At 34.5% G+C, this 215,338-nt stretch overlaps 4 protein-coding genes and 1 long non-coding RNA gene across 9 annotated transcripts in view; 2 read left to right on the top strand and 3 right to left on the bottom strand.

The window, feature by feature from the left end:
- The first annotated feature begins 5,783 nt into the window (after positions 1 to 5,783).
- Positions 5,784 to 64,885, top strand: LOC132565423 (excitatory amino acid transporter 1-like). Its single transcript, XM_060230064.1, has 8 exons — positions 5,784 to 6,295; positions 56,475 to 56,517; positions 57,706 to 57,868; positions 59,459 to 59,645; positions 59,787 to 60,020; positions 62,651 to 62,845; positions 63,069 to 63,203; positions 63,523 to 64,885. Exons 1-8 carry the CDS (start codon positions 5,784 to 5,786, stop codon positions 63,707 to 63,709), a joined length of 1,656 nt encoding a protein of 551 aa, XP_060086047.1. The 3' UTR covers positions 63,710 to 64,885.
- A 17,434-nt stretch (positions 64,886 to 82,319) lies between these two features.
- LOC132565422 (ATP-dependent translocase ABCB1-like) lies at positions 82,320 to 116,528 on the bottom strand. Its single transcript, XM_060230063.1, has 27 exons — positions 116,519 to 116,528; positions 115,245 to 115,307; positions 109,953 to 110,128; positions 108,515 to 108,750; positions 107,872 to 107,969; positions 107,108 to 107,279; positions 106,100 to 106,271; positions 105,861 to 105,985; positions 105,400 to 105,571; positions 104,890 to 105,003; positions 104,092 to 104,202; positions 102,962 to 103,087; positions 102,150 to 102,353; positions 100,486 to 100,656; positions 99,712 to 99,873; positions 96,709 to 96,730; positions 91,716 to 91,852; positions 90,780 to 90,941; positions 89,477 to 89,578; positions 87,878 to 87,955; positions 87,417 to 87,500; positions 86,425 to 86,870; positions 85,442 to 85,598; positions 84,792 to 84,989; positions 84,267 to 84,473; positions 83,970 to 84,116; positions 82,320 to 83,581 (listed from the first exon to the last, which is right to left on the bottom strand). Exons 1-27 carry the CDS (start codon positions 116,526 to 116,528, stop codon positions 83,381 to 83,383), a joined length of 4,053 nt encoding a protein of 1,350 aa, XP_060086046.1. The 3' UTR covers positions 82,320 to 83,380.
- Positions 116,529 to 117,615: 1,087 nt separating this feature from the next.
- LOC132565405 (uncharacterized) lies at positions 117,616 to 133,025 on the bottom strand. The gene is made up of 3 exons (XR_009554923.1): positions 132,967 to 133,025; positions 130,737 to 130,822; positions 117,616 to 117,665 (listed from the first exon to the last, which is right to left on the bottom strand). It is a non-coding gene; the product is annotated as an uncharacterized LOC132565405 (long non-coding RNA).
- A 17,006-nt stretch (positions 133,026 to 150,031) lies between these two features.
- LOC132565406 (dnaJ homolog subfamily B member 6-like) lies at positions 150,032 to 203,806 on the bottom strand. Of its 5 annotated transcripts, none has more exons than XM_060230045.1 (8): positions 203,736 to 203,806; positions 178,371 to 178,505; positions 172,120 to 172,229; positions 171,235 to 171,417; positions 168,682 to 168,787; positions 162,804 to 163,010; positions 157,783 to 157,902; positions 150,032 to 154,817 (listed from the first exon to the last, which is right to left on the bottom strand). In XM_060230045.1, exons 2-8 carry the CDS (start codon positions 178,433 to 178,435, stop codon positions 154,721 to 154,723), a joined length of 888 nt encoding a protein of 295 aa, XP_060086028.1. In that variant the 5' UTR covers positions 178,436 to 178,505; positions 203,736 to 203,806; the 3' UTR covers positions 150,032 to 154,720. The 5 variants fall into 5 exon arrangements, with proteins under 5 accessions (XP_060086028.1, XP_060086027.1, XP_060086029.1 ...); XM_060230044.1 differs by lacking the exon at positions 203,736 to 203,806 and adding an exon at positions 193,264 to 193,494; XM_060230046.1 differs by lacking the exon at positions 203,736 to 203,806 and adding an exon at positions 193,264 to 193,494 and having other exon boundaries at positions 168,682 to 168,745.
- A 559-nt stretch (positions 203,807 to 204,365) lies between these two features.
- LOC132565408 (polyribonucleotide 5'-hydroxyl-kinase Clp1-like) overlaps positions 204,366 to 215,338 on the top strand; it is a 15,857-nt gene continuing 4,884 nt past the window's right edge. The window contains exons 1-9 of the mRNA XM_060230049.1: positions 204,366 to 204,486; positions 206,493 to 206,576; positions 206,863 to 206,976; positions 208,408 to 208,533; positions 210,520 to 210,633; positions 211,490 to 211,517; positions 212,055 to 212,225; positions 214,638 to 214,727; positions 215,136 to 215,236. Of these exons, the coding sequence (XP_060086032.1) occupies positions 204,454 to 204,486; positions 206,493 to 206,576; positions 206,863 to 206,976; positions 208,408 to 208,533; positions 210,520 to 210,633; positions 211,490 to 211,517; positions 212,055 to 212,225; positions 214,638 to 214,727; positions 215,136 to 215,236 (861 nt within the window). The 5' untranslated portion in view covers positions 204,366 to 204,453. The remainder of the gene's footprint in view (positions 204,487 to 206,492; positions 206,577 to 206,862; positions 206,977 to 208,407; positions 208,534 to 210,519; positions 210,634 to 211,489; positions 211,518 to 212,054; positions 212,226 to 214,637; positions 214,728 to 215,135; positions 215,237 to 215,338) is intronic.

Here is a 215,338-nt window from a genome sequence, read left to right as displayed (position 1 = left end):
TCTGACGGCTGGGTTCCGATGGTTTATGATTTGTTCTGTATTTGTTAATGTAAAAGCTTCCTGTTTCAATTCATGTGATATCAATTAATTGAATATGTGGCGATGGTAATATAAATGATATTGACTATAAAGTTTCTCATTGTTTTAGTTGTGTGTGTAACGATAGTTTTACAACTGTCTGTAAGTCACATTTCTCTCGCGTTATCAATTGCCTTCAGTGGTGTAGTGATGTTGAATTACAAAACTGCCATCACATTTAATGTAGCGGACCGTTTAATTAAGGAATTGCTTCAGACAAAGAGATAGGACAGAAATGAAGACATAAACTAGGACTAGGAACGAAAGAAAAACCGGGAAAATTTCCGGAAAGAAAATTATTTATGATACTGCAATTGAAAAGTAATTATTCATTTTTGTGTTTATTTAAAACGTTTTTTCTCTAGTGTCAACATTACTATTTCCTTCAAAATACACAAAATCATGTTGTTTTCTAACCTTTTTGATAATTACCAACCGACTGATCAGCGATTGAACCACCCACCTCAGTTCTTCGACTTTTTGGTTATGAGACTCTACCGCCTAAGCTATGGTGACCCTGCTATAGAATGTATTTCATTTCAGTGAAAGCTTTGGGCCACTATAGCTAGTCTCAGATCCGTTATTTTAGCATTTAGATAATTTTTGTATTTCCTGTTTTGTCTATTGTTTCCGTTGTTGTATCTGATCTTATTTGAGAACGAAACATTACTTCCTCTATTGATTAACACATACATGGTGGTGTCATCGATGAACCAGGAGACGCTTACTTTTCCAATATACCTGGTCTTATTCTGCTGATACTTTTCCAGGTGTCTGCGTATAAATATTCCCTTTGGACGTATTTCGCCCTAATTTTACTGAACTTGGCTTTTAATTATGATCTTATTCTGCAACTGCGCTGCGATTGTCGGAATACACATACCACGTATTTTGGAGTATTCAACAGTAACGGAAATACTTTTAGCACGTGTGTTAAATCGACAGAATTACTTTAGAATTTACTTAAATATTCCGATTAACAATATGAATAGCTGTTGAAATAAGCGATTTTACATGTTGTAATGAACAAGTTTATATACGAAAGTTCACAAAATCGCTGTCACATCCGTTGAAGTAATTATATTAAATTCAACGTCAGGTAAACAAAGACCGAACAACAACACTGTTGGAGTTTTCATGGTCTGAATTTTACAAAGTGTTGCAAGAAAAGTAGAATATGTAGTCAGTGTCATAAAATATAGGCAGCATTTTGACTGGGAACAGAAGGACAAAAGTTACTGCAGATGGCAGGGTCCAAGTTTGCTGAACAAGAAATACTGCATAACATCAGAATCACATTCTGCGCGCAACAACATTTCGTAGTTGCGGTGTTGCTTTTTAGGGAGGCTTTTCTCTAAACTGTTCAACTTCACATGCTGTCCTTGAAGAAACTTTAAATTGGCAGAAGAACTGTTATCAAATCCTTGACCTTGAGTTGTCCAACATTTCGATGCCCAATCATTGACAAATCGGTCAATCTTAATGGATGACAAGAATAGGTAGAAACTTCCTCGGACAAAAGGTAAATGTACCGGACTCACATGCCAAACAACTGGAGAATTACGAGGTGCATTTATTCAGGAGTGAATGTGGTTTTCTCAAAACAAGTTTCGGCGTCTGGTCATTGGAATGACACGACGATTACAACAACTGTACCAGAGGAAAGGTGGCAATACCTGATATTAATATTTCCATACCCAGCAGAACTCTTTGATTCGTTAATCTTCCTGGTCAATAACATGTTCTGATGATTTGACGACGTATCTGTTTATAAGAATCAGTAACTTTAAATCTTTGAGAGCATCCGTTTGGATCATGTGCAGGACTTCCAGTAAGAAAATCTGTAAATTTCTCTCGACTGTGTATATTTTCATTAGATGCCCTAAGATATTCCAATATCGTGTTGTGTTGTGTTGGTATTTCTATGAAACCGCAATCATACACAGTTCATTCCGAAGCAACCCTAATAATTGTTGCTATATCCAAATAGAAAGTAAAATTAACGTTTGTAACACATTTATTGATTGGCTGATGATGTGTGTCTTCATGATTGTTGGAACGGGCACGCGTATTTTGAAATATGATATTAAGTTTATAAACTACGTCACAATCGATAAAACCAGATGTGAATTACTCCGGCTCATATTTTCTTTACCAAAGTCTTCTTTGCTGAAATTTTCAGTATAAATGAAGAATAAAGCACACTTACAAAGAAGAAAAAAATGTACTTGAAGACAATATTTGAATACACAGAACAAGATATGTTTATGAAACACTATGCCTCCGGTTGCAGCAATATTCTGAAGCGGGACATTCTAACTGTACCCGGTAAGGCATGTGCTAATTGCATGCACACTTTGTGAAACACTTGTGTCTTTACTATGCAGTTGTTAAGGCCAATGTTTAAGATTTAAAATGTAGGTCAAATGTCACGGTCAAAACTTTTTGATACCAACAGAAAGGTCTTGTTATAGGAAAGTCATTCCACTTACGGTGCAGTAGTCGATGCGGGGGCATAGAAAGGTACGGCGAATAAAGACATTAACAACTGATGAACGACTCATTTCGATAGAGACTATGCTATATCAAGTAGTGAAAGTAGAATTCCTTAAAGCAGAGACAGCGAAATTCGAATCGACAATGGATAGGCTTCAGCACAATTTTACATCATAGATAAGCATTCTAAAGGACGAACACGGAAGATTAGCAAGTCCTTCGCTAGAAATGACACCTTATCGTTATCTTCAATACCAAGTAAATCGGTTATTTTGCAGACAACCTATGTACCTGATCTAGACTAACATAGCACATTATTGCTTCAGAGCAGGTATTTTATTTTAAAGTTCCATATCACAGAGAAAAAACATTATGATGTATGACGGGTGTGTTTGAACTCTAAACCTTTCTAATATGTTCTTTACAGTTTCTTGTTCTGGAATTTATTTTCTTTTTCAGTTGACTGCTGTCATTTTTTTACAATATATTCATATCCATTAGTTAGAAATCTATAAGCAGTAGTTTTAGTTTAATGAGAGAAAGGTTAAGTATTATAGATGTATGGAAGCTAAAGAATGGAGCAACTGGGCAAGTGCAGAAATCTCATCTGATATCGCAATGAAGATGAAAAGTAAAAGTGGGAAAACCCCGCAAAGCCTAGAACCACTCAGGATGTTATTTGACATTCTTTTCACCACTTCTTGGAAACTATTTATTGACGCTGTTAAAATGAACTCTGACATCAGTTTGCATCAAATACGATTTTATTTTGTGCTTAAGTGTCCAAAAACGATTTGATCCAGAAACTTTAGGACGTGGGTCGTAACAACCATTATTTTCCGTCTGAATGAGACAAAAAACTTGTGTGATAAAATGACTACAAAGAATATACCGCCACACTCCTTTAGAAAAATACAACCCACATTCTTGGGTCCATTCGGAGCCCATAGGCGCTGCACCAGTCTAGAACCCGTGTAAGGACAAATCGGTTTTTCCATTTTCAATTAACACGGGTAGCACCCTTTTTCTACCAACGGTTTCTGAACTGACAATTTGAACGTCATCTTTTTACGCTCTTCCACCAATCTTCTTGTTGGTACAGCATGCTTAAACGGCTTTACCCAGAATCCCCGACATGGTTCTCCCATTCTTATGTGTCACACCAACAAAAAAGCATTCCGGAAGGGCTGGTTTCTTGACGGGACGACTGTCCTCTTTATGTCCAGATAACCTGTCTGTAGTGTTAATCCGTACTCCTCTGTTGGTCATCTTATCGTTATACCTTGTTCCTTGCGGCCTGGAAGCCTTAGTCGAGTTATTCCAATTGATTTTTTCATGTTACTAATAATGCAAATGAAACTGTTAATTTGGCTCCCATTTATTATTTTCATTTTACTACTTTAGTAGTTATTCGGTATATTTTGTTAGTATTGTTTTATAACATGTATGTAAACATTGAAACAAAGTAGAACCACAAACAACTTTCGGACTACTGATTTCTGGGGGGACAGTACAATCATGTATTTTATGTTTCTTGGTTTTTTTTGCTAATTTGTTCCGCGCAATATTTTTTTAAAAGCTAAATCAAATTTTTTTTTATGTCATTCCAATTTATTTCAATTATTTTTGCCCGGAAGGAAGCTCCAAATAAAACTCCTAAACCAAGTAAGGGAACCTTTGCTTCCTGTGCCGCTTTAACTTTGAAAATTCGCGTTTGACAAGTTTTCCAGAAATGTGAAAATGATGTTTTCTCCTTCTTTTTCTAATTTCTTCAGGCATTCCGTTGTCCCAATGTAGTCTGACCTTGTTACCCGAATTTTACTAACACGTAGTCATTGAAACATTTGATAGAGACAGGTTACGAAAAAAACAACTATTTGGGTTTAATGTAGGTTTATTGCATCTGTCCAAGTGATTACTCCTCGTCCGAGATACTGCTTACGTCTCCTAGTCGCGGCTAATTCGGCTTAACGCTCAGCTGTGGTTTTGGGTGGAACGACTGGTTTGTTCACTATACTGTGACTTAATAGGGTGACCTAGATAACTGCAGCTGTATACTTGTAGTTTAATTTCATTATGTTCTCAAATATGCAGTCTGTTGTTATGGACAAGGAAAGAACAATATTGTTTAATTGCAAACACTGGTTCAGAAACCTCATATATGCCGCTCGAAAAACAAGTCATACATTTACATGTATGTCGTGACTACAATTTAATTAGTTGAATCGTTGAATGTGCATAAAAGAAAGAAATATCACTCCTTCATCTGAACGAAAATGTCAAGACACAACTCCGAACCACTTAAAATATGATTATTGAGATACTGCAGTGTTTATGTGACCTAATAAGTCCCAACGGACTCTGTTTACTAAGTCAATCAGCACAGCAGCCTAATAATGTATTGTATATATTTCATCTTTTCCGCATCCAGTAGGTGAATAGTTTGTGCTGAGAGTGGCGGGTAGTCTGTAGTATGAGCGGTGTTAGTGGTATACGGAGCGCGCATTACACTGCAATCGTCCCCGCTCTCTGTTGAGCGTACTGAAGCAATCCATAACAGCACAGGGCTCCAGACCGACCAATGCAGTAGAAGCATCGCCTCGGCGTATTACTACCTGATACTCATAGATCTTCTCTCATTAATTCATCTAAGGGTTTCTTTCCTTTATCGTTTTTTAATCCTGCTGCATACAGTGTAAGCACATGTCTTGGATATTAAACATCCCTTTATGATTAGTGGTTTGTGCAGTTCATGTGTGTTGATAGAGTTTTTATAAAACTAGAACGGACCAACATCGACAGGAGACGGCTCATACAGGTGGGAAACTGATGTATATTGTGTCGGAAGCGCCGTTACTGTTATCCAATACTTTTTATTGGTATTAAAAAACCACGTGGTATTACAATATTGCTTGCTGTTTTCCAACTGTGCCAGGTTTGATACGGAATTAACTTCAAGTTGTTTGCTGACTTCTACAAACCGTTCTTTTTAAGTTGATGTGGTTGTCTTGTTAATGATCCGTGAAAAGTTGTGAATAACCAAATTTACAATTGTGGAGTATTTTTAAGTGTATAGTGATTTGTGATTCTGATTTACTATTTTCTTTGTGTTTGGTATAAATCTGGAATGCAGAGCATTTTGGATTGAAGAGATAAAGGCATTGATATATTTTGGAAAAGAACGTGATTTGAGTAATTCTTAAAGCAAAATGATGGAACCCAACCAAGATCAGCAAAAAGTGAACACTCACATCGTTATTCCGGTCCCAGAGGAAGGAACAGGGCCGCGTAGAAATAAATGTAAGGAATCATGCCTTCAAAACGTGAAAGAAAACCTTATTCTGATTCTTTTGTTAGGATCTGTTGTACTTGGGGTGGCCATTGGGTTTGCGGTACGTTCTGGGACGGTTATGACAAAAAGAGAAATTATGTATCTGTCCTTTCCGGGAGAAATGTTGATGAGAATGTTGAAAATGTTGATCCTCCCGCTCATTGTGTCAAGTTTGATAGCGGGAATCGCCGGTCTGGATGCCAAGACATGTGGCAAGATGGGTTTGAGAACTATGGCCTACTTTGCGACCACTACACTTTTGGCGGTCATTTTGGGGATAACAATGGCCGTCATTATTCAGCCTGGACGAAATGCTGACCGGTCGAAAATTCAACGATATGGAAAGACCGAAAAACTTAATACCGCCGACACTTTCCTTGACCTTGTCAGGTAAGTTTTTTTTATAATTCTGCTTTGTTTATTTATCCTTACATAGAAAACCGGAAGCCAAGGTCAAGGTTGCTCAAAACAACAACATCAGTTATCTGTTTTACTACTTTAAATATCAACATAATTAATAAATCAAATTATGACATAAATTTCTGAATCCGAAAATTGACATCGATATCCTTTTGCAATTCAGTTTGGTTTGGAGCCAATGATACTTTTAATAACAATTTGATACCATCAGACAGCAACCATGTGAAGTATTACTTCTCGAAGGTTGAAAATGTCCTGGTGCATAATACGTTTATACAATATAGCACATGAAACCTGCGCAATATTAATCAGAGGAAATTTGTCCAATATGTTGCTTGTGTTTTCGGTAAATCAATTTTTGTTTTGTTTTGTATTGATCACTTCAAGCTGATATGTTTGATTACTGTGAAAAACCTGTATGCAATAACGTTCATTTCCTGCGGTTGTGTAATATAAATGAAAGATCTGAACAGTATATGTTTATTTGAGCCGACGAATACATCTCTAATCAACTCGTTATATATGTATCTGTTTATTGAATTATTATTAGTCCAGGAAAAATGTAAAACTTGTGGTTCATACAGCTGCGATTCAAAACACAACGTGGAATATGTAAAATAGAAAATATCCGTTTTTCATTTTGTTTTCTATGCTCTATTCATTTACACAAATATTTAGTTTCATTGCTTCCAAGAAATGGGAATACTACTTTAAAACGCATAATGATGCTAGTTTTAGATGTGTTATAATATATTGTTTGTGTGTAGAACACCATCATAAAATGGGAATGTATGCATTTCGTAACTGAATCTGGTAATAAATAAATATCAGCGATCATTATAACGAAAAGTAAAGAAAAAGAAAAATATTACACACAATTAAGATCAAGAGGTTTTTTTAACGGGATCATAGATTTACATTAGATATTACATAAGAGATGCGGGTTTACCTCAACACAAAAAACAGTGACGTATGGATGTGATCTGTATTGAATCACCGGTATTGCTATTTATTGCACAGTAGATGATGTCTGATATCACGTGATATACCATGTGTCTACAATCATTCCTATTCTATTTTTACACGTGATCGACAGATGCCTTCACGAGATTGAGAATTGCATAAATGTGGAATGGAATTTTTACTCAAGTTTTTATGTTTCAAAATGTTCGTGACTGTTTTAATTTGCCACCACTAATTACGTGAGTAAATTTACTATCGCAAAAATTGTCTTTAGCTTGAAAATGTTTGTGAAAATGAATATTTTCAAGAAATAATCATTTTCGCTGCAAAAGCTGATGGCTAGTACTCCATCAGTAGAATTTCCTGATTGACACCAGACACTCTTTCAGTAAAGCTAGCAACATATGTGTTGTTTTTCCCCTTTTTGCAATCGGAAATTTACTTTTCATTTTTTCATAAGTTTTCTTTCAGAAAGTTTTTTTTTAAGAATAATAATATATTCAAACACATTAAATGTATCATTGATTGTCTGATATTCTTTAAACGTAGATTAGACATAACATTTATAATGATGTAAACATGCGAGTCAGTTGTAACATATTGTCGATTGATAGTACACGCCCACATGTGTATTTACATTTTAATTGTGTCACCATATTCGTCTACATTATGATATGAGTTACTTCAGCGCGATTAGAAACTTATACTGACGCTATATTGTTTCCCAAATTTTCAATTCTCACTATAATCATGACCCTAAGACATTATAAATCCTTAATAAACTGATGTTAATTTCGGAATGAAGGAAAGTGGATTGTGTTTATTGAGTTTTACAACTGGTATCGTTAACAATAGATATCTGCACCCACTCTTATATACACTGTACTTGATGGTAAGAGAAGATAGTAGCGTTATGATAATTAAAATCAATAATTAAAACATTCCCTGCTAATTAGATTTAATTTATTAACAAGTCCTTGACGCTATAAGTAAATGAGGTTTCTGTTGGGTGTTACTGTTAAATGTCATCCGGACGTTGAGAACAATAGTACATTTAAATATTCAGTGTACAACGCTACTTTCTCCAGTGTTGTTCAACACTACAGCAAGCTCATTTATGTATGATATTTAATTTTTTCTCAAACCAGCAACTTGCATTATTTATCTAAGTTAATTGCAGACTGAATTTTATGACATGATTGTTAGCTTCATGCATCGCCCTGTGAAAAGTCAGTGCCATTTTGAGGTAGAGCTACTTCACTGAACAACATACGGGATGTCCACAACATGTTATCAGGGCAAAATGTCTCCCAAAAGATACAACCACGACAGCAGAGCCCAGTCCTCACAGCTTACCGAGAAACACACGCCACAGGTATCGAACATCGTACCTTGGGTTGCCTAGGCCAGCTCTACCGACTGAGCTGTCAGAACAGAATTTAAACATTACATGATAAGACTTATTGAACCAATTTAGTAGCACTTCTCTAATCAACACAAAGTCAGTAATTATGACTATTGTTTGTATTCAAATCGCGTACTTCGGAAGGAAATGACCGATGAACGAAATCAATTATATATACAGTATATCTTAAACGAAAGATACTCCTTTCTTTTGATAGGAGATGATCGCAATCGGTCAAATACAAAAATTGAAGACATATTTGTGGATGTGGATTAACCGTATCATTGAATAAATCAGGTGGAAAGTAAAAACTAATGTATACAAAAATATTTTATAAATGGATTCTTCGAAATTGATCATTCAGAAGAAATATTCTACAGTGCAAATCAATTATGAATGAAAATTATTTGCAACTTTAAAGCTTTATCAACATCATCAGTTCAGATTTTTGTTTGGCTATCGCACCTCCCCACCTTAATTCCTTTCCTTTCGATCACTCCGAATTTTCTCCTATGCTTCAAAAATTAGGTCATTGGCATCATTAAAGGACGAAATAGCTGTATGGTGCTGTTCATAATTCATTGTCTGAATCTGTTTTTAAAGGTGCTATCAATTTCTGTATCCTATTTCATAATCTTAGAGATAACCTTATGATAAAGCATAGGATGTTTTCCAATAAATTATGAGTACCTTAATTATAAATTTCATATAAAAGTTATATCGCATACATTTTTGTATTCCAATCAATGGCCTATTTTTTCAAAATGAACATTAAGATAAAATTTGAGCGTTCCAAAATACTTCCGCTTACAATCAACCTTTGTTTTTTAAAATCCGAAATCTTGTCCAGAAAATAAATATAAATTTCAGGTCAACTATAATTGATGAATAAAAAAGTAATGCAAAAACGCTAAACGAAACTTATCTTATTGAAACAACCAAACGAAACCTTGTATATTAAAGTCCATGTCACTTGTATCCGTTTGCCATGCAATCAAGTGAACCTACAGTATAAGATTAATGCCGATGTTTAGTGGTGTTATTGTGAAACTTATTTCCACAACAAATACTCCCATCCATCTTCTTTCTCGTTGCAATTTGTAACCCAACGGATTTGGCTTTTTCTGCAACAAGTAATACAAAATACAATCAATCTAAAAAAAAAGAGGAAAGAAAAACATTATCTTGTGTATATTGATGACACAGTCCAAACGCTCCATGTGTTCGGATTGTGTTAGACACAGCTACGATACTGTCTGTTTCCGTTACAGCTTTAGTAAGGTCCATAGGGACCATTTCACAACAGGGACACCAGACATACTAGCTCCTACGTATCAATAATACATTGATCAACCACGCATAGCAAAAAGAGCGCGCTTCCCATTCTGTGACAAACAATACACAAGACTTTTTAACATGATGTTGGAGCTGCCAATAACATAGACTATATTATATCCGAGTATAACGAGTTGATGAGCCCTACAGGTATTTAAACAAACAAAATTTAAACAATCGGATGTTCAACTGTTGTGTTATTGTCAAGCTGATTCAGAAAACATTTCACTGTGAGCAATATTTTACAATAGGACAATCGATTAACATATTGTTATAGATGACCTTCATCAAGATCAAACTAAAATAATAGAATAAAACAATGCAGAGAAGTAAAGGTAAATGGGGTTTATATTTGCAATCAACAAACAATCCCTGGAGACGATATTGCCTATATACATTTAAAGGGAAGGCGCCGCCATTATATTTGAATTCTGATGAAGTTTTCGTGGTAAAAGGTCCTATATATAGTCAGTTTTAATTGTTAGACATATCATGCAGTGAATAGTCATGGTTATTAAGAAACAGGTTTGGTAGCCAGTGTTTGCATTATCATATGCAATTATTTACATATGCTATCAGTTTGTGGTTAATAGATATAACAGAAAGACTAAAGGTTTTTACTAAACACAACATGCTGAACATTGTATTATATGTTGTTATTCACCTGTGTCTTTTGTTCAATCTTTGTAGTGCAGAAGGAAATATGGTCTATTGAAATAAAGTTTTTTCGTAGTGTTATTATACTTGATATGACTGCAAGTGGTATTTTGGCAAATCTCATAGAACCTTGAATTGCAACTATATCGAGTATGCCTATATTAAAAAAACATTTCAGTATCTGTATTTACAAACCCAACAGCAGTGTTGGCAATATTAATTACATATCAGTGACATCGAGTGAAACACATAATTGAATATGATGAAATAAATCGAGAGCCGGAAATGGCCACTAAGAACACTGTGAAGTCACAATACATTGGAATCAGTAGCAATCATGATATTAGGTCTCTAGTGTTGTATTGAATGACAGTGGGCAAATGTAAATAAATACTTGGTTTTATGCCCTAGTTATTGATGTATATTTTGTTCTATTCCACGGGATTACATTTAGTTATAATGTGGTCTTTAAAAATAGCGCGATATCGATTACCCAGCAAATACAGCGAGTCAAAACCAAATTTTAAAAAAACTTCTATATGCCTGTATCATCACCAATGTATGGATATGCGGAAATTTGATAACTGAATAGGGCAGCAACCCAGAAAAATGCGAAATATTAGAGTTAGTAACTCTACATCTATATGATATAGTATGTTATTATATAGATTCGCTTACACAACCAACTGACATTATTTTCTTGTGTAAATAACAGTACAATAGAGATTGTAATTAATCATTCCATTCATTTGGAACAAGCACCTTCGTGTGTTTACAATCATCGGTACATTTAACACGATGTCTGATGTAAATGTCAATATATTTTCTGATGCATGGATGATTGATCATGATAATTGTTTCATCGTTATATTTAAAGTCTTGTCCTTGGGCAAGGCACTTTACACTAATTGCTCTTGATGACAGGCGACGGACGTCCCGTATATTGTTCATTTAGGTATCCGCCAGATATTAGAAAATATCCTGCCTAAAAATAACCCTGGCTGTGCACGAGGCGATAAACACAGTAAGCAATGAAACGTACAGAAAATAACATTTTTTTCAACATATTGAAAAGGAAGATTACTGCTGTTACTATATAGTAACGAATACTTGCAAAACAACAAGAAAGGCAAACATGTGACCATAATCACAATCCAAACGCAAATTCAATGTAACTAGGGCAAAATATAAACAAACAAAAGCAAGATTTACACGGAGACCCATGAAATAGAATAAGACCAGAATACGCTTACTATTCTGCTTCATCGGCGACACCTGCTATGTAAATATTTTCCGATCCAAGTTAGTAATATCACGTTCTGAAACGAGAACAAATAATGCAGTAACGGAACCAACAGGCAAAAAAATCAGCATAAAAAACGTCAAACCTCATATCGTACAAAGAAATGAAATATTTTTCAATGAGAAACAATACAAACACCGAGTCAAATCAACGAGAGATATGACCTCTTAGTTCAGTCAATTATTGACTAGATTAGTTATAATCCACTTTAAATAACCTACACTATGTTTCCAAATTAATTTTCCTTTTCTATATAGCAACCTACCGGTTCATCGATATAATGTTAACATGAAGAGATGTCGGAATGCTCTTGTTTTTGAACAAACTGACATATTAAAGGAATTTAATGTAACATTTTGTCAATTCGACAAATTGTCAGCTATCAAAATCAACATTTTAACTTTACTTAGATATTTTGAAAGACTACGGGGAAAATATTCAAATGTGAAAGTACTCTGTGGTTGCCAAGGCTTTGAAGCGGTTTTTAATAATGCCTCTTTCATGTATGGATGTAATAAACAATTATGAAAAAAAACTAGTGTGTGTCAGGGAAATAATTTTACTAAATTAGCTTTTCATTATAGTTAATTCCATAATTTGGTAAGTGTATGTGTTCCAAGGGTTTAATCAAAACCTCTTGTCATTTACCACGATTAAACTATATATTGCTGCTGATTTAGAGGTTTTGTTTGGGATTGCACGCCTTTGCAATAGCTACATTCATATGTACACCAGGGCTGTTATAGTGAAATCACATTGAAATGTCACGACAATGCTACTCTCTGACGAGTCATATTATATTGACAACGGGGCCAACAGTTTTTATTGCTTGTTATTGTAAGTTAGCCTGTCAAGCACAGAACACAGTATTCAGTACTGATTTTGTAGTATTTCTGTTTGTCGCGGTCTTGGCTTCTCGGAGTGCACTTGCTGCTTCCGTCTCTTGGTCATCAAGAGTGGTTAATACAAGGTGATAGGAATAATACTTGAATTAATAAATTAAAATTGTAAAATTTTCTTAATGCGATATTTCATCATAAACATTGAAAACGTTAACAATTAAACGCATGAAATTTCACAATCATTTTCAAATCCCTTCTTACGAAAATTCGTTAAGTTCTGCTTTTATTTATACACATTTATTTTTCTGAACAATAGTGGTTGGTCGATTGTCTCAGGGTGATATCAGTAAGTGACACTAAATCGTGGTCCTTGGCTTACACCAGATGAAGACTCCTGGCACTAGCATTCAGGCGTTTGATACAACTAGTTTCACTGTTGTTATATATGTAACATTTGCAATTTATATGCAGGCGTAATTGTAGTCCCCTTATTGTTTAATTACAGAACTTTACATTTAGAGGTAACCGATGATTTTTACAGTAAATATGTAAATACGAGACAAAGAAAATAAAAATAAACAACTAACTCGATTATCAAATGGACACAGAAACCAGAGTGAAAAACAGACAACCATATATCTATGTCCGACTGTAGATGTAATGGAACATATCATCGGAATGAAAATAACACTTGCAAAATGTAAGTTGCCGACTCTAAATTGTATAACACTGTTATCGCATTCTGTATGCACCGCATGTGCAGTTCGTGTGTTATCTCACGTAGTCCAACGTGACACCGTGTGTTACTGAGGCCACGTGAAAAAGGATACTCTCAGTTGCTGTTTTACAAATGTTGTATATAACATGATCCGCGGACACAGTGTTTCTGTGAACTTAGTTGTAACGATTACGTAACCCCCATCACCAAAATTCCCCAAATTTGTAACCTGTAATCTGTAAAGGGATATTCTAGCACGTAAAATGTATACTTGTAATTATGAAATAAGAGGAGATACTAATATGCGAAACGTGATAACATACACGTACTAGAATGCTATGCAACATGTTAAGAATACTCGTAAATAGAAAACCAGGTAAGTTTCATGAGAAACCTTGCATAAATTGTCGCAATTTAAGTATAAACAGGGGGATGATACCATTAAGCTTGACTGATATATGCAGGCCATTACAAGGACGTTTTACTATGTATAAGGAGGGGTTTTATTTCGACTTTTTTTGTTAACAAGTTCGGGGAATTAGGGCAAGGATTAAACCTACCTAAAACGAGAAAAAAAGTTTTACTGTATATTTTAGGCTTTTTCCGATTTAAATGAGAGGCATTTCATAAGGAATTAATTGTGAAGAAAGGAAAGACAAAACGTGAGATTTAATTTTTGAAAACGAGTGGCAGTATATCAAAGCTTAATCTAGGCATGGCATCGCAGTTTTAATGTATGTATAACAGAGGAGCATTTAATTGGGGATTTACCGCAATTTGAATGATATCCTTTTAGGCATTCTATGTCTGAAAATCTGTATTCCATGTGAAATAGGATGTTGTACATGATAAGGAACAGGATCTTGTCGGATTAAATAAATGTCTTCCTCTAACACATACGTGCATTTGGAGACCCAGATAATAATGAAATGTTTCAAACGACCAATAATTTAAACCACCCATGGCTTGTCTCTCTAGACGGTATCACAAGAGCTCAACTTTTCCAGACTGATAAATTGACGTTTAATAGGAGTGATATTTACGTTTTTTGTAAGAAAAGATGAAAATACCAGAAGCAGTTTCGGCTTTTAAGAGTTTGTCCAGACCAATTTTACTTGACGGTTTTCTTTGGCACCACAGGTCCTTTACATACCAAGAAGTGTTTTTCCTTCAATTAAGTATTTCTGAACGCAGGAGGCTCCTTCCAATCGTGCAAAAACATTATTCTACTTCCGCCTTATATAAGAATTAATCCTTTGTCATTAAAAAGAGCTGTGGGTGTATTACACTGATTGTTGACAACAGTGGCATTCTAAGACGCGGTCACATTTATCTTGGCCCTTTACGTATTGTGTTAATGCAGGTTTCAGTATTTAATTAGGGATCCATTTACTCGTCTTGTAGTGTAAGACACAAGCATTTACAAATTTAATATGTAAGTTTGTTTTTGATCTTTATCCCAAAATTAAATCATAATTTATCTTCTAGAATCAAATTTTCAAATTTCTCTACTTGCTTTTAATAGATCTTCAATATTACCCATTTAATCAGATTTGTTTCGTCAGCGTTAAAGGTACACATGAGAATTTGTCTGAATTCAACACGTAATGAATACCTCAGTTTTCTATACTAAACAGCTGTTTTTCTGGCTTCCTTCAAAATTCAAAGATAAGGCAAATTGCTTAATTATAACTAAAAGCTCTTATCAACGAAATTTCAGTGAGGCTAAGATGGAACTTCACCAAAACATATATATCAATGTCGTATTATGTTACAGTGTTTTTCATATAGTCGGCGATAATTTTGATATTCTGATATCTTACAGTGTTTACCCATCGCCAGTGGCGTCCAAAACTGACATACTTGACAGCTAATGATTTTTTCAGGGCTGTTTTCGTGATAATAAAATGCTTGATTGTATGTAGAAAGTTACTGATTAATTTCAAGAGTTGTAGTGATACATGTATGATACATGTATACCTACATGCAGGTTGATCAACTGACCTTTCACTGAGTTTATGCTTTAGCTCATGTTTCACCCGGTCTGACAAACATTCTAAAGTACCCATTTATCGCCATAAATAACATACCAATTTATGATAGCTGTAATGAAACGTCATACACCTTACCATAACTTAATCATAAATAGCGGTCAATGATACTGTGTTTTGGTCCCAAAGATTTGCCGTAACATTAAATTATTATATGGACCAGACGAATGTTTATGAAATTTCGAATATTAGACATATACAGATAATATAGATTAACCCATTTAAAGAATGGTAAAATTCAAGTGTTTTTTTTTTACAGTATTCTTAAGCAAGAATATCGCTTTCCATTGCTTCTTAAAGTACAATCATAAACAACATACATAGCTTTAACACCTGCAGATCCCACTGCTTTATGATAATGTGCGACCTAGGAACATTATGTTGTCTCTCTTTTCTATATCCCTTTTCTTCCCTAATTGATCTGTTGAAGCTACATTGATTTTAACCTTTGAGATGAGCATTCACCCTTTGGAAGAATGCGATATGAATGGTACTTTACTCTCCTTGCTAGCTAGTCACTCATCATACTTTTAATGAGACGTGTTGGGGTTTCATTCTATTGTGTAAATGCTATAATATTTCGGTGTGATAACACTTTATCGTCAATAGCGGCCGCCTCTTGTATCCGTGTTGCACCTCTTTCCGAAATAATCCACCGGTGTTAACTATTGAATAATTCAAGCAAATTTGCAACGTATCGATGAGGAACCTGTTCTTAAATGCAAATGGTTGATAGTCATCTATCTCGTCAGTAAATGAATTTGTCTTTTCAAAATATGTTTTTGTAGGAAACGTAGAATACCAATAAACGCAAATCAATGATGCATTTAGTCGACAGAGCTTCATGTTGTTATTCTTGTATGAGAAAATAGAAATTATATGTGTTTGCTTTGCCGTGTCAACACCGGATTTAGCCTGGGAATCCATATTTTCGAGAGGAAGAGTTGCTTTTGTACCACGGTACGCTGTAACAAGGTTCGATGTGTGCTTGGGCTAGTACTCAATTCGTTGCTGTATATCGACAATAGACTTACCGGGACGAGGTTCACTGATATACATTGTTGCATTTATGAAACTATACACAGAAGATGGGCATTGCCAGTGAGAGCTATTGATATATCATCCACGATCAATAGGAGTACCTGACTCTCATTACCGGCAAAATCTGATTAAGTTCGTCAAATCTGCTCAACAGGAGAATGGCATGCCATCCCCATCAACTGATGAGCAACGAAACGCAACAGAGACGTTGACCTGCTAGCGCGTGAAACGCACGTGTGTATTCATCAAACGGTACACCCCGGTTAATGACATTAATCCTCTATTTAGACTAAATGTATGTTGCTCATGGTAAGAAAGGTATTGGTCGATTGGGAGTTCTGAAGTAGACGACTAATGGTCAGACATGTGAATAGGTATTTGTGAAAAAGGGAGGCAATTTAAGAAGTTAAGATTAATGTAGTGCTTATGTAGTGGTTACAACACACAATTTTTGTATCAAAAATCCAAACTCATAAATATTCTACAATTGTTTTATTGTTTGTCCTTCAGTCCTTTACGCAAGCTGTATTGTGGCTCTATCCAGTAATTATACTAGAAAACAAGGTTAATAAAATTTCAAAACCTGATTAGAAATGTAATTTCTACTTGTCATATGCTATTATTTCACAAGTCATTAAGCAATGACATATTAAATATAGCCTTGTTTTCATCAGTGGTAAACATTGTATGATCATATGAGGCGATTTGACTTAGAATTTTATCTCAATTCTGAGATCTTTCTTATCAATGTTCTTCTTAGTCTATAATGACATTACCTCGTTTTCGCCTTTGGGAGATTTACATCCGCCATTGATATACCAGAGTCATCAAAATGTTACTTTTCTCTCGGCATTGATGGTACGCACGAAGACCGATAAGCCCTTTGTCAGCAAAATATAGCCAGGTCGGCTGTCATGCTACTACCTTCAAGTTTACTTTGCAGAGCGATGCCATCGATGTATGGATACCGTTGAGAAACTCCAAACAAATGTAGACCAGTAATCTTAAAAAACTAATCCTTTTAGAAGACCGAAAGATACTTCTTTCACTCGATAATTAGTAACCATGTGTTTTCGGCGTCTATCTTTGTGTTCACTGATGCGCCCGTCATAACAATATTTGAAGGTTTTTTTGTTGGCCATCGATTTCTAGTAGGCTGTCCTGATTACAGATGGCTATAACTCTTAAAGATCTAAACAATTATGGTATAGGTTCAGAAGCTATATGAGCAAACCGAGTTTTTCTTCTTTGTTTCTCCTTAAGCATTGCCTTATTTTGGGCCTTCGAATTGGAGTTCGAATTCCATATCCAAGTCAGTAAAAGAGCATACCAAAGTCAATATTATTCGGTGAAATGACAATTTTAAAACGGACCATAAAAGTCACCTAATTGCGGAGTTAAGGTGCCCACGATTCCTCCCAAAACAGATGTGACGCATCCATTGGAAAACTTGGGATTTTCATCTTTTCTTCCCTTTTTCTATGTGCTTTGTTTCTCACTCTTGCTGTCCCCTTGACAACCGTCCTCGTATGAACCTGGATGCTGAAAGGTTGCTATACTCCATCAAAACAAATTAAACCAAGCAACAAAGCAACTCGGAACGTGCCTACTCTCAATATCTCCTTTTGAGTAAATGTGACTTATGTGAGGATTTAACCATTTTTTTTATATGAAAACGACAATAATTAGGAAACATTTAGGAATTTTCTTTCTATAAATGTACCTGTTCATTTTCGTTAGCAATGCTTCCCTATATGTTTTGTTTTAAAGCTTAATTCTGCAAGGTAAAAGGCTTAAGGTGATGGTTAGTTATACCACCTTCACTAAGAGCCCGTTATCAGGTGTCATCATCTTCATTTTACCACAGCCATTTCGAAGATATCAAACTCTTAATAAACAATTAAAAGTCTTACCGTAAAAATAACTAGAATATTCGGTAATATCAATGACAGAGGTGACGTAAGTTTTTGTTGAAGAGCAATAAAGATATGGCGCTTATGACGTATCTTGGCATCCAGAAACAAATCTAACTATCGCTTAAGGGGAAGAATTCACAAAAAGATTTGAGCAGAGTCAATACCGTCTGAGCTCTGTTGACACGATTTAGCAAGGCGCATGACAGCTCAGTACAACACGTCTTCATGTGCAGATTGAAGCAAAGGAATATATGACATTGATTACAACGAAACGAAGGCTGGTCTACGTATTCGGGCGTATGTCACGGCTCTTTCTGTTGATTTATTGTCCATAGAAAATAGGATATATATTAATGAAAAAGTCATTGAAGGGAATATTACTGTGATATCGCTATCGATTCCAATGGTTAATGTGTCTGCTCCAGCACTGACCAGTGGTCATCACAAACCCTAGTCGGGAAAAGCAATTGGCACGACGAATTGAAAAGGGCTGTAATTTCTTTGTTTACATCATGTTATCTTCTTGCTGAGAATTGGTAAATCATTATATGTTTTTGAACTTTTAATGGAAATCGATCAATTTATCATATGTTGTTAAACTTTTAATAGAAATCGATCAATTTATTATATGTTGTTTAACTTTTAATGGAAATCGATCAATTTATTATATGTTTTTGAACTTTTAATGGAAATCGATCAATTTATCATATGTTGTTAAACTTTTAATAGAAATCGATCAATTTATTATATGTTGTTTAACTTTTAATGGAAATCGATCAATTTATCATATGCTGTTAAACTTTTAATTGAAATCGATCAATTTGTTATATGTCGTTAAACTTTTAATGGAATTTTGTCAATCAATTGTATCTAGTTAACAAACTCAGTAAAACATCAAATGACAATTTAGGAATGTGTCTACTTGTTTGTTTTGGGGTTGTACGTTCTTTCAACAGTCAGCGTCATATGAAGACGATGACTACGGATGATTGGACCACTGATTTTAGGAATACATGTATGGAGAGAATCCTAAACGTATGTCAAAATTCCCATCGAAAAATCGTGGGCATTTTCCACGATATAATCGCTTAAGGTGGTGGGAGAAACCTATAGACAGATCTCAAGAATCTCATTGCATGCATTCACGAGAGGTATGTAAAACTGGATCCCACCAGAGAATTATGTCCCATTTGGTGTTTTGCGTCACATAAGAGGCCAAAGAAGAAACTAGAATTGATCTGTTACTCAATTTCAACATGTTTGGAGATTTGTGTCTCCTTTTCTTTCTTGTCTGTTCTGCTTTATCCACTCCGGTTGGAGATTTGGAAATTGTTATAACAATGGCGCATGAACCCCTTGGGAAAAAAACAACTTTGTTTGGTCATATTCAGATACAGGAATGTGTTCCCTTATGGTCAATCATAAGACCATCTACAATCATATTTTAATTGGTGTTACTCGGTATTACGAAATACAGCTTATTTTATTCTTTTTGGATTTAAATGTCGATATTTTGGAGTAAACCAATGATATATAATTGCAATTGTTTAAAAATGTTAAAATGGCCCACTAGAGATATTTTGTAACGAATTTAAACTTTGGAAAATGTTTACTCATTTGATGCATAATGCTGTTTCCAGTGTGTAACTCCACATAAATGACGCAGAAAACGCGTTCTACCATAACAATTCATACTGCTTTAGTAAAAAGAAATAAGGTTGTTTCTTTTTTAAAGGAAACAATACACTATTGATTACACAACCCTGCAAGAAATCAATAAAAAGCTGCTCTTATTTTCCCCAAAGGACAATTTAAATAATTTGGACGTAAAAGAATTTACATGGGATTACAACTCAATAAAAAAAAAATATGTCTGAATGTTATTAGGTAAGAGCACCCTATAGCTTGTAATACTAGCGGGTGTTTTAATGGCGTTATGCTGCGGTCATCAGAGATAACACGAAATTAAAACCCAACAAACATTTAACTACAATAAAAAAATATAAGGAATTTTTTGTTATATGCCTGTATATATGCATACCAGTGTTTAGACATACCCGAATGTTAATACCCATTGGACTTCCACGAAACGCAACTATACAGCATAAACTGATATGCAACATCCATAACCAATACTGGGCTGTGTCCTATAAATGCCAAACTGCGGAAGTACGATCTTTGTCGAGGTTGATGTCTTTCATGATAGTAAAAAATAATAAGGTTAATAGCATACAAAAATGTATTTCTGAATGCAGTTCAAGCAGTTCCGAAAGAGTCTTCTGCTTCATCGACGACACCAGCCATGTAAATCTTGGTCAATCCAAGTACGTATTTCTCAATGAGCTCCCTATGTAGACCATAAAATTTCCCCATAATTTTTATCAATCTGCATCTTTTGAACCCTTGTGTTACGAGTCAGTTGACGACAACAGGCTCTTAAATGTTGAAACAACTGTGACATGTAAAGACCATAGGTTGGCAATTCAGGCATATTACTATCCAGAAATGGAAAATCATCACGTTTATCATACAGCTTGTTGGAAAGCTGTCCATATTGGTTTCTTTGTAGGAAAATATCGAGATAAGCAGCTGATGTAGAAGTGTATGTCGTATCTTTGATTCCTAGTAGTGGTGGATATATATACGATGGACGTAGTCAATTAATTTCTTGTCATTTAAAGACAAGATATCATCAATATATATGAAGGTTAAAGTAAACGATTTTGCAAAGTCTTTGTGACCTGATTTGATATGCTCTTCAAAAAATTCAGCATTGTATAAAAACAAAAATATGTCAGCCAACAGAGGGGCACAGCTGGTTCCCATAGGTATGTCAATAGTCTGTTAGAAGATCTTACCACCAAATTCGACAAAGACGATGTCAAACAAAAACTCGATCATGTTTATAATTTCGTCCTCCATATATTTCTCCTTAAAGTTGGACGTAAATGTTCACACTTCAGTATAGTACAACAAAACAGACGAGTTTGAACTACATTGAGGTGTCCAAAGAAAGAATACGTTCAGTATAACATAACATTCGGTAGGAGTGGACTCTTTCCTCGTGCATTATAAGCGATAGCTTCTCCAATGTTTCTGTTTTGAGAAGACTTTTGTGAAGAAAAGTAATGTAATGAAGAAGAAAAATTCTGACTAAAGTATATGAATTCGTATTTGCAAAAATCCTTTGAAACTAATATTTTATTTTCTGAATATTGCTGCATCGTTGGAAGGACAATGTCTAGGTATTACACAGGTTAATAACACATTTCAGTACAAACTTAGAATGTCAAAAGAAGAATAACGTACTCAACTAAACTGCATAACACAGCTATTTCGTCCTTTGGGACTCGTCAGCGATGTTTTATTCCAAAATTGTTGAAGACTAGCAAGAGACTGATTTAATCGAAATTCGTTGAAATAAATGGATACTTGGGAACGGTATGGCGGGAGATAGGGCTTGCTGGCGCTTCAACAACCATAGACACTGGTAGAGAAATATGTGAAAGCTTGGGCGTCAGGACGATTATAGTGTACATGTGGAAGGATTTGCAAAGATTTGCATGTGTCACGATAAAATGTGTACAAAACAGATTAACTATTAGCATTTGGTTATTTTTGATATAGAAAATATAACTAAAGCATTCAAAACTGTTGATTCTCAGTGTGACCTACAGCAAATCCGATCTTGGGACAAAAATTTAAAAGTTCAAAGAAGATACCCAATAAAATGCATGTAGATACCAGACACACGTGAGAATATTACAGCATTCTACAAGAGAAATATACGTGTAAAATAGCGATTATTGAAATTTATTATTAAAATAGAAGGCGATAAATCAAAGATAAATAGGAGATAACTATGAAAGTCGTAACCAAGTATGAGGGTGCTAGGAGAGTAAATTTCTTTCTTAATACTGGTAAAAGTCAGAGGAGGATTTGGTAAATGAGACAGAATAACAGAAATACTATGACATAAAAATAACGATTTGAAAACGTCAACATTCATAAAATGCACGGAAAGATTATACATTTCAATAGAATTATCGTGGCAATTATAACACTTGATCCGAATCTTCATCCGTTTTCACTTCGTAAAATGCTGCAGTCCTCCATCCCACAAGCCGGCTTCTTCTACTGATTTCAAAATTAAGGTAATTTTCATCACTTAAGAACCCTAGAAAGTTGAAACAGTTGTTTATTTCACCTGAATTCACTTTATTTTTACTTTATTAGTAAATGCTAGATTTGTACAGGGAGAAACTCCTCACTTGGGTGTCTTTTGTACAGTCTGCAATATACTGTATGTGGTATGTAATTTCTGCTCAGTCAGTGGTTATATTTTTATATAATATCACAATATCACATATATATATAAAGCCAATAACGTAATTAGGTATACATGTTGCATGTGTAGGCAGCATAGCCGCAGGTGCTTCGTGCACAAAGGTCAAAGGTCAATGAAGTCCTCATATACCACACAGTAAACAGTAGCACACGGCAATTTTACAATCGACAGTAAAATTTTGTCGTTTTTATATGCAAAAAGTCTTTAAAGTATCGAAGTAGTTATTTTCATTTGTCATTAAAAACTGGAAATGGGTAGTTCCATTCTACATCGAACCTAAAATTGCGTTAGTTTAGCATTATATACAGTATGGCTAAATTAAAAAAATGAAATCGGTTAACTTTACAAAAGTAGCCTTGTCATCAGTAATTCTATTTGAGATATATATGAAAAGTTCGAAAGGATTATCAAGGCAAACATTTAAATTTAAGAAATTATAACCGTCTGATTACATTCAAACCGTAAATTTTATCATTTGGAATCAGCTATATATATTTAACAAGTTTTGTTTTATTTGCCACAGCATGAGATAAGGGTAATGCCGGAGTTGAGAGCCCTGAGGCCACTCCCCTTACAACATGTTCCTTCAAGCTGAATGCCTCCTTCTGATCCTTTTCAAATAGAAATGAATAAAAATATAAAGAATAGAAAAGGTTTATCTTCAGCAATATATCTATCATCAGGTCAGTAATTCGTAAACTTGAAACAACAAGGACATAGTTTTAGTTGCCTCCGGTCGTTCTGTATTGTAAAAGTAAATAATTACCCCTAAAATTTGATACGCCATTATTAATACAGCCTATTTAAATGTGAGGACTGAATATTGTTTATCGTGGATATGCGTACTTCAGGTTGAATGAACAAAGTTTGAAAATGCCGTCTAAAATTGTTCCGACAACTGCCAGGATATTCAGCTATGTGTTTAGTTTGACAATATTATTGCGCAAGAATCTTGTGCAACACAACGCTTGTCTGGCATAGCGTACTTTAATGGAAAAATGGCCCCACAGGTACACAGACATTGACATTCATCGTCTGTATCCCGACAAAACTCCACGATTACTTCGACTGGTTCATATCTCCGCTCGGCGGTAATGAACGTTTATTTGAGTAGTAGCAAAACTCGGCTCGGTTCTTTAGAACGCTTGAAGAGCTGGTATTAGATTTACATCCGGGTTCCTACAAAGATGAAGCCAGGTTAACCATCTCCAATTCAATTATACAACCCTGGCTTCCGTCACTTGTCGCCATTTCAAATGTCATATATCTCCAAATGAAGTTCAAAGTGAGAATATTACGGCATGAAGACATGTTTCCATTGTCAATTATTTAAATGCCGAGGAAGGCTATGTTTTTGTAAACTCCCTTATTTGGTTCCGAACTGGTATTTTGCATACAGTAATATACACCGCACAGGGAATATTTTAGATTAAGAAGAACTATCGATAAACAATGAAAAACATTTGTGTAAGGGAAGGCGTATTCCTCCATAGTTCTGAATGCTGATGTGGCGTTCCTTGGCAGATCACCCGGAGAACTTCCTATCAGTATCTTATTGTCTAACACAATGCATGCACAACATAATAAAACTACTTTAGATAAAACGACATCGTTATTCCAGGTGAAAAATATGTTGTTCTAATAGCTTAAACAAAAATAAAACGGACCCTTGAAGGGATAACTGTGGACCTAATGAGCGACTGAAGTGTCATTTATTACCTCAGCTTACAATAATAACTTGCAGAAATTAATACGAACCGGGATTTTGTCTCACAATGGGATGCAACATAAATATTCTATATCTGATACTTCCTAGAAGAATACTGTATATATGTCAACTCAAGTCCCTAACAGACGATACATAGGGCACATATTACTGTCGCAGTTTAGCCGACGAGACTTTTAGATAAAAATAAACTTCAAACCTCATCTCGGGAAAAGTTCGATAAAAATAGTGGTAGTCAGTTGTAAGGTGTCTTTTGTAGCTAGCTTCCTGATCGACTACAACGACACCTACACAAGCACAATACACGGCATGATACCTTGGCATTTTCACCATAATGATAGAGAGCGCTTGATGACGTGATACCGCGTTATCAGTATTATTACAGCAATTATAAATTCATATGGTCTAACATGTGTAGGCATTTCATATGTGATTTAGGAAACGATTTTTTTTCCAAGCTGAAATGGCATTTTTGTTAAAAGTTCCATTAATCCTGCATAAAATGGATAAGAAAATTAACAAAAACACACAAGTAAGCAAGTAAATGGTTCTTTTTGATACAAATTTGGAGTTAAATACAATAAGGCTAAGCAATTTTATTGCACTGCATCATACAGCTGTTTCATCATTCTAGGACTTGCCAGTGATGCTAAGGGCCTACATTTTGAAGCCCAGGCGACTGAGGAAAATACAAAGTGATTGAAGAAAAGTAAAAAACTAGATAGGGAGGCGCGCTTGCCCCGCAATTCAATAAATTTTATTTATCTGATAATCTTCTGGTCAGTCTTGAAGTCATCTAGACTCTTTATTTATGATATATATTGTTATGCCACAATGCAATCTGTTTGTGTGTAACGTCATTTCATTATCCAAACCTGACGCTACCACACATGCAAACATATAAATTTGGTGTATATTTACTGAATATCAAGGCAATTATGTGATAATGACTAATCTATCAGATAAGCTGAAGGTTCCATTGTTACAATTTTGACATCAAAATTAAAGGTATGTAAAATCCAATGAATAAAAAGAGCTGACAGAAAAAAAGAAATGACCAAATTTAATCGTATGGTTTGGTACACAAGGCCAAAGAATGTCGCGACCACCGTATTAGGGCTTAAATGATGTCGATTTTAAGTTCACACGTACGGATGTGCATGGTTACGTCACCTACAGCAGACATAACGTAAGATCTTCGTAAATTGAAATCTCATTTTAGTCTCGTAATTTTAAAATGTTTACTAGAGTAATGTGATACAGAAAATTTTTCTAGAGTTTACACAAGATTAATAAAACCGTCTCGAAAATATTAGACTTGTCTTTTGCATGTGATGTGAATTGGCTCGTGTAGGATTCTCTATCTACAAGGCACGTTGCCTAATAGTGGAATCGAGAAAATAATCAATCACGGAGTGATTTGAATTATGAAGGTAATTATGGGGTAAGATGATATGTGGCTTTCTTGTGATCGATTCCTACAGCTGTAGTCATTAATGAGGAAAATGTTTAAAACTTCTTGTTATGTCGGGTCTTGCACTCATTTTAATGATATATTTGTACAGATAGTTTTTTGGTCACAGAACATCCTAGTTAAATCAACTTAAAGCTCGAAATTTAGTTTTATTCCGTGTTTGGTTTAGTACATTTATTTGTACTTCAGTATCTGTTTTCAGGGTTATGTACTCAGTTGCAAGATCAGACGATCCGCTGACGGGAAAACACGATCAATAGTTCACATTTAATTCAATTAAATTAGTAGAAAATATATATTAGAATAACGTATTTAATCTAATTACCTGGTGCCAACTTGGAACATCTCACTCCGAATGAACATGTAAAACAGGTTTCACGATTCAGCAGATCTCGGATATCTCTGGGGAAGACTCTATGAAAGGTCTTAACTAATTTATATAGAGGGCATATTTAGATAAGCTGTTGGGATTCCCAAAACCCGTTTTTATTATTTCCATATTGTAAGATACGAGGATTTTTTAAAAGTTCATGATACATGCTTAAATTCATTACAATGTCTTCTAGATGCAGTTTGCAAATCTTGTCGAATTTGGGAGTTAGGCATGCTAATTTCCACAACGCAATAATATATTTTTTGGACTAAATCGTCAACATCATCATCATCATCATCATCATCATCATCATCATCATCATCATCATCATCATCATCATCATCGTCATCATCATCGTCGTCGTCGTCGTCGTTTTGTTGGGAACTCACCCTCCTCAGAGTAATATGAGAGTAATAATCTAGGGGCACATCGTTAACAGAATAAAAATCTAAGCCAGAAAACATTACAGGAAAGAATGAAGAAAATGAGAGTTTTGAAGAGGGAACAGCAAATCATGGCAGCCAATTAAACATCATTTAAAAATAGGCCATTAAAGCCAACCCCGATTTTTCAGAGTGTTTGTCCAATGATTGATTTCACCAAAAAGTAACGTGCATTATTCTTCGCTTCTCCAATGTTCTTTTAAAAGAAAACATCGGCGAAATCAAATCACCAATGCACTGTTTGTTTTACTTTGATAGAAAATGTTTTCCCTACAGCCATTTTATATTCCACATTAACTTCTCATCAATACCGTCAGTCTCGCCCCGGACACAGGGTCATTCCCTCATGTGGAAAACCTTAATACAAGGAAGTGTGCAGAAGCGAAAACATGTAAATATGTTTCAATTTGCGTGTAAAATCCAATGAATAAAAGAGAAAAGTTCAGAAAAAAAGAAATGACCTCATTTAATTATCTGGTTGGGTTCACCAGGCTAGATTGTGTCACAAACACTGTATTAGTGCTTAATTGATATCATTTTAAAGTTCACACGTACAAAAGTACTTTCATTTTTTATCAAATGTTATAGGCAGGACGGCCATAATACTGATATGAGATTTCATTTCTTTAAGGTGTCAAACGAATGATAAACGTGAGACTCATCACAGGTTTTATAACTCGACAGCAGTTAAAACAGACCTAAAACCTTTATCAGAAATCTGTGATATACATGTACATTAGTCCCCCTCATGCCAGTCTGGTCCCTGTCTTATCTCCAGGCTGGTGTTGTCTTTGCGTTGGAGATGGGTGCTGTCGGAACAATATCCTCATTTGTGACATATGGAAAAGTGGATATGGTATCTTCAGATTTTTGTTTAATTGTTTTCCTTCTGTAGTGTTGACTGAGGTAGAAGGGAAGATTATTTCCCGCTTTATCTATCTCCGTCTGGTTTACAACTCATCAGCTTCAATATGGAGTATAACACATCGATGATATTTGATGGAATAGGATTTGTGACGTCAGCGACTGACCTCAATTCCTCCAATACAATACCATCCAGTCGTATGACAGCACGCCCGGATGGCAGCTACGAGTGTATTCCAGAGAACGTCATTGGATTCGTTTACTAACAAAACCGCCTCGCATGTCCAAATACACGCACACACAAAAAATACATAACAGAATAAATATACCAGTAAGAAAGTCTTTTGCGATTTGCCTTTATTATAACCACTTCAGTAAATGTTTGAGTTACACATGTAGCCTGTGTGTATGATTGGCCTTTATAACAGGTGAGGTCATAAAACATAAAATATAAACATGATATGGTGGTAACTTGATGGTCAAGTTTAAATGTCACTACAATGGAAAAATTAGTATTCTTTAATGCAATTTTGTAGGTAGATACAGTACAATGCAGCTGTTTCGTACTTCACATATCCGTTATTGATGAAATATTAAATGCTTAAATATTTAATTCTACGAAGCGGTTGAGGAACTCAAAATTGGTTAAACGAAAGGTCAAAAACCAGATAATATATCTCCTATGTGCTGTTGTTGATGTCTTTTTGTTATCGATCTTACTGTATACAAAATATATATCTGTTTTTTTGATGAAGTTGGTAGGTAATCTGCAATTTTGCCCATCAAAGTCTAACAATGGGTGCTTATAACTGTTGACATCTCCGTTTATATAATCCGTTAATCAAAAAAAGCATAGCAGCTTTTAGAATCCTTATGGAAAATTGTTTTTTGAATGGCTATAAACTAAGCTTTGCCATCATGATTGATTATTACAAATCACGGAGAGATTATTAAAACTATGTTAGACAGATCTGTATTGGGGCCAATTTGTCTATAAAGAAACCCCAACGCTAATGTGGAGCGTTGACTAAAGGTAACGAATTGATTAGATTGAGGTGTAAATATATCACTAAAAAAGTGACGGCATTATTTGAAAAATTGAAGCATTTCAACGGAAGATATGATTGTAGAATGTTTTGTAGTTTTTATCTGAAACTAGAAGACATCGCTATTCAATAAGCATAATAAAACGATTAAATCTTAAACCAATTGTTGTCCTTTCTAGTAAGAGTGTTTGCATTGAGTGCATACTATTGTCATTATTTCTAAATCTTGCTTGAAAAAGGAAGAACAAAGAAACTACCAACATGTCAACAGAATCTTATTCAAGCTTAAATCAGACGAAACAATGGCAAATAGGACCAGATGTTCCGGAAGAGAAGGCGTCTTCTGTTTCATCCCAGACACCAGCCATGTAAATTTTAGTCATTTCAATTCAGTAATGTCACTTACTTTTCAAATGGTATTCAGAAAAAACGGTAAATATTTTTTGAAAATTGTTTTTGAAACTGGGTTTCGCCACGTGTTATATTAGATTAATTTCAACACCTTCACCTTCGAGAAGTACGGATCAAAATGGCGCTCGACATAACTGTAGGCCAAACGGCGCGTCGACTGGCAACGCCTATCAAACTAACTTGGCCTTCACCTCTGAAAAATGTTTGTCTGACATCCATACCTATATGAACGACATTAAAAATTTATGCGCACCAGGTTATGTTCAAGAATCGTATTCTTCAAAATATCTAAAATTTGAAATAATGATAACTTTTTTTTCTAAAATGCAAACGGCAATGGAAATCGTTTATTTTGAAAATCATATGCTTTCCTCTGAAACGGTGTTTCTAGCTGCTAAGATAGATAACCAGAAACAATAACGATAATGGAGGACGCCCTTAAATGGCCATTAATTACGCCAAACAACATTTTACATTTTGAAAATGTGTAAGGTATTCGCCAAAGTGTGAAAGGCTATGGAGTTTTGTGGTCGGATGGTTTGTCGGGGTATTATTTCATAATTTTGAATTTGGTATAAGATGGTACATGTACATATTCTTTTGTATGAAAGCATCCAACAATGGAGGATGAGAAAGGTGATTGGGTTAGGTAGGGCAGTTCCCATCAACAATAATCGTGTTGACTCTTTGTTCTATAGTGCGATTTAATAAAATTTAGTTAGGAATATAGTATACAGTGTAGGGAATTTTCTTTTGCCTGGGTATTACGGTTTCCTCCCACAGTAAGACTCCTCGTGCCCTTCCGTGCGGACCAACAAACTTTATTAAAATAAGTTAGAATAATTAATGTAGCAATTATTGCAAAATAAAGTTTAATTGGTCACATGATCTAAGATAGTAGTTATTCTTATTTTTCTTAATTATGACATTGAGGCATGATAGCACTACCAAGTCGTCCGACAGTTTCCCTACAACTCGTGGGACAAATGCACTGAAGTGGTGGTAAACGCAAATATATAACATAAATATAGAGATGAGGTTGTTTTCTTTGTGGAAGGAAAATCGGAAGAACATGATTTCTTAATTACTGACAACATCCCTGTATAACAGAAAAAAATCTGATAACTGGCGAGTCAATCTGGCTTCAGCAATGTATGCCAACGTAAGTACGGGTCAACCGGGAATTAACCTATTCCAGATCTCGTGACATCACGGGATTTAGCCGTAACTGCGTGTGAATCTCGTGTGGGGGGACGATCGGCAATGGCGGGACATCCATTATTCAGGGTACGACTTGTCTCTACACTAGGCCTTAGATAGGAGCTTCACGTTGTAGGTATCGCTCAGATATTCTATGCTTAATTAATAAATGTATCTTAGTACTTACAAGTTATCATAGAGTACATCGGAATACTGGAGTCCTAGACGGGGTTGAAATCTTATCTCTTTTTGTACTTTTTTATTTCCGACTGTACGACATTAGTTTTTCTAGGAAGATTGTGTTCTAATATTCACAACTTCAGTCGTAAATCAATGATACCTAAATCCGATTGCACAAGTGAATTGTATGGAAATACCCTTCGTGGCCCCAGAAGAAAGGGGGGTTCCAGGAAACACACATCGATCTTTAAGACAAGAATAGATGTTTGTCATTAACTTGAAAGAACCGAATGCAATTGTTTCTTTTGAAATTTTTATTTGATCTGGAAAATATAAGATAGTATCATTATTGATGAGTCAAAGTAGAAAGATAAAAAGATATCTAGGTGTATGAAACCATGCGTTGAATCCATAGTGAATCGATGTATCGAGGCGAATTTTTCCATTAGTATATTGTGTTAAACTGGAAGGTGATCACTCATTTTTTCACTTTAATCTTAATATCATTTTGACAATTCTAGAGCCATGGTATTTCTGATATAGCAAGGTGTAGATACACCAAAGCTATAAATGGCTTCATTTTGCATTCAATTGTTTCAATGGACAATCCAGGTGCAACGATAGATATTAAATAACATGTATTCGTAATGTTGTCGACTAATAAAAAAATAAATAAAGAAAAGCCTTAGAGCACGATTTTTCTGTTTTATTTGGAATTCCAATTTATTTTAACACCCTTTAAGAACCTATATATTTATATACGTCACTTGTATCCCTGTATTTCATAACGTATTTATATTGAGTCTCGATGCATGCTTCACGTTAGCCTTGTTTGACCCAAAGAACTCTGTACTTTAAGATTTCAATTTTATAACTGTTGGAAATAAATCTGAGTTCGAGGTCGAGGTGGGTTTCGTTTGGAAATGCATCATGTACATTGCACTTTAAGCGCCTTATTGGTATCACGTTATCATGTTCATGTTATTATGAATAGGTGCTGATTCAGCCTTTTCAATGTATATGCCCCTGGCATCAAATTATTGGGACTTAACGAGTTGTAAATGAAGATCTGGTTAGCCCATTGTCATTATGATGTAACCAAATGTGTAGTCATACTACCATGTACAGACTTTGACATGTCTGTGTGATGGCACTATAAAGCGTTTCTCAGTGGTTGAATAATTCGTAAACACCTTCTTCATATAACACTTGTTATACAAAAAACATCTAGTAAATACCAACATGGCAACATGTACAAGGAGAAAAAAGACCAGTTGCTCCGGAAGTGTAAGCGTCAATCCAAGTTAGGACAGCCATATCCTGTTAATGACAGTGCATTGTGATGACACTATAAAACTGTCCTTCAGGATCCCATCATCTGAGCTCATAACAATACTTTGTATGAACGAGCTAACCAGAAGAATCTCCGTGGAATGATATGTAAGTAAGAACCAATCTATCCCTTAAGGATGACTTTGAGCAGCAGATCAATCCTTATGTATTTAGTGCTCCTTGCATTTTGTGCAACGGTCTCCGTGTAAATCTTTTTTTTGTATATTTATGTTTTGTATGTATGTATTACTGTTTCATGGACTTTTGGGTTAGAATCACGATTGTGTTTACATGTTGGTTTATATTGTTCGTTTGATCGTTGATCATGCAGATGAATACAGTATGTCTAGTCCTGACTGAAATTGGTAATGCACTGATAACTTATGAAATAGATTATCCTATATACAAACAAGGGATAGTGTAATTCTAGTTATATTGTACACATGAACAAGCGACATGACATTTAACCAAAGTGCTTGGTTCGTGATAACAAATGATGTCGTTACCCCAGCTTTTGTCTGGTTACTTCCTTGTTTTGATCTTTTAGCTCAACATTCAGTTCGTCTTATCATATGCAACTGAACTTAATCCCAAGTGCGTTTGAGTTATCAGAAGTGTACCGCATCTCATGTTTTTTTTAAATTAATTTTTCTTACTTTAGTATTATCAATAGGAGATGCCCGTATCAAGTTGTCGGCTTTAACATCGTACACATCCACGCTCGTCTAGGAAATTACAACTTCATTTCTCAGGATTTCTTCTAGGGGAGGCCTTCAAAACCGAAATCTTTATCTACATAATACAGTTTCATCTCTTTTTTTCCTTTCTACACGTGTTGATTATAACGAAAAAAAAAAAGAAAAGTTGAGCAAATGACATTAGTGTCTGTCCTTCTAAATGATTGTTAAAACGAATTGGTGCTCAAAGTCGAGAAGGCATGACATATTCTCAGACACAAAACCATTATGATATTTTATTCCTGAGCCCCTTTAGATCAAATACCGTTTCCTTTCTAGTATATCTATTAGTCTCGTGATAATAATTGTGGTTCAACAAGTTCCATAACCAACGAGTCTTAAATCGATGAAACAGCTGTATGATGCAGTTTTATTTTTCATTTGACTTTACCGTATCTAATCTTGAATTAGAATTGAAAGATGTTAACTTAGGTGTCTTTTGTTAAATCAAATCGTCATCACCACAGACTCCAGAAAGTTGCTCTAATACGAAGGGTTAGCTGTATGTGAATGCCACCGACTAAACAAAGCTATCTATGTAAACAATGACATCGACATACCGACTGCTTACTGTTACTTCGATTTAACGGGTTTGAAAAGCGACACAACCACGTTAAGGACGTTTGACTTTGTATTTAGAAATTATTGGCAATCTCTGCTACTTAATGAAATAATATTTCAAACATTGATAAAATGAGATCTTACTCTATGTTTAGTCTCCAAACGATCATACAGAGGATAATGGCGTATTTCCTTAAATTCTACTCACTTTTGTCTCATACCATGACAAAACTTGTCATTCATAGTCGATGTGCCTTTCTTTGTTTCAGACGAGGATAGCTTTTATTTCTATTTTCAAATGCACCCATACCGCATTAATGTTATCGATCTTAGATGGACAGAATCGCGAAGTAGTTTTATTTTCATCGTAAGACAAATATTGAACATCTGAGATGAATTTTACACACCTTTCTTCCTATATTTAGAGACTCGTCTTGGAAAACATCTCAACTATAGGCAGCAGCTTTTTCGGTACTCTGTATGTATTTACATATAATGCTTTGTGTAGATCTTCTGTCTCGTATATGCTGCCCATATATAAACATTCCGAAAATAACCAACACGCGACTGCCATTTACACGGTTTGTCTGTTACATAGCTTGAGCGAATCCATTATCCCGAGAACTTAGCTGTTCTATTATGTGCATAAAACGCTCCGATTTTTACTTTATATGGTGTTATCAATGGAAATTATTCTTTGTCGGTGTCTCAGTGGTGGTCGACAGACATTTCATGTTTATCTCAAGTCCACTTTTGTAGATTTGTTCACCACAGATAACAATTGCAAGAGGTCGATATATTACTAATGGTTGTCTACGTCCTGGTTACCCATTTCCGGAGGTGACAATGTCAGGATATGAATTTTCGTTTGCGAAGGCATAAACATAAATTGTATAAGAAGCATGTACACACTATGTACATAGACAAACATATGAATTTGCCCAATAGATCTATTAAGCAATTTTAACAGATGATTTGTCTACAGCAGTCTGTTAACCGGTGTATGTCACCATATATTTTTGAGTTTTCCGATCTAGCTATTGCGTAGACATAAAACCCGGAAAAAACCAAATTATTCGTATTGACATTGGTGTTTATTTCAGCTGAATCGCCGAAGCCATTTGTTAAGAGACGATTAAAACAATTCAAAATCTGTCATGATCAGCATCTATATCAACCAATTATTTCTTTTTCCTGAAACTATCCATATTTTGGTGGTACATCAGTTACCGTATATATATGGAACCAATCTTTATCACACACAAAAATAAAAAAAAAAAAAAAAAAAATTTAAAAAAAAAAAAAACAAAAAATAAAAAAAAAAAAAAAAAAAAAAAAAACCCCACCATAAACAGAAGTTTGACAAAGGAGGAAGATATTCTTGCAATGATTGTACTTTCAATGAAGTCAACTGAGCGAAAAGACAGCCGTATGATGCAGTTTATTTCATGTTATGTTTCTACCTTATATAAGTATGCATTAAAAGGTTTTTTTTCACATATGGGTTTTTGTACAATCTTTTGAAGCACTTGTTTTTATATTCCTTTGTTAATGTCTTTATGGTTGATTATTTGTGATATTTTGCCCTAGATTCATCATATATATGTTTGAATTGAGATTCTTTTTGGGAGTCGTTATTTTTTGTGTTGTTTTCGTGTTGACCTATAGACACACCTGGTTTTTTGCTGTTTTAATCCAAATACTTGAACCTATGCTTGATCTTTGTTGTTTGCATTATTAAAAAATATATATATAGCGGTATAAAGTTTTCACTTACAGATATTCAATAGTTTCTGGACAAAAAAAAATGGCAGAAGCCCGGTTTTTTATCAGTTTGCTCACGGTTTCCTTTTGAATACTGTATTCGTATATCTGAATGATTCACGGTATCATAGAGCACGTAATTGTCATATAACTGCAGTTTAATGTGTAATTGCTACGATATGATCTACTCTGGAAAAGAACGCGCAGGATCCTTCAATAACTGACAGATTGCTTAAGATATATCACCTGTCGATAAATAAAACCAGTCTCTAGTCCTCATGGATGACAAGCCGGACAAGCTGTCATCATTTCAAATTATGTCATACAAAATTCCGTTGGTTGTTTTCTGAGGTCATGATTTACTTTGAGGTAGTTGATACTTTCTTTTGTTGGTTTACTATTTTCGTTTTGTTTGCTTGTCTATTTGTAAACACAGACTGTTTATGTTTTAATTGGTTAGATTCTTTCTCTGTTGCTTTCCATGCCCAAGTCAGATTAATTACATGTTTATTTCCTTGCTTTTTTTACCTTACGTCCGATTATTCATTCATTTTTATATTTTTTCGCTGGGGCGAGAATTTTTATTTTTTGATTTGTTTGCTACCATCTTAAATCCATCTCTGTTCTCAAAACAAACCAAAAAACGACCTTTGAAAACGACGTCACAATAGAAAGTTAGTAGGAGCAATGACCCCTAAAAGTACAACGAGGATGAATAATGTAACGTTGTTAAAGCGAGAATTCAGACATCATAGTCAGCATGCACTACCGAGTATTTTGAATAGAAATGCCTTCAGAAAAGGTTGTCTCTGTTTTGTCAAATCGACAGAAATCATTGCAGACTCTCTCTAACGTTGCAATCCACATAAGAATCAATCTACAGAAACCTGGTCTTCAAGATTGCACAAAAGATACACACGTGAATAGCATCTTTTCGTTCAATTTAGAGTTAGACACAGTAAACTGCGTCATATAGCCAAATTACCTGATATTTGTCAAACAACAGCAATTAATCCATTCTATAAACTATGGAGTTACAGGAATTGTTTTACAGTTAAAAAAGCAAAATTCAAATAACCATGATTTCTTGTCAATATATTGCTATAGAATTGTTTAATAAAATTTATATTCAAGAGATGGTTGAATCTATTGTTAATGTTTCAAAGATCGTGTATTTCGGAATCGAAACTAAGCAAAAATAAACAACTGGCAAATCTAACCATTCGTTGAACGCATACGTTTAACGCGGAAAAAGTACAATGATAATTCGAAAGGCAATTGCGAGTAACGATCGCTTAATGACCCGTGCTTCCAATGAGAGGCGCCAGGCATGCAACACCATCGACAAATTGTAAAACCAACCACATCTACGGCCAACACAATTACCAAGTAATTACGAACTAAAATGCATCAACTGTTCTAGATGACTCCTTATAAAGCACTTGATATTTTAATAGCTAATACACTAGCAGTTACTATTCAATTATTTTCTATCAAGCTATGACGGGAAAACTTCTAGGATTTGTCATTTGTTGTAGCTTATATTTTGTCTTGTTGTATCAAATAACACTTTCTCTATATAATCATGCCTAAAACATAAACAAGATATGATTTTGCAAGCAAAAGGGTAAGAGAGTAAGGAGATTTTCCATCTTAATGTGAGATCTTTCGTGCTTTTCGTATCTTCAGTCATCAGCTTTTAGTAAAACTGTGCCAGAGCCGACTTATTGCACTGCATTGCAATTCCATGACGGTAAGAAACGATTATCTTTTCTCTGATAGTGATGACAGGAGTCAAATTTCTGCTTTCTGTTTCATTTACATCATCAGAAAGATCAGCGTTTTTAGGAAACAAAATGGGGCTTTCAAGTAGTGTTTCGATTACCAGGAAAAGAAGGAAAATAACAATTTCTGGAATTTCGTAGCAGTCCCCTTTTTTAAACATGAAGTTATTTCACTCAACGTCAAACTCTGTAATACATTAGTATGTTTCCTTATTTCTCCATATGAAATTGTAAGTCGAGTTACAGTTTTGCCGGTCTTCTAAACCTATGACATTGACGTAGCCCCATCGATTCAATGTTCAAAAGAATTTCTAGAATCAAAATTCCGGAAAGCATTTTATCGACATTATGACAATATTCTATTTTAATGCGCAGAATTAAGTTTCACTTCTCAATGTAAGTTATTCTGACCAGTGGTTCTGTTTTCCCTTAAAATGGTTTATATTTCCTCAATATGGTGATTGATTTGTCGACTTATCAGAATACGCCTGTTCTTTTGAAACATCTGTTCCTATACGTCAAAGGTGTGTACATTTTACTATTGTTCGTATTTCCCTGAATTTTGTTATTCTTTTATTTTCAAATACTGAGTCACGTTCATGTATTTCTCTGATTATTTTGTCTATACATAAAATGAGAGGAGACGATTATCAATGTTCCCCTTCAACCAATTTTGAAATCAAAATAGAAATGAAAACCGTATGCATGAATCGGTGAAATACGATTTCCATGTTATAACGGTCGTGTATTAGTGCAGGTTCATTGCGTGACCTCTGATATAGCTCTCGATATTCTAAAAGATTGCCGGCTTGTAGATGACCGCAAATAGAATAAAAGGGAATTGATTTGAGAATTATAGAAACCGCATCAGACTTTGAGAGCTGTTTGACTGGTTACAGCCGCTATCAGCAGTGTGATAAAGACTGGTGTCGGATATTGACGCTAATGACAGGGGATAATGTGTTTATAATGTTACCACTAGGTAGCACTCATACACTCACCTTGTAATGACCATAAAAAAACTCTGTGATTTTGTTATAAATATGTATATTTGTGAAATCAATCATTTTTCTTCCTTTTTGAATTCTTCTGGATAAGTATCACACTTCAGAATGTTATCACTCATTTATACATCATAATGTCGAGAGCATTGGGAACAACAGTTCATTTTTGTTCTATGTGGACGACAGGGAATCTCGCATGGGTTTCGATCTCCAACAAGATTTATGACAACGTGTCAATGACTTATTAACATGGAATTTCTGCTGTAATCCTGGGTACAGGGGACTACCAGCATGCGTGCATACATTGCATACGTCTATCATAGATAGGACAATAGATAATAGAATGATTGTACAGATAAAACGGTCTTCCATTTTTATTTCAAGTAATAAAACTATTTTATTTCTAGCAATGATTCATAATCAATTACACATTACTTTGATTCAAATTTTCTTTGACAATTCGATGATTTAATAAACAATATGTTTGATCTTACTCGAAGAAGCATAGAGAAATTCGTATGTCCTCTGTGTCTTCAGCGAAGAGCCACAGAAAATTTGATCGTAGGTTACCTGTGTCTTGCGTGAAGATGCATTGAGTATTTGATCGTATGTTCTATGTGTCTTGTGCGAAGAAGCACTTCGGATTTTTATTATATGTCCCCTGTAGAAATCTTTTGGCGTTTTCGAGATTTCTGTTTTTATCATTTTAACTTCATTCCTCGTTTCCAAATGCCAAAAAGTCTGTTATTCAGCATCCAGCCTGAAAGTGTAAAGTCGGTATCTGGAACCTGATCGAGACGTACGTCACGAATTTGGTGCTTTCCGTCATCTTTTGATGTTGGGCTTTAATGAATTATTGACTGTCGCTTGACATAGTCTTTATATTACCATACATATCGTGATAACAAAACATTCAAAATATCACTGATCATTACTAGTAAAAGATAGTGTGCTAGTATTTGTTGTTTTAATCTAATTCAGATTCTATCGCATAAGCTTACCTTTCTCTGTGGTTTCTATCAGATGCTGTCTTTAGAAAGATCTAACAGCAAAACTGAAATTGTTGCCGAATGAGATGCTATGAACTCCACTTTATGTGACACCATAAATACATCGATATATCTATTAATATTCCAATCTTGTGCAATTTATTAGAATACGTGTTTTACCATATACCCAGATAAACTAAATAGATAGATAGTCTCTACAGTAAAAAGTGCAATTTCGCTCATGTTTTAGACAATGAATAACTTTAGTAGTATCCACGTAAATCGGTTTTTTTAATCTGCCATTATGTCATTCTTAGTTTCATATAAGTATTTTCTTACAGATTGTTCTATCTCAGAACGCGGATAAAATTCTAAACCTCTGACTCAAGGAAAGCTAGAGTTCGCCAACGAGGTCAAGGTTGAGATTTGTTTGTATTGAAATTAATGCAAGAGAGGATTATTTTTCAGCGTGTGATGTTGTATGATCGTTGAGCATCTTTTTGATGCTATTAAATTAGGTCGATAAGGTAGAGTATTTACTAATCTCATTGTTCCATGAACATGATAATACTATTCTTTCGTTGGCAATCATCAACCATAGACTGGAGGTCTTCCCCTTCTAAATGGCAGAGGTCGCAGCTAAATTAACGTTGAAATTGTAAAATATGATGTATGGAATATTCTGTTTCCAAATTCACTTAGTGAGTTGTATTGTTTGTCTTTGCTGGACGAAGATTATCTAATTTGTTGGAAAGGTTACTAGTCCCACTGGCGTTTGAAAGCGTCTCGCTGTCTTTTGACTAATGTCACGCACTGACATGCCATTGTTATGCTAGACCTTAAATGTGTATTGCAATCATCAGCGTGTAGTTATGATGATTTGTCAGCAATTATATGGACAGTAGAACGGTATTTGGGATGCGGTATTTTCATCGTTGATACCATTTGAAAATGCATTATGCTGTTCTATTTTCTATGAATATAATTGTAGATTATTTGCCATACTGCTAACGTTCATATCACAACAATCATATGAGGTACCTGACTTTCTTAGAGTAGGAGACAGCATGTCCTTTTTTAAGAGCAAATGTCGTCTGCATTTGGTATCGATAACTTTCGTCTTGATGTATATGTTGTGATGTGTTTGCTCACAATGACGAAAAAAGACATCCTTTCTTTAGCAGAAAGTGCAATTGTCTCCCTTTCAATTTTCATAAAATAAATATTGAGTTTGACTACCTCTGCCATTCACATGCGAAATTAGGGATATAATTTTCGTAATATAAGTTCTCTCCTGGTGTTCCTCTCTTTTGTCTTAGCCAAAAGTATTGCTGGTGGAAATGCTATTCATGTCAGTCGATGTCCATTAGAGTTTTGAAATTTGTACTATAACTGATCATGACTCATCTCAATACCCAATGGGCGGTTTCTTGAACCTTATTTACTTTTCTTGTCATTTTTCGCAAACATGTCCTTTTTCTGTTGTAAAATCCGTGTAAATCATTCTTTTGTTTGTATTTCCCTCGTTCTTATGGTATTTAAGTTTGGATTATGATAATGTTGCCATGTTGGTATTTGAGTTTGGATTGTGATAATGTTGCCATGTTGGTATTTTCTTGATGTATTTTGTATGAACACTGACAAATGGGACATACAGTTAGTTATATCAGTCTTATTTACGTATGTCACGATTTTTCAACTAAACTTTATTGATAAAAACTAAATAAATAGTCTTTTTGTGATTATATCAGCATTACATGGGTGGTGCTACAACATCATTTGTTAAAAGACTGATTCGGGATATGTAAGTTACATGTATTGTTGAAACGTTAACCACATTTCAAAATTCCTCTGAACATACGGTTAAGCGTTGTAACAATAATAGCTTCTCGATGAGAATTAATTCCATTTTTAGATGTTTTGTCAGAACTGAAGGACTCGAATAAAGTTTTACGAGTTTTTCCATTTCTACTTCCTTAAACGCATCGTGACAAGTGCGTGTTTGATAATGCTGACAGGAGAATCACTGCCATTTTCATACGTGCATATCAAAATGACTATCTTTTGTCATCTATAGCGTGCTGAACCATTACTGCTGTAGACTTAGATTGCGTGAGTATTCAGCGCTCATCAGTAACCATACAGGCTCCGACTGTTCAATAACCGACCTCATCATCAACCTCGTCAAATGTTGGTTCACCGAAACCTGCTTCTAATTTTGTCATTTTGTATTATCTGCACGCAGGTTTCCATTCAGCGTTTCAACACGTTGAATAAACATTGATTTTTTTTCATAAATGGTATGTTTTGTGCTGAATTAAGCACTGCGGTAACATTTTAAAAGAAATTATCAAGCTAGAGATAATGTTGTGTTACTAGAACTATTTAAATTGAGGATTGTGTTTAATTTATCTCTCGTACTCTTGTAAAAGGAAAAGGCCGATGTGGCTTGCTCGTGCGACCTCTTGTCAACTTAAGGGTGTATTTGACGTCATGCGATAGCAATTATTCAAAGCAATCCCAACATTGCCAAATGCATATTTCATAACATTTTTCAGGGAAGAAAACTTTGCCTTTTTGAAACTGAAAAGGCCTTTAGTACGTATAATGTCATTTAAATCAATACGCATGCTTTTACTTTCAAATGGTCAATTTATTTATTTATCGTTGAATATAACTATTCAAATAAGTTTTTAAAAACTTATCTCGTTAAATACAACCATTCAAATAAGTTTTTAAAAACTTATCTCGTTAAATACAACCATTCAAATAAGTTTTTAAAAACTTATTCTTCCTTATTCAAGAAAACCAAAACTATTTGTCTAGAACCCATTCAAATGAGGAGTTCTGACTGTTGGCGTAAGAGATGAAATGTAAATACTATGTGATATCGCCCTCACATTTAATATTTTCAAACCGAGACAAATACTGGTAGAATTTAATCACAATAAATTACTATAGTTCTAAAACGGTATGATCAACTATTTTCAGTTTGACAAAAGTAATGATCGAAATCAAAATAGACCAACTGATATAGTCTGATAGATAACATCAGATGAACAAATGATAACGAGGACGTAACAGAAATGGCTCAGATTGTCTAAATACCTCGTTGGCAAGCTAATACCAACATATCCAAACTGTCTATCCAACAGATTTCAATTGTTATCCATTATCGACTATCGATTATGTTCATATTATTGAAATGTATTGATATAAATTGTTACGCGTTCATTATTTATAAACGATACTATTTCAAATATTGATAGATTCCTTGTGAAGGGTTAACTGTCCATTCCATTGTTTCCGACACCGGGATTGAAAACAGGACATCACTGTTAATGACTTTCATCGTCGACAACAAACCACTATAAATGTGTCGGTATTGAACACAACACTAAAAAAACCTCTGTATTGTTCACAGCACTTCATTGTGAATGTTTATGTATTGTGAACAACAACTATGGATGTTTATATATTTTGTACAACAAAAATGTATGGATGTTTATGTAGTTTGTACAATACGCCACTGTGTATGTTTACGTATTGTACACAACACACCACTATGGATGTTTATATACTCGTATTGTACACAACACACCACTATGAATGTTTATATACTTTTCATAGCACACTATTATATAGGTTTACGTATTGGACACAACACACCACTATGGATGTTTGCATACTTTTCATAGCACACTATTATGTAGGTTTATGTATTTTGAACAACACACCATAATGGATAGTTTTAGATTTTTCACAACACACCTTTACGGATGTAAATGTATTTTGTACAACACACATCTATGGGTGTTTATGTATTTGTACAACACATCACCATTGATGTTTATGTATTTTGTACAGCACACTACACTACAATGATGTATCGGTGTTGTTCGCATATCTCTGTATTGTTCACAGCACATCACTATGGATGTCTCTGGTGTACAACACATCATGATGAGGCTCCTTGTATCAAATATACTCTTCTATTTAGATACCCCAGAGAGAACCCCACAAAGCTTCATTGATCAGACTTCACATCCACTTGCTGGGCATCAATACCCAGAGGAGAAAAAAGCTGGATAAAATTTTAATAATGAATAAATTTGAATGACCTGACGAAGTTAACGAACAATAATAAGAGAGAAAATGCCTTTGATTCGTGATAATCGTCTAGGTATGCATTGATGACCTTACGAAGTGATCATTCGGAACCAGCCTTTATAGAGGACCTCTGTTGTAATAAGGTTGTTCCACCTGACCTCTCTAGTGTAGTAGACTAAACAAATCCAATCTGCACTATCTATATACACTGCATACTGAATGACAAATTATAACTTATTCAATTACAAATCTCCCACAGTGCGTTGTTAAATTGAATAACATGTCGACCATTGCTGACAGACAAAATCGATAGTTTTCGCGATGAGATGATGTTTTTATTTATATCAAGATTCATAATTTATAATCCTCTCCTCCAAAATAGCATGCTGGAGATAAGAAGCGGGTTAATATAGGAAAAAAAGAGTTCGTGTATCGATGTCCTTGAAAGGCTCTATAAAGGGAAACATTCAGTTAACGATAATACACTTCTGAGAAAACGAGATCAAGTGTTTACCTCTATTTTTCAGAGAGAATAAAAAAATCCAATTTAGAAACAGCCATCTCCGTGAATAATATATAGGAAGTTATGAGGAATAAAGATATATTCGTTGTCAGTTAGTAATATGTACACGCACTTAAATATCAACAATAAAGAGGAAGGCTTTCCACCACAAAGCCATTACAATAGGAAGCGACTTTCTACACATCGCAGCAGGTATCTGAATTGTTTGTATATATATAAGTGTTTCTAAATATGTAAACAAATAAAACGTTTACAGCCAGAAAAAGACAATCGATAACGCAACTCCTCTAAATAATACTAGATGTATCAAGAACAAATAATTGAAAAGAACAAAAGAATCAAGGACGCTCCTTTTTTAACGGTCTTTACAAACAGCTTTGTTACAAATGATTCAATTCCAAAACCACATTTTCTAAATTTATTTAAAGGTGCTGTTTGATTTCTGCTTTGCTATCAAAATCCATGGCATGTATTTCTATGAAAAACCATCAACAACAAGGACGTAACCATATAGAAATTGAGCTTCGAACAACTTTGCATTGTGGCATCCGTGACCGCAATAAGAACTACAATGAGTTTCCATTTGATATGAGGCCAAATGATTCTACATATTTTGTTTGAATTTGGTAATATATGTGCTATTTTCATGAGTTTCGTATATGACATGAATAATGAAAGCTCTTTTGAACATATAAACGAGAAATGATGCATTTCACTTTGACTGACTAAATCGTCCTATCAAGCCGATCCATATACATAGTTGCAATATTTTCACTCATTTCCTCTTTTGTCGTAATAATGGATGTGACGTCACGACCTAATACAACTTTTATGTTTGATGCCAAGTCAGCTTCCTGATAGAGTTTAATATTATGCAATAATTATTTCCATGCTGCATCAAGTTCCAAATTCTCATCTAAAGGTGCCACTCATTTGTGTAACATGGCGTTAATTTCATATCATTCCAGTATATCCGTAACATGGGAAACACTCGTTACAAGGAAGAGACTTTGACACTTTGGAATATTAAGATTGTAACCAATATAAATCAACGAGAAAAGAATGTTTACCGTAAATCTTTATTGTGGCGATTGGATCAAATTTTACGAAGTCGGGATGAGAGGATGGATAGAAAAATATTGAATTAGAATTTTACCATATCGAAATTCAAAGAGAAGAAATTCGATGTACACGCACATAATCATAACCTGATTGTAGATTTAACGACAGTTCGGGGAAGTGTAGGACAAGCACAAAGGTTCAATGACTGCTGTTAGATTTGATATGATCTTTAATATAGGGTAATGTAGCTTGTGCATACTAGAATATCATAGACGCCCAAAACACTGAAATGGACCCAGTACACATTGGGGATGGCTATATCTTGTGTTTATTGCTTTGAGACAACAACATTACATTTTAGCCTCCTATAGTTGCCACAAATGTGTGGAACATGCCTTTAGAGAATTCAATATCATGTCTGGGTATTGCGAGCTCTAGTTTGATAACATAGTGACTGTGTTGGGATATAAGATCAGCTAGCTTGCTATGAAGATAACATTACTCGTTTCTAGCAAACTTGACGTCAACTTCACAATTTAACCACTATTTAATAGGTTTCTTATTCTTTTCTAAGCTAACAAAGCTTTAAATTGTAAAATAATGATAGTTCTCATAGTCTCGCGATAAGTGAACGGGACGAGTAAATGACACGTATTTAAGATGCTGATGATTGGGTGTTTAATGCACTTCCTTTCGTGTTCGTGATGTAGCCAAAAACACGATCCTGACATTGTATATAGGAACTATTGTAGAACAGGAATGTATATGTATAGCACATATATATTACCTCTAACTGAGATCTGTCGGGCCGACGGATGATGCTGTGATAAGTAATTTATTTCAATATTAATATTCTTATTGTTATCTACAAGTCAAATAAATATTAACACTAAGGAAGCTTATAGAAACTGTAAGCAACAAACAGTATGCATAACGTCGCAAATGTAACTAATGAACTCTATATGGAGATTACTATATCTTTTGTCTAATCCATTATTTTTTTCAGTTTAATTGTTTGCGAATGCATGAAAAGGCTGTTTCCTATATTAGCATCAGTGAACACATACTATGCTATACACTGGTCACTTAATACTAGGAAGTTTTGCTCCGATTCTGAGTTTCCTTAATGCTACCTGATCAATTTAAATATGGCATATTTTTAACATGTTCAACTCGAAGTCAAAATATTGTTATATGTTTTTTTCATATTGATATTGAGTCCTGATTGGTTTATGTTGTGTGATAAATCATAAACGTATGTATGAAGAAAATTTACGCAGATAAAAATCGTAAATCTTTGTTAATCGTCATCAAAATATGTTTTTCATCTGAAAAATGACGTCACATTAAAACAATACATGATATTAGGTAAAAAGCCTCCAAGATATATTGCTTTTGAAAACGCTTTTTGCGTTATTTCATTAACCTAGATAACATGCTCTGAGGATTTTCTTCAAGAAAGGTTAAACAGAAGCACTTAATTGATTGACGACAAAATAAAAATAGAATTTCAATATCTTTCTAGAGCAATTACTTCTATTGTATTCATAATAGAAATAGTCGCTGGGTGCTTTGCATCACAAACATTGTCCTTTAGAATATGTTGTCTCAGTACGATTGATTACAAGCATTATTGATGGACTTGGAATTTAATTACATGCCATTCCAACATGTCTATTGATAGTGTGGTTCAATTGGTATCAGCTGCTCCGGCCCAGTGTAGTTCTAAAATAAAAGGCATTCTCAGGATTAAAGAAGAAAGTTTATGTGAATGATGAATTACAAAAATACTGTAATATTACAAACTTAAAACCATCCAGCCAGAAATTCAATTCAACAATTTTAGATAAGCAATAGAGTAACTAATTTGTCATCGTTTCCGGTTTGTATTTACAATATTACATCTGTCAAATGCATTGGATTTCTCTACATAGCATAATTTGTGTCTTTTTAAAATAGAATTTGCCTCTTAATTTCTTCGTTCATCTTTTGAATACCCCGGTAGGCATATTTTGTTTCCGATTATGATAAAAACAACAATAACAAGACAAAAATTCTTCCTACCGTGAAAGTAAACATTCCTTGTTATTGATATATAGATAGATGGTATGTATCATCAGACAGATAACGCAATAGCTCTGTGCCCCTGTTTTATATATCCACTATGTAGATGTATGTTGGAATGAATGACGAATGCTGTAAACGTACCTAAGCTGACGCCATCAATTTTTTCCGCACAATAACCTTCTGGCAAATGAGTGCGATGAGGAATTCTTGCAGCCACAACATAATATCGTTTTTGAAAACAACATACAGATACTGCCGTTACCACAATAATACCTTACCCAAGTACCTTCAGCGCTAAAAGCATTGAAAATTAAAATACGTAATTTTACAACATTTACAAATGTAATAATTATGTAGTCGATCAACCATGCGAGGTCGTACAAACCCAGGCAGCAAACCGAATTAGTCTTTAAGTCGAATGATACTTATATCATATCTTACTACCATTGGAAATATCATTAAATATTGTTATAGTTATTTTTTTGAATAATTAATATCTACTTTTCTTTCGTGACGTTTAAAGAAATGAATATATCTAAAATTGAAATATTAGGAAAGAGACGTTACTACTTGAAATATAAAATGTTTCAAATATAAAGGTATTGCTTCATTTGTTATGATGTAAAAGAAAGGTAATATTGTTTCTTCTTCTGTATAACTATGAAAAATAACAGAAATAATAATAAGAAAAACACCGATTTATTTTTTTTTTTTTTTACATATTAAAGATTTTGACGGCTACTGATCGCCTTTACTTCCCCGTACCAATTTAATGGATTGTTGTATAATAGGTGATGTAAATTAATGAAACAATAACAATTATGATTGATCAGAGAATTATTACATTGTCATGGGCGCATCTGTCATAACATAGTAGCATTTAATTGTTGTATTCTCTTTTTTTAACTGCAACATTCCAGGATGTTTCGTGTTATGTTTTACGCGTGGGATCTTTTTCAGGTTTCTAAGCTCGTGCTATTGAATTGACGTCATGATGTTATGTCACCTATGCAGGATGTGAAAATTAAGAAGGTCGCATATGGCGCCACATGGGTAATTGAATACAGGATATCTAGATAATGTAAATTGAAGTCGTTTAACAGAAATATGCCTTTCTGTCTTCAGGAAATGAAGAGACCATACATCATTCTCTTGCGGCGCACAAGTTAAAACGGGTTGAAAAAATGAGGAACTTTTCCAAAAAATCGATGTTTCTAGAAAGTAAGATGAACTCATAAGGGAGTTTAACCCAGTTTCGAATGACACTGTTCCGAATTTAAAATCAATGAGAACATATGATTTACAATTCTGGAAGGCTAAACCTGACTTATATCTACGGGCTATAATCTATACCAAATACACTCACTACAAATTATCCATGTTGTTTTTCAGACTGTTTTCGATTCTCCGGTAATTGTAGGGTCTTTTGAAACCATGAAGGATGTTTTTAGATATAAAATTTGTCTAAAATGGGACATAATCTAGTACAAATGATTATTAGCTAGCCAGCTTTCTACTTTCTGAAACTTCTTTTACATATTTCGTAATAAATCAAAGATTTGACCATGATACATGATTGTGCCGTACTATGGAAACTAAATCAATCGAGCTAAGTATGTTTGGCATACAAATCACACATCAGTGAAAAATATTTATCAAACATTGAATGACGATGACTATCTAACATTAAACAAGGATATGAAATCGTGTTTAGTGTCTATTGAGCGTCCTTGGTCAAAAGGAACAAAAACAACTTTTACTACCAGATGTTTATTGTGACAGATACCATGACCCCAATCACTGTAGCCGACAATCAATTATGCTATAACCTTTGACTTAGGAGACTGTAAACAATCCGGTGGTGAAGATACATTGATTCACAGACAAGCACAGAAAGCCCATACGAGGAACAATAATGTTTTCATCAAGTGAGATACGTGCTTGAAAGCTTTGGATGGTAATAATAGTAATAATGTCAGACTCTGAGGATATTGTCACAATGGTACCATCAACGCATATTCTTTCTAATATCGATGTATCGGTTCTCGCACGGAGATAACAAAAAAGTGAAATATGAAAGCTTTTATGTATAAGCAAAAACATATTATTGAGATGGTAGCATATGCAGGGTAGCCTTGCTTTCTCGAGGTTTTGTTTTGTTTTTGTTTTTTTTTTTTTTTTGTGTTTTGTTTGTTTTGTTTTGTTTTTGTTTTTGTTTTTTTTTTTCATGGTAAATCATCTTTTTAAGAATGCATTTGCAACTTATGTATGTTAATGCAGATTCTTTTATCTTACATCATTTTAGGAATATCATGTTCGCTCTGTTGTGTTATTATTATCATACTTATATATATGACTCGCAAATATCGTGCAAACTGATTTAGTAAGATCCACTTTTGAAAACTTCATACAAAGCTGTATATACTATTCACTTTGTATATTTGAAGTTATCTGAAACTTCTTGCTATGTTATATAAACATTAGCCGAACTATGATTCTAGTAAGTAGAAGAAAGTGTTATTTTAAAAAATGGCATACATCGCGTGTCTGTTGAAACGACTTACTTGTAGCCATAGAAATAAAATGATAGTTCTACCTAATATAAATCATGATCAGTAATAAAGAATTTCTAATGCTTAAATTTCTGAATATGTTACAAAATGCATTCTTCACTTCTATGAATCCGGTGTGGTTTGATGTCAAAAGGTGTAGGTACTTTAGCAAAGTATCACGCTATTTGACTTCACCTATCGCTAAGACAATAAACACAATTAATCAATTGATTTAATGAATGGTTATGTTGTTTCATGATTCAATCTTCATTAAGTAAGCGTTTCCGGTTTCATCGACGATACCAATCCAAGGTCAGTACAAGGTCAATCCAAGTAAGGTAATGAATAAGATACAATATAACCAAACAATGAATCAAACTGCATGATACAGAATACTGTTTCGTCGCATATTTGGAGGTTGCTTACTGTGTCTACTTTTTTAATGGATACTAAAGAATCTGGCCATTGGTGTGTTTACTGCCGCAATTGCAAAATATGAGGCATCCTATGTACTTTGTTTTCCAGTTGCATCACCAGGCACCCGTCTTTAATTGACCTTAGTTAATAATATTCAAACTTTACAAAATTATCTACTTTTCAAGAATGCTATATTTCATACATTTTAAAGCCAAAAGTCATCAGAAACTGTAAAAGTTAAAATTCGTTGGAGAAAACCTGTTTAAACAGCACTGGAAAGGACGATAAACAAACAAAATCAATACTTGCACTATCACTATGCCAAACGTAATGGAATCGGCTAGTGAGAAATGTAACTTTTCCCCTCCTCGCTTAATGCTACTTTCTGACCCCCATTTGGCGTCTAACAGAAATATTGTCTCTCAGCCTTTCTTTGAAATGGTCTGTTTCATTTTCTATGGCATAATCGCCCCTGGGACGTTCGGACATAATCAATCTGGCGAGTTATATCCCTCAATCGCAGACCGACCAATGCTGTCTCTGGTCGTTTCCGTATGATATTCCTCCGGTTTGTTTGCGGTTTTCTCCATCAGAGACATTGCCATGGGGACAAAGGTCTCCTTTTCCGACACTGGATACGCCGGTGTTCGAGACCAATTTTTCAGTAATCATTTTCTCTTGGAAATGTACAATGCAAAATGTTTCATTTTAGTGAACTAGTAATATATTGATGTTTCGCAGACTCGTTATACTGAGATAAGGGTAATGAAAATAAAGCTTACTCCTTCAATTATATTTGTAGAAAGAAGATACACTTTTGATAGACAAAGTAAACACGCAGAATGTATCGAGAAAACTTAAAGTGCGTTGTTCTTGATTGTACATCAGGCACACATCAAGAGTTTGGTACAGTCGAGTTAAATAGTAAATTGAACCGCTGTTTCGTCCCCGAGACGTAGGAGGAAATCCACAGTGATCAAATGAAATGTAGGAATCTAAATGAAGATGCGCACTAGCTACAATTCAATAAATGACGTCAATCACGTATTTTCCATACACGTGTATATTCTGTAATGTGACACCAAAAAGTGGCGTGCCTGTTACAACAAACCTCGGGGACCAGTAGTTCACCTGCAGTGTCTACCACCTGCGATATCAAAGATTGTGCAAAAGATACAGGAGTGAATTTAGACCTTATCACGAAACAGGGCCCTGAAGCAACGAAATGCATGGAAATTATTCACTATCCATTCCTGAATTAAAACGTTTGGTCATAGAAATAAGAGTAAATTTGTTTTGCAAAAGCATCTGATTCAATTAATGAAATATAACAAAGTATGTCAAAAAAGTAGTCAGGTTCTGACATAGATAGTGTTTTTAGTATTCTTTAGTGATAAAGCTGTATGTTCTCTAGAAGCTCATCGATATTATGATATGTTTAGGACTGAACGCGAGTACACAGGGCATGTCAAACTAAATCCCCTGCAACAGTAGAAATATATAATAGCATCTGCAACGTTGTACCTAAGGAGAATCTGGACACAGAAAAATTATAGTTATGAGCGCGAACTACTTCCGAAAACAAAAGTTAAAATATAATATAGAAATTGAAATAAGAGAAATCCTTGTTCTTGGAACTACCAGTAGAGCTATTCATTATAAGATGATTTTTTCTAGCTGAAAATTAATTCTCCTCTCCAACAAATTAAACACTGTTTTAAAAGGGAGGTCAGGTGGTGTAATGGCAAAGCGCTCGCCTTTCATCTAAGCGTCTGGGCTAGATTCTCAGACGGGCTAAGGTTCGGGGTCACCTGCCCGCCGACTTTGGTTTCCTTCCTCACCCAGGCCAACAAGTATGATCAACATGAGTTTAAATATTTGTTTCGCAATCGTTGTAAAATAAATGAAAGTTTTATTTTTACTAATTATTGCTGAAAACGTTTTGTATAACATTCACGTGATGATTCCACCATACTAGACAGTAATGTGTATTTATATCAGAATCATTCCATCAATGATATTTTCTTGAAAACTTCTGTATGTGTCTCACGATTACAATCAATGTCACATCATAGCTATTATTAAACAGATTACAGACAATGAAACGTTTAGATTTAGGCAAGTCATTTGTTAGTGAGCTGAATTGAATCTTTCTTTCTCAACGTGCTCGCAATACGAAACATCCAGATGAGAAATGAACAGTCGAATGGGAAAATCAAGCTATCGTGGTAGAACTGGTGATTTCATATCGTCAATGCAATTAATTGTTGCAGCACGTTTACGCCAGATACAGGGAATCACCTTCCTGACTTGATTAATGGGGTCACAAACATTTGATTAAATCTGAATGAACGTATCTATTAGCAAAAGGTTCTCACGGGTACACAAGCACTACCAGAATGTTACCGAGCGAATCACTTTGTTATATTAATACCACAAACTTTTTTTCTTTAATTTGTTATCAAAATAATCTTCAACAAGTCTCTTTCTTCGTCATTTTTCCCAATATTGATCAATTATACCAAAATTTGCTCACCAATGTCTGCGTTCTTCATTACAAAGAGAGAAAAGGATTTTTATCCCCAAATATTCATCGAAGTGCTAAGACAGGCAAGAATTTACTAGTTCAAATATGTATTTCTTGCACACATGTATAAATAGTACTCTTCACACTGAATAAATATCATACCATATCAACGCATTTTACCAGCTCACTCACACACCTTTATTCAAACATTATTTTTTCATTCAAAGAACACAAAGAAGTCACCTAGCTTAATTAAGTTGTCAACACAATATGAACTTATCCATTCCAAAACAAAACCACAAATGTCCTCAATGTCATGATTTGGAAAATGAACAACAATATATTTTACCCCGTAAAATTACTTATTTACAATTATTTTTCAATTCTATTACATCGAATTATTACCAGGAACGATTTATTTCTGGTATACATACAAAATGTAGGAAATATTTGTTAAATACTGTGACAATCGATTAAATGTGATTGTATTAACGACGCAGACGTTTGATGAGAAATGGAGATTAATGCTGAATGGATTGGCAAGTCTAAATACTAGGACCAGCGGATAACTTTGGCAGAATAAAACTGACTAGATTGCCAATTGCCCGATGGACAAACGGCTAAAGGATCGCTGGATTGATATGACTGATAACATGGGTATACTTGTTTGTGTTTGCTGGATAAACACGGTTGCATTGTGAGACCATCTGATTAGGAGTGACTGGATTAAAGTGGCACCATTTACGTTTAATTGTGTCTATATATTAACACGTGATTTGAATTCACGTGAAGGAGAAACTAAATCAACCAATTACAACATTGTGTCATTGCTACAGGTTAGTCGATATGTTTGTCATGAGTCTATGTCAATACATGTCAAGCTATTCTTTATCAAGTCTACAGCATTATGTGGTTGGGCTATATTATCAGGAGTAAATGTCAATTTTAAGTCATCATATTATTTATCGAGTCAAAGACATGTGGCGAGGCTACTTCACCCCGAGTCAATATCGATGTGAGACATCCTATTCTTTATAGAGTCAAAAGCATCGTATGCTATTTATATTTCATCAGCAGTTAATGATGATATGAGTCAGCATATTTCTTTTTAAGTCCTTATCCTGAGCCAATGCTGATGTTAGTCAACATATCCTTTGCTAAGTCATAAGTATGGTGTGGTTAGGCTGTACCGTGAGTTAATGCTGATGTAAGTCATCATATTGTTTTCTTTATTGAGTCAATAGCGTCGGGTGGTTAACTGTATCATGAGTTCATGCTGATGTGAGGCATGCTATTCTTTAACGAATGAATAACGTTTTGTGGTACGTTTGACAAGTCTCTCTAAGCGTTACGTCAATTTTATACTAAATAAAATTAAAACCATTATAATGCGTCATAAATAGTGACTTTAAAATGATTTGTATACATCTAGTGTCCTAGCTACAATATGATACAATATCTGTGGATATTAATGTTTTTATTGTATGACATTTGTTTACATTTTGATACTACTGATTAAAGATCAATTATCCATGCTATACAATATTCTAAGTGTTCATAAGCGTTTGTTATTTGTAGAAATTGCGTCTGTTCAACATCCATTTCCTACATGATCGAACAATATTTGATCAAATTACAATTTCAGGACCTGGATGAGAAAAGACGAATAACACATTTGTCTCATTACTTAACATTTCTATTACATAACGTTAAAGTACTGCGAAATATCGTGCCCGCAACAAGCATGTTAATTGGTTAAGTCGACCGTAGTTGTATAAACACATATGCTAAGTTCGCGACGAAACAACCAAACCAAACAGATGTTTTATTTTGTAACGTTTATCGTCTCGAGAAAGTTTACATTTGTATGAACGCTTAGCGCATGAGAAAAGAGGACGTATGATATAAACAAGGGTGTTGAACGTAAAACACATTTTTTTGTGATGTAGAATTTAAATGTTTATGTATATATATTTATAAGATTTTATCATTTACATTTTCTATGCATTCTAATGGAAAATAGCTGATCAGAAAAATCAAACTTAGGATTACTTAACACACAATATTGTAGTGAAAAAAACCGGAACTGCCAACGCAGCTTTACACCAATACATCAACACGCAGACGACCTTCAAGATAAGTGAAATTTCCCGCCACCTGCCACGAATAGACGACAGTATATCAATACAGCGTTTGCCGGAAGTACTTGACTAATTAATCCTCTGTTAGAGCTAATTTCGCATGCAGCATTCGTCAAGTCCTTGGACTAGACCGCAATAAGATCGCACAATCTATATATAACTTTAATGATGAAGTGTTTGATAATTCTTACTCCTGGTTACTGCTAATCAGAACCCCAATAAAGAAGATGATGATGTTATTCAATATCGATCCTGGTTATAACTGTTTTCTTGTTCAGTACATAGGAATTATTTTCTGTAAAAGGCAATGCTTATTTTCTCGCAAAAAGAGATAAATTTTGGTTGCATAATATTCAAGGACAACCCGTATAGGTTAAATTGATTTAAAATAGAACATAGTTTTATTTCGTCTCGAAACACATGCAGGTATATTTATTTTCTTTCGCATACTGACGTGTGGGCGTGGTGGAAACGCTTACTGGCACACTAGTATTTGCTACAGAAATATGGAAAGCCAATCTAACATTATACAAAGTGCAATATCAATCCTGTTTTTCACCAAGGACATGTTATATACAACAGGAGCTATGTTAATATAATTTGAGATCGCTGGTATGTCTAATATGATATATGTGAATATAAACTTTATTTATATTTTCTGTACGACAATTCCGAACAAGTTATTTCAGCATATGTAAGCAGCAGGTAGGTCTCACTGTTGAAGGAAACCAGAGTACCCTGGGGGAACCTAAATGGTCATGTTCCCTTGTGGATCATGACCCCTACCTTTTCATGCTCATTCGGGGAACAGACACCCGGACGGCTACGCGAAAGGGACTACCCCAAAAGTTATCATATAGACTATTCAAGATTTCTTGCATATCATAAACTCTCATTCTAGTTAGTGAAAAAGTGCTATTCACTTATGTGAATTTTGTACAATCATAAACGATATAAAGAATAAATATTATATTTTATAAAAAAATACATATCTTAAATCGTACATGAAATATCTTTTATAATTTAAATCTCGCTTCTATATGAGGTATCAGATACATATAAGAGTCCGTCTCTCCAAAATCATTTGGAGCGCTTCTGAATATGACGAAAGAAATACACTATGCTTCTCAAAGGTGTTGGAACATGTATTCCTTATCCATATGATTCTACAAAATGTATTGGTAATTAAATCTGACACAAAACTAAATATCTCAGAAGTACAAGGCGAGTCACAGTACATCTTCTGACTCTGACACTAACATCGCTCTGATCAAATGTATTTTGGTAATTGAATCCCAATTTTCTTTATGAGGTAAGTTGGGAGCCTCAGTAGAAATCTTCCCTTCACTAACTTATTTTTTCAAATAAAAAATCCGTCTTTCTTGGCTGATACATACCAGGGTCTTTTAAAATGGTAGTTGTTACATTTACTTAATACTCAGCATTTTAGGACAGCTGCTTCTTTAGTCAGCATGTTGTGACTGGATGATATGTCCTGCTTGGTATCTTCGGCACAATACTCCAGTGAGGTAGCGCTATGTAGTCAGCATCATTCTCGCGCTTGAAAAAGGAGGCAAACACGAACAAACCGCATCCTTGAAAAATCAACACATTCAAAACAAGCATGCAGTTCGCATAGCCCTTTCTTAATCAGCAAGAGGTAGGACAGTGAATATTACAAACCAAACCAAATAATGTCGCTTATATGTGATTTGAGCTGACAAATCATCAATAAATACCATCATGTTAACCATACATTTAATACAAACACTTCTGTGTTACTAATGTATTAGTTACCCCATCGTGGGAATATTGAAAACGATTAAGTTATTTGTGAGGGAGAGGGTAAACTGTTGTAGACGGTTTTAATTGTTCGCATGTGACTCCCAATATATGCTAATAACACTTTCAAGTATTTTTGTCAGTTTCAATGATGGTTACTATGGCACATGACTTAGATATTATATAAGCTGTTGACCTCTTGTATTTGTGAAAGTGGAATTACCTTCTTAGATTGACAAAACATGATGTGTCTGGTGTGATAGATAAAATAGAGACGACTCCCTTCTGAAACACTTACCATTCCGGTACTTTTTCAGGAACAGTCATGTAAATGCTGTTGATTATGCCTTCTTTTAACTATTTTTGAGTTTGAATAACTTGTTGTTGACATGTCGTTATTTTCTTTGTTTTTAATACAAAATTGTTAGTGAGATCATTACGTTATATTCTCAATAATACGATCTATGTTAATCAATTTCAAATTTGTGTTTTTTATTTCAGAAATCTGTTTCCGGATAACCTCATCGTTTCGTGTATCACTGGAGTAAGTTTTATAAATATCGATTGATATTTTAGTTTAAAAAACTCCATTAAATTCAACTTTAATTGTATTTTAATCTTTAAATGATTTCATTAGTATATGAACTGTTGTCGACTTTAATCTACTTGACTTCAGGATAACTCTTTATCTTAAATTACGTATGCATATTAGTGAGTTAGATAGTAGACACTGGGATATATGTATATGTATTTGTGTGCATGAATTTCAAGTTAATTTCATTATTAACACAATGAATGGATGTTTGTTATCGCTAACAGTGTCTTATTATGTTTGTTTATGTGTTGTATATATATATATGTATGTAAATATCTATATGAACCTGATTGATTGTTAATATTTGTTTATTATAAATCATTTGGGAGGGCCGTGTGGAAGATTAGTATACTTACACTAAACATGTTACCCTCTGAAAATAAAGAATTATTATCATTACTATGAACCTGCAAATATAAATAGACGGATTTGAGATATTTCACTGGGCGTAATTTTGTGTAAAAAGTTCTATTCTTCACGGTTTATCCGTATTTTGAATGAATTTAAGAAACCTTTATCAGACATAATTGCAGATGTTGACATCGTAATATGTATTTTATTTGTATTACGCATTTTAGATAGCTTTGCGTTTTGCTATAGAAGAATAACGAGGAAAATTGCATTTTAAAGATTTGCAGGAATTCGGAGGGAAAAATTTTGTTTGAAATTTATCCCGCTCTAGTTCTTAAAAGCCATAAAGATGTTGTTTTGTAATATATTTCAAATAACGATAATTTGCAATGATACGTATTTTTTCAAATTTTAAAAAAAAATCCATTACTTGAGGTTTAGTCGAAACATCATTTTTTTGTGAAAATTTCCTTATAATATTTTTCCAATAATGCCTTTTACAATGTTTCTGTATCCAATGTCTCGTAAGACGACTGTGCATGCGGTTATCCAGGTCTTGAATAGGATCAAAGAATTGTGTTTAACGGTTCTTGAACCGACGACCACATTTGAATTTCAAATAACTAGCTGTTGCTAATCATTAACATAGAAATGATATCTTCTACAAATTCTATTGAAATGCATTACAAAACTGCACAAGAGCATTTACCAAGTGTTCAATTAAACAGAAATTCACCCAAAACAATTTCTCTAATGTATTTCTGAAATACCTTGCGGTTTTTACAGTACAGAACTGCTTTGAAAGAAGAAGTCATCGAAAAGAAAATATTCAACTCTACATTGAACGGTACTGGATTTGGTGACATTGTCCTGGCTAATGGAACCAATTATTCGGGATATGGAGATATCGTCAACGGAACTAACCAAACCATGGACCAAGTTGTTACAGGTATATGCTAGAGACTGTTTGATTTTGTCCTTATCCTTCTATGAATATTTCTTTAAAAACCTTTCTTTTTTTTGCCTGCACTGTTACCTTATGACGTTGTCAACCACTGGCTATTCCCTAATCCATTGAATTACAATCATTCAGCTAATAACTGCCCTCTGTGCACTTGTCTAGTATTTTAGTTTTCTTATTTTTGTAGTTGATAAAAATGAAAAAAAGGGTCTGGGTAAAGGCTCGTGGTGGCATCATGTAGACGTTCAATAAAAAACCTTTGACGTTTTGCTGAACAACCATTAACTGCATAAGGAATACTGTTTCTGACAATAGAAGCACTTCCTTTATTACATTTGAAGACAAAAGGTGTGCTACCATAAAACAATGTCGACTCCTATCATTTTCATAAGTAAAAACTTTGGGTTCTGTCCCTAGGCCGAGACATATCAGAGTTTTTAAAAATGGTAATTACTACTTCCTGTTTAACGTTCAGCATTGTGGTAGTGCAATGACTGATTTGTCCTTTGTCAGTATAATACCAGGCGGTGTATCCTGCTTAGGGCCTTCGGTAGTTTACTTCAGTGTGATGACACTATATAGTCAGCTTCAGATCTGCGCTATCAGAATAAGACTTGCACTTACCTCGAATACATGTAGATATCGTCCTTAAATGACCCTGGCTATTTATAGGACATAAAACAATATAAACCAAACCAAATCTATTGATAATGCTAGACAATAGATAACACAAAAACAAGAGCTGTCACTTCCCTCCTACCAGTATAGCTATTTATAATCAAGCATGATCGCCAAACACCTGAAAGATCGATGTACCATGCGAATCAAGCAGACCCATCCTGTTTGTTTGTTTGTTTGTTTGTTTGTTTGTTTGTTTGTTATCGAGCAGCTTATTGTATTGTATTGTTTTTTTTTTTTATAATTTCCATACATTTTTAATTTCTTGTTCATGATGTCAAACAGTACATCAAAATCAGATCTTGATTTATAATCAAGACACAAGTATTTCTGGTCACTCGGATTAGTACAAGACAACAGTGGAATCTCCAGACTGCTGGTAATGGTTTCACTATGTTACATTGGTAGTCTTGCTCTAGCCAAGCGGGAGTATGACTTTCAGCTAATAAAAAATACAAGAAAACTCCTCTACATAATTAAAATCCAAAGTCAATTAAACAAGGGCAAAACATGAACAATAGAAAGATCCTACACGGAGAAAGAGAACAAGGAGAATAAGATCATGTGTTCCGGAAGAGTAAGCGTCTTCTGCTTCATTGACGACATCCATCTTGTAATCTTGGTCAATCCAAGTAAGTAATGTCATGTTCTCAAATATGAATTAGGTATAAAACAACGGAACTAACAGACAAATTAACAAGCCTCAAACAAAGAAATATAGTGTTTCTCAATAAGATCAATATGGCGACCGTAAAACTCCACTAACATTTTCATCAATCTTTTAAAACACTGTGTTTCGAGTTTGTCCGTCAGTTGACAACTTCTGGCATATAAATCGTGATAATGTCTGAAAACATTCCTTTTGCAGTCTATAAAATATGGAAACCTGTGTTGTTTTAGTTGTACGTGAAGTTATCTCCGTTCCAACCAAGGGAGAGACAGGACAGGTGAATATCCTCGGTCTGGTCGTCTTCTCGGTGTGTATGGGAGTAATTATCGGGCGCATGGGTGTCCGGGGGAAACCGCTCGTCGACTTTTGCAACAGTTTAGTCGAGGCCACCATGAATCTCTTCGTCGTCTTCATTTGGTAAACAAAAGTTTTTCTATCCTGGGTATTTGAGAAATGTTTCAGCATTAATTTATCAATATGCAGATATATCTTACTAAGAGCATTTCGTTTCTTATTTAAGGTTTTATTGAGAAAATACCAAATTTCTATTCTTTCCAGGTACTCTCCTGTTGGTATCACATTCTTGATAGCAGGAAAGATAGTTGAGATGGAGGATTTCAGCGTCCTCCTCACGCAGGTGGGACTCTACTTCCTTACCGTGTTGTGTGGACTATTGGTTCACGGCGCCCTTGTCCTTCCAGGGCTATACTTCCTTTGTACCAGGAAAAACCCATACAAGTTCATGTGTGGAATTTTCCAGGCCATGGCAACAGCATTCGGAACATCTAGCAGGTAATATAGAATCAGCGACATAAAAACATTCGGAACATCTAGCAGATAATGTAGAATCGGCGACATATAAAAGCATTCGGAATATCTAGTAGGTAATGTAGAATTGGCGACATATAAAGCATTCGGAAAATCAAGTAGGTAATGTAGAATTGGCGACATATAAAGCATTCGGAACATCTAGTAGGTAATGTAGAATTGGCGACATATAAAGCATTCGGAAAATCAAGTAGGTAATGTAGAATCGGCGACATATAAAACATTCGGAAAATCTAGTAGGTAATGTAGAATTGGCGACATATAAAGCATTCGGAACATCTAGTAGGTAATGTAGAATTGGCGACATATAAAGCATTCGGAAAATCTAGTAGGTAATGTAGAATTGGCGACATATAAAGCATTCGGAACATCTAGTAGGTAATGTAGAATTGGAGACATGTAAAGCATTCGGAAAATCAAGTAGGTAATGTAGAATCAGTGACATTAATGAATTATTGACAGGATCTATGCATTTGGAACATTTATTAGGTTATACGTAAAAAATATCATATATATTAGAGATGTCGACTAACCTTGGAATCTTTGTTTTCTGTCTTTTGGAAAGATCTTTTTTTTTTCTTCATAATGTCTCCCTTGCTTCACGTTTTGGCCTTTAGTTGGGCGTTTGCCCTTGCGGGGAATGCTTTGGGTTCGTGGGCCGAGACATACCAGAGTTTTTAAAACAGATACTCGCGATTGCTTCTTTAACGTAATACACTTTGGTAACGAGTGGCTTGTCCGATGTGAGTATGACTAGGTGAGGTATCTACTATAGGCATTCAGCCTTTTTGTCATCAGCAAGTTTTCCTCTCAGAGTAAAAGTGATCGTTCCGGAAACCTGCAAGTAATCAATATTACAGACAATGATTTGTATGAATAGACATTCTGTGTGTTTGATACATGATTGAACCTATTTGATCAGCTGTGTGGACATAACGACTGTTTGATTGTTTTGATACAGCCCACAATAGCACACTTTCAGAGGTACGGCGCCTCGTTTCGTATTTATCGTGATTTTTCGCATCCATAATGTCTTGGCTACCAACACATACAACAATATAAGTTTTGATTAAAAGAAATCTTTGCAATCCTTTTTGAAAGTAGCGTTTGAAGATGAACATATTATTTTATATCGGTCTGCGGTGGGTTTGGTTTAAGGTCGCAAAACATTGAATCTAGACAAACATCTCGCACCGTGTTTGTCCTCAGGGGTCTGTCTCACAGATATCATAACGTATATATTCTTTGTTCAAAATTCTCCAGCGACCGCCACAGTAGACCTTGATCATATTGAGGAACGCATTTAAAAATCACACTGCCATGTTTGATCCGTTCTCCTTTTTAATTAAAACACAACCTACCAAAGGCATTTCTCCCTGGGCACGGCTATCGCTGTAAGCCGCGCCATTATGGATGGGATTACTGTGATGAAGATATTATGTAGAGCAATACTTCATTAACCAAAGTAGGTTGCCGTGTACGAGTTGGCAAATAGATAAGATATCAACTTATAATGTAACTATCTAGAAATCAATACATCAATCATTCGAATTTCTTCGTTTTTACAGCTCAGCATGCACGTCTGAATTTTCACTTTTTCCAATCAATGTTCAGATTCTTCAGTCGGTCTTAGCGTTCAAAATGAAGGTCCTTAGTTTAACTATGAAGTCCTAGAGGGACAGCTAATGTACGGTTCAGTTCATTTCCTTCTGGCTCATCTGTATCAAACTCTTAGTGAAATGCTTTATTCACTTTGTGTTTCTTCTGAACAATCTTACAATAGTACAAAATTGAAATCTGTGTAAGATATTAAATTATGAGTATAGAACAACACCATGTCTACAATTGGACATACAACTCGAATGATTTTATTCTTTCCTTGTCGCTACCAGGTTTCACCATTTTAGGATTCTAGCGTCGAAGTCGGACGAAACAGTTGTAAATACTGTTTAATTCATTATTTAGTTCTATGGTATCTACACCATTGCAGCTCAAAATTTCCATGGAGATGATATTCAATTGTGTATATTTTGTACAATTTAAAAATTAAATCAAGTTTCTATTTTTATCTCCTACGTCGGTACTAAACAAATGGCTCCATCGGCAACCAATTATGGAACGCAGTTTTGTTTACGAAGACTGACGTCCAAAATCAATCAACCGTTAATTAGATGTAAACCATAAAACGGTACTTCATAATTAATGCAGTTCAATATCCCTGCCCAGCTATGAGGAAATGAGTATCAATTGGGAGTTTCTCGAACTATTGTAAATCGAAAGACCATAATTTTGGAAATTTCAGTTGAATGGAACCAAATTGAAAACCAGATCTGCCTCTTCGTTTTACACAACTATGCCTAATTTCAGTTAAATGTATCCGTCCTTCAAAGAATAAATAAAATGTGAAAGTATAAAATATGAGGCAATGATGGCAACACAACATCCCCCAGCCATTTCAAAGACCCACAAAGTGATTTTAAGATACATCAGAACTATCAAAAAGAAAAGCATGTTCAATTCTTGAAGAAAACTTCATTTCTGATTCATATTTTAAACATATCCTGACATGGTGGTTTTATTTCTCTTCTTTTCAGTTCTGCTACAATGCCCGTTACTCTCCATTGCCTGGAGCACAATAACCACATTGACCCCCGTGTAAGTACGTTTGTGATCCCCGTAGGAGCAACCATTAACATGGACGGCACTGCGCTGTATGAAGCTGTTGCCGCACTGTTCATAGCACAAGTCAACGCTGCAACCATGTCTTTCGGACAAATCGTCACCATCAGGTATTTAGTTAAACTACTAGATGTTTAAGAAATTTGCTGTTATTAGGAATTTTTTTTATTGTAAACAGGAATGACTGACGTCGACGTTCAGTTAACTTGTAAATCTTTCTTTTGTTCGTAATTGGCCCTTGTTTTTACTTAATTTGAATTTGGATTGTAGCTATATAATTCTACATAATTCAAAAAGAGTGCATCCAATAATATCGGTTGATCTTCAATTTAGTATCACTGCCACGGCTGCATCTATCGGAGCGGCTGGTGTACCCCAGGCTGGACTGGTAACCATGGTGATCGTTTTGGCTGCTGTTGGGCTTCCAATCGATGACATCACGCTTATCCTCGTCGTTGATTGGTTCCTGTAAGTAAACACCAATCCATTTACTGTTTTATAACGTCATTTTACTGCGAATATAGACATGATACATTTTACGTACAATATGAAACATACAGAGCATCTGGAAAATCAAACTGTCTGAATCGTATTTCCTTTCAAATATCTTGATGAACAAGCAACGTCATGTTATAAACTCGTTTATGTTCCTAGTGTGTTTTTGTTTGTGTTTTTTAAATCGCTATTTGTTTAGTAAATTGTCTGGTTTTTTCAAGACTGATAAACCCAAAGCTCGTGTAGAAAAACGTTCTCATCACAATAGCTGATTACTTTCTCTCTGTAACAGTGACCGTTTCCGGACTATGACGAACGTGACCGGGGACAGCCTCGGAGCAGGACTTGTATACGAATTGTCCAAGCATGAGTTGCCTGCTTTGGACGCAGAGGAAGTTGAACCCACTGCAGTCACGACAGAAAACCCGGGATCAAACAAAGCCGTCTCCAATGGGACTGACTCGATGACGGCTGTGTAAAAATATCATGTATGACGTCATATCTTTCCTTGATCAACGAGCCGATGTCGAATGACGTCATGATGACGTCATTCGATGCTTGTCGTTTGCAATTATAAGACGATTGGTGGAAGTTTTGGACATCAGAGACCATGCGTATTTAAACGAAATGTAAGAGATAAGACGCACGTGAGAAATATATCAGGTTCCCTTTGCTAGACGGCAGCATACTAAACTTACACAAACGGAATTATGTACATCACCGAGGGTTGTGCACGTTTTTTATTTTCTGTATAGAATGATAATAAGTGTTGTTTGGTTTTTGTTGTATATTCTTTGAAAACTGACTTTTCAAATATAATATATTAATACGTCGATGTATAGATCTATGGAAAATATACTCAAAAATTTATTATTGATGGACTGAAAACTTGTTAAAAGGATTTAACAGGAAAAGGGGAGTGAACAACAAGATCATTGTGCATTCCTTGTTGATAATAGGTCATTATTGTTTATACTGTTGTAAACTAAAGAGAATAGTAACTTAATATTAGAAAGTATTAGAAATTATATCAAATTGTCACTAAATAGTAGAATGACGTTTGAGAATAAGAGAATATCGTCAGACAGTTTGTTGATTATAAAACACTATCATTTATTAGTTAGATACTGTTATATTACACATATATTGCTGATATAATGTTTCATCGTGTAAGTACATCATAATTCAATGTTATATCGTAGACTAGGTTTTTCACTGTATAAATCATTTCCCTTTCTCACGTAAATAGTCCCCCTTTTTATCCCGTACATTTGTATGTATATACTTTTATATAACCATTCATTTGTTACTTTATGCAATCAATATGCATACATTGATCTCAGTATCATAATACCTGTAAACAAACGAGTTTATTTGATACAAAATGACCAGGCGCTCTGGGAATATGAAAAACTACCTACTAAAATAATAAGATATTTATCGAACACACATTTATAAACAATAATAAACAAACCATTTTTATTGCCATACATTTTATTCTTTATTTTCTCATTTTCATACAAAAACGATTATTAAAATCTTCAGCAGTTGAATGAATGAAAAAAAAATGCCAGTTTGAGGTAGTTATTTATCTTCTTTGTCCTTTTTCAGGAGTCGTCATGTAAATATTTCTTTTGTTTATATTTTGCCCTAGTTTTACAGAATTTGAAATTGAATTAAGATTCTGTTAACATGCTGGTGTTTTTTTTTTTTTCATATTTATAAATTTATTGTATAAACATACTGACGATAATAACATTGAAGTTTTACCTAAACAACTTGGACTTAGGTATAAAATTTGGTACAGTGATTGAATGATAGAAAGAATTAACATACTTTATTTGTCGAGTAAGTTAAGTATTAGTATGTAATCAGGATATCTATACGTATAGTTACAGAAATAATATTTCAATATTCGAAAACAGTCAAGAATATTTCTAGATTATCATTATGTCTCAAGCTTCAATTTGTTTGTTTGGGTAGACTGTTTGATATCAATTACCCAAACGCTTACAAAATTGTGCTGCAAAGATATCCTACTAGGTGGATGTGATGCCGTGCCATCGTTTTATGAAAGAAATGTTCACATCATTCATTCAATTTGACAACAAAGTTTCATATTAGCTCAATCTTATTTAAAAGCACGTGCATTTGGATCCAAATTGTGAACATGTCTTGATATATCGTCATAATTATAAATATATTGTGATTCGAAATCATTTTACCCGAAAATACTAACAAATATCACTCTTACCAAAAGCAACTTGTAGAACACTGTTTTCATAAAACACATCCATCGTGAATACCCAACAAAGTCAATCTAAGATTTTTTTCAGAGCTTTCAAGCTTTCGACTGTGTTTACTACGCGAATACGATTTGAGAAAATCATAATGGTTATGTAGCATACGCTGAGGAACAGTCGAGTCAATGTTATGTTAACGACTCTGACTTTTTCGGAAGCTCACGTTTTCCTTAATTGAAAGCACCAGAAGAAGCATAGATCTGTATTTGCAATTGTCATAAAAGTGTTAAGGACAAGGTGTGTTCCATTTTACATGTAGATATCAATATATATATCATTGTCATGTTAACCTTTCACTTTGTATAAACATGTTTATCCATTTTGAATTTTTATCAGTTTTGTACTCGTAATATATCTCTTCCAACAACAGCAACAACAGCTAATTGAATCCAACGGTTGTGAATCAGTGTCTCAAATAAAGAAAAGGTCTTCTTCTGAAACGTAAATATGTTTGTTTATACATAACTGTTAAACTCTTAACATTCGAAATAGATGTATTCTTTCAGATTTTACTTTGTTTCATGTCGAATTATCCTAATCTCTTGGGGTTTTTCTCTTCAAAAATAAGACATGAAGATCTTTTAATTATATTGAGTAAAGTAAAGAGAAATTCACGTCAAGCAGTAACCAGTGTAAGAGGTATATCTGTCGTATCTATGTCGGGATTTATCGGATCTCTTAGACCTACAGGCAATGTCTGTTTCAGGACGGCAGAAGCTCTATGTAGTTTGGGCAACAAGTGAGATATGTACAAACTAGCGCAATGACCCCCCCCCTCCTCCTCCTCCCTCCTCAGCCCCCCCCCTCCCCTTAACTCCTTCCCCCTCCCCCTTCCCTCCTCCCCCTCCCCTCCTCCCTCCTCAGCCCCTCCCCCCTCCTCAGCCCCTCCCCCTCCTCGCCCATCCGTAATAAGTGTTACATATCTGTCGACAAATACTTTATTTGTTTGTTTTCATCAGAAAACTAAAGATGTTTCCATTTGTTATGTACCTGGATAATTCTCATATTCATCCAATTTTGTTTTTGTGTGAATACTTTCATTTTTCATCACTATTTTGTGGATTTTCCATTGATAGATAAAACATGAATCACTTTGCATGTGTCTTTGAAATGATAAAGTCACAAAATTACTTTGATAGAATATCGTTGATATAAGATTGTCACCGACAGATCATTATGTAGCAAAGTTTAAGATTCATAGATAACTTCAATAGCACGTTTTTATCATAAAAAAGTTCGTTCGTCAACAAAGTCAGGAACACTATTGGTGAAATGTTCACCAAATGTAAGGTACATTATCTCGATGTTTCATCTAACCGAATCGACTACAGTGAATTGTTACCATCTCGTCACACTATCATTTAACTTAGTGTACATAGGATTATAGCATAGACGAAATGGTTGGTCGATTCCGTAACATCTCGTACAATCCATAGATCAGTTCTAATACGCATATCTGATGGTGACAGTGTTGTCATTGAAACCTGACAAGTAAATCTTCTACAAGTCGTGACATAATGATTTCTATTCGAATGAATTATCCTGAATTTAGCTATATCATATGCAATCTTTTTGTTCTTTTTTTTTGTGAATGTCAAAAAGGTAGTTTAGGTCACAATTTCAAAATGAATACATCATGCCTATTCTTGTGACCCTGGTTAGGTAAAAACGAACATACCGTGAAGAGAATACAGTAGGCAACTATAACAGGCTTCATAACGTGGCGAAGATGTCTCTTTCAGAATAACAATATTTTCCCACTAAATAAAACTTTTAGGATTTTATGGTCACAACTTTTTTGTCATTTTGATCCTGTAAAATAATGGATATGTAACATAGGTGAAAATTCCTGAATTCAGATTTGCTCTTTCAAATATTACCCTTAACTGTCAATTACGCTGTGAAAAAATATGGAGAAATTGTGAGTTGTGATATCAGCTGTTTGAACAATTCATTTCTTAAGACGTGCTATTCTGGTGATAGGACAGTAAGATATTTGAATTGATGTGAACTTTCACCTCACTTTGGTGGTAGAAGAAGTAGGATTTAAGTTGATGATGTCAGTATGGCTATTTACATCTTCGATACTCTAGGGATTACGATCACTTTTGATCTCTACACCCCTGGAACAAGTCATGACAAAATTGAAGGTTCCATGTGCGACACATTGTAGACGAGACGAAAAGAAGTTTGATCCTTTGATGTACATCAAACAAATCTCAGGTCGCATAACGGTATATTGTAATGGTTTCGAAGTTGGATGTCGCTTGTTTGCAATCTTCAAAAGGAGCGTAATTAGTCTGTGATTGGTCATTTTTTCTCCTGGAACCAAACAAATAACTTTATTTACGCCCTCAGGTTTGCCAAGACATATCGAAATGGGTGCAAAGAGCTATAGTAATCGTAACCCCTGGGGTATCGAGGATGGACTGTTTTTAGAATAAAGTGTAAAGTTTCCACACACGAACTTCCATGAACTATCCCAAAAGGAAACGTGTTGGCATCTATGCAACCAAACCAAACCGTGCATAACTCCTTAAATTAACTTTCGTTAGCCATGTTTTAAAGTACAAACCAAACAGTGCATAACTCCTTAAATTAACATTCGTTAGCCATGTTTTAAAGTACAAACCAAACCGTGCATAACTTCTTAAATTAACTTTCGTTAGCCATGTTTTAAAGTACAAACCAAACCGTGCATAACTCCTTAAATTAACATTCGTTAGCCATGTTTTAAATTACTTTTTGTCGATCAATCAGTAAGACACGAGTCCATCTCTTTCATCTTATAAAAGATGATAGTTTAGATAATACCTCAAGTATGCTAGTTTCTTAACGTCGTCGTATTGATTTGTGAGGACAATTTATATCTTTTGTAATTAAATGTGTGTTCAGGTATAACATTTCAGTGTGATGACACTATACAAACATCCGTCAGTGATTCTTTTATCAATGAACACTAGATTTTAGACGTAAGACCCCAAACAAATTATTTCCTGTAAAAATGCACGAAGATGTTGGAAATAACATAGTGAAGTAGGAAAAGATCTCTTAATGAAGTGATATCTTCCATCGTTGCTAAAATCACGCAGCACGTGTTAGAGTGATGCTGTCTCTTCTTGATGCTATCAACCTTCCCATGGAAACATTTATCCGATACAACATGGAACCTCATTTGTCTATACACCAAAAATCTGGTGAAAGGTCAGGGCTCCAATACACGTTAAAGTATCTTAGATCATCTTTATAAGAATGAACAAGTTTAATTGTTCATAGTTCATCATATTACGAACTTTATGTTGTGGATGTATTTCTCTATACTCTTTATATTATCTGCGAGAAAATATTTCCGCATTTTTTTCAAACGATTTACCTTTTAATGGAAGAAGAATACATGTACTTATTGTCTTAAACTTTATATAAAACAAGACAAAATATCTACAGTGATTTATGAACTGTTTACATTTTGAAGAGTCTATTGGAAAGACAGGTAAATCTTAAAATAAGTGATGCGAAAATTATTTTTCGCAAAACATAAACGATTTACAGTTAATATACTATTCTGGTTATGTTTTATATAGTCTATATGTTGGAAAAATCCGACTGAAAAAATATATACCAAGACTACTTTGTAATTTTCTATGTGGAATTGAGTTGGCTGTTAAATCATACGATTATATTATATGCTCGTTGTCTGTGCTTCGTTGGTACTGTTAACTCTAGAATTGGTTACTCAATCTTCCCACAAAGGAAGGGCGAATTGTAGTGAGTAGATATAGACAAATAAAGATACCGACCATGTATATCATATATGTTGTTTTGATGGTGTATTAGTTATGTTTTAATACAATTATACATGATATACTGCAAAAATGATGGTTTTCGCGAGTGAAAATATTTCGCAGTATTGTAATTGCGTGGACAGTAATGTATTACTCGCATATTTGTTTCGTCATTGCTTGATGAAGTGTATATCACTGAATCAATGCTAAAATGCACTCTCGTTAAATGCTGTCCGAGTTTAAGTCGAACTGCGCAAAATAGACTTCATCACAAAAACGTTCACTTTTGCGGTATATATATTGCCAGTGTCGGTAGAACCTGTCTCGTGGAATGAATTGAGTAAAGGATTATATACTTTTCAATTTACAATGTCATTAAATATAATCATGACAAATGTAGTGGGTTTGATATCATGGTTATATAATATGCAGCATCCTCATCATTTTGCGAGTTTACAGTATGGTAAATACATGCTTAAGTCCCCTTGCTACTGTAGGTTATCATATATCCTTACGTTGCTATGTCACATTAAGTAACCGTACATACTTACGTCACTATGTCACAGTAAGTTACCATGTCACAGTAAGTTACCGTACATCCTTACGTCACTATGTCACAGTAAGTTACCATGTCACAGTAAGCTACCATGTCACAGTAAGTTACCGTACATCCTTACGTCACCATGTCAGAGTAAGTTACCGTACATCCTTACGTCACTATGCCACAGTAAGTTACCATGTCACAGTAAGTTACCGTACATCCTTACGTCACTATGTCACAGTAAGTTGCCGTACATCCTTACGTCGCCATGTCACAGTAAGTTACCGTACATCCTTACGTCACCATGTCACAGTAAGTTACCGTACATCCTTACGTCACCATGTCACAGTAAGTTACCATGTCACAGTAAGCTACCATGTCACAGTAAGTAACCGTACATCCTTGCGTCACCATGTCACAGTAAGTTACCGTACATCCTTACGTCACCATGTCACAGTAAGTAACCGTACATCCTTACGTCACCATGTCACAGTAAGTTACCATGTCACAGTAAGTTACCATGTCACGGTAAGCTACCATGTCACAGTAAGTTACCGTACATCCTTACGTCGCCATGTCACAGTAAGTTACCGTACATCCTTACGTCGCCATGTCACAGTAAGTTACCGTACATCCTTACGTCGCCGTGTCACAGTAACTTACCGTACATTCGCAGTATTGTCACAGTAAGCTACCATGTCACAATAAGTTACCGTACGTCATTACGTCACCATGTCACAGTAAGCTACCATGTCACAGTAAGTAACCGTACATCCTTACGTCACTATGTCACAGTAAGTTACCGTACATCCTTACGTCGCCGTGTCACAGTAAGTTACCGTACATCCTTACGTCACCATGTCACAGTAAGTAACCGTACGTCATTACGTCACCATGTCACAGTAAGTTACCATGTCACATTACGTTACCGTACATCCTTACGTCGCCATGTCACAGTAAGTAACCGTACATCCTTACGTCGCCGTGTCACAGTCAGTTACCGTACATCATTACGTCGCCATGTCACCGTAAGTAAACGTACATCCTTACGTCGCCGTGTCACAGTAAGTTACAGTACATCCATACGTCGCCATGTCACAGTAAGTTACCGTACATCCTTACGTCGCCATGTCACAGTAAGTTACCCTACATCTTTACGTCGCCGTGTCACAGTAAGTTACCATGTCACAGTAATTTACCATGTCGCAGTAAGTTACCGTACATCCTTACGTCGCCATGTCAAAGTAAGTTACCGTACATTATTACGTCGCCATGTCACAGTGAGTTACCGTACGTCATTACGTCACCATGTCGCAGTAAGTTACCATGTCGCAGTAAGTTAACGTACATCCTTACGTCACCATGTCACAGTAAGTTACCGTACGTCATTACGTCGCCATGTCACAGTGAGTTACGGTACGTCATTACGTCACCATGTCACAATAAGCTACCATGTCACGGTAAGTAACCGTACATCCTTACGTCGCCATGTCACAGTAAGTTACCGTACATCCTTACGTCGCCGTGTCACAGTAAGCTACCATGTCACAGTAAGTTACCGTACGTCACCATGTCACAGTAAGTAACCGTACGTCATTACGTCACCATGTCACAGTAAGTAACCGTATGTCGTTACATCACCATGTCACAGTTAGCTACCATGTCACAGTAAGTTACTGTACATCCTTACGTCGCCGTGTCACAATAAATTACCGTACATCCTTACGTCACCATGTCACAGTAAATTACCGTACATCCTTACGTCGCCGTGTCACAGTAAATTACCGTACATCCTTACGTCGCCGTGTCACAATAAATTACCGTACATCCTTACGTCGCCGTGTCACAGTAAATTACCGTACATCATTACGTCGCCATGTCACAGTAAATTACCGCACATCCATACGTCGCCATGTCACAGTAAGTTACCGTACATCCTTATGTCACAAAAAGGTATTAGGGTTTAATTCTTCGCCCATTAAAATTATGACCCTTAGACGGTCATTTCGTCTTTATATTTAATCTAATCAGAGTCAAGGCATTAACTCCGATATCATCTGGTAGAAGCTGATCTTCAAGACGAAGACATTCGTTGTAACATCTGCGTCTTCATACGACGACAGATTGCTGGGACTCCCCTCATCTATGACTGGTCAGTGCAAAATGCCTATCAATTACATCCCAGCGACAATCATGTTCACTTTCGTATGAAAATGTCGACATCATTGAAAAAACAAAACAAACAAAAAAGATGTGTTTATGTAACATTAAGGTCCCGGTTTCAACAAAATTATGGAGCGGGACATTAAAACTGTTCTATGTAAGGCATGTACTAATTACATGCAAACTTTGTGAAACACTGATGTCTTACAGTATAATAGTTAAAGTCAATGTTTAAGTTTTTGTTTTCAAAATGGAGGTCAAATGTACCATCGGAAAGGTCTTGTCACAAGGGACACACGTGCCAAATATGGAAACTCTACCTCTTATGGTGCGATAGTTATGGCCAATGTTGAAGTTGACAACAGACAAACAAATAGATTGCACAAAATCAATTTCCCTCCGATCTTCCCGTTCGCGGGCATAAAAAACTGTCTTTCATATAATTATAACAAACTCCGATTATTTAGATATCAAAATTCCAGTTTCAAAATTATCTGAATTTTTTAATGTGAATGGTTAAAAAGTTGGTGGAATTAACTATCTATCATTTTACAGCATTGCACAGCATGTACGCGTGTGTTCAATGATTAAAAATATTAGAACCACTTGTATCATTAACAACGACATCTTAAAATTATTTCGTCCTATTTCTAATGTCTTTCCCCGATACATTTACACCCCTGAATCGGGGATATTCAAATCAATCTTATAATGGCACACATTTCTTTCAACAGGTTTGGTTTCCTAGAATAAGAAGTAGGAACAATTATTTGGTATTTTCTGGGCTAGCAAAACGTTTTACCTATTTGGTGTTACCTTGAATTTATAAAGAATGTATCGCGCGACCTTTTCGAATGCTTTAGGATCCGAATGCTTAACATTTGTTACAATAAATATAAAACTCCTAATTACCTGATTCTGTTCGTCAGGTAACACACAATCCTTCGTTTTAACCTACATATACAGCAGTGGCGTTCGTTACTTCATACGGTAATAGTGATTTCATATAAAACGTTGGTTTTTATTGAAGCATATTTATGTGTGAACAATTCAAATCAACTTGAAAATGTCTCTGAGGCTCGGGTCTAACTTGATCTAGGGTATTGGGAAAACATGATGTCCCATCCTTAATTTTTCTTGCGATCATAAATTTTGATAGAGCCAAATGTATCGCCAAACAGAAATCCTCAGGAAGTGGACATTTTTCTTTATCTTAGGTAATGATTTCCGGTGCACAAAAGAACCAGCACACATTTCTGATTTGATCTGGTCTTCCTTTTCCAAGCGTTTTGGCGATGTTGTCTAACGTTAATTAGGATCAAACAGTGTTGAACTTCTCGATATTTTAGTTCCATTTGTAGAGAGTGCCGAAAGAGTCGGGATTAAATTGTAGAGCTTTGTCAATCTGAAGTTTTTGCTTTCCGTCTTCAAAACATCACCAAATCATCCTTTACGATTTCAGATGTTTGAACTTTTTATTTGGCTGTACGAAATCCGTCACAATTTGAAAATTTCCCTCGTTCAAATAATCACATGTGACATGCCGAAAAGAATAAACTAATGTGAAAACAGAGAATAAACTTTTTCAAATATCCAACCATATTCTCAGAATTATTGGAATGTAACTGTCTTCGCTCATTTCCACTCGGTACATCGCGATATCTCTTATACCAGCGTGCGACAACTGCAATGACGAGGAAGCTGACAACAGGAATTTAGTGGCGTAGCCGTCTAAATCAATTACACCTATCGACACAACTTGGGTGATTTTGTTCAAATCATGATGCTTTGTAGCGTCTCCCCTTCCCATGGCAATACTGCCATAGAAACAAGTGAACCCTGATTATCTCAATACTTGAAACACTAAAAGGTCTACGTGTATATTGTCAACAATAAGGAGACAATCTCATTTATTAAAAAATGATATTCTATCAGAAATCTAAATGTATTGGTTTGTGTTTGTAATGTAGCCGCCATGGTTTTGGCGACCAAAATTTTACCATGGTAATTCCAATAATAAGTAAATATTGGTATTGAAAACATTTTTGTAACCAAAATGTGATATCGGTAACCACAATATTGAATTATAAACATATTGGTAACTCACTTGACGGGATGAAGTCATGTTTTATTGGTGATTATGATAATACTATAGTAACCACAGTGTTGTCTTGATGATTTCGGTTTTGTCTCAGAAACCATAACCTTGTCTATCTAACAACACCGTTATTTTGGTAAAAAAAAATAAGGTTTCTGGTTACTGTAATGTTCTTATGGTTACCAAACCATATTTGGAGACTATTCTTGGTAACTACAACACTGTCCTGGTAATCACAGTATTGTCTTAGTAGTAACAATGGTTGCTGTGACAACCAAAGTTTTCGGTAACCACATTATTTTTAAGGTAACCATAATACTTGTTAACCACAATGTTAGAGGTTTGATATCAAATATTGCCTGGTTTTCGATCGTTAACGTAGTTTATGGTGTGTGGTACATCGTATACACACACACACACACACACACACATACATATTACTGTTAACCTCATTCTTCATCAGCGGTGTAATAGGTAATCCCAAACTTTCACCTCCTTAACTACTTTAACCGCGTTCTTATTTGCGTACATTAATTTTTATGTATATGGGTCTAAATCGCGAAAGAAAAGTTCTTGTTCAATATCAATATAATCCATTGATGTAACTGATATCTTAAAACTAACTTTTGAAAATAGCGCGATTTATATATCTCAATTAAAAGACAGATACAATATGAAGTTTGTGGTCATGAGAACAAGAAACAGTAATTATCGTTTTTTACAACTGTGAAACAAAAATCATTAACTCCGCTTGGCGAGGTAATAAGCACATATTGAAATGAAATATGTTTTGCTAAACAACAAGCATGCAGGTTAGTTTGGAATTACCCGTTACCTGTTGTTGATTTTTGTGTACATAAACCTTTTGTTGTATGTTTGACAATTAGAATCACTTGTTATGTTTATTTGCGTTTATTAAAAATTAAAAAATACATTGGAAAATGCAAAATATTTGGGTTTTTTTTATAAATGATTTGTTTTTCTTGTCGCATAAACTTTGACGGATTTCTGGGGATGTTCTGACAGGGTAGATTATTCCCAAGGTTCGGTAATCAGTCTCCTGAACTCTTATTTCCAAAATGCAGGACTGCCTCTCTATATCTGTATTAGGAAGACACTGGCTGAAGAAATGAGGATGGGTCCATGACAGTGATTTCTTCTGACTTAATTTGGATTAGAAAAGAAGATGACTGACGGAGGAGTTCTGTCGAGGTCGATTATCCCCAAAGTTCCATTAGTCCAGACCCTCCTTTACAAAATTGGGACCTAAAATATAATTGGGGGCGGGGAGGGGGGTATGACCGTGGTTTCTTTCTACTATAAATGCTAAATATAGAAATCAACACCTATAATATATAGGCGTTTAGCTATACATATGATAAAGGATTAACGTTCGGGTAGACACCGTGAATTTAAACAGAAGTTTAAACGTCGTGTAGTTTATATAAGAAGGGGCATAACCCCTATTATTTCGCCAGTGAAATCTAGAATTTGTATTGAAACGGTTAAGGAATTGATTTATCATGATTTTTAAATCGTTCAAAAATTAAGACACTTCTATCAGTTCATGACACAAGAAGACATTTAAATATCAATCTCTATTTTTCGTACTTTGAGCTTTGTATCTGGTCCCCAACAAACGTGATATTATCCGATTGTTTTCAGTATCCTAAAACAATAAGAAAATACAAACATGTCAACATAATCATGATCCAAACTCAAATTAAAAAAAAAACTAGCGCAAAATATGAACAAAAGAAAGATTAACCTAGAGACTCCTGAAAATATACAGGGAGAATAAATCCAGGTGTTCCGGAAGAAAAAACGTCTTCTGATATATAAAAATATCAGACGTACATACTTAATTTAACAAAATTACTTGTCTTTATAAGCCTGGGTCTATGTTTGTTTGCCATACTTCAAAGATATTAACGTAAGAATACCTAGAGATCACCGATCAAATCTCATTCTGATATCTTAAAGTTGTTTCCCCTGTTTCGGTCACATCATACATGCTACATAAATGTACACCATAGTATAAAACCTTAATCAGCACTATTTCTGAGAACTAACTACTAAACCATATTAAAACATTATTGTGGTGCAATCCGTTTATTGCCTTATTTTTGTACTTGACCGAACATGTTATATGCAGCTGTTCTATATATGTAACATTTGTATCTAACTGTGGTGGTCTTATACAAGGGACTGTCTCATAGGGCTACATTGACGTCCTCGAAATTTGTATGACGTCATAGTACTTCAGTCGCCTATTGTCGGATGACGTCAGGTCTTTGCATTAGCCATCGTTTACAGAGGCTTTACGTAATATTCCATGAACGAGCTAAGAGAAATACGTTTGATTATCGTCAGTGATACATGTATACAGAATCATAGGGAGGACAGTTTTCTCTTTCTTCGTTCTGTTATGTCTGCAAAGATTGAATCGTATCAAAAATATGATATTATCGCACGACTAAGCTTCTCACGATGCCATTGTGCATGTCATTATGTAAATGTATGTAGGTTGCAAAGATGTGCGAAAACATTAATGTTACTGGAGGTTTATTTCATCCCCTGTGTTTATTTTTTTACTGCATTTTGTAAAACACATTCACTCTCATTGATCCCGATAATAAACGTAAATGTGATTGGAATTTCTTACTTTCTGTCAAAACAGCTTTCCACCGAATAAAAAGCTCATCAGTCATTTATCCGACGTCAGAAAAATTGAATAAAACATCAATTGTTTATTGGAATCTCTGAATGCACAGCCACCATTCTTTTTCCGGTGAGGGCGTGGTACCAAATCAAAACGAGGCACTATCGTTCATTAAATACGTGTATATGTATTAGGAATTTGTTGTTTCTCTTTGGAGTTATTGATTTAGTAAGTTAGCTACACCTCAAAAGTGCGTGTTCATATTGATCACATTGCCATAGGATGTTTTCATTGTACATTGATGTGCATACCACTCACATTTGTTTGGAAACCATGTTTTCAAATCTTTAAAAAATCCAATCTCCATCGGGTTTTTTCCCGCTGTTACAGTTGTCCGTCTAACCCATTTAACGCAACAGTAGCTATTTTATTAATAGGTGGGGACATCCACCCAAACTCCGGTCGTGATTATCAATAGCAGTCCAGCTTGTGGTGCCTTAATCGTTCTTCATTTAGATATTCGTAGTTTGAGGAAAAAGTAAACTACCTTTACTCATTAATAGACAGTTTATGTATTACAGAAACTCACCCCGATAATTATTTCAAAACTTTGAAATTAAAACTTATGTGCTTTTGTAACCTTTTCGCAGACAGAAATATGTTTGGTGTCGGTGGTATCTTGTATATCGCTAAATCACTAGTTGTAAAGCGGACGTCACATCTAGAATTTGGACATATAGAAATGATATGGTCAGAGATAATTACCAAAAAAAATCGGTATCTAATTTGCAATATTTATAGAACCAACCAACCCCACTTTCCTCCCCCACCATCCTCTTATAATGAATGTTACCTTCTTATGGCAGCATCTGCGATATTCGGCAGTTACTACAATAAAAGAAACTTTACACATAATAATCACAGGTGATTTAAATGTCGAATCTTAAAAATGTCACAGGCGAATTATGTAAATTATGTATTATTATACTTCTGTAATGTAATTAAGGAACCTACTAGACAAACTTCTTCATCCACACTCCTTGACCCAGATATTGTAAGTGAAACAGTTGATGTAATATGTTCTGATGTTATTGAAATTTACGAACTATGAGAGAGCATGATGCTGTGTTTGCTGTTACTAGTATTCCCGTGAAGATTAAACATTATTTTAAAAGAAAGGTGTGGCTTTACAATTATTGTAATGTAAAGCCCTGAAGGCTATCATAAATAGTATCTCATGGAAAATATATTCTCAAATAAGCACTTTGGAAGCATTGCATAAAGTTTGAGTTCGATTGGCTATAGCAAACTCCAGTTATTCCACAAAATGGAATTTCCACTCTAGCAACAATAAATAGCAATAATAATATTTCAAAGAAAAAAATCCAAGATGGCCGCCTTTTGGCAATCTCGAATTGAATGGGCACAACTAGGGACCAAGGGGAACCTACGTATAAAATTTAAGAAAGATCCATCCAGTAAGTCTCAAGAAAATGACCACAAACTGTCAAAGTCAAAATCCAAGATGGCCATCTATCAGCCATTTTGCATTTCTGATCAGTCCAATTAGATAGACACAACTTGGGACCCAAAGGAACCAATATATGAAAGATCTAGAGAGTCGTTCTTAAGTAATAGCAACAATAAACTTTCAAAATTAAAATACAAGATCAAACTGGCACAACTAGGGACCAAGGGGAACCTACATATCAGATTTAAGAAAGATCCATTCAGTAAGTCTCAAAAAATAGCGATAACAAATTTGCAAAGTCAAAATTCTGTCTGCCATTTTGTTTTTTCATGTAATTTCAGAAATAGTAATAGCAATAACAAACTTTCAAAATTAAAATACAAGATGACTGCCAATCAGCCATTTTATTTTTCTGATCAGTCCCAAAATTACATGGGCACAACTAGGGACCAAGGAGAACTTACATATGTAGTTTGAGAAAGTTCCATCTTGTCCTTCCCAATAACAAAAATTGTTTACAGCGGACAGCAGGACGGACAACGGACACAAACCGATTTGGATAGCCCATCTGCTGATGTTGGGCTGAAAACAAATATTCTGCTTATATTGTACTGACCCTTTAATTCAAATTCAATAAATCTGAAATGACTACATTCTCTCACAAATTGATCACCTAACAACCAATAACCCATCACAAGAGCAGATAACTCTACTATGAAAAGACGGTATATATATCATAAAACTGAACAGGCAGAGAGGAGAGAAAACACTAAAATTCTGTATACATCAATTTATTGCGATGATAATGACAATGAACGACAACATTAAACAATAAACAATCTGAGACCTGAAATTTACAACACCGAGATTAAATAATCATTGAAATGCAATTGTAAGCAGTATGTTTCACAAGGCAAAAACAACTTTCATTGTCTTCAATGTAAAGTTCAACATTTTGTCCAAAAAAGTAATAGATTTCTTATTTATATCATACAAGTTTTATCTCGGTCTAAAATCCCCAAGGAGTCAAGCTAATCTTTCAAAATCTTTGAAGAATCAATTCAGTACACTGTAACTTTCTCCCTTGGATTATTAAAACCAGTGGCCAAGTTCAATATGTCACATTTAAAGAATGACCAGCTAAACTGGATCTGCTTGGCTCTTCTCTATGTAATATACATAGTGTTAAGTTATACATTTCTGGTGCATCTTTTATCAACTCTCTTTCACTTACATGCAGCTAAAATAGATATGACATACAAATTTTATGTATTATATTGATGTATGAATATAATTATTTTTCAAAAGAGCTTTGAATAATTGAATATTAACCAAAATAGAAATAGAAATGATAGAGATATGTCTGTTACAAAAAAATTAAGAATATAACTTTTATTTGGATTTCAGTAACAATTGTTTCTTGGAAAAATGATAATAATAAAAAAAAATATTCGTGAGAAAACAAACTAAAATAAAGAAAACGAAACAAGAAAGATATGTTATACATTAAGACATGTATGTACACATATGCTGTAAATATTACATAAAAATAAATAATTTTCTTGTAATGAGGTCAGAAATGATATGATTAGTTTGATATAAAGATTGATTGTGTATCTCCTCATCTCCACGTTTCTTTATCAGCAATCCACTACAGAGAATGACAGGCATATATATCTGTTTGCCTGATAATACCTCTTGAGGAGTAGGACATTCAAATTTGATAAACAAGACTCTCAACATCACAATGAATACTAAAAACACTGTAAATTTAGTTGATACTGTAAAAGAACTGTGCCCTCGACAGAGTTATGTATGTTGAATACAAGGGGGATAACTCTGAATATCCCATTCCTTGATTCAACTTGAACTTTACTCATTGTAGGTGAAAGAAAGATTCATCTGTATCCTAACAAGGTGAAGAACTGATAAACATCACTAATCCAGACCTGTAAAGGTAGGGTGAGAATACAAAGGCAGCAGAAATGAATTCTATGGTAGACTAACACTAGTGTCAATCAACTACAAAATCCAGTATCTTGTATCCCTGACAACAGGTAATACTTTCCATGACGTCAAATAACCATGATATTGAGTCTACAGAATAGACCCAGGTGCCACAATAAAACACAAGCAGCATGATTTGAAATCAATAAATGAAGTCAATATGTTGTGGTTTTCTTCCAAAATGACAAACTTTTCCTATTTCACTTTGATTGCAGTTCCTTCTTACTTTTAGTAGTAATTACGGCAGCATTGTTTTATAACTTATGTCCATACGATAATTCTCCTGCGTGATGTCACAAAACTGATTTTTAAAAATGTATTGACATCAGTATCCCATATATCATTCTTTTGAAGCAAAATAAAATCAATGTGGTTTATTGGGAGTTCATTTTAGGATAAGATATTTTCAGGATAAGAATTTGGAAATTTGAAATAGTAAACCAGCTGATGTATTGTATCAATGGCAAGACTGAAAGCAAAATCTATGTATATGTGTGATATGCTCATGAAAACAAAAACACATTAAAATAAATATTATGTATACAACATCCACAAATTTTAGATTTACTGTACAGAAGGAATGCAAGACATGACTGACTACTATGTACCTATAGTTTTGAGGTAAGAACTATGAAGAATCTTGAGATATTCTTTAAAAACTAACACAAGCAACAAAAATCTATGTAAATAATTTGTGTACCTTTTCCATGACAACTGAAAATTGTTTAATTAATGAAAAAACTATGAAGATTTCTTGTCAAAATAGAGAAAGAATGACATGTTTTCCCTTCTATTCTACATTTGTGATATTAATGTACTGAAGAATATTACTAATAACCTTTTAAAGACAGAAAATAAAGTTCTAAAAAATCAAAAATAAAGTATTCAGTCAATATATAAACAGTTTAGCTTGTTACTATGGAAATAAAACTATGGTTACATGTAGATTATGATTTATATGTGTATAGATTTTTATTTATTCCAAGAAATATATTTTTAGATTAGCATATAAACTGTAAATCATATATATGATATGAACGAGTACATGATGAATATCTGCCATTCTGTTCAAATTTTGAAGTTAACCAGATAAAACAGTTAACAGAAATCAGTTCTATAATTCAAGTTTTTGAAATTTTGAAATTGACTAAGGTCTGAAATCAATTTTCTTTTTGAAGTTTAAAATTTTCAGTTTACACAATAATAAACCTCTGATTAGCTTTGAAGAAATTAAATATTACAAATTTATGACATAAAACACAAACATCGAGTTAGCTTCGTCTGAGTCGTTATTGTCAAAAATTTTGGTGAATTGTTGCAACACAGTAGGCTTATCCAGATACAAAATACATAATATAAGAGAGAACACTGCACTAAGATGTATCAAAACCTGTATCAACTATAAAATCAGGTATTTTTCATGTAGCTCAAATTTCATGGTTCTAAGAAATTACGCTTTGTTTTTTTCACACTTTATTTTCGAGGTTATATCTTATTCACTACATCTTAGTGTGTTTAAACTCATGTCCATGGCTATCTTTTCATCAATTTGTCGACATATATATTTGTCAATTAAAAGTAACCTCAAAGTCAACAAAAATCGAACCTGATGAAAATCAGTGATTCGATAGTGTGATCTTCCAACTGTTGACACAATGGAATAAATATTATTTGATTGTTCCTGAACAGGCTTAGGAAGATTTCTCAAAAGCCAAGAAGAATGTCAATGAAATTGAAAAGTAATCACATCTTATAATCAGAGGTCCGAGTAAAAAAAAAATCTTAAGATAAAAATAACAAGTATATACAATAAAATCTCCACTAAATACATAATGTTTAGGAATAATAATGACAGTGCTTTTCAAAAACTGTGGTTTTCTTTAAAAAAAGCAAAAACTGTGGTTTTCTTTAAAAAAAGCAAAAACTGTGGTTTTCTTCAAAAAAAAAAAAAAAAAAAAAAAAAGAAAAATGACATAATTGTGAAATATTAAACGCTAAATGAAATTTCACTCAGATATTTTGTAAAAGCTAAGTTATAAAAAGCTTAATACATGTTATCTCAGATTTGTTTTAAACTTTTAGCATCAAAAATTATCTCAGAAATACAAAACGTATACCTGAAATGACATACATTGTGTTTTGGTCACATATTTTAAGGGAATTCTTACTATCTTTTTTCAATCTTATCAAAATATAACATGTCATGGTCTGTTTTATCAATACCAGTATGAGAATATCACAAAAGTTTTCATTATCAGGTCAATATATAAAAATCAATGGTCCTCCACTTTGCCTCACAAACAAAGCTGCATTTTGCCACAGATTCTTCCATACTTTACAACTTCTCAGCAAACATCCCAATATCAACAACAATTTGAACATAAGCATATTGCTTCAATGATCTCAAAAACTTTAGTATTGAGGTTTCAGATAAATAAGAACAAAGATTTGGTTTCTAGCTGAACACTAATATTTATATTGTATATAAGTCTACCTATATTGTAAAAAAATTTAATTTAGAGCACTTTATCAAATCAAATAAGTAAATGATAAAATAACGCATCTCAGATGTTGCCATATGAATAGCATTGAGAAACAACAATTAGTGTTATCATATCTTAGCACAATACTTTCAGCAAGAACACTGCTGAAATAACATTTACACTAACATACATATGTTTACACACATATGTTTATAGTAATTAAACAAAAAAAATATGGTTTTGATTTCTTTGTTCCATGTATATTTTACTTAAAACATGATGTGACGTATAATAAGACTTATTATGATGCAGATGTACATAATAATTCGCCATCACAAATGTTTTATTAAATATTTCCAAAAATTGATTATAAAGAGTGCCATTTAAAAACGTCCAGAGCCTAATGCCCATTGTCCTGTAGAGAAAGGTGTCTACCTATGGGTTTCATAAGTTTTCATTCCGAAATCTTTCATTTAGTTATTATAACCAAGAGAAACTTAAAAGCACTTGGACTGTTTTCTAATCTACGGACAAAATGTAGGACATTAGTCATACTTTGCTGGCTCCATGTCCTGCAGAGGTAAGACTAAAAAGGCACAGTAAATTGCAGCACTTTGAAATATCTTCAGAGATTAGCTTTCTATTTTTTGCGAGCCTGTGCAGTTTGCAATTTGTAGTAAATTCCTTGTTTGGACATGAGATCCCCATGACGACCCTCCTCTGCTACCTCACCATGCTTAATGACACAGATTTTGTCAGAGTTTTGGATAGTGGACAGACGATGAGCGATTACAATACAAGTCCGCCCCTCCCTGGCCTTGTCTAAGGCTTCCTGTACAACCTGAAAAGCAAGAGAGACAAATTGAAACAAAATCATAATGGACATATCTAAAATAGGAAATACATAACAGAAAAATATTGCAGATTTTGGACCTGCTATATTTTGGACAAGATATATATGTAGAAACAAGAACCCAGTATTGTACAAATAAGTGATTAAAGGGCTTCAAGCAGGATCTACTTCATGCCAAGCTGGTAAACAACATAGAACATTAGTCCTCAATGAATGATTTCAAACCTGTAATTACATTTTAGTGAGTCAGATGTCTCAGGTATAAAGGTATGTAATTGTTAAATTGTCAAGTGAAATCAATATGTAACATTTCTCACTTCAATGATGTACCAGAAATTGTGCTAACGACAAAGAAAACCCTAGTTTATTTACACACCTTTTCACTCTCTGTGTCCAAGGCTGATGTCGCCTCATCCAACAACAGAATCTTTGGGTTTCTGACCAGGGCCCGAGCAATAGCCACTCGTTGTTTCTGTCCACCACTGAGTTGTGTGCCTTTATCACCAACGCTTGTCTCGTACCCCTGTCAGGTGATTAGAGAATACATAAGTACAAAATATATCTTTAATTCTTACATGCCTCAATCAGTCTTATAGGGTGATGAACGTTCAATTTTTTTCTGAAAATTGTCATTTATGTTTTGTAAAAGATCAAGGTGAGAAATCTTTCTTACATCTGGTAATGAGGATATAAACTCATGGACATTCGCTTTTCGAGCAGCAGCAATGATCTCGTCCATCGGGATTTCTCTTGTGTTGTCGCCATATGCAATGTTTTCTGCAATACTGCAGTCAAAGAGGATTGGCTCTTGGGACACAATGCCGATCTGTTCTCGTAGCCATTGTACATTCAGGTCTGGTATTGGATATCTGTCAAATAGCTGCAAAAATGAAAAAAAAAAAAATGAACATAAAGGAAAAAATGATATATGAAAGCTATATTTTGGAACCTCTACTACTGACACATAATCCATCATGAAAGTTTGATGTCAACATAACAGCATTCTCATTTCGAGCATCATGTTTTTTTTTTTTTGTGTATTCCTTACCCTCAGTTTCATAAAACCATAGTATCCCCCTACCCTCAGTATCATAAATTCACAAAAACAGCTGTATATTGCACATCCATTAACCCATGAATCATTCAGTTGCTGTATTCTCCTTCCACACCTACATGTGCAGTACTGGCACCAACTTACCACTACACCTTCATCAGGATCATAGAACCTCTCTATAAGCTGTACTGTCGTGCTCTTGCCACATCCACTGGCCCCCACCAGAGCGAGGGTTTCTCCAGGAGCAACATCTAGATTAAGTCCCTGTAGTACTTTGATATCAGGGCGTGTAGGATATCTAAATTTTGTGTTCCTAAATGATACAGCACTGCTGAACTTGTCCTGGAAACATTACAGTACACATTCTTGATAACAATGTTAGTAATGATATGTGATCAAATTTTGCACAGAAAAATGAAATGAAAATTATTGGAGTCCCAAAATAAGCCCAATCATCTAAAACAATTGTTGATAAACACTATTTCATTGTTTTGTGATAAATTCATTGAGAGCTTGTGAAGTTGAGAATAGATATCAATATACCGTTGAACATTATCCAGTTACTGATGAGCACCTTTCCGTACATTTTTTTCAGAATGACCCTCACAGTTGATCACTTATTAAACACATATAACCAAGTATTTTCCTGATACAATTTAGTAAAATATACTTCATTCACTTCCTTATATTTTTTTGTTTATTTTTTTTTTTTTTCGTCTCAATTGTCAGAAGAAAATGTGTGTTCAACTCCATCTGACTTCATGACTTTATGATTGAGAAGGCACACAACTCACTGGTTTTTGCCCTTCTTCAGATTCCCAGTCGATTTTTGGTTCCTGATCAAGGAGCTTGAAAATTGCTGCTGCAGATACCCCAGCTTTTGATGCATCTGGTGCAAAAGCACTTGCTTGTCCCACAGCCATAGCTCCGAATACAATGGCCGAGAATACCCTATGTATTACAAATAGAAAATGAAAGTAACAAGTGTCTCACATCCATAGTTCCAAACAAAACGGCCAAGAATACCCTGTGTATAAAATATATAGAAAATGAAAGTAACAAATGTCTCACATCCATAGTTCCAAACATAATGGCAGATAATACACTATCTATTACATAGAATATAGTAAGTCATTGGCTGTTGATATAGTACTGTCTCTTGGACAAAGAGATGATTTTGTAAAAGTGACATGGTTCTCATAAAAATGTCTAAAACATGAAAGTAAAGATGAAACCTTAATCAATCATAGGTTTGGCAAATTTCTGACTTATCACTGAACTCTTGGTGCGATATAAATTATATTTTTTCACAGATAGGCACCCAAAGTGAAATAACAAAACAGCCAAAGTAAAAACCGGGGCACAACTTGAAAACATATGGTGAATACATAATTTCATGGAATTCAAATGAAAACCTATTTGTGCAAAAGACTTTCTACATGAAACAGCTTAAAGGACAGGCAACCAGATTGTCCTATGACCCCATCCCATACATAAATCATTGTGACAAAGGTTATACTGAGACTTAACTACGACTAACTATCCTAATGATAAATCATTGTGACAGAAGTTATACCGAGACTTAACTACAACTAACTATCCTAATCATAAATCATTGTGACAGAAGTTATACCGAGACTTAACTACGACTAACTATCCTAATCATAAATCATTGTGACAGAAGTTATACCGAGACTTAACTACGACTAACTATCCTAATCATAAATCATTGTGACAAAACTTTGTCAGAATCAATTTAATCTTGTGTTATACTTACTTGAACACATCGACAAAGTTCATTTCATTATTCTTGATAAGGTATGCCCCGAAGTAAAAAGAAGCTGCATAGGCAAAGAATAATACAGCTTGGGACAGAGAGAAGGCAAATCCCACTAGATGGGCCTTCCTTAAAGCAGCTTTGTAGGGGATCTCCAAATCAGCAACATATAACTTCAAAAACTTCGGCTCCTTTGACAAACTCGCTACTGTCCGAATGTTTTCAATTGCCTCTGTAGCAATTTTCCCTGCATCTTCCAGAGCCTCCTTGTTTTGCCCAGCAACACCAGTCAACATCTTCATTTCCAGCATTCCAGCTAAGGCAATGATTGGAAGGAAAGCAAAGATCACCAGCGTAAGCTTCCATCCATAGATGAAGGCAATGATAATGGCAGTTCCCATATTAGCTAAGGACTGGAAAAATGTACCAATACGTGCTCCAGCAGCCTGTAATAAATATATCAATATTACTTTTCTTTTCATATAGCATCAAGTTCATCAGAGATAATTAAACATATTCTCCTACAAGACAATAATCTCTAGAAGTCCACTCCCATATCCACAATGAGTGACTAAATCTTCCTTCTCAGGATCTTAGCTGAAGTCACTTTAATATTTTGGTCTTAGTGGGATAAAGCATGAAGTATAAGCAAAATATTTTCGATTATTTTTGTTTATCAACTGTTCATTCAAATATGAACATATTTTTAACCTCTCCAAATATGCCAATAAATATCTAGCTATCTCCATAGCAAAATGAAAAAAAGAAAAAATTAACAGATCACAGAAAGTACAGAAAGAGTTTCTTTGATATCTACAGACAGACCAAATTGACAGACAGGTGCTTAAGGTATACTTCATTAGTTGACTGTTTATTCCATCAGTGGTGAATGTGTTCTATACAAGTAAACTTAAAACTTTTTCCAATTAAAGCATTTTGGTGAGTTTATTTTAGTAATAAGTATGGTCTTTCTGATTCCTAGCTTTTCTCACCCCCTGGATCTGTGATGCGTCTGTAGCTAGTCGTGTTGTCAGAGCTCCTGTGCTGTTCTTTTGGTCGTCAAACCAGGAAATGTCCTACAAGACATAATTCATACACCAGTCAATCTCTCAAAAATAGCAACATCCTAAATATATCAGTAATTGTCCCGTTACCAGTTCATATCTTCAACTTGTCACAATTCTGAATGTGCAGTAATTTATCTCAAAAACTGTCAATATCCTAAACATGGCTACATCCAGAATATGCCAATGATTATCCTATAATAGTTCATATTTCAAATAAGCAAAGTAATATCCTACACTTGCTACATAACATCTTGGACAGTGGTTAGCAAGTGAATATCCATCATAACCATATTCCAGCTATCTGGTTGATACTCACAGCTGAGTTTCTTAATATGCAGGAAGTGTTGTATTAATACTAAGCTTACACAATATAGAATATTTCTTACCTGTCTCAACATGGCCCTAAATACCATCTGTCTGATCCTTAATGTCAAGCATTCTCCTGATTTCCCAAATAAGTAAGCCTGATGGAAATATATATATAGAGATATAGAAGATAAAGACAATAATAGCAGAATAATGTTACACATATTTAACACAAGAGGCCCAGATGGCCTGTATCACTCAAAACAATATGACAAATTACTCCATTTGGGTTCTGTCCCTTAGTAGTCAGCCCCCTCATCTGTGCAATGTTGAATTGAGACTTTCTTATGATGTTTCCTGTTAAATATTATTGATAGCTTTCTTTTAAATCAAGGGGAGAAGATGGTCAAACAATATTGCAGAAAAACTCTTTGTTATAGCTGGACGGATGACCCAGGACAGCAGAAGCTTACTTATCATTAGTCTGTTCTCCAATATTACTGGGCATCATTGAGAACCTATTTTAGAATAATATCACTATCCTAGATGTTTTGGATAAACAGAAAATTTCATTTAAAGGTTTAACACATTTGACCCCTGTGACCTTGACTATGGGTCAAGGTAATTTCTTTTTGCAATCTTTCTTGGACTTAATAAAAGGAACATACTTTCAAAATATAATGATTCTAGGCTTTTCGATATTTCAGAAGAAATTGTTTAAATGTTTTAACACATTTGACCACTGTGACCTTGAACAATAAGAGGAACATAGTAGCCTAATATAATGATTCTTGGTTCCAGTATTTTGGAAGAAGTCGTTTAAAGGTTCTAACACATTTGTTGTCTGTGACTTGAAATATGGGACAAGGTCTTTTCTTTTCACAAACTTTGTTGGGCTTCATCAAAGAAACCTTTCTGCCAAATACAATGATTCTAGTCCTTCCGGTATTTTGAAAGAAGTCATTTAAAGGTTTTAACACATTTGACCTCTGTGACCTTGAATATGGGTCAAGGTTTTTTTTAATTTTTTTTTTGCAAACTTTGTTTTTTTCCAGCCAAATATAGTGATTCTAATTTTGACATTTAAAGGTTTTAACACATTTGACCTCTGTGACCTTGAATATGGGTCAAGGTTTTTTTTTAATTTTTTTTTTTGCAAACTTTGTTGAGCTTCATCAAAGGAACCTTCCAGCCAAATATAGTGATTCTAGGCTTTCCGGTATTTTGAAAGAAGTCGTTTAAATGTTATAACACATTTGACCTCTGTGACCTTGAATATGTGTCAAGTTTTTTTTTTTTTTTTTTGCAAACTTTGTTGGGCTTCATCAAAGGAACCTTCCAGCCACATGTAATGATTCTAGGCCTTCAAGTATTTCTGAAGAAGTTGTGTAAAAGGTTTAAACACATTTGACCTCTGTGACATTAAATATGGGTCAAGGTCATTTCTTTTTGCAAACTTTGTTGGGCTTAACCAACTTATGCCTTTTCGGTATTTCAGAAGAAGTTGTTTAAATGAAAAGTTGATGATGCAGGACGGACGACTGACGCTGCGCTATGGCATAAGCTCACTTGGCCATTTGGGCTAGGTGAGCTTATATTTGTGGGAGGAGGAACATAATTATTGTTATTGATGAGGACAACGATAAAAACAATAACAACAAAAACAACAACAAGTTTACCTGTCCTAACATAGCAAAGAAACTTCCAGCACCAATGCCAACCAATATCAGAGAGTACATAGCCACATTTTTTTTCTGGGTCTCCTCATCTTCAGCAAACACCTAACAGAGAAAACGGAAAATTTGAATTACATTTATATTAGAAAAAGTCCAAAACAGACATGATGACCTTAGCTTTTGCTAGATTTCATTTCTCTGAAACATAAGGTAATCTCATCAAAATCTTAACCCTTCTAATAGTCTCGAACGGCTTACATAATCTGGTGGTTTGGTTATTATAGAACAAGAGGCCAAAGGAGCCTGCATCACTTATCTAGCTAATTTAGCTATTCAGCCATTCAATAAAGAATTTCAAATATGACAAACGAATTTCTGATATAATTTCCCTCTCGACCTTGTGGTCAAACAGAGGTCAGATTCTCTATTTATAAAACTTGCTTCAGAACAAATGTGGACAGTATCCTTGTATGGAAGAAGGACTTTTAAGAACTTACATTACCCAATTGGACCCAACTCTTACATGTCCCAAATTTGGCCCAGCCCTCCCTCCCTAGGGGCCTGATGCACTGTTTATACAGAACTTAGTCTCCTTCACCCAAGAATACTTCAGACCAAATTTGGGCAATATCAGTTTAGTCTTTTATGAGGAGTAGGATTTAAAAGTACTTGCAAACTTTCTCCTTGCAGACCCCATCCCGTAGGCTTCTGGGGACTGAGAAGCAGTCTTTACAAAAAATTTGTTTCCCTTCAACCAACAATGTTTCAGACCAAATTTGGTCAAAATCCAATCATTCCTACAGGAAGAGTAGGATTGTAAAGAATCTACCCTATTACCCCTATTGGGCCCTGCCCCTTAGGCCCCAGGAGGTCGAGACCTACCATTTACACAAAGTCTATACTCCTCCACCCAAAAATGCTTCAAACTAAATTTGGGCAAATCCATCATTCCTACAGGAGTGAGATTTTAAAGAAATTGTTCAATTTTCCCTTTTGGTCCCCACCCCTCCCCATCCTGCCTCAGAGGCCGAAGCCCAGCATTTATACAAAAATTGTTCTGCTTCCCTCAAGGATGCTTCTGACAAAATTTCAGTAAAATATCTGAAGTTGACAGACAGATTGTCAGACAACGCAGTCTGCCAATAAGCTCACTTGACCCTTTGAGCTGAAAATGAGGTATCTCTTTTTGAAATAAGTTTTGTATAAATTGAATAAACATTGACTCTGAACAGGATGGAAAGAATATGATAAAGTATAACAACAACAAACCCCCCCCCCCCACCCTACCACCCCAAAAAAAACTTACACCAATGACTTCAGCAAAGATGACAGCAAAGGCTGGCTGTACACCACCGTTCAACAATGAACAGAAAGACCCAAGCAAGATGTAAGGCCACTCCGGAGCATTGAGGCGAATGACACGAGAAAATGGAGCCGATTCTTCCTTTTCTTTCTTTTTCTTTTTTTCCTGCAATGACACTTACATAGATAAAAATAAGCCACTTGTTGTTGATCATGGCATGTGCTTTGATCAGCTTATGAACTTAAATAGACTTTAAAAGTTTATCTTGATATCACTGTTGTCGTCAGTTCCTGTCATGTACACACTGACCTAATTTCATACCATCATTGGATTTCTTGTTTTATAGTATCTCTGAACCTGACTGAGGTTAAATCAAGTGGAAGTGACATTAGGTAAATAGATTCACTTATCATTTGGAGCATCAGTGTTGCATGACAATTAGTAGATTATTTGACTAAAAAAAAAATCCTAGGTCAAAGTGCTTTCTACAGAATGTGCATAAAAAATGCAGGGATGATAATGTGAAAATTGAACTTCTCAAATTTCAGCTATCATCTTAAAATCATTCCTTAAATTCTGAAAACTAGAGAGAGATTGTAAATAGTTGCTAAACTCCCAATTTGATAGAAATGGAGCTAAGCCTTTCAACTTGTACATTTGGGTCTCAAAAAGTTTTTGTGAGAAATTTAAAACAGATGAGGAAAAAATGCAGCTAAGTTTGAATTGACGAATGAAAACCTATCTAACAGTCAAATCTAATGAGAGTTTCATTAACAGAAAAAAATTACTATCAGCCATGCAAATGTTTACAATGTACACTACTGGCTGAAATGTATCAAATGGATGGACAACTATCAAAGTCTACCCTTGATGCCTTTGTGCTGTAGAAAACTGGTACCAGGTAGGTGAAAAAACATGAAAATGTTTTTGTGTACAAACCTTTTTGTCGCCTTTCAAATCTTCCTCCTCCTCTCCTGCACTTCCGGGGTCAGACGTCGTGGACAAAAGCCTTTTTAACTGTCCATGTGCTGAAGGTTTCTTGCCATCACCAACATATGCGGCAATGATATCATCCTCTGTAACAGTTGAATTACATGATAAGAAGCCAGCCGGTTGATGTGATCTAGCAGCAATAACCAATACCAAGCAATAAGTACATTCAGTGAAAATATCAACAAATACTCTCTCCAGTAACATGAGCCCACAAGTGAGTAACAGACTAAATACTGGCCCTCCTCCCAAAAGTGAGTAACAGACTAAATACTGGCCCTCCTCCCAAAAGTGAGTAACAGACTAAATACTGGCCCTCCTCCCAAAAGTGAGTAACAGACTAAATACTGGCCCTCCTCCCAAAAGTGAGTGGCTCCTCCCAAAAGTGAGTAACAGACTAAATACTGGCCCTCCTCCCAAAAGTGAGTAACAGACTAAATACTGGCCCTCCTCCCAAAAGTGAGTAACAGACTAAATACTGGCCCTCCTCCCAAAAGTGAGTTACAGACTAAATACTGGCCCTCCTCCCAAAAGTGAGTAACAGACTAAATACTGGCCTTCCTCCTAAAAGTGAGTTACAGACTAAATACTGGCCCTCCTCCCAAAAGTGAGAAACAGACTGGTCCTCCTCCCAAATACTGGCCCTCCTCCCAAAAGTGAGTAACAGACTGGCCCTCCTCCCAGTGAGTAACAGACTAAATACTGGCCCTCCTCCCAAAAGTGAGTAACAGACTAAATACTGGCCCTCCTCCCAAAAGTGAGTAACAGACTAAATACTGGCCCTCCTCCCAAAAGTGAGTAACAGACTAAATACTGGCCCTCCTCCCAAAAGTGAGTAACAGACTAAATACTGGCCCTCCTCCCAAAAGTGAATAACAGACTAAATACTGGCCTTCCTCCTAAAAGTGAGTTACAGACTAAATACTGGCCCTCCTCCCAAAAGTGAGAAACAGACTAAATACTGGCCCTCCTCCCAAAAGTGAGAAACAGACTAAATACTGGCCCTCCTCCCAAAAGTGAGAAACAGACTAAATACTGGCCCTCCTCCCAAAAGTGAGAAACAGACTAAATACTGGCCCTCCTCCCAAAAGTGAGTTACAGACTAAATACTGGCCCTCCTCCCAAAAGTGAGTTACAGACTAAATACTGGCCCTCCTCCCAAAAGTGAGTAACAGACTAAATACTGGCCCTCCTCCCAAAAGTGAGTAACAGACTAAATACTGGCCCTCCTCCCAAAAGTGAGTAACAGACTAAATACTGGCCCTCCTCCCAAAAGTGAGAAACAGACTAAATACTGGCCTTCCTCCCAAAAGTGAGTTACAGACTAAATACTGTCCCTCCTCAATGTGAGTAACAGACTTAATACTGGTCCTCCTCCCAAAAGTGAGTAACAGACTAAATACTGGCCCTCCTCCCAAAAGTGAGAAACAGACTAAATACTGGCCCTCCTCCCAAAAGTGAGTAACAGACTAAATACTGGCCCTCCTCCCAAAAGTGAGTTACAGACTAAATACTGGCCCTCCTCCCAAAAATTGTTTACAGTTTACCGTGTATATATTGAACCCTTTGCTTATTGTAACAAAACACAGTTTATTCTAAACTGAACATTAAATAGGTAGGTTGACCATTGAGCAGACTTGACCAGGTAATTGTACCATTACCGTAGGGTCATCCTATAGTACACATGTTATCATAAAATGCCCCAACTGTAGTACACATCTTTTCACCACCATACAATTAGAAACTTAAAATAGCAGAATATTACCCCATAAAAAAATCATCTGTGATTGCATCATTACAGCAGACCATGCAAACAATTAAACGTTAACCTGGGAAGTCACACAATCACCATGCGCTGTAACTAAGCCCCTTTCTCCTCCAGTTCAAAACTTCCAGCACAATTTATTTATATTCTTTCATCTTCAACATGACAAAGTCGATACCTTTACCTTTATGTATCATTTAATTGTAGCCAGAGAATGTATCCAACTTTGCCCATGTGTTAGTCAGGTCCTATATCTGATCTACATGGTTAGTGAGAAATGTGCTATATATCTACAGTGTATGAGGAAACTCATCAAATCCCAATGAACTTACAGTATAAGACTTTCTAGCTTATGGTGTTTTATTTACGAACACCGAGATATTTCAAAACTGGCTCAACTTTCAGTATGCATCAAAATGATTTTAAACCTGCAAACATTAAATGAAATATCTCCCACCAATAAAGTACATTGATTCTATTGATAATCATAAATAATTTATTGATAGTTTCTTGCAAAAAATATCAAGTTCTGATAAATCTGTTTTCTTAATGTTGATGTTATACATCCTGTTAGACTTTATTCTACAGGATTACAATTTAAAAACAAGGGAATTCATGATTTTTGTTTTATAATTAAATCACCGTACCTTCTTCATATAGCAAATCCAAAATCCACAGTAAGTATGAAATGAGAGAAAAGTATAGTAGATGAAGATTTATTAAATGCATGAATGTAACAACTGTCCAATCTGACATCTTGTTGAATCTGACACATCAGTTTAAAAGGTCCATAATATACAACAGGAAGGTTTCCTTTTTCAAAAGTAACACTTTTCAAGACGTCAGATCAAATCATAATATGCAATTTTGATTGATAGATTTTAGTACAAATGATTTTAAAGAGATGTTTGTTGGAGTAATAATAAATCTACAGGGTTTTTAGTTTTCATATGAAATTTTATAACAAATGTCAGATGTGATTGGATGTCTGATTAGACAGGTTTTACTCCACACCCAGTCATGTGATTAATTTTATTAGCTTATCATTCTAAAACATACACACTTACTTGTACAGTAAAACAAACTTCAGGAAATCCAAACATTATTTGTCAATAACTGACAATAAATCTCTTGTTTATTATTTGCTACAAGTTAGAATTTCTCATTTGGTGTATCTAGAGTGTAAAAGAGTGTTTTACTGTACAAATGACAACATTATCACACAGGCTTTCACTCCTGGCAGAGCTCAGCAGGTGAATGAATATACATGTAAAGAGTGACTAAGTACAGCATTATAGACACCAAAAATGTAATATGATAGCTTTTTAAGCTATGACTGTCTACATTAAAGCTAGCAGGATTGCAATAAGACATGAACACTTCTTAATGGTTTTTCTCTTCTACCTAAAAAATGAAGTGTAAATTATAGAGCTATAAACTGCCATATTATCCTCCTCCTATCTAATATTTTCAGGTGTTTCTCTGCTTTTTTAATCTTTGACTAACTTGTGACATTCTAGTAAGTCAACATTCCACTACTGCAGCATAAATTCTTAATACCTTGAAGGTTCATAAACTTTTTCCGTTTCAGAAATTATCTGTAGTTTTAGGTTTCAGCAATGGTTTTTCAGATGTGGTATATTAAGTTGATCTTAAAAGTTGAAAAAAGGGTAGGAATAAATTTAAGTATCTTTTTATATTTTTTACCAAAAGTCATAAAAAATTTATCTGATTTGTACCCAACACTTCTCCAGTTTCTACTGTATTAAACAACTTGCAGGGACTCATCTTTTCATCATGTATCGAAGTCTGTCATATCCAAGGTCAATGATCTTTGTAGATGTTACTTTAAATACAATGTGAAATAGTTTATAGTTTACCTGCTAAAACTAGTCATCCACAGAAAGCATGAAATAAAGTAAACATTGTGTAATTCCATTTCTGCATGTATAAGTAATATACAAATGTATTCATATACTGGTCACATAGCTACAGTACTATCTTGTAAGTGTGCCAGAGCTTGTGAGCATGCTATCAAAACCAATCTACAGTTGATGAATCATCAGAACTGGTGAAAGCATCATGAAAACATGTGAATATGTCGTCAGAACTTGTGAATATGTCGTCAGAACCTGTGAATATGTCATTCAACCATGTGAATATGTCATCAGAACTTTTGAATATGTCATCAAAACTTGTGAATGTGTCATCAGAACTTGTGAATGTGTCATCAGAACTTGTGGATATGTCGTAAGAACTTGTGGATATGTCATTCAACCTTGTGAATATGTCATCAGAACTTGTGAATATGTCATCAGAACTTGTGAATGTGTCATCAGAACTTGTGGATATGTCATTCAACCTTGTGAATATGTCATCAGAACTTGTGAATATGTCATCAGAACTTGTGGATATGTCATTCAACCTTGTGAATATGTCATCAGAACTTGTGAATATGTTGTCAGAACTTGTGAATATGTTGTCAGAACTTGTGAATATGTTGTCAGAACTTGTGAATATGTCATCAGAACTTGTGGATATGTCATCAGAACCTGTGAATATGTCATCAGAACTTGTGGATATGTCATCAGAACTTGTGAATATGTCATCAGAACTTGTGGATATGTCATCAGAACCTGTGAATATGTCGTCAGAACTTTTGAATATGTCATCACAACTTGTGAATATGTCATCACAACGTGTCAATTTTGTGAATGTATCATCTGAACTTGTGATAAATATAATCAACACTTGAGCATCATTAGAACTGTAGAAAATATCATTAAAATCTGTTAAATCTGTCAGGAAATAATGTTTGTTATTAGATTTCATGTAAGATAAGAAATCAACAAGCACATGAGATATCAGTGATTAACTAGTGTCATTACTGTAATAAAGAAAGCTTTACATGTGATAAAAAAGCAAGTGACAAAATTTGAACAATTTGTTATATGATCTTTAACTAGTTAGATGAAATGAACAATATCTACAGTATCAAAAAAGAAAGACAAAATGGTGCCCATCACCTTTGATATCTGTTTAAAGAGTAAAACCTTGTTTAGAAACATTGTGAAGAGTCTTTTATGAAATGAAACTCTCTTGATATCAAAACAAGGTTCTACATCATACTAATAAGTAGGTAGTCATTCTAGCAGACTTCTATCTTATCATATTTACCTTCCTCGTCTCTATCCTGGGTCTAAAACAAGGGAATATTTCATGAAATTAAATTTCAAAATGTCCTTACATACAGTGTTATATATTTGATAGCAGTAAAATTTTCAATTTTGTTAAAGTTAAAACACACATTTTCGATAGAAAAGGCAATAGAATAGTGATAAAATTTCTATAGCCACAGTCAAACTCAATCTCCTTCACCTCTATAGACAGATTATAGCTACAGTCAAACTCAATCTCCTTCACCTCTATAGACAGATTATAGGAACAGATAAACTCAATCTCCTTCACCTCTATAGACAGATTATAGCTACAGTCAAACTCAATCTCCTTCACCTCTATAGACAGATTATAGGAACAGCTACAGTCAAACTCAATCTCCTTCACCTCTATAGACAGATTATAGGAACAGTCAAACTCAATCTCCTTCACCTCTATAGACAGATTATAGGAACAGTCAAACTCAATCTCCTTCACCTCTATAGACAGATTATAGGAACAGTCAAACTCAATCTCCTTCATCTCTATAGACAGATTATAGGAACAGTCAAACTCAATCTCCTTCATCTCTATAGACAGATTATAGGAACAGTCAAACTCAATCTCCTTCACCTCTATAGACAGATTATAGGAACAGACAAACTCAATCTCCTTCACCTCTATAGACAGATTATAGGAACAGTCAAACTCAATCTCCTTCACCTCTATAGACAGATTATAGGAACAGTCAAACTCAATCTCCTTCACCTCTATAGACAGATTATAGCTACAAACTCAATCTCCTTCACCTCTATAGACAGATTATAGGAACAGTCAAACTCAATCTCCTTCACCTCTATAGACAGATTATAGGAACAGTCAAACTCAATCTCCTTCACCTCTATAGACAGATTATAGCTACAAACTCAATCTCCTTCACCTCTATAGACAGATTATAGCTACAGACAAACTCAATCTCCTTCACCTCTATAGACAGATTATAGCTACAGTCAAACTCAATCTCCTTCACCTCTATAGACAGATTATAGCTACAGTCAAACTCAATCTCCTTCACCTCTATAGACAGATTATAGGAACAGTCAAACTCAATCTCCTTCACCTCTATAGACAGATTATAGCTACAGTCAAACTCAATCTCCTTCACCTCTATAGACAGATTATAGGAACAGATAAACTCAATCTCCTTCACCTCTATAGACAGATTATAGGAACAGACAAACTCAATCTCCTTCACCTCTATAGACAGATTATAGGAACAGATAAACTCAATCTCCTTCACCTCTATAGACAGATTATAGGAACAGTCAAACTCAATCTCCTTCACCTCTATAGACAGATTATAGGAACAGTCAAACTCAATCTCCTTCACCTCTATAGACAGATTATAGCTACAGTCAAACTCAATCTCCTTCACCTCTATAGACAGATTATAGGAACAGATAAACTCAATCTCCTTCACCTCTATAGACAGATTATAGGAACAGACAAACTCAATCTCCTTCACCTCTATAGACAGATTATAGGAACAGATAAACTCAATCTCCTTCACCTCTATAGACAGATTATAGGAACAGTCAAACTCAATCTCCTTCACCTCTATAGACAGATTATAGGAACACATAAACTCAATCTCCTTCACCTCTATAGACAGATTATAGGAACAGTCAAACTCAATCTCCTTCATCTCTATAGACAGATTATAGGAACAGTCAAACTCAATCTCCTTCATCTCTATAGACAGATTATAGGAACAGTCAAACTCAATCTCCTTCACCTCTATAGACAGATTATAGGAACAGTCAAACTCAATCTCCTTCACCTCTATAGACAGATTATAGCTACAGTCAAACTCAATCTCCTTCACCTCTATAGACAGATTATAGCTACAGTCAAACTCAATCTCCTTCACCTCTATAGACAGATTATAGCTACAGTCAAACTCAATCTCCTTCACCTCTATAGACAGATTATAGCTACAGTCAAACTCAATCTCCTTCACCTCTATAGACAAATTATAGGAACAGTCAAACTCAATCTCCTTCACCTCTATAGACAGATTATAGCTACAGTCAAACTCAATCTCCTTCACCTCTATAGACAGATTATAGGAACAGATAAACTCAATCTCCTTCACCTCTATAGACAGATTATAGGAACAGACAAACTCAATCTCCTTCACCTCTATAGACAGATTATAGGAACAGATAAACTCAATCTCCTTCACCTCTATAGACAGATTATAGGAACAGTCAAACTCAATCTCCTTCACCTCTATAGACAGATTATAGGAACAGTCAAACTCAATCTCCTTCACCTCTATAGACAGATTATAGCTACAGTCAAACTCAATCTCCTTCACCTCTATAGACAGATTATAGGAACAGATAAACTCAATCTCCTTCACCTCTATAGACAGATTATAGGAACAGACAAACTCAATCTCCTTCACCTCTATAGACAGATTATAGGAACAGATAAACTCAATCTCCTTCACCTCTATAGACAGATTATAGGAACAGTCAAACTCAATCTCCTTCACCTCTATAGACAGATTATAGGAACACATAAACTCAATCTCCTTCACCTCTATAGACAGATTATAGGAACAGTCAAACTCAATCTCCTTCACCTCTATAGACCAATTATAGCCACAGTTAGACTTAAGCTCGTTCACCACAAATCCTTTTCCATATTTATTATCACATTCCTTATCACTACTGCCACATCCTATTTAACATAAAGTGTATAAGCCATTCTGCCATTTTCCATAGCCACACCTTTTTATTTATATCTAAAGTCACATTCCTCCATCACTATAGCAACAGCACTCCATCTCCTTAGCAACACCTTTTTACATTTAGAGTAACACCTGTTCACATCTACTGCCACACCACTTCATACCTATATATAGCAATATCCCTCCTTATGTATAGCCCAAATCAACTCTTTTACCTTATAACATTTTTTGTTTAGTACCGTAAGTCATAAAGAATGAAAACTCACCTGTAGTGTTACCAGTGTCTTGTATACACCTCCCTGAGACATTAATTGGTCGTGTGTCCCCATTTCTACGATCTCACCGTCCTTAAACCCGGCAATTGTATCTGCAGTCTTAATGGTGGACAGCCTGTGTGCAATCACTATGGTGGTCCTGCCTGCTCTGGCCTTCACAAAAGAAATTCACATGTTACCATACTGATGCAATTTGTAAAATAGCTTATTCACCAATAATTATCAGGACCTATTCCAACTTCACGAGGATTCTAAATAAGAATAATTTTCTCCCAATTCTAATTAAAATAGCATCAAACTTTCCACAGCGAAGAAATTGTGAAACAAAATCTACCAACATTTATACGTAAATAGGTCCCCGACAGAAAATAAACCTTTCCTAATCTATGCCCACAAATTTTACTTTATGGTCCTGTTAAAGGCAACCTGATTTAAGACAATATGATGTGCTAGCCCCTTGGTCCTTGCAAAATTAAAAGGAGTATAACGGTAAACTCATATAAATTTCAGTGTTTAGGACTGAACTCTGACATATAACACTGGACTTCTAACACTGTCAACAGTATTTGTACAAAAGCTTCACTCTTAGCCTCCATAACTGACCTTTAACCTTTAACAGAGACCTTATAACCTATGAAGGACAAATGACCTTAAACCCTTGACCTATAAACAGTGATCTTCTGACCTTATCAATGACCCCCTGTACCACAACATCATTTCCTAGCCACAGGACTGACTTTTGATCTATAACAGTGGCTTTCTAACCTTATCAAGAGCCTCTTGTACGATGGCCTCACTCTCAGTATCAAGAGCTGATGTAGCTTCATCGAGCAGAAGAATCCGAGGATCCCTGACGAGGGCACGGGCGATGGCTACTCTCTGCTTCTGACCACCACTCAACTGGGCTCCTCGCTCCCCAACCAGTGTCTCGTATTTCTGATAAAACATATCAATCAATTTCAGCTTACAATTTCATTTAACCAGGCTGTGTTTGTCATATCTGTGTCACAGCATTCAGTATATAGTACCTATATATAGGATATGGCGGTCTACAGTGTAAACACAATTATATGCAAAATCAAACTCCCTCTATATTAAAAAAAAAAAAAAAAGACAAGATTTAAATGCATCAAAAGTCATGTTCTTATCATTCTTATACAAGAGGACATTCTTTTACACAAGACCAGTTAATATCACTGAAATTATCTATATAACAGAGGTAACTAACAAATCACATATTTATCATCAGCTCATATTTTTATATCAAAGGTCATTGTAACACTAGACATTCTTCTTAAATCAGAGATCATTCTATATAAGATTCTGTTTTTCTTAAACTAGATATATAATTTTGTATAAGACAAGAGGTCCACAGGCCTTAACAGTCATCTGACTGTAACGACCTTTATATGAAAAAGGCAAAACTGGCCTAAAATAAATTGCCCAACTATATTGCAGCTTACAAAGTCGACATTGTTGGTTCATAAAAATATTTTCTGCAAACTTGAATTCATATTCTTTTTGTATGCTACTACACAAATGCCATTACTCCAGACCTAATGCTTGTCGAAAAAGAATTTTTAAGATCTCAACTCACTTGGCCCAAGAGGTCTTGAATATAGGTCAAGGTAAATTATTTGAACAATCAGTAGCCCTTCATCTTCTTATAATGAAAAAATGACCTTTTTTGTTAATGAGAAGAAGTTGTTTGAAGATTTTAACACATTTGACCCCTGTGACCATTAAAAAGAAAAAAGGTCAAATCACATGAACAAAATTGGTAACCCTTCATCTCATATGCTACAGGGCCAATATCAGCACCCAAGGTCTTTTGGTTATTGAGAAAGAGTCATTTAAAGGTTTTAATATATTTGACCCCTGTGACCTTGAAGTATGTCAAGGTCATTCATTTCATCAACCTGGTAGCCCACTAACCCATCATGCTACAGGCCCCATATCAGCACCCTAAGCCTTTTGGTTATAGACAAGAAGTCATTTTAATGGAAAGTTTACGCACAGTGCATGGCGCATGTCAACATACAAAACATGATGGCTTTAGGTCATCCTAAACCTTTGGGTCAGATGACCTAAAATGTCATTTTCATATCAGAGGTCACTTTCATATGATCAGTCTTTCATTTAAAAGTAAACTTTCATATAAGAGAAAGGTTCTTAAACATAAATGGAAGCTGTATCACAACTGAATCTCATTAACTCAAAAGTTGGCAGGACAGTGACAAAACTTTGAATAACTAAGCATTTGATTCAAGTGAGTTTGAATGGTTGATGTGAAGTTTTGCAAGGATCAACAGAACAATTTGAATTAATAGGGTGTTTAGGTTATATGATTTTGAGATTAAGAGGTGCAACTGTATGTCAAAATGTTTCTGCCTTAAATAGAGAAGTAATTCCTATGTCAGAATTCTTACGTCCGGAAGATTGCTGATGAAGTTGTGAGCATTAGCCATCTCTGCTGCCTTTCTGATTTCATCATCAGTGACGTTTTCTCGTCCATATCGGATATTTTCAGCAATTGTAGTGGCAAAGAGGACTGGTTCCTGACTCACTATACCAATGTGCTGTCTGAGCCACGGTACATTTAGTTCACGGATATCTGTACCATCTATCAAAATCTGATAATACAAAATTCAGATGTTTCAGATATTAGTAAATGTCAATTTTCTTTCAACTTTCAAATGATGATATCTGGCATTGTGTTTGTAATTGTAAGGTTTATTATTGGACTAAAAAGGATATACATAGACAACATTCACTTGTACAACTTGGAAAATTCAACAAGTTCCCCAATGACCTATCTATTATCAATGATTTGCAACTATCATTAGATGATATCAATTTGATATGAAATTCAAAACTGTATTCTGAGGAAGCAAAACTCCAAAAAGAAATACATTCTATAAACTATTATACTGATACTGTGGATCAACAAAATTCACAAACTTAATGAGAACATATAACAAATACACTGTATGACAAAAGATAATACTGGTCTCAATATATTGTATGACAAAAGATAATACTGGTCTCAATATATTGTATGACAAAAGATAATACTGGTCTCAATACTTTGTATGACAAAAGATAATACTGGTCTCAATATATTGTATGACAAGTATTATACTTGATTTAACACATTAAATTTGAGAAAAAATAAAACTGATTCAATACTTTAAATTCATGACAAAAGGCAATACAATATATTTGACCTTGTGATACAAACCTGCCCTTCTGTTGGGTCATAGAATCTCTGCAGTAGCTGAACCATGGTACTCTTACCACATCCACTAGAGCCCACCAAGGCTACTGTCTGACCATTAGCCACATGTAGGCTAACACCCTTCAGGACCTGCAATCAGGACTCTTAACAATTAATAATGGACATTAAAGCAAGAATTATGTTTCTTCAGAAGACAACTTTTTCCATATTTTCCATTACCCGTTAAGTTTCCTATCAAATTAGCTACAGATACAGCACAAGGATTAGAAATATAGAATACATGGTCACTGTCTTAAAATATAAGCTGTATTTTGGCAAGGATGAAAAAAGACAAAAGTGGCGAGCCTCTGGCAAGTCACTTTTGTCTTTCTTCACCCTTGCAAAAATGTGTTTAAAGACACAAACCATGTATTCTATTTATCCTGCAACATTGATTAACAAGGGTCTAATTGAAGCACAAAATATGCCTATCGCCAGTCTTCGACGGAGAAGCAGTGTCTTGGAATAATCTGAATATCATTTGGGGAAGTTTTAGCCATGTCATACCACCATTTGCCAATATAGTATGTAAACTTATGATTTACATACACTATATACTAACAAGGGAAGTTTACGAAAAATCAACAAAGGGGGAATAACTCAGACACGATGCATGCGATGTGGGCACTTTTTATACATGACGGTGACCAGAGAGCAAGGAGTCACAAAGTTATGGCCCGGACAAGGGAAGATTACGAAAAATCAACTAAGGGGGAATAACTCAGAAACTACGCATGCCAGGCAGGCAATTTTTATACGCTACACTCCATCACCTTGAGATATATATGTGTACAAAGTATGGTGACAATAGACCGAGGACTCACAAAGTTATGGCCTGGACAAGGAAAGTTTACAACAGACATACGGACGGAAAGACAGACGCCATACTATAATATTTATATTTCTAAATGTAATAGTTGAGTGAATTCAGAGAGTAATTCTGTTTTGTCATTGCTCAATACAGAAAAAATGTATGAGGCAGGCATATTTTGACAATGGCAGTGTCAGTTGCAGGATAAATAACATTTTTAGGTTAATCCTATTGAAATTCAAAATTCAATTTCAGTTTGTAAAACATAGGAAAACATACAGACCTCGACTTCTTTTCGTGCCGGATAAGTAAAGCGTACTCCACGGAAATCCACATTTCCCTGGATCCTGTCAGGTTGCTTCCCACCTTTGGATTCACTGTCTATATCTGGTTTCTATAAAGATATTATTTTAGTATCATAATAGTGAACTAAATACATCATGTAATCATCATTGGAGCATGAAATGTGTGATTTTTCAACTATTCTACTTAAGGGATGATGTTTCACAATAACGCCTCTTGTCAGTTATCTTTCCCTATGCATGTGCAAAGACTAACTCCTTCTTTCCCTTTGTAAACATGGGATGATATTGGTGAAATGCCTGCTACAGTGTGGAGATCAGCTGCTTAATTAGCAACCAAAGCTCCAAATGGGATCACAAAGCTCTAAACAGGATCACAGCAACTGCTATCAATTATCTATCATTAAAAAAACTGGCTACTGTTTGAATTATCTGACCAAGCTGAAAAATATTGTATTTTCTAAAAATATAATTTAAATCCATTCATTTCTGAAATGGCAGTAAGAATTTATAAAGATGGATAAACTCAAAGACCCACAGATCATCAATGAAAAGCCATTGGGAAAATCACATCCTGTAATGGGTGTTAGCTAGTGAAAATTATACAAAAGGATAGGCATATGTGGCATAAACAGTCAAACATTTTCTGAAATGTTGATCACAACAGGAAATAAACACCCCTTCAGTATGAAAAAGAATATACAGTTCTACCTATATTTTTTTCCTCAGATATCTCAAAACAGCTTGACATGTTTTTACCCATCTCACAGCATACATACCTGTTCTATGAGTTGAAAGATAATGTACGCAGCTCCTCTGGCCACTGCAAGACTCTGGAGATGTGGAGCTGCATTACCAAGTGAAAACGCACCAATCAGCACACTGAAGAACACCTGAAATTACACATACCATCACAGGTGAGAATTGACAGATCTGGGGCTATGTTATCGTCAGTGAGGAAGTAGGATATCTTTGAATCAGGCCTGTCACTTCTAGTAGTAATCAACCCAATTACAGAATTGAAGCATGCCTACATGAGAAAGAGTCAACACAGAGATTAATATTGCAAGTTAGCTCAATCGACTTTTATTTTTTCCTCGTTAAAACTGCAGTTAAATTGGTGGGCAAAAAGATAGATGCAAACAAATAAAATATATATATAAATGTGAATATCAATTTAAGATATTGCTAATATTATCATCTATAGATGCGATGAGACCAGTGGAAGACTGAATATTTGTGTCCATTATCGTGCCACTATCAAACTTTTACCACTCAAGAAAACTTACGATCAGGACTTTCCCGATACTGTAACCATCATCACGAACAAGCTTGGCACCATACCAGAATCCAAGAGCGTATGACCCCATCATGATGAACCAAATGATTCCCATAGATAATCCACTTGTGATACTTTTCTTTATACCAATCTTCTTGGCATGTTCCAAGTTTTTGTCATATCTAGAAAATTAAATGATTCACAATATGAAAAGGCTTCTTTTTCTCTGTAATAAATTTACTGATTTTTTTTCTTCAGTTTTTTTTTCAGATTGAAAAAGAATGAATTTTCTTTCTTGTAGAATTAAAGCACATCATATTCCTCTTAATATCACATTTTATTTGTCAAAACTATAACATGATATTAAGCAGCATAACATTCACTTAATATGCCAAATCATTTGTGTATTGGTTTGCAAAGTATACTCCTGACTATCTAAATATTACTTCTGTCAAGACTACGATTATATACCTAACAAACTCCTTTTTCTGTCCTCCGAAGGCGACAACTGTTCGGATTGAGCTGAGTACCTCTTCTGCCACCGATCCTGCCTTGGCATAAGCCTTCAACTCCATACTGGACATTGTTCCCACCAACTGTTGTAACAAAAAAGAACATGTTAAAGAGGGATTTATACAGGGTTTTTTTATCACTGGTGGATGAGAATACTTAGTTTTAATCTGGAGGTTTCTTCAATGCATAACACTAACCTTATTCATGACAAATCCTGTCGCTGCTAGTAGTGGACTTATGGCGAGAATTACCAAAGTCAGTTTCCAACCATAATAGAAACCTATTACAAACCCAGCCAGAAAACCCGAAAACCACTGCCAGAATGATCCAAGCTTGTCCCCGATACCAGCATGGATTTTGTTAATGTCGCTGTAAAAAGGAAGAGAAGAAGAAAATTATTATCAACAAATTTCTTTTTATTTGTAAACAATCTCTCCATCTGTGTCTGTGGCCCTTGCATGCTGACCAAATTGTTATCGTCCCATTCATATTGTAAAGAAGCATGGCGGTCGTTCCAGTATTTGACCTATAACCCAATATCCTATCGATCCAAGGATGCAGAAGACTATTGTAAACTTCCACTATGGCTTCGAAGTAACTGCGAAACTCCAGAAGATATCATTGGGATCATATTAAAAGACATTAAATCCACAAGAATGTTATTCTTATTTCAATCTTCAAATCATCCTGTGTATGATTACAAACGATATTCCATATGCAAGCTTTTTAGTTACTTATGTGATATATTCCATTCACACTTACTTCATACATACAGAAATGATTTTACAAATTCAATTATGAAATTATCTCTTTTTGAGTAGACAAATGATATACTGTATGCAGAGTGCCTGAACACATAAGCAGATTATGTCTGTGTGACATTTAAATTGATCACTATCTAATACTAGTTGTTAAATTTATGACATCACAGGTGATAGCCTCCCATTCAGTGCAAGCCACCCTTTGAATAATTGAACAGGTGAAAATTGTACACTTCACACGTCAATATCTTGGTATTGGGCTGGCCAATTTTAGTGGATTTTCAAATTTTTTGAACATTTACAATAACACTGTTTTCATTTCTATTTTCACTCAGAGTACAATTTGAAGTAGCTGATACAGTAACAATTATGCTATACTCATGAAGAGAACAGTATCTATACATAAATTGTGGTAAAATGATAAACTATGGATTTAAGACGTACTCAGACAAACGGGTGTTCAGCTCTCCTGATTCATGCGTATCAAACCATCCTATTTCTTGACGAATAACATTCTTGAAGAATGCTTGCCGGATTCTGTGTGACTGGCGCTCAGCGGCAATGGCCCAGAAAGTGACCTGACAATATCCGACCACAAGTACACCACATCCAATTACTGGAGGGAAAAATAAACATACTGTCAACAACAACAACATAACAGCTATAAAAAACAGGATATTGATTAATACAAAATAAAAAATTCAAGAATGATGTTATAAACTTAGTTGTCTATTTCTGCTTCTATGGCTCATGTAGATGTCCTGTTTATATTACATGTCTCCTAAGTAATTACTGAAATCAACTACATGTTATGAAACACTAGAAAGATTTTTATGCATATATTAAATCGCATCTGAGTAATTTTGCATATTAAACAGTAAGATATATAAATGTTGTTTATCTGAGTTATTATCAACAACATGGACCTAACATTTATAACAGATCTTCCATGTACTGATTTTTGTTTTTTTCATACACTGATAAAACACAACATTAATATTTACTGATCATATGTTGTCAAAATATTATGAAAGTATGAATTTCACATATAGACAGAAAATGAGACTGGAAAAAAATATCTGAAACCTTTTTATACATTCAAACTTTTGAAATGTCAAAAACTGTTTTATTCTTTATTACCATGTAGTAAACATACAGCTAGTAAGATTCCGACTCTTATTTTGTATATATAATGCTAGTATACTTACTGATATAATAAATGGCGAAGGTGCCCATTTGGTCGAGAAGGCTGTTTTCCAGCTGGTAGTCAAGCTGTGGTAGGTAGTCACTGATGTTACTTACGTTTCTGTATTGTCTGTAACCAACATATGATAAAGACAATCAGTTTACATTCACATTTAGGGAGACGGGGAATATAATAACAGTAAATAAGATATTGCAGACAATACTTATCCCCACATAGTTCAACTGATGCACAATAACAGATGGCCAAGTACTTGAAGTCTGGTCAAAAGCCAGTAGGCATGACAAAGACTTGAAAAATATAGTAACAGTGACCTTGACCTTAGCTATACAACCCTGAAACTCTAACTTGTCCCTGATATTATGGTCTCTTAGAAGAATGTAAAGTTTTATCTAACTCACTTTAGGAACAAAGTCACCAGAGAGCTTACATTGATTCTCGGAAAATAATAATGGTTAGCTTGACCATGACCCAACATCCCAGAAAATCAAACATGTCCATTTGGCTATATTACATATCACTGTTTGGAAATTTCTAGGAATTTTTCAGCCATATTTGAAATCACACACAATATTACTTTCTAAACACACTTTCTTTGAAAAACATCAGTTGAATGAAATATGATGCTATCTTATTTGTTTTGATACCTGAGCAACTCTGGATTAGAGAAAGCTTCGTCCCGGGTAAATGTCAGAGTGTACCCCATAGCTACCAGGATAGCATAGATGGAGTCCACTGCAGTACTGTACAGGCCAGAATTCACAAACAGATCTATCATGTCTCCAAACACGATGATCATTCCCGGCAACGCAGCACCATGACAACAGGCTGTTAGTGACCCCAGAATCATCAGGAGAACGTCACCACATGTAGCAAACTTAAACTAAAATAAACAAGGTTACCATCAGTGAAAGCCCACTTCCTGACTTAAGTTAGAAGTATTAACCTATATTGCTGTTTAATAATACCTTGAAGCCACCCCTTTTGGCTCTCTAGCCTTTATATGTTATTTCAGTTGGACGTGATCTGCACTTTCCCATGTTAGATAAATAATTGCTAGAGAGCCAAAAGGGGTGGCTTCAAGGTATTATTAAACAGCAATATAGGTTAATACTTCTAACTTAAGTCAGGAAGTGGGCTTAATAAATGATAATGTTGCTAAATGAAATGGTGATAGATATGTGTTGACATACAACCAGATATTGGTGGATAAATACAATTCATGATACCGTCATTTTTCCTGTCATCTATACATATAACACAGATCTTCTGACAAAGTCAGTAAGATGACAGGGGTAGAGATACCATAATTACAGGACGTCCCTAGGAGACAGGGGTAGAGATACCATAATTACAGGACGTCCCTAGGAGACAGGGGTAGAGATACCATAATTACAGGACATCCCTAGGAGACAGGGGTAGAGATACCATAATTACAGGGCGTCCCTAGATGACAGGGGTAGAGATACCATAATTACAGGACGTCCCTAGGAGACAGGGGTAGAGATACCATAATTACAGGACGTCCCTAGGAGACAGGGGTAGAGATAGCGTAATTACAGGACGTCCCTAGAAGACAGGGCTAGAGATACTGTAATTACAGGATGTCCCTTGAAGACAGGGGTAGAGATACTGTAATTACAGGACGTCCCTAGGAGATAGGTAGAGATAGCGTAATTACAGGACGTCCCTAGGAGACAGGGCTAGAGATAGCATAATTACAGGACGTCCCTAGAAGACAGGGGTAGAGATACTGTAATTACAGGATGTCCCTTGAAGAAAGGGGTAGAGATACTGTAATTACAGGACGTCCCTAGGAGATGGGTAGAGATACTGTAATTACAGGACGTCCCTAGAAGACAGTGGTAGACATACCGTAATTACAGGACGTCCCTAGGAGACAGGGATAGAGATACTGTAATTACAGGACGTCCCTAGGAGACAGGGGTAGAGATACTGAAATTACAGGACGACCCTAGGAGACAGGGATAGATATACTGTAGTGTAATTCTAATTCAACTTTTATAGAAAGGGAACAAATGAAAAATTGTGACCCCAGTATAATTAAACTCCACTATAACTTACGACTTCAAACATTCCCACCATCTTTGCCTCTTCCTCATCTTTCTTCTCTTTATCACCTTCATCACTTTTCGCACTTGAGCCTCTCGATTTTGCTGAATTGTTTGCATCTGAAAGGGCGACTCTGTTGAGGTCAGCAGCTGACTTTCCATTGGCCTTGTAAGCTTCATCTTCAGAATCTATTTATAGCACAAGACATAATCTATATTAGCACATAAAGGATTCCTTGTTCCTTGATTATTCTGGTCTGTTTTTCTTTTTTTTTTTTGTCTACAAATGATGTTGCACACTTGTTCAGTTTCAAAAACTTCTGATTACCTGAGGGAAAATAAGCTGCTGCAGCAGCCATGTTGTGTGTATATATATATATATATACAACACAGAAAAATAGAGGGATATAGCAGACAAATGACGCAAGCTGGAAAGTCAAGAGTCCCAAACAAACCTGACATCACCTAGCAACCATCTAAACCTACACAATGAACTGAACAGTATTGATCCAGATAGAATTATCATACAGGTACTTGATTTTTATGAAATACACTATATGATCTTGTAATTACTATGACACATTAAACTGACAAATTAGACAAATATATTTTGTTTTTCTTTAATTTACCAACTCTTAAATCAGATTTATACAGTCTTATTTCTCTTCAAACAAGTCACAACTATCACCTGATGCTGGTATGAACAAACAAATCTGCATATACACTTTGAAACACGAGCAAAGCTGTTTTTTCATGCCTCTGAAAATTATTAATGATTATTCCCAATATGACACTTACATAGTTTTTTTTTTGTTTTTTGAATTTCAATGATTAAAACATATCAGATTTCTGTTTAAAGTTGAGCTAAACTAACAACTCTTTACAATAAGCCTCAGACATAAGTCAAAACACATGTCATATGAACACATTTTCTAAATGAAGCTATGTAAATATATTTTACATTCGTGAGATCAGAGTCAACACAGTTCTCTACACATGTGTACATAATAATCTTCTTAACCCATCTGTCTGAAGCAACCGATTGTCAGGGCACATATAGCCTTAACTTGCTTCCAGTCCAAAGACATGACATTCTTCAATCTAAGAATGCTGAATTTCCATTTTAAATAAATGGAAATTTATTTCAGCGACAGTTCAACATTTTAGGTAAATACAGATACCTTATTGCTGTTTATTCAAATAACATTAACTATTATCAACCTAAATTTTTTACCAATTTTAAATAATTTGACAAGAGAAGCAGAAAAACTGTTTATTCTGGTCACTTTGTTTTCGGGAACCTTATCTTATTGGAAACTCATCTATAATTCATATCAAAAGAAATAATGGTATATGATGGATGGCTAAAAGTTCAATAAAATTTTGACAAGAGATCATATGGGATTCACCTCAGTGTGAATGTGAACATCATATCTACAAGCATGATAAACTATAACAGATGGCTTTAGATAACAGGTGGAAAAGGATTCATGAGGTGAATACATATCAAAATATAAAATACATAGACAAAAAAGGTAAAATGGATCATTAGAATCACTTCAACCGTAAATTCAATATGATAAAAATCTGACAATTATAGATGACATAGAAGATAAAACAACATCTGGATTCCATGGTTTTATTTTATTCTTGACAATTAAACAGAACTGGTATTCATGCTATTTATAAGCAAAATGATTTCTGTGAAATTTTGAAATCATAAAGATCATGTTGGTATACAACACTAGTGACACAAAAAACTGAAATATAAATAAACACATCCATACAAATACAAAAATGACATAATGTCCATATTACTTCAGTCTTATGTCTTCTGTTGATTATGGTAGACTATACATACTAATTTATACAATATACAGCTCTTGGATATGCTGAGATACAAAAAACAAAAATTCAGGTGATGACAAGTTATCAAGACTGGTTATTAACATTTCTAGGAAGAAATTCATAATATAAGGCTATGACCTTTTCCTTATTCTAGGTCAAAGTTCAGATATTAATGTCATGATCTTATACAGGATTGAGTATTAACTTGAAGCAGGAAACAAGGTCGCAGTAAAGTCAAAGGTTATGACCTTGTACATGGGAAAAACAAACCAATAAAATGCCAATAAGCAGGCAAGGCAGAGGTCATAGTGAAGGTGGGAAATATTTCTACTTCTAAACCAATAGCACATGGAAACAAAGGGAGATCACTGCTGAAGAAAACACAGAATGTTAACTGAGAAAGTGAGTTCAAGTAGAAGAAACACAAACAATCAATACATGGACATCCACAAAGTACCTGTATGTGACCATGGCAACAGGCTTCAGTGATACAAAACAAAATTCCTAAAAGTGATCATGGCAACATGCTTCTGTAGTACTATATGTTTATGTACAGTAAGTACTACATTTGCTTGTTTCAGGCACTGGTAAAGAACTTTAAGATTTAACAAAACCTGTCAACATTTAATTCCCAAACTTCTGATTGCCATTGAGAGTGATTCTTTGGTATTCATAAACTGACTGGTACATGTAGTTAAAGACCTATGATTCCAAAATGGAATTTTAGATCTGATTTACTAAATGTCTAGCACAGTATTACAAGTTTACATCAATTTATACAGCACTAACACTATAGTTTAGACAGCTATGATCAATGCTATAGTTTAGACAGCTATGATCAGTGCTATAGTTTAGACAGCTATGATCAATGCTATAGTTTAGACAGCTATGATCAGTGCTATAGTTTAGACAGCTATGATCAGTGCTATAGTTTAGAGCTATGTTATTGCTATAATTAAGACAGTATAATCTAACTGTTATCTACAATAAGAAGTATACCTAACTAATCAATTCATCATTGACCACTACCCTTTTTTTTTTATTTCTTGACAACAAATTTATGCACTTTCTATCAAGCAAGATAATCACTATGTTGCATTTTGTGAAATATTAAGTAGTGAGAAAATATGTTTGAACAAAACCTTTTAAAATATTTAAATTCACATCCATAAAGATTTACTTCTGATAAAATGTTATAAATTCCTGTAATAATCTGCATTCTTCACTGTTATATCAAAACAACTATCAGATGCCACCAATATAACCCCTAGTTATTTGATCTAGTATGTTGCATTGACCTTTGACACACTAGCAACAAAAATGAATATTCCTTCATTTTCTCTAAGAAACAGTACACATAGACAAATTCTGTTTGACTTAGCATTGACATTGACCTTTGAAAGATCACATTATATAAATTAATGTCCCTGTAGTGCTATCCATTGCAAAAGTATGAGTTTTCAGCAAGTCATTTGTTTTTTGGTACATACCTAAAGACAGTGACTTTAACTTCTGACAAACTGAGCCAAAAGTCCTTCAATTTCTTACATCTCTCATAAGTAAAATTGGCAAACCAAGTTTTTTCCATTATCTTAATTGCTTTATGAAATTTTATTTTTATTTTTCAAAACCATTGACCATGGTCAGACCAAGCCTGAACACAATCCACATTTTAGTATCTAGAAACAAACAATGGATGAATCAGGATGGCTTGACATAATTCAATATAATTGCAATATATCTGGGGTTTTTTTTGTATGATGAAAATATTACATTTCTGTATTATTTTCCCCCTGCATAAGAATTCCCTAAAGTTAACTTGTGGCAGCTGTTATTTTGAATGATTATATCCCTAAAACGAGGTGACACACAAACAGAAGGAAATGCAATGTTAGCTACAAAACATGCCCAACTGAAAAACCTACCTTTGTGGCCTACCTTGCCATTGCTGGATTGTGCAGCTGTAATTAAAGTCATACTGACCTGACGCAAATATTCAGATACTTTAAATGTATAACATTTACTAAATCTTTACAAAGGCTAATTGTTTATCCATGAAGAAAATCCTGCCATTTTACAATTCAATAAAGCAATACACATCTATCAGAATATGTAAAAGTTGATTAGACAGATCCTGTATATAAGTTAATCATGATCCTACATGCTTTTTTTTTGTTAAACATTTAACCTAAAATAATAAAATAGCTTTCTTGCTTTTGTTTTTTGTTCTTTATGATTTTATAAGTGCAGCAGTCCTAACTATGACCTCAGAAATGGTTGAGCAGAGAAAACCAGTTATGCCTTTGTCAAGCTTCTAACTAGCCCAGACCAACTCTTAGCTGAAATTAATATTTCAAAAGGTCATTCTGTCATATAAAAAATTATAATATGCATCTGTTCTTGTTGTACATATTCTTCAAATTCCAATAAGGATAATAATATCTCGTCAAGACGAGGTGCTATGTAGTTATTGAGGAAGAAAGTGAACCGACAGAAAGCTGACAATTTTCTATAATATTGTGCATATAAAGTATTAACAATTAAAATGTTTCTGGAAAATTGGAAATGCTCATTAAATGAACAGACAGAATGTAACCACTCGGCTATTTTTCCGAATTCCTGACATAAGTTGTACCTCTAATGACAACTAGTACCAAATTCCTGACATTAGGTGAACCACTAATGATAAACCATGCCTGATATATGTAAATGAGGATGAAATTAATATATTAATACGTAGTCACTGAGATCTGTAGTAAGAATATTCTGTTATTCAATCCACATTGGTATACTTTGTTAGTAAATACATTTTCTGTTTTCCTGTTAGTGAACAGACATAAAAACATACAGCAAGTTAAAGCCCACTGCGGTAGGATTTTCATGCCAAAAAACTATAATGAGTGAAAACTATCAAACAGTTGAAATAAAACAGGTTTAGTCAGCTTTCCAAAAACTTTAAGATAGATTCATTCAGAGTACAGAAATTCCGAATGAAAATTAAATGTAACTTTTAAATTTATACTAATGAATCAATATAATTAATCAAACTTGAAAAAAAAATTTTTCGATGGTAATATGTATTTGTTTTTTAAGGTGCTCTAATTAATAATTTGTCATCTTCATAAAAATGTTCAGAATATCCATATTGAAGGTTTCAGAGTATTAACTGGTATATTAAAGCTGAAAAGAGTTATTAAAAAGCTGATGGCACTACCAGTGGCAGTTCTTAAAAGCACAAACATCTCTAATATTTTAATCAAGTGTAAGATTATGGAGGAAGAAAACTGATTTATTGTACAACGTTGAAACACTGATACATATGAAAGCAAAGTTTTCAGAATCAATTGACCTGATTACTGAAACCACAGAAATAATGCTTTCAACCATGTACCTGTAGAAAGAAGCTTGAAATTGAAATTCAAAGGGAGATAATTTGCATACAAAAGTTAATACTCACCTGAAGAATATTCTACATGGGGTTGGCCGTTTGAGTTGGGCCCTGAGGATTGGTTGTTGGCATCTAAAATAAGGCAGAAAAAACAAACACATTCACCAACATGCAACTTCATGCAAATCCATAAGCACATTTACACCATTAATGCACCACAGACAATATTTCTACTTACAACAGGTAACATCCATATGGCTGGCCAATATCAGTAACTAATATCACCCATGCATTTGTCTATGTAGCTTTAAGTCTCAGTCAAGCAGCTGCTAGTACTGGTAAATGCATGTGGATTATGCAGGAACAACAGTTTATCAACAGCAACAAATGCCAGAAAAATCTTGGCACCCATTGATTTTCTATTACTTCTGAAAGGATGATTAGAAAACAATAAATATATCAATATATGATACTTTTACAATATTTGTCAATATTAATTCAATGTTCATTCCTTCTGGTGACTGTTTTTCAACAATCTAAAAGATTTGTTTAGTCTTGTATTTAGATTATCAAGTCACCAAAGCATTCTAATGGTGGTCTCTTAAGTGTAGCTTCAGTTAACATAAACAGTGTTGCAAGATCCGGTGTAGGAGGATCAAAATGGGGAAACCATGCATGATTAAAAATGCAAGGCTTTTGATGAAATCTTCAGACAAGGAAAAGGAACAATTCTTGAAACTGAGTAAATTTATCTGAATCCAGCAGATAAGTCCATTTTTTTCCCCCAACATACAATTTAGCTTGTCAAATCTAGTTTATACAATACAATAATGTTTTATTTTAGTGTCACACACCATATTTTACAATAAACCTTTAAATTATTGACAAACATGCTGATGTCAAGCCTGACTTGGCACAAGACTGGTAAAAATTCATGGTTATCAAAACAATACATGATATTGGCCTGTCTGGGGTGAATTAAGCAGATGCTCTGATAAAGAAGAAACAAATAAGAAGTAGCTAGGACAAAGTTTTGCACATGACCATTAAACATGAAAATTTCAGTAAGAATACAAGAATAGAAGAAAAGGGAACAGATACAAGTGTATAAATGCTGAAAAAGACAAGGCTTCAGCTGTAAACTTATTTAGTGATTTTTTCCATGAAAAGCTGAAAATAAACTCATTTTATCCATTGATGGGATTTCATTTCTTGTTTTTCATCACTGACTTTGAAAAGAAATAATCTTGAATCTGGTCTTTGGCAGCTGAGAAAAGCTCTTAAATGGTATTACATGTGAATTTGAAACTTAATAATTTTATATGCAATTATAACAGAGTTACCTCCCTTCATGTTTATGTTATCCTTCTCATATCTATTCCTGGAAGAATGAGAATCATGGTAATGTTATCATTGCTAATTAAGGGCAACAGGATCAGAAATTTACAACAGAATAGATCTAATATATATTCAACCATTGTCAGGTTGTTTTCCTAAAGTGATATGCTAAAGAAATTTGATAATGTTTTTCTGAACAAATTCATTGCGTCAGATTTCAATTAGCATTCCCATTAATTCACTTTGGAGTAAATGGAAAGTTCATTGGAAGGTCTAGACTGGTTTCTCGTTTTATTATCTGTGGTGTCCAAATAAGATAAATGTCAATAAATTGCCAATATGTCAACAAAATCCATGCTCCCTGGAGGATTTACCTTTTTTCTAATGTTTCCAGAGGCTGGCCTTGTGGTTTAATTCTTACATGTGAATTTTTAAATCCAATACATCATGTACATGTCTATGAGTGTACGAATTAGTTTATTTACAAATACAAGATTGTAATAATTTGTTTGCAATGTATATAATTCAGTAAATGAAAAATTTACCTTTGTCTAAAGATTTATAAAATATAAGATCGTTGTAACAGGCCTTTATGCCTTTCATTAATTCAGTCCAACTCGGAACTAATTTTTCAATCACAGGGGTAGAAATAAGAAAATTACTATAGGCGGCCCTTTGCGCCACCTCTTAAGAAGATTTACTGGCCCTTCTGTCATTGCAGTGGCCCTGGGTTTTCTGGCTTTTGAAATTGATAATTTTGATGTATATATATTTTTTTCAGACAAAATTGAGGAAATTTGATATGATTACATGGATAGGACAATCAGACTATGAAAAAGTAATTTTAAAATTATTTAGCTGAAATTATTGTCTAGATGTAAAATTCCAGTACTTATATATATTATTGGTTGGTACAACACATAATGTAAATAGTTTGAGATGTAAACTCTTTTATTTTGACAATCTATGTGTTAATAGGCTCTCAGTTAAAAACAAATCACAAAAATTGTGCCATGCATGTGATGCAGATTGAAGTCGGACTTCTTAGCGGGCATGGGCTTGAACCCAATGAGGAAACGTTCCATCATACTATCAGTAGATCGCCATTGTTGTGCTCCATGTCTTTATAGCGCTTGTAAGTTCTGACATACTCTATACACGAAACAAAACGTAGCAGTGATTAAGACTGACGGTACCAGCTAAGTTGATGAAAAGTGTTGTTAGAAACGAGTCGGCAATATGCCTTCACCGAACACGACGTCGATGTCGTTCAGATTGATCGATTTGACTCATTTGAGTATTACTAGCAGAATAGAGGACAAATTTTGAGCTACAAAAACTAACAAGCCCAACGGACCACCGCTTTGCATAACCTGTTGGCCCTTCATTACAATAGATGGCCTCGGGCAGATGGGCTTGTGGTTATTTCGACCCCTGCAATCACCTCACATTCACATTTTTTTTTTCAAGCAAACAACATACAAGTGTATTAAGTACAAACATTTCAGGGATCCTCAACAGAGTCACAATAAATCGGACATGGTAGTAGTGACCAATTCGTACCAGGCAGATCACATCACTATTCTTGATATACAGAGATATGATAAACAGACAATATGTAGTCCACAGTATTATCTCAGGTAAATAGTTTCATGACAATGCCTGTTTCCAATTACTTTGCATGTGGTATATGATATCTTCTAGAGCAGTTTACATGTGCCTATCCAAGCAAACAATAACAGGTATACCTACACGACAGGAAATATATTTACGGGTAGAGTCACTTTTCATCAAGATTTTAATTTTTTTAAATAAAACATATTCATGATTACTTCAGAATTTATGAGAAGAAAACTTGAACCACACAAGTATGTTTACACACAAAAATGGCAAACATAGTCAAACTGTTCATTTTCATGACTCTTAACACAAAATATATTATATGGTTAAGTGATAAATAGGATAGCCTGGTTGTAATTTAAAATGCTACGACCCCTTACTTTGGCCTAAATTAGGGACTCTGACCTATCCAGACCATATTCTGTGTTACCTGTTCTTAACAGTCAGGAAAGAAGGATTAAAGTGCACTAAAGAAATAATGAATTTCAGAAGCTTCAAAATTTTCATGGAAAAAAAAAATTAATAAGTATTTTAATGAAATCTTACCACATTTGGACATGCCCGTACGATAATAAACAAAAATTATAAAATAGACATTTTAAAACAAATGTATTATTGTCACACAAACAGCACCAATACCTTTTTACCCTTTAATCCCTGATGATGCATTAATGCACAACTGGGCCCACTTATCAAAAACTCATCAAAAATGTAGGCAGATGTTTATGAAACATTATAACCGTTTTCACAAATGTTCCTCTTCAATTTAATACCAAAATACCCATCATGCAATTTAAATCATTGACAAAAGTGTTTTAAATGTCATACTTATCTTAGTACAATCTATAATAGGTGATTCATGTACAGCTGACAATTATCAGCTAAAACCACACCATACCTGTTCATGTCAGTCATCAGCTTAAACCACACCATACTTGTTCATGTCAGTCATCAGCTAAAACCACACCATACCTGTTCATGTCAGTCATTAGCTAAAACCACACCATACTTGTACATGTCAGTCATCAGCTTAAACCACACCATACTTGTACATGTCAGTCATCAGCTTAAACCACACCATACTTGTACATGTCAGTCATCAGCTTAAACCACACCATACTTGTACATGTCAGTCATCAGCTTAAACCACACCATACATGTACATGTCAGTCATCAGCTTAAACCACACCATACATGTACATGTCAGTCATCAGCTTAAACCACACCATACATGTACATGTCAGTCATCAGCTTAAACCACAGCATACATATACATGTCAGTCATCAGCTTAAACCACACTGTTTCATGTCTTAACAAACCTCAATCCTCCTGCCATAGCTAATAAGCCCATCCACTGTCCATCATGTTGTAATTAGCCATTATCCAAGTCAGAGTTAATGCTTGGTACCCTTTGGTTTATTGAAGGATGAATAAGGCAGTGCAAATTGTTCATTATGCTATAATTAGCATTGAAAAATGAACATCTATTCTTTAATATTTACATATAACATGGAACAAACTATAATGAGTATTTTCATTGGGTCATGTGACCATCCTGTAATAAGTCTGCTGCAGACAAGTATTGATTATATACCTTGTCTAAAGGTAACAACAGCAAGCATTCCTGACAGGTAAAACAAACTATTATACTGTACATATCTTTAACTAAGATTAGAAAACCCTCTGACTTAAGTTAGAAGAATGGACATAAGGGCAATATACCATAGTTCTGTAACAGGGGCTGAAGTAGTGTGAGCATAGGATTAGGTCTATTTATGGATTCACTTTCTGTTCTGTTTAGGTTATCAGAGAACCAGTTATGGAAATTTTCAATGTTCAGCTTAAAAACTTAAATACCTGGTATGGGCACAAAATGATGACAAATGTCCTTTTTGCTTTACTGTTTTTTCTCACTTCAACATGCAGAAAACAAACTTTATATGATTATGGACAATAATTTTTCGGCCATTTATGTAGGTGTCTCCTAAGACACTTGAATATACAAACAATGATCTAGCAGATGGAAATAAAACATAACAAGAGGCCTAGCAATGATGACGGTCACCTGAGATAAGCAATATTGAATATAAAGGTTAAAGGGTATTATCAAGTGTCATAAAACAGAAATTATGGCAGTGAATATAGTAAGCCAGTGTCAATACATGCATACCATCAAAACTGTCATCCTATACTAATAATTCTTACAAAGTTATTTCCAGTAGGAAATAACCAACGGTATGTTCAGAAATGCGATTTTTCTATGAAAATTACAGTAAACCTGCAAAAATCTTCCTCCCCAGGACAAAATGTGAGACTCATTTTGGTTATTAAAGCACCTGAAGATGCTTCTATTCATACAGAGCATTTGATGCTACTATACATGTGTGTTAAGAAAAGTTTTGAAATTGAAGTCAATATGACCCCTTTCGGCCCCACCCATCAACCCCTTTGGGGTCAGCCAGGATCAATATGGGCATACCACCAAGTCATCATCCTTCACTCATAATTCTAACAAAGTTTAAAATATTTCCAAAGGAGTTTAAACAAATTATACCCAAAAATCTAGTTTTCCTAAATAAAGTATACTAAAATTTATCCTCTCCCCATGGGGAAATGTGAGACCCTGGAGTCATGAAATTCTCAATTTTGATAAAGCACTTTAAGATAGATGCATTCATCCATGAAGAACAACTGATTCTACCATATCTGGATGTTGAAAAGAGGTTTTTTGAAATTTGAGTCAATTTGACCCCTTTTAGTCCTGCCCCTCAGGCCCCTGTGGGGTTGAGACGGTAAAATTCACAAGTTGGGTTCATCTTAGGCCAGGGAAGGTTTCACTGAAATCAGATTGGAGTTTTTGAGAAGAACACACAACACCAGATGAAGGTAATTGCAATGGGCCACCAAGAGACTTTGTCTCAGGTAACCTAAAAACCTGAATCAAATATATTTTGTCACTGTTAAAAACCTACTACATGTTTACATACAAACTAATTTTTTGTTTCAAGAAGGTATGAGGGTAAACATAAAAAAAAAAACTGAAACTGGAATTTAAGTGAATAGTTCCACAGTTAAAATCCTAGCTCAAATAAAATGAATTATACTTTGTTGAAAAAAATTTGTGTAGTTATATTGATGTAAATAATATAAATCGGTTGAAGTTTATTTTACTTCAGTTATCCTCTTTTTTTTCATTTTGTCACTCTGTGATTCCTGTTGTACAATATCCATGCACAGTTGTGTTTATTGATTACCAGGTGAATTATTATTCGAAGGAAAATGACACGGAAAATTTCACAATATAATTCAATCATTATGGGTCTATATCGTGTGGCTAGATTTGTAGGACATTTTAAGTGATAGAAAATGAACATATATTTACTTGATATCCTGGTGATATATCCACATCCTGATACATAAGTTTATACCTACACATGTCTTATATTAGGTCATATGAATGATTAAGTACATCAGGAAATGACTTCGCATCAAATATGTACGAATCAATTTTGTTTTATCATGACTATAAAATGATAAACCAAACAAAAGTGTTACAAACTCAAACTTATATTGGAAGTTTTTGTATCGTATTTAATAAGTACAGGGATCCAATATACAAAATCTGACTCAAGGAATAAGACAGGCTTAATGCAGGAAAATGTCATCTGATTGTAAATCTTCTACACATAATATTTGTGGGCTTATTACCTGTCACAGGCTTATTGCCAAATTGATCACATAATTAACTTTTTAATTTCCTGGATATTGAACATGATGATGAACATTTCTAAGCAACACTGATTATCAAAAACATATCTTGCACTAGATGGGCATGTATTTAGTACAAATTTACAAGTATACAACTGACTGCTTCTTGATGACATTTAAATGCTTGAATGTCACCTCTCCCTGCTGTGTCATTTACTTTCCTTATTCAACATTCTTTCATTTGCCATAAGCAAATAGAGATGGTAAACAGAACACCTACTAGTTCAACCTCTTTTCAATATGGTGAGTTAAAGGTGTGAGCTGGCCTTTCACCTAGGTATCAGTGAAAAATTATCATCTGACCTGTAAGGGCCTACCTTTATACTTATAATCCTATACTTTTACAGCTTTTATGCTTGTCTACACTTATCTGTCTCTCTCTTTTTTTTAAGAAGCACCATCACAACATTTTCATGTTCAGTTTATTATATATACTTAACTCTTAAAAATAAAATTAGTAAATATTTCAAATCAAAGAACTCCATTCTATTATGTAGAATGCCAAACTATGAGCTAGCCCAAACAGGATAGAACAAGGCTTAACCATATATGTGACTAAATAAATACAGATTATATCTAAGTGCTATATGTTTCACAATATCTTAAGTACAGGGTTTTAATCTCCAGCCAGGACCTACATCATATAACAAATCTTACCATAAATACCTGACTATTAGACAGGTAAGAAATTGATTTACATGTAGTTGTGATATACAACATAGGACCCACTTATACATAAAATGTAGCAAACCCCCTACCTGTCCAACCTCTTCTTGTTAGTACTGCGTTACTACTTCTACAATCTCGATTAAGGCATACATAAAACACCCAGTTCAGAAATGCCATCTCAATGTTTACTATACATTCTTAATTTCGATCAATAATCAACAGGAAATTTCTACATCACTGTACAATCAATTACTTATCAAAATACATGTATTTATCAAATTCAGTAACGTAAATTGCCTTGTTGTAGGATCTATAAGAAAATATATTCGAAATCCCTATCAGTCCAGAAAAGCCCTTTCTCTATAACTCAGGAGTCAGCTAATGTGGTGCTGAAATACACCCCACCCCAACCCTGTTCAATCATGTACACTTGAACAAAAATCCATAAGGCAGTTTTACCTGGGTAATCAATAAATTTGTTTCCTCAATTTATTACGTACCATCTGCACATAAATGCTTCGACTTGTGTAAGATGGGGGTACAAAATACACTGTATATTTATAATTAATCTTTATGTGTAGATAAAAGGTCAGCCCTCAGATGACACAATGATAGTCACTTTGTTGATAATGTAAATGCACCTGACCTAAAAGGAGAAAAGAAAACATAGCAAGGGGCATATCTATATTTAGTTCATGACTGGGGCAAATAGTTAAACTGTAGTTAAATCATCAAGAAATTTGAGGTGTCAGCTTGCAAGATGTCAAGGAACAAGCTGGCAATCAAGAAAAAATTTGAAACTTTTCAGTCTTTTTGGCTTTGTCAAGAGGTGTTTTAAAATCCTCACTGGAGTTAGAAAAGGCTTTTTACAGATCTTACACAGTTTTTGTAAAAATTATCATTAAAAGTTCTTACTGTTAAATGACCGTAATTTGGGGGAAATAATTAATTGACCTACCATCAGAACTTAGAAAAAATTAACGATGAATAAGAACACTATGCTTGATTACTAAGCCATCCTATGAAGGTGTGGCGGAAGGAATTCTACATACACTTTGTATATAAAAGCTACAGACCATGAATCATCCATCTTCATCAAGTGATCACTGATTGAGCTTGGCAGTCTTACCTGGACTGGAGATATCTATAATAACTACCCACGATAGTACCTTCATATACTGGAGAAACACTGAACAATATCAACTTCCTTTGCAGATATATTTCATCCAAACTAAATCACAAATTTAAGAACCAGGGAATTCAGTTAGAAAAGTTGATGGACAATTTTTACAAACTTACATATATTGAAATATTAGCACAAATATAATTTCCTTCTTGATGAAATGCTTGAATTGTCAGGATTTATATAAATAAGAGGATACAGATATTGTCATTTCATGTAGCTATTTCATCAAAAAAGTCTCTCATTCTGTAGCTGTTACAGGTCTGTAACATGTCACCTTTGTCCTGTATCATGACATGTAATTAATCTCAACCTCTTATTTATAACTTAAATTTGTGTGGGTTTTTTTTCCTTTTCTAAAACATATTATACACTGATAACTTATTTTTCAATTCATGTTAACTTTTTATAATCTGTAAGTAATCATTGTGTTAAGCCAACATTACTAGAAAGTTCCAAATCGAAAATTCCACATAACATTTTTTAATTTATAAAGATACAATTCAAGGACACCCCAGGTGGGAGGAGGGAGGGGGGAAAAGAGGGGTATATATACACACTTTTTCTTATTTTCGAGCCTCAGTACACAGCAGTGTTTAACATGGTGCACACTGGTGTTGTTAGCAATATCAAATCATTATTTCTGTGTAGGGACATGCCTACTTGTTTCTATGACACTTAAAATGACACTTATTACTTTATCCATTTGTGGCAATATGGATAAAAGCTGATAACACATTTAACAGGGAAGGTGTATTTTAAAGATACATTTTCGCTTTATATTATACTTCAAAACATTGTAAACTTGAATAATTAACATAAATATCTGTTATATAATCAAAAATTAAAATCTATCATGTGTGCTGAATAACATAGTGTTGTTGGATCATTTCATCATATTTATATACAGAAAATAGTTGTGGTAAGGATCAGCAGTACTATAAAGCAAAGTGATCATCAATCAGTCAATTGGCTACTGGGATAAAAACCTCTCCACAAATATGTGATAAGGCTTCCTTCTAAAAGAGTCAACATCTCCCCTAGTGAATTGAAATGAGGTCAGCATTTTTAATGTCACAGTGATTGATAGTCTCTATTCACCACAAAAATTCTGCTGAGAATGGTCGTGCAAACACATCAAGAAAGGTACAAAAGACCATAATCATGTATCCATACTTAATTTCATTTCTATCCAAAAATTATTGAGAGAGAAAAACACCTATGACTGGCCCCTAAATTGGATTTAAACAGTCATTCAAGAAACCACATTCTCATCTTGATCTACATGAGTTTGTGACTGTATTATTTACATTTCACCATTCAACAAGCTAAAAATTCTACATACACAGGAATCACAAAGCAGCTTAGTTTGGAAGATTTTTTTCATGTTTTTTTTTTCGCATCGTCTTTCGGATTTTCTTCTGTAATCAAATACAAAGTGTCACATCATTCATTGAATTTAATTTTCAGACAGGAGGTGACGTGATAAAACTGAATAACTTACTGGGTCTTTTTTGGATATTTATACCCTGCTGAGTTCACTCTACATTTTATGTTGATATGGTAGATACCCAACAATTACAATGAATTTCAAGTAGGTAATATACATATAAAACTTGGCAGATAGAAATCTGATCAGTCAATCTGACTATTCAAGGTACAGTCTGTGCCAGTGCGAACCAATCTTCTACTAAAACTTAAACCCTGTGTTGAAGCATTCATTGTTCTTACGATCAATTTTTCATAAATATTGATTTCGAGGGATCTTGGAAAGAAATCAGTCAATGTCTTGAATCTGTCAATGACACCGCTTTAGACTACATTACATGTAAGATCATTTTACCTGCTAGGTATAAGGTTGTAACAAAGTTAAGGGATGCACCAGTATGAAAAATGTTTCAAGTGTATGGACCAAAAGATAGCCAGTATTAGGATGTGTAGAACATTTCTGGGTCATAATAATACTAAAGCTTAAAGTCTGTACATTAAAGTCAACAGTAAGTATATATTCGATTCATTTCTGGTATATTACACCTTTCACAATATGTTTAAAACTGTGTAATAGTTTACATGTTACTCAGTCAGAACATCACATTTAATTAATCACAGTCAATCTGGGTCAAACAAACAATAACCATCTCATGATTAAATGGCTATGTATTAAAGTGTTCTATTGACCCTGGAGTACCTGTGTAGGGAGGGGAGGTAACTAGTACCTTAGTACATATGTACCAAACAACCCTTGAGAAGTTGTCTGAAGACATATTTCTAACAAAGCATAAGAGAACACTTTCATCATAATTTAGAGCTGAAGATTATTAACAGAAACTTAAAACATCAATGAAGCTCTGTATGTTAATTTGGCATGAATTTGACAATAGGTTTTATCTTCATTCAAGTACTCGAATATAACCAAAAAAAATGTCTAATTTATTTCTCTTTTTTTATTCATGATGTAATACAATCTTGTATTAAGTCCTTGTTATGGTTCAGTGCTCACTTATTTACTGTCCTTTTTATTCACAACCATGCAAGGTGTTATTTACTGTCCTTTTTATTCACAACCACACATGGTGTTATTTACTGTCCTGGGTTTCCCATTCAGTGATAGCTAGGCCATTTAGGCCATCACAAACTGCCAATTGAATGACTGCTTACATATACATGGGTAATATAAAATATCATAAAATAATTTCAGGTCCAAATTAAGATCTGCAAATGAATTATCTGAAGCAGTAAAGATAGAACTGTACAGAATCACAAATTCTTCTTTTGTTTCATCACTGGAATAAAGTGTCAAGAATAATTTAGTGTTAAGATAAAATGATAAAAAAAAAATCCAACCAACCCTTGTTCAGTATCTACTAAAACGACCACTTCCTAAAAATTCCAAGTCACACTCGATCAGTACAAAAGTTTCCCTGGTCACAAAAGTATGCCTAGATAAGATGGCCACCCCTCAGTACAACAAAGGATAAGACTTGGGTAAAATATCTTAATTACAATTGTACAAGCCCAACAGTGCTACTTTATAGAACCTGGTATATTTTACTTCCACATGTTTGATGGACAGAAATTTCTTTCAACACATGATGACATGCAAAAAGCATACCAGCAGTAATGTGAAATAATTACAGAATGTGTTTGAGGTAATAACAGTACAGTTGTGTTTGTGTGCTGTACTTGAAGGTATCTAAGGTATTAAGACATACTGTAAATTCAGTATCAGATATACATCATGAACCTACCATGTTTTTTCTACAATATGCCCAGCTTAGGAAACTAAATCATAACATCTTACTCAACATGTCAGCTTATTTGTAGCGTTACTGAAAAGTGCATTAGTGCATATGTGAGGGTTTATTACTAGACATGGGCTTATTATCAGACATGGGCTTATTACCAGACCTTTTTTACACAGCTCCTGATGGAAAGATTGCAGTAACATTCAAATCTTAGGTATATCTATGATATATTGTACTTTTTATGTTGTTTTTTCAAATAAAGATTTATTTTCTAAGAGAGTCATATCAAATTCATGAAATATTCAGCACTACAGCTGCCTGCCAAAATAGTCAACCATATGTTTGTATATGTGATAATGGATATACTCCCTTAGGTATAAATTTGGGTTTGGAGCTTCATCAAAGCCACGGTTCTGACCCCAATTCTACACCCTTGATAGACTCTCCCACATGACTGACTATAGTCTAGATTGTATGTACCTTTGCAGTAGTGAACACAGTAGCATTGTCATCTGCTTTTTCATCCTTTTTTTTTTTACAGGTGTCTGCATTTTTCCTGCACATCCTGTGATTTAATATATGCCATGAAAAAAAGCATGTGTAAAAAGCTATCAATGTAAATATCTGATTTTTATAGGCCAATTCTAATATGTGTAATGCCACGGCCAAGAACACTGACAGTGGTGTAAACTTTGCAAGAATATTTGTAAAGAAAAAAATAACCTTTTCTGACCCCTACCCCCAACCTTGAAAAAGGAAAACCTTAAAATATTATTAGTTATTGCATATAGTTAGAAAGACATGAATAATTCAGCGTGATGTAACAACAATGCTGATCACACTCATTAATTGAACATCAAGGTACATACGGAATACAAAACAGACTGATTACAAACCAACTACCTGACAATGGTGACATACATTTTAAATATGTTGCTAGGCTATCAAATGTTATCTAGGTAAAAGGAAAGTGAAACACCTTTAATGAAACTTGGAAGATAACAGTATCCTGTTTCACTGTACAGCTGCTGTAAACTGCAGTGTTTAATTTCAACTTGTTTGTCAAAATTGTCAAAACTATTTTATCACCGAGACAAACAAATGCATAGTTGATCTTCTCAAAGGATATATATACTTCTTGGTCAGTCTTAGTTTGGTTTCAAATCTAGATCACATTAGCTGTACCAACCATTGTGTCAACATGTATTGTTAATAACTAGAGATTTTCTGAAAATGTTCTCTGCCTCGTCATTTTAAGTCTAAAATCATAGCATGCTTGATTGAAAAGGAATTTTTTTTATCAAAACTGCTATTATTTTTTACAGGCAGAATTGACAGTCTAATGTTGACGTAAACAACTGAAATGATTCCTGACTATTCAGTCAATGAAACAAAATGACTGATTATATATAAGTGATATACCGTTATATACAAACAGAAAAGTTCAGTCATAGGTTCTTCTATTTCAACAACATCATCATGACAAAAAGTTTGTACTTACTATGTAGCCATCTTACAGTAATTATATCATGATAAACACAAAACAGATAATGTGAAACAAAAAACTGTTAAAGAATTCAGTTTAGAGTGTAAGTTGTGTCTTGGTACTTTGCAGTGTCAAAGACAATAAAAACCTGCAACAATTCTTTTATGGCAAAATACAAGCATACTATAATATTTTCAGGGAAACTTCACACAAAGCTTATTTTCACCAAGTTACATACTTTGCCCAGCATCAAACTTGAGCAAACTAATGCCCATTCTCTTTTTACCCTATTGGCAATGAGCGAAAAAGGTTCAACTGTGGGCAAAATATCCACATAAACAGTTTTAATTTGGCTAACAGCTTTACGCAGTAATAATGCTACTGTTAAGACACAAACCTTACTATTCTTTTCTATATTCATTATTTTCTCAAAGATGAAAACAAAACTGGTTAAAATTTCTCATTTTACAAGACTCCAATTTCAGCAGCTATATACATGTACTTGATGTACTTGAAACTGGAACCAGAAAGAATTTAGACAATAAAAATAGTAAACTGAGTTTTGCTATTGAAAATGAATTCTAAATTGTGAAAAGACAACATGGAATGAAAATTAAAATTTAAAAAAGAATTGAATGTTTTTTTCAGTAGATAGATTGGATTCAGAAAACACAACAAAAGTAAAAAGATCCAAACTTGTGTATAAAGAAGAGAGATATATTGATTAAAATAAAAACATGTTGGTAGGATTCATTTTCATATCATTTCAAGGAAAAAAAGCAGAAATCATAGCAAGCGGTCGATTTTTTAATATTCAAATAACTGCAAGTTGTCAAGCATTTTAAATATCCTCCACAACATATACCATAGTTTTGAAACGTTATCTCAAACATTATACAAACATCTACATTTCCTTTGATCAAGACACTAACATACAGGTGTACATTTTACATAGGTGTAATCACAATCTTCTGATTTGTACATACAGCATACAATGTGCAACCAACCACTGATAATGCAGTCTCTGACACTAAGACTTCAAAGTTTGATCGTTTTGATATGTAATAGACCCTTGATAATCCAGACATGAATAGTCCGGAAAACTCACAGCCTAGAGATGTTGCGTTAAGTTATTTGTACTCATCAGTCCAGAAATTCCAATGCCAGCTCCAGAAATACGTTTTGGGAATGAAATAATTTGTTTCTTGGTAATATTCCCCCAATAGTCCAGAAAGTTTTGTCAACACATGGAGAGTTCTGTTGCACTCAGTCAGTTGTGTAACAGGTGCACACCTGGTTGATCGCTTGACACTTTGCATAGTCGTAATGGCCTTACTTGTAAGGAAATTTGATTATAATGCTTGGGACATGGTCTATCTGACTTATGCACGTTAAACATAGTTAACATGGCATTAGTTATGTCTGTGTTATCAGCAATACACCTTGATTTTGAATGGAGAAAATAAATATATGTCAACAAAACTTACATCTGGCTTGTATTGATCACCTTGATGATCAGGAAAATAGTGTGACATTATCACATTAACTTGTGAACTGTTATATTAATGCGGGTATTTTTGTATATAACAGCACTTTACCTGTTATTTAAATAAGCATTGTGTAACATGAAGGTCAAGTGATCACCAAGACAGCTTGGGTAGATTCCTATGCTGCTGCTGACATTTTACAGCTTGGATTTTAAGGTAAAGTGGTTGTGTGTTACAATTAACAATATCAATTGTTTTTAATTGACCCATTTAGAAAGACGGGAATTAAATTTGTGATCAGTTTACATGATTATACTATCCAAATGAAGGGGTGGATCTAAATCAACTGCGAGAACTTCTACACGTTTGGCGACTTCTTTCTCAAAATATCACTCCTCACCAACAACTAATTGCAACAAAATTTCATATTAACGACTATCATCCCTCAGTCATGGGTAACCCACCACCCAAGTGACATCAGCTAGAGATCCCCAACAGTGTTAAACACCACCATATGTCAACTTAAGGAGATATGCACCAACATAAAGATTGAGACTGAATTCGACATCAGAAAAATCTACCATCAGAGACAGTCCTAAAGTCAGAATCTGCATTGACATGGTTTTGATACATCACAGAGCAATACTATTGTATTATTAAAGTACAGTGAATAGGAGTGAGTGAACATTATAATATTCCATGTACATTGTTGAATCTTATAGCTGTAAGACTTCCAAAATAAAGAAAATGTAATTGTTGTGTACCTGATCCCTCCACACTAGTGGGCTTGTAGCCCATCAACTGGGGCTCCGGCATCCTTAAAGACCAAAGACAAGGTTTGAGATTCTGCCTGAAAAAAAAACAAAATAAAATTCCTTAAATATCTGATAATCTTTCATACCTGCACAGATTAACACATACCTACAGAAACCCCCAATACAACAGACTTTAATATTTATCAACAATCATGTTCAAATAATTTTCAAGAAGGTGCAAATTTTTTTTAATGTTTTTTAATGACATTTTCCCATTCTCATGAACAGTCACTCACAAGGTGACATAAGATGGTGCGTAAGGGTGATAGAGCTAGTACTGGCCAATTGTAGAGTACTAGTGTCATTGGTCATTAATGTCACACATTAGACATGGCAACATTGTCTCTTCTGTCTTTGTGTTTCCCAATCAAGCAAGGATCACAAAGTACCATCTTGACAAGCAGTTTTTCTCATGGGTTCATTCTGGAATATTGGTTCACTTTTTAAACTTAACCCAACACATACCATTATGGAATTGGATGACAATATAACAACATGCTATGAAGGGATGAGGCAGTGTCACTAGGCACTAAATAGATAGAACCTAACCACAATTTAACACATTTTTTTTCCCTTTTTAACATATCTGGTATATCAATAAAAAAAGACAAGAAACAAACAAAAGATTATGGTACAAGTAATCAGATTCTTGATACACTGATTAGGACTTTAAAAAGGAATGATTTATCGTAATCCTGTTTTGTTCACTGCACTTGTTTCAATAGTTGGTCCTAAGTTTATTATGCTGTACAATGTAGCAGTTGACTGCACACAGAGCATGACAAAGGACTAAATGATTGTTTCTGGACAAGTACATATGTTATTCACTGAAATATAAAATAAGACTGGTATAAAATTGTTCGAGTAATGCCATTTGCAGACTTTAAATAGTGTGGAGTACACTGTACCTAAAAAGTTAGCAACATCAAATGTTGTCACAGTGTAATAAAGGTCCATTAAAAATGTACATTTGTATGTTGCAGCATAGGGTATAGAGAACTAGAATCACAGTCATCTATATATCTACCTACCTTTATCCCTACAAGTACCTATATCCCTGACTACTTGCTGGACAATGACCATATCATTTGTGAGGAAAAAAAACAAAACGTCATATGATCAGAAAGTCTATTGTACCAGTTAGCCTACATTTGAATCATCTGACAGGTTAATATGGTACATTTGGTGATCTGTCCATCAGTTATTGGATGTATAGTCGGACAAATGTGTCTGTCTGTTGAAGCTTCTCAATTATTTTATCTCTACCTGAAACATATCAAACTCTAAATAGGTCAAGCCTGACATTTGGCGATCTTCTAAGTACAGTTTTGTCAATGAAATTTTCGGTTATAAAACTTGTGCCATTGCTGCACTAGCGAGACAGCAAGATAATTTAACTGAACTCATCACAACAAAGCCTAAATACCAAAGCAACAAGGTCATATGATGAAACACTAGAAAACAAGTCAAAATTTAGGAAATTCTCCATATTATTTCATTAGTAAGTGGATATAATAATGGTAGCCTATTCTGTAGTACCTTGTCAAACCAGCCGAAATGAAGTCACTTTACGCCCTGGAACAAACTACTGACAGCACCTACCTGAGCAAGTGTTTCTCTTTCCAACAGTGTTATTTGTCATAGGTATAAATAGAATAGAATGATACACTGGCACATGCTTTTCTAACCCCATCTTCAAATAAAGTTAGGATGAAAATAAAAATAATATAAAATGTAAGATCTTAGTCTGAGTCACCGTGCCTTCGAGTCACCTCACCCAAGAAAATCATCTAACGTTATCAAATATAATGAGATAACTGTTTCCGTACTCGGTAGCACGGCAGGGCAGAAGGCCGTAGACCTACAGCAGACTACACGGTCGGCGCTGCAACTGAACAGTTATAGAAAACGTACAAGTGCACTGAAAACATCTATGGTGACGAAATCAATATCGTTCAATCAAACTTGTATGTTTTCTGTAAAAATCACCTGTTGGTATGACCTTGTTAGGACAAAATGACCGAAACCGCCCAGTAGCTTTCGTTCGGGTTAGTTGTCGGTTGGTCACTAGGTCAAGCGTTAGCCAGTGATCTTTACTATTAAATCGCAAGTATATCATGACAGTTAATTCTATCTCGGGATTACAAACCATGAGTGAAATGAAAAAAAAATCTCTCACCTTAATTTGAGATTCTGTGTTGTATTATGGACATCAACGCCAGATAGATTCCTGTGAATGTCTTGGCACTTATAACAGCTACCCAGTGATGTCACTTCCGGTATTGGCTGAAGTAAGGTTAAAAGAGGTCCCCGATAGGGAAACGTCCTAGAAATTGACCTACTATCGATTATAAAAACATACTGTATAGTTATTGTATTTGTCGAGGGCTTGTCCACTGAAAGGCCGAAAGGCCGCAACATTCTACCTACAACTCGGTAAATGAATAAATGTTCGTCGACACGCGCAAATATTGCCCGTTAAATGGGTTAAGCGACTGATGTAGGGTTAACCAGAGACGTATATATCACATATACACATCTCCTCTAACGTATTACAATCTTCAGCCCGATTGTTTCAACTGATGGTATACTTACCAGAAGTAGTGTGATTTTAATGAAAACGTTTAAGATTCTTTTATCTGTTAATTTTCCATTGTGCATGTATGGCATTTTATCGTAGACTAATGATTCAGTCTCTACAGCATAACTTCGGTCATAGACCTTTGCATGTATCTCTTATATATTCGAAAACAAAATACAGGATTTAAAATTATACTTTTAGTATGAAGACGACAGTGAAACCTCAGGAACTCGTGCCCAATTCATATGATATCACATTAATGAACAGGTGATATATCACTTAATCAGATAATTCGCCTGTTATCCAATAATCCCCCGCCCCTTGTAACATTTTTAGGTAAATGTTCGTTAGTGTATACCCAGGGGATAGTTTTGCATTGGCTGTGCTAATCAGAAAATGACGTTTACACGTCGTTTGATTTTGTTCTCCCCATTTTTGCTTTAAAATATAACTTTTCTGAGTTATGATGTTAAACATGTTAATATGAAAATGAAAGACGTTTCAGATCATAAATATAATCGTTATATCACCAAATCATTGTAGTGATTTTACCTAACCAGTTTGAAATAATATCACTACAATCTTCAGCTCATTGAGAGTCATTGAAAAGTTTTATAAAATGCTGAATAATTCTCTTTCTAAGTGATATTGCTCATTAAATTACGGAAATCACATCAACGAATTTGTGGCCTCATCAGTTTCAACCTGAATCGGTGACATCACCTAATCGTTTTAGTGATGTCACTAAATGCAACAAAAAGTATATTGCGAACTATACATTTCTGGCTTCAAATCGATATAAGGAAAATTGTCCACCCTAACATTCGTAGATAAGTTATTCATGTTTTACATTTACCCCTACGTAGCCCCACGAATAATTTAACTGTAATGCTCAACCTACCACGGAATGCTAACGTGCTATATTGTGACCGTACCCAGTGAATGTGTGCTGTGGAATAGACAGGTGTGTATTGAGAAATCCACTCTGGTAACATCTATTAATAGACTTATAATGTCCTTAAAAGGATTTGGTGACTTCACAGTGGCGATTTATCACTATTAAATATAGGCACACCTCATCCCAACTCACGGAACAAAAAAAGAAAATTAAACAGGTTTGATATACCGCGCTGTGTTCTTTCAATTTAACAGACATCGTTATATATCATAGTTATCAGTAAAATTTACATTTTATGATTTATATATGTCACATGGATACTAAATATGGATACTTAACATTATATGTGATTTATAGTTAATTTTGTATCCGACGAAAACTTTGTTTCAGTACATTGTGTCCTGCTGTTCAGTCCATATTTTGTTACTGTCCGTGTTTTGTCTGTTTAATATCCATTACTGCAGTAGTGTCCCTATTGTCCATATATGGAAATATCTTGTCTGCGTTTTCAGGTATGTGTGTGACAGGTGAGAATGTCGTGCGTTAGTGAGTGTATATTGGTTTAAACCATGGTACGTTCGCGAGACAGCGCAGACGGCCGGAATATGATCCCCATGACGCACCCAATGGTAGTTCTCGACATAACTATAAAGTTGGTGAAGGGGTTTGTTTTATCTAAGTTCCGTACGTCTTGTAACTTTACTTCGTCAAACCTCTCGGAATATTAAACATGTTTAGGGGCCAATCCCTTCAAATATTGAACACATACCTGTTTTTGTATTTGTGTACATCGGGAAAAAACCATAATATTTCCATATTATCAAACCCCGTAACCCCCGTCCTACACATACACACTTCAAAAGGTATAAAAGTGTGAAGACCTATTGGGAAATCCAAGTAGCCGTTCTTTCTGGGGTTTTTTTCTGAAAGATAACCCGTATTACAATATAAAGTGACACTTTCATTATGTGTTTACATTTTACTTGAATTATGTATAATCGTTACAATAGCTCGTCCTGGGTTTAATTATTTGTCACATAGTATCAAATGAAATATAAACAAATTCATTTTAAGGAAAGATAATAGGTAAATCTGTAGTTCTTTATGTTCCAATCACTGGCAAATTAATAACTAACCTTTCTAGTCCTTGTTAATTACTTTTTCATAATATGTAGTTTCTCATCAAACATAGACCGGAAATATCGAGTAAAATCCATTTTGCATATTTAAATAACGATATTGCCAAATTTGGCCATATTGATATTTAAAACGGTTTTCAATCAGACCCAAAATGGACAATGCACGCTGAAGGAGGACCGCGGGGAACCTACAGGTGATAGGAAAGTCTTCATAAACACCGTAGGTATACCATATATATGATACCGAACTGCAGGCTTACCATGGTGAAGTAACGAACTGATACATTTTACAAAAGGAAACAGATATTGAAATAAAATAGTTGAGAAATCCATGAAAAATATCAACGGTGTTACCCACTGAAAACTGTTATACAAACTGTTTAGTTATCGTAGAATGATACAACCGCCAACCACTGTTGTTCATTACAAATGTTGATGCATTGATAATTGTTATTCGATCATTGGCTCTACTAGGGCTGACATACCAGGACTGATTAACCGACAGTAATAAAAGCATCAAAGGGTAAGGTCAACTTAATAGATACAGTTTCATGCTTTGGCCACGTCCATCCACATCTGGTCCTTACCAGTTTGGACAACGGACACCCCCCTTTGAAGTACTGTCCAAGACAGCAAACCCATTGAGTAATCTCATTACTGCAGACCTTAGTGAGTCATGTTCACATGTACATGTGTTAGACCCTACTCTGTGAAACAGTGCATCAGGTGACCAACATCGTGTTGTCAGCACCAATGATCGAACGAGTTGTCTCTCTTGGCACAGTCTGTTTGTAAAATTGCGATTTTTTTCCTTCGATTTTCATAGCTACATGATATAATGTACCACTTGCTAAAAAAAATATAGGGATTTTATCAGCATCGCTAACACGTTTGTGAGGGTGTATACAAGTCTAGATACAAAAAAGGACATTGAAAAGTTTTACATTTGAAAACTTCGACCTAAAATTATGGTTATATTCATATTTTAGATATCTGACATATTGACGCGGAATGTCCCATGATATCATATATACCGTACCTTTATGTCTCGTGAACATGCCAGATGTACAGCTTGTTACAGTTTAATGTAGCAGGTCACATCACTTCCTATAGGCAGTTTTGGTCTTTCTTATCGACAATGAAAACTGAATGTTATTTGTCTGTAAGTGATCTTAGACAAAGTGTTTTTATACTTTGTTAAAGAGTTTTTATTATATATTAGTGTAAGCAAGAAATTTTATGAAAGAAATTGTGTAAACACTTCTAAAAAATCTGGGAGGATGTTGGTTTTGTGCTGTCTGTTTGTCTTTCTGTTTGTCTGTTGTCAGCTTTAACCTTGCTCATAACCATTGCACCGCAACAGGTAGGGTTTCCATATTTGGCATGTGTGTTCCTTGTGACAAGACTTTTCCGATGGTACAAAACAAATTTTGATTATGTGATTTTGACCGTGGCTTACAAACTCAAATTTTAGGTGATGTTTACTTGTAATGGAGTAAAAAAAATATTACCACAATGAAGTCATAAGTGTTTCACAAAGTGTGCATACAGTTTAATGTCCCACATTACACATAAACTCTACGGTTAGGTGGGAGGGTGGCGAACTTTTGAAAGAAATTTTTCAGCCATTTTGTTCCCAAATACAGATCAAACAAACATGCAATAAATGCACAGTTCAGACAGTAGATAAGGCTTGGTTAACCGCCTAATGTAGAACCAGACACCAGGAATATAAAGCTGTCCTAACAGAATTTATTGCTTGTAAATTATATGATAATCATTGAAACTGTATACATCAAAATACAACTGTATCAGAAACTTGAGCTGAGGCTCAAGAGCGAGTATAAAGCACAACTTGGCAACATGATCAACGATCTGGAAACATTATCCTAAAAAACATCTACACTTGTTTTCAGAATAAGAAACGTAATAACAGTAAACAGGAATTATAGATTTTTTAAACATTTCAGATCATCAGACTCTACCGTCCCAGACATAAATACAGAAAAAGACGATTTATTCAGATTTATGACAATAATTACATTTATGATCATACACATGTATCTCAGGAGGAACTTGATAAGAATATCACGGAAATAGAAATATTACAAGTAATAAAGAGACTGAGTTATAACAGCGCTAGTTATATCGATGGCATACTGAATTATTTTTTTTTGTACATTGAAAGAGATGATGTCGATCCCCTTGAGTGTTTTTTTTTTTACGCGTCGAATGCAACCACCATCAGTGCAAGACTACGTCATTCTCAGCACCCATTGGCTGTCAAGCTTATCGCTACACTGACAGAGTGAAAACGAAGGGCAGTAACTCTGGGAAATCAGAATGGAATACGTCTACTATGCTAGTTTCCAGGGGAAACACGATCATTTCCAGCGCATTGGTCAATATGTAGTTATCTTGGAAGGGGTAGTTGTCTTGGAAGGGGTAGTCATCTTGGAGAGGTTAAGGACCTTGGAAAGGGTAGTTATCTTGGAGAGGGTAGTCATCTTGGAGAGGTTAAGGACCTTGGAAAGGGTAGTTGTCTTGGAGAGGGTAGTCATCTTGGAGAGGGTAGTCATCTTGGAGAGGTTAAGGACCTTGGAAAGGGTTGTTGTCTTGGAGAGGTTAAGGACCTTGGAAAGGGTAGTTGTCTTGGAGAGGTTAAGGACCTTGGAAAGGGTAGTTGTCTTGGAGAGAGTAGTCATCTTGGAGAGGTTAAGGACCTTGGAAAGGGTAGTTGTCTTGGAGAGGGTAGTTTTCTTGGGGTGGGTGGCTGTCTTGGAAAGGGTTGTTGTCTTGGAGAGGGTAGTTGTCTTGGGGTGGGTGGCTGTCTTGGAAAGGGTTGTTGTCTTGGAGAGGGTAGTTGTCTTGGGGTGGGTGGCTGTCTTGGAAAGGGTTGTTGTCTTGGAGAGGGTAGTTGTCTTGGGGTGGGTGGCTGTCTTGTAGAAGGTAGTTGTCTTGGATCATAGGTAGTTATTTTGGAGTGGGTTGTTGTCTTGGAGAGGGTAGTTGTCTTGAGGTGGGTAATTGATAAAAAAAAGGTTGTTGTCTTGGTGTGGGTAGTCATTATGGAGAGGGTTGTGTTAGAGAGAGTAGTTTCCCTGGAATGGGTTATTGTCCTTGAGTGGGTAGTAGTGGGTAGTTGTCTCGTAGGCAGCAGCAATGGAATAAAATGATGTGGGCAACAATCTCACGGAAATCTCGAAGAGGACAATTGACTACATGAGCTTAATAGTTTTGTAATGGTTAATGACATGATGATATGATTAAAAATTTATTATCTTTATTTTTTTAAATAAATTTCTGTGTGGTATCAACATAGAGGAAGAATACATGTATAATAAACTTAAATCTTTTACTCTCAATTAAATTCCTATCATTTCATTTGATTAACCTTCGACAGAGATTAAAAACAAGGGTAACCGCAGGTAAAAATACGGGTAAATACAGGTAAAAATATGGGTAACCACAGGTAAAAAAACCGACAAAATAACGGTAAATTCATCTGAAATAGACTATAATCCTTCTGACAACATTCCTCTGTCTATGACATTTAAAAAAAATAGGAAATCGGGATACAGTCTGATAGGTCACAATGTATTTCCGACTGCATGATGCTTTTCATTATGGAATCATGACGTCATAATGAGCCATATTATATAACACGACAATGATATGACATGTAGAGGATATTTAATGTTTCACAACAGAAAATCTGTATTTTTTAGTGAGAATCAGATACAGAAATGTATTCTATCATACACTGTGAATTATATATAGTTGATGGGAAACCATAACATTCTTTTATTACATTTTGGAAGAAAACAAATGTAACATAAAATCCGGTCCAAACATAAAATAAAGCGGCGTTTAAAAAAATATGAGAAATATTTGCGCGCACTTTGACTTTTGACGTTATGCTTGGCAACACGACGCCATTTTGAAGAGGCTGCTTTACGTTCTATTTTGCCATTCTCTGCTGATAAGAATCATTTACAGAAATGTTTTATCAAGCAAATCAGAGAGAAATGTACACGGGAAATGTGTGATGGGACACCGACTTATTCAACCATTGACTTTGATATAGAATCTCGTATTTGCATTTAATCTGAATTTCAATACCGTAACTAGAAGGCACTGCTCTGATCGAAAAATGTTTATATCATCCCTGCATTAATTTTCATCGGCTTGATAAAATCAAGACTGATCAGAGGAGTAATATATAAAATGGAGTGTAGGTTTGGTTGGTTGACGGGCTCTCTATCTCCGCGACTCCTCCCGTTGCCGGACATCGTCTCACCGATGACTCCTTCCGTTGCCGGACATCGTCTCACCGATGACTCCTCCCGTTGCCGGACATCGTCTCACCGATGAACTTCAATGCTCTGGCGACTGTACCGGGTTTATTTGGTTGGTTGACAAATTTTCTGCCTCCGCAACTCCGATTTGACAGGTTTGCAAGCCTTTTAAATACACTGGGATGCCCGTACTTCTTTCCAAGCAAGACCTGGACTAAATACATAAATATATATAGGGGGCATTTCCGAACATTTCGGAAACGGATATTTTCTCCAAATCTCAAAATGGTTTCATTACAACTTACACTGCCAGCTTTAAGATACGCCAAAGACTTGTATTACACTGCGTTAAAAATGTCCCGGCTGAATTAGTTGAAGCGTACTTTCTCTGATACATCTTTTCATGAATTTCTAAGACATTATCTAGAAAAATGATAAATAGTGTCGACGTCCAGACTAAACCTTTGATATAGTGATTGTCTGGCAACATAAAAATGCATTCTATACTGAGAGGAAAAGAAACGCAATTAGCAGAAAGTTAATATTGTAAATTAAATCCTTGACGTACATCCTTGAAACTTGAAAATGTGTTAATTTGAGTTAGGTCCCTATGGTACCGTATTTAAATCATTGATGCATAACTAAACTGCGCCCGCCGCTTGTACAAAAGAATAAGAGACAAAAGCACGATATCTCGAACCCAGTATAAAGGAATGGTTCAAAATCTGTTTGTGCGAATCTTCTGACAAATCCGTCCTGATTTCCCACATTTTTGTAACCGGGTTGCACGTGGGTCTAAGAAATGACTAGGACAGCCAGGTCGGGTTCGTTCGTTTATTGAGCTTTACCACCCGCAACCTATATAATCCAAGTAGTAGCGTATAAAGATTGAACCTCGACTATGGGTTGAGGATCATACGCCTTAACCCGATCTACTAGGATAAGTACCAAAAAGAGTTTAGTTTCTGTATATATCACATTATTACGAGAGGTGAGAAACACACCTATCTCCAGCTAAGGCTCTTTTCCTTCTAACAATTTACACAAAGAACTTTCCCTCCAAAAATACAGCCAATAAAATAAAAGGTCAATTAAAAGGTCATGTCAAGGGTCAAGTTAGTTATGGACATTACATACAAATATCATGCAGACAAGACATGGACAGTACAGGTAATACTGGACAATACTTAGGTAGGTAGGTCACATGACCATACCTATACATAGAACATATACAACAGTGATACGCCATTAAGTGGTTACCACTTTCCATATACATCACCAGTACCTGTGTATAGATATAACAAGTTCTTACTTTGCATTACACATAATACAGGTGCACTGCAATTATACACTAAAAATTCGTCAATATATACTTAGACCCTAATTTGCATGATAACTTTACAATACACAACTTGACCTACATGTACACTAATGTAAAATAAAGTAAATTAACTGAAAAATAAAATACATTATTGGATTAGGTGAAATAGTTCACCTGGCCACATTTTAAGCATAAACAGTTCACCGTAAAAATATGCCACGACTATCCGAAGTTGACAGGGGTCGTGCCATTGCACTTCTTATGCAAGATCATGTCGCTAATCAATTTGGAGTCCAGCCATCGAACATTTGCCGTCTCATCCAAAGACTACATGCCACCGGAAGGGTTGATGACCGTCACCGAAGCGGTCGCCCTCGTGCGACGACGCGTCGACAGGATAGGGCAATGCGACTTTCGCACCTACGCAATCGCTTTCTGACGACCACGGAAACAGCAAGGAACACAATTGGGCGTCACCATGTTCCAATTGATCCAAAGACAGTGCGTTCTCGACTGCGTTCCGCTGGTCTAAGACCGCGGTGGCCATATGTTGGACCACAGCTTGATGCTCGGCGACGTGCCAGACGAATGCAATGACTGAACGCACATTCCATAAGACGCTTCCCAATGCAACGTTGGAGAAGGGTCCTGTTCTCAGATGAGTCCAGGTTTTCGCTTTACCGGTCAGACGGCCGGCGTCGTGTCTACAGACGTACCCACGAGCGCTATGCAGATGCTTGCGTGATAGAGAACGACCGCTTTGTAGGAGGATCGGTCATTGTATGGGGAGGGATTGCGCATGGTATCAAGACTCCTCTGGTCGTTATTCAGGGAATCTCAACGGCCGTCCGCTATAGAGATCAAGTCCTAGCGACGCATGTTGTTCCTCAAGTACAGCAGCGTCAACTGACGTTTCAGCAGGATAACGCCCAGCCGAATGTAGCGAGGGTTTGCCGTGGTTATATCAGTCGCAGCAAACAATGTCCCCACCCTAGACTGGCCCCCACACAGCCCTAACCTCTCCCCGATAGAACATTTATGGGACGAGTTGGACAGAAGGATAAAGCATATGCCGAATCCTCCAATCAACGTCGCTCAGTTGGCGTTGGCGCTGGATGAGGAATGGAATCGTATACCAATGAGGAGGATTAATACCGCGATCAATTAAATGCACAAAAGAGTTCGTGCAGTTACTGCAGCTCGCGGGGGACACACACGATATTGATGGGTCCATGACGCACTTCATTTTGAGTGGGGTACTCTTGAATCAACGTCAAATTTGAAATGTTTACTTAACGTACATGAATGAAATTCTCGTAGATGACAGAGTGGTCAACTATTTCCCAGTTACACCATAATTACATTCTAAAACCCTCTTCTATTTCCCGTAGTTGACCTGGAGTTTCCTAATCGCGTTTCTTTTTCCTCTCAGTATATTAATAGTTAGGGACGCTATTTATATTGTATTAATGATACGTCCCTGCATTATCATTAGCATTGTACGATTTAGTATGATACATTATTATACCATTACAAAAACGACATAGATTGGTGAATAAACCAAACAATTTGTTAAATTATGAAGACTGTTTTCTTGTCCACTTGTAATAATTGACTATTTTATGTGTTGTCGGTAAATGTTACTACTTGTCAGTAATTTAAATACTCTTGTCGGTTCTTGTCGGTTCTTGTCGGTATTTAACCTTCTTGTCGGTAATTGTATACAAAAGATGGCGACCTTCATATCAAACTTCGCACGGGTGTATAGCAGTAGGATTTCTTATCGCCTTATTACAAGCCATCATCGAATTTCAAGCTTGAATTTTGCTAGAAATGTTAAGTTTATTCAAAACCGGCCTTTGCATCGCTGTCTGTCTCTATCATTACGGAAAACAGTTATTAACGACGAGACTGACAAGCCGGTGTCCGTGCTCACTAAAAAAATCGCAATTACAGATAAGAATTTTCCTCGCGAACTATTCATAGGTAGAAGAGGAGACAACATACGAAGACTTGAGTCCAGCTGTGGACCTGGATTCAGTATTGAAACGAAACATGACTGTATAGTCCTGTTTGGCACTGATGCAGAGGGATTGGAGCGTGCATCAGAAAAGGTAAAAAGGGAAATACAAAGAATTGAGACAATAGCAGCAAGACGGTCAGATGGCAGGCTAAGAGAAGAACAGAATCCATTTAATACATTCAGTGAAAAGGTGTTCACAAATGAGAATGTGGTTATTCATGAGCTAATTTGTGGAAGGATAATTGGAAAAGGAGGATGCAACCTCCAACGATTGAAATCAGAATGTGGACTCGATTTTAGATTGATTGCACACGAAAGTGACCATATAATAGTATCTGGAATGGATGCTGAAGTGGTGAAGAAAGCAGTAGAAAAAGTTCAACTTGAGATCCAGGAAATGAAGGATGTTATTTTTCCCTTCAGTGAAAAAGTGTTGACAGATGAGGATGCTGCTGTTCATGAAAAGATTTGTAGAATGATCATTGGAAGAGGAGGATCCAATGTCCAACAATTGATTTTAGAGACTGGCTTCAATTTCCAGTTGATCAGAAGAGATACAGGTCATATGATTATTCTTGGGTCTAGTGCTCAAGAGGTGGATTTAGCAGTAGAAAAAGTTCAACAAGAGATCCAAAGAATAAGGGATTATTTTCAATTCAAGGAAAAGGTGTTCACAGATGAGGATGCCGATATCCATGACAGAATTTGCAGAATGATCATTGGAAAAGAAGGAAAAAACATCCACCAACTTCAATCAGACAATGAGCTCGAGTTTGATTTGATCCCAGAAATGTGTGGTCATCTAGTGGTATCTGGGCCTGATGCTAAAATGTTAAACAAAGCAGTAAAAATAGTTCAACAGGAAGTCCAAAGAATAAAGAATAATTTGTTACCATGCAGTGGAAAGGTGTTCACCGATGAGAATGTTGCTGTTCATAACAAGATTTGCAGTATATTAATTGGAAAAGCAGGACAAAACTTACAACAAATGATAGCAGAGACTGGGTTCAAATTTCAGGTGATGACACATCTAACTGGTCATGTAAAAGTCTTCGGGGCTACTGATCAAGATGTGGATTTAGCAGTAAAAACAGTTCAACAGGAGGTCCAAAAAATAAAGAGTAGGACCGATTTTATAAACAAAATTACATAACATGTACAGTAGCTAGAATTCACTAACAAGTGAAATTTTAGACTCTCTTTCAATTACATAAAGAATAGGATGATCAGACAGACAAAATACTTTTTTCTTTAATTTGTAAGAAGGTATATGCGTGATTGTAAGATAAGGCCTAATTTTCATAACATATTAATTCAATCTTTTCATAATGCTAAGCTATTGGCTTATGCGAGTAGGATGAAATAGAGTTAAAATCTATGAGGTTACTGGAAGATTACCTGAATAAAATGATGCAATAAAATGTTGAGGTTATGTTGATATTTCTTTTTCATGATTGCATGATTTTAAAATATGGTAGCTTTAATTTATTTAGGGAAAAATTTTCCCTCTTTTCCCCATGTTTGCAGTATAGTTTCTTGATGGGGTATTTGTTGATACTGAGAGGGAAAACATGTCACTTGGAGAATTCTACTCTTTTTCGGGAAGTAAAATTTGTCTAAATTAATCCTTGAATTTGTATGTTTTTACTTGTTATTTATTTGACTTATTTATATTGTAATAAATTTTAATACCTCTGGCTGATGGAAGTGTCAAAGTTTTATATGTACAGAGTAGCTAAGTAGACATAGATAACCGCTGTACATATAGGCTTGGATAGACACAAGTGATGACCATCTGTACTCTTGAAGGGGCAAGTGTAGGGGGAATGTTGTGGGTACATGAATTAGGAGGGAGCTCGCTTTATTAAATTAAGTCTGAAGCATCATCGGGTGAAGGGGAGTCAATTTTGTATAAATGGTGGGTCTGAGGGCTCCCTTGGGCAGGAGGAGCGGGGCCCACTAGGGGAAATAGAGCAAATACTTTAAATCCTACTCCTCCTATAGGAATGGTTAGATTTTGTCCAGATTTCAGATGGTCAGAAGCACCTTTGGGTGATGGGGAATCAATTTTGTATTAATGTTGTGTACCAGTCCCCAGTGCTTGAGAGATGGGGCACATATCGGGAAATTTCGTTAGTTCTATAAAATCCTACCCCTCCTGTAGGAGTGATTAGAATTTGTTCAAATTTTGTCTGAATCATGCTTTGGTGAAGGGAAATCAATTTTGTATAGTGGGTCTTGGATCCCCTAGGGCAGGAGGGGAGGGGCTCGATAGGGGAATAGTTTTATATCTTTGAAACAGCTTAGATCCTCATCCTATAACCATGTATAAGCATTGCTGGGCATAAAGAGATGAACACAATCATGATATAAGAATTGGTTCTGGGGTCTGACCCCACCCTCAGGGATTCCATGTTATATCTTTGAAACATTGTATATTTGAAAGAGTTGAGATCCCTACCCCATCACTATTGATAACAATGCTGGGAATCAAGAGATCAACACAATCAAGATGCAAGAACTGGTCCTTTGGTGTGACCCCTTCCATCTGGATTTCATTTCTGGGTTACATCTCTGAAACAGTTGAAATTCCCACCCTGTAACCATATATAGAATTGCTTGGCATCAAGAGATAAAATCATTTGTTATGTAAGAATTCACCCTTGGGTGTAGCACATATACACTTCTAGGGACATTATTTCTGGGTCATATTTTTAGCTCACCTGGTCCAAATTTGAAGGACCAGTGAGCTTATACCATGGCGCAACATCAGTTCATCAAAAGTATTTTTGGGGAAGGGAAATCAGTCTCGTATAATAAACATAAGGTCTGGAACAGGAGGGTGGAGCCAAATAGGGGAAACAGAGTAACTTCTTAAAAATCCTCCTCCTCCAGTAGGAATGAATGGATATATCCCAGATTTGGTCTGAACTATCCTTGGGTGAAGGGAAATCAATCTCGTATAATAAACATCAGGTCTGGAACAGGAGGGTGGAGCCAAATAGGGGAAACTGAGTAACTTCTTAAAAATCCTCCTCCTCCAGTTGGAATGAATGGATATGCCCAGATTTGGTCTGAAGCATTTCAGGTGAAGGGGAATCAATCTTGCATAATTATAAGGCGTCTGACCCCTGGTGTATGAGGGGCGGGCCCAATAGGGGAAATGGAATGAATATTTAAAATCATACTCCAGTAGGAATGAATGGATATGCCCAGATTTGGTCTGAAGCATTTCGGGTGAAGGGGAATCAATCTTGCATAAACATAAGGCGTTAAATAGGTCTCGGGAGGGAGAGGGGGATGGCTGTGTTTTTCTGAATACAATGTTGAGTCTTCAAACAATTTGAAAGTTTGGTTGTAGAAAAGTACCATACTTATTTCATAATTAGTCCATCTGGTAATAAGTCCATTCACATTTATAATTGTAGTTTGAACAGAAATGTCAAAATGTGTTTTACGATGCATCACTGTTACACACTTGCTGACCTTCAATATGGATGGAAGACGTCTTTGTTAATGAAAATGATGTGGACAAACCACCTTATTTGTACAAGAATGGTTCATGTATAACAAAGGATCTATTATAGTTTCCCTTTCGTATGAAAATGATGAAACTTTTTTTTCATATTTGCTTGTAAGAGGGTCAAGAAAATTGCTGAATATATTCTTTTATACAGTAAATAGGTCTTTAAGTGAATACACTGTAGGTGATTGTGTGTATTCTTTTATACAGTAAATAGGTCTAAAAGTATATACACTGTAGGTGACTGAATATATTCTTTATACAGTAAATAGGTCTAAAAGTGAATACACTGTAGGTGACAATGTATTCTTTGTACAGTAAATAGGTCTAAAAGTATATACACTGTAGGTGATTGTATATATTCCTTTATACAGTAAATAGGTCTAAAAGTATATACACTGTAGGTGATTGTATATATTCCTTTATACAGTAAATAGGTCTAAAAGTATATACACTGTAGGTGATTGTATATATTCCTTTATACAGTAAATAGGTCTAAAAGTGAATACACTGTAGGTGACTGAATGTATTCTTTGTATAAATAGGTCTAAAAGTATATACACTGTAGGTGATTGTATATATTCCTTTATACAGTAAATAGGTCTAAAAGTGAATACACTGTAGGTGACTGAATGTATTCTTTGTACAGTAAATAGGTCTAAAAGTATATACACTGTAGGTGATTGTATATATTCCTTTATACAGTAAATAGGTATGAAAGTGAATACATTGTAGGTGACAATGTATTCTTTGTACAGTAAATAGGTCTAAAAGTATATACACTGTAGGTGATTGTATATATTCCTTTATAGAGTAAATAGGTCTAAAAGTGAATACACTGTTGGTGACAATGTATTCTTTGTACAGTAAATAGGTCTAAAAGTAAATACACTGTAGGTGATTGTATATATTCCTTTATACAGTAAATAGGTCTAAAAGTATACACACTGTAGGTGATTGTATATATTCCTTTATACAGTAAATAGGTCTAAAAGTAAATACACTGTAGGTGACTGAATGTATTCTTTGTACAGTAAATAGGTCTAAAAGTATATACACTGTAGGTGATTGTATATATTCCTTTATACAGTAAATAGGTCTAAAAGTGAATACACTGTAGGTGACTGAATGTATTCTTTGTACAGTAAATTGGTCTAAAAGTATATACACTGTAGGTGATTGTATATATTCCTTTATACAGTAAATAGGTCTAAAAGTATGTACACTGTAGGTGATTGTATATATTCCTTTATACAGTAAATAGGTCTAAAAGTATGTACACTGTAGGTGATTGTATATATTCCTTTATACAGTAAATAGGTCTAAAAGTGAATACACTGTAGGTGACTGAATGTATTCTTTGTACAGTAAATAGGTCTAAAAGTATATACACTGTAGGTGATTGTATATATTCCTTTATACAGTAAATAGGTCTAAAAGTATATACACAGTAGATGATTGTATATATTCCTTTATACAGTAAATAGGTCTAAAAGTGAATACACTGTAGGTGACTGAATGTATTCTTTGTACAGTAAATAGGTTTAAAAGTATATACACTGTAGGTGATTGTATATATTCCTTTATACAGTAAATAGGTCTAAAAGTGAATACACTGTAGGTGACTGAATGTATTCTTTGTACAGTAAATAGGTCTAAAAGTATGTACACTGTAGGTGATTGTATATATTCCTTTATACAGTAAATAGGTCTAAAAGTGAATACACTGTCGGTGACTGAATGTATTCTTTGTACAGTAAATAGGTCTAAAAGTATATACACTGTAGGTGATTGTATATATTCCTTTATACAGTAAATAGGTCTAAAAGTGAATACACTGTAGGTGACTGAATGTATTCTTTGTACAGTAAATAGGTCTAAAAGTATATACACTGTAGGTGATTGTATATATTCCTTTATACAGTAAATAGGTATGAAAGTGAATACACTGTAGGTGACTGAATGTATTCTTTGTACAGTAAATAGGTCTAAAAATATATACACTGTAGGTGATTGTATATATTCCTTTATACAGTAAATAGGTATGAAAGTGAATACATTGTAGGTGACAATGTATTCTTTGTACAGTAAATAGGTCTAAAAGTATATACACTGTAGGTGATTGTATATATTCCTTTATACAGTAAATAGGTCTAAAAGTGAATACACTGTAGGTGACAATGTATTCTTTGTACAGTAAATAGGTCTAAAAGTATATACTCTGTAGGTGATTGTATATATTCCTTTATACAGTAAATAGGTCTAAAAGTATGTACACTGTAGGTGATTGTATATATTCCTTTATACAGTAAATAGGTATAAAAGTAAATACACTGTAGGTGACTGAATGTATTCTTTGTACAGTAAATAGGTCTAAAAGTATATACACTGTAGGTGATTGTATATATTCCTTTATACAGTAAATAGGTCTAAAAGTGAATACACTGTAGGTGACTGAATGTATTCTTTGTACAGTAAATTGGTCTAAAAGTATATACACTGTAGGTGATTGTATATATTCCTTTATACAGTAAATAGGTCTAAAAGTATGTACACTGTAGGTGATTGTATATATTCCTTTATACAGTAAATAGGTCTAAAAGTGAATACACTGTAGGTGACTGAATGTATTCTTTGTACAGTAAATAGGTCTAAAAGTATATACACTGTAGGTGATTGTATATATTCCTTTATACAGTAAATAGGTCTAAAAGTATGTACACTGTAGGTGATTGTATATATTCCTTTATACAGTAAATAGGTCTAAAAGTAAATACACTGTAGGTGATTGTATATATTCCTTTATACAGTAAATAGGTCTAAAAGTATGTACACTGTAGGTGATTGTATATATTCCTTTATACAGTAAATAGGTCTAAAAGTGAATACACTGTAGGTGACTGAATGTATTCTTTGTACAGTAAATAGGTCTAAAAGTATATACACTGTAGGTGATTGTATATATTCCTTTATACAGTAAATAGGTCTAAAAGTATATACACAGTAGATGATTGTATATATTCCTTTATACAGTAAATAGGTCTAAAAGTGAATACACTGTAGGTGACTGAATGTATTCTTTGTACAGTAAATAGGTTTAAAAGTATATACACTGTAGGTGATTGTATATATTCCTTTATACAGTAAATAGGTCTAAAAGTGAATACACTGTAGGTGACTGAATGTATTCTTTGTACAGTAAATAGGTCTAAAAGTATGTACACTGTAGGTGATTGTATATATTCCTTTATACAGTAAATAGGTCTAAAAGTGAATACACTGTCGGTGACTGAATGTATTCTTTGTACAGTAAATAGGTCTAAAAGTATATACACTGTAGGTGATTGTATATATTCCTTTATACAGTAAATAGGTATAACTTTTAACAGGTAATTGAGGTAAAAAATATGAGATAATTACAGTATACTTTCAGTTTTAAATAAAAACACAAATGATAGACATAAAAAACATAGCAACTCTTTATTCTGAAATAACAGAACAAGACCTGAACATACATACAAACTGACAATACGAAAAACATTTATTCTGAAAAAATAAGGATCACAATAAACAAACATGATATGAATGTGATTATGTTATTACAGGTGATTTAAAATTATCAATCTAGCAATCCTTGCAGATTGTATGGAGAAACTCCATGTACAAAATGAAATTAAAAATCCAAAGTAACGCTGTCATCGTTCCAGAAATAACAAAATTCATACATCTGTATCTCATCAAATAGGTCTTCAGATGAGTCACTTTAGAGAAAAATATTACAGACACTGATATCAAAACAGAAAAGTAAATAGATTTCTAAATTATCCCCATTCACTAAAATTTGACTACAAGTTGTCCTGCACTACATGTAGGTTAACAATGGTACATACTCTGTTTCCATAACGTAAATATACCTGTCAAGATAAAGAAAACCCAGCACATAACACATAATGATCTGCTTTTTTATGCTAACTGTAACACAGTTTGCGAAGCCTGGCATATTTAGCTGTATGTGAACAATGAATCATGCCTTCATCAAGGTCAACATGGTCATTTGGTCAGACATCTATAAAGTCAATGTTTTAAGATGGAAAGTTTTCTGAGAGGTAAATCTCATGTTTAGTTGCATGTCCAGCAGGTTAGGCATAGGCTGATAAAGTCATGTTTCAATGCACATTCACATAAAAAATCAGCTTGAAAGAGAGTAACTTCCTTGAACACGTACATAATGGTACATATATGTGAACAGCTTTCTCCATAAACAACATTAAGTTACACTGATGTCAATATTCAAACTGTTCAAAGAAGTCTGACAGAATCACTGCCTAGCATCAACCGTCACAGACAAACTGATACAAGAGTCTGAAAGATTCACTGTCTAGCATCAACCATCACAGACAAACTGTTACAATAGTCTGACAGAATCACTGCCTAGCATCAACCATCACAGACAAACTGTTACAAGAGTCTGAAAGATTCACTGTCTAGCATCAACCATCACAGACAAACTGTTACAATAGTCTGAAAGATTCACTGTCTAGCATCAACCATCACAGACAAACTGTTACAATAGTCTGACAGAATCACTGCCTAGCATCAACCATCACAGACAAACTGTTACAATAGTCTGACAGATTCACTGTCTAGCATCAACCATCACAGACAAACTGTTACAGGAGTCTGACAGATTCACTGTCTAGCATCAACCATCACAGACAAACTGTTACAGGAGTCTGACAGATTCACTGCCTAGCATCAACCATCACAGACAAACTGTTACAGGAGTCTGAAAGATTCACTGTCTAGCATCAACCATCACAGACAAACTGTTACAATAGTCTGACAGATTCACTGTCTAGCATCAACCATCACAGACAAACTGATACAAGAGTCTGAAAGATTCACTGTCTAGCATCAACCATCACAGACAAACTGTTACAATAGTCTGAAAGATTCACTGTCTAGCATCAACCATCACAGACAAACTGTTACAATAGTCTGAAAGATTCACTGTCTAGCATCAACCATCACAGACAAACTGTTACAATAGTCTGAAAGATTCACTGTCTAGCATCAACCATCACAGACAAACTGTTACAATAGTCTGACAGATTCACTGTCTAGCATCAACCATCACAGACAAACTGTTACAAGAGTCTGACAGAATCACTGCCTAGCATCAACCATCACAGACAAACTGTTACAATAGTCTGAAAGATTCACTGTCTAGCATCAACCATCACAGACAAACTGTTACAATAGTCTGACAGAATCACTGCCTAGCATCAACCATCACAGACAAACTGTTACAATAGTCTGACAGATTCACTGTCTAGCATCAACCATCACAGACAAACTGTTACAATAGTCTGACAGATTCACTGTCTAGCATCAACCATCACAGACAAACTGTTACAGGAGTCTGACAGAATCACTGTCTAGCATCAACCATCACAGACAAACTGTTACAGGAGTCTGAAAGATTCACTGTCTAGCATCAACCATCACAGACAAACTGTTACAATAGTCTGAAAGATTCACTGTCTAGCATCAACCATCACAGACAAACTGTTACAATAGTCTGACAGATTCACTGTCTAGCATCAACCATCACAGACAAACTGTTACAATAGTCTGAAAGATTCACTGTCTAGCATCAACCATCACAGACAAACTGTTACAAGAGTCTGAAAGATTCACTGTCTAGCATCAACCATCACAGACAAACTGTTACAAGAGTCTGACAGAATCACTGTCTAGCATCAACCATCACAGACAACCTGCAACAGAAATCTGATCAACAGAATCCATCACAACAGAAAACCTGCTCCAAGAGTCTCATTGACTCAGATCTATATATCTGATTGACAGATACACTAACCTCAGAATGTTACTTCTGTGAAAATTGAAAAAAAAAATTCAGGAGAGAAGGTCATAGATGCTTTAAAATCCCCAACATGTTGTGTGCTAGGGAAACAAAAAACTCCAAAAAAAATTCATTACAACATAACAATTGTTTGATTCTGTTGAATAATAAGTTTCCTCTCAAAATACCAACTAAAGAAAGTGTAAGAGTATGATAGTATATACTTCCATAGCAGTGTTCTTACAGTACCTTTCACACTATCTCAGATTCACAAATTTTTACAAATACATTAAGCTGTAAGAACAAGAGTAAATGAGTTTTCTATAGTCCATTCCTCAGGGGAAGAGTCCACTGTGTAAAACCATGATTGCTTTGACACAAGTATTTTCTATAGGAACTTGTATTTATCCCCATGGAACTTCCAGCTGACAAAACTGGGACAGTCCATTTTCATATTCATACATTTTTAAGCATGCACAATTCATATAACAATGATGGCACAAAAAAGTTAAGGAAAGTTGTCTTTCTCCATTACATCTAAACACTATATTCAAACTAAAATAACACAATGATAAATAGGGGAGGAGGGGCTAGTATAATTCAGTTATATATATCAAAAGTATGATGGATTGAACCTGATTCATCTGAAATCTGGTCTTAGATAAATTGAATCACTGTTGAATAGAAAATAATTCTATTTTGGAAATTTTGTTGGTATTAATTTTTTTTTTCAAGCAAAAATCTTTACCACTGTTTGATGAAGAAATTTTTTTTTTCAATAATTGAAAATTACAATTTATTTTACTATGTCAGTAAAAACTTGTAAAGCATCATGTGATAAAAAATTAAACCAAATCAACAACAGATAACATTTATATCAACAAATTATTCTGTATACTTCAATTCACAATAGGAACTATTGTAATTTGACAGAGGGCACTTTATACAAAATTATACATCTAAATTACTTTCTTTTAAACTTATATTATCTGGAGCTAAACACAAATAACATTCAAAGAAGATTACCTTTTCTTTTGCATAATGCAGACATTCTTCAGAATAATATTACTTTGAAAAATAACAATAGTGAATACTTAGTGTATTATCTATACTGCATTATCAAGTTTCCAATTTGTATACTGTAAAGCCGCTTACTTTCGCAGGGATGATATTTTCGCTTTACTGTGATCACAATAATTTATTGTGTGAAAAAAAAAGATGTGTAAATTTCAGTTCCGATATAAAGTGCTTGGGAAACAGTGGCAGCATGTTTATTATACAGTACAGTTGGCAAACATCTGTAACTTCAAAGTCGAATTTTCACTGAAGTAGGAACAAAAAAATATACAAACAGCAATGATATTAAATAACCTGCGAGTACAAGTAAGTGCACAGACACTGTTATAAAGAACTAAAGCAAAACATCTAAATATTGTCGGGTGGAGGGTAACAGAATCAAAACTAAACAGTGATTGGTTATCATGATGTCATAAATGCGCTCCAGTGATTTTCAAATATTGTATTGTAGCATGAATCACAACCTATGAGATATGCGGCTCGAATGACACAAGCTGTTTAATATCATAAAACACCATGAGAAAAACCCTAAAAATCCCATTTGGATTAATATAACAATTGAACCTTAGTTATAATATATATATATACACCAAATGGTTCCTCACTTAATCCTATTTCTTAAGATACCTTGTATAACAAGAATCGGTGTCTACAATGTTTAAAAAGTACATAAAGTAAAAGCTATCTAGTGAGACCCTTCATTAATATGTGATGTTTACATCATCATACACAGTCATTAAAAGGTCTACACTAGCCAAGCACTTTGACAGAAGAAGTGTAGTGGTATTTGTAAATTAAATCAAGGCCATGGGACTTTTCAGAGTTTAAATACATGTAAACAAGCCTCAAATATCCATACTTACTGGTAAGGCTTTGAATGAAAATAATTTAGATATTTAAAGATATTTGCAAAGAGTTTCTGTATAATTTGAAAACTAAAATCTAGAAGTGTGTTTGAGAAAGCATTATCAACATCAGGAGATTAATCTTCCATCGAAGTGCACGACCACCCTAAGAGAAATCACTTAACAGTATGTTCCAAATGAGAGATCTAGGGTCTTCAATGAAGATACCTAGAAATTGATATAAATATATATAATATTACAGTAATATGTTCAAGTGTAACACAGAAGGCTCTAGTCTCCTCCATCGTCAACATATGAGCACACGCCACTACGGCGTGCTGAGGCATGGTCCCTTTAGCCACTCAGAAACCCAACATCTGTGGCTCACCATTCACTACATGTGATTTGATCACACCGTCTTCTTCCACTGTCACCGTCTCCTTTCCCTGTTCTATAACTCTACAAACAAATAAAGTGACAGATAGAATCAACATCCCTGTATGTACCCCCTGACAGGCTACCTGTTACAGAATAAACATCCCTGTATGTACCCCCTGACAGGCTACCTGTTACAGAATCAACATCCCTGTATGTACCCCCTGACAGACTACCTTGTGGATCAGCCATTTGACTGTAAATTATTCAGTGGATCAGCCGTTTGACTGTAAATTATTCAGTGGATCAGTCATTTGACTGTAAATTATTCAGTGGATCAGCCATTTGACTGTAAATTATTCAGTGGATCAGTCATTTGACTGTAAATTATTCAGTGGATCAGTCATTTGACTGTAAATTATTCAGTGGATCAGCCATTTGACTGTAAATTATTCAGTGGATCAGCCATTTGACTGTAAATTATTCAGTGGATCAGCCATTTGACTGTAAATTATTCAGTGGATCAGCCATTTGACTGTAAATTATTTAGTGGATCAGTCATTTGACTGTAAATTATTAAGTGGATCAGCCATTTCATTGTAAATTATTAAGTGGATCAGTCATTTGACTGTAAATTATTTAGTGGATCAGCCATTTGACTGTAAATTATTTAGTGGATCAGTCATTTGACTGTAAATTATTAAGTGGATCAGCCATTTCATTGTAAATTATTAAGTGGATCAGTCATTTGACTGTAAATTGTTTAGTGGATCAGTCATTTCACTGTAAATTGTTTAGTGGATCAGTCATTTGACTGTAAATTATTCAGTGTATCAGCCATTTCACTGTAGATTGTTTAGTGGATCAGTCATTTCACTGTAAATTGTTTAGTGGATCAGCCATTTCACTGTAAATTGTTTAGTGGATCAGTCATTTGACTGTAAATTATTTAGTGGATCAGTCATTTCACTGTAAATTATTTAGTGGATCAGTCATTTGACTGTAAATTATTAAGTGGATCAGCCATTTCATTGTAAATTATTCAATGGATCTGCCATTTGACTGTAAATTATTCAGTGGATCAGTCATTTCACTGTAAATTGTTTAGTGGATCAGCCATTTCACTGTAAATTATTTAGTGGATCAGCCATTTCATTGTAAATTATTTAGTGGATCAGTCATTTCACTGTAAATTATTTAGTGGATCAGCCATTTCAATGTAAATTATTTAGTGGATCAGTCATTTCACTGTAAATTATTTAGTGGATCAGTCATTTCACTGTAAATTATTTAGTGGATCAGTCATTTCACTGTAAATTATTAAGTGGATCAGTCATTTCAATGTAAATTATTTAGTGGATCAGTCATTTGACTGTAAATTATTTAGTGGATCAGTCATTTCACTGTAAATTATTTAGTGGATCAGTCATTTCACTGTAAATTATTTAGTGGATCAGTCATTTGACTGTAAATTATTTAGTGGATCAGTCATTTGACTGTAAATTATTTAGTGGATCAGTCATTTCAATGTAAATTATTTAGTGGATCAGTCATTTCACTGTAAATTATTTAGTGGATCAGTCATTTCACTGTAAATTATTTAGTGGATCAGTCATTTGACTGTAAATTATTTAGTGGATCAGTCATTTGACTGTAAATTATTTAGTGGATCAGTCATTTCACTGTAAATTATTTAGTGGATCAGTCATTTGACTGTAAATTATTTAGTGGATCAGTCATTTGACTGTAAATTATTTAGTGGATCAGTCATTTCACTGTAAATTATTTAGTGGATCAGCCATTTCACTGTAAATTATTTAGTGGATCAGTCATTTGACTGTAAATTATTTAGTGGATCAGTCATTTGACTGTAAATTATTTAGTGGATCAGTCATTTCACTGTAAATTATTTAGTGGATCAGTCATTTGACTGTAAATTATTTAGTGGATCAGCCATTTGACTGTAAATTATTAAGTGGATCAGTCATTTGACTGTAAATTATTTAGTGGATCAGTCATTTCACTGTAAATTATTCAGTGGATCAGTCATTTGACTGTAAATTATTTAGTGGATCAGTCATTTCACTGTAAATTATTTAGTGGATCAGTCATTTGACTGTAAATTATTTAGTGGATCAGCCATTTCACTGTAAATTATTTAGTGGATCAGTCATTTGACTGTAAATTATTTAGTGGATCAGCCATTTCACTGTAAATTATTTAGTGGATCAGTCATTTGACTGTAAATTATTTAGTGGATCAGTCATTTCACTGTAAATTATTTAGTGGATCAGTCATTTCACTGTAAATTATTTAGTGGATCAGTCATTTGACTGTAAATTATTTAGTGGATCAGTCATTTCACTGTAAATTATTTAGTGGATCAGTCATTTGACTGTAAATTATTTAGTGGATCAGCCATTTCACTGTAAATTATTCAGTGGATCAGTCATTTGACTGTAAATTATTTAGTGGATCAGTCATTTGACTGTAAATTATTAAGTGGATCAGTCATTAGATCTGTCAATGGTTCTTTGCCCACACTATCATACTTTAAATAACATCTCTTGTTTCTTATGAGTTTAAATTTGTGTCAATGGAAATGTTTACAGGGAAATGATATCAATATGTTTACAGGAAAATGGTATCAATATGTTTACAGGAAAATGGTATCAATATGTTTACAGGGAAATCATATCAATATGTTTACAGGAAAATGATATCAATATGTTTACAGGAAAATGGTATCAATATGTTTACAGGGAAATGATATCAATATGTTTACAGGAAAATGGTATCAATATGTTTACAGGGAAATCATATCAATATGTTTACAGGAAAATGGTATCAATATGTTTACAGGGAAATGATATCAATATGTTTACAGGGAAATGATATCAATATGTTTACAGGAAAATGGTATCAATATGTTTACAGGGAAATGATATCAATATGTTTACAGGGAAATGGTATCAATATGCTTACAGGGAAACGATATCAATATGTTTACAGGGAAATGATATCAATATGTTTACTCGAGTAAACTTACTTTTTCGTGACCACTTTTTTGCCGTTGACATATTTTGTTGATGTTGAAGTTGACCTGAAGTTGTTGCCATGGCCACCATGGCCACTTGGCCCACTAAAAGATGTGCTTGTTTGAAAAAATCTGAAATACAAGAATGTTGGACCAGATTAGTGATAACACGACCCAACAAACTACACACAACTTTTCTATTCCTGGAATGACCTAAAGCTGTTTACAAGCAATGATCTGTACATATTCAACATGATTACAAGCAAGAATTTTAAAGTTTAAAAATTTAAAAGAAATATGTATATGTGTATAAATTCCACATGTGATGTTCTAACTGCATTTTTAGAAATATTTTACTGAATATTAAGATGTACCTAGGGTATACCATTTTATTGAATACTCAGATGTATCTTGGGTACATCTTACTGAATACTCCTTCCTTGGGTACTACATCACACTAAGTAAAAATTTCCCTGAATAATATAAACAGTTGTCAATGGAACATCGTCCATGTTATATTTCATCACAAGTACACCGTTTATATAGACGGTGTACGTTTATTTGTATCCACTTTTTCAGCAATAATGTATACTTCTTTCAATAATAATGTATTTTGTGATAAAAAGTCTGCACATTTAAATCAAAATCTATATATGTTAGAATGGTTAAGTAAAGTCAGTGGTCTCCCTATTGTACATATACTGTGACAGTGATATCTAGAATACAGGTCTCCCTACTGTACATATACTGTGACAGTGATATCTAGAATACAGGTCTCCCTACTGTACATATACTGTGACAGTGATATCTAGAATACAGGTCTCCCTACTGTACATATACTGTGACAGTGATATCTAGAATACAGGTCTCCCTACTGTACATATACTGTGACAGTGATATCTAATACAGGTCTCCCTACTGTACATATACTGTGACAGTGATATCTAGAATACAGGTCTCCCTACTGTACATATACTGTGACAGTGATATCTAGAATACAGGTCTCCCTACTGTACATATACTGTGACAGTGATATCTAGAATACAGGTCTCCCTACTGTACATATACTGTGACAGTGATATCTAATACAGGTCTCCCTACTGTACATATACTGTGACAGTGATATCTAGAATACAGGTCTCCCTACTGTACATATACTGTGACAGTGATATCTAGAATACAGGTCTCCCTACTGTACATATACTGTGACAGTGATATCTAGAATACAGGTCTCCCTACTGTACATATACTGTGACAGTGATATCTAATACAGGTCTCCCTACTGTACATATACTGTGACAGTGATATCTAGAATACAGGTCTCCCTACTGTACATATACTGTGACAGTGATATCTAGAATACAGGTCTCCCTACTGTACATATACTGTGACAGTGATATCTAATACAGGTCTCCCTACTGTACATATACTGTGACAGTGATATCTAGAATACAAGTCTCCCTACTGTACATATACTGTGACAGTGATATCTAGAATACAGGTCTCCCTACTGTACATATACTGTGACAGTGATATCTAGAATACAGGTCTCCCTACTGTACATTTACAGTGACAGTGATATCTAGAATACAGGTCTCCCTTCTGTACATATACTGTGACAGTGATATCTAATACAGGTCTCCCTACTGTACATATACTGTGACAGTGATATCTAGAATACAGGTCTCCCTACTGTACATATACTGTGACAGTGATATCTAGAATACAGGTCTCCCTACTGTACATATACTGTGACAGTGATATCTAGAATACAGGTCTCCCTACTGTACATATACTGTGACAGTGATATCTAGAATACAGGTCTCCCTACTGTACATATACTGTGACAGTGATATCTAGAATACAGGTCTCCCTACTGTACATATACTGTGACAGTGATATCTAGAATACAGGTCTCCCTACTGTACATATACTGTGACAGTGATATCTAATACAGGTCTCCCTACTGTACATTTACTGTGACAGTGATATCTAATACAGGTCTCCCTACTGTACATATACTGTGACAGTGATATCTAGAATACAGGTCTCCCTACTGTACATATACTGTGACAGTGATATCTAATACAGGTCTCCCTACTGTACATATACTGTGACAGTGATATCTAATACAGGTCTCCCTACTGTACATATACTGTGACAGTGATATCTAGAATACAGGTCTCCCTACTGTACATATACTGTGACAGTGATATCTAATACAGGTCTCCCTACTGTACATATACTGTAACAGTGATATCTAGAATATATCCATGTATGAAGTACTTGATATCAGATATAAGTCAATGTTAGTAATTGATCACTACTTAATGAAATAAAGTCTATCAAAAACTTTACATTTTGAAAAAGTTGTGAATTTTGAATGTGATCTACCACAGCACCAATACTGACAAAATAGCTTTTATTTTCCTAAATTCACCATCATGTACCCACCACCCTTCCCCTTTAAAAAATATTCCAAAATAGTATTCATCTGAATACATAAACTATTTGGTTTCTGTGCATGATCATTAAAGATCAAACCAATTTGGTTTTTAGAGAAATGGGCTCATCCACAAAGGGTGCAAGGGAGATAATCTGTTATCCAAAAGACATTGCCATCACTGATCTTTGGGAGTAAACAAACTATCTGACAGCCATTAATTTAAATTTGATGCAAAAAATTCCAGTTAACAATTACTTGTAAAATAAACACTTTGACCCACATTAATTGACAGCTATATTTTGTCAATCCTTGTATATGGTTTAACTTCTCACTAACAATGAGGCTTTCGGTTTGGAATTTTTCTCTTTCAAATTTACCTTAACCATTGACACTCTAATTTACTAAAATTGAGGGAAGATTGGATCTAAAAACTGAAATCCAGAGCCTGGAGATAAAGTTGATGTCCTTGTCGTGGAAAATTACCAAGAATAAAGTAACATAAAGATTTCAATCCATAATTCAAACTTACCAGGTCAAGTTTACAATCACTTATCATCATATAGATATCAATGATAGTACATGCCTGGACACTTTGATATATCTAATGTAATTAATAAATATTAAGTTGATTCTAGATTTTATCCTATGGGTGATTTATCCATACCAGAGGGTCACAATATGGACGGCAAAGTGTCAAATAATTTTTCACCCAAACAACCATACCAAGATAGGGTATAATGTAGATGCAAAGCTACAGGTAATTCGTTATGACACAATGTGGTATATATATATGGTGATAGGTATACATCTCCATGCTTACACAATTCCACATCCATAATATCAACAAAAAAGGGAAGATAACCCCAGATGCACACACCATTTCTAATGGTTGTATGTCACTAATTCTATCGAATGCAGGAAGGTATTTGGTAGAGAGAGTATATGTATATTTCTTTGTCAATTTCTTTTAACATTTTTTCTGTTATAAAGTAAATATTGACATTTGGAATAATTCTGTTGTGACTTCAGAAGAATGACTGACACCACACCTTATTCTTCTGAGAATCTGATGTCGTTTCTGATAAATTGAATGGTATATGAAACTCACAACTAAACTGGACTGTTTACAATAACAAGATTTCAAAAGTGTGCCCCCTCCTCAGATCATTTATATACAAGGGCAGACAACTCTACAGAATTTCACATGCTAGCACATGTAATATTGAAGGCAATGTAGGTTATATACTGTACAGCTATACATCATTTTTAAATAATAAGTCATGATGCAGAATTGGGGACACAACTCAATCTTTATCCATTGCTAAAAATTGTAATTAAACATGATTAGCCCTACAAACTTTCATTACTTATATATAGAAGGAAGTTTATTTTCTTTTCGTTGTTGGGCTTTAATGTCCTTGTAGCCTTATTCAGTGCCACATCTGAGGAAATTTTAAACAAGAACATACAATCAAGTCGTAAATCTACAATATGTATCAACAGAACTGGATCAAGACCTTGTACCAGAAAAAGTGGAATAGAAACTGAGGATTACAAATTCTACTGCTACTCATCTTCAGGAGTCAAAGAACCACTGTAAGACTAAGGTGGAGTACCCGTTAGCCGTTCTATTCAGCAACCATATGATAAATGACAGTAGCAGTTTCTATTTGACCACATTTGACCCAGACAGAATGTGCAGCTGAAATTTCTCCAACTTGTACATCTAGGAAATTTGGTATTCCATGCAGACATATAAAATATACCATTTTATTGATGGAATCAGAAGAACTCTAAACTACATGAACTTGCCAATGCAAATATCTATAGAACAATTACGAGTGTAATCAACATGGGGCTAATACATGTACTTAAAATTCACAGGTTTATTTATTTTTTTTTAATATTTCCAAAACAAATTCAGCTAAATTACACAAAATGGTGTTTGATTTGTCAAAAAAGTTTTCCTGAAAGAAAACCAAATATGGAGCGTGTGAATTTTAATAGCATGCAACAGCGAGTACAAAGAATCTGTCTAAAACAAATACACAACTATCTACATTTTCAGCCCTACTGACAGAAATATCTTGTGTAACCATTGAAGTTTCCTGAACAAGTTAAGACTTTGAATAGTATATCTACAAATGTACTATTTATCAAGCATTCAGCTGAAGTATGTGGTCAATGACTACTATATGTGATACTATCAATTACATCACTAGAAAGGTATCTGATGCTTTCTCTGTACTAATATCATGAAGGTAACAGGAATATTGCTAGCAGTTAGCTGAAATGGCCATATGCACTTCAGTCTTGCCCACTTCTACTGAATTTAAATTTTTGAACTGAAGAAAACATACATAGTTTTCAGAAAGCATGAAGATATCTTTTAATGAGATGTGTACTTGGTGAAGTTCATGAAAGAGTTGTATGTGTTGGGAGAGTATTTAGGTCACGATGTATCAATACAGACTGATCAGGACATCCACCACTGGGTTCAGAGACCAGAAGAAATTGGTTGGGATTGTCGGAGCAAGGCTAAATACCTGATTATAATACAACAATATTCTATCTAGAAAAAGTTTACCCCGCAGGTCTATGAAAGTGTCCAAATGGATCGTCAAACACAGAGGAAAATCCAAAGTTGAGAGGCAATCCCATTTGGAAGATACCAAACTGATGACCAACTGGGGGGTGATGGAGCATTCCTATCCTGTCTCGCGGTCGTCGTGATGATGACTGCCCTGCTAGGTCCATCCTATCTCTGCGTCTGTATCCCCTCGTAGGTCTCCGACTGAAACATCGCCATCTTCCTTGACTCTAACTCAGGCTCCTTAAGCTTTTTGTTACTTGGGTTATTGAATTGAAACCTTTCACCTTATTGGGTATTTACTAAATTAGGGTTACTATGGTTACCTACTCTTTTGTTGTTATGGGTTCTAAAGTTTCCATGGTAACTATGATATGTGAACTATAACCCTTCCCACTATAAGATGGATGGACTAGATACTGGAATGAAAAGCTGTACTGATCCAGGCAAGAAAAAGCACAAAACATGCATAGTGTTCAGTGTGGAGAAAGGGAAGGAAATCACAACATGCTGAAAAAGAACCAGATAAATTTGATATATTCCCATCATGCACTAGAAAAGTCTCATGCTTGATTTTATATAAAATGATTAAATCCCGCTCCCAAAATTTAAACTTTGAAGCCAGGCCACACCAACAACATTCTGCTGTTTGGACAAAAAACTTTCATCCATGATACACTGTCAGAAACTCTTTACCAACTGGCAATCAGCTGATAAACTGGATAATTTTGCCAGTTTGATTCCACCATTCCATCATAACATCACCATATGTGAACAATGTATGACCAAACATAACCAGTGTATTTAATGGTCAGAAAAATATGTTTCTGCCCTTTCAAATCATCTATGTGTAAGCCTGTATCATTAAATATAAAACATCTTTCTTAAATCATTCTTTTTACTTTCCAATAATCATCACCTTTGTTAACAAATGAGAATAAATATTAGATAAAACTTTACTTCCTTCAAATTAAAAAAAAAACAGATACCTGACAACCTTAACTAAGGCTTTGTCAAGTAGTGATTTCCCAAGGAAAGAATGATCTGGAACCACCAAACCAGATAAGTTCGAATTTTGGAAATTTTCAGGATCTTTTTTACCTAAACCAAAACTGATACATATATACATATATGTGTTTTCTTTTGGGTAATGTAGTCTGTACAGCTTCCTACTTGAGAATGTGAGAATGATGTATAACAGTGATCAATTTTGATCATACGAGAAAGAGTAGCTAGCTACACTGTATCACAGTTGAATTTTTGACCTTCATAACTCTTAATGATACAGCTGATCTTTACACTCCACATGGTCCAACACTTTGACTCCGCCAGATAGTGCTATGCAATGAAATCTTTCTGGGACTATATTTTGAATCCATGTGTCTATATATCATTCCAGTGGTAATATGCAACACCAACAAATGTCATTTCATTGTCCTGTTATCTAGTAATAAGCCCACCACATGATCTAGAGGCAGGTAGAGATGTTTTGTCTCTTCCCCTCTCCCTGCCTCTTCTTCCACAAACAGGTACCCCCAACCAGCTGCATGATATGGTCAGCTAGAATATCACTGCTTCATATCACAACAATCAATTCCAAAGAAGAAGATAGGGATTACAACCTTTTCTTGTGGCAAATCAAGGAAGTCCACTGTATATATACTGCAGCAGGCCAGTACTTAACAGGGATGAGGGGGGACCTTACACTCTAACACATCTATGACCAAGTTTTCTTACAATACATTGCTAAAATACTTTTCATGGGATAATACATGTTATCACCTAATTGTCATCCATGTTTCCACTGTTTCATCACACTACTTTCCATTCTGTGTACCACAGAATATACTTCAGCCAAAGAAAAGGCCGGTGATTTCATTTACATCTTGTACAATGTGTCTCAGGCTAAATATTCATCTGAAGAAAATTCCAGTATAGTGGTGGAAACGTGACACATCAATTCTCTAACTGGTTGTGATATAAAATGATTGTTAAAAGGGAAATGGTGTAAGCAATATCCTGGAATCATAAATGGCTTAAACAATCTGTGTACAACCTTTAGTACAGTGTCAATAAGTTCCTAACTAAAATGTTCAAGTAGTAGATTTCATTCCTAATATTTCTGAAATCTTGAAAATATAATTGTAAATATGGCTACTTTTTCATATATGAACTTCATTGTAGACAGATAATTAGAATACATGTACCATTGGAATATTTTCATGATTTTGCCGAAAAAAATGTATAATCTACTTGAGGATTCATATCTTGTTATTTTGCTTATTTCAATATTAATAAGTTTTAATCAATAAAAGAAATGATCAGTCACAGAAAATGAAAGTATGATTGAGATAAATTATTTAAAGGAAATTTGTAGATCTTAAAAGATAAAATTTTTGTTTTTTACTAAAGATATATTTTATTCAAAGTAAATTGTCTGTATATATTCTTACGGTCATAAGGTATGTCTTGAACTAGCTATAATGCTGTAAGAAAGTTAAAATATGTTACGGTCATTGAACCTAAATTTATGCTCAATATGTGTACAACCACAAAACAGTCTCAAGTATACAATAAATACCCAGACAAGTGTTTCACTGTGTAAATATCAGTTAAGTATACAAACACTTAATCTGATGTCGCAAAATACAAGTTACTACTATAAACATAAATTACATCAATAGAAGATCAGAAATTTTAAACTGGTATGTGACCTATTAAAGCATTCTTTATTTGCAGAAAATAAACTGAAACATTTACAGATGCTTATAAATAAAAACGACAAATATATCAATAAACCACAGCTAAAAATTGACAAGTAACAGTGCATGATTTAAAAAAAGAAAAAAAATCAAAACTCCCATGATTTAATTATTATAAAACCAATGAATGGAAATTATTGTGCTGAGTGCAGATGGCTGATGACTGGTCATGTGACATGTAGGCTTAGCCAATCAGAAGGCATGATATTAATAAGGTCAGTTGTTGTTACCAGACCACAATTCTGTAAGCACACACTATGAGCTAGATAATAAACTTGTCCTTTTTAAGAAGCCTGGCATCTAGTTTCAAATTCTTAAGTCCAAACAAGACACAGAACACATGTACAGCCCTGTGTCAACGAGCTGCTAAACAGGGCAATGGTAAAAACATGCATCTATTTAGGTACAGAGTACCGTGAATTATAGTATTCAGAAATTTTTGCTTCAGTCAAACACATTTTCCAACAGATGTAACAGATTTCTCTGGAGTCTGTTAAAATTTATGATTACCTTAAAATAAAAATTGGAGGATGAAAAGGAGACGAACCCGCTTCCCAGAAGATGGTACTATCTAGGAAATGTAATCTCACAGCATCAAAATAAAAGGGGAATTAGAGCTATCTGATGGGAAGTATAAACACCATGAGTAAAACTCCTAGGTTTGTGATCAGTGGAATGGACTTCTGTGGTATCCTTTACCCTAACTAAATATAACAAATCAATGCATTATTAACTGGATGTTCATAGGGCTAGAATGGCTATATATGTCTGCCAGACATTTTTAGATGAATATTCCACTTAATTAAATAGGTACAAGAAGATGTATCTATGACAGTGATATAATTATAAGAGTTGACCTTGATTTCGGACATGATGGATATGTCAATTCTGTGATACACTGTCTTTATTAAACTATCTGAACATGTCTTAAGGAAACTTATTCAATGTTGCAAATTGTTTGTTTTTTTAAGCCTAGTCAAATTACTGAATAGTTCAGTTAAGTATAACAAGGCCAGGACCAATAAAACAGAATACACCAGCTCTGGTTACAGTACTAAACCCTATATATGACTTCAACTTTTATCTGACTGAAAAAGCTGGAGTCAATTGGGGACTAATTATCAAAGAGAAATCTTTTTTGACAAGAAATAGTGTAATTAATCATTCCAGTAAACTACTGCAGGGTTACTATAGCAGTTCAGTATTAGGCCTATAGTTGTTATAATGGTGTTAATAGTTATATAAACCAAAGACTTCAAGAGTTAATCAGCTGAAACATGAAATCAGTTAACGGTTACTGAGCTCCAGTCATTGAAAACTTATTCAGCAGAAAATTTTCTCCTGATTTCCTTCTTATTTTGGTTTTATCTGATGTTTTTTCCAGAACAATGACTATTAATTCCTTTCACAAATTCACCAATAGAACAACTGATTGCATTAAAATTGACACTATATCAAAGACTTCTGCAGTGAAAAATAATTGGTTTTGAACAACTGGGCTTACTAGTTAGTATGAAGCAGTGATCACTGAATTTCTTCATCTAAACTGTTATTTTGGGTTATAATGTAAAAAATATGCTAAATCATTACATGCTTGTACACAAATGTAATGTCTATTGTGTGAGAGGAATTCATATTACATATACACACATGTAAAATTATAATTTTCAACAGTAATTCACAAAACAATATATATATCAGGGTTTTATTTCATACATATTTTTTTTCTGCATCATTCCAAAGTATGTTGTAATGAAAAAAACCACAAATTTCAATTAAATTTTCTTTTTAAAAAATATACAAATTTTGAATTTTTATGATTATTTTTGCAATGTACAATTTAATTTATAATTTCACTTGTCAATTTATAATCTAAAACCCTGTGTTATGCAGAACATAGATGTACAACAATCAACACTGAAGCATTCATATTATAGCAAATCAGCAAAATTTTGAAACATTTTTATACTAAAAAAGAATACTGTAAACCTTCAATCTTTTTATGAGAATTTTATAGAAAATGTTGACAGTAAAATATTCTCAAAGACATTGAAATTAATACCCAACTTTCCACTATTTAAGCAGAGTAGCTGTTATAAGAGTTGTTTCCAAGCAAGTCAATTATATCTGGTGAATCGACTGGAGTTTTTCAGACTAGACCCCAAGCAGAGGATATCTAGACATACTGCAAATGGTTAACCTCATCGGGGATTTCTTTTTTATGATTTCGTTGGAGATATTAATTCATGATTTCATGATCACAGTGGATCTAAAGCCAGTTTTGATGGGTGAAGTACTACCAATGTATATCTAAAGTACTATCAATGTATATCTGAAGTACTATCAATGATATCTGAAGTTCTATCAATGTATATCTGAAGTTCTATCAATGGATATCTGAAGTTCTATCAATGGATATCTGAAGTTCTATCAATGTATATCTCAGTAATATCTATGATATCTCAAGTTCTATCAATGATATCTGAAGTACTATCAATGATATCTCAGTACTATCAATGATATCTGAAGTACTATCAATGATATCTAAGTACTATCAATGGATAGCTCAATTACTATCAATAGATATCTCAATTACTATCTATGGATATCTGAAGTACTACCAATGGAAATAGGATGTGCTATATATTCATGGAATCAAGAGTCCATGTTTTTTTCTTAACCACAAAATTTGAGGTCCACCAACACTTACGACTTTACATCATTACTGCCGTGTGTTTGATTATTGCATCAGACTACATACACATTAATGTAGAGAATTTTTTTTTTTACAGTATTCTTTTTTTTTCATGAAATGCAACAGTATGTTGACACAAAAGACAATCATGCCATCTGCCTGCCTAAATATCCCGCCCAGTCATGTGACCCATATATTTTGTAATCAAGTAGTCTTCATAAATCAAAGCTCATTAATTAATCCTGATAAAGAAATATGGTCTTATTAATCTTCAATTTAGTTACTGAGTTTCAACTTAGACCCATCTTGTTTGCCAGAGAAGACACCTTGCTTTATAGGAATCTGGACCAGCAGATTTCAATAGTTTTGCACTTTGTAGTTTCGGGTTTGCTGAAAATTCCAATACAATCTTACTTACCCAGAGTCTGAGTTGAAGGAGTCGTCGGAGAAGAATTGAGAGGAAGAAGCGAAAGATGGAAATCCTGTAAAAGAATTTTGAAACATGTTGGAACCACCGCCTGGACCTAGGGAGAACAGAGAAATGTGTTAGGCTCCAAACACATGCATAAATATAAGTACGCAAATCAGTACCAATTTAACCATGGAAACACAAGGATGTACGGCTGAGTGTCAGCTGGTGGGGAATTCACAGCCCATTTGTAATCATGTCAAGCTCTAGAGAGCTCAGGCTGGACTAAATGTAAATTAACAAACACTGGTGGAAGGAATTAGTCAATTACATGTAGTAAGGTAGCTATTTTCATAATAATAAACTTAAAGGTTTTCTAAATTTTCAATATGTGTACGTTCACTTAAAAATTATCTTAAGATCTTAATATTTTGTTTCAGTTTTCTTTCATTATTGGCACTTTTAGAATACTGAAAAGTTTAAAGAATGTAATTTAAGATGAACATGTAATAATAAATGTTTTAAAAAAAAAGATGTCAAAATTCAAAATAAATTATCTATTTTTTGTGAAAGTGATGATTAATATACACTGTAAGACAATAGATAATAAGATATATATATGTTGTTACTTGCTCTGAATGTCCATCTATCTACTTCAATATTCTAAAATAGTACTTTCCAAACACACATCAATTTTTTAGCAATTCTGTTGTTATTGATTGTACTGAACTCTCATATTGTTAATTACCAAATTCATCAGGAGTGTTTGTATACATCAGCTATTTTTTCATACAAATGAACACTGCTACATTCCAATATTAAGACCAAATAAATATTTATGATAATTTTGTCATGCATGGACAAACACTGGTAATATTGTGTATGGACTGTAGGATAAATTTCTGCTAGTTTCATGTTAATTTCCTACATGTTTTGCATGCACTAATGTCTTATCAATAGTTTTTTACCAAATAAACAATTTTCTCACTGTGAATAAATACAAATATTACTAAGTATATCTAAATATTTATGACTCAATAAGACTGAAATAAGTCAATCAAATTATATAAAGCAAACCAATTACATGAAGTACAGTTTTATGGAAATATGAGATCAGCATGATATTAAACATAAAAGTGACAATAAGCAACATGATTATAAACAGAAATACGATAGAGTAGAAAATTAAAACTTAAAAAGTAACATTTGAGATATTTTTTATAATTTGAATATAAGCTTAAAATTCTTCTCAAATGTGAAAATAAAAGTCAAATGAATTAAAGTGAATGAAATGAAACTGAAATAAATTTAAGTTTGATAAATGGAGATATGCCTGAAACATAGCTATAGGAAGAAGACCTGTTTTACACTGTAGCTGCATGTGTACACAATCTGTACTGTAGACAGCAATGTCCAACTCCAGTTTACACACATGGAAATGATTACAGGAGAAGTTTGCTTCTACTATAATGTATAATGTGTGAATCCCTTCACAGGCACCAACACTTAGGAGTTATGTATAAAATGGTTCCATATACCACATAGTAAAACAAGAACTAAAAACTGACTTAAAACACAAACATTGTATTGAAATTTCTTCAAAATCACGACCTTGAATGACCTTAAAATGTGACCTTCCCCTTCAACCTGCATTTTTTAAAATGAACTACTCTGATTTTCCAGTTATCAACTAAACTGTATTTAAAAGACAGTTTAGTTTTGTGACCTTCAAATGACCTTTCTCTTGGTAGTTTATAAATAACTAAAATGTAAACAACTATCGTATTTATCAATGGCTGATCAGCTGAGCTTCTGAAAAACAATATTTAACTGGCACCAATACAATGTAATAACAGATCCTTGACCTTTGACCTTCACAGTCTAGTTTCTTGCATTCTTGTTTATTTCTTTAAGTACGTTTAACAATGTTCCTTTCATTCTTTTATTACATTATATTAAAGATCTTCACATTCTCGACAGCATTTTGAACATACAAGGCAATTCTGATATCTTTCATACATTTCTATGATACTTGCACCAAGTAATCTGTTTTGAAATAATTAATCACTGATGGTATTACATTAAGAAGAAATAGTAATTTAGGAGCAGCACATTTAGTAGATATCTAAAGAACCTAGTATACAAGATAAAGATTCTGCCACATAAACTAAACTAACGAACACAAACAACAGCAGCTGGTCAGACACCTGATGTGTAATTCCTATACACACATAACAACAATTATATATATATATATCACTGTAGACACAGTAACAGCCTACCACACTAATCACTAGTAATGCCAAAAGTATAAAGGGTCATAACTCTTCTTTCTGTGTAAAACATGACTATACGGAAGGGGAGTAACTCTTCTTCGCTTATATCATTTAGAACTTATCATTCACACTACTACCTTCACCAATGTCTAGCTGTCAAGATGATACCAAAAAGTTTTAGTTCAAACTTCTTAACAACAGCTAGATGTTGGGATTTCTTGACAACCTTAAATAGGGCCAAATGAATCAGATAAACACAATTTGATGTAATCTTTTTCCGACTTACCTCCGAAAAATGAAGCGAATGGATCTCTGCCTCCAAAGAACTCCCGGAATACATCTTCAGGATCACGGAATTGGAATCCATGGAATCCACTAAAGCTACCACCCCTATCAAAATCATTTCCGTTATGATAGTGTCCTTGCAGACCTTCTTTACCATATTTGTCATATATACCCCTTTTCTCCTCTGAAAAACAAACATTCTATGATTTATATGTCTAACAACATTTCAGTTCTATTTCTGATAATCAAACCATTGAATTATATTGAAGTCTATCCCTGGTCCTCCCTGCAATGTCAAAATCTATGACATCTTTATATCAATATAAAAATAAAAACAAATTTGTCCATTTATACAGAAATAAAAACAAATTTGTCCATTTATACAGAAATAAAAACAAATTTGTTCATTTATACAGAAATAAAAACAAACATGTCCATTTATACAGAAATAAAAACAAATTTGTCCATTTATACAGAAATAAAAACAAACATGTCCATTTATACAGAAATAAAAACAAATTTGTCCATTTATACAAAAATAAAAACAAAAGTACATTTCCCCACTCCATGAAGATATATATTATGATTTTTTGTCCATTAATAAAGACTAATTTCCTCTAAGAAATCAGTTATAAGAATATCTCCGTAACATATCAGTGTTTGTGATCTGTTCTCAGGTGTAAACATCTCATTCTACATTGAGGACATCACTGTAAAGCACCCAGAACACTTTCTAAGTTAACACATTAACTGATGATCAAGAAATTGACATCAATCAATTTGTAATTTCTATTTTTATTATTTTTTTTTACAAAAGACAGTTTAATCAAATCCTGCATGTACAACATAATGAAGAAAAATACAACTCTGAAGCATTTATACTTACCATCTGATAATACTTCATAAGCCTCTGATATTTCTTTGAATTTTTTTTCGGCCTCCTCCTTTCTGTCTGGGTTTTTGTCCGGATGCCATTTGAGAGCTAGTTTTCTGTAACTGTCAAAACATACAAAAAAGGATAATTCAACTGCAAGTTCCATTTCTAATTAAAAACGATAACAGACAATGAGTATATAAGATTAGGACACAAAACCCTGTAAAAGTATCAGATCATTACAAATATGTTTTACAGAAGACAAGGAACAAATCTGCATTTGACATGCATTATATATACACCAGTCATTGCAATAAAGATACAGCTCTTCATCAAATGTCTTATATTATCTGTTTGAAAGAAAATGTTTCATTAATATCCTGCATGCCATCCTGAGAGCAATAAGAGTAAAAACAAAGACAAAACAATGACAGACTAGTCTGCTCCTCAGCTTCCCGAGAAAAACAAACCATCAAACTGCACCTCAGACTATCCTGAGAGGTTACAGATGCTTTATCATACATTTTATAGTTATAAACAAAGCTACTCTTATTAACATAGTTATTTTTTAGGATCACTACCAGAAGAATATGGTGACTTTTAATTGGCATGAAAAACAGGTGTTGTAATCACAAATAAAACAGAAACCCAGTTTTTAATTGCCCAATCTCATCCACAGCAACCTTTCCAGTAATACATGTAACAGATATAAGGATCATGTTTTTAGTTTTCATAACATCTGTAGAATTGTAAAGCAGAAATGATTTATTTTTATTTTAGTACTAAGCTACTAAGACTCATGTGCAGCCGTGCAAAATTTAAAGACAAGAAAGAAAATCGGGATTTTCTGTGCTTCATAAATGTAAATATATATATCCAGACACTTGTTTTTCCTAAAATTCTAAAAAAAGAGAAAGTTCTGAAGCCTACGTAAACAAATGTATTTTAAGATCCTATTTGCGTAGCGATGAAGATAATGTACAACAGACTATAGGGAAAATAGCAGCAGAATTTATCAATAACTGACAAGATGTTTTAACGTCTTAAATTGCAACTATACGTGAATGATTCAAAACCTACAACTCAATTGGCTCACATCCAAGTCAGTTACGTAGATTCGATATTTATTGAGTTTATTCTGACTCCTGTTATGTTAACATCCAGAAAGTGAAATACTGAAATTGTATATAATGTGTCTGTAATCATTGGATTTATCCCCCTGATACGTTCGGAGGAAGTTTTTTTAACACACTTATATATGTATTTATAACTATGTACAAAAATCCTCAGTGTTGATACACCTAGACATCTGTAAGAAGAAAACTCAACAAAATGATAACACTAAACATTAAATTTCATGGTTTTGTTTTGACGTTCAATGGTGGTGAATTTTTCCTACTTCAAACCCTGTTTTAACTATACTAGGATGACCTGTCATATTCACTTCCTTATGATATTGATGACCTTCAGATGATCATAAGAGGGACCATCGTAAGTTAAGCCTATATGTTGGTGTGTACTTTATACATTAACAACTGATCAGTTAGATATTCCTGTCAATGTAAATGACAAACCCAAAAATTCCAGGTAAGGTTAATTCATTCTCGAATATTTCTGGAAAAAGAAAAATTTTCAAATAAAAACTGTAAGGAATTAAGACAGCTGAGGAATTTCAAATGATTTTGGAACATTCTTGCATTGTTTCTTAATCCCATAAATGTTCTGATATTTCATTTCTGGATAACTGACAGCATCAGAATTCAGATCCTATTTATAAAAGCCTTCCATTCTTTGATTCACTTAAGTTGTAATTCCCTAAATAACTGAATCATGTACATCAATGAAAAAGCAAGGAAGAAAACCTTATAAAATATCTTATTACTCATCAATCAAGTGTTAAAAACCTGAACATTTCTCAAATTTTTAGTTGATGACACTGTATATTGAGGTTGCTAGCCTCAGACTCCGGAACAGTGCCAAACTCTCACAAGACAACAGGGGTCGTTAAGAGGGAATGTACAAACCCATTCACAAGATATGCAGAATGTTAGTTTTCAGATAACATTCTAGTGTGGTTTTAGAATTTCTTCCCAACATTTAAATTCTGTAACAATATAATTTAAGGCTTTGTTATTCCAATGAAATCCCTTACAAATTAATTATCTCATTTTATAAGAAATCAAACTAAATCTCTGAACTTTTCATTAAACTTACCAGTATGTAAAACATCTTTGATTTTTTAAATTTTGACAATAGGTGATGATTACCGATAGCAATCATTCTTTGTCTGTTTTCAGTGGACCTTGTGAATATGATAATTTGAATAAATATGAATACTTTCCTGAAACTTGTTATGCAACCTTTTATCAATAAGATTGCAAATGGTTTTGACAATGCGTCTGATACAACTGTTTGCAGACTAATGATGTTTTCCATTCTTTATTACCTTGGACCTCGTCAACATGGTAACTTTCATCATTTGAATTTGCCTCTAAAATTTGTTATACACATTCACGTTCACAACAACATTTTGCGAAATGTCTCAATAGCTGATTAGTGTTAATAACAACAACCAACATGGCTTCCAAAATGAACAGAATTAATTTAGAAACAGAGTCAAAGTTGTAAAACGACCTAAGAGTGGTGATACTGCCCAGACTGTGAACCAAGTCTTCTTCAAAATATGGGAGGAATATAGGAATATTTTTTCAACAAATATAGGAGTTTTCTGCTAGTTTTGAGGCAAAATATAGGAGTTTTTTTTACTAATTTTGATGCAAAATATAGCAGTTTTCCAAACAAAATTTGTTTCATTCAAAGGCATTTATACTAACAATTCTTACATACACTTACTGTTTCTATATTAATCAATGATCAAAAACTACCTTAAAGAAACCATTCACTTCAACAGCATCACAATCCTGGCAGAGAGCTGTTGCATAGCTCATCATCATCTAAATGGGCACCTAAAAGGCCAATATCCTGTTTTACTGCCTTGTAAGGTGTCCATACAGGTGATAAAGAGATGCACTGAATCATTTGCTGGTGGCTGGTGATACTGTTAAAGACTTAAGAATTCTCTAACCTGTAAGATAAAGGAGCCAAAAGCCATATCAAAGAAATATTTACAATCTCTATATTGATCAGCGACAAATTTCCTGAAAAATCTAGAAATATTTTTCAAAACAATAGGAAAATATAGGAGTTTTTTCAAAATATAGGTTTTTGAACCAAAATATAGAAAAATATAGGAATCAGTTGACAGCCTGTACTGCCATGAAAATTGCTGAAGATTTCAAAGTAGGAAGGACTATAATTCAGTACATTGAAAAAAGAAAAGTGGAAATTCTAAATGATTATGAGATACATGACCCTCATCATTTAAACAAAAGCAGCATATAACCAGAAACCTGAAACAATCTGCCTTCAGTGGTTTAAAGACACCATGGCTTGTCGATCATTGTTTCAGGTCTGTTACTTCAGACAACAACGCTAAACTATGCGGAGCATTTTAGGCATCACAACATTCAAGGCATCAAATGGGAGGCTCGAGAGCCACGTGAAGTGAAACAATATTGTGTTTGGGACACAACAATATCGTGTTTTAGCCACAGAATGGAGAGAGAGGAGACGTAGAAAGTAATGTGATAGAATTTATACATGGTGCATACTTGGACTTCCTTTCTGATACTTTAAATAATTTAGATATTTAAACAAACTGTACGTTGACCTATCATATATATATGGAAATATATCAATCTCAATAACATTTTATTGATATTCTTTGTGATTTTATTTTCAAATTTTTAAAACAAAAAAAAAAGAAAAAAAAAAGAGTGAGCATAAACATGTATCTTAATTGTATTTTGTCAATTTTAGATAGAAATTGGTATCAAAAGTGGCAATTCAATTGTATGTCAATCTTGTATCATTGTTTTTCATTTCAGTAATAATTATAACTTTAGTATTCATGTCTTCCACTTATTTCCATCTTATGAGATCACATGATCACCTGTACAAAAAGACACTTGTCTAATAAGATACTTATTGACTGGTCCCTTGGGGTGTCTTATTAGACCTGTTAAGTCAGGTGATCATTTGTTAAGTATAGTTTACTGGTAATTGGTATTGATAACACATTGTATAACATTTAATGTTTAGACAGTCGATAAGCCAAGTCCAAATTTGTCACTGATGTAAACAAAGGAATATACTGCACAAAATATCTGCCAAATATTTTGTTACAAAAGTACACCAGTCATTCCAGTCAGATATCTTAATCATCATTATGCAACCCATATGAAGCAAGCAGGCATGCAAGTAGCCTGCATTGCATCAGAATTACAAAACATGCTGTTTTATTTTCTTATGTAAGTTTTTCTGTAATGTAACGAAATATAATGTATCTATACTTAAATCCCTGTGTTAGCTTAGTAAATCTCAATGTAGCATTATCTCCCCTGATTAGGACATAGGAAGAGCAAGGCCATATGAGAACCAACACTGAAGTAAATAATCATTACATGGTTGCCAATAATTTAAATTCAATATGATTTATGTTGACTTGGAAATTTTTCTGAACTGGGAAATGACAAAACAAAATGGATTTAACCTATCTGTAACAACCTGGAGATAAACACATCATGGTGTATTGATTTGATAAATGTGCTCATGTCTACATGACAGGAATAGCCTATTTTGGAGCTCAATACCACATTTATCAAATGGTGGTCTTACAAGTAAACATTACGCTGCAGTAACACAAATTTATCAACATATACTGACAAAGATATCTGTAATAAGTCTGCTGTGATACTCCACTAACATACCAGAGAAGGGCTTTAGCACAAGGTTTAATTCTAGTATAAATATCATGGGCTGATAAAACTAGAGCAGCCAGGAAATTAAACAGGACATATTACATCCATCTGAAAGTGAAACTATGTTATTACCAATACAACTTTAGGATATTGTAATTTAAATCCACTTTTAAACTCTAGACAGCCATGTGTGTCATAGGAAATCCAGTTTTATACTACAAGGGTGTGAAAGTGATTAGTCCTCAACAGGAAGTATAACGGCTGCCCTGCTGGCACATGTAGTCTACATTGAAATGTTCAACATATTTAAAATAACAACATGGTAATAACGCTTATTCAAAGCAGTCATTCAAAATCAATGAAAGGAGAACAAAATTTAAAATGAATGTCCTCGAAAATATACAAGGAGAACAAGACCAGGTGTTAAAAAAGAGTGTCTTTTGCCTCAATGAAACCCACAGTAGACATATGTTGATCCAGCAGAACTGATGAATCCAATTTTGGTTAATACGGTATTTTCAAATAATTTTTAAGTTTATTTCTGTTGTTCTGAAGGAGTCATCGCCATGAAAAAATTACAGAAAGAACTGAATGAAATACTTATTAGATGGTGGCTCAAAGTCGTGATTAATAATTACAGTCACAAGCTGTAGAACTTTTAGTACAATAAACTGATTTTATATCATAATCTTTGGCGTTTTAAAGACACATTTATTACAGGGATGTAGTGTAATAAACACATATTTACCTTCAACATAATCTTACTGACTTTATCATGTAAAACCTTTCCTATCAAGTCTGCTGAGAGTATTCTATAACAAGACCACACAATTTCCATCTAACACTAAAAGTAAACATTGAATTCCTCAACAGGCTTACATTTCTGCTCTAAGACCAAGATCTCTCTACTATATACAGGATTTTAGGGTTTTGTTTTTGATTTCATGTTGCTGTGTTGTTGTATTTTTAACTGAAGAAAATCTTTAGAAATGTTGTCATCTTTTCCATTCTTTCTTTTCCTTTCTAGGGGCTAGAATATATGTACCATATTCTGATGCAATTTCTTAAATTAATATCAAACAAGTGGTCTAACGGGCCTGCAAGATTGCTCATCCACCTAATTCAGCTATCCAGACATCAAATAATTTCAGATATGACAAATCTTTTTGAAATTCCCCAATAGGTCACAGCCTTATGGTCAAACAGTAATTCAAAAAAACTGTTTCAGACCCAAACTTGGACAATATCCTTGTCAAGAAGAAGGAATTTCAAGAACTTACATACATTTCCCAATGGAGGCTCACCCCTCCCGCCTCAAGGGGCAGGGATCCACCTATACCACATACATATGTACACATATGGACGGACAGAAAAGAAAATTATAGTCAACTCCCATACTCCTCCTGTTTCACCAGAAGAGGTTGGAAAAAACTTAAAACTTACGCTTTTTTTAATTCTGCCACGGAGGCCTCTTTTGGTACCCCAAGAACTTTGTAATAGTCGACCATGATGTATTATGGGGTTCGACTATCCCCTGGTCCAGTACTCTCTTGACTCTTTAGCTTTGGATGTCAATACCTGCAAATAAACAAACACAAATGTATTGAGGTTGTCATTATCACACACTGGCACAACAGCCAAGTGTTCACCTAAAGAGAAAGCTGTCATTATATATGCATATCAAGTAGTTTATCTTCTGTTTGCATATCATTTTACTTCATATCAAAGGACAGGCGACATTTTAATGAAATTACTTGACACTCCAGATTTACCATAGAAAGGTGATACCTCAATTACATCCATGTAGATAATTCACTTGTGGTTTTCTGACACAACTTTAGTCAAATAAACTATATAAATCCTATCAGAACACAGTAATGCTCTAACATTTAAACTCACACTTAAAGAAACGGTTAATTTTGTCCAAATTAAAAAGAATGTCTTGATATAATTTTAAAAGCTACAACATATCAAGTCAAGTCTGTGAGTCAGTGGTCCATATACACAGTCTGTGAGTCAGTGGTCCATATACACAGTCTGTGAGTCAGTGGTCCATATTCACAGTCTGTAAGTCAATGGTCCACATTCACAGTCTTTGAGTCAACAATGGTCCACATACACAGTCTGTAAGTCAAAGGTCCACATTCACAGTCTTTGAGTCAACAATGGTCCACATACACAGTCTGTAAGTCAATGGTCCACATTCACAGTCTGTGAGTCAACAATGGTCCACATACAAAGTCTGTAAGTCAATGGGCCACATACAGTCTTTGAGTCAACATTGGTCCATATACATATGCAGAAAGAACATTGATAAAAAAAGAAGCGTTTTGGAATAGTAGTACAGTGTATCAACTGGTCTAAAACCTGTATATTTCACCAATAGTGATCATTGACCAAGTAATTACTATAATGATATTTTCATATATACTACCAAATATTTACAACACAGACACCCTGTCTAATCCAATAAATCATATGTCACACACCAGGTATTCTGTTTGATAGGTGTTAACCCCACAAACAGCAGATGACTTCACTTTTAAATACAGATATATACAATTTTACAGAAACACATGAAAGTCCCCCTAGTATACAAATATATACAATGTAATTCCAATTGGCAAAAGTTTGTGTTGGTCCTTTATATATAAAGCACCTGTAGTATGTAATATAATCAGAATGCTTAGTGGGACTGTCACAGGAAATCCTGTCCATGACAAAGATCAGTTCTGTTATAATTACATCATTCCAAGTTATTTCACTTCATCATTAAGCACAAACAATAAGCTTTCTTCTGGATACCACAACATGATTTCAAACAGCTAGAGGCAGAATAGAACGGCTAGCTAACAGAAGATCCAAAACAAATTAAATTTCTTCCAAAATGTCGTGCTGAATTATTCAACCAGCTTTTATACCTCTACGTAAGATGGAACTTAATTTGAAACAGATATACATTAATGTACCTGGGGTACCAAAATTTTGAGTCTCATAAAGATCTCCTTGACCATGTCTTAAGTAAAGGTTTTGAAGGGACACAATCCATTTTAATCAGTAGCTTTCACAATATGCATCCAATACTTTGGAACATTTTCTTCAGGTTGTCAATGTGACTCTTCCTATTTCTAGATGTTGTCTTACTGATGAATGTCAGTGTTCTGGTATCGTTAGTATATGTCAAAAGAATAGAAGTTTTTACAACACAACCAAATCAGTGTGACGTTTTGAAGATTAAGTGTACATAAGATTATCGTACAGACGAAAAACGTTGGTCAATTCCTTATATACAGTTACCATCTCGTACACTATGTATGTCAGTGTTAGTATGATCCACACTGGTCGTTTGTCTGATGAAGGTGACGGTGTAGTCATCAAAACACTCAAATCTTTTACTGGTTGTGTTATAAGAATGTCTCTTCTTTTAACCTAGTACTGCATGTACATACTCATATGTAGAACAAATTTGGTGTGAAAATAAAAAACGCCATAGCTGATATCATATTAATTTTTTTTGTCTAAGATTGCCCATGGTATTGTCAGATGTTAAAATTTTAAGCTTTCATTTGAAGAGATAAAGATTCAGTTTACTAATGAATAAAGACTTTGACAAGTCTCTCAAACTCACTCAAAGTATAGTTGCATGTTTAAAATATATTACTTCCTTCATTCCTGGGTCCTGCAAGTTTCCTGAACATTCTTCTGCTATGAAAATTTCCTGAATTAAGTTTGACAACCTTGACAAAAAGCATCATCGCAGTTTAGAAAAAATATCTCAGTTTAGGAATTTTAATTACTACATAGTGTTTTCCTGTGGAAAATTTCAAGTATTAAGAACCATCTATGAAGCTGGGACCACTTTACCAGTAAAAGCCTATAGCAGCTAATACTTAAGATACAAAGTATGATCAAACATCAACATCATAGTCATTTTTCTACATAAAAGCAATCAATGTACACAATCACAAGAATTCCTCAAATATCAAAGTTTAACAGAAACAATTCTTACCAAACATTCTATCCTGTGTTTTGTGTTTGAAGTGGAATGAATGCTGTCCAACAAAAAATGTGTAGGCAGGTTAGGGTAGATAGATTACATATGCATGTATTTACTGTACAAAAACAGGTCATGTGATCTTTCATGTATGGTTTTCCAAGAAATCTATTTTTATCAACAGCTAAGAGGTTCTAGAAATGTGCATGTTTGTTCTTGAGCAGAAGATTATATAGAGTACATTGGTATACGTAATTATAAAGCTTGAACAACTCTGAGTTATTTTTGACAAATTGCCATGATCAAATCAAACATATATTATAGTCTATTACCCCAACCTACCCTCCATTCACTGAAATCTGTCTAGATTTGGCTTTGCTGGTATAACTAATTGTCATTCTTAAAGCAGTTATTTATAGTGAGTGTATTTCCAGAGTAGACACTTAGCATGTTTAATGATCATGATGACTGCAGGAGTTTTATCTGTGAAAACAAAGACTTAAACCCTGTACACTAAACATAGTTATATCTGTCCCTTCTTCTTGTTCCAACACATTACACCTCCCACACTTGTAGGAGATAGGATTATGTTCAGGGTAGTTCGTGTCAGGCTAACATGGAGAACATGAAACTCAATGTAATACTCGTTAACAAAGACCTGAAATTTTAATAGAGAAATTATATATACCTGCGAGGTGAGCAGTTTTTCCTCCCCAGTTGTGTCAATCAAGATTATTCCATAAAACACTATCAATACACATGTACCAGGATGATATTTACCGAATCATTTGTGTAGTTAATATCCATAAGTGTATATATGTACATGAACTTTCTGGAAAATCTATATGTAGATTTAAAGCCCAAATAGCATAGTCAATATCGAACCTTGTTTGTAGGTCAGAAAGGCTAAAACAGCTTGATATGCAGATCACAGGATCATTGTGTGACTAAAAGCTTCAGATATATTTACCTATAATTGTCATTTATAATTATGCAGTTTTATTAACTGTGGCCATTTTCTACTCTAGATTTCATCAGAAAATCTTTAATCTCTTCCCTCATCTCGCTATAACTTCCCTATATCAATCATTTCTGTATGAAATTTATTTTAACGAAAAACCTAGAATACAGGAATATATTTTTAAGAAAAAAAAAAGCATTCACATAAAACAACTATAAATATCTGGTATAAATAGAAAATTTGAAACCCACAATACAAGCATTTTTAGCAAGCCCTGGTATTTTTATCAACGTCAGAAGAAACATACCTGTTTTGCTCCTGCCAATCCTCAGTTACGATTACATATATTTTACACCCACATTATGATTCTTCCGTGACGCCAGTGTCGGTTTGAGCACCAACTTTAAACATTTTGGCACGGAGGAATTCTTTTATTGTGAATTCTTGTCAAGGTACATTTGTAATTTTCTAACGTCAACACTCCAATATTATACAGGAATTTATGAACATGATTTACTACATGTACATCAGTGCATTTAGACAGCTGCCTAGTTTTTCTTATAAATTTGGCAGCATTAAAAAGTGTTCACATCGCATGTTGCCACTGCAGCTGTCGAGGAAAACAAGAAATTACAAAAAGTTTCATGTATAGAGAATATAAATCCATATCATAATTCAAAAAAACTCAATTGATCATAGATTAATTCATAAAGTCATCATATTGTTGGTATGTCTGTATACATTGAAACAACATACATTGATGGCGTTAAAACAACAAATTACATAATTGGAAGGATATAAGACCAGCTGTTGTGACAAAATGTATATCGAACATTGCATTATGATGTTGATCAACTTTAGAGTCGACTACATCTATTCAAGGCTATCCCGTATACCAGACACAATGTTTAAGAAAAACATCTGTTAAATGATAACAATGCTTGTAATTATACACAGATATACTTGATCAGTAGACATACAAATGAACTACAGGAGAAGACACAATGCAGTGACTACTGGGACTTTGATATTTGAGTCCCACACTCATGATTTTCCTGTGGGACTCATATTTTATGGACCCACTATATCTCTTTGTAATTGGACTTATCAAAATTTCAGAAACATTCTGGACTCATCTGAAAAATCCTACAAAAATATATTGTAATGGCAAACTCACAAAAATTGTCGGAGTTCTTTTTTTTGTTTGTTATACCAGTTCTTCCTGTCTTCATATAAAAACATCTTCAACTGAGGAAGGGTTCAAGAAGAGGCGGAAGAAAGGACAGCTGATGAATCAGCTTCAGCAACTAGCTATTTTTAGCACATTCCCCAAAGAATTTGCCTCCCCCGTCTCTGGCGTACATCACCTTACACTTGTGTGTGTAATTATACCTACCAAAATGTACCTGCAGATAACTTATCTAGCCAGAGAGCCAAACAAAAACACAATCAGGTACACATATACAAGGGAGTGCGTGTCTACAGAGATCATGGCAATGAATGAGTTGTTTCAACTTTGTCCATCTCCAGAAATGACCTGGCCTGGACATCCATCAAGACATTAGGGGTTATCTGTTCATGCTCACACTTTCACAACAGGCACAAAGTGGAACCTCACAGATATCAAACTTCTAAGAGTTTTAAGCAAGAAGTTTTAGAAAAGTTCCAATAGGGATAAGCTGTTGACATGAGGAAAAAACTTCTAGCTTTAGTTAGGTCCAGTGAAACAGGTGTTAGTGGAATGAATTGTGATATTCAAACAGGCATAACTGTAACACCAGAAATACTGACCAAACAAGATATCATAATTTGTTCAATTTTAAAGCCTGACACATCAGTCAATAAGATTCTATATAGAAATTTAGAACAGAAAAAATCATCGATTACCTGTAATATTCTTGAATTTTATGGCGGATGTAAAGATGTTACGTAATCCTATGATGAAGTAATAGTTTGTGTAAACAAAACATGTTAGTCATTTCTAGGGTCCTAGTCATACACTTGATTGTGTGATTATGATGAGCAATATGAGGGACAAATTCAAGTGTCTACATAAGGATGTGGTAATTTCCATGTAATAAGGCTGGGTATAACACCATTTTGTAAACATATCTTGGTATATAAATATGTATATCTGACAGTAAGAGTTACCTAGAAGGTCCACATTGACTATATATCTTACACTAACTCTTGTCAACAACTTCTAATTGTTTATCACTTAAAGTATTCTTTTTTAATTTTCTGACATATGTTTGTATGATATAAAACTTGGAAAATTTTGCCAAAAAAAAAGATGGCAATCATATATGTGAAGTAAATATGTCTTTTCACTCCTTCATTCTCTGTGAAATATCATCAGGTACAGGTACGAAATTCAGTTGAACTGACTGTTGAAGTAAGTATGGCTACTGTATCATTCCCCAGTGAGAAATGATGACATGCTGATGTATAGTACTTATAGTTTGAAATATCCGAACAGAAGTAAACTAACACTATGAAGGAGTATACCTAGATTTTATGTCGTAACTCATGAAAATTTGAGTTTCTTTAAGAAATGATAGGTTCATTCCTTACTATAGTTGTTACAACTGTTGACATGGATAAACATGTATGATAAATGTCTTTTTTTTTTTGCGAGTCAAGAAATCCTAGATTCCTGTGCTGTTATGGTCAGTAGCCAACTTAAACAATGATTTGTATTCATTTTTCATTACCATACATAAATGTAAGACAGGTTGATTTATATGGGAGGTAGAGATTCCCATTCCTCTAAAAGAATAGTGACCAGACAAGCCTAACTTCAATATTCCTGCGTTACAGTTCAATACCACAGGTCATTTAGGCCAAATTATTTTCCCACAGAAGATCAGTCTGTGAGCTAGAATTTTTAATATGAAATACCTGTGCTATCATGAATAAATTGATAGCTAAATGCAACATCAACTATTTGATACCTCAATTATAATAAGGCACTTGCAGATCCTAATATATATTTACATACATGTAAGTAATTTCCCAAACAAGTGAAATTAAAACAAATCTATACTTACAAGGATAAAACATGAAAACTGGAAAAACTGATTTTTTCCACAAAAATCAGAAAAGCAAAGTTTGTAATGGCTTTTCCATTGTTATGCCAATAAAGCTTTTAAATCATTTACAAACTACGCTCCTCTTGTACAGGGCACAAGGAAACAGGATACATTTTGGCCTAGTCTCACTTCCTCCAAGTGCAGAAGATATAATCCTACCAAATGTGTTTATCTACCAGGTAAACGTGTGTAGGTCATTAGATCAGCTAGCTTTATTGTGTATTTACATTTGAAAGGTGTTTGCTTACCTCACGTTCACATTCTCTATGTACTGAATTCAGGTAAGGAGTTCAACACCATAGACACGTACCTGTCCACAATAACGTATGGCGGTATAGGTAGCGGCCTCATTTGATGTCTAGGTGAGCTTGTGTAAGTGATAAATGGTCCTGACACAAGCACTTGTTAATATATAAGGATCAATTAGTATCTCCTGTCCAGGCTTGTCCACATAACATCTCTAGAAATATTTACCTCTATAACGTTGTCTAAATCAGGTACAACCTGACCAGCTGCCTTTACACCTTAAAGTCAGATGATATAATGTCACTAACTAACTGCAATCACATAAAGCAAAATTATTTGGTGCTATGCTAAGCTGTGGTTCTAGTATCAAAAAAAAACTGGTTTTGAACTTATAAGGATTTTTTTAACTAACAAAACTGATTTTAATTGTGCTAAAGAGATTGACCTAGAGTGCGAAAGAGACTGTATTCTAGTGATAAGAAAGGCTGATTTTATAGTGTTTATGTAATTAAACTATAGCTATATCTTCGTGTAGCTAAAGTTATACTGCTGAGAAAGCTAACAAAGAGATCAACAGACATCTAACCTGGTGCTTTACCTCATAATACATAGTGCTAAGTTGTGCATTTGTTAGGTTTATTGGCTAATGAACAGTCAGAGTACTTCTGACAGGGCCTCATTATATATGATAGCTACTTCACCGCACTGAACAACATGTAAGAGGCACATGATCACATGACAGAGGGAAGGGTAAAAAGTGTCTTGTCCAAGAAAACCACCATGACAGCACACACTGGTCTGTGATCTTTGACTCCTAAGAAACACAAACAGTCGCCAGTATGGACACTGAACCACACACCTAAGATCTTCACCTGAGAAACATGACATACTTATGCTATATTTACTGTATATATACTTATATATTTCTTATTCATACCCGTTTATAAGCAGTTTTAATTCAATATGATGGGATAATATTTTTTATACATTTATAACGACAGACTCTGTTACATGTGGCTTATCAATACCAACATTATAATTATTGAACAGAGATATATAAGTAGCTAGAAACATGCATAAAACTAAATAGGAAATTTGAAGATATGCTATGCTGTTTGTTGAAATAGTATGTTATCTATGTTAGCCTTTCTACAGATCCGTCCAGTTTATAAATAGCCAGTGGTAAATATCTTAAGTTCTTAAATCTATGATAAAATCATCTAATCATATGTAACCATACAGTTTTTATCCAAAATAATTCCTACAGCTAGACATACTCACATACTTATGAAGAAATGAAAAATATTCCATCTGCCTCCAGATATACACAGGTAACTAATACTTCAGATTAAGTCTACATGCAGGTATATCTCCATGTTGTCTACCTTTAAGGTGTAAGACACACATACACAGTGCATTATACTGGATAAAAAGTCCATTGTACCTCACCTAAAAAGCGCCCATGTACATTCAGGAATTTAGGAGAAATTAAATAATATCGCAGAACTTGGAAAGAAAACTGAACTTCTTTTCATATATTTATAAAATGTTTATTGATCATGAGCAGCAGAGATGTTCAGCAGTCAGTGTGAGTGATTTGATCTGTTAAGTAAACACGCAATAATGTCATGAATGAATTTCTTGCCAAGTAACAATACAAAAGCAGGAATGACACAATACAGAAAATGACCAATAATGCAGGTGTTCATTATAAGTTATAGTACAGTCAAACCACATGAAACACTTCTAGCACTTGATTCAGTCACCTCGGACCAACCTGATCACGTGCCAGCACATTGTTGAGGTTACAGTGTTCTCTAACCCAGGCAAAACACACTTGTGTACTTCTATATAATTATAGGTTATTTTTGTATCAAGACAGTAATGTTGTTGACATGTGCCCGGTAGTAGCAGGTCTATACACTGAAATGTATATAATGGACACTACAACTTATTACTTTGTGGTTTAGTGGGTTTCATTACGTGTTTTCTATCACTAATTTACATGCCACATACAATATCCTGTCAGTAAAATCTACTAGCCACATACAGTATCCTGTCAGTAAAATCTACTTGCCACATACAGTATCCTGTCAGTAAAATCTACTTGCCACATACAATATCCTGTCAGTAAAATCTACTAGCCACATACAATATCCTGTCAGTAAAATCTACTTGCTACATACAATATCCTGTCAGTAAAATCTACTTGCCACATACAGTATCCTGTCAGTAAAATCTACTTGCCACATACAATATCCTGTCAGTAAAATCTACTTGCCACATACAATATCCTGTCAGTAAAATCTACTAGCCACATACAATATCCTGTCAGTAAAATCTACTAGCCACATACAATATCCTGTCAGTAAAATCTACTAGCCACATACAGTATCCTGTCAGTAAAATCTACTTGCCACATACAGTATCCTGTCAGTAAAATCTACTAGCCACATACAATATCCTGTCAGTAAAATCTACTAGCCACATACAATATCCTGTCAGTAAAATCTACTTGCCACATACAGTATCCTGTCAGTAAAATCTACTTGCCACATACAATATCCTGTCAGTAAAATCTACTTGCCACATACAGTATCCTGTCAGTAAAATCTACTTGCCACATACAGTATCCTGTCAGTAAAATCTACTTGCCACATACAGTATCCTGTCAGTAAAATCTACTTGCCACATACAGTATCCTGTCAGTAAAATCTACTTGCCACATACAGTATCCTGTCAGTAAAATCTACTTGCCACATACAGTATCCTGTCAGTAAAATCTACTTGCCACATACAGTATCCTGTCAGTAAAATCTACTTGCCACATACAATATCCTGTCAGTAAAATCTACTTGCCACATACAGTATCCTGTCAGTAAAATCTACTTGCCACATACAGTATCCTGTCAGTAAAATCTACTTGCCACATACAATATCCTGTCAGTAAAGTCTACTTGCCACATACAATATCCTGTCAGTAAAGTCTACTTGCCACATACAATATCCTGTCAGTAAAGTCTACTTGCCACATACAGTATCCTGTCAGTAAAATCTACTTGCCACATACAATATCCTGTCAGTAAAGTCTACTTGCCACATACAGTATCCTGTCAGTAAAGTCTACTTGCCACATACAGTATCCTGTCAGTAAAATCTACTTGCCACATACAATATCCTGACAGTAAAGTCTACTTGCCACATACAATATCCTGTCAGTAAAATCTACTTGCCACATACAATATCCTGTCAGTAAAGTCTACTTGCCACATACAGTATCCTGTCAGTAAAATCTACTTGCCACATACAATATCCTGTCAGTAAAGTCTACTTGCCACATACAGTATCCTGTCAGTAAAATCTACTTGCCACATACAATATCCTGTCAGTAAAGTCTACTTGCCACATACAATATCCTGTCAGTAAAATCTACTTGCCACATACAATATCCTGTCAGTAAAGTCTACTTGCCACATACAGTATCCTGTCAGTAAAATCTACTTGCCACATACAATATCCTGTCAGTAAAGTCTACTTGCCACATACAATATCCTGTTAGTAAAATCAGTGAAACAGCTAAAATCAATTTAAAAGTATAAATTTAAGATAAATTCAATATGTATCTATACAACTTAATCTCCACGGAATAGGATTGGTAAAGCAATACTACTAATCAATTCTTGTGATTCCAATCTGACAGAGCTGTAGAATACAGAGAAATCATGCTATATATGTATAGTCTGTAGCTTAATTGGAGAATTTTTCCTGCATATACAAAGCTTGGTGAATGAGAAGACCTATTAAATGGAAAATATATAATCAATAAAAATACATAAGAGATATTAAGGATATGGATGGATTCTAATCAAAATATGGACCTTTGAGAAATAACAACTCTGGTGTACTTGTTGCAGCCAGTGTTCTGTATAGCCCTACACAGATGGACCAAATGACTTCTTCTAGCCTCCTTGACCTTTGTGCTGTAAACATTTATAAGGATAGAAGTAATGACAAAGTTATGTTTGATGTTACACCTAGCTAAGACTGGCTGAAAGGTGTGTTCTCAATTTTCTGTTTGTGATTCAGATACAACTATACTTTGATGCTAGATACAGATGCTGATAATAATGGAAGAAATGGGCTTAAAAAGGAGTTTTAATAGAAATTTATTATAAGGAAATTATGATTTAATTTATTTCAAATTAACTGTAATCAATGACAACTTTTTTGTTTATCAACATACATGTACCATCGTACTGATCACCTTAAGATTTATGTATCAATGAAACAGAGGTCATTATTTAGTATCGAACCCGGGGCCCTGGCTTACTAGTCTCACTAGTTGGGCGATATATTGCAGCTAGCATTTTACCAGGGTTATAACAATGATGAAGTTAGATGTTTGGATACAAGGGGAGTTTTTTTAAATCACCTCCACACCTGACACAATTCTCAATACAACATGAATACATACTGATAGCAGAGACCAGGAATTAGTGGAAGATATGTACACTAAAGCTATGGTAATTATTACTGAAATGAAAATAAAACGACAGGAAAGAGATAAACTCACAGTTAACAATAGTAAACCAGAGAAATGGAAGACTATTAAACCAAGCATACAGGGTAATCTAAAAGTGAAATAAAAATATTTCCATCACATCCTACTCCTTGTATGTTACATTTTCCACCAACTGATAATGACAGTTAATCAATGGAAACAATCAATAAAATCTATAGATTTTTTATACTTGCACAAGTGATACATAAAATCAAGGTAAATAAACCCTAGATATAAACTGTATACATAGTCACTTATATTATCTACGTTTAGATAATCAGACAGGACATTTGATCAACAGAACATGCAAAATGACTCAAACAAAGTAACATAGTTATACACTGTAAAAAAAGTAACATAGCTATACACTGTACAAAAGTAACATAACTATACACTGTACAAAAGTAACATAGTTATACACTGTACAAAAGTAACATAGCTATACACTGTACAAAAGGAACATAGTTATACACTGTAAAAAAGTAACATAGCTATACATTGTACAAAAGTAACATAGTTATACACTGTACAAAAGTAACATAGCTATACACTGTACAAAAGTAACATAGCTATACACTGTACAAAAGTAACATAGTTATACACTGTACAAAAGTAACATAGCTATACACTGTACAAAAGTAACATAGCTATACACTGTACAAAAGGAACATAGTTATACACTGTAAAAAAGTAACATAGCCATACACTGTACAAAAGTAACATAACTATACACTGTAAAAAAGTAATATAGCTATACTGTAAAAAGTAACATAGCTATACACTGTAAAAAGTAACATAGTTAAACACCTGTACAAAAGTAGCATAGTTAAACACCTGTACAAAAGTAGCATAGTTAAACTCCAGTACAAAAGTAGCATGTTTAAACACCTGTACAAAAGTGGCATAGTTAAACTCCAGTACAAAAGTAGCATGTTTAAACACCTGTACAAAAGTAACATAGTTATACACCAGTACAAAAGTAACATAGTTAAACACATGTACAAAAGTAACATAGTTAAAAACCAGTACAAAAGTAACATAGCTAAACACCTGTACAAAAGTAACAAAGTTAAACACCTGTACAAAGTAGAATAGTTATACACCTGTACAAAAGTAGCATAGTTAAACACCTGTTTGAAAGTAACACAGTTTTACACCTGTTTGAAAGTAACACAGTTTTACACCTGAACCAAATAAACATAGGTACACACCTGTACAAAAGTATCAACATTATACATCATGTATGTATCTATGTTACTTTTACAAAGATACATAACTACATATTAAGAACCTTTAGTGTCATGTAAGTTACATTGAGTTAAGGAATGTTGTTATCGTGAAATGTTACGATTTCTCTGCATGAGATAACAAGAAACATTATCCATATCACTACCTCTGATGATTAACAATTTGAAAGATTGAATTTTTGCCATTACCTCGGTGAGCATGCGCATGAACTCTGCTACACAACAGCAAGTCTGTACGTTTTTATTACAAGCTGTTTTTAATATTTTCCTTATACAAAACTGTTTTATTAAGGAAAATATGTACTGGTAAGTCTTTTAGTGATTACTAATTGGTTACTTTTAATGGTTCTGTCAGATTTATCATATTAATTCCTATCTAAAAATATTTTAACCCATGCATGCCAGGACCTAGAAAATTGATCAGCAAATTAAAGACTATATTAAGCCTGGCATCTTTGTATTAATAACGAAGTTTGACAAGATTCCCAAAGTAGACACACCCTCCACCTAATATTTCATTACTAAGAACCAAGAAGTGGCCGCAAATTCCACTTTATACATAATTATCATTGTGAGATGTTTTCTGTTTGTCAGACAGTTACACATATATCCATTCTTAATCATAATACAAGTGTACTAGCCATCAGTGCCTTTAGGAAATCATCGAATACAAAGCATAATTAGAAAAATGCATTAAGTGTTCAATTACTGTTTCATGACATTTATGGTCAATATAAATGACAAATCTTTGCAGGCAATTATCATATAATGAACTTTGGACACAAAATACAGTCATTTAAAATGACTATGCATTCCATAATAAGACCATTCAATGTTTATATTATCTACATGTATTAGAGAACCTAGCTGTCCTATATTCCAAAAACAAGTTGCTTTAATGAAAAAATAAATTCTTCTTTAATTATCAACAGTTTAAAGTGTCCCATTGAATAGTCCTTTTGACCTTTAGCTGTTATGTTTCCCTGGCCACAATGACATAACTGTCATTCGATAGAGACTATTTATCATTCTTTTAACCAGACTTTCTTCCCTGGCAAATATATTTCAAATTCAGAGAGTAATTCTAATTACCACATGTGCCAATATACAGATGTTTCCCGTCACTGCCGAATACAGCAAAAATATATGTGGCAGGTGTATTCTGGCAACTGCAGCACCAGGTGCAGGATCAAAATATACAGGTATAAACAACAAAGACATTAACAGTTTTTACTATAAAATCATAAAGGTGTTCAAAATTGCCAATATTCCAGTATATCCCGACTCGAGATCACACAATAAGATGCAATGCAATATGCTTTAAGAATTCTGGTATTTTGTTAAATCGGAAAAATAGTTGCTTTTTCATAAAAACCAAATCCTAAATAACAATATTTTCGCTCTTAAGTCCAACATATGCACAGTACAGTGTTAATTAAGTATAACGACATTGTCTATATGTGTTATAATCTGCTATCAGTCTCTATAATTAGTAACCGGATGTTTAAAGAACTTGATCCATCCAGTTGTTAAAAACTGACCCCTACCTCAAATATTGTAATCTATATCACATATTGAAAGATTTCTCTGACTCTTGAGAGAAAATCTCTGTAAGATCTAGTGGATTTTGTGATACCTCTAAACATTAAAAAAAAATCATTTGAAAATGAAATCTTAACTGGTGCAGTATTTCAATTCATAATCATAATATTAAGAATTAATAAATGCATTGTATATAACCATATATACAGTGTTACACAGGTAACAATATACAAAGCGTCATTCAGCATTTGCTGAAATTATCCATTTATAAAATGCTTTACACACTCAACAAGAATTTTATCTGTATTTTGTAATTAAGAATTTTATTTGTCTTTTGTAATGATGTGGAACTTCTGCCTGATATAAATATCAATAAACTATTACCATATAGGGTATACAATTGATATGAAACCAATCCAGGTGGAAAATACAAAGAATGGCACATGCACTCTTCAGGCCTATAATACGACATGCTGTGTCTACAGAGATGCAACAATATCCTCCATCATACTCCTGTCAGACATTAAGCCAAAACAAGCAGCAACTGTAAATCATCATCCAAGGATTGTCTATCTATTTAACCTTCTGATGACAACAAACAAGATTCACCTATAATATCCCAACCTTCTTTATCTTGTTAAATTTAATTTCTAAAAGACTGAGTTTAGACAGTAATGGTAACACCACACTAACCTGAAGGCATGGTCCAGTATAGATATACAGGGTACACACTCTTGACAATATATATTTCCAAGGATTTCCAAAAGGGAGAGTTGTCTACAAGGCCTGGTTCCAGGGGTACATCCACATGGTGGTAAGTCTCCAACTTTCTCACCCTCCACAGGTGGTATTATACTGATGTAAACAGCGAAATAGAAAGGAAACCCTTTCTTTACTAGCTACCACCTAATTTAGACTGCCTGAGTCATACATAGTATAGGTACAGAGTCTGGGCTACCATCCCAAGGGCCTACACTAAAAAATGGACTGAACCAAATAGACATTTTAATCATGCTATGATGGTAAGATTCTTTTGTTGTCCTTTCCTATCAACAGCGTACATTATTGACCTTAAGTGTTAGATAATAATATCTGATCACTCAGACAGGAAAGTAACCAGTTCACAATTATCATTATTCTGAGACAAAGATTCTGTGTCGACAGGAACTAAACCAGTCGGAATACATAGTATAATATACAGGCCTGCATGATACAGATGTAATCATGTTTACTGCAGACAGGTACTGAATCCATTCACAAATTATGAAAATCAATTCACTCTAGATTTCTGAAGACATGTAAAAAGGGTCCAATCCATATTGCTTCACACAGCTGCTGACCCTGTGTAAATATGGTCCCTTTAGACAGGTAAGTGACCAGTCCATTTTTTACTTCAACTCATTCTGTGTATATGCCATCCTTTAGACAGCTAATGGACCAGTCAACATTTTGATTCAATAGTCTGATAAAGGTTCAGGCCACATCTTAAGGTATGCCCAATGTGTATTCCTGATGTATCTCCCCCACAAAACACATTCTTCATCACAGACATTATCAGCCCCACTCCCCAACCTGGTGGGGGAGGTTACCATGGAAATTCATCATCAAGTATATACTAACTTGTATAGGCTTTTATAAAATATTTACACAAAACGAAGAAACATTATTACCGAAGATGGTGTGGGTACTGTGGGTATTAGCTGTGTCTGGAATATAGATCTGGCCATGCCATGGTCACGTCAAACTTGGAAATATTTATAAAATAGACTTTTACCTGACAAAATATAGGTCTGTAGCAGGTCATATGTAAGTGGGCAAAAACATCAGGAAAATAGTTTTTACTGTGATATCATAATTATTACAGCAATTTGATCATGTAAAGTTCACAATGTATTAACTACAATCTATATAAAAGTCATTCAAACGAAGTAAGAATATAATGTCTGTAGTACCTCCAGAGAATACTGTAGACTAATATATCTTAGGGGTTCTGGTGCCTTGATAATTACCTATAATTTGCTTCAGTATTTAAATATCATGATTGTGTTAATTGTAAGTATGTACAATCATCACTGACACCTGAATTTATCACTTATTTATCAATGATAATGCACAGAAAATTGAGCGTCTGAATCATTGATGTACATATAAATTTACAGTAGTTAAATAAAGACAAAAATCTATGTAGTTATACCATCAACCTGTGATTCATACTTGATATGAAATATACAGACAGAATATGTCTCCTAGTTCTACTTGTATACTCCGTGCTGGTTACAGACATATGTTTCAGAAAAAATATGAAACAATTTCTTAGAGTCAATGGTCACCATTTATTGAATGTGTTTTTTTTTTTTTAAGACGGATTAATCATCTTTCATGAGCACGACCAAAATAGAAAGCTGGCTGTATACTAAGTCATGTATCAGGGTAAATGATACTACATGATGTCTGTCTCCAGCTGCCAGCTAGTTCCTGCTTCATCTTCTCTCATCTGTCACTCCAGATCTGATGTAAATAGATATCTGTAAACCCTATGTATACGCGTAGGTACATGTTACAGGGTTCACCTGCAGACCTACACAATTCTTCAGTAGTACTCCCCCTACTCACTATATTAATTACATCTGTCAGCTGGCCTACAATATGCACTGAATTCTAGTACATTTTAATTACACTCATCATAGTATAAATTCAACAATAGATATAAACTTGTATATCTAGCTATTAAAAATTGACCTATTGGATCTATCAGTACGGTTCTTACCACCAATGTTATCCGTTAACAATTACAGAATACAGTGAACTTCTCACATCAAGCCATCAAGTTTTTACTTTATGAAAGTTCTACTTTTGACAGATTTGTTTTTCATTTTACTAACTAGGATTGAAATGTAAATAAAGTTTAAGATGAGAAATATGTAAAATTAGAGTAAAGTCCTATCTAATCCATTTTATATACTTTATTCAGACTTCACTAGGGGTGTAGAGTCCATGCCGTCCTTCTTGTGTAGGTGTCGTAGGTTCTGTAATGCCTCGCTTGGATACCCCAAGGTATGCAGGACGATTGAAGGATAGTAGAACCTAATGAGATCCTAAGTTTGTTGTGATTGACCACACCTCCTTCTTATTTATATTTCCATCTTTTTATCCAGGACTAATCAAATTAAATATACCGGCAAAGAATTTTTCTCACTTTATTTTCACAAAATATTGGTATGGAGCAATTTTGATATGAAGGTTAGTTTCAAGATACCATACAACTTATTGTAGATTTGTCATGATCAAACATACTGTAATGTTAATCTTAATTCTCTCTACACTATTAATTCTTCGATACAATTACATGTAGTAATAGACATGAGTAACTTATCTGGTGTGATATACATGCATGCGTAATATTTAATGATGGAGATAAGGTTGTCTTGCTATCAGCAGCAATTTATTCTAATTTGCAAATGTGAAAAGAAAAATGTTAATCATATTGTAAAATTATGAGATAAAAGTTCACAACCTTCAAATCTGGTTCAATGATAAAATGAATTATAGAAGGTATTATCAATTAATAACTTTTCTGTATTACTCTATCACTTTACTTCTGGTTTCTTTTGAGATATCAGGTCCTATATCAACTTTATATGTATGAAAAACTTTTCTAGACATTAGTTATAAAATAAAACCAGAAGAAAAGTTCTAATGTTTAAGATAATTTGACGAGACGAATTCCATTTTTGCAACACCTGTCAGACAGACAAGGTTTTAATTGGTGCATATACATTGGATGTAGGCCTGGTTTCCCCCTAACTCAGAAATTGTTTCTAAGATCAGCTCTGACTAATACAAACTCTTGAAACTGAGGTTTTCTCATCATTAAAAGAAAAAACAACAATGAAGATATATATATATATATCAGTGCTAATAGCATTCATGAAATTCTTCCAATTGGTCATAAGGTGATGTAGATACTAGGAAACAGTTAAAGGGAAACAGGAACATAGCCAGCAGGAATACCAAGATAGAAATAAAATATCTCTGAACCTCTCTACAGTCAGCAAATACACAAACATACAATGTCTCTAAACCTCTCTACAGTCAGCAAATACCCAGACAAACATACAATATCTCTGAACCTCTCTACAGTCAGCAAATACACAAATACACAGACAATGTCTCTGAACCTCTCTACAGTCAGCAAATACTCAGACAAACATACAATGTCTCTGAACCTCTCTACAGTCAGCAAATACCCAGACAAACATACAATGTCTCTAAACCTTTCTACAGTCAGCAAATACTCAGATAAACATACAATGTCTCTAAACCTCTCTACAGTCAGCAAATACCCAGACAAACATACAATGTCTCTGAAACTCTCTACAGTCAGCAAATACACAAATACAGAGACAGTGTCTCTGAACCTCTCTACAGTCCGCAAAAACCCAGACAAACATACAATGTCTATGAACCTATCTACAGTCCGCAAATACCCAGACAAACATACAATGTCTCTGAAACTCTCTACAGTCAGCAAATACACAAATACAGAGACAGTGTCTCTGAACCTCTCTACAGTCCGCAAATACCCAGACAAACATACAATGTCTCTGAAACTCTCTACAGTCAGCAAATACACAAATACAGAGACAGTGTCTCTGAACATCTCTACAGTCCGCAAATACCCAGACAAACATACAATGTCTCTGAACCTCTCTACAGTCAGCAAATACCCAGACAAACATACAATGTCTCTGAACCTCTCTACAGTCAGCAAAAACCCAGACAAACATACAATGTCTCTGAACCTATCTACAGTCCGCAAATACCCAGACAAACATACAGTGTCTCTGAACCTCTCTACAGTCAGCAAATACACAAACATACAATGTCTCTGAACCCCTCTACAGTCAGCAAAAACCCAGACAAACATACAATGTCTCTGAACCTATCTACAGTCCGCAAATACCCAGACAAACATACAATATCTCTGAACCTCTCTACAGTCAGCAAATACACAAATACAGAGACAGTGTCTCTGAACCTCTCTACAGTCAGCAAATACCCAGACAAACATACAATGTCTCTGAACCTCTCTACAGTCAGCAAATACCCAGACAAACATACAATGTCTCTGAAACTCTCTACAGTCAGCAAATACACAAATACAGAGACAGTGTCTCTGAACCTCTCTACAGTCCGCAAATACCCAGACAAACATACAATGTCTCTGAACCCCTCTACAGTCAGCAAAAACCCAGACAAACATACAATGTCTCTGAACCTATCTACAGTCCGCAAATACCCAGACAAACATACAATGTCTCTGAACCTCTCTACAGTCAGCAAATACCCAGACAAACATACGATGTCTCTGAACCTCTCTACAGTCAGCAAATACACAAACATACAATGTCTCTGAACCCCTCTACAGTCAGCAAAAACCCAGACAAACATACAATGTCTCTGAACCTATCTACAGTCCGCAAATACCCAGACAAACATACAATGTCTCTGAACCTCTCTACAGTCCGCAAATACCCAGACAAACATACAATATCTCTGAACCTCTCTACAGTCAGCAAATACACAAAAATACAATGTCTCTGAACCTATCTACAGTCAGCAAAAACCCAGACAAACATACAATATCTCTGAACCCCTCTACAGTCAGCAAAAACCCAGATAAACATACAATGTCTCTGAACCTCATCACAAGCATTCGTTCCTATTGTTTGTCATTTTTTGAGTGTATAATACCATAATTGTATCAATGCAACATTACGTATTTAGTAAGCTGTAAAGATATCTTCAAAAGAGCTAAGGTCAGGTAGGGTCATTTAAGGAAGTTATTATAGTGTCATCACACTGGAATTCCATAAGTTAACCTGGATATGGTTGTGTAACATTTTATTGAGTCATATCATACAAGCTAGTATATATATTATAATGTCAAATGTTAGACATTATGTGTAATATATAAATGATTGAAAGAAAATGAGAACTAAAAACTATTTTCATGGTAAATGAATCTACAAACTTTTTACCCAAACATAAATGAACATATATGGGACTTTGTTGTTTCAATAACTTTGTTGTATTACTTATTTCAGTAAATAGATAGTCATTAGATTTATAGTAAAGCTGACCGAATCTGAGAAAAACACTTCCTTGTTTCCAAATTTCAGTTGTTCCCGACTGTGTAATTTTTGACATCGACTGTATATAGACTGACCATGGCCTCAGATCAAGTCAGTGACTATGTAAATGAATTTGTGTACAACATTTCTAAATTTCCTGAGTACATTATACTAATATTTTATCATATATGAGCCTAAAGAGGGATGAGAGATGGGGACAACACTATCTATATAAATATATGCCTAAGGCTACGATTCAAATTAAAAAGCACCAATCCCTGACTTTTAAAGTCAGAGGGTGGGCTTATTACAGGACAATGTAATGATACTTGTTCAATGATGGCAAATATTTTTTTGAAGAACAAAATTATGTGGGCTTTGATTAATCAGAGTTGTATTGATATCATAATTAAAACATATTACAAGTTCACAGTTTATATACAAAAATAACTGATAAATATAAATGCTTTGCTCACCCCTATTACATTTGTTGAGTTTTTGTTAGTATATGCTGTGTGTGCCAAGTAATGCCAATGAGAGGTCAACAACCATTGATAATCCTTGTTTCTTACTAACCAGGCAGGCATTTTAATGGAAGTGAAAGCTACATGAGAATTAAATCCCTATTGGTGTTAAACATAAACGTGATGATTCCATCAGCAGCTACTATAAATTGACTTCCACTATAGTGATTCAGTGGATGCTGGATCTATACAATGCTATACAGGATATGCCACACCAGTCAATGCTTCTGGTAATTATTCTCCTCCATCATAAGTGTACCTAAGTGTATTTCTCAAACCTGATGAGTAAAACATGGTTTCACTTCAAATGAGGGATGAAGAAAGATTTCACTTTTAGTCATGATCAGAACTAACATTAGAAATTCACTGCAAAAAAGCTAAGGTTTAATAGGTGATGTTATGACAATCTATTATAAATAATTCAAAATGGGGTCAAGAATACCCGAATCTTTTTTAATCAATTTCTGTTAATAATTCACACAAAGTGATAAATGTACTAAGGTTATAGCATTGATGCAGAAATGTATTCTTCATTTTGTAAATATACAGAAAGATTACAAACACAAGTATTAAGCATTGGCACCTTCATGTTTATTCTTCAGGTGCTTAACATCAAGCCCTAATGCTTAACACCCATGTTTGTAACAATGTTTATCAAAATTCAAATCCTGACGATGAGAAAAAGTTTATTCATATACTGGTATATATCCTTCCAGTCCAACAGCAAGCATAAAAGTGATATCATATATCAGGTCTGCATTTTTTTCTTTTATTGAATTAAAAACCATAAAATTTGAGTTTTTCGCAAACTTCAAATAATTATAAATCAATGATAAATCAAAACACTCTATCTAATTATTTCCAATCATCGAAGATGAAGAAAAGACAGTCGATTCCAACCACCAAAACTTCAATGATCAAATTCAATTTTTAGCACTGGCCAGCTTCAGGCTTTTGTTTACCTAAGAATGTAATTGATTACAATGTGTTTATGGGACATGATGTTCGTGTATTTAATGGTGAAGAGGCAGTCCATATCTCCAGATGAATAAATGGACCTCCAGAAAAAATAACGATCAACATCATTGTGACTCATATCACTTTTATGATAAATGACTGAAGAAAATGTAAATTAAATCTGTGTTTGGATGTCTGGGAACATTTGGTGTTATATATCTGTAAAATTGAAGTGTTTAATATATTGCTTGACTCATTTGTGGATAAAAGTAGTAGATTTAAAGCACTGACATATGCCAGAACTAGCAGAATTTATGCAGCATTAACAAGACAGTGATACAAGTACCATTAGATCAGTAACACACTTACTGTCAGTCTATAATATGGATGAAATATCACCAATCTAAATTTGGCATCAGACAATTAAATTACTGTTTTCAGGAATGTCCGCATAATTACTTATGTTATGTGATAAACAGAATTTTACATAATTTCTATATCATATGAGATTATGTGTAGTCACACGTTTTCCATCTGATGTTGCCATAGGCAGGTTTCATAAATATCGCATTGTAGCTGGTGGTTACCTAACAGAAGATAAGGAAGGCCCATGGCATGTCAGCCAGAGCAATGAAGGTAAAGTGTCTTGTGAAAAAGTGTCTTGTGAAAAAGTGTCTTGTCCAAAGACATAACCATGTCAACATATACATGCCAATTTCTCAGCTTCCAGAGAAAAACAATCTGCCACAGGTAGGAGCATCATTCATGTACCATGCACCTTTGTCGGAGTTTTTGTAAGCCACATTGTCACCAACTGAGCTTTATTGCAATGTAAACCCTTGATCTACAGAAATTTCCCAGAAATATATCTATTGATAATAAGACAATGGTACAACAATCTTGTCAAAAAACATATCCTTTTATCTGAATATGAAGTACAGTGCATCATTCCCAAACAGATACTTCTCAAATCCTATCACCTCTTGAAATGGAATGAAATGACCATGTACAGGATGACATCCTCTTTATTATAGTAAGAAAAACCTTCCCAATACCAATCCCTCTCCATTCCAAATAACAAACTGAACCATGAAAACAACACCTGTGGTGACAGTTGTAAGCGTTGCTCCCGAGCACAAACACCTGTCATAGGTACGCTTTGTACACAATACCTACCATGATCAGGAGGATTATAAAAAAGTAATGTATCGTTATCTCCAATGACAAACTGAAAGCATATTGATTGAGTCTATCATTTTACTGAGGCAAGAAAGGTCTACAAATAACATGTAAATACTGAGGCAGACTTAGAAAGATAGTTTCCCATCAAAATTGTTGGTCATAGATTAATATTATTTTAGCACCTACAGAATAGAAATATTAGTAAAGTGTTTGTTTTACATGATTCATTTTCATACTGATCAATGCAAACACATATTTAATCATCAATTATATACGTAACCCATTCGAACAAGCTAACCATTCTTCAGGAGCTACATTGGGACATATGTAACGTTACTTATAAGATCGCAGGGTAACATGTAGATTTCTTTAAACTAAAGTCCCATATAGTACAGGGCTCTCACACCCCATTTTGGGACTGGGGCCTGGAGCCCTTAGAATTGGGAAAAATAGCTGTTTTCCTTAGAATTGGGAAAACTTGGGGTCTAAATTGGGTGAAAAAGATACTATTTTGCATTGGGAATATTCGACCCCAAATCTGGCAGATCAAGAGCCCTATAGTATTTACCAAGTATCATTGGTTTTCTTCTTTACCTAAATATTTTTAATCTATCAAGCTCTTTTTTCTGTATTAAGTTGGACATGTGCAGTTTAAATGATTAAAGGAAACGGAATGGCTAATGTAATATACAGAAAGAAATGGGTTCAATTATATCAGAGACCAGACCGATCATCTTGCTTCACTTCTACAAACTGAACCCTCTCTGAACTGCCAAAATATTCATGTCCACTAACATAGTCAGTTTGAAGAATTTCAACTGCATCATTAAAAAGGTGATATTTTACAGATAGGTTAATTTTGCATATAAATATATGTGTACATATTTGCAATCTCTCTTCTCCATAAAAATGCACATATATGTTTACATGATCATTTCTTTTTCTGATGGAAGCTTACCAAATATATATCACTTTTGTGAAGTTACTTTGAATAAACCTCAAACTTTGACCCTGGAATCAATTCCTACCCAAACCCACAATAATAACATCTCCTCAGTGTGTCTCTACATCATCTACAATGATACAACTGGCCATAGTGACTTGATTATCATCCCATGGAGTTGCATGCGATGTATATCATCAAATTAGGTGTTTCATTGTCCATAGCACACACTTTTTTTCAATCAGTCTCTGTTTTGAATTTGAAAAAGCATGTTTACTTTTAATCTTACCAAAAATATTACCCTGTTTCCCCCTCATATCCATCAATGAAAAAAGGACTTAATCACACTGTCTTTTCATGATTTCCTTTTAGTATCAAGAACTGCATGCATGAATACATGTGAAAGTCAATATTATCTATGGGAAGTATTGGTAGATTGATTTCTCTATACGGTGAACTATATATGAACTCTTCACATTTATACACAGTGTAATAGACGACGGGCCTTAATGGTCATCTGATGATAAAGGTGTCTATTTGTTTTAATATGTACAGCAATAAAAATAGCAGAAACCTGCACAGTTACCTACGGCTTAAACTGAAGCTTAAAATATGTTTTTCAAAATTGCAGGGATATTGTTATTCAGATCAACCTGAAAAATAACAACATTTGGTCAGGACATAGACCATCTCAGGATCACTTCTCACAAGTTTTAGCTCTCCTCCAATTAGCAGAACTTGAGAAGAATTTGAAATTTTTTACATATGGCACATGACGACAGATGAAACATGATTGTTCTCGGCTAGGTCAACCTGACCCGAATCAACCTGATAACTTACAAAACTTAGGTATTTGTGCACTTATTATAGGTGACTGCCATTCTTTTAGTTATTTGAAAGAACAGTCTCTATATATAGGAGTGTGAGAATAATCAGGCTGGTGGATTTGTATATCATTCTGTCAACACTGCTGGTTTCATCAAAGGCAAATTTATACAGTTAAGAGTTATTTGCTTATTTTTTTTAACTGCAGGAATCCTATCATACTTTTAAAAATAAAACCATAACACTGATATCAACAAAACATGAGAGAATGCAATGGGATTGATAAGTTAGGTCTTCTTGTACTTTTTTGCAATAAAAAACAAAAAACCTTATCAGTGTTGATATTGAAGGACCATGTCATTTTGTGCATGTTCGCTGTATTCCTGTTCATAAATGATTACATCTCTCAACATACACGATACACATAATGATATAAGATTTGATTAAATTGTCAATACATATAACACAATCTGGATTCTGAAACGCGGAAACCCATTTCAATTTTCTGGTTCACTCATAACAATGCACAATCCGCAAATGAAAGTTCAGTATTATCTTACAAAGTCAGTGAGACTGAACTAAACGATCACCAATACTCACAATTTGTAGGTAGGAACAGGGAAAGTGTTTCTTTCGCTCTTCGCATCAATTTAGTTTCCAGGCAAGTCAGAAAGTTCTACTAAAATCCTGAATTCTGTTCTAATTAATAAGCAGAAAATTCCAGATTCGTATAATAAAATTCCTAATCTGACTTGAATATATGGAATTCATATGAATACAACCATTTGTTTTCATCATATATGAATATTCATATCCGTGAACTATCCTTATTTTGCAGAAAAGTTAACATTTAAGAAAATGAAGAACGGAAGGATGAAAATATTTTCTATCACATTGTCCCACCTAATCATATTTTTAGTAGAGTCCTGTCATAGGCGCTTGAAAATCATTTCCATAGCCGTATATAACAAACATTTTAAAGATCATGAAATAGTGTTTGATTTCATAGAGAGTATGAAATTACAATTGATCAAAGAATATAAATAATTTAATGCCAAATTCGCAATCATATCGACAATCAGTTAAACTGATAAAAGGTGTTATTTCTATGGTGACGATATATATATCATTTTCATATGATTTGCATTTTTATTTATACACAACAGTTGGTTTGAGAGTATGAAATCCAAGATGGAAGAAGAATAGGGGATGTAAAATCACGTGAATTTAACTTTTTGAACAGAGCATTACTATCAACTAAGAAACGAACTTCAACAAAGCGAAATCTTTCTCATTGATCACAAAATCATCATCAGATATGGCAGAGGAAAAGAAAGATGCTGGTAGTATGGTATGACACATAGAAAATGAGCAGCGTTTGATTGTTACCTTATGTAGATTCTTTCAGCAGGGCCTGTTAGTTCTGTATAATTAGAATATCTTGCTAAAATACCGATTAACGCTAGTCATGGGTAACAAGTTGTAACACTTCTAGAATCTGGTCCATAACTATCTATATAATAAAATCTAAATGGTTGATTCTCCCAAAACTTATAGGAGAAATTATACCTTCCTGATGCCTCGGGTACGATACTGTCTGGCTACTTTGAGAGAGTTCCCCTTGTTTTACTGGACATATTTCATTTCGCCAAGTTTCATTATGATCTGCTTTTCATCAGGGAAATGTAATGATATCTCATATTATACAGCCCTGTTGTCATGTAGCAGCAGATTTAAATAAAAAAGAAAAGCTTCACTTTGCATACTAAGTAAAACCTGTTGATCTTTTTTTCTTTCTTTATGGAGATATGGTCAAAAAATCTAAAGGCTTCAAAGTACTTCTTTTCTGTATGTCCTATGTGACGATAATACAGTTACTATTGTGATGACTCAATTTTCAAAGTGGCCAGGACTTTCAGTAAACATCTTTTAGCAAAAAATTATTTACCTTGTCATATATAAATGCAAGTTTTGATAATATATTGCAAAAGTTTGAATTGGCCAGTTTGCATATTTTATGCAAATTTGTGGTTTTCACCTGTTCAGAAAGGTTTTAAGAATTGACATGACCTCTGGTTTTCACTTTTTTGAATTGATAAAAAAGTACACTACACTGAAACGTTTGGCATGTTTATTTTTATGTGAATATTATTTTGATAATAACTTTGAATATAATCATGCACAACAGCATTTGTGGTGTACTATACTGGTTGTGGAGAAAGTAGTTTAAGAGTAGCTATATAGGTATAGATGAAGTTTGGAGACATTCTAATCTACAAGTAAGAGTTCACTTTGCAAACAGGCCTGTGGCCCTTTCTGGCTTAGTTGTAATAAGGCTTTCACAAGTTTAAAATTTTTGCCCGAGGTTCCCAACTTTTGTCATCCAACTCATACTTGGTTACCTAAAAGATTAATGTCCAGAATACAAAAATGACGATGATAATCAAGTTATAAAGTTTAGAGACAGCCTTTCTTACCTACCAAGTAAAATAAGATACAGTTGTACATGTTTTAGTTGTGTAAACACAACAAAATGTAAACTAAAAATAAGCATAAACATGTTTAAGACATTTTGTCAAATATTTTGTGCTGGTTACTGAAGGGACCACTTGTATAGGTTATATTTGGTGCCCAAAAACTACATTCTTATTTGTTATAGTCTAGATTTAAGAAAACTAATGATTCATCTAACAGGATCAAAACAGGATGCACTTGAAGTATAACTCCTAGTCTAAAACAGCTTTATATAGATATGATTAAAATTCAATAGATTTTTATACAGATTATGTTATTTTATTGAAAAAAAAAGAACTGAAATATATTATGTGATTTAACCTGTATCCTTATATTTAGATGTAACATATTTAGCTGCAATTAGGACATAGCAAAAAGGCATAAGTTCTCCATAAATCCTTAAGATTAAAACACATATGTTTCTGCTAAATACAGATTAATGTTTAACACAACCAACCCTGCATTTTTGTAGCATGACCTAAATTGTTTTTGACAATTTTTGAGTAAGAGGCTGTCAGAATTAAGATAGTTCTTTCTCTGTGTATCCTTATGATAACCCATGGTAAAAAACAATTTCCAAAATGAACAAAATCTCCCAGCTGACTTATACATTTTTTTTCATAATATGGCAAAATTAGCAGTAACACATATGTTATTATTAATTTAAGGCCTGCTTATTTTACCATAAAGGATATTTGATAAAAACAATACATTTGTTTATTCTTTGGTATGAATATGTTATTGTTTTTCAAAACTTAAAATATTATTAAAGTTGATGTGGTAGTATTATTGAAAATGTAACACATGTATCATAATTTGTTCATATTTTATTATAATTTTCAGCGAACTGAGGAATATAAGCTAGAAGCAGTTTCAGAGCTTAGGTTTGAAGTGGAGACTGGCTCTGGTAAAAATGTACAACTGGATGTAAGTATTCTGTCAATAAATTCTACATTGTTTTCATGGCTGGATTATGTGGTGCAACTGATGTATACTTGTCACCTGTCTGATGTTTTTCTCCTCGTTATCCAGCTTCCATAGTCCAGTCAATAAGACTTGAATGCACTTCAAAACTTGTCTACAAATATGATTAAGATTGGCAATATCATTTTGTTTCATAATTGAATTACTAAAACATAGAGAAGATTACCAGTTCAGAGATAAAGTCTATATGGTACCATTTTTTTGGTTTTTTGTTTTTTTTTTTTCGTAGCTTTTGGAAGGAATGGCTGAGGTATTTGGTGCAGAGCTTACCAAAGGGAGACAAATCACATTTGAAGAAGGAGCAAAAGTGGCTGTATTTACATGGCATGGCTGTCTTATCAAAATATCCTTTTATTTCCTTATTATCATCTAGATATTTCACATTGAAATGAAAACCAGTCACTTTGTAAACAAAATACCATGCTATAGTAATATCGGTCTGTAAGCACTTAAGCCTTCAGAAATACAAATTTTACGTAATTTCCTCCAGAATTTTCTTCAGACTGTTTGTTTAGTAACTCAAAAATACTTTTTTGGATTGAGATTGAGATTTTCGCATGAAAATTGAAGGCAAAATTAATACAGATTTTATTTTAAAAATAAAAATGTTTATATTCTCAGGTTTTAATGTATATAGATGTAATAGGAAGGAGTTATGAAAAACTCTGTACCCCCGCAGGAGTTCAACTAGCAACCCATCAGTCTAGTCAGAAACTCAACTGCTGGACTAAATGGGAATTCCCACACACCATGACTATTAAGGTGACCTGTAAACTTCTACATACTAAATACCGAATGTTGTTGGTCACAAAAACAGATAATTATATAAACTAAATGAGAGATGATCAAAACTTTCTGTTGTCAGTAACCAGTGATACTAACAGATCTTAAAATTTCCAGCAATGTTCATCAGCACTATAATATATTCAGCTGATTTGTGAGAGTCCACTGCTGTAGTCTGTGTTTTCACTGGGCAGTATGATCTTTGTAGGTGTCCTACCCACAAATTTCAGGGTCACACTTGAGCATGGCCAGGTCAGTTACATGTACTTGCCAATTTATACTTCTAGAACCTCCATGAGCGTGACCGATCACTAGAGAACATAATTCCACTTCTATGGCCATAATTATTGAACACTGCTTTATTTTGTAAAATAGATAAATAGATAACTGTCTTTCTATACTCATAAACTGCTTTCTTTATTCCTTTATTTCAATCCATCATCATCAACATCTATGATTGCCTTTGGCACTTTGATTTTTGTGTACTGATAATATGCTTATACTTTCGGTACAAATGACCTATTGGCAGCTGAATGGAACTTCATACGGTTTAAGGTCAATAAGGACACTACAATGAGAGGAAGGAGATGTTTGAGTCAAACATGTCTACAGTATACATGTTGATACTTGAGATGTCTGATGCATTTAGTATTTGTGAAAGAAAATTTTATATTATTTTATATATAATAATAATAATTATCTGCCAACTCTTCCCATTTTGAAGGGAAATTATAATTTAATTGAAAACCATGATTTAAACTTTAGACATAAATAATCAGTAAACTTTAGTAACATTTAAGTATTTAAAAAATCATTCACAAGTAAAAACAGCTTATAATATGTTTCAAAGACATTAGTTTATTAAAAAAACATGTGTTAATTATGTAAGGTCCTCTTAGGTATGGAATTGATCAGGTGACTGGAAAGAAATAAAAAAAGGCAAGTATGTTGTTATTATAGTGTTGGTTATAGCTGCCTTAACCTAGGACACTTATCAGGCAAAACTGAGGTGGCATATATTGCTAAGGAGACACCCATGGTGACGTACATCAATACTCATGCTGCCTTGGAGCAGATGAGACAGAAGGCGGAAAAGGAGAAAACACGAGGACCAAGGGTGAGTAATTATTGTCACCAACAAACCAGTTATAATAAAAATAGTTTTTACTCTTTTTGAATGAGATTTGCAGACAAACATACATTTACTTTGGGAAATAGTGATATTTAAAGTCTGTTGGTAATTTTGTGAAATAGGATTTTAAATCTAAAAATAAATATTGTGTAGGTTAACTTTGTAAAATTGTATACTTTGAGAAAAGTCAACACAAATGTTTATTTACATGTACTTGTTTCTGCTTTATAGATACAGACTGCGCCAAATTTCTTGTCTTGTCCCTGTTGCATTCTGGGAAAGGCATTAAATGTTTGCCTTTCTTTTTTTAATAGATATCAGTATTTTATACATGTATATCGTGGTTGATATGAAGAATTCAGCAAGCAATTGTTTTATTCCATATAAAGATATAGTAGGGAGCACAACATCTGGAAGATAGGAGAACTGGGGGAAGAGGGCATATCAAATGTGTATTGTTGTGATCTACTATTACCCTCTACATTGTAGTTAAACTCTATGTGTGTAGCTCCATTTCTGTGGTAAGATGTTTATTTTATCCCTATTTCCATGAAAGCAATGGTGACAGGCTATATCATAAACATTTTCTAGTATGATTTTAAGTTAAGTGTGATTTTATGATATAACCATCTTAGGATTAATCGGGATGGGGAGGGAGCAACACATTACCCCTGGCTAAAATTCAGAGAGTAGGATTGTCACCACTCAAAATCAGAGAGTAGGATTGTCGTCACTCAAAATCAGAGAGTGGGATTGTCACCACTCAGAATCAGAGAGTAGGATTGTCAACACTCCAATTCAGAGAGTAGGATTGTCAACTCTCCAATTCAGAGAGTTGGATTGTCACCACTCCAATTCAGAGAGTAGGATTGTCACCACTCAAAATCAGAGAGTAGGATTGTCACCACTCAAAATCAGAGAGTAGGATTGTCACCACTCAAAATCAGAGAGTAGGATTGTCACCACTCAAAATCAGAGAGTGGGATTGTCAACACTCAGAATCAGAGAGTGGGATTGTCACCACTCCAATTCAGAGAGTAGGATTGTCACCACTCCAATTCAGAGAGTAGGATTGTCACCACTCCCATTCAGAGAGTAGGATTGTCACCACTCCAATTCAGAGAGTAGGATTGTCACCACTCCAATTCAGAGAGTAGGATTGTCACCACTCAAAATCAGAGAATAGGATTGTCACCACTCAAAATCAGAGAGTGGGATTGTCACCACTCAGAATCAGAGAGTAGGATTGTCACCACTCCAATTCAGAGAGTAGGATTGTCACCACTCCAATTCAGAGAGTAGGTTTGTCAACACTCCAATTCAGAGAGTAGGATTGTCACCACTCCAATTCAGAGAGTAGGATTGTCACCACTCAAAATCAGAGAGTAGGATTGTCGTCACTCAAAATCAGAGAGTGGGATTGTCACCACTCAGAATCAGAGAGTAGGATTGTCATCACTCAGAATCAGAGAGTGGGATTGTCACCACTCCAATTCAGAGAGTAGGATTGTCACCACTCAAAATCAGAGAGTAGGATTGTCACCACTCCAATTCAGGGAGTAGGATTTTCACCACTCAAGATCAGAGAGAAGGATTGTCGTCACTCAAAATCAGAGAGTGGGATTGTCACCACTCAGAATCAGAGAGTAGGATTGTCATCACTCAGAATCAGAGAGTGGGATTGTCATCACTCAGAATCAGAGAGTGGGATTGTCACCACTCAGAATCAGAGAGTAGGATTGTCATCACTCAGAATCAGAGAGTGGGATTGTCATCACTCAGAATCAGAGAGTGGGATTGTCACCACTCAGAATTGAAATATTTGTTGATAAATCTTGTAAACAACAAAAGAGATGAGTTTGTTACCAAATGAGGGTTTTGCCTTCTAAATACAATACATAAGTATTACAGTTTGTATATAAATGTTCATCAGAGTAAGTTCATTTTAACCTTGCTGTTTACTTACTCCAGGTCATGGTAGTGGGTCCTACAGATGTTGGTAAAAGTACCCTATGTCGTCTGCTCCTAAACTACGCTTCCAGACTTGGGCGTGCACCCATATTTGTCGATCTGGATGTAGGACAGGTATAGTAATGCTTTTTGTCCTAATTTTGATTACTATATACCAGAATATTTTAGCCCTTGTGCTATTATACACTTATTTGCCTAATGTTAATTGGCCCTCTGAGGATATATAAAAGGGTTATACAAGTGTAACTAATATTTTGCCCCCATCTTAAGTTTGCCCTCCTCATTCATGGATGAAAAGGGCAAAAATTAAAAGAAGGCAGAAATTCCTAGTAAACAGAATATTCTTGATAAGTTGATATTCTAAAGAGGCTTTCACTAGAAAATGCTGAATTTCGAAGCTGCGCTGTTCCCTGTTTTGCTATAGACATAGAAATTAATTTTGCCTCCCCTTCAAATAAAGGTTTGTTCCACTACACTGCTGCATCAGCCATAACTTAAGAAATGTATATTTTCATGAAGTAAAAGCTGAAATGAGGTCACTGTGACCTTCATCTGTAGGTCAAAGTTTCCAGTCCCTTCTTGTCTAGGCCATAAGTTTTGAACTGTCAGAGAAAGATTTGATGACACTTGAAACATAACTACATCACCTTGCAGGCACTGTGAATTGCACTGAGAAAAAATCACTTTGATTTTTACTTCAAGGCTAAATAAGTTCATTTTTTCAGTAATTTTTGCCTGGGCATGGTTTAAGAATCATAAAAGATATCCTGATAAAACTGGAAGCCACCATAGAACATGTCAATCCTCAGATCAGAGGTCGTCCTTAATGTTAACTTTTAAATCCTTTACCTGTACAATTTGTTTTATATAATTTTATGAAGCAAGTTAATCAATTAACACGATTTATCAACAGAATTAATATAGTTTACTGTATTTCTGATAAAAAATATGTCCTTACTTTTATTCTCAGGGTGAAATATCTATTCCTGGAACTATTGGTAAGTACATCTTCACACAAAGCACCTAGCCATTACTGACATCAGGTCCAGTGTTAGAGCAGTTTTCCAGTATTGATGCTGAATGTCATATTTACGATAACAAAAGTTATATAAATAGTAAAATTGATTTGGTTGTAAATTATGTTGGTATTTTTCTTAAAGTATAACCGCCAAGCTTAGTATTCATCAAAAATTCAGCATACCTATCAATTATGAAATCAATGTTTTTGGAAATTTTTAGATAACAATAATATTATATCTAATACATAAATGATAGGTTTATAACATTGGTGTTTCATAACTTTGTTATACAGAGATCTAAGATATTTCTGATAAAAAACAAGAATCTATTTAGATTTTGTCCATTGTGTTAAAATGTTTATTAAAGGGAATAAATGATTGGTGACTAGTCTATATACCACAAAATAGTGAAGAAAATGTCTGCAAGTTTTACATGTATAGTAAACAGGGACTTCATAAGTTACAGGTATGATTATAGTAGAAGTAGTATGACTATAGCTGATGTTTATGTTTTAGGTAGTATAGTAGTGGAGAGGCCATCAGATATAGAGGAGGGTTACAACCTTAACGCTCCTCTGGTATTTCATTTCGGAAGTGCAAGCCCATCGCAAAACATTCAGCTTTTCAAACTCCTGGTTTCCAAGATGGCCGACACAGTTAACCAAAAATGTGATAAGAGTAAGAAGTGTAAGTAATGGACATATGCAGTGTAGTTGTTTGGGTGGAGAGAAGTGTAAGTAATGGATATATGGGGTGTAGTTGTTTGGGTGGAGAGAAGTGTAAGTAATGGATATATGGGGTGTAGTTGTTTGGGTGGAGAGAAGTGTAAGTAATGGACATATGGAGTGTAGTTGTTTGGGTGGAGAGAAGTGTAAGTAATGGACATATGGAGTGTAGTTGTTTGGGTGGAGAGAAGTGTAAGTAATGGACATATGGGTTGTAGTTGTTTGGGTGGAGAGAAGTGTAAGTAATGGACATATGGGGTGTAGTTCTTTGGGTGGAGAGAAGTGTAAGTAATGGACATATGGGGTGTAGTTGTTTGGGTGGAGAGAAGTGTAAGTAATGGACATATGGGTTGTAGTTGTTTGGGTGAAGAGAAGTGTAAGTAATGGACATATGGAGTGTAGTTGTTTGGGTGGAGAGAAGTGTAAGTAATGGACATATGGAGTGTAGTTGTTTGGGTGGAGAGAAGTGTAAGTAATGGACATATGGGTTGTAGTTGTTTGGGTGGAGAGAAGTGTAAGTAATGGACATATGGAGTGTAGTTGTTTGGGTGGAGAGAAGTGTAAGTAATGGACATATGGGGTGTAGTTGTTTGGGTGGAGAGAAGTGTAAGTAATGGACATATGGAGTGTAGTTGTTTGGGTGGAGAGAAGTGTAAGTAATGGACATATGGGTTGTAGTTGTTTGGGTGGAGAGAAGTGTAAGTAATGGACATATGGGGTGTAGTTGTTTGGGTGGAGAGAAGTGTAAGTAATGGACATATGGGGTGTAGTTGTTTGGGTGGAGAGAAGTGTAAGTAATGGACATATGGAGTGTAGTTGTTTGGGTGGAGAGAAGTGTAAGTAATGGACATATGGGGTGTAGTTGTTTGGGTGGAGAGAAGTGTAAGTAATGGACATATGGGGTGTAGTTGTTTGGGTGGAGAGAAGTGTAAGTAATGGATATATGGGGTGTAGTTGTTTGGGTGGAGAGAAGTGTAAGTAATGGATATATGGGGTGTAGTTGTTTGGGTGGAGAGAAGTGTAAGTAATGGACATATGGGGTGTAGTTGTTTGGGTGGAGAGAAGTGTAAGTAATGGATATATGGGGTGTAGTTGTTTGGGTGGAGAGAAGTGTAAGTAATGGACATATGGAGTGTAGTTGTTTGGGTGGAGAGAAGTGTAAGTAATGGACATATGGAGTGTAGTTGTTTGGGTGGAGAGAAGTGTAAGTAATGGACATATGGGGTGTAGTTGTTTGGGTGGAGAGAAGTGTAAGTAATGGACATATGGAGTGTAGTTGTTTGGGTGGAGAGAAGTGTAAGTAATGGACATATGGAGTGTAGTTGTTTGGGTGGAGAGAAGTGTAAGTAATGGACATATGGAGTGTAGTTGTTTGGGTGGAGAGAAGTGTAAGTAATGGACATATGGGGTGTAGTTGTTTGGGTGGAGAGAAGTGTAAGTAATGGACATATGGAGAGAGAAGTGTAAGTAATGGACATATGGAGTGTAGTTGTTTGGGTGGAGAGAAGTGTAAGTAATGGACATATGGAGTGTAGTTGTTTGGGTGGAGAGAAGTGTAAGTAATGGACATATGGAGTGTAGTTGTTTGGGTGGAGAGAAGTGTAAGTAATGGACATATGGAGTGTAGTTGTTTGGGTGGAGAGAAGTGTAAGTAATGGATATATGGAGTGTAGTTGTTTGGGTGGAGAGAAGTGTAAGTAATGGACATATGGAGTGTAGTTGTTTGGGTGGAGAGAAGTGTAAGTAATGGACATATGGGATGTAGTTGTTTGGGTGGAGAGAAGTGTAAGTAATGGACATATGGGGTGTAGTTGTTTTGGTGGAGAGCGTTTTAGGGTCATTTAAAGTGAAGAGAAAACAAGGGAAAATATCAAACTGATAAAGAACATTGAGTAGAGTGGGTTGATGTGGGTTGTATCAACAAATTTCATTAACTTGAAGTCATCGGGGGTCATAAAAAAAAATTTCCAAGTGTCTATTATCAAGATTAAAAGAGAATTCAAGTTAAGCAGGGTATTCCAGTTTACTGTGCTAGAATTAATTAAGTTTGACTGAAGTGTTAAATACAGTGTCACTAAAATAATGGAGCGTGCCTCTTTGGCCCAGTCAGTAGAGCCGTTGATTATCACAATGGAGATGCTGACAGGGTGGAGTCCTAGACAGAAATGTGGTTTACATATTCTATTCCACATGTTATAAAAAAAAATGGAAAAATTTTAATTGTTTATTAATTCTCAGGTATTTGTGAATAACAGTAATTATGAAATCAACACTATCACTTCACTATCATGAAAATTTGAAATTTTGTAGTAAATGTAGAGACCAATAAGTTGATTCATATTTTCACCATTTCTTTTTTGGATGATATTATCAGGCTGTGCCAGTGGAGTCATCATCAACACTGGAGGTTGGGTGAGGGGAGGTGGATATGACATGCTTAAACACACTGCTGGCTGTTTTGAAGGTAGAATTTTAACTCATCAACAATAGATGGGTCCTATCTCATCTCAGTTGAAAGTTGTCAGTTATGTGTTTCCATTGAACTTTTCACTTTCTTTAGATACTGTATACTGTGAATTGTTTGCCCTTGTTTTATTTTTACCCTATTTGTCCATAACAGGGAGGGCAAATTTAAAATTAGTGCAAACATTTGATACACTTTTATATAATACTCTTACATAATCTTTATAGAGCGAAATGAACATGAGGCAAATTCAAGCATAATGGTACCAGGGCTAAAATATATTTTGGTAATAATATACCGGTATGCCATTATGGATATGTGAAATTAAAAGAAAAGTGAAAAATGATAAGCATTCTATAGAGTTAGGAACATGTCATCGAAAAAAAAATTTTTTTCTGATAATTGCAGTTGATGTGATAATCGTGTTGGACCAGGAACGATTATACAATGAACTAAAGCGTGATATGCCCGACTTTGTGGAGGTGCTTCTTCTACCCAAATCTGGAGGGGTAAGTTTTCTATCTATTGGAACTATTGCTGTGTTTCAATCACACATTTAAAATTTCAATTGTCAAATAAACATGATTCACCAATAGCTATATCTCCATACA

The sequence above is a fragment of the Ylistrum balloti genome, unplaced genomic scaffold (genome assembly GCF_031769215.1).
Source record: "Ylistrum balloti isolate Yb309-2 unplaced genomic scaffold, AGI_CSIRO_Ybal_v1 Utg369722, whole genome shotgun sequence".
Classification (NCBI taxonomy): Eukaryota; Metazoa; Mollusca; class Bivalvia; order Pectinida; family Pectinidae; genus Ylistrum; species Ylistrum balloti.
The sequence above is the reverse complement of the archived record's forward strand: the minus strand, read 5'-3'. Positions and strand labels throughout refer to the sequence as shown.

What these genes read in the sequence shown, in the direction of transcription:
- LOC132565406 (XM_060230045.1), bottom strand. Translation starts at nt 178,435, where the DNA reads ATGGTCGACTATTACAAAGTTCTTGGGGTACCAAAAGAGGCCTCCGTG. An exon ending in TTATGAAGTATTATCAGATG is followed by an intron (nt 171,418 to 172,119) that starts GTAAGTATAAAT and finishes TTTGTTTTTCAG; the next exon opens with AGGAGAAAAGGGGTATATAT. An exon ending in ATTCGCTTCATTTTTCGGAG is followed by an intron (nt 168,788 to 171,234) that starts GTAAGTCGGAAA and finishes TGTTCTCCCTAG; the next exon opens with GTCCAGGCGGTGGTTCCAAC.
- LOC132565422 (XM_060230063.1), bottom strand. An exon ending in ATGACCCAACAGAAGGGCAG is followed by an intron (nt 102,354 to 102,961) that starts GTTTGTATCACA and finishes TTGTATTATCAG; the next exon opens with ATTTTGATAGATGGTACAGA. An exon ending in TTAGGGCCATGTTGAGACAG is followed by an intron (nt 87,501 to 87,877) that starts GTAAGAAATATT and finishes TATGTCTTGTAG; the next exon opens with GACATTTCCTGGTTTGACGA.
- LOC132565423 (XM_060230064.1), top strand. Translation starts at nt 5,784, where the DNA reads ATGATGGAACCCAACCAAGATCAGCAAAAAGTGAACACTCACATCGTT. An exon ending in CTCTTCGTCGTCTTCATTTG is followed by an intron (nt 59,646 to 59,786) that starts GTAAACAAAAGT and finishes TATTCTTTCCAG; the next exon opens with GTACTCTCCTGTTGGTATCA. An exon ending in GGACAAATCGTCACCATCAG is followed by an intron (nt 62,846 to 63,068) that starts GTATTTAGTTAA and finishes TCTTCAATTTAG; the next exon opens with TATCACTGCCACGGCTGCAT.